The sequence below is a fragment of the Rhinatrema bivittatum genome, chromosome 9 (assembly GCF_901001135.1).
Source record: "Rhinatrema bivittatum chromosome 9, aRhiBiv1.1, whole genome shotgun sequence".
Classification (NCBI taxonomy): Eukaryota; Metazoa; Chordata; class Amphibia; order Gymnophiona; family Rhinatrematidae; genus Rhinatrema; species Rhinatrema bivittatum.
In genome coordinates this window covers 180,825,801-181,114,158 of record NC_042623.1, presented here as the reverse complement: position 1 = coordinate 181,114,158, position 288,358 = coordinate 180,825,801, and the positions used below count along the sequence as shown (strand labels likewise).

The window sequence follows — 288,358 nt, the reverse complement described above, 5'->3', positions numbered from 1 at the left end:
TGACAGCCACAGGTTCGGAAAACAGACGCTGGCATAATTGAGCGTCCATCTTCCAACCCGCAGGCCGATTTTAAATTTTCTATTTTTGGGGCCTCTGACTTAATATCTCTATGATATTAAGTCGGAGAGTGTTAATTTTTGAAAGTAAAATGGGCAGCTTTGCTGCACATTTTGCTTTCGGGATCGCACGGGAATAACTAATAGGGCCATCAACATGCATTTGCATGTTGCGGGCGCTATTAGTTTCGGGGGGGGGGGGGGGGGGGTTGGCCACGCATTTTCGACACGCTATTACCCCTTACTATATAAGGGGTAAAGCTAGCGCGTCAAAAACATGCTGCCAAACCCGGGCTAACAGGGCACTCCACCGGAGCGCTGTACTGTATCGGCCCATATGTGTTGAATGAATATAATTTTCTCCAATTTGTTTTAAATGAGTTACGTGCTATATTCATGGAGTGCCCCCTAGTCCTTGTATTTATCCATGCCTGTAACACCTACTGCCTAAAATGGCAGAGTTTATCCTAAGCATGGGAATACCCTCAGTCTGATTATTAATGGAGGGAGTAAGAAGGATTGTGCCGTTGTCCCAAACATACTTTACTTTGGGGTTGGAGGAGGCTCTTCTTCTTGCTTACCTCGCTTGTACCATCAGAGAGAGATGAGGAATTCCCAGCCCCGACAGGGCTGCAGCGCACCCCACCGACGTCATCTGGGAAGGACCGGGAGGGTTCAAAACCGGCCCCTCCTCCAGCGGGGCTTTGTTTCCAAACTCTCTAGCAACTTTGTAAAAGTGGATAGCCTGGATTGCTAGTAATTTTTTTTTTTTTAATTTCTATTGACCTTTTCCTTATCTCCCACAGCCCCTACGAGCTAACTGTGTTATTTATAGAGGCAGTCGTTAAGGAAGCGTTGTCCCCTCTCTCATTTACCTGGCAGCTGTACAGTGTTTCTTGGTGTGATGCCCCAATACTAAGAGAAAGACTAGGGGTAGGGAGATTAACATCTACTCCAGAACCCGTAACATCTCAACCTCGGATATCATCTTTCTTCACGCCATCAGCGGGCATGAATCTGGAGGACAGGGCCGATGCGGAGCTCGACTCGGAGCGGGAGTCGAGCTCCGCATCGAGGTTCTAAAATAATTAGAAAATGAAATTTCAGATCTATTACTAGTCATTTGTAACCTATCATTAAAAACATCCATTGTACCTGAAGACTGGAGGGTGGCCAATATAATCCCAATATTTAAAAAAGGCTCCAGAGATGATCTGATAAACTATAGACCAGTCAGCAATACTTCCAATGCCAGGAAAAATAGTGGAAACTATTATAAAGAACAAAATCATAGAAAGACATGGTTTAATGAGACATAGCCAGCATGGATTTAACTAAGGGAAGTCTTGCCTCACAAATCTACTACATAAGAACATAAGAAATTGCCATGCTGGGACAGACCAAGGGTCCATCAAGCTCAGCATCCTGTTTCCAACAGAGGCCAAAAACCAGGCCACAAGAACCTGGCAATTACCCAAACACTAAGAAGAACCCATGCTACTGATGCAATTAATAGCAGTGGCTATTCCCTAAGTATAATTGATTAATAGCCATTAATGGACTTCTCCTCCAAGAACTTATCCAAACCTTTTTTGAACCCAGCTACACTAACTGCACTAACTACCTTCTCTGGCAACAAATTCCAGAGCTTTATTGTGCGTTGAGTGAAAAAGAATTTTCTCCGATTAGTCTTAAATGTGTTACTTGCTAACTTCATGGAATGCCCCCTAGTCCTTCTATTATTCGAAAGTGTAAATAACCGAGTCACATCTACTCATTCAAGACCTCTCATGATCTTAAAGACCTCTATCATCTCCCCCCTCAGCCGTCTCTTCTCCAAGCTGAACAGCCCTAACTTCTTCAGCCTTTCCTCATAGGGGAGCTGTTCCATCCCCTTTATCATTTTGGTTGCCCTTCTCTGTACCTTCTCCATCGCAACTATATCTTTTTTGAGATGTGGCGACCAGAATTGTACACAGTATTCAAGGTGCGGTCTCACCATGGAGCAATACAGAGGCATTATGACATTTTCCGTTCTATTAACCAATCCCTTCCTAATAATTCCTAACATTCTATTTGCTTTTTTGACTGCTGCAGCACACTGAGCCGACGATTTTAAAGTATTATCCACTATGATGCCTAGATCTTTTTCCTGGGTGGTAGCTCCTAATATGGAACCTAACATCGTGTAACTACAGCAAGGGTTATTTTTCCCTATGTGCAACACCTTGCACTTGTCCACATTAAATTTCATCTGCCATTTGGATGCCCAATCTTCCAGTCTTGCAAGGTCCTCCTGTAATGTATCACAGTCTGCCTGTGATTTAACTACTCTGAATAATTTTGTATCATCCGCAAATTTGATAACCTCACTCGTCGTATTCCTTTCCAGATCATTTATATATATATATTGAAAAGCACCGGTCCCAATACAGATCCCTGAGGTACTCCACTGTTTACCCTTTTCCACTGAGAATATTGATCATTTAATCCTACTCTCTGTTTCCTGTCTTTTAACCAGTTTGTAATCCACGAAAGGACATCGCCTCCTATCCCATGACTTTTTAGTTTTCGTAGAAGCCTCTCATGAGGGACTTTGTCAAATGCCTTCTGAAAATCCAAATACACTACATCTACCGGTTCACCTTTATCCACATGTTTATTAACCCCTTCAAAAAATGAAGCAGATTTGTTAGGCAAGACTTCCCTTGGGTAAATCCAGGTTGACTATGACCCATTAAATCATGTCTTTCTATATGCTCTACAATTTTGATCTTGAGAATAGTTTCCACTATTTTTCCCGGTACTGAAGTCAGGCTCACTGGTCTATAATTACCCGGATCGCCCCTGGAGCCTTTTTTAAATATTGGGGTTACATTGGCCACCCTCCAGTCTTCAGGTACAATGGATGATTTTAATGATAGGTTACAAATTTTAACTAATAGATCAGAAATTTCATTTTTGAGTTCCTTCAGAACCCTAGGATGCATACCATCCGGTCCAGGTGATTTGCTACTCTTTAGTTTGTCAATCTGGCCTACTACATCTTCCAGGTTCACAGTGATTTCGTTCAGTTCGTCTGAGTCATCACCCCTGAAAACCATCTCCGGAACTGGTATCTCCCCAACATCCTCATTAGTAAACACGGAGGCAAAGAATTCATTTAGTCTTTCTGCAATGGCCTTATCTTCCCTAAGAGCCCCTTTAACCCCTCTGTCATCTAATGGTCCAACCGACTCCCTCACAGGTTTCTTGCTTTGGATATATTTAAAAAAGTTTTTATTATGAGTTTTTGCCTCTATGGCCAACTTCATTTCAAATTCTCTCTTCGCCTGTCTTATCAATGTTTTACACTTTCTGAAGGGGTTAATAAACATGTGGATAAAAGTGAGCCAGTAGATTTAGTTATTTGGATTTTCAGAGGGCATTTGACAAACTCCTCTAGGAGAGACTCTTAAGAAAACTAAAAAGTCATGGGATAGGTGGCGATGTCCTTCCGTGCATTACAAACTGGTTAAAAGACAGGAAATAGAGAGTAGGATTAAGTGGTCAGTTTTCTCAGGGGAGGAAGGTAAACAGTGGAGTGCCTCAGGGATCTGTACTTTTTAATTTATTTATAAATGATCTGGAAAGGAATATGATGAGTGAGGTGATCAAATTTGCAGATGATACAACATTATTTAGAATTGTTAAATCACAAGTAGATTGTGATAAATTGCAGGAAGACCTTGTGAGCCTGGAAGATTGGACATTCATATGGCAGATGAAATTCAATGTGAACAAGTGCAAGGTGATGCATATAGGGAAAAGTAACCCAAGCTATAGTTACACAATGTTAGGTCCATATTAGGAGTTACATCTAGGAAAAAGATCTGGGCATCATTGTAGACAATATAGTGAAATCATTGCCTCTGTGTGCTGCAGCTGTTAAAAAAGCAATTAGAATGTTAGGAATTATTAGGAAAGGAACAATGAATAAAATGGAAAATATCATAATGCCCCTCTAATGCTCAATAGTAGGACCACATCTTGAGTACTGTGTGAAATTGTGGTCACTGTATCTCAAAAACATATTTGCGCTGGAAAAGGTTCAGAGAAGGGAAATCAACATGATGAAAGGGATGGAACAGCTCCCCTATGAGGAAAGACTAAAGAGGTTAGGGCTTTTCAGCTTGGAGAAGACACGGCTGAGGGGGGATATGATAGAGGTGTTTAAGATCATGAGAGGTCTAGAACAGGTAGATGTGAATCGGTTATTTACTCTTTCAGATAATAGAAAGACCAGGGGGCACTCCTTGAAGTTAGCATGGGTCACATTTAAAACTAATCGGAGAAAGTTCTTTTTCACTCAACGCACAATAAAGCTCTGGAATTTGTTGCCAGAGGATGTGGTTAGTGCAGTTAGCATAGATGGGTTAAAGAGCCAACAACTGCACCCGAAAATTGACTTAGAGGTAAATTTTAAAAGCGTTGCTCACATACGTGCATATGTGGGCCGCACGTGAGTAATGAAGATTTTAAAAAGCCATGAAGTACGCTCGTATATATCGGTGCACATGCCAAAAATAAGAGGGTGGGAAAGGAGCAGAGCAAGGGCAGGGCCAACAGTTATGCGCCTAACTCCATATTTTAAAACAAGGGACTGCGTCACGCATAGACTCGTTATCCGCGCAACTTTACTGCTGCTCCAGATGAGGAGCAACTCTGTAGATCTTGAGTTTTAGGGCTTACAGGGCAGGGTGAGGGGTCTGGGTCAACTGGGGGGCATGCAAGATGAAGAACCAGAGGGATTTGGAAGATCTTGACATTAACTGGGCAAACTGGTGGACTAATTAGAAAAACTGAGTTTTCCTCGCATGAGCATGTTTTAAAATCCACTTACATATGCACAGTAGCTGTGCTTGAGTAACCTCTTAAAATTAGGAGCATATGTATGTGCAGTTGGTGTATTTTAAAACATTCATGCACACGTGTGCACACGATTTAATATTCTAGCATATATCTTTGCTCGGGCACCAATACTCATATGTATGTGCGCACATGCATTCATTTTAAAATTAGCCCAATAGGGAATAGCTGCTGAAATGATGAACAAGGATTCCTCTCAAGGCCCCTTACTGTCATTGTGGGCTGAGTAGAGGGTGAAGTCCTCAAAAAAATGTATGCGAGGTAAAACACCAGAGCGGAAAGATGAGCCTATGGCGCCCATACTCTATGAGAAGTCGGATGAGACCCCTGTGGCTACGGGGGAGGGCCGGGATAAGATCAAGGGCCTTTTGGAGGTCTTTATGGCCAAAATCATCTCACGCCTGGACACCAGGCTGGGTGTAGTAGTGGATAAAATTGCACAACTTGTGGACACTGTGCGGGATCATTTGGGACAACTCGAGGAGGCCGAGACTCGTATCTCCAACCTGGAAGACTCACTGACATTGTTGAGTGCGAAGGTGGAAAAGATGGAGTATCAGCAGGTCTTTGTGCTAAAAAAAACCGGACAATTTAGAAAACGGGTCAAAATGAAACATTTGAATAGGCCTCCTAAAAAAACGAGGGACGTGATGCTGTTGCCTTCATGGTGCGCTGGCTTCCCCAGGTTCTTAACATCCCGAGTAAAGATGGCACACTTAAAATTGATTGAGCGTATCGAATAACAGCACCCATGCCAGTTTGGAGATGTTTGTCGAGGGCCTTGACAGTGCGCTTACACAATTTTCAAGATAAGCAACATGTTCTTACTGCAGCTAGAGATGCAGGATCTTTGTCATATGCAGGGGCAAACACAATGATCTTTGCCAATTTCTCGCCAGAGCTGCAGAAACGGTGCCAGACCTTTGTTACAGTAAAGTGGGAATTTGGCAATATGGGCCTGCCCTACGCGATGATCTACCCTGCCGAACTCAAAGTTACCATCGATAACAAAGCGGCCATTTGTTCAACTCTGCAAGAAGCGGAACAGTTACCGGCCGAAGCGAAACACCGCAATAACCCGCCGGCTGCGACATGATCGTGTCATGGGCACGTGACTTGGTTTCCATCATTCTGCAGCGCCCTGTGGGAGGAAGCGGGCAAGCTCACTGGAACGGAATTGTTCCCTACCAGAGTTCTCTTTTTTCTTTCAGTTGTTCGTGTTCTTGCTAAGCTTTTAATACGGTTACCCTGCTGTATCTTGATGCTGTCTGTGTCTCCTGCCTATTGCTGGTGTCTATGAAGCTAGGTTTGCTTGCTTGGACCCTCTCTCATATTCTTTACCAGTACGCTTTTTTTTTTTTTTTACTCCTAGCTGCAAAGCACTCATTTTTTGTACCTTTTTCCAGCTATTGTCTTTTCGTTTCAGTGAGTGGCTTGTCTAACTTGGGTGCTGCCCGTTTCTCGTGATTGGGCCGGGGTTGCCATTTGTTATATGATTTGGTACATGGAGAACTATTGGGAGTCCGTACAGACCATTGCACGTCTAGATGCTTCATCACGGTTGCTGGGGTGGGATGTTATTTCTTTTTTGGTAAAGGTTGGGTGGGAAGGGGGGGTGGGATATGGGGTGCGGTTGCTGTAAGCTGGGGCCCCAGTCTTGATTAGTTTCCCACCAGGGTGGGTTCCAGTTTTGTGCTTTTTGGGTTACCCTTATGGGTTAGGTAGTTTGGGATTATTTGTTTTATAATTGGAGGGGGTGGTGGGGAGGTATCATTGCTTTCGAAATCCTCCATGGTGGTTAGAGGGTTTTCACTACGCTACGCCAGGAGCTTGGGGCCGTCTCACCCTCTATGGATTCCATTGCTAAACTATTTTCGCACTCCTGTACTTGGTCACTGCTGGAGGTCTTTTGGCTGCAGAGGTGTTTGCTCTGGCCTCGATCTTCCCCTTTCCTTTGGGCTCGGCTGTTTGGTTTGGCCCTTGGTTTGAGAAATTCTTGTTTTTTCTCTCTCTTTCTTGGGTCGGAGGCCCCTGCTAAGCTTGCCATTTCTCTTCTCATTTAATGTCTGTCTGCCTTTAAGCTTGTGTCCTTGAACGTTAAGGGCATCTCATCCTCCATAAAAAGGAAACACATTTTGCAATGGGCGAGCCACAATGGTATCCACATTCTGCTCCTGCAGGAAACCCACATGTCCAATGCTGAACATGAGAAATTTAAAAAAACTGTTTGGGTGGGAAGTGATTACTTCTTCTTTAACTCCCGTAGTCGGGGAATTTGTGTGTTGATTTGTAAAAACCTACCACTGCCAGTCCACAAGTCGCTATATGATCCAGAAAGTAGATGCATTATTCTTGATTGCTCTCTATATGATAAATTTGTTTTAGTGAATGTTTATGGCCCCAATCAGGACTACAATGTTTTCTATAGGAGATTGTTGGACATCATTGTTTCCTTTGGCTATGATAAATTGTGTTTTGGGAGGAGAAGAGATTGGAATGTTTGTATGAATGCCCTGTTGGATAGATCCTCAGGGTGCTCTGCCTTGTCTCAATATCAGTTTGATTGCAGGGATCGCGTTTCCTCCTTGTCCCTAATAGATATTTGGCAACACTATCATGCGATGAATAGGGATTATTCCGAATCTAATGTAATTAATTTAGAACAATGGCTCACTTCCTCAAATTCTTAATGAAATAAGAAATTGTTTGATATCTTTGAGGATATTTGCTCAAAAGCAATAACTTAGACTTTATTTTTTATCAAACAAACTCTCAGGGATGGTATCAGAAAAAGTGCTCACAATCTCACAGGCTCTTGCCCTATACAGGGCTACAACCCTTCTCATGTATCGGCACTGCTAAATCGCGTCATCTACCATTTCCCTTGAGAGCGTTCAATTGTTTTTTACTTTTATCCCGTTTAACTTTTTATAGAATATAACACCCAATAAAATTTATCCTTAAAAATAACACCCCTCTATTAAGTGAATTTGCGTGATAGAATTACTTATCTTTTTGTTTGTGTTCTCATTGTTTGTTGTACCAATATTTATATTGCGCTCGCTGTCAGCTGTCTACTATCCTCCCGCTTGCCCGACATTGACAATGTTTCGGCGCAACGAATGCGCCTGCTTCAGGGGCTTACTGCTCAATACCTAAAAAGACAAGTTTTATATTCATTGTGTTAAAATTCTTAAATTAATTTTACTATTCAAGTGATAATGCTAACAATGGTACTCACTCTTCAGCTTCGCGCTATCTCACCCGATCCTTCACGGCATTCAAATATGGCGCTTAGACGCTTTCTCTATCCTCTTACCGGAAGTTAGTGTTTATATCCTGTTGTTAATTAAAGCACCTATCAATTGGATTTCACAGATATACCGACCAATCTACCTCTTTGTTAAGACCAGCTGGCGCTACCGTGTTCAACTTAAAAATCCACTTTTGTTCGTGCTGTAATAGGCGCAGGTTTAAATCCCCTCCTCTTTCATCCGGTTCCATTACCTCCAATACCGTACACTTTAAACTTGAAAAATTATGAGATTGTTCTAAACAGTGCTGTACCAACGGGGCTTCTAATTTATTACGTTTAAGGGCACTTTTATGTTCTATCAAACGAGTTTTCAACTGTCTGGTTGTTTTCCCTACGTATAATAAACCACAAGGGCACCAAATAGTGTACACCACAAAAATGGAATTGCAAGTAGATTTTCTTATTGGTTTAAATCTTTTCAATTTATCTAGGGGTATGTTGATGTTTGAATGAGCCAGTGGGCACATCATACAGGATCCACAAGCGGAATGTCCCTCACGGCTTATTTCATTTCCAAAAGAGCTCTTGAAATGCGATCTAACTACTTGATCCTTTATATTTGTCCCTCTTTTGAAAGCGACCATAGGTCGTGACTCGAAGACTGAATGTACCTGTAGGACATTCCAGTGGCGTCTGATACTGCGCGCCACCTCATTCACCCCCAGAGAATATGGTAGTACACAAGTAAGACATTGTAACTTTCGTTGTTGTTGAGGTTGTAATAAAGTTTCCCTATGATTCCATCGTGCTCTTTTACAGGCTTGTTTTATAACTTTTAAAGGATAGCCTCGGTCTAAAAATTTTTGGCACATCTCCTTAGCTCTTAATTTGTATTCTCCTGTTGTTGAACAGAGTTTCCTCAGCCTCAAAAATTGGCCAAAGGGAATGCTGTTTTTCAACGGTAATGGATGACAACTCGAATACTCTAGTAGTGTATTGCGATCTGTAGGCTTCTGATAGATCGTAAAGAAAAATTTATTTTCCTTTATTGAGATATTTATGTCCAAAAATGAAACTGTGCTTTTATGGAAAATATAAGTAAACTGTAATGCCTGTTCACGAGTATTCAACCATTGAATAAACTCTTTGAATAGAACTTCAGTGCCTCTCCACACTATGAAGATGTCATCGATAAATCGACGCCATACCAAAATATTATTTTTATAAGGAGAAACTGACAGCCACTGTGACTCAAACTGTCCCACATAAAGGCTAGCGACGCTGGGCGCCATGGTGGCGCCCATCGCTGTGCCTCCCACCTGTTGGTAATAGATGTTATCAAATACAAAAAAATTTTTTTTCAAAGCTAGACTAGCTAGATCAACTATGAAGGTAACTGGCGGGTGAATCTCGGAAGATTGTGTGGTTAATTTCGAATGAATCACTTGCAAGGCCCCATCCTGGGGTATATTCGTGTAGAGGGACACGATGTCAATTGTGGCGAGAGATACTTCTTCAAAAGGGATGCTCAGAGTTTCCAAAAATTGTATTAATGCGCCCGAGTCTCGCACATACGATGGCAAAGAGGGTATCAAAGGACGTAAGAATGTATCCACATATTGGGAAAGCGGTTCTAACAATGAACCCCGCGATGAAATAATGGGGCGCCCCGGAGGATTCTTGAGATTTTTATGGATTTTTGGAAGATGGTAAAAAGTTGGCACCCTAGGGTGTTCAACTTTTAAAAAACGAAATTCTCTTGTGGTAATCCATCCCTGTGCTAACAGGGATGGATTACCACAGGTGGGAGGCACAGCGATGGGCGCCACCATGGCGCCCAGCGTCGCTAGCCTTTATGTGGGACAGTTTGAGTCACAGTGGCTGTCAGTTTCTCCTTATAAAAATAATATTTTGGTATGGCGTCGATTTATCGATGACATCTTCATAGTGTGGAGAGGCACTGAAGTTCTATTCAAAGAGTTTATTCAATGGTTGAATACTCGTGAACAGGCATTACAGTTTACTTATATTTTCCATAAAAGCACAGTTTCATTTTTGGACATAAATATCTCAATAAAGGAAAATAAATTTTTCTTTACGATCTATCAGAAGCCTACAGATCGCAATACACTACTAGAGTATTCGAGTTGTCATCCATTACCGTTGAAAAACAGCATTCCCTTTGGCCAATTTTTGAGGCTGAGGAAACTCTGTTCAACAACAGGAGAATACAAATTAAGAGCTAAGGAGATGTGCCAAAAATTTTTAGACCGAGGCTATCCTTTAAAAGTTATAAAACAAGCCTGTAAAAGAGCACGATGGAATCATAGGGAAACTTTATTACAACCTCAACAACAACGAAAGTTACAATGTCTTACTTGTGTACTACCATATTCTCTGGGGGTGAATGAGGTGGCGCGCAGTATCAGACGCCACTGGAATGTCCTACAGGTACATTCAGTCTTCGAGTCACGACCTATGGTCGCTTTCAAAAGAGGGACAAATATAAAGGATCAAGTAGTTAGATCGCATTTCAAGAGCTCTTTTGGAAATGAAATAAGCCGTGAGGGACATTCCGCTTGTGGATCCTGTATGATGTGCCCACTGGCTCATTCAAACATCAACATACCCCTAGATAAATTGAAAAGATTTAAACCAATAAGAAAATCTACTTGCAATTCCATTTTTGTGGTGTACACTATTTGGTGCCCTTGTGGTTTATTATACGTAGGGAAAACAACCAGACAGTTGAAAACTCGTTTGATAGAACATAAAAGTGCCCTTAAACGTAATAAATTAGAAGCCCCGTTGGTACAGCACTGTTTAGAACAATCTCATAATTTTTCAAGTTTAAAGTGTACGGTATTGGAGGTAATGGAACCGGATGAAAGAGGAGGGGATTTAAACCTGCGCCTATTACAGCACGAACAAAAGTGGATTTTTAAGTTGAACACGGTAGCGCCAGCTGGTCTTAACAAAGAGGTAGATTGGTCGGTATATCTGTGAAATCCAATTGATAGGTGCTTTAATTAACAACAGGATATAAACACTAACTTCCGGTAAGAGGATAGAGAAAGCGTCTAAGCGCCATATTTGAATGCCGTGAAGGATCGGGTGAGATAGCGCGAAGCTGAAGAGTGAGTACCATTGTTAGCATTATCACTTGAATAGTAAAATTAATTTAAGAATTTTAACACAATGAATATAAAACTTGTCTTTTTAGGTATTGAGCAGTAAGCCCCTGAAGCAGGCGCATTCGTTGCGCCGAAACATTGTCAATGTCGGGCAAGCGGGAGGATAGTAGACAGCTGACAGCGAGCGCAATATAAATATTGGTACAACAAACAATGAGAACACAAACAAAAAGATAAGTAATTCTATCACGCAAACTCACTTAATAGAGGGGTGTTATTTTTAAGGATAAATTTTATTGGGTGTTATATTCTATAAAAAGTTAAACGGGATAAAAGTAAAAAACAATTGAACGCTCTCAAGGGAAATGGTAGATGACGCGATTTAGCAGTGCCGATACATGAGAAGGGTTGTAGCCCTGTATAGGGCAAGAGCCTGTGAGATTGTGAGCACTTTTTCTGATACCATCCCTGAGAGTTTGTTTGATAAAAAATAAAGTCTAAGTTATTGCTTTTGAGCAAATATCCTCAAAGATATCAAACAATCTCTTATTTCATGAATAGGGATTATACATTCTATTCTCCCCCACAAAAATCTTACAGTGGGCTAGATTACTTTTTATGTACACCTAATTTTCTTGCTAGGACAGGTGATTGCGCCATCCTAGCTTGTACCATTTCTGATCATAGTTCGATGAAGCTTTTGCTTAGTCCCTCTGACAAAAGGCCCCAAACCCATCTGTGGCAATTAAACACATCCTTGCTGGGCAAGCTGCCTTTTCTAGATTTGGCTAAAAAGACAGTGCAATAATTTAATTAACATAACCCTGAAGGCGATTATTTGCCGCTTCTTTGCTGGGAAGCTTTCAAAGCCTATCTTAAAGGCAAAATAATCAGCTATACCAGCTTCCTTCAGAAAAAAAGAGACACAAAAATTTGCTTTGTAGTTGGATGATATTGCTCAGTTGGAGGCTCAACATAAACGGGATTGTAAGAGAGCTACCTATCATAAATTGGAATGGGCCAGACAGGAGCTTTGCTCTTTCAAAACAGCTAAACTTGAGCAAGCTCCGAAGTTTACCCAGGGTAAATTATTATGAACATGGTGACAGGGCGGGGTCTTTGTTAGACAGAGCACAAAAAGAGGCAAGGGAAAAATCACACATCATAGTCTTACATACCCCAAACAGCTCGTTGACATCTGACCCATGTAAGCTTGAGCGTTTAATGGTGAAGTACATCTCCAATCTATATTTGGGTTCTGATGGGCAGGATGTAGGGGTCATCCAGACCTTTCTGAGTTGGGTGAGGCCCAGAAAGAAATGCTGGAAAAATCTATTACTCTTGGAAATCTAGATGGCAATCCAGGCCCTCCCGGCAGAAAAGTGCCCGGGACCCGATGGTTTCCATGTGGATTTTTACAAGAAATGCCTGGAGGATATTGCCCCCTTTTTGATGTCTCTAAACAATAATACTGGACTGATGGACTCTTCTTTGGGGGGTCTGGGTGAGGCTATCATCTCCCTTCTTCATAAACAAGGTAAGGATCCAACTGATCGTGGATCCTACCATCCAATTTTATTGTTGAATTCTGACTTAAAGATACTCAGTAAGATTCTGCAACTTTGTGTGGACAGTCTCCTCCCTTTCTTGGTCCATCCTGATCAGACAGGATTTATCAAGGGATGTGTATCCACTGCTAATACTAAACATTTATTCAATATTATTCATCTTTCACAGAAACTGGGGAAAACCGGCGTTACTATCTCTTTAGATGCAGAAAAGGCATTTGGTCGTATTTCCTGGCCATTTCTTTTTTCTGTTCTTTGGAGAGTGGGTTTCCTGGATAGGTTTGTGCGGTGGGTGAGTGCTATGTATGAAGCTCCTAAAGCTAGGCTCTTGCTTAATGGGGTATTGTCTCCTTTTTTTCTGTACATTGTGGAACTAGGCAAGGGTGCACCTCTCTGCTACTTTTTGACCTGGCCATTGAGCCCCCGGCCACTCTGATCCGACAACAGTGGGACATTATGGGTTTCATCATCTCCACGCAGATGCTTTGCTCTTTTTGTCCAATCTGTGACTATCGGGCCTTGCACTGGACATTCTCCAGCAGTTTGGGTCTCTCTGGGTATAAAGTTAACTATGATAAGTCAGAATTTTTTCCTATTTGAACACGAAACATTGTCCCGGATTGTCTGGGCAATTATATTCCAAGGGACCTCAGGCAACTCTATGCCCATAACTATGAAAGACTGCTGGCTGAGGTATGCCAGAACTTGAAGAAACTGGTAAATCCACCCATCTCCTGGGCGGGGAATATAAAATGTAATGAAAATGAGTATTTTACCCTGATTCTTATACTGCTTCCAACCTGTTCCCTGTGAAACCCCTGTTAGGGTTTTAGAAAATCTACATAGTCTATCCTCAAAATTTGTTTGGAGGTATAAAAGACCACGAATTAAGCTTGGTCAGTTGTGGCTTCCTAAGAAACAGTGGCGGGGGGGGGGGGGGGGATGGCCCTTCCCAATCTGAGGATATACTATTGGGCTGCCCATTTACTGCTGCTCAAGGTATGGTTTCGGCATATTGGTGCAGTCTTGCAGTCCCTGGAACAATCTCAATCTGACAAGATGGACCTCACTCTGCTCCCCTTTGTGCTCCCGGATTCCCCGATTCGCAGAATAACTAGGAATAGTCCTTTGCTCGTTCATATGTTGCGGGTTTGGGGATAAGTTAGGGGTTATTTGGGTCTGTCTAGAGAAGCGGTCTCTATAATGGGCCCTATTTATGGTAATACTACAGTTTTGGGCCTTGCTTTTGCTCCTGGGCTGAAAGAATGGAGTGAATCTGACTTGGTTAGCTTAGCACAGCTCTGGGAAGATGGGAAATTTCTAACTTTCGAATCCCTGAGTTCAGATTATGACCTCCCTGCTCCTATGCATGCTAATTATTTGCGACTACGATCTGCTTTCTCTCAATTGTTCAATCTATCAGCTCCTCTTCCAGAGTTGAACGGGATGCAGCACTATTTTTCTGATCCTGATGTTGTAGACGGTTTATAAATAGTAGTTTATTTAAAAAGGCAAACAATATAATCTTATCAGTAATCACAACAATCATTAAAAATTGAAGATGCTCATGCCTGAGAGAAAACATCCAGAAAGTAAGTCCTTACCAAATCGCAGTAGGAAAAAAAACAAAAATGGTATATCACTTTCCTATGCTTTCAGCATTTTATTGTAGGACTCAAATTCCACCCTTAAAAAATAGTTTTTCCAAGCAGGTGATTTCCCACCCCCCACATTTACATTCCAAGGATCAGATGAGGTATGTTTGGGGGCATTAGCAGCTGGGTAACCACTTCTTTACTGCTGAGGTAGAGAGGACCTCAGACCCCAGAATCATAGCAATCCCCAGAAAGGGATTAAATACAATTTGGAAAAATCAGCAACTAAAGAGAACTCCCATTTCCACATGTTCACCTAAACTCCCACCCTTCTTCACACACAAAAAGGCTACACCACTTAATTGGAAGAAAATAAAAGGGGGTATTTAAGGGCCAGATATTCAGCACCGTTTAGCAGGTTATGGTTGGTTACCTAGCACTGTCGAATATCTAGGGACGGTCAATGGCCGCCATTCAGCCAGCTAAATCTTTTAGCTCGCCTAGTGAGAGATGGGATGGGGGCTCCAGGGCAGAACCACGTTTTTGCTGTTTATCTGGCTAGATCAGCCAATGTGGAGAAATTATGACTTACCTGTTCATTTCATTTCCTTTACTTCTGCTCCACTAGTCAGGAGAGTATGGGTTTAAGTCCCATCAGGCAGAGCACTTTTTAATGACATCACTAGTACATATACCAAGCAAAGAACCAGGATAGTCAGTGTGCTACTGCCAACTCTTCAAAGGAATAAACTATACTAGAATAATACATAATTATAAATCCAACTAACCTAAAAATTTCAAGGCTTCCCCACTCAATTTTAACACTCATTTTTTTTTGTTTTTTATATGAATACAACATTCTTTAAGACAAAATTCTCTTACTTCATGGTATCTGCTTAACACTACTTGACAATTCTTAGATTATAAATATTGTCTAAATATCATTAATGTCTAGTTACAGAGTAACGTACAAACATTTAAGGTTTGGGTTTCCCCGACTGGTGTAACAGAAATAAAGGAAAGGAAATGAACAGCTAAGTCAATTTCTCTTTCCTGGTCCTGCTCTACCAGTTAGAAATCTATGGGAAGTATCAAAACCCATTTATTTAGGGGAGGGTAGATTCTAAACCCTCTTTTCTAGACAGTTGCTCCAAAAACTGCATCTGGTCTTGCATAAACATCCAATCGATAATGTCTGACAAACAGACTTAAAGTTATCGATGTTGCTGCCTTATAAACGACACCTGGACTAACTGCTCCTACTTATTTATTTTGAACTTTTCTATACTGACATTCATGTGCAAACAGTACATATATCGGTTTACAGCAAAACGAGTGAAGCATAAAACGAGAGCCTTACATCAAACAGGGTTACAGGAACTGGGATCAAAAATAACATATGGATGGTACGGGCTTCCTGTTATAAACCAGCCTTACATTAAACCAGGATATAGGACCTGCAATCAGGTCTAAACATATAAAAACTCAGATAATAAGATACTTGATTGAAAGAACTTGCATGAAAAACAGGATGGAAGAACGAGACTGAAAAACTTGACAGAAGCAAGATCTGTCTGCGAGGTAGAGTCTGGTTAGAAGTTCGGAAAGCTTGACCGAGCAGGTAATTCCTGTTGTACTAGGAAAGGCTGATGGAACTTAAGAATTTACTGAAAGGCTTGAGTGAATAGTCAGGTTTTGAGTCCTTTTTTTTTTTTTTTTTTAAAAGGTGGTCAAAGATCTTTCTTGCCGGAGGTCTGGGGGGAGAGCATTACAATGTGGAGGGCGAGCAGAGGAGAGGGCTCGTTTCAAGAGGGAGGGGGAGTAAAGAGTGTCTCTATATGCAGGTCTGGTGGAGTTGGGTAGACGAAAGGGGATATTTTGATCCGCGGGGGTGAGGTTGTGTATGGCTTTGGGTATGATCATAAGCACTTTATACTGGATACGGAATTTAATTGGAAGCCAATGAAGGTTACACAGAATGGGTGTAATGTGCTCTCTTTTGGTGGTCTTGGTTAAAATCCTCACCGTAGCGTTCTGCAGCATCTGCAGGGGTTTGATGGTATTGGCTGGTAGGCCGAGCAGAAGCAAATTGCAGTAATCTATTTTCAAAAAAAATGATGGTTTGAAGAACAGAGCGAAAATCTTGGAAATGTAGAAGGGGTCTCAGGCGTTTTAGGACTTGTAGCTTGAAAAAACAAACAGTCTTTTGTGGTGTTATTGACAAATTTTTTGAGATTCAGTTAGTTGTCCATGATGACACCGAGGTTTCTTACATGGGCGAAGAAGATAGGTGGAGTGGTGAGCTGGTTGTTGGGGACTGTTTTAGTGTCATGCATGGAGATGAGGAGTCCTGTTTTATTGGTGTTAAGGACTAGGTTGAGGCTTGTGAGAAGGTGGTTAATAGATTGAAGGCAGTTGTTCCAGAAGCAGAGGGTTTTGTGGAGAGAGTCCTTAATCGGGATGAGTATTTGCACATCGTCAGCGTATATGTAGTGAGTTAGTTTTAAATTTATTAGGAGCTGGCAGAGGTTAAATCGAGTTGGGGAGAGAGAGGAACCTTGGGGGACCTCTGGTTGAGCTAACAGGGTGGGATTCCTTGCTGTTGATTTTGACCTTGTAGAATCTGTTGCAGAGGAAAGACTTGAACCAGCTTAGTGCAGTGCCCTTGATGCCGATGTCCGCTAGCCGATCCACGAGGATTGAGTGATTCACAGTGTCGAACGTGGCTGATAAGTCCAGGAGAGCAAGAAGACAGGGTTGTTTTTTCTCTAGACTCAGGAGTATAGTGTCTGAGAGGGAAATTAGGAGGGCTTCTGTACTTAGGGCCTTACGGAAGACGAACTGAGCTGGGGCGAGGATTTTGTTTTCATCCAAGTAATCCGAAAGTTGTTTATTGACAATTTTTTCCAAGAGTTTGGAGAGGAAAGGAAGGTTAGCTATAGGGCAGAAGTTGGCCGGATCTGTTGGTGAGAGGTTAGGTTTTTTTTAGGAGAGGTTTGAGAATGGCAAGTTTAAGGGTGTCAGGCACTGAGCCTTGTGTTAGCGAGCAGTTAATGATTTCTGCGATGGGCTTGGCGATGATTTTTGGGATGGAAATGAGAAGATTTGAAGGAATCGAGTCCGATGGGTGGGATGAGGGCTTGATTTGCTCGAGTAGTGTTTCCACCTCTAAAGGGGAAGTTGTTTCGAACGTTTCGAGACTTGAGCTATTTTGTGAAGGGTTGGAATAACTGGGGAGAGGCTGTCCGTAGTTGGTAGAGGTTAGTGGTGATATTAAGTTGAGGATTTTTTTCTCAAAGTAGGAGGCGAGCTCTGTGGCCTTGCTAGCTGCTTGGTCTGGTATGGTTGGGGGCGATGGTTTGGTGAGGGCCAAGACATATGAGAATAAAGCTTTAGAGTCGAAGATGAAGTGGTGGATTTTCTGTGCGTAGAAGTCTCTTTTAGTTCTGAGGGTAGAGATCCTGTAGCGGTGCATGAGGGACTTATACGCAGCTTGGTTCTCTGGAGAGGGATTTTTTCACCAAACATGTTCCCGGCGTCTTAATTCTTGCTTGAGAGCTTTCAGTTCTGGGGTGTACCAATTATTCCTGTTGTCTGGGTTGGAGTGTAAGATTTTCGTAGTTAAAGGGCACGTTAGATCTGCTACTTTATTAGTGATCTTGAACCAGGAGGAAGTAGCCACGTCTGCATCTGAGAGGTCGAGATGGTCTAATTCTTTGGATAGTTGGAGGCTGAGGTTGTCAGTGTTGCACGATTTTCTAAATTGAACCGTGGTTGTATGAGAGGTTTGTGGATTGGACTGATTTATTTTTAAGACTGTGGAGATCATTCTGTGATCTGACCACGGGATTGGTGAGCAAGTCGGAGTTGAGGAGGGAGAGAGGCCTTCATTTAAGAAGATTAAATCCAGAATGTGTCCTGCTTTGTGAGTAGGGCTGTTGATGATTTGTTTGAATCCCATATAACTGAGCGTGGTGAGAAATGTTTTGCAGTTGGAAGAGAGCGGAGTCTTGTCAACGTGCAGGTTGAAGTCTCCCAGGATTATAGTGGGGGCATCTGTGTTGATGTGTTTCGATATGAGCTCGATGAGCGGGGATGGGCGCATAGGTGAGGCCGATTTGAAGATTGGATTTAAATATGGAAAATTCAAGGTTGGAAGTTGAGTTTGTGTAGTGTAGGGTTAATTTTAGCTCTTTTTTGCGGGTAAAAGAAGACCACCCCCTTTTTTTAGGTCTAGGGATTGAGAAGACATCGTAGGTGAGTATCGGAAGTTGGTCGATTAAAGCTGTGTCCTCTGGTTTTAGCCAGGATTCGGTGATAGCACACAACTCAGGTTTGGCTTCTAGGAGATAGTCGTAGAGGAGGTGGGATTTTTTTGTGAGGGATTGTGCATTGAGAAGGGTTAATGTGAAGAGAGTGAGACCCAGGCGTTGATTCAGCGGAGAGATAATGATGGGAATCAGTCTTTTGTTTTGCATGCTAGGAGAGGTCATGTGAAATGGATGGTTTCTGCAGCAGTTGATGATGGAGATTGCGAAGTTGCGCCTCCTTGGGTCTAATGGAGATACACGTTGCGGATGGGGTAGAGTGATTAGGACTAAGTTATGGCCGCCAATAAGGGCATCGATGGAGGGCTCCTCGTCATCAATGACGAATTCCTCCTCATTCCTCCGGGACACGGGGAAGGGAATGGGGGTTGGTGGTGTTGGGGGTGGCCCTTCCGGCTCCTCCTCCTTCATCATCGCCTCCTCTTCCTCGTTGTCAGAACTGAAGGTGTCTGAAATCAGTAATAGCAAAAGATGTTGGGAAAAAAGAAAGATGGAAGGAAAGATGGATAATACACAACACACAAATAAACCTTATTATCTCCACTCAAAACTATTGTATTGATGGGAAGCCAAGTAAATGAACAAGCGCGAGCATGAACCTCTATACTGTCCATTTAGGCGGTGTAATAATCGTCTATAACTCCTAATATACTCATCATCCGGCTGCCCACGTCTGGTGCGGAGGGCCAGGAGCCACTCCTTTTCCTCCTGCCACAGATGCCTGGCCCTCTTTTTCAAACACCTCCACCTGGCGACAGAAATAATAAATGCAACCATTTCTATATACACTACAGTATTTAATGCTGGGCCTGCCTGCACCTGCCACCCATCCTACAATTCAAGCTACACACGGAGGCCTCGCCAAACACAGGGAGGGTAGAAATAAAAAATGCTAACATTTATTTAATACTGGGCCTGCACATCCCACAATTCAAGGCCTCAGCCACACTCACCTCCCTCGGGTAAGAACCTTGGGCGTTGAATCTCACCCTGAGCGCCAGCCAGGCAGCATCCGCCCTCTCCTGGTTGTGCCAGTGCCCAGGGTGCAAAAAAAAAAAAAAGTGCCTCAGTTACAATCAGCATTGCCAGTTCAAATACCATTAATATACACCCCTTACTCCTCTCTTAAAATCATCTAAGGGCGTGCCTAAGCTCCACTGTCTCTGCAGGAGCTGGAGACGGAGAATGCAGACTACAGCAGTTCTGTGCTCAGGATACATACTCGTGAGGTCATTAAAAAAAGAACAGAGTAATGGGACTAAACCCAGACGCTACCGACTGGTTAAGCAAAAGGAAAAAGGATTGAGTGTTATCCAGCTTAGGCGAACAATTGTAAGACTTCCATTCGGCTGTCCTAAAGTTAGCCAGATAAAAAAAAAAAAAGAGCTGGATAAGTAATTTATATGCCTCAAATACAAGGATCTAACATACATAATTCTGACAAATCACAGAACTAAAATAACTGAAAAGGTTAAAACCAAGCATCCATAAAATGAGCTATAATGTGGCAGAGTATATTCAGCAGCACTCTATTTACCTTGTTTTTTTCCCATCCAACTGCCTGTTTTTATTTTTTAAATAAAACATGTACAGAAGTTCTACCCTGAAGTTTTCTCCATTAATTTTTCACAGACAGCATAAGGGGAAATGCAGAGTCCTGATGAATTCAGCCATCACAGCCACATTCCAGAGAGCTGCAGAGCTGAGAGTACCACTGGCCACACTCGCATGTGCAGGTGAGTCTGGATGGAGCAGTCTGCTTTCGAGGAAAACTCCAGGCCCCCAGCCATCATTTCCAAAGTTCATAGTGTCAAGAGCAATGCTCATTCTTCCTCAATTCAAGCTGCCACATTTTAAAAGAACAATTTATTTATTTCTTTAATGAGTTCTTCATCTAAAATTTCAAGGGGAGCAGATCGTGTGTATCTGTGTCAGAAATGCACAGATCCAGACTTCTCATTCAACAGATGTCTAGGGAAGGCTGAGCAGAAAAAGCAGCTGAATCTCTGTAGGCACTACAGCACAGCTCAAGTCTCTTCTGCACTACGGAAACAGCACAGGGAGAGTGTGAGTGAGAGTGAGTGTGAGAGAGAGTGAGTGTGTGTTCACGTCCTGACTGGCTGAAGGCCACAAGCTCCACACCGGTCACAGCCAACATCCTGATGTACTTTCACAGCTGACGAACCAATAACTCCCTTCCAATAATGCTGACAGACAGCGTGCTCTGTTTCGTGGGGACTCTCCTCCGTTCAGCATGCCACACTATCGTCCCATCACAGCCGTAAAAGTGACCTAGTATGGAAGGAAGAAGTAGTAAAGGATAGTGGAGTAGTAGGCACAGAGAGGGACAGACGACATTTGTACACTCTTATCGTCTCTAAAAGTTGTAGTTCATCTGCATACAACTCTCAGCTGCCTCACTTCTCAGACAAGTAGATTTATGCATCCCTACCAGCAGATGGAGGCAGAGAACAAAACCTTGAGGCACTGCTACCTAACCAGTGAGTGCCACCTGTACCCAAGCAAAGATATCTACCTGAACAAACCCCAATAAACCTTGGGCGACACAGACAAAGTTGGAGCCCCCTGAAAACTAGGCCCCCTTAACTTAACACAAAGCACATACCAAACTATGTACACTTCTCATTAATCTCAGTATATCACATATCAGCTCAGCAACATCCAGAAGCGAGGAAGTCTATCAAAAGATGGGGATGGGTCTCTAGCCTGATCTATGGTACTTCAGGAATGGTTCTTAGCAGGTAAGAACCAATATTCCTTCCTGTTCATACCCCAGATCAGTCCAGCAAGTGGGATGTACCCAAGCCCCTGTATTCTGGGCCGGAACTCGAAAGACCCACACACACAATGCACTTTCTCCAAAAGATGCCTCCTCTGGCACTCGCACAACCAAGCGGTAATGTTTGGTAAAAGAGGGAAGAGAAGACCATGAGATTGCCTGTGCCCTAGTGGAATGCACTCTCAACCCTTCTGGCACCGACCAGCCCTTACAGATGTAAGCCAAGGCTATCGTCTCTTTTAACCATCATGCAATAGTGCCCTTGGAAGCCTTATTTCCCTTCTTTGCTCCACTGAACAGGACAAAGATGATCAGGTATCCGAAAGGCATTTGTCATCTTAAGATAATGCAAAATAAATTTGTCACACATCCAATAAGTGAAGCTCCCTCGCCATAGGAGCATCTGCTGACAAATTTGGAAAGACCGGAAGCTCGATCACCTGGTTAACGTGAAAAGAGAAAACCACCTTAGGCAAAAAGGAAGGAACCTTCAGGGTTAAATCCTTTAAAGATGACCTCCTAACCAGTTCAGAGGACCACAGCGCAATGGAAGAACCAAATTCAGATTCCAAGTGGACAAACCTTCTGAACTGGAGAACACAGATGTTTTTCCCCTTTGAGGAAATGAACCATGTCTGTATGAAATGCCAACGGTCACCCCTGAATCCCATCTCGAAGGGACCCTAAGGCTGCCACCTGAACGCAAAGAGAATTATAGGCTAAACCCTTAAACCAAGCAACTTTGCAAAAAAGCCAGAATCTGTGGAATGTCCAGGTTGCACCTCGTTCTGCAAAGACCTCGCTTCAAACACTCTCCACACTCTGACATAAGCCAATGAAGTGGAAGGCTTCCCTGCCTGAAGCAAAGTTGCAATCAGAGGCTCCGAATAACCCTTCAAACGGAGCCGTTGCCTCTCAAAAGCCAAGCCTCTAGACAGAAGCAATCCCCCTGGTCTGAAAATATGGGTCCCTACCTCAACAACCCTGACGGATGGGTCAAGGGAACTGGACCGTCTAACACTAGACAAAGAACTTTTGCAAATCATGGCCTGTGCAGCCATTCAGGTGCCACCAGAATCACCCTGCCCGGATGAAGTTCGATGCACCGCAGCACTTGACCTATGAGAGGCCACGGTGGAAACATGTACAGCAACCAATGTTATCAGCCCCAGCTGAACGAGTTTGTTGATGCCCTCCAATCCGACCTCTCTTCTGCAACTGAAAAAGTGATCAGTCTTCACATGTCCTGGATTCATCATGAAGTTCACCGCTGGCCTGCCCCACCTGGCCTGATTCAAGGCAAAAGCCTCCGGTGACAACCAGGGCACCACTTTACAAATTTCCACTTCTAGTGGAAGCACCAACTGGAGCTGCCCATGAAGAAGCCTTGTGCCCTTGTGGAACGAGCCCAAATCTACTTTAGTAAGGACATCCCCGTGTCTATGTACTCTGCTGTGATCACTTCTTTAATCCAGCAAGCCAAAGTAGCCCTAGATGCCTTGTGCTGTCTCTGCCTGACACTCTTCAACTGGATAGGCTGGCATTGGTGGTCACTAATGCCCAATCCTGGATTTCCATCTCCAGCCCCAGGTCCAGACTGACCTGACCAAGCCACCACTTGGACTCTCCTGAGGAGAAGAGGAAACAAACTCCTTTGATAACTGTTCCAGTGGGAGAGGGTCGCTCTCAGAGGGCTGCATATGCACGAATGTCCAGGGAACCAGTACTAGCGATGATGCCATAGATCCCAAGACCTGTAAATAATCCCAAACTCTGGGCACCTGGAGTCACAACAGGCGGCAAACCTGACTCTGCAGCTTCACCATCACCTACCTCATGAGAAACATCTTTCCAATCCGGGTGTCAAACTGAGCCCCCTCAGACACTCTAAGGACTGGGATAGCATTAAATGGCTCTTCACCAGGCCGAGAGACCTCAACATCTCTAGGACCCGTTGTACTGCCAGCTGACAGAGGTCCACTGTTTTTTCTCCCAATAAGCTAGTCCCAATAAGCTAGTGATTGCAGCCCTTCAGAAGGGAGGAGTGCTGTACCAGCACTCCTCCCTTCTGAAGGGCTGCAATCACTATGACCTTTGTGAATGTGCGCAGTGCTTTCGCTAACTAGCAAGGAAGAGCACACAACTGAATTTGATATGTAATTAGGTATCTGTGAGGTCTAGCAACAGCAGGAACTATCCCTTGCAAACTGCTGCAATGACCAAATACCACATTTCCATACAAAACCGTGGCCCCAAGGGCCGCAGTCACCTTTAAAGCCAAAATCCGACTGAATGTCCTCTCTTTTTTTGGGACCACCGGACATTTTTCCTGTTTCCTCTAGAGAACATAAGGTTTGTTTATTTTTATACTGTCACCTCGGTAAGACCATCATAACTGAACAATAAATTAAAGCAAGAAAATACAATACATAAACAAATATAAAATACTTAATAATCAATAAAGCATCAATCATAAATACTAAACTAGAACATTAAAATTAGTTAAAGTGCAGGAGGATAAAAATAATAAAATACAAAATGTGCAGTGTTAAACCAGAACTATCGTCCCTAGTTGCTGCAAACATCCAGCATGCCGCAAAATGTCACCTGTTTGGCATGGGGAGTGCAAGAGGAGACAATGTAGGCTGGTGAGCAAATTCTAATGCATAGCATCTTTTATCACTTCTCAGACCCCCTGATCTGCTGCAATTCTGGTCCTCTCTACATAAAAAGTAGGCTACTCACCCTCTGAACAGCCAGAAGAGAAAAGAGTGGAGAAGACTTAGCTCCCCTGGTTCCCTGCTCAAAGATATCTTGAGTCAGATTTGATCTGCCTCGAAAGGATTGGGTCCTGTCCAAGTTTTGCCATTGTACTGCCGAAGGACCTCTACTCTGCAGATATCTCCTACAGTCTGTAAAACACCAACGGGTTGGAAAGGATCTCTTTCCCCCCTTTGGCTTGTCCTCTAGCAATTTATTGCCCCCTTGGACTCTCCCAGATGCTTCACCAGCTGCTCTCACCAGCTGCTCTCAGTCCTCCCCGAACAATAGCTTGTCCTTGAGCAGGAGGGCTCCTAACAGACTTTGACCAAACATCTGCAGAGCAGTTTCTTAACCATAGCAGCCACCCGGTCAAACCTGCTGACATAATTCAGGATGAGGTCCTAATCAAGTCATACAATGCATTCGCCACATAGGCCGCCGCTGCCTCCAAGTGCTCTGCCTGTTTCATGGAGGATAAAGAAAACATCTCCGTCTCTTGTAAAACTACTAAATCCAGCGCAAATAATTTCTCGGCATACTGCAAAAAACCTCAAAAACCCTCTTGAGGAGAACTTCCTGCATTTGCTCGTTTATCTTTCAGCTCGGCGGCCCCTGTCACTGTAATGGTGGGTTGGTTTTTTTTTTTTCTTGGTCACTGCTGAGACAGAGGCATTTATCTTCAGAAGCATCAAAAAAAAATAAATGTGAGCGTTTCCTCTGGTAACAGGAATCACTTCGCCACTGCAAGTTCATCTCTCAGACCGGGCTCCAGGGTGTCCCATAACCTGACGACCAACTTCTTTACTGACTTGTGGATAGGAAAGGCTCTAGTCAGACTTCTCAAGCCGTCTATGACGCTCTTTCCTGGTCAGACTCTTCCTGAGGAAGCCAAATGCCTAGCTCCATGCAAAACCGTCGAACCAGTTTAGGGGTCGTCCCCTTCGACCACTGGCACCTGCTCTGGATCTAAAGTGTCCTGAGTGGACTCCATCCCCAGTGACTCATCCGTCGACCCATCATTGTTTTCGGAGTCCTCAGACTCCTCTATAGGGCCACCCTGCTGCCCACCTAAACCGAGCATCCTCTAGATGTTAGCCGATGCCTTCTGACTGGTCACCCTGGGCTGTTTTACAGGTCGTGCATCACCTTGCCGCTGACCTTGGGTACTAGCCCGTTGCTCCCCTGTTGCTTATTTTAGCCAGATAAGCTCTGTAATCGTACCATAAAAATCTGAGAATCCCCAGAATCCTCATGCATCCAGGCCTCATCTTCAGAGGCTTCCTGCCTCACCACGGAGCTCTGCACAGCCAGCAATAAGAGGTAGGGAATTAACTTGCCTCCCCTGGAGGCACTCGCGCTGCTGCAAATGGAGGCAAGATGGCCGCCGTTCCCGCGCTCAAGGGAAAAAGAATCTGCGGCGGCTCCCAATGATCACAATGGCCTTTTACATGCCAAACTGGAGTCAGCACTATTACGCGCCTAAACTTCATGCGCTGAAATGGAACATTATACCGTCCGAGTGCCTTCTCCCCCCGGAGATGCAGCGTGCACAGAAACCCGCACAGATGAGCAAGCGTATTCCAGCACGAGCAGCAGACCTTACCACAATCCTAGACCGGCGCCATACATAACCCAAACGTGTCATCTCTTGCTAGACACAGTGGTCTCTGTCAACGCTGGGACCCCAAGCTACCGCCGGCTCTCACCTGCGTCCGGTGTGATCACGGATCATTCACAGGGCCTGCCAAAGTCTAGAATCTCTCTCCAAGCTGCCTGTCAGCTTTTTTTTTTATTATTATTTATTTAATTTTTAACTTTACAGATAAAAACCAACACAGAGTACTTTCCTGAATGCTGTAGAGCGGCTGCTGGCTCCTGAGGGTTCTCTGGGGGATTAAGGGAACAGAACCACCTCTCAGTGTCCAAGGACGAGCCACACCAAGGGTCACCAACCCCCTTGCTCATCCACCTTAACCAGGGAGTATGTGCCCCCCCCCACCACCAGAGACCTATCAACTGAGGACTGCAAACACAGTGTCAGTAAAGCTTTTCTTCTCTGTCTCCATCTGCTGGCCGGGAGGCAAACCCCAGGAGTCTGGACTGATCTGGGGTTTGAGCAGGAAAAACAAATTTAAACCAGCATCAGATCCACATGGGATCAGGAATCAGTCTGAAACGGAGGGAGCGGCACCCTTCACAAAGCTTCGCCCTGCCTAGGTCCTCCCCTCACTTCAGAGTTAGCCGAGGCCTCGCATCAGCAGCAAATTCCGCGCAGCCCCTGGGCACTCTCGTGTGCCAGCAGGCCCCGCCCCTTCCTCTTGTATAGCTTTCTTCTTACCATGAAATTCCATGCGAGGGGCTGGGCACAATCGGGCCTGTTAGCGCACGAGAGCCGAACGTGCTACAAGGAGGAGATGCGGCTGCCCCAGGGCCAGGAAAAGCAGTAGGGCAGGGGAGTCACTCTGGGTTTATGAAAGTTTGGTTCTGGATACAGTTGCCTATGCCTAAAACTGGGCCTGCACTGGGCGTATGATAAAAAGCAAGTGGAAGGCTTCTAACCTGAGTGAGATTGTTGTTTTTTTCCTCCAGTGCATCTCTGGTAACATCTGCACACCTACCTCTTGTAAGATCTGTCCCAGCTTTTCCTGACTCTGAATGGGTTTCCTTTAAAATCAAAAAGGCACAAGAACTGTTTTATATCAGAAAGCAAAGCAGATTAATCCATCACATTTCAGAAAAACATAAATAAATGTTTGGCCATTTGATTTCCTGAAGCTTGCTATTAGAGAAAACAAGGCTGGTTTGGGTGAACAAAACCCTCCAGCTTAGTGCAGAATGCCACAAGTGTCACACCTCCCAAATAATAAGGCCAAGAGGATCCAGCTGCCCACATTACTCTGCGCCTGACCTCCATGCTGAGGAGACCAGGGTCATCCACATTATCCTGCATCTGACAGCACAGCCAAGGCGCTCAAGGTCATCCACATCACTCTGCATCTGACAGCAGAGCCAAGGCGCTCAAGGTCATCCACATTATCCTGCATCTGACAGCAGCATGGAAGGTACAGGGTCATTATTATTACAACCAAGGCAGGGGGATAAGGGCTAAAGTCGGAAGTAACCAAAAGATACTTCAATGTATAACTAGCCTAGAACAGAAATAAGCATGTTCCAGAGACGTGGAAAGTGTAAATACAGGTAAGCTAATATGGCAGAATAAGACAGGGCTTAGGCACTCACCCAAAGGTTGCACCAGTGCCTTTCTTGGTTAGTACAGTGAGCGTGAAATCCCCCTCCTGATCAGGCACATACGTGGATGGTACAATGACGTATTCCCCCACCGAGAGCCGACAGAGACGGCAGACTTCCTGCGAGTGGCAGTGAGGCACACAGCTGGTCACTGGCTCCAGGCCCTGAAGGGAGGACGATCTCAGATTCCAGCCACTGCCGGGAACCTGGAGAGAGAGGAAAACAGAGGGTTGTATGATTTGTCCTTCCTCGTGCAGTTAAAACCGATAAACGCAACGTCCACATCTGGAGGCAACAGAACTGAGATCAAACCAGCTGCCGCCTCCAGTTCCCACCACAGATTTCTTACTTTCAGTTAAGTTGAGACTTAGAGGTCAACATCCTGAGGCATTTAGCCAGATAATTAAGCAAAGGTAGCCGGATAACTTCCGAGTTAGTGCAGAATGCCACAAATGTCACACCTCCCAGACAATAAGGCCAAGAGGATCCAGCTGCCCACATTACTCTGCGCCTGACCTCCATGCTGCGGAGACCAGGGACACCCTGGTCTCCTCCGAAGCAGAAAGACTGAGGGAGTCAGTTGGACCGTTAGATGATTGAGGGGTTAAAGGGGCACTTAGAGAAGATAAGGCCATCACGGAAAGATTAAATGATTTCTTTGCATCAGTGTTTACTGAAGAGGATGTTGGGGAGGTACCCGTAATGGAGAAGGTTTTCATGGGTAATGATTCAGATGGACTGAATCAAATCACTGTGAACCTAGAAGATGTGGTAAGCCTGATTAACAAACTGAAGAATAGTAAATCACCAGGACCGGATGGTATACACCCCAGAGTTCTGAAGGAACTAAAAAATGAAATTTCAGACCTATTAGTAAAAATTTGTAACTTATCATTAAAAGCATCCATTGTACCTGAAGACTGGAGGATAGCAAATGTAACCCCAATATTTAAAAAGGGCTCCAGGGGCGATCCGGGAAACTACAGACCGGTTAGCCTGACTTCAGAGCCAGGAAAAATAGTGGAAAGTGTTCTAAACATCAAAATCACAGAACATATAGAAAGACATGGTTTAATGGAACAAAGTCAGCATGGCTTTACCCAGGGCAAGTCTTGCCTCACAAATCTGCTTCACTTTTTTGAAGAAGGAGTTAAACATGTGGATAAAGGTGAACCGGTAGATATAGTATACTTGGATTTTCAGAAGGCGTTTGACAAAGTTCCTCATGAGAGGCTTCTAGGAAAAGTAAAAAGTCATGGGATAGGTGGCGATGTCCTTTCATGGATTGCAAACTGGCTAAAAGACAGGAAACAGAGAGTAGGATTAAATGGACAATTTTCTCAGTGGAAGGGAGTGGATAGTGGAGTGCCTCAGGGATCTGTATTAGGACCCTTACTTTTCAATATATTTATAAATGATCTGGAAAGAAATATGACGAGTGAAATAATCAAATTTGCAGATGACACAAAATTGTTCAGAGTAGTTAAATCACAAGCAGATTGTGATAAATTGCAGGAAGACCTTGTGAGACTGGAAAATTGGGCACCAAATGGCAGATGAAATTTAATGTGGATAAGTGCAAGGTGATGCATATAGGGAAAAATAACCCATGCTATAATTACACAATGTTGGGTTCCATATTAGGTGCTACAACCCAAGAAAGATCTAGGTGTCATAGTGGATAACACATTGAAATCGTCTGTTCAGTGTGCTGCGGCAGTCAAAAAAGCAAACAGAATGTTAGGAATTATTAGGAAGGGAATGGTGAATAAAACGGAAAATGTCATAATGCCTCTGTATTGCTCCATGGTGAGACCGCACCTTGAATACAGTATACAATTCTGGTCGCCGCACCTCAAAAAAGATATAATTGCGATGGAGAAGGTACAGAGAAGGGCAACCAAAATGATAAGGGGAATGGAACAGCTCCCCTATGAGGAAAGACTAAAGAGGTTAGGACTTTTCAGCTTGGAGAAGAGACGACTGAGGGGGGATATGATAGAGGTGTTTAAAATCATGAGAGGTCTAGAACGGGTAGATGTGACTCGGTTATTTACTCTTTCGGATAGTAGAAAGACTAGGGGGCACTCCATGAAATTAGCATGGGGCACATTTAAAACTAATCGGAGAAAGTTCTTTTTTACTCAACACACAATTAAACTCTGGAATTTGTTGCCAGAGGATGTGGTTAGTGCAGTTAGTATAGCTGTCTTTAAAAAAAGATTGGATAAGTTCTTGGAGGAGAAGTCCATTACCTGCTATTAAGTTCTAGAGAATAGCCACTGCCATTAGCAATGGTAACATGGAATAGACTTAGTTTTTGGGTACTTGCCAGGTTCTTATGGCCTGGATTGGCCACTGTTGGAAACAGGATGCTGGGCTTGATGGACCCTGTGACCCAGTATGGCAGGTTCTTATGTTCTTATGAGTTAAGTCGGTAGAAGCTCCATTTCATCGCTTCTTGTAGAAAATGGAAATAAAGTTTTACCCCATTGGTATTTGAAGCCAGAAAAAGTTCATAAATACATGTTTCAGGTGATTGTTGGAGGCTTTGTGGTGACTTTTCCTAGAAGCCTCTCATGAGGAACTTTGTCAAACGCCTTCTGAAAATCCAAGTATACTACATCTACCGGTTCACTTTTATCTACATATTTATTAACTCCTTCAAAAAAGTGAAGCAGATTTGTGAGGCAAGACTTGCCCTGGGTAAAGCCATGCTGACTTTGTTCCATTAAACCACTCTGTACCCAATCCTGGTCAATTGGCAGCATTACCATGCACCTGGCAACCCCAAAAAAGAAAAAAAGAGCCCTTGCCATACCGTAGATCCTTCACCATGCCCCAAATCCCCTGGCAACCTCGCAATAAGCCATGACCCTCTGCCATGGCCCAGAGCCTTCTAATGCCCCCCCAGTCCCCCAAAAGCACCTCCCATTACAGAATGGGGTTTACTGAGAAAGGGCCTATCTGGAACAGTAGGATACCTCGTACCTGGAAAACATGGAACCCAATAGGATGGTACTGGTGGTCCTGGCAGTGCTGCCGCAGTACGACTTTAACATTGCAGTCTCCCAAGTCAGCCCGGACGGAGAGGGGGAAGCGGGGGTTGCAGTGGTAAGAGGAGAAATTCCTGCTGCCTCCCGCAGTGCGCCCACCCTCCCAGCGCCCCTGCAGCTGCACCGTCTGCCAGGCACCACTGGGTTTCTCCTCCTCACGGGCTGAGCCATGCAGAGAGGGTTTCATCTCACTGTGCCAAGACAAAAAGAGGGGGGGAAAATTTAGCATCCAGACCTAAAACACATAACCGAAGCCTCCCGCAGATCACTGGATTCATACGCTCCCCGCTGCGCACAAATCCGCAGTAAGCAAAAAGGGGCAGGCAATGTTCAGACAGGATCCTAATAATATATGCGGCCACCTTGGGGGATGGGCTAGGGACGACGGTCTGGTAGCACATGGACTGACGGACGGCTTTCATGCAGGGAGGTGATGTTTTAATGGACATTTTCAGTCCTGCAAGCTCACTTTCACAGGATAACGCCCCCATGGAGTTTGCCCTTGAGAAGGTCTGGCCTGGCAGGGGACTGCAGGTACAAAAAACCTCTCTGCAGGGTCTTAGAAATGAACTCGCCGCGCACGCACTACCGGGATGGGCCTAGCCCCAACCCTTTCCCCCCCCCCACCACTGGAGGGAGGGAGATTGCGATGAACACCCACCTAACCCACGGACAATCCCTCTGGAAAAAAAATACTGCCCTCCCCCCGCCACATCACCACCAAGGCAGTCAGCAGAATCCCCTCCTCACCTGAGGGAGATTCTCCCCGTAGAGAGGACGCGGAGGAGGAAACGCCCTTCCACGTCCTTCAGGAAGGTGCTGGGAATGAGCAGGTAATAGCCAGGTGAAAGGTCACAGCGCAGGTGCACCTCCCGCTCGTAGGAATGGCAGCTGGTGCTCGCCGCAGGGAGCGTTCCCAGGGTCTTCTGCAGGTTAAACCGCTGCTTTGCCACCTGGAACGGTATTATGGGCACTCGCGTCAGAGCTCGTAACTTCCTACCTTAGGACGTCACCGCTCTGGCTTTTTGGGAGGAACGCTGGGTTTGGCTTTTTTTTTTTTTTTTTAATATTTTCTGTATTTTGATTATTTCATGCATTGTCTTCCGCCATAATGGGGAATTTGAATGTTGGAAAATCAGCTATGGTCAAATAAATAAGAGCTAATGAGCATAGAGTCTTACATTATAAAAAGTCTGATGCAAGCAAGATTTCTCAGGCTCTCTCTGAAGAGACTGTACTACGATGGTCCTTAGGACCACCCACACGCACATGCAGAGGCTGACGTAACTCTCTTCTGGTCTGTGGCCCCCCCAAACTGTGCCTGGAAATCTCAGAGCTGATGTCCCCTCTCCCTGTCTCTTGGAACCATTTCTCTTCTTCCTCATTTGAAAGCGAAAGTTCACCTTCCAGATGTGCAAGCCGATAGCCTGAGATGCATTGCTCTCTTGGTCCATGGCGGAGGATGGCAGCTCCTTCTCTCTGCAGCGGTATCTCTGAACTCTGCCTATCCATGCCGGGGTGGCCTGGAGCTCCTCAAGCTTCAGATGTTTCTGCAGAAGGGCCACACAAACCTCGCTGCTCTCCGAGACTCTCAGCCAGAACTTGGGGTTTCTGGGGAAACTGCTGTTGTTACGGCAGCCTCCTGCAGTCTGACCTTTCGTCCAGGATCCGGAGAGCTGCTGCACGTGGCTCAAGACGTTACCTACGGGAACATCGCACAGGAACGATAAAAGCACAGCGAAGTGATGAACCCGAGGCTTTGGCGAGGATATGGCATGAATTACATTTCATGCAAACATGGCGTGTCAGAGCAAACTACTCTATAAATATAAATAAATAAAAGGACAGCACCAGGGATGTGTAACACACACAGAGCATCTCGCTTCTGGAGCTGGATGCGCAGGAGATGGGCAAAAGGAATGCAGAGATCACCTCTAGGACTGGATGCAGGGATACAGAGCCTCTCACCTGGTAGAAAAATGCAACCAGACACACCCTAAACACTGAAGGCAATTTTCAGCTACCAGCCAACCAGCAAGGACTGCTGGATAAGTTTATCCGGCCAGGATATTTCAGAGGTGCAAATCGAGCTGCATAGAAGTTATTTAAGAGGTCTCATATGCCGGCTTGTGATCACAAGATCATCAGGGCAGTTTACACCAGACAATTCGTGACTCAACAAAAGCAAGCCAAAGTTTATCTAGATTACTTCAGGACTGCTGTTCAGAGGTCCTAAACGTTAGCCAGCTGTATTAGCAGGAGAATATAAAAAAATAAAAAAATAAATAAATACAGATAATCAGTGTCACCTGGGACTGTGCGAACCCTAACTGACCCCTGCGGATCCGGAACCTTAGGGTGCTGGGGAAGGGTTACCCGAGGGAGTTTCGCTGGCAGGAATCCTCCTCCTCCTCCTGCAGGCTGGCTAAATAGGACTTGTGCATGAGGAGTATGAAATCAGTAGAAGACAGAGGTTTCAACTTCTTGGGTAATGCAGGAGGAGGAACTGTGGTAGGATGGTCAGGGACCTCGTCCAGGGAGTCAACGGGACTTAAATTCGGTGGTGAATCTGAAAGAAAAAAAAAAAAAAAATCTGGCTCCCCTCCCCCTTGTGGCTCCGAATCCATAGGCAGAGCTGAGCTCAAAATGGTCACCGTTCCCACGGCTTTCTGAGTGGGAAGTGGCTTAGACATACGCTTGGTGGGCCGGTCCTGGACCTCGCCATGGAGGGACCCTCTCCGCCGGGCAAACGTAGCACACAGCCCGTCATGGGAGAGCCGTGAAGCAGGCTCCCCGCAGGCCAGGCTGAACGCGGCATGCTGAAGGTAAACAAAGCCGCGGAGAAAACGGAGCAGTTGAGCCTGGCTGCAATCACAACCGCAAGCAGCAGAATGGACCCTGCTATGCTGCTGTCCCGGCACAGAGCCAAACAAACGCGGGGAGCTGTGCTGCCAGAGTTTAATTCACCTCGCCTTTCCTTGTAATATTTTTGTTGTTAAAACGGCAGAGGTGTTAATTCTTCCCTGCCATGGGACCCGAGGGATCAGAACTTCTCAAGGGTCGCAGCAGCCAGAGAGGGGGTGGGACTGGACCACCAGTTTCACCCCAAGTCAGGCAGGAGGTCACCAGGAAAGGAATCCTAGGCTGAACAATCAAGGGGCAAGACCCCTAGGACCCTGGAAGAGCGAGGGGACAGAACAGCTTTGGATTATGCCAAGTAAAGGTAAGCTTTTTTTTTTTTGCTCTTAAAACATAAGAAAATACTTGCTTGATCCTGAAAAGTTATGAAGAGAAAAATCTCCCTGAGAAGAAGAAAGAGGGAACCGCAGGGTGAGCTGTCGCATCTGCTGGAGACAGACAATTACTGAAGGGATGCAAGGTAGGTTCTGTCCTGATATAGGAGACCCTTTTCAGTTTTTCTGTCTCCACCTGCTGGACAGGAGGCTCAACCCACGGTCTGGACTGATCTGGGTACGTACAGGGAAGGCATTATGATATCCTCTTACACCCCCCCTCCCCCCCATTTCCAGTCTGCTCAATTTCTCGCCCCCTTCATGCTCCTCCTCATTTATCTCTCCCAAACCCCCATGCTCCCTATCTCTGATCTTTTCATCCTCTTCTCTCAATCCCACTGTGTTGATAGTTGAGATCCCGTTTCCTTATCCAATAAAAAATACTATTACACTGACACAAGAAAGACTGGAAACCTCTTTGAGGTCAATATTCAAAGGGTTTGTCCAGCTAACCTCTAGAGCCGGCCAGACAACAAAGATTTGAATATTTCTCTCGCTCCCTGGTTAAAATAGTTACCTGCACAAAATTTAACCAAATTAAAAAAAAAAAAAAAAAAAAAAGATGGTGCTGGGGCTGTTCACAGGGTTTGGTTTCACTTTGTCCGGGAAGTGCTGATATTCTGTGGAACACTTGTCTGGGAATTAAAGTCAGGGGAGTGGTGCCGAGTGATTGGAGAAGAGAAGAATGGTGATGGTCCCGCTTCACAAAAGTGGGAGCAGAGAGGAGGCTGCAAACTACAGGCCGGTTAGCCTCACCTCTGTGGTGGGAAAAGTAATGGAGACTCTGATGATGGAAAGGACAGTGAACTATCTACAATCCAGAGGGTTGCTCAATCTGAGGCACCATGGATTCACCAGGGAAGGTCCTGTCAGGCAAATCAGATTGATTTTTTTTGATTGGGTGACTAAAGAATTGGATTAAGGAAGAGTGCTCAATGAGATCTACTTGGATTTCAGCAAAGCTTTTGATACAGTCCCACACAGGAGGCTTCTGAATAAAATGAGGAGCTTGGGAGTGAGCGCCAAGGTGGTGGCCTGGATTCAAACTGGTTGACGGATAGAAGACAGAGTGTAATGGTGAATGGAATCTACTCTGAAGAGACAATGGTGTTAAGTGGTGTGCTGCAAGGATCGGTCCTGTTCAATATCTTTGTGAGCGACATTGCGGAGGGGATAGAAGGTAAAGTTTGTCTTTTTGCGGCTGATACTAAGATCTGCAACAAAGTGGAGATAATGAGAAATGATTTAAAGAAGCTTGAACTGTGGTCGAAGATATGGCAGCTGGGATTCAATACCAAGAAGTGCAGAGTCATTTATCTGGGGTGTGGAAACTCGAAAGAGTTGTATGTGATGGGGGCGAAGGGCTGTTGTGCATAGAGCAAGAGAAGGACCTTGGGGTGGTAGTGTCTAGCAATCTGAAGACGGCAACAGCAACATAACAAGGCAATAGCTAAAGCCAGAAGAATGCTGGGCTGCATAGAGAAGAATATAGAGTAAGAAAAAGGAAAGAATTATCCCCTTGTACAGGTCCTTGGTGAGGCCTCACCTGGAGTTTTATTTTCAGTTCTAGAGAACGTATCTCAAAAGTGAGAGAGACAGGTTGGAGGCGGTCCAGAGAAGGGTGACCAAATGGTGAGAGCTCTCCAAATGACTTATGAGGTTGAAGGATCTGAATATGTATACCCTGGAGGAGAGGAGGGATATGATACAGAGCTTCAGATACCTGAAAGATTTCAATGATACACATTTGACAAACCTTCTTAGTTGGAAAGAAATCAGTAAAACTAGGGGGTAACAAAATGAAACTCCAGGGAAGAAGACTCAGAACCAATGTCAGGAAATATTTCTTCACAGAGAGGGTGGTGAATGGCTGGAATGCCCTTCAAGGAGGTGGTGAAGACAAAAATGGTGAAATATTTCAAAGGGGCATGGGATAAACACTGTGGATCCTTAAAAAGCTGGAGGCTGGAAATGAGGAAAAGAGAGCATGGGGGTAACTTGCTGGTGTGGCGGTTACTGCCCTTAACCAACAAGCCTTCATACTGTTAATGCAACTCATCGCTCTCTGCTTTAATGGCAGGGAGAAAAGAGGAAAAGCAGAATCAATTTCAGACAGCAACCAACAAGGACATGAATTTTACAGTCAGGGAAAAACAAACAAGCATGGGGTAACTTGTTGATGCAGCTGTTACTCCCCTTAACCAATAAGCCTTATACTTGTGATGTAAATGTAACATTCCTCTCTGCTTGAACGGTGAAAGATAAAGGGAAATTGGACAGACAGAAACCAAGGGTCCTGAATAACAGTTTGGGAAAATCAGTATTGGGGGGGGGGGGGAGGGGAGTAACTGCAAGGCAGATGCCACCCCCTCATGATACCTTCATGGGGGAGACCTGTATGGCACGGCTGGTGCTACCATAAGCTGGCTGGGCAGACTGGATGGACCGCTTGGTGCTTTTCTGCCATCATTTCTATGTTTGGATGAATGCTGCTACTTATCTCAATGTCGTGCGTGGCTCGTGGTTTTTACACACGAGCGCATGTTTGTGCTCGTATTTTATAACCCGGTCATATCGTTTGCACACAGGTTATAAGATTACTGTATCTGCTTCGCATGTACCCACATACGTGCACACATGGACACGCGCGAGCAGCACTGAAAGTTATCCTCCCTATGCGCGGTGGTCCAGATAACCCCGTCGCTCTACCTCATCCAATGGTGTACATAAATCTTCAATTTCCATTTACAGATCAAATGCGCGTGCTAGTAAAAACCGCCCTATAAATCACTGACAAGTATTTTTACTGCAAGTGGGAGAGGGAAGATGTGGTGATGTGCGATGTCATGCAGTTACTGAATTTAGGCCCAAACTACCTAAGCTACAGCTTATGGTCTCAGATTATGCAGGACCTCTAAATTATTAAAATTTCTAGTTTTACATTTGTTGGTAATGTTATGGGGCTCTTAACAGGTGGCAGAACAGATAAATAATTTACTCTTTCAAATAATGCTAAAAAAACAAGGGGACACTCCATAAAAACCACCAGATTTAAAACAAATCAGGCCTATTTGTGTTGAGCTAAGATGTGTTCTGTGTATAATATACTTCTGTATCGATCTGCTTGGTTTGGTACTGAATTCAGTGCCACTATTGAAGACAATTACAAAATAAGCACTGCACAGTGTGAGATGCCTCAAGTACAACGGGAGCTTTACACTTAAGAGACATGCTTCCAACATGTCTAAACATTTACACGGTAATTTTAACACAAGTGCACATGCGCCCATAGATGTGCACGTTGGCATGCGAGCGAAGATATGCTGGAATTTTAAACTGTGCGTGCACGAGCACACATATGTCTTAAACACACACCAACAGTGCGCAACTATGCTCCTAATTTTCAAGAGGTTTCTTGAGCAAAGCTGGCGCATGCATCTTCCAAAGGACTTTTGGTCGGCTTTTATGCACATATGGAAGCCGATTTTAACACAAGCTCCCGCGAGACACATTCCCAGTTTTCCCAATTAGTCCATCAGTTTTGTCGAGTTGATATCAAGATCTTTCATCTTGCATTCCCCCTAGTTGACCCGGACCCTTCACCCTGTCCTGTAAGCCCTAAAAATCTCAAGATCTACAGATCTGCTTCTCATCAGGAGCAGCAGTAAAGCTATGCGGATCTCTAGCCTACGTGAGCTGCGATTTTAAAATACGAAGTTACGCCCCGCCCCAGAACACCACACCCCGCCCCGTTTCCACCCCCTTATTTCTCATGAGGCATGTGTGTGTAATTTGTGGCTTTTTTAAATCCTCACTGCTCGTGCATGGACCACATATGCAGGCATTTTTGTACAAGCAACACCTTTAAAAAAAAAAAACAAAAACAACCTCTTAGCATCCATTTAGTGTGCCTCTAACATTCAGCATCCAAGAGGCATATGCACACACATCTTTACCACTGCAAAAGCTGCAATGCAAACCATGCATATCTGTCTAGGATAAGCCCTGGGGTACAGCACATGCCTGTATGGAGGCTCTGAAGGTGGCCCTCTTTGCTGATTGGATAGCCAATAGTGACCTCATCAAACTCCCGCAGAAACTCCTCCTCGTCCATCCAGAATTCTCCTTCCTGAAGCTGGGAGAGGAGTTTGGAAGTAACTGCGGGCTCCAGTTGTCTCCACCCATCACCGCTGAAATGAGAATGCGAGAGAAATCAGAGCTCCACCTTCTCACAATGGAAGGTCCGAGGGGGCAACTGTTGGGTCGACACTTTCTGTAGAGAAATGCAATCAGGGCCACCCCTGAACATTGCTGGGAGCATGGACTGCGAGGTGTGTGAGATGCGATCACTGGGATCTGTGAATCTTCAGGTCAGAAGTCTGATTCTAGTGTAGGCGTCTGCTATAGTCAGAGGGAAAACTGTTGCCAGTATTCTGCAAAATCTTGGGCTGAGCTCAAGGAACGGAGGCACAGAACTAAGAAGTGAGAAGTTTGCTGGTACAAGATAAAGACAAAGAATTACAGTCAGTGAGACTTCTCAAAAACTGTGATTTATATTCCACCTTTCAGACATTCAAAGCAGATTACATTCAGGTACTGTACATTTGAGTCTATTGAAAACCTGCCCATTTAAAGCAGGCTTATTGCTAAGTGGTTGTGTGAGAACAGTGCTTTTTTCCCAGCTATTTTTGTTGTCATAAGCGTTTTATGATTTTGTGTTTATTTTATTGAATGTATAAGTTGTATATTATGTAGGTTGTATTGTACATCACTTAGTGCCCTGGTGACGAATAAATCCCAATAAAGATAAAAACGAGTTCGTGAGTAAAGAATTAGGGAGGTGGAGGAGGGTGGCCATACACAGAATGAGTCAACATCGCAGTTCTGCATTTGGGATTGTTTGGGGGGGGGGGGGGGGGTGAGGCAGGGATAGGGAGTTACCCTCCCAGCTCAATCAACGCCTTGACGACCCATTCTTCCTTCTCAATATCCCCCCCTTGTGATTTACAGCTATGGGTAATATATAAATTATTTTAAGCTGGTCTGCCACTTCAAAGAGGATTACATAGTGATTGGTCAGATAAATCAAATTGAAAGCATTTTTAATGAAGCTTTTATGAACAAAAATTTGTGTTTTATATACATCTATGTTTATTTGATATTATGTATGTTTTAACTGTACACTGCTTAGACCATTATTTTGTAATTTGTAGTTTATATAATTTTTAAATAAATAAGTCATTACATAATAGGTTAGGGATTACTAGGAGGCACTGTATTAAGGTAGTTTGCTACTCCATGAGTCACACAACACCCCAAAGACTCCCACCCCATCTCCTGTCACCCTTCTGATGACCTCCCTCTATGCCACCTGTGACTCACCCATCCTGCCAGAGCCCCTTCCAGCAGCGCCTCCCCCAAGGATTCCATATACGGAGCAGCAACAACTCTCTACCAGAGGCATGGCCCACATCTTGAATATCTAGGATGACAAAAGCATGCAACTCCCCCAGCTCACCAGCTTCTGTGTAGAAAAACAGAAAAACCATAACAGTATCTGCTCTGTGGGAGAACGATCAGACCCCTTTTCCCAGCCAGCCTTGCGGCTCTCTATCACAAAACGTAACAGCTTAACACAGCTAAGAGTTGGCCATATTTCAGAACAATCAGAGAAAGGCTAGCAGCAGTTCAAAGAAAGGTAACCAAAATAGTGCATGGACTGCACCAAAAATCCAATGAGATGAGACTTAAAAATGTATATATTTATATCCTCCTGCCCCCCACCAAGAACTAAGGATCAAGTAGGAGGGCTTAGCTTACAATCCTTTTGGTGCAAGTGGCAGCATTGGGATGTCTCAGTGGTAAGCGACAAGGGAGGCCATTGACGTCACATTCGGATGTGGTATGGTTCTTGAAGGGGGGTCCAAGCATTTACAGCCGCTGGTGCACAGATTGTGTCCAGCGTGGAGTTTGAACTTAGTCTGAAGCCCAGCGAAAGCCTTTCCCTTTCATGGGGTCATTCAAGAAGCTAGTGGTCAGGGAGTGGGATATTCCAGAGACTTGACTGAAAATAGACCAAACTATATCAAAGTTGTAACCCCTACCTGAGGATGCCCTAGGGCTGTGACGCTCCCCAGTTGGACACTTCGGGCTCATCTGTGACCAAGACCACCACCATCCTGGTGGCAGGGTCGGCCACTTTGAAAGACCTGAAGGATTGGGAGAAAATCTCAAGAGGATGTTTGAGAGTTTGCCTTGGGCATCCAGGCAGCAGTCTGCAAATAGCTTTATGCAATGTGCCTGTTTACACTGAGTGAAACACTTGCAGGTGGAAAGAAAGGGACTCCTTGAGTTCCACCAAGCAAGCGGAGCACTTGAAGGCAGTATTAGCCTATGTGGCAGATGCTTTGTATGATTTAATTCATACGTTCTCCTATAGCTGAGGTACTGGCCAGCAGATGTGTGGTCCAAGTCACAGCTGGGTAATCTCCACTTCAAAGGGAAGCTGGTTTTTTGGGAAAGAATCTGGAGGAACTGGTGAAGCACTTGGGAGAGTCAAAAAGTTAATTACCTAAGGACAGAGGGATCAAGAAGATCTTTCCTTATCAATCATGGAGTAGAGACACCAGGAGATATCATCCATCCAGAGGATCTTCCTCCTCTCAGAAGCAGGGCGCAGTCAGAATGCAGTCCTTTCGGGGCCCATGTACACCAGTCCGGGAAAGCTTCAGTCAAGGAGCCAGAGGAAGCAAGTCTGTGCAATAAAACGAGTCTGGTCAAATCTTCCTTAGAAATAGTTGGAAGACTATTGGCCCATTTTTACGAAGAGTGGACCAAAATCACAATGGACCAGTGGTTACTGAAGGTGATAAGAGATGGCTATATGTTAGAATTTGCTCATCCAGTTAGAGAGGCCTACATGGTCTCCTTTTTGCCTCCTGAAAACAGGAGGCAGTTCATACAACACTGGATCGGTTCAGGCACCTGCAAGTACGAAACCTTGGAATAATAATGGACCCTGAAATCAATCTAAAACAGCACATATCACTGAACAAAGGAAGGCTATGCTACACTTATGGTACTCAGAAAACTAAAACCACTACTAACACCAACTAATTTCCGAACAGTTCTACAGGCACTACTTTTCTCCAGCACAGACTACTGTAATGCCCTTCTACTAGGGCTCCCAAACACAACATTAAGACCACTTCAAATACTTCAAAACACAGCAGCTAGAATACTAACCGGAAAAAGGAGGAGGGACCATATAACTGAAACCCTGGCGGAACTACATTGGTTACCTATCGAACACAGAATTAAATACAAAATCCTATGTACCATACATAAACTAATACATGATGAGAAATTGGATTGGCTAAACACAGCATTAAGAGTACATGTCCCACACAGAAACCTTCGATCTACAAATAAAGCACTCCTAACCATTCCTTCAGTAAAAACGGCAAGACTAACCGAAGTGAGAGAAAGGGCCTTATCACTAGTAGGCCCCATACTTTGGAACACAATGCATCTAGAGATCAGATTGCAAAGTGATCTCAAATCATTTAAGAAAAGTTTAAAAACATGGCTTTTCAAACAAGTATTTTATAAAGAGATGGTAGAATAAAAAATATTTAGAAACAGGCAGAAGAACACTGGCGCACAGTAGAGTGGTCCACGAACTCTACATCACTATAAACATAATTGTAACACTTTGAATAGTGAATTTTACTCGTGAACAGTACCTCACAGGTCATGACCTACCCCACTAAACAATTGATTGTCTTTAATGATATATTGTAACCGAACCTTTAGCAGCACCTGTTAGAATGTACTAATGTACACCCTCACCTACATTAATTTATATGCCTACATGTAAACCGTTGTGATGGTATATGACTTAGCGACGGTATAGAAAAGATTTTAAATAAATAGTTCCCTTTCCCCTGAGGGAGTGTGGAAAAGGAAGGTATTCCATTAACTTTGTGGTTTCGAAAAAGAAAGGTACATACTGACTTATTCTAGATCTACAGATGATGAATGTGGCTCTCAAATGGCCAAGGCTTCAAATGCAAACTCTACAATCCGTGATAGCAGCGGTCTGCAAAGGGGAGTTCCTGGCAACTTTGGATTTGACAGAGGCTTATTTGCACATATAGATTCAAGCAGAGCAACAGAAATGTCTTTGATTCATGATTTGGTGGGGGGGGGGGGGGGGGGGAATAGTTTTCAGTTTCACTCCTTCACACCCTCCTATTTGGATTAGCGACAGCACCGTAAACCTTCACCAAGGTGATGGTGGTGGTAGCTATGGCTCTATGAAAAGAAGGCATCTTGGTGCACCCTTATCTAGACGATTGGCTAATTCGAGCAAAGTTGAAGACCCTATGTCAGCAATTGGTACAGCAAGATATGCAGAGGTTACGGACTCCCGAGCTGGATGGTGAACCTGTCAAAGACTAACTTGGTTCCAGCTCAGTCGCTGGAGTACCTGGGGGCCAGTTTTGACACCCAGGGTTGGCAAGGTCTCTCACAACAGACAGGGTGATGAAGCTGCAGGCATAGGTTCGCTGGTTATTACAGCTATCAGTGCCCAGGGAATGGGATTATTTACAAATTCTGGGCTCTATAGAGTCTATGCGCAGTCTGGTTCCCTGGGCATTCTCACATATGCATCCACTTCAGAGGGCACTCCTATCCTATTGGAATTCACTGTCAGAGTTTCAGCTCCCACTACCTTTTCAGGGGGAATCCATGTCCAGTCTCTCATGGTGGCTTTCTTGGGCCAATCTGGAACAAGGAATGAGTTGGAAACTCCAGATTGGGTGGTAGTAACCATAGATGTAAGCTGGAAGGGTTGGGGTCCTATTTGCCAAGGGCAGACAGCTCAAGATTGGTGTCGACGGCAGAAGAATTGAGGTCTATTAATTGTTTGGAAATTAGGGCACTTCACTTAGTGTTACTGTTTCTTTCACTGTCGTATGGTCAAAGGCTTTGAATTGTCGAACAATGATGATGATAGTGGCTTATATAAATCAAGAGTCGTATGGTGACTCTGGAGAACCAGGAACTTTTCTGTTAGGCAGAACAGCACTTGTCAGCTCTGGTGGTGTCCCATGTTCAGGCAGATTTTCTCAGCTAGCAAGTGTTGGATCCTGGAGAATGGGAGATGGTGGACAAGGCACTGGCTCTCATTTGCTACAGCTGAATTTGATAGCATTCAGACAGAACACCAAGGTATGACGGTTTATCCATTGCAGACGAGAGAACGGAGCAGAGGGAATAGATGCTCTGTTTCTTCAGTGGCTGAAAGATACAGTTATATGTGTTTTCCCCCCCATGGCCCCTGGTAGGCTGGTGGTTACAGTACATCAAGCAGCATCCAGGAAGGGCAATTCTTGTAGCTCCAGAATGGTCACAGCGGCCATGGTTTGCAGATCTGGTAAATCTTGCAGTGGACTGCCCTCTGAGGTTCATGAATCTTAGAAAGCTGCTTCATCAGGGCTCAATTGTCTTGAATCAAGTAGATTGCTTTTGTCTCATGTCCTGGCTATTGAAAGGAATCGTTCAAGAATGAAGGGGTATTCAGAAGATATTACCACCTTACTACAAGCTAGAAGACCTTCCACCACCTTGGCTTATGTCAGAGAGTGTATTCGAGGCAAAGTGCCTTGCAGAGGCAGATCTTGACCTTTTTGCAGAAGGGCCTAGTGAGGGTCTTGCATTCAAGTACCTGAGAGTTCAGGGGGCAGCATTAGGCTGTTTTCATGCTAAGGTACACAGGGTATCTCTGGTTTCACATCTAGATGTAGTATGTTTTCTTCGGGGGTGGGGGGGGGGGGGGAGAAGCATTTGCATCCCTCAGTGAGAGAGTCCTCGTGGAGTCTTAATTTGAAGCTAAGGGCAATTTGTGAAACTTCATTTGAGCATTGCAAATGGCATTGCTCAAGGATCTTACCCTGAATGTGGTTTTCCTGGTAGAGATTTGTTCGGCCAGAAGGATTTCAGAACTTCAGGCCTTGTCTTATAGGGATCATTTTCTTCAGTTTTCGGAGGATGCAGTGTCCTTGCACATGGTACCTTCCTTTTTACCAAAGGTGATCTCTACCTTTCATCTCAGGCTGATGGTGGAGCTTCCCCGCTTTTTGAAATTTTGATTCGATGATTCTGCATGCAAGGAAACTTCATTTGTTGGATGTCCATCAAGTCTTGTTGTGCTATCTTAAGGTTACTAACGGATTTCAGAGACCGGACCAACTTTTCATTCTATGTCATGGAATGAAAGGCCTCCAAGGCCACCATTGCACAGTGGCTGAAAGAGGCAATTGGGTCTGTGTATATTTGTAGAAGTCTGACAATTCCTGAGAGGCTGCAGGCAGCCTCCTGAGGAGAGTATCAGTTGGTTTGCCCAGAGGAGATCTGCTGGGAGGGGACTTGGAGCTGTGTAAGTGTGAAGGGAAGACATTACCAACTAGATGTTTGGGAGCTGGCAACAGCAGGCTTGGGGGAAAGTGTGCTGCATGTGGGTCCATGCATTTGGACTGATCTGAACAGGAATTAGAGGAATTTATTCTTACCTAATCTTCATTCCTGGAATACCACAGATCAGTCCAGAGCCCAGCCCTTTCTGGAAAGGCTGCTTTTCTTTCAGTATGTAAATAAAGCAGACCTGATTGCTGGTTGGGAAGTTTGCACACCCATAGTCTATGACAGAGCTCCAGTTTGGGGCTTCTCTTTCCGCTTGCTTGGTTTAGGAGGGGGGAGCGTTTGTGTTTACATTTAATCTCATCTTGGCTTGGGTATAGATCATACTTAGAGACTGCAGGTGGCACACTCTTAAACAGCAATGTCAATAAAGCTTTTCTTCTCTGTCCCTATCTGCCAGAAAGGATGCAAAACCTATGCATCTAAAATGATCTGTGGTATTCCAGGAATGAAAATTAGCAGGAAGGAACCAGTTTTCCTTTCTTCTGGATAACGGATCATAAATGCAACCAATTTGATAATTAGGTAGATCATGATCCACAGACCACAATTTTCCCAGGTAATAACAGCTTCCCCATTAATAGATGTTTGGATAAACAGTGCTCTACTCTGTTTGAATGTCTCGGTCTTAACTCTGCTGTCTCTCCTCTCCTCCAGGATTTATATATTTAAGTCCTTACGTCTCATCTCATATGGATTTTGATAGCCTTTTGAGATCATCCATACTCTATCCACATCATTCGTGGGTGATAACTACACAAGACTGCCACAGTGGATCCAAGGCAGAAACTTTCTTGAATTCCTGTTTCCCCTGATACAGCAAAACTGCTATAGCAATGGAAAACTAAGATTTGATGCTTACCTTGTAGAGGACAAACAGCTCATTGCACTAATTAAAGCCATATCATGCATAGTGTTACCTTTCCTGGAGCTGAGGACGGAGCAGCTCATAAGACAGCGATCTTTCAGCTTCATCAGTTTCTGGAGGATCATCTCTTCTGGGACAGCAACAATTCCTCGGCTACCAGGGCGTCCTGAGAGATCTCTCAGGGTCCATCTTTCAGCAAGCCCTCCCGTCAAATCAACCAAAGCATCTGCCACTTGTCCCGCCCACAGCTTCTCATAGGAGCCATGCAGCCTGTCAGAATAAAACACAAGGCTTCTGCAGTCCTAGGGCACAGGGTATACAGGAAACACTGAGACAGAACCAGCAGCAAAGAGGCAACTGAATCAAGCAATGCAGTCACCAACTGATGAAAGGCACACAGCATCTTAGGATTTGTACCACCTAGTAAAATAGCAGGATTATAATTTTTGGAAAAAGATGAAATAAAAGGGAAAATCTGATCATTCACAGAGGAAGTGCCACCCCAGAAGAAGAGATGTGAACAGTGCATACTTTGCAAATGCCTTCTCCAGTAGCGGAAGCCAAAAGATATCCTGGGACTGGCACCGAGAGAAGCAGAGTTTCCCACCAATGCATGGCAGGTAGTCATCAATGGTGACCTCCATCCACTGCCCAAACTGCCAAACATGACAGGTGAAAGAGCCGTTGTACCCATGCTCTGTCCAGCAGGACTGCCCTGTGGGAATTACCTAGGGAGAAGGGAAAAAAAAAAAAAAAAATTTAGTCTTACCTGAATTTCCTTTCCTTGAATCCTGCTACACCAGACCAGATGTGTGGGTTCTCTCCCCCTACTCGCAGATGGAAGCACCTTTTTCCATGACATCATCACTGATAGCTATCATGGCGCAGCTCCAGCAAAAAGCCGTGGAAGAAAAAACTAACAAAAGATTCAAACTCAAATAATTTGAAACAAAAAGATCCTCAAAAAAAAAAAAAATCCTTACAAACTTAGATAAATGAAGAGGGAAAAAAAAAAAAAAAAAGAAAGAGGAAACAAAAAATAAACCTCTAGTTGCCTCTTAATCTCTGTAAATCAAGGTCCACCACTTCAAATACTGCAGAGTGGATCCTGGACTGGTGTAGCAGGATTCAACAGGAAATTATCAGGTAAGATTACATTTCTCCTTATCCTGCTACACCAGTCCAGATGTGTAGGAAGTACCCAAGCCAATTAATCTGGGAGGGAGGAAGATAGGGGCTGCCCTGAAAACATCAGCTCCAAAGGTTGAGTCCTATTTTGCCTGAACATCCAGACCGAAATGTTTAGTGAAAGGAAGTAACGAGGACCAAGTAACCACCTTACAAATATCTTACAGGGCAAGAATGGAAGCTTCCCCACCCCCCAAGAAGAAATTTGAGATTTCACAGTTCGCCTGAAGGACCTCTGGAGGTTGCCAACCTTCCAATAATATGAATAATTTCTTTTTCTTTTAAACCATCTAGCCAAAGACGTAAGCTATGTCATCCTTACAAAGCTGTGAAATAAGCAATCTAAGATTTCATCACGACATAACTAAGAAGAACCAACACACATCCAATAAGTGGCGTGGCCTCTCTACCATGACACTCCCCTCTCATGAATACTCGTAGATAAGTCTGATTTAAGTGAGACACATAAGTGGAGTGGCCTCTCTACCATGACACTCCCCTCTCATGAATACTCGTAGATAAGTCTGATTTAAGTGAAACACAGAAACCAGTCTAGGTAAAAAAGGATTGGTCTGTGAGACACAAAACAACGAGAAGACCAGAAAAGGATTTCTGCAAAGTCAATGCCTCTAGCTAAACAAATGGCCACCAGAAAAATCATCTTTGGTGACAAAAGTTACAGAAAAGCACTATGAAGGAGGTCAAAGACACTACACCCCTTGAAGGAAAATAAGAAAAAAAAAACATCTGACAAACATACTATGAAACCCCCTGAACTGTTCCTCTATAAACAGGAGACAGCAGCCAATTGAAACTTCAGAGAAATTTAGCATCAAACCTGAACGCAACCCTCTGAGAGAACGCAAAAGTGTTGGAAGCACCCAATTGCCACAGCAATCCAGAGCACTCCCTGCAGCTAGCAAAAGGGCACTCTTATCCTTTAATAGGATGAGTACTGTGTGCAGGTATGAATGGTCTGGAAAGGAATACGATGAGCGAGGTAATCAAGTGTGCAGATGATACAAAATTGTTCAGACTAGTTAAATCACAAGCAGATTGTGATAAATTGCAGGACGACAGCCAAAACCGAAACGTGGACCAGCCCTGTATCATTGCCAAGGCTTAGTACCTTCCTGAAGCAGCGCCAGAATTGTCCCTGGAGGGTCTTCTGTCCCCCCCCCCCACCCCACAGGACTATCCCCAGGATGAAGTTGTGAGAAACCTGTCGCTGCAGACACACACTCCCCCCCCCCTCCAGTGCTCTTGGACGGGCGAACATCCCTATTAACCCGAAATCTAGGCCATGCGCTGGCAAGCTTTTTGCCCCTGGACTTTTTTTTTTTTTTTTTTAATTTTAGCCAAAACAGACAAACGAGGGAAGAAAAGGAAATAAACTACTTCCTGCGTCCTTATGGAAGGGACAGGATCACTGGACAGTCACACCACTGCTTCGTGGGAGCGAAGGGATCTGGAGCACCAGATGATAATCAGCCCCACGCTACTGGGAGCGAGCTAAGAAAGTGTCACCAAGCCCCCTGCTCGCCTGCCTTCACCAGGGAGGATAGCCCCCCCCCCCCCAACCAGGACCTTACAACTCCCCAGAAGGCTCCACTGGAAATTCACTCTCCCCCCCCCAGACTGCAGATTTTGCAATATCTGCTGGAGACAGAATAATGCTGAGGGACTGAAGGTGGCGCACTGGGATATGCAGCAGCTTCATTAAAACCGTCTCTCTGTCTCCATCTGCTGGCAGGGGGTACAAAACCCGGCAGTCTGGACTGATCTGGGTACGCACTGGAACATGTATTATTTTGTGTCATTATTTCCTGTCAAGCCAGTATTTCTCAGCTAAGATGTGTAAAAGAAAAAAGAAAATCCTGACAAGCCTGACACAGGACATGCAGGGGACAGAGGAGGAAGGGCATCAGCAGAGGCAGGCGTGAGAACACAACAGGCACTTGTTAATGGTTTTTTTTTGTCTCAGGTGAAACAGAGATAAAGGAGCAGATAATACACCTGATCCGACAGCTCTGTCTCACCAGGGAAAGCCGGAGCCAGTCCTGAGTTTACCCTAGAACTACAGAGAGACCGGCTCAGTCTGCCCCTTATGGCCAGGGCACTTCAGTTTTAGTTTTTATTTTATTTTCCTGGGAATTTGTCAGTCTCTTACTACGACAAAGACAGGAGACATTTAAGTGGAAAACAGTCATTTTCTCTCACTTGTTTTTCTTCAGTATAATAAAACTGATAAATTCCTGGGGAAAAAAAACAAACAAAAAAAAAAACAAAACACCAAACTGAAAACGAAGGTCCCTAACCCATGATGGAGCAATATCACAGCATTTTAGAAACAGCAGAACTGGCACCCAGTTACGACTGATCATCATTTTCTCTCCCTCACAGGATTGTAGAAGGCAGGAGCTGAACTTAGCTCCCTCCGATTTATATACGCACAGCACAGATAGTTGTGCAGCTCACAGATCGCTAACCAGAGAAGCCGCATCTGTCTCTCTGTCGTCATGCACTAGCCAGCCCGGTTCTTCCTATCCACACAGCAAGGAGATATCCCAGGCGTACCCCCCTGATTTTACCTTGTTGAGCAAGTGTTCGTTTTTCTGCAGAGCGGTGCAGGCACACAAGAACCAGCAGTCACCTAGAATCCCCTGCTTCACTTGCCCATCCTGTGGATTATCTGGAAATAACCGAGGAGTAGAACAAATGTCCTAAAAGAAGAAAATTAAAAAGGAGCGTTTTACACATCCCCCACAAAGCATTCTCCGTTCAGCTAGCAGCTTTCCCCAAGACTAATTATTGCTACTAAAACTATTTCTAAAATGAGAGTTTGTTAATAGCCAACAATCACTTCTTGGCATGCACAATTAATGCAACAATTAGTACATGTTCCTTCCTGAAGTGATGATATCCTCAGAGTGCGGACCTACCCTTGGTGAATGCTGTCAGCTGTGCCACGCTACTAGAGGCAGCCTGAACTACAGGGAGTCACGGAAGTCAGAAAATACACACACACGCCTCCGTTTGCTTTTAACCAGAATGAAACTTTTAAAAGAAACGCTCCGTCCTGTGCAGCCTTTCAAAAGCACTCTTGTCCAGTTCTATGTCACAGCCATGTCGTTCTCTGCCCTTTCCCGAAAGCAACTCTCCAGCTTCAATTATTGCATCAAATTGGTCCATCATGAAAAGTGCTGAACAAATGAGATGCATTACACATTAAGTCGCTAGCTTTAATTTGTTTTTTTGAATATTGACGTATGAGTTATACCACCGACTGTATACAGATCCAAAATACTGCACAGAACACGGTTTCAGCTCTTTTTATAAAATAATATTTCAGCTTGGCTGGCCTCATCATTCGAGACCGTGTTTCCCAGCCGGCATGCCATGGAGGAACTGGTATGCCATCAGACCGGATCAGGCACCATGGAAAACAAAAAAACAAGTCACCACTGCCTGTCCTCAGATCCAGACCAGCCCCCAAGAGGCACCAGCAGTGGCTCTTCAACGTGTAGGAACTCCTTCCTGATAATGAGTGCAATCATACACGCCTGTCCTTCCCAGCTGCAGCGGGAGCCCCCGTGTGCTAAATTAAATGGGCAGCATGCAAAGCATGAATAGCTGGGTCCTGTTTCGTGCTGCACACACACATTGAACCCAGCACCTCCTCCTCCTCTGAGTCCTTCCAGCCTCTGCCTTATCTCCAGGCTGAGTATGCACTGAACATTGGATGAGACTCACTTTGAGAGTTGGGCGGCGCTCTGGCAGCCACATTCGGCACCCTGGAGAACTAACTAAGCCGGCTGCTCGCACCAGTCTGACTTCTCTCTTCCCCTGCTTGTGCATGTTGAGGGAGCTGGTCCATCGTGATGGGTTCATGTATCTATTTCTTCTTCCCCTGGTTTTAGAGTGTGGAAGAGAAAGCATTAGGGATGGGGCTACGACGCTGGACTGAGCAGACGTTCCTGGGCCTCTCTCCCTAGGGGCTACCGACATCCCCCCCCTTAATCTACTCATTTTAAATCGCAGCGTTTTCCAGTACCAAGCATTGCAGTTAGGAGGAATTCAGGGAAAATTTAAAAAACAAACATTCTTCTTTCTGATGCCATGGTGGGACGATCACAAAGACAGGGAGCAAAGACAAATCGGAAACAGAGGAAAAATGGCACCCGATGCTGGGCCTTTCTGAAGTTGCGCTCAAAGAAATCACCAAGGCTGTAACTGCAGCTTTGACCGATCACCTAACAGGGTCACTCTCTATTCTGCGACGAGCTGTTATCACGCGCTAGGGTCTCGTCGCACGCGATACCGGCAGCATTATTAAAATTAGGGGAAGGGGAGGAGTGTGGACAGAGTTTAGGTGGAGTTACCTGCGGGCAATAATGTTTTTGTTTTTTTTTTTACATCACCACGGGGAAATAACTACGCCTTTTCCCGTGGCGCCATGGGGGCGATAGTGTGCGGTGTGGCTGCGCCATGGCGGGCGAAACACCACCACCGCTGGGGATGGCAAATCAGGGTGGAGAATGTCTACTCTTGTCATATAACAATAAGGAGTTTATGAAGTTCTCACATGACCAATGGGTAGAATAATCTGTGAATGCAATGGTTTTCTGGAATGCAGCTAAAGACAGTGTTACGGGGATAAATCGTAGCTCACCTGGTAAAACGTAAAAAGGAAAGGCTAAATAGGCAATTGGAGATCACAAAACGTATCACACGGCTGAAACACTTACATCTGCTGATGCTTACAAGTGATTTGAATTTACAGTTACAAGAAGTGCGTAAAGAAGCCCAGCAAAATATGTTCCACTACCACAATAAATTGTATCAATGGGAAAAGAAGTCTGGTACACTGCTGGCTAATTTATTTAAAAAAGTGTGCATCCCAGGGTATTGTTCCTAGATTAATTTACCAGAGAATAGAGCACAAAGGAACCAAAAGGAAGTTTTTACAACATTTTTTCAATGACTATATACTCAAAGCACCCTTTTGGTAACTAATCAAGATGAATTCTTTCAGGGGCTGGAACTCCTTTCGCTCCTGGCATCTGATAAACAGACTTTGGAGCAACCCATAAGAGAAACAAATATATTAGGGGCCCATCCATAGTTTGAAATTGGGGAAAACACCGGGACCTGATGATTTTGGATAGGAGTTTTATAACATCACAAAAGCATTGAAAGATATGTACACTATGGCACAAGGATATTTAAAAGAGGGGCACAATCTAGCTACAGTGGTGCTGATTCCCAAGCCTAGTAATAATGTAAAGCTCCCAGAATCCTACAGACTTTTTTTGTTAAATCAAGACATTAAGCTTTTAGCAGCGGTACTGGCACAGAGGATTAAAATCATACAATCTTTAGTATCAGAGGATCAAACTGGGTTTATTAAAAAGGTAGGGTGTCAGACTAATCTTTTGAAAGCCTTTCTGGCCTTAACTTCTAATACACAGTCAAGGCAAGACGGCCTGTTGGTAGGGTTAGATGTTGAAAAGGAATGGCCTTATGTGGTGGGTATTGAAACATTAATTTTTGGAGAACAAATCTTGAAGGGGAGGTCAAGGTTTGATATGAAAAGCCATCTGCGCAGGTGAATGGGGAGTTATCTAATTCGTTCTCTCTCGAGATGGGGCACAAGGCAAAGGTGTCCATTATCACCTTTGTTATATGTGTTTGTAATTGAACCCTTAGCTATCAAATTATGCAAAATGGAGGTTTTTCAGTGCATTTCCGTTTTTAAAAAAGCAGATAAAAATAAGTGTTTGCAGATGATGTCCTGTTGTTCATTGGTAACCCAAGGCACAGTTAATACACATTTATCTCAGATACTTGAGTGTATGGAACATTCTCAGGTTTAAAGATGAGCCATGATAAATCAACAGCTTTCCCTATAGATGTATCTTTGAAAGATAGGTGGATGGGCGAGTTCCTGTCGGCATGGCGTACTGATAACATCAAGAATTTAGGTATATGGTTGTCCCGCTCTTTTAAAGACCTGTATCAAAGGAATGTGATGGCTGTTCTCCATAAAGCTAAAAACTACCCTGGCTAAATGGTCTTTGATGGGATGCTATGCTGTAATTCAAACGATCATTTTACCTAGATTACTTTGTTTACAAATCGTTCCATTTTGGGTAAGAGCTACAAAACTCCGAATATTCAGGTCTGCAGTTACAAAGGTTACATGGAGAGGTTGAGCTGCATGGATTAAATTGGCTAGTTTGAGGTGTGTAAAACAGGAAGGAGGGCTTGGTGCTCTGGATCTTAGCATCTCTTGATCTATAATAATGTTGCGGCTCTATTAAGATTTGTGCAAGACTGGATCTCACTACAGAGTTGATCTATCAAAGCCGCGAGGTAAACGAAAAAAGGAGACAGATCTAAGGTGCTTCAGGAGGTCTCTATTATTAGAAAAGCCCAACTCTGGCCGAGTTTCGCCACATGAAATGAGCTGCAAAGTGTCAAATAAAGATAACATTTAATGTCTATGTAATATGAAATTTATTATTAATTTTATTTATACTTTTTTTGTAATTATTTTGAGTCATTCTATGTATTATTTATTCTCGAAGAAGAAGCTCATACATACATGTTTTATAATTGTTGTTTATATGTTATCTTTATGGTGACACTTTGCAGCTTTTTTTTTTTTTTTTTTTTTTTTAATAAAGGCTCCTTTAAAGCACAGTTTTATAAAACATCAATACAAAATGATTCCGAAGGAAAGACATGCTGGGGATGGGAGCCAGAGGAGAGGATCATTTTAGCTTTTCTAAACGTGTTTGCCAATCTCTAACTCCAGGTGTTTCCCCAACTCTCGGGGGGGGGGGGGGGGTGAAAAAACGGTTCTGACCCTTCTGATCTTAAGTACAGACCTATTTCCTCACTTCCATTCTTGGCAAAATTGATAGAAAAGTATTGCCTTAAGCCAACTGACCGATTACAGTATGGATTCAGGAAAACACTCAGTGCTGAATTATTAATATTATCGCTTTTGGACACTGAGGAGAGGCATGGGCAGCAGCAACAGCTGTATCCTAGTCTCCTCAGACATCTCAGCCACTTTCACTCCATCCTTTTATACCGACTTCAGGAATGCTGCATCTCCGGATCTGTCTTGCAATGGTTTAGGTCATTTCTCTCTCAAACGGTACCAATGTGTGCGAGTACAATAATCACTTTCAATGGTCTGAGATTGAGGTGGGTGTGCCACAAGGCTCAGCCCCCTCAGCCATGCTCTTCAACCTCTATTTAGCCCCCTTTGTGCAAGATCTTGGCCGGCCTATGTGATGGGTACGAACTTTATGCTGACGACATTCAGTTTTTCATACATGTTCGACCATCTTGGACAGATACGGAGCAGCTGGTGAATGTATGTCTCTACCATTAAGAAATGGATTCTTCTTTAATTGTCTGAATCTTGCCAAAACACAATGTGTTTTGATCCAGCGACCCATTTCCAAGATTCAACTACAACAATTGTCATTGAGAATTCCACATATACAGAACCTTGGTGTTCTAATCGACCCTTTGCTCTCTTTTCGTCCTCACATAAGAAGTGTACTTAAATCCAGCTTCTACAAGCGACACGTTTTGTGTGGACTTAAACATCTTCTAGACAAGCCAGATTTTTGGACTCTTCTACAGACCTCAATACTGCCAGTCAACTATTGCCATTCCATCTCCACTGGCTTACCTGCTGTGACTTTACAATCTCTCCAACTTTTGTTAAACTCAGCTGCCCGTCTGATTTCAGGTTGTAAAGGAAGTGACCATATTACTAACAGATCGCCATTGGCTCCCAATTACTGAATGCAGTCAGTACAAAACTGCAGTCGTATTTAAATGTTACACCACGGGGCAATGCCCTGCTGCACATGTACTGTCCAACATGCTATTTGGGCTTCTTGGATGTTACCTTCTTTGCGCCAGGCCAGACTGAGCAGTACTAGAGACTGTGCCTTCGCTGCTGCAGCTCTCATTCTCTGGAACTCCTTTCCAGAGGCTCTGCGCTTGGCTAATGGAGTCAAAACTTTACATAACCAGGTTTTAACACACATAAAACCCTGAAAAACAAAAAAAAACAACTGGGAATTAAAAGGGTAACACACCTGGGGTCTCAGCCAGGTGATGTCCTCACTGAACTGCACAAGGGGAGTAGAGCGGTCAAAGAAAAGAGACCCCCTGTGGGCTGGGAAATCAGGGTCTGTAAACAAGCTGCCATGATCTGCGACGTGCGTTGCCATCTTCAGCCGACAACTCTAGAACAGAAAATTAAACAGATTCTTATTAGAAACTCACATCTGTACATACTGGCAAAGGATTGGCAGATAAGGACCATTTGGCTGATCCAGTCTGCCCAGTTCAGGATCTCTCTCAGCTGTCAGCCAGACAAGCTTAATCACCTGTAGGAAATTCACTCCACATTTATGTGCATAGGTGGGGAGTTGTAGCCCTATCAGCCTACTGCTCCTGCTAAGCAACATGCTACCTCTCTCCAGTGATGCCTGAGAAAATCTCCAGAGTCCCATGACGTGTACGTGTATGTGTGCGGCTCAGCCCTGCCTAATCTTCTGAGACATTTGGGATGCAGCTGGGCTGCTGTTCCAGGCTGGGGAGCATGAAGGGGGCCCACACTTACACAAATCCCATGCTTCCCGTTTCTGCCAAAAGGCAGAGTCCTCTGAAAAGTCGACCCTCTGTAGGGATGAAAACACCTGGAACCCCGGAGACGACCCCATATACCAAAGGAGCACGTCAATTGCTTCTTAACCTCTGCCAACTGAGTAACTGGCTATTAGACTCACTTACTGGCCGGATTCTCCAACTCGCTCCCAAACAACAGCGAGCCTTTAAAAGGTATTTTCATAAGATTAGATTTAGAAACTGCATCAGCCAACCAATTTTGCAACCCTAGTTGACACTCGGCCGCTACCAGCGAAGCCACTCCTCTGGCCGAGCTATGGACCAAATTGCAGCCTGCATCTACTAAAAAGATGACAGCAGGTTCCATAACCATTCTGGAATTCACTCCAGAATCATCATCAACTTCCTGAATGAAAAGTAGACAAGATCGTGCCACAAGGGCACAACAGGACGCCATCTATAACGCCATCACCACTGCCTCAAAGCCTTGCTTAAGGATAGCTTCAATGCTCCTATCATGCACATCCTTCAAGGCCGCTCCTTCCTCCAGAGGGATAGTCGTCTGCTTAGAGATAGCACAGACCAGCGCATCCACTTTGGGAAGATTCAAACGCTCTCTCTCACAGGTGGATCCAGGGGTTACAGGCCTTCCAATGTCAGACACCCTTTAAAATTTGCCTCTGGGGCATCCCATTGAAGATCAATCAATTCCTGAACTGGGAAAAACAAGCGGCTTTACACCAGGAAAACAAAATGGGATTATTCTTCAAGGAATCCGTACCAGGAACACCCAACATCTTCAAAGTCTGGGAAATCAGGGCCAGCAGTTCATCTCTATGAAAGAACCATAACATGGTCTGATACGGTTCCAGTCCTAGAGGAATTTCCCCCCCCATCTTCAAGGGAATCAGGATCTACATTATCAGCGCCATCCAGGTTCCTGTCGGGAATACCTGCAGCAAACAGAAGCATGCCCTGGAGCTTAACCATAGGACTGGAAGAGGGAGGGACCAGACCACTGGCTGAGGGTCCGACCTGACAGGATTGGGCAAAGCTGAGGACTGTACCTGAAGAAAGGCTTGTAAACCCTGAAAAAAAAACCTCCACCCAAGAAAAAGCAGCCAGATCCAGACCAAACCCAGGAGGAACTGGAGTGCAGCACAGTGAACTATTGTCAGTCAAGGAGTACCAAGGTCTGGCGTACCTCCAGGCAGAGCCAAAACCAGATCAGGATGGGAGGATCTGGCTTAGCCAAGTCCAAGGAAGACAACTCTCCCTGAGCATCCAAACAAAGCTGGCACATGTTAGAGGCAAGGTCAGGCTGAGAAGCCCGAATATGACAGGCAACGCAGAGAAAAGAACATAAGAAGTTGCCATGCTGGGTCAGACCAAGGGTCCATCAAGCCCAGCATCCTGTTTCCAACAGAGGCCAAACCAGGCCACAAGAACCTGGCAATTATCCAAACACTAAGAAAGGTGCTTAGGTTTCTTGTCACCAGCACCATCAGTGCACAGGCGATGGTGAATGCACACAAAAATTAGGCGCCTCAAAAGACGCACAACTTGTGCGTCAAAGCTTGAACGCCCCACCACGCTTAAAACTTTGTGCACGCAAAAGGCGTGCCCAAAACTGAGCGCAGAATGCATGCGCAGAGCCGTGCGCACACCAACATCCTGCAGAGGGCAGTAAAGCACACGTGAACACACTGCCGCAGCCTACCATGCAGCACGAAGGCAAAATACCTAACTGCGGCGCCTAGCCCATCGGCACTGCTCAACCCACCAGGCTGTCCAGTCCCCCTAACCCCCACAGGAGTGGGAACAAATGTCAGAACAGCACATTGAGCACAGAGAAAGTCCTACAAATCCCTCTGTTTAAGGTAAAAATCTTTTCTTTTAAAAAAACAAAAAAAAACCCACAACTTACCTGAGCTCAGCCCTTACAGGCTGAGAACAGAGAGGGTCTCCCGCTGCAGGGGAAGAGAGCATCTGCCGTCACCGCTGCACTTTGCCTCCTGCACCTGCTGCCTTTAAGCTGTACAATCAGCTAAGTTCATGCCAGGAAACCCAGCTACTGGACCAAGGAACACATCTGAGGAACTACGGAAATCAACTCAGGAATTCTCAACTGGGGGAAGGACCATCTGGTATCAATCACCGCAGGAGAGCGGGGCTTTCAATCTTAATTTAAAATTCTCCTTCCAAAATCTGAAGTAATCCCCATAGGAAGATGCACATCCACCATCTGCTGGAGACAGAGAATACTGGTTTCCTGGGGTCACTACAGGAGTATATACACTGTGACATCAGCTTACTCCGTCTCCATCTGGTGGCAGGGGAGCAATGAGTAGCTGCTATGAATGTGGCATTTAATACAATTATCTGACTCACAGGCCGATACAGTAAAGTCCGCGGGAGAGCCGGCAAACGCCCGCTCTCCCGGCGAGCGCACTGGCCACTCGCCGGTGCGCGCAATTCTGTATTTAAATTAGACCCGGTGGTAAAAACGGGCAAAAGGAGGCGCTAGGGACACGCTAGTGTCCCTAGCGCCTCCTTTTTGACAGAAGCGGCGGCCGTCAGTGGGTTTGACAGCAGATGCTCAATTTTGCCGGCGTCAGTTCTCAAACCCGCTGACAGCCACGGGCTCAGAAACCGGATGCCGGCAAAATTGAGCGTCCGATTTTCGGCCTGACAGTCGCGGGGCGAATTCAAAAATTTTTTTTTTAAACTTTTTTTTACTCTTCGGGACCTCCAACTTAATAAATATCGCCATGATATTAAGTCGGAGGGTGCACAGAAAAGCAGTTTTACTCCAAGAGGAGGCTAACAGTGCGCTCTGTAGGAGCGCACTGTACTGTATCGGCCTGAAAGTGAGGTTCATTTTATATGACTGGCTAGCATCCATGTATTTCATATGCAGTATTTTGATTTGCATTTCCTGAAGTTTGGCATCAATGGTTATTCTAAATCCCATGTCAAAATAACGAATCATTTGCTCTTCTGTTAAAAGAGCTCAAATTGCTGATGACCAAGACCTGGCAAGAGCAAAGCGTAAGGAGGGAGTCTCTATAGTACAACAAAGATTGCACCAAAAAGACAAAGAATTGTATTGCTTGGATTTTTTTTTTTTTTTTTTAAAGTTAAACAAGTCTTAAGAAAATATATTTGATGCCTGAGAGATTACATTATTTGCATAATGCCTGGCTTGCAAATACATATAAAGTCGCCTAGAACTGACAGAGTATCAGGGTACTAATTGTTCAAATGAAAACAGAGCACCCTGTTCTGTACTTTACATTCTATCAACATCACCCCACGCTGATTCCATAACTTGAAAATTGAATTATAGAACAAAATTCAGAATTGCCCACAAGCTCTATCAGTTCAGTAGCATAAGGATTAATATCCCAGCACTTACATAAAAACCTCCAGCAACACAGGTCCAATTAAAATAGGTCACCTGACATTTGGAGAGAAGGATGTGTACCTGTAGTAAGCAGGTTCATCGATAACGTTTTGTATCCTATTTCAGCAGTTACATCAGAGACTCCAAACTTAAAATGTCCACTGAACCTTTCCCAGCAAAAGCTAAATTGACAAGTGCAGGAGCTTTAAACCTTCATATTTTTTAGATTGCACAAGTGTAGTAAAGTTTATTTTAGAAACTTTACCCCGCCAAATAAAAGAACAGAGCATAAACAAGCTACATCTTTAGTTCTTAGCCAGACAGGCAGCATCTGTAATTTGTATAACAACTTGAGTAAGAGACATTTTGAAGAGTGCGCAACGTCCAACAATTAGAGGGGAAGATCTTTCCGCATCAAAAGCTGTTCTTTACAGGAAAACAGTTTAATAATATAAAGTGGACAAGTCCCTGGGCCTCTAGATTCCCAAATATTTAGTACAGCCTGATAACCATATTAAGGGAAAAACTCCTTTCCATTCACGATGCATGGTTGACGAGATTGGCAAAGCTTCTGATTTAGAAAAATTTATTTTCAAGTCCGCAAAGAGTCCAAAATCACCTATCACGCTCAAATTTTGGGAAAGATATCAGAGGACACCTGAGAAATAAAATATCTTTGCTGATGATATGCTCTTATGTCCCTTACAACCTAAGTGAAACCCTTCTATCTCTGTGCTTCGGATGCTAACCAAAAGGTTCAATCGTTAAAATATGGAGCAAAGGTAACAGAGCGCACCCCTGTCTAGTCCCACCTTCCAACAAAATGTTAGCAAGTCTTGTTTATTTATTTATTTATTTTTAGTTTTTATATACCGATGTTCCTGTATAATATACATATCACACCAGTTTACAAGTAACTAACTGACTCCTCGATAAGAGGTTTACATTAAAACATAGAAACAAAAAATCAATTATCAAATACAAATAAAAGTAAAAGTAAACAAATAACATAATTGGGAATAGGGGAACTTAGAGGAGGTAACAGAGAATAAACATGATTAGTTAAATTGCGATCACGAACTAATCAGCAACCTATGTACAGTAATGATGGCAGATCAAAGACTATTCATGTGTGGTATTCTTCCGGCTCTTAGAATAATAGTCTTAGTAGTGCTTGAGATGAGAAATGTTTTTTTTATTTGCATAACATAATTCTACAAAGTTGTATTTTATAATAATGACGGGACTGATGACTGAAAGATTAAGCCTGTGTTTGCATGCCAAACACCCTATTTTGGCTATGTCAATTAGGATATCAAGGAGTACTTTTTAGGTTATTAGGCTTATTGTAATGTGTGCAGAGTGGACTGGGCTCTCAAAAAGCCAGGAATACACTAAATTACAATATAGTAAGCCTGCTATACCAAAACAGCACTAACTGCCAGCATTCACAGTATGAAAATGCATCACTGAAAATATTACATCAGGCCCTAAAATACCAATATACCTCCTAATAGGAACACACAAAAAAAAATCCAGGCTGCTATCCATCCCTACACAAAAATTATATGCAAGCAGAACATCTCATATTGGTCACACATGCAAAACACAGACAGACCCTGATCAAAAACAAAGCATAAATATGCAAACAAAAACTGAACTGGAAACTGTAACAAGCCACACTGTTTTTCCATTGTTGCACTGCATACAGATCACCACCACTCCTCATAACATAAAAATCAAGAAATATAAAATATTACTAACAGTAAGATCATACTAATAAGAATACATATTTCAAAATAGCTGATGAATAGAACATCTAGTAGCTAAAAACTCAGATACAACTTTTAAAACTTTTCAAAAAAAAAAATTGCAATAAAATATTTTTAAAACAGCAGACAACAAATAACTCCCAGTAGTTAAAATAAGGATACCCCCCTTCTCTTTACCTGGGGAAATTTGATTTCCACATGCCCTGAAGATGTCCTGGACAAGTTGGGGTAGAGAGAAGCATGGTAGTGTTGATTATTGTGTGGATAAGTCCCCCCAAACAGGCACACAAGCGTTCCTCCCCCTTCCCCCATGCACACTTTAGACTTCACCTGCCAGCACCCAGGCAAAGTGGGTGCTCTTCTGTGGGTACGTGGGGTGGGTGGTTTTGGGCAGGGAACCTAGTTTGTACCTCCTGCTGTGACCAACGGTACAGAGGGTTTTGCAGGCTGGAGCTCAGGTGAGAGGGGGGGGGGGGGGGAGGGCTCTGTTTGCTCTTCTTCGGGTCGCCCCACCTGCCAGGGTCGCTGCTCCTGCACAAGGCACCTCCTGTTTCTCTTGCACCGCGAAGAACAGACCTCAGCTTTTTGATCCGCGCGGGACCCCGTACTTATGGAGCGCCCTGAGTTCTGCAGGAAGGACAGGAACCGGAAGCGAGGCTGGGCAGAGCGCCCCCTCCGGCTGCATGGGAAGGGGCTAGAATCCGGCTAATTTCCGGGCATTTTGTAGCCTCCTTGCTGGCTTCCGGGCACGCCCCCTCATTTCCGGACAGTACTTAGAAACCTTATTGCTGATCGCATAATCACAAATCCAGAGCCAGCGGTCGCTACTTGTACTTAATTCACTAATGAAAGTAAAGGCGCCACGGACCACAATCTCTATCCCTGCCTGGGTCCTCCCATGGGCGGTTCTATCATCAGCTGCCCTCCCTCCGTAGGGTTTCTTCTCTCCACCTTTCACCTTCCTGTAATTTTAAGTTTTGTTTGCTGTAGGATTTTTTTTCTTCTTTTTCTCTCTCCGATGCTTCAATTCTGTTTACCTTGGTTAATTTGTTTTTCTCGTTCCCTTCCACTCTCCCCCGCCTCAGCACGAACACTCTTTACTTTTATTTTCAGTTTGGGATTTTTTTTTCCTTCTCCATAGCAGAGCGAGGCTGCTTGTTTTTCTCTGTTCTTCCAAAGCAGGAGGAGCCCCTTCTGGCTGCAGCAGGAAGGCAAATCAAGGAGTAAAATGCTCTCTCTGCTTCTTAACTTTTAAGTTTTTGATTCCCTTTTTGGAGCGTTTTCTTTTTGCCCCTTCCCTCCCTCCTAACCAGGCAAGTGAACCTCCCTCCACCACCTCCTTTTGTCTCCCCCCAACCCCCCAGGAGAAAAAGCACCATCTGAATGGCTGCCAAAGCAACCCAGCTACGGCCTCTACCATGGAGAATGTCATCTGTCCACTCAAGATCCTTGGCACAAAGGAAGGGGTCTGTACAGAGGGGGCTGCTTTCAGCATTGCTTTTCTTCACTAGGAACTTAAGGGGAGTTGCTTAATATGCAGAAAGAGGTGACTTCACAAGAGCTGGAAAGGGACCCACACTGCAGGTGCATCTCTATTCGGTGGTGGCAGCGGTGGGGTCCTCCAACCTCACCCGGAAGCATGGCCTGCGCTCCCACATGCTGGCCTCGCCTGATCCCCTCCGCTACAATGCTGCCCTGGCCAAACTGGTCAGGCTGAAGCAGGTCAAGTTCCTCTGGTCCCTCCAGGCAGTCCATAAGGCCACTGAGGAGGGACGGGTAGTGGAAGAGGTATTGTGGGGCAGGGAACCTGGGTAATTTTTAGTAGCGTCCCACCCCATCTCCCCAATGCCCTGATCAGACACCAGCGACGGATTCCCGAGGAAGACCGGCCCGGGGATTTGCTGCCCAGGACACATCACGTGGTCTGCCAAGCGCGGCTCTGTCACGGCCGTGCACGGCAGACCATGTGACTGGAGCGACCGGCCCACCGGGGGATGCCCAATTCGCCAATCCGCCCCTGTCAGACACCACCTCTGTGACCTGGGGGCCTTCACAACCATCATCACGGCCCACTCAACTGGTCACTGAAAAAGGGAGTTGCAGCCCATCTCCTTCCGGAGACAGGCTTGGATATGCCTGCCCAAGGATGGAGTAGAAGCCCAGGAGTGGAGAATGATCCCATTTTAATGGGGTCTATTCAGGATCTATTGGTCCACAGAGGAAGCTTGATGCGTCTTCTACCACAGCTTGGGGCACTCCTGCCAGTTGTGTCCCATACTCCTCTCCCAGTCTGTCCGGAAGAGGGTGGCAAGCCTGCTCCAGGCAGGATCCAACCTCTCCACCCCTGCCTTGGGCCCCACAGGGCCGGCCACGGCTCCCTTGGGGTGGCAGGCATTGACATCACCAACGCCGCCCCCTAGGGCACCATGAGACAGGCAGCCACCTGCCCCTGCCCACTGGAACAGCAAGGCTCCATCTCAGCCCTCAGACAGGTGCAGACCTCCCCGCTGCAGTGGAGGCCCCACCAGAGCCCGAAACCCCTCTGCCCGTGATGGCGCCTCTCAATTCTAAGGAGAGGAGCAAGAGGGAGCGGGCACGTGCCAGGACAGAAGGAACAGCGGATGAAGGGGGCAACAGGAAAAAAAACCCCAATAATTCACGACTTAACTTCCACTTCTGCAGATATAATACTCTTAACGGAAACATGGTTATACGAACACTACAGTAATTCTAAATAGTCTATGTCCAGTTGGATACATTCCCATATCCCAACCCTGTGCAGACCGTAAAGGTGGAGGTCTATTAGCAATAATTAAATCTTCCCTATCACCATGCAAAAAAATCACAAAAAATGACTCAAAGATTGAATTGCTTCTAGTCACTACCAACTGCATAAAAATCTGTTTAATCTATAGTCCTCCAGGAATACTTAATAACCAATTATCCTCATTTCTAGAAATTTTAGTCACATTACCCTGGGACCTGACAAACACCATACTTGCTGGTGACTTTAACCTACATTTTAATAAACCACAACAAAACTCTATACTAGCAAACCTAACAGATGCTTTAACTGGTCTAAACTTGGTAACTCTTATAAATGACCCTACTCATAGATTAGGAAACACCTTAGATCAAATTTACTTTAACCAATCATCCTTCACTTTTAAAACAGAAATCACTCCTGTCCCCTGGTCAGATCATTACCTAATAAAAGCCATAGGGGAAAGTAAAATAATAAGTACCAAGGCTCCCCCTTTGTGTAACTCCTGACTACTTCTGATTGTTCAAGGGACTATCTTAGAAATTCCCACTACATCAACCGTTGGGTGGTGCTCCTGTCGATGTCAGAGGGCTCAGCCTTCAATGTGACCCCCTTCTCCATGCCCCTAGTGGCATTTCCTATGGCAGGAGAGACGGGTGTTGATCTCCCATATATACAAGCCTTATTGCCATCGATCTGGTAACAGCCATGTGTCCATCATGCAGGTTGAATTTGTCATCGGGAATTTCTTTGTAGGCTGGGATGCCAAAGGATGCACTCAGCACGACCTGCATCTTGCTGCTGCAGAGAAGGGTTTCTTACATTTCATGTTTCTTGAGATAGGTCACTGTCCTTGATAAGGGTGCTTTGGACTACTGGTCCAGAAAAGGCACTATGGATTGGATGGGGTTCACTTGGCCCAGCCATGAAGGTCCTGTGAGTGAATGCGGAGGTTGAATGTGAAACGCATAGGACCTGACCACTGGTTCCCACCAGATGTAGGACTGTACATGATGTATGGAGGGAGTCAGTGCACTCCTGTTGAACATCCTGAAGTTCGAACAGGACATAGTCCTCATGAACTCTTATAGATTATTCTTCTCGTTCCTATTGACAGCAAAGATGGTAGTGGGTACTCCCCGCATTCTTGCTGGGGCTTGAGAAGGTTGAATCAGCAGCTCCACGTAGTTGACATAGATATGCTGCCCGGTGCAGTGGCAGGCAAGACTGCAAGAGAATGGATCCCCAAGGATCAGCTCATACCCCCATTCCGAGTTATTACCAGCCACAGAGGGCTAGTGGGAGATATCCTGACTTCCCGCTAATGATAGGTTTATCTTAGAACCCATCTACATTCTGATCTCTTGAGAACGAGGAAGTGCGGGGCACCGCACCCCCCCCCCCCTCTCCGTAGGTAAGCAAGGACTCTGCAGCTGCAGCCTCGGTAGAGTATCTGGAGACTTGAAGGCCCGAGGCCACTGCTAGCACCATTCCTGTGCTGGGCACATACACAGTGCTGTTGGCCACAGCCCTGTGCTGCTGCCTTCTGGAGTTTATCTCTGAAGTTATCTGGAGCACTCTGATCTGGGCCCATGCCACTCATCTGGCCATGATGGCTCCTGATGATTCTGGTTGACGTCCAGTGTCCCATGAACGGCCCAGGCCTTTCTCGCATAGCATGCTGCTGCTTTGGAAGAAGATTGTAATCGGGCAGATGCAATGACCTGACTTTGAGGGCTAAAGGCACTCGTACAAGCTGTGCATGCGTTCGGCATTCCCACCTTGAATGTACCACATGTAGTCTCCGTAATTGATGAAAAAACAGGAGTAATCGCTACGCAGCTCCAGGGGCGTGCGCCGAAATTGAGACAATAGGAGGCAACTGCCTTCTCTTGCAGTGGGCCGATGCTCTGCAGCTGCCCAAACGAGGGAAGTGTTATCCCAGTAGAGTCGGAAAACTCCTGTCTGGAGCCCCTGGAAGGTAGAGCTCCAACTGGATAATCAAGTTGGGGCATTCCCCCCATATTGGGCGCCCCCTCGTGCCATCTTGCCCCAGGGCTTCTGCCCTGACTGTGTCCGGATCAGCTTATCTTTTAATACCGCACCCTCTAGGAGTTGGCTGGGGGAGGTCTCTCTTTGTTGTCTGGAAAGTGGCCTGAGGAACCGGGTTTCTAGGGTGACTGGATGTCCCGGTGTCGGGCACAAGCATCTGCGTCGTCACTCTACACCCCTCCTTGTGTACTCCGTTTGTTGGATAAGTCATTCCTATCTGTGCCCTTCTCCTCTACCGACAATTCCCGACTCTGTGCTTTCCACCTGGTTGTGCGTGTGCTGGAATAGACTTCTTGAGCTGGTGCGTCATGCTCCCTCTCTAGCCATGTTTAAATCCCAGCTAAAGTCCTATCTTTTTGAGGCTGCTTTTAAATCTTAGGCCTGATTGCCTGCTTTTAGCCTTATTAACTTTGTTTTCCTTTTCTTTTTTAACCATTGTCTTACTTTATGAAATGTCCCAAGTCTCTTGTCCTGTATGTTTGTCTTATTAGATTATAAGCTCTATGAGCAGGGACTGTCTTTTTTGTGTGTTTATACAGCGCTGCGTAAGTCGTGTAATGCTATAGAAATGTTAAGTAGTAGTAGGGACACGCTTAAAAAAATAAAAAGACTAGGGGCCACTCCATGAAGTTTCTAAATAATGCATGTAAAACAAATTGGAGACATGTTTTCACTCAATGCACAATTAAACTTTGAAATTCGTTGCTGGAGGATGTGGTAAAAGCTGTTAGTGTAGCTGGGTTTATAAAAGGTTTGGACAAGTTCCTGGGAGACAAGTCTATAAACCTATGTTAACCAGGTAGACCTGGGGAAAACCACGGCTTATCCCTGGATGTAAGCAACATGAAATCTATCTACTATTTGGGATCCTACCAAGTTTTGTGACCTAGATTGGCTATTATTGGAAACGGGAAACTGGGTATGATGGACCCTTGCTTTGACCCAGTATGGCAGTTCTTATGTTCATTTTCTGTGTTTACAACTGAGGCAGAGGGAGATAAAGTGGTTTGCCCAGGCTCACAGAGGGTCAGTGACAGAGAAGGAGTTGAACTTACAGAAGAACAACACACCTGCTACAACAAGAGCCACACACTTTTTGAGCATGGCAAAGCACACTGTCAAAATGAGACAGAAAATAGCAAACAACACTTCACACCATCTGCTTTATTCATACAGTTTACCAAATACACCCTAAGACTTCAACAAAGAAGTTAAAATTCCCCACCAGATTAGAATACATTCTCCTGCTGAATAAAACACCACAAATTATTAAAGTGAGGACTGGAACTCCATATGACACTATGGTACTACATAAGGAGGCCTGGGACTGTATATGACATAATAGTTCTTAAAAGCGAGACCTTGAAATCCACATGATACTATAGTGTCATACAAGGGAGGCCTGGGACTCTGCATGATACTATAGTGCTTCAAAACGGAGGTCTGGGGTCTCCCATGACACCATAGTTCTCAAAAAAAAAAAAGTGAAGGCTGGGACATTGCAAGACACTATAGTGCTATAAAAGAGAGTCTTGGGACTCTGCAAGATACTATAGTGCTGTAAAAGGGAGGTCAGAGACTCCACATGCAATGACACTATACTGCTATGAAACAGAGGCCTGGGACTCCATGTGACATGATAATTCTAAAAAATAAGTAATGAGAGGCCTGAGACACTGCAAGACACTATAGTACTGGGGTGGTCAACTCCAGCTCTTAAGAGCTTTTCAGGATATCCGCAATGAATATGCATGAGATAGATTTGCATGCCCTACAGCCATTGTATGCAAATCTATCTCTTGCCTATTCATTGTGGATATCCTGAAAATCAGACTAGTTTGTGGCTCTAGCGGACTGGAGGGGTCCACTCCTGCTATAGTGCTACAAAATGGAGTCAGGACTACATGATACTATAGTGCTGTAAAAGGGAGACCAGAGACTCCATATGACAATAGTGCAAAAAAAAAAGGGAGGCCTGTGACTCTATGACACTATAGTGCTAAGAAAGTGACTAGTGGTGTAAAAGTGAGGTCAGGCACTCCACTTGACATAGTGCTAAAAAAGGAGGCCCAAGACTCTGCATAATACTATAGTGCTACAAAAGGGAAGCCTGGGACTCTGCATAATACTATAGTGCTACAGAAGGGAGGCCACAGACACTGCATGACACTATGGGTGGTATAAAAGGGGGGAGTCAGGCACTCACTTGACCATAATGCTAAAAAAGGCCAGCCTGGGATTCTGCATGACACTATAGTGCCCTAAAAGGGAAGTCAGAAACACTGCAGGACACTGTAGTGCTACAAAAGCAAGGCGTGGTGGTTCACATGACCTCAAAGATCTCAGTCAGCAACTAATATGGCTGCTTTAATCTTAAAAATAAGACCAGTTAAAAAAACAAAAGGCAAAGCAAACTCCTAATACACCAGGAAATGGTCCTTGAAAAACAAGGAGGGATAAAATAGGAAGATTCCTAGACACAGATACATACTGGACATACATGCACACATGCTGAACACACACACACACACACGCATAAAATGAACACAAGCACGCATGGTGACCGGCACAGACACTTCTTATGTTGCCTGAGATGATTCCTGCTGTGAATATCATTATGGTGTGGTATGGCTTGAATTTTAAGGCAAATGGAGAAAGGATTTTTAATTTAATGAGCACAACTGACTCCCCTACTCGCTACCATGGGTTCTCAGCCACCTTTTACCCATCTCATCCTCCCACCAGGCAAACACTGAAACAGCCAAACTCCACAGTGCACCAGGAAAGCTAATACCAAGTCCATTTCACAGACATGCAGGGGGGTGGTTCTGGAGTCCTGCACTGACGTCCCGGAGCTCAGCGATCACTGGTAAAGGAAATGGCACTCTGCCTTGTGATGCTTTAAGGGACCCTGCAAGGCACATTCTGACTCTCCTATGCCAGTCTGCCTAGATCTGTCCATTAGGATTGCTTAGGCACACTGCTGGGACACTTAGAACTGCTCATGGTCTATAACCAGGAAAGGCTCGAATGGTTGGCTAGCTTTGCACAACAGTGCCAGTATGTTAAGGCCACAAGAAGGTGTTCTCCTGCCCTATGCTAGAAGGGCAGTGTATTCAAAAGGCCACAGAGCCACAGAAGAGCCAGTAGCAAGCCAAATGACAGTATTACTACTTAATCCTTTGTGTGATTATACAGTAGCTCTAAACAAAGCTTTAGCCAAAGCTTCACTGGACCAACTCTGTTGTCACTACAGCAGTCAGTAAAATGCAAGTTGCCCCTTTGGCATGGCTGCACCAGCTGTGACAGAACCAAATCTCCAGCTTCGTTCGCTATCCCAGCACAGCCTCCTCCTCCTGATAAATGGCCTTTAGTAAGGTCACAATCCAGGATGCCACGGTAGTGACTTGTGACGTCACCTGGTCTTGGCAGGTGAATTGTGAAGGCAGCGGGCCCAGCAATAACGAGGATAGGAAGACAGAAAAAAATAAGGGACATTGACCTAGGGTTTGGTAAAATATTTTCATTATTAAAAACCACATACAAAATAATCTGCCAATCTGTCTCAAGCATGAAACATTCTGCCCAGAGGTTAAACAGTTCAATACTGGGACCATTCAGTGAGCCCTTAATATACATATAAGAGGCCTTTTCCATGTCAGGAGCTCAACGTTTGCCCCCTGTAACTGCCTCCTACTTTTTCTTATGATTCAGAGCGCTGGCAGCAAGGGATCTCACTACCACAGCCTGGGAAGGCCAGAACGGCTGCCGGTCTCGTCCAGACTCTGTAGAGTGACGTTCTTATATAATAAGAGACATATCTCCTGCTGCTCAGTACCTCGTACAGTTGGTGGAGTCCCCTGGTCCTGAAAGATGGACATCGAGTAAGCATGGAGGTACTTTCAACCCTAACTGCAGTTCACACCATTCAACACACCTGCACCTATGCATCAATCCCAGAGAAAAGAGCCGGGAGCCAGAACACAAGCACGTGCTCCCTCCCCACCTTAAACCGCTGGCTCTCAGCTGCGGGTGCCCTTCCTGTCTCTTCTCTGGGCAGCGTCAGATCCTTTAATACCCCCTGAGAAGCAGGTCGGAGAGCCGCAGATCCCAGATGCCTCCCGGCCTCCAACATTTCCTCAAGCAGCAGCAGCAGTCACATGTTGCGCACAGCTTCAGGGGTACGTTCTGCTACCTCTGCCCTCCCCCCTCCAATCTCCTTCCTGAGAGGGCCCAAGGTCTGAGAACAAGCTCTGCCTGCTCTTTGCTCTTTCCCTTTGGCTGGCTACGCCGAGACGTTCACGTTCCTGAGAGATATGGCCCCCTGGGTGGGCTCTGCTGGTGCCGTCAGCGTGACCACGGCAGGGTCTGTGGAGGAAAGGGCAGAGTTCACCCCCTGCAGCAGGATCTGCTGGATCGTTTTCCGTAGGTTAGGGTGCAGCTGGTTCTGAGTCTGATAGAAAACCTCCAGAGCAAAGGGGTTCAGGGAGCTGGCGCAGAGATCCTCATACAGTGGAATTGTGTACATCCGTGACATCTACAGAAAGAAAAAACCAGCATGAGATATGTGAGTACGAGAGATGCACATCCCACATGTCTGAGGTGCTGACACTGGACTGCTCTGAGGCTTCACCCCCACCCTGCCCCTTGCTGCAGTCAGATTTCTACGGCTCCCATCTCAGCCCTGTGATGTTATATTATATACATATACATATATATATATATATATATATATATACATACACACACAATATTAAAAAACTAGCCTTATGCCCATCACCCGTTCTCAACTCCAGCCTACATTAGGCCCCATAACTTTTACGTTACGTTGTTAACCCCAGTTTTTGTTATCCAAGTTCAATCTACCTGTTTATTGTAAGACATCGCCTTGTCATATTTATTGTTTTGAATGTAAACCGACTTGATTAGTAATTCTGTTACTGGAAAATCGGTAAAGTGCTAAATAAATATACTGCCTTCTTCAAATACAAGTTCGACCCAAAGCAGTTTACAACAAACAAAATAATACATTATACATCAATTTATTTATTAAAAAGTTCTTCTAAACTGCCTCACCAATCCCAAATCATCATCCAAAATGATCAATAAATTACAATAATAAATCAAAATTTAAAGTGCATCCCTAACACAAAAATAAATCAGTAAAGAGAAATTTAGTTTGACCTGTTAAATTTCCTTTTTGAGAACCGTCCAGATGTTTGGGTTTATTCCACCTTTCCAGCAGATGGAGACAGAGGACCACACTTTCTATGACATCATCTCTGGTATTCAGGGAGGTGCAGCTGAGGCACTTACCAGTATCCTTTTGACAAAGCAATAGAAGCAAACAAAATAACCCTAATAAAACTACTGCAAATACCTGAAACTTAGAGCAGGAGAGAACTCTCCACCATCAACCTGGTACAGCAGGAAAGGATCTTGTAGCAAGGACCTGCTCTCCAGGAAGTGCATTGTCCTTTCACACCAAGGATGTGTCTCCAAGGCCTACTGCCCAGGAGGGAAGGGTTAGGTCGGCCGTCATAGCTGGTGATTCGATTATTAGGAATGTAGATAGCTGGGTGGCTGGTGGGGGTGAGGATCGCCTGGTAACTTGCCTACCTGGTGCGAAGGTGGCGGACCTCATGCGTCACCTAGATAGGATTTTAGACAATGCTGGGGAGGAGCCGGATGTCATGGTACATGTGGGCACCAATGACATAGGAAAATGTGGGAGGGACGTTCTGGAAGCCAAATTTAGGCTCTGAGGTAGAAAGCTTAAATCCAGATCCTCCAGGGTAGCATTCTCTGAAATGCTCCCTGTTCCACGCGTAGGTCACCAGAGGCAGGCAGAGCTCCAGAGTCTCAATGCGTGGACGAGACGATGGTGCAAGGAAGAGGGATTCAGTTTAAGGAACTGGGGACCCTTTTGTGGAAGGGAGAGTCTTTTCTGAAAGGATGGGCTCCACCTTAACCAGGGTGAAACCAGGCCGCTGGTGCTAACTTTTAAAAAGGAGATAGAGCAGCTTTTTAAACTAGAACCAAAGGGAAAAGCTGACAGTCGCTCAGCAGCGCATGGTTCGGAGAGAGGTATCTTCAAAGGATACTAATGATGCATTAGAGTTAGGGCATCCCGACAGTGAGGTTCCAATAATAAGAAAAGTAGTCCAAGTGCCTGTAACTAAAAACTCACCTGAGCTAAAAAATTCTAACTTATCCCTATCAATTAAAAAGTAGAATGAAAATACAAACAAAAAACAAACTTTGAAATGTTTGTATGCTAATGCCAGAAGTCTAAGAAGTAAGATGGGAGAATTAGAATGTATAGCAGTGAATGATGACATAGACTTAATTGGCATCTCAGAGACATGGTGGAAAGAGGATAACCAATGGGACAGTGCTATACCGGGGTACAAATTATATCGCAATGACAGAGAAGAGCACCCGGGAGGCGGTGTGGCGCTTTAAGTCTGGGATGGCATAGAGTCCAACAGGATAAACATCCTGCATGAGACTAAATGCACAATTGAATCTTTATGGGTAGAAATCCCTTGTGTGTCGGGGAAGACTACAGTGATAGGGGTATACTACCGTCCACCTGGTCAAGATGGTGAGGCGGACAGTGAAATGCTAAGAGAAATTAGGGAAGCTAACCAAATTGGTAGTGCAGTAATAATGGGAGACTTCAATTACCCCAATACAGACTGGGTAAATGTATCATCGGGTCACGCTAGAGAGATAACGTTCCTGGATGGAATAAATGACAGCTTTATGGAGCAATTGGTTCAGGAACCGACAAGAGAGGGAGCAATTTTAGATCTAATTCTCAGTGGAGCACAGGATTTGGTGAGAGAGGTAATGGTGGTGGGGCCGCTTGGCAATAGTGATCATAATATGATCAAATTTGAATTAATGACTGTAAGAAGGACAGTAAGCAAATGCACAGCTCTAGTGTTAAACTTTCATAAGGGAAACTCTGATAAAATGAGAAATAGAAAAAAACTGAAAGAAGCAGCTACAAAGGTAAAAAGTATGCAAGAGGTGTGGTCATTGTTAAAAAATACCATTCTAGAAGGACAGTCCAGATGTATTCCACACATTAAGAGAGGTGGAAAGAAGGCAAAACGATTACCGGCATGGTTAAAAGGGGAGGTGAAAGAAGCTATTTTAGCCAAAAGATCTTCATTCAAAAATTGGAAGAAGATCCAACAGAAGAAAATAGGATAATGCATGAGCGTTGGCAAGTTAAATGTAAGACATTGATAAGACAGGCTAAGAGAGAATTTGAAAAGAAGTTGACCGTAGAGGCAAAGCTCACAGTAAAAACTTTTTTAAATATATCCGAAGCAGAAACCCTGTGAGGGAGTCAGTTGGACCGTTAGATGATCGAGGGGTTAAAGGGGCACTTAGAGAAGATAAGGCCATCGCCGAAAGATTAAATGATTTCTTTGCTTCGGTGTTTACTGAAGAGGATGTTGGGGAGATACCCGTAATGGAGAAGGTTTTCATGGGTAATGATTCAGATGGACTGAATCAAATCAGGGTGAACCAAGAAGATGTGGTAGGCCTGATTGACAAACTGAAGAGTAGTAAATCACCTGGACCGGATGGTATACACCCCAGAGTTCTGAAGGAAGTAAAAAATGAAATTTCAGACCTATTAGTAAAAATTTGTAACTTATCATTAACATCATCCATTGTACCTGAAGACTGGAGGATAGCAAATGTAACCCCAATATTTAAAAAGGGCTCCAGGGGCGATCCAGGAAACTACAGACCAGTTAGTCTGACTGGTCTGTATTTTTTCCTGGCACTGAAGCCCTTTTGCTTCAGTGATGTACTGCATCCACTCCAACCCAAGTCATTTGATATGCAGAGAGAATCTCAGGAATCTCCCCCACAGGGGTGGCTGATCCCTGCCAGTCACCCTTGGAGATGGGTGGCAAGTCCCCAACACCCTCACCCTCGGAGGCAGCAGGACTCCCAGTAATCTTACCCTTAAACCTGGGGGTGGAGTAGGGAAGGGGGAAGGGCTGGGGTAGGTGGGTTAGCAACAGCGGTACAGGGCAGACTCACCTGTCGGAGGTGCAGAGATTGGCAGTCTCCCACTGGGAAGGAGAGCACAGATCCCGGATGTAACTTTGAAGGAACGATGGGTTCCACATCCGGGATTCCCAATCTTCAGAGCACAAACATAGTAACAGGATTCAGCAGCAATGAGCCAGTGGTCCAACTTGCCCAGCAAGCTGTTTACGGTGGTAACTGCCTGAAACTCTCCATCTCCTTTGCCATTCCCCCCCCCCCCCCCCCCCGGGATGCAGGTCCCCAGCAGGCACCCACGCGGGAGTGGCCCTGGCCCTCGGGGGAAGCGTGGATCCCCAGCGCTCTCACTTGCAGGGAGGCATGAGCTCCTGACCTTCTCACCTGGCTCTCCAAAAAGCGCCGCACTCTGTACAGATCAGGATAGTAGTTGTTACGCACCACCAGCTGCAGCCAGCGAATGCGGATCTCAGCATTCATGGAGTCCAGCAACGACGAGTAACTTTTGGAGAGCCTCACCATGACCTCTGCAATCAGGGCAAGACAGACAAGAAGCAAGGTTACGGACAGAACAGAGGACACACACTCGAGAACAGAACTCCTCACACCTTATTTCTTTTGACTTTTTCACCGACTTCTAAATCAAAGGCCATATCAGGTTCTACTGCATCAGGCAGAGAAGCTTAGATATGGAAACACGTGTTATGCAAATGACTCTTGGGAGACAACGTTAAGGAGACATTTTAAGGTTTTATTGCTGTACAAATAGTCTGGGTGCCCAGCAGTTTCCCTGACTCTGTGAGAAGATCTTATCTCAGGGTGAGCAGAGTCAAGTCAGATCTTGCGGGACTTCAGCTAACCTCATCGTATCCTGATCCTAGCAGCCCAGACGTCCAAACTCAGTGGCTGCGCAGGAGCTGGGCACATCCCCTTGTGATGGGACTGTGGAATCCCAGAGCTGATTGCCATTCTGACAGGGCAGGGTGGTCAGACTCCAGGCAGAGGGGTAAGCCAGACCCCTAGGGCAGGTGAATGATATTCATTAGGTAATTAACTTTTGAGGTATATCCACCTTTCTTAGGATGGTGCCAGAAATGTAAGCACAAGAGGGCATTTAATTAAACAAAATAACTTCTCTCTTCACCTAGCCAGAGCAGTCCAAATGCTTGGGTTTATGCCTCCTGACCAGTGGATGGAGACTGCACCCTATATAAGCTTCTGCCAGTAATCTCTGGCTCCAGCAGATGGTAGGAGATCACGTTCTGTGCTCAGAGCTGTGGCCTAATTAGGCTGTTTGAAAAGGATTTGATTGGAAGGGCAGCTTCCTACCCCGTTGAGTACGGCCTTAGACCAGGGGGCGTCCAAGGATTTGATACGGACTCCACATTTCATTCTGTGTTTTCCCTGCTTCCTCCCTTTACCCTCCCCTTCCCGCCTTCCATCTTCTCTGACCGGAGCTAAAAAAAATAAAATAAAATAAAGAGAGGAAAGCAATCTGGGTTGGTTTACGATTCTCTCTCTGCCTTGTTAATTTTCATAAAGTTAGAGCAATATTTCTATACAGAACGGTGTTTCCTTTCGGGAAGCTCAGTGTTGTTCAGCAACGCTTCAGACAGAGTTGCGGTGAATAAAACAAAAAAAAAGCAAGCTTCTCTTTTTCACGTTTTATGCGATAAAGGGGGGTATATCCTCTCTAGTGGAAGGACGCCTGCGCTCTCGACGCATTGTGCAGCGCAGCAGCAGATGGGGTGGAGGATGCCCACTGAGTCCCGGATGTGCAGAGAGAGAGAGGGGAATTCAGGGAGCAGGAGGAGATATCTGCTCTAGAGGGGGGACCATGCTGGCAGGGTTGGTAGTCCAGTGAGTTCCCACTGGCGCTTGGTCTGCTGTGGCTGTCCAGCAGCCATTATTGTATGCACAGCAAGGAGAGTGAACCAGGCCCTCCCCACTGGGCTCTTGTGGTACAGACGCCTACGACTGTTCCTCCAGGGCCATATTAGCTGTTGGTTTTTCACCTTGGAAAGTTTACTCTCCCTGATGTCCGTTTCCTCTGCAGCCTGTCAGCATTTCCTTGGACCTTTTAAGATCCATGCAACAGGCGTTCTCTTTGGGTCGCAGTAGAGCCTCAGTTCCTTATCCTGGGATTTCCCTTTTCCAGAGGAGCAGCCCTAAGATTTCAGGTGTTAGGATGAGAAGGAAGGACAAAAACAAAAAACCAAAGGCCTCTAAGTCAGTGATTCTCCCTAGCCCTAAGTGGGGGAGAGCTGGAGGACATGGAGAAGGAGAAGGCAGACTGTTTCATGAAGAGGAGCTCTCCTCCCTAATTTCCCATTCCTTGTGGATGCAAAGCATTTCTGGGAGCACAATGGAAGGAGGTCCTCGCCTCTCAGACAATCCCATTTTGATTCATATTTGGGAGCCAGTGAGTGTTTTCTGTTGCTTGTTTTAGAATGGGATTCTTCTGAAGCCAGTTTTAAATAAGAAAATCGGCAAGACCGTCTCCTATCATCTCTGATGAAGTGGGAAGCTTACATTTTCCTGAGGCGGATGGCCTGGCTTCTGCAGGGACGTTAAGAATCACATTTCTTGTCGAGGGTGTTTCCACGATGGAAAAGAACAGAGGCAGCTCTGAAGCAGGCCCTTGAAATGGTTAGTATATCTCCGCAGCTGGGAGCGGAGAACTGGGGGTGAATAAAGCTGGTCTGCGTTTGTTTCATCATGTGCAGGAGGCTTTTTGGGAAAGAAAACGGGGAGATGCCGAAAGTCCTCAAAAATATTTATTAAGAAACAATTAATCCGTGAATGCCCTTTTTCGCTTTTTGGGAAAGCAACGTTTTAGACCTGGAGAACGGCCTTTGAGTGGATGCAGTTTTGATTAGTTTATATCTCGGCTAGGAGCATGGCTTCTGATATAGCAGCCCAGCATTTGTGTGACTGCGGAAGGGTCTGCAGATTCAACTTCTATGAGTCAAGCGACCAAGCTTCCCTTCAAGGGCAGGCATCTATTCAGCGATGACCTAGAGAAGGTGGTCACAGCAAGGATCATTCAAGCCATCTGAATGATCTAGAGGTCTGGGTCATGTTAGATTTCAGTTCTTTCGAAGTTCCAAGAGAGGAAAATGATGAGAGTTTGGGAACTATAGGATTTCCTGAAGCTCCCAATGAAAGAGTAGGGGTTCAGTCTCTGGAGCAAAGGATACGCAGTCAGCTATCAGAAGTTCACCAGATATGGGCCCAGGTTACAGCAGATTGGTGGGTCTTATAGCTCATTCGGAGCAACTATGCCTTAGGAGTTTGCATGTCTGAACTCAGATGCTTTAATGGTTTTTCCTAGCCTTTCCTTTCTGATTGCAAGAGACATTTCAAGTTGTGCTCAGTTGTCTATGGGACAGCAGAGCAGAAATGTTGGTGCCTCTGGTGCAATGGGATTAATGTCTGTATTCTATCTAGTAAGTGGTTTAAAAAAAAAAAGGAAGCTGTCACGATTTGACTGCTAGGCAACCTCCCTGCCAGCATAGGTCGTCCCTGGGCCACACCCTGCCCTGCTCTAACATAGTAATGATGACAAAAAAATACCAACTAGTCCATCCAGTCTGCCCAGCAAGTTTCCTATACTTGTAACTGCCGCTCCTTGCAGGTTACTCCCTGTTTCTGTAGAGGGTACTAACTGTTTCTCCGTGCAGATGACCCCATGTTTCTGTTAAGGGAGGTAACTGCTAAGTCTTATGTTAAGGGTAGTAATATTAACATTCAAAACCAAGCAACTGTCAAACCTATAACAAAATTACTGTGTAAGGGTTGGGGACCCTTGATGCTGTGGTGGGGTTGGCTCAACCTACAGGGAAGAGACCCTGTAGGTCCCCACAGAGCACCCCAATTTTGACAAAGTCAGTATTTTTGAAATTCAAAACTCAGGTCTTCATGTAACTTCTCTGTCTCTCCCACGTAAGAGACCTAGGAGCCTTCTTAGACAACTGTCTCAACCTCAAACCATTCATTAACCAAACCACAAAAGATTGTTTTCACAAATTACATGTTCTGAAAAGAATAAAGCCGCTCTTCCACGCTCAGGACTTTAGAACAATTTTGCAAGCAATAATCTTCTCCAAACTAGATTATTGCAACTCATTATTACTAGGCCTCCCAGCTTATTATACCAAACCACTACAAATGGTACAGAATACTGCAGCCAGAATCCTTACAAACTCCAGGAGAATCGACCACATCTCCCCAATCCTCAAAGACCTTCATTGGTTACCGATCCACTACAGAATCATGTATAAATCCATCACTACCATCTATAAGGCCATCCATCATCATACTCAGCTCAACCTACAAATCCCATTTAAAAAACACACTTCCGCCAGACCCATTAGGAAATCCTACATAGAATCGCTTCAGGTACCACATGCCAAAACTTACCAACACAAATCTCTCAGTCTCAGAGCGTTCTCAACAGCAGGCCCACCTTTATGGAACTCCATCCCATCTGACTTGAGACAGGAACCCTGCATGCTAACATTCAGGAAAAGGCTGAAAACTTGGCTTTTTAAAAAAGCGTTCCCAGGCCTTGATTAAAAACCTTCACCTAACAGCACAAACTCTTCTTTAAATATTGGATTAAAATAAGAAACTGCAAACTTCCCACGCATATCCATCACCATATTATTATTGTCTTCTGTTATACATTTGCATTATATTGACTCAATTTTGCTTCACTGTAAATACTCTGCTGTTCACTGTAAATACTCTGCTGTTCAGCTATCTCCCCTTTCCAGATCCCAGTTTTATTCTCCCTGTTTTATTGTAACTTTCTTTCTCACAACCTTGCTCTTGTTTACTGTGCTTGAATTCTCTCTTCCTATCACACATTGTTAATTGTAAACCGGTTTGATTTGATTTCTGTCAAGAAAGTCGGTATAACAAAATAATAAATAAATAAAGAAATAAATTTTATCTGCGATATGAAACCAAACCCTCTGATGATTACCAGTGCTCAGGTGGTCACCTACGTGGACATTAGAGACATTATTCCCCATTTGTGAGGACCAGGTTGAGTATCGCACCCTCCCTCATGGGTTCCATTACCATTTGTTTGAGCAGAGCCCCTTGAAAGGCATCCACTATCTCTCTACTTCTTGTAGATTTTGCAGAATCTCCAAAGAGCAATATTTCTCCCTTCTTTCCCACCTTATGGATGTCTTTGACCAGATCTCTGTCCAGCTCTTCTGTCTGAATTGGAGGCCTGTAGATCACACAGTTGTAAATGGAAGCACCATCTTATTTCTTTAGGACAACCCATAAGGCTTCTTCTCTACCCCACATCCCTTGCATTTCAGTTGCTTGGATATAGGTTTTACATAAAAAGCTACTCCTCCCCCTTTTGCGTTCTCTCTCTCCTTCCTTAATAAGTTATAGCCTGGGATGGCCATATCATGAGACTCAGTGAACCAGGTCTCCATAATAGCAATGATGTCCAAGTCCGCTTCCACCATTAGGGCCTGCAGGTCTGGAAGTCTGCCCAGACTATGAGCATTTGTGGTCAGAGCTTTCCAACTTTTGTTCCTTGGTTTGCTTCTCTTCCTAGCCACCTTTTCTGCTTTTTTGAGCTGATTGATTTTATTTTCTCCTCCCACTTCCTGTATCTTTTGGGGGTGACATGCCAATTTCTTTTGCCACCTCACCCTGTAGTTTAAATGCTTGATAATATATGATCTGAATTTCTCGCTTAGCATCCTTTTTCCTGCCAAGGAGAATTGTAGACCATCCTTACCATACAACCTTTTACTGCTTTATATACAGCCCCTACCATGTTTGTGGGGTAATCTTGTAATTGTTGAACATCATTTTCCCAGGCTCAGCCAGAGACCTCTGTAGTTATTAAAGAATAATTTTAGGGCTCACAGTGACTTTGGAAGGATGACCTGATCACGACAACTTCTTGATGGTGCCAGACTGTTTCAACTTTATGATGGACTTAACAGTTTCATTTAGTTTAAAACACTGCCTAACAAATTAAAGCAGTGCACATAGAAATTAGCATTCAGAATAAATAACTACAAATACAAAAATACTATGACACATATAACTGGATAAAAAGTATTCACTAAGGCACGGATTTTAAAAGCCCTACGTGCGTAGGAGGGCTGGCCCGGCCACGCGAGTAAGTCCCGGGGCTTTGGAAAAGAGGCGGGAAGGGGTCAGAGGCTCCCGGCACAGTGGCCATTTGCCGCTGTGCCAGAGGTTCGCGTGCTGGCAGGCTGCTGGAGTGCGCAACCTGCGCCTGGCCAGAGGCAGGCGCAAAATGTAAGATAAAGATCGGGGGGGGGGGGGGTGTTTAGGATAGGGCAGGAAGGTTAGATTAGGAGTTGGGAAGTTCCCTCCCAGGCCGCTCCAAAATCGGAGCGGCCTGGGAGGGAACGGGGGAAGGCCGCAGGTATCAGCGTGCGCAAGTTGCAATAATGTTCATCTCCTTGCGTGCGCCAACACCCGATTTTATAACATGTGTGCACTGGCGCAAGCATGTTATAAGATTGGGCGACCATGTATGTGCACCGGGTTGTGCGCACACACATGTACTCCCGCACGTACCTTTTAAAATCTATCCCTAAATAAAAAAAAATATAAACATCCGTTTAGCATTTGCCTTTGTCACTTGCCACTCAACCAGTTTCTATTCCAATCAGTCATTTTAGCGCCCATACCAAGGACACTCAATTTATTTATAAGATACCTATGTAGAACCGTGTCAAAGGCCTTACTGAAATCCAAATACACTACATCTAGCTCTCTCCTTTGATTCAACTCCCTGGTCACCCAATCACAGAAATTGATCACATTCATCTGACAAGATCTAGTGCTAGTGAAACCATCGGCGGGATTCCAGAAAACGCACCATCATCCTCTGTTCTGGCAGTGATTCTGTTAGTTTACTCAGCACAGAGATCAGACTAACCGACTTGTCGTTCTCAGCCTCCTCCTTCCCCTTTTGTATGTCGGCCTGTCCTCAGGTCCTTTGTAGCCAACTCCTGATTCTGACTCAAGTTCTCCAAGGGATATTCAAGCACAGTGACAGCCTTCCCCCAATCTGCATCTTTGCTCAGCATGTTTGGACCTTTGCTTTAAATTCTCGTCATACAACAGATTCAGCTTGATTCTTCATCCAGGAGAATTCAAATCAGCTCAGCTACTGTGACTGGACACAGGTGAGCTTTAGATTACTTATTATGGGCTATGATAAGGTCCATTTTTTGAACTGGAACTAATTTGGGTTTGTTATGATAAGGGATATGAAGACATACAAATAAGGCTTTTGTTTTTTTATCCTTATAGTCATTATTTTTGGACTGTTTCTATAATTGATTTTTCATGATGAAAGTGTAGAGTATGTTATCAGAGAAACAAGCTCCTGCTTGTGCTGCGCTGTGGGTTGATTCAATCTAAAGAGCGAGGCCCCTAGGTCCACTGGCAGCAATCGGATGAGCTTCACTTATACCCAACCCCTTTCCCCGCAGATTGAACCGGCAGGACTTGGTCGGGAGTTCTTCAGGACAAGACGAGATGCAGAGTCCAGGATCAGGGCATGCAGCAGATGAGAGAGGTCAATGTCCAGGCTTGGGTCTCCCGCTCTTCGATCTTCTCGGCGGGGCTTTGATGGGGAAGGTCCCGAGTCAGTTTGATCCCCACGACTCGATGCATCCGGCACCGGATTCGATGGAGCAGATTGCTTGGAACCAAACAAGGGCTCCATCTTGTCCAGACGGGCGTGCCGGCCTTCGGGGGGGGGGGGGGGTCATCTGAGCACAGCTGGGACACCGACGGACATCATGAGAAGACCTGAGACACAGGACACAGATGTCTTGTGGGACCGTTATGGACATAATCCGCGGACACTCCGGGCACTTCCGAAAACCGATCGCCATGATAAAAAGAGTCGACGTGAGGTCGGTGGCTGTCGGTCACCGGGAGGTAGACAGCCGGGAACCTACTTGCAAAAAGCGCGAAACGAACTTACCGGGCGCCAGAGGAATCTGTGCGAGATGGGGGACCCGGAGAGGGGAAAAACTTGAAGAAAACTTTGACATATTACGCGAGGAACAGTGTGAGGAAAGAAAATTCTCACAGAGCTCCACTACCTGCGAGGCAACCGCTGCACGGAAAAAAAAAAAAAAAAAAGAGACTGAAGGGGGATCCCGTGTGGCCACGGGGTTGGTGGCCTGCTGGGCATGCTCAGTGGTCCATGACAGGGCTCCATCTGATGATGTCAGCCATCTGTGAGGACCACCATCCTGCTGTCCTGGGAGAATGGTTATACCAACAGCAGGAATGCGCAGAAATGCTGCCGTCTTCTCGGTTCTTTCCATTATGCCTGGGCATGATACAAGTGCTTTTTGGCTTGTCCAGTGTACCTTGATTGTTACCTTCAGCCTTGACCTGTGCTCTGAAGGACACTGCTAGTATCAAAATGCCTGTTTAATCCATATTCCACCTACAGATCCGTGGCAAACACTGTGATATCTCATTCCATTATCCCAGTGTGGCTCTTACCATGTGGCAGTGGGGACCTGTCCAGTAGTCGGTCCAGGAAAAGCACTGTTTGGAACGTTCTCCATGTGGTGATGTCAATGTTGGCAGCTGCGATGCTGGCATCCAAGGGATCAGCAGTCCAAAGCTCGCACAGTGTCTCCACTGGATTGGTAAAACTAGAACCCTGAGATAAGTCGGGCTCAGCCAGAGGTGGCCCCGTGGCATTTAGCCAACGTTCAAACTCCAGACCTAGAATGAAGAGCAGAGTCAGGTGGGGTCTGGGTAAATTACCAGTGGGCTCAGAGGAACATCCAGGAACATAAGATCTTCTTATCCCGTTAACAATACAGGGAAGTAATACAACATTCCTGACCCCATTACAGGAACTTATAACACGTCTCTTCTCAAAGAAACTCCAATCCTAGCCCAGTCTTACTCCAACTCCCCCAAATCCCATCCTTGCCCTATCTTCCCCAAATCCCAACCCAGCCCTGTCCCCAACGCCCCCAGATCCCAATCCAGCCCTGTTCTAACTCCCCCAACTCCCATCCCTGACCTACCCTCTCCAAATCCCGTCCAGTCCCGCTCTTCCTAAATCCCAGCCCAGTCCTGTCTCCACATCCACCAAACCCAACCCAACCTTGTCCTCCCGTCTCCTCCATTAGCAGACCCCAGCCAACCTGTCACATCTACCTTCTCGGCTCTCCACACATTTCTCTTGCAGCTCGGGGAAAAAGTTCAGGAAAGAATCGAGGAGATCCTGAGCCACAACACTGCAGAACATGTACTTTTCTATGTACGCCTGAAACCATGACAAGATTCACTGTCAGGAAATGCCAGGAGACGGCCACTCATTTTATTTATTTACTTATCATGCTCATGTTTCGCAAACTCCAGAAGCATATTCAATGCGAATTGTAATAAAGACAATCACAATGTAAAATGACAATCATACAGAGTCAAACAAATGCATCACAGTAGACATCACCTGCTTGGACACCACAATACTTACACGAACTGTGCACAACATCATGGGAAGACCTGAGACACAGGACACAGACGTCTTGTGTGAGAGGCATAACACTGTCTCCAAACACATGAAGGACTTAAGAACATGCCTTACTGAATCAGACCAAGGGTCCATCAAGCCCAGTATCCTGTGTCCAACAGTGGCCAATCCAAGTCCCAAGTACCTGGCAAATACCCAAACATTAAATGAATAGATCCCAAGCAACTAATCTTTATTGATTAATAGCTGTTTATGGATGAGCGGGGCAAGTTCCTCTCTGCGGAACAAAACGGAGGATCTTGGGGTCATCCCCCTCCAACGAAGGGACTAGGTCCGAATCATCACCTTGGGCGGCGTCCGAAACCCGTGGGTCCAACACTGGTTCTCCCGACAGCGTCGCCCCCAGGTCAGAGACCTCGTTCAGTGGAGCAAGACAGGCCGAACGCAAAACTCTAGTGCCAGAGGCATCCGGCGGCGTCCCAGGCCCAACCAGCCCTGTGACCGGCTCAGGGGTCAAAGCGGGAGGGTTCTGAGCCCCCCTGCTGCAAGGAAGGCCTTCCTGCATCAGCAGGATAAAGTCAGGCGAGAAAGGCCGAGTGGCTGCAGGAAAAGCCTGTAGGTGCGACGCCTCCCGTGGGGGACCCTGATCCAGGGCGCCCTCTGAGTCTCTCTGTCCCCCAACAGGACCCGAGTGGACTGGTGAAAGCGGAGGAGGGAAATCACCATCCGGCCCCGAAAGCGGGGCATGCCTGCAGGGGCTCCCAAAATTGGGGAAGACAACAGGTTGTCTGACATGTATAGCGAGATGACCTGGCTACACTTTACTCCTGGGGGGATCCTGTGCCTAAAAACTGGAAATTCTGCACACACATTCTGTAAACTCTGCAAAATGCTGCAGATTTGTCAAAATAACAGTATTTTTGCAAATCATCCTGCTACATTTCAGTGCAATGCAGTATTTTCATTTAAAGAAGCTTCACATTTTCCTCACTTAAGGCCGGAGTCATGAAGGCTTCTCTCCCATTCTGTGTCTATGGGAAAAACCCTCAGTGAATCAGGCACTTGGTGATTTCCTTCTGGCAGGACGTACTCTCCCCCAGTGCCGGGGCCTCTTCTTCAGCTGCCAGCAGCACAAGGTCCATTGGCAGCTCCTGGGTTCTCTCTTTCTAGTTCATGGTGGTGGGTGGCCTGCCGGATCACATTTAACGAAACCTCACAGGGCAGGTCTTGTCATAAGAGCTCTGAGACTGGTCCCGCGGCAGCAGGAAACAACATTTGGCTGAACGGGATTCCTGTTTCCAGCTCCTACCCCCTTCCCTCCCTCCTCCTAAATCCCCCTCTCCCTCTTCCCCCCTCTCCAGCCGTTTATTTACCCCTTTCTCACAGGGCAGGAATAATGTGCAGTGACTGGGAAACAGTGGAGTGCAATCTTCAAGCCGCCTGCTTATGCCACATTCGCAAAGGACCCAACCCAACTCTTTAGGCAGGCTCGCGGAGCTCGGCTACAATCAGTGCTGCGCGGCCTCCTGCGGACCTGGCCCGTGCCTCCGGGATCACAGAGTCTTGCAGTTAAAGCCCCCTCCTCTTCCGGCAGGCTCGGGGAGCCATTACTGCCGCAATCCTGCCTGCGTTTGAGGGTGGAGCGACGGTGGAAGGAGGGAATTCCGCAGGGAAAATATGAAAATCTCCAGGAAGGGGGAAATGCGCAGAATTCCCCCAGGACTAACACTTCCCAGCCAATGGCAAAAAAAGATCAGGAATGGCTGCCAGCAAGTAGTCAAGCTCATACAGTTGGAAGATCTCTTTCTGCAGAAAGCAGTGCTAGGGACAAGTAAGGGTAATGACCAAAGCTATAGGAGCACAGACAGGTGCAAGCAGGCAGACGGAACGGGCCAAACATCCCTTATCTGCCGACAGCTTGTAAGTTACACTGTATGCACTGAGAATGCCAGGGCTGACAGTTTGTGTCTGGTGCATGTGTGTATCATCGAACACAAGCTCTGGAATTTGTTGCCAGAGGATGTGGTTAGTGTAGTTAGTGTAGCTGGGTTCAAAAAAGGACTGGATAAGTTCTTGGAGGAGAAGTTCATTAATGGCTATTAATCAATTTTACTTAGGGAATAGCCACTGCTATTAATTGCATCAGTAGCATGGGATCTTCTTGGTGTTTGGGTAATTGCCAGGTACTTATGGCCTGGATTGGCCACTGTTGGAAACAGGATGCTGGGCTTGATGGACCCTTGGTCTGACCCAGCATGGCAATTTCTTATGTTCTTATGAAATTCTCTCACATTAATAGGTTCTCTTTCCGACCTCGGCTACATGAGTTTCCTGAGCTTTTACATACATGCAGGGCCAGAGTTGGGAGAGGGAACAAGGGAGACCATGTTCACACTTACTCTCAGGAAGGAGTCAAAGCGTTTCAGGTCACCGCAGAGCTGCGACAGGTAATATACAAAGCAATAACCCTTTTCATAGGTAAACAGGTTCATCAGGTTACTGGGGTTCACACCTAGGAGAGAGGATAGCACCATCAGCACATCTGTTGGAGAGCAGCACAGCAGTGAAGCCACCTGTGGCAAAATGGGTGCCCTGTGGCCCCAGTGTGAAACATACCTAGCTCCAGCTTCACCTGGAGTTTGCTGACTGGTGTATCATGGCCAAGCAGCTTCATCTGGCGGTGCAGTGCATCAAGGCGGAAAGCAGTCTCCAGGCACGTGAAGGCAGCACCTGCAGCACGGACGGCAAAAAAGGGAAAGCGAAAAGCGATGCCAATCGCAGGTTAAATGTTTTTTTTATGCCACCTTCCACACAGAAAAAGCAGTACTGTGAGTCACTGGGAGAATATCCAAGAAAAATAATAAGAAAAATAGTTAAAATAGTTGATAATGAAAATAAAAAGAGGTGATAACATTTTGAACAATTAAGGGCTGATGCAGAAAGACAGAGGCCGAAAGGAATTTGGAGAGAAGTGCTAGCAGAGAGGTGCTGGGATGCCCTTGGAGTGGTCTATGGCTGGGGTAGGCCGCAGAACAGACCAGGCTGGAGAATGGTCTGCTTTTCATCGGTTTATTTACAAAATCACATAACAGAAAAGAAGCAAATGGCTGCTTACCTCAGCAGACTGACAAGCAAAGAAAATGTCCAGAACAAACACAGCACCGGATTACAGCTTCCTCCTTCTTCCTGGGGCCTCTCTAACTCTCTCAGGGCCTCACCTTTGTATCTTACCTCAGGGAAACGCCTCCACCCGAGGATCCCTTTCCTGTCTGTCTTAAGGTGGACCGGGCCAGATAGCTGGAGCCGGTCCGTTAAGGCAGTCTGAGGCTTTCTGTCATATACTCTATCACAGGTGCCAGAACAGCCAAGGCGCGTCAGAAGCAAGGTGAAAGAATAATCAAGGAGCAGCAGAAGAAAGGTATTGGAACAGCTAAGAATCTCTATGTAAAAAAAAAGTGCTGTAACAGCCAGAGCAACTGGAGGAGGTAATCAGTAAGATACCAGGGAATGAGAATGAAGATGAAAACAAGGTAAGAAGAGTGACCAGGAGATGGAAGAGTTAGTGGTTGAATGGATATGTATGCTGGGGTCCAGGATAAGATAAACCCAAAATACAAACATGATAAGTAAGATCAACAAGGCCAATACCTGCATAAAGGGACCACTGCTTGATAACACAGAAATAAACAGGATACAATATTGGGGGCTGCGAAACTCGTAACAGAATCTTGCACACAAGGGCAGAAGAAAAGCAGGAAGATTAACTCCTCTTCGGAATAAAATTAATTCACTGCGTGCAGAGGCGTCACTGGTAGGTGAGTACCTCCAACGGTATTGGGGATGCCAAAAAATAATGAGAGAAGGTCAAAACCTCAAGCTGAAACCTGCTGCAAGAACAGAAGAAGACCTTGCTCCAATAATAACACTGAAAATAGCAGTAGAAGCACAAAAGCTGCAGAGGCCTGAAGAAAACATCAAACTTAAACATCTAGTGAAAATCCGAAGCAATTCTACCAGGAACTCGGAAAAATATTAATAGTTAAAACACCACCAGCCAAAGCCAAATCAGAAGAACACAGGAGAAATTCATATGAGGATCCGGTAGAACACAACAGGAAAAGCTGAATGACTGTCCAGCATACAGGAGAATACGGAAAAGGCAAACTAAACTATGAAACAACCAAAGAGCTGGAAAGCAGGCGAAAGAGAGCCCCTGGTGGAATGTTCAATATTTGTCTTAAATATTTAACAGTTCTCTCTAAGATCTGATAGGCTGCAAAAATCAATTGATCAGAGAGCCAGAACTAATCCCACAAAGCTAATAATAATAGGAAAAATCACGTTTCCTCCAAATGGAGACCAAAATGCCATCCCCAGAAACATCTACCCACAATCCACAGGCTGTTTCACTGCAGTGCATGCAGATAAAATATGTGCTCACATAGATGTTAATAATATCATGGTAACTTGACATGCTGCATATACATATTACATCCTACGAACTCCAGGAGGAGACTCGTTGGTACAGTGCATGTATTAAGAAGGGCATCAGCAGTAAATTTGAGAGATTGAGATCATATCCCACATAGCCTGGCTTACGAGTGAGGTTAACTCCTGTCATGGTATGTGCAAAACCTGAACCATTTGGAGACATTATCCTCAGAGAAAAAAAATGAGATGCCAATAGGAAAATTGGTTCACACCTGCTAATATTCATTCCTGGAGTCCCACAGATCAGTTCAGACACATGGGTTTCTCTTCCCTACCAGCAGATGGAGACAGAGAAGAAAAGCTTCCTTAAGCCAGTGTGCCATCTGCAGTCCCTCAGTATGTACTTGTACCCAAGCCAAGATTTTAGTGAACCATAAACAGCCCCCTTCTCCCAATCAAGCAGGAAAAAGGTAAACTAAACTGGAGCCCATCAGACCAGAGAGGATTAACTTAACTTCCGACTATTTGCACACAGACTAGAGTGATCTTTCTAGAGAGGACAGAGCTCTGGCCTGATCTGTGGGATTCCAGGAACAAAAATTAGCAAGTAAGAACCAATTTTCCTTTCCTTATCATCCCCTAGATCAGTCCAGATGTATGGGATGAACCCAAGCTCCCCTAAACTGGGCAGGAACCTGAAAGGCCCGCTCACAGCACACTCTCTCCAAAACCAGCTGAGTCGAGCGCCTGAACATCCAACTGACGATGCCTTGTAAAAGCGTGTAGCGAAGACCAAGTTGCCACTCAACAGATGTCCTACAGGGAAACCAATTGACATTCAGCCCAGCCTGCACTCTGGTAGAATGAGCCCTTAAACCTACTGGAACTGGGCAACCTTTACAAACATAAGTGGACGCAATGCCCTCCTTTAGCCACAGTGCTATCAGTCAACCAGTTTGCAATCCATGCCACTGCATTGGCGCTCACTCCCAAGCTTCTCATTTTGTTCACAAGCTTCCAATACGGAACGATATTAAAAGCTTTGATGAAATCCAAGTAGATGACATCGAGTGCTCTTCCTCTATCTAATTCTCTAGTTACCCGATCAAAAGCAAAAAAATCAGATTTGTCTGACAGGACCTTCCTCTGATGAATTCATGCTGTCTCAGGTCCAGCAACTTACCGCACTGTAGATAGTTTAGTATCCTTTCTTTCAGCAGTGTCTCTATTAATTTTCCCACCACCGAGTTGAAGCTAACCAGCCTGTAATTTCCAGCCTGCTACCACCATTATGAAGCGGGATCACAACCGCTCTTCTCCAGTCTCGCAGCACCACTCCCGTTTTCAGGGATCTATTGAACAGGTTATTTAGTGGACCCGCCAGGACATCCCTGATTTCTCTTAGTATCCTGGGATGTACCTCATCCGGCCCCATGGTCTTATCCACATTCAGTTTTCCAGACCTAGCTCTTCCCGTACATACTCTTCTGTAGAAGGAGTTGTGTCTAACCCATTCCCTTCTATGGTCTTGTCAACCAGCAATGGTCCTTCTCCAGGATCTTCATTAGTGAACACCGAACTGAAGTATTTGTTTAATATTTCCGGTATTTCTTATCTGTCTCGACACATTGCTCCTCGTCACCTTTCAATTTCACTATAGCACGTCGGGCTTTCCTTCTTTCTCTGATGTATCTGAAAAATGTTTTGCCACCTCTTTATCTCTTTGACAATCCTTTCTTCCGCTTGACCTTTTGCTTTTCTGATTTCTTTTCTTGTCGCGCACAGGTATGATTCCCTGTGTTCCTCTTTTTGGGATCCTTTATACCTCCTGAACACTGATCTTTTTGCTTTTATTTTTACAGCCACCTCCTTTGAGAACCAAATTGGTTTCTTTTTCCTTGTACTTTAGTTTATTTTTCTAACAGCAACATTTGTTGCTGTTGTAGTTGCTCCTTTTAATTTAGCCCACTGTTCCACCTCGCCCATTTTCTCCCAGTCTTCTAGTTCTTCCTTCAGGTACAACCCCATTTTGTCAAATTTAAACTTTAAACCATACCGTCAGATGGTCACAGGTACTCAGGTGGGCACCTGTCTGGACATTAGAGACATTATCCCATTTATGAGCACTAGGTCAAGATTAACTCCCTCCCTCGTGGGTTCCATTACCAATTGTTTGAGTATAGTCCCTTGCAGGGCATCCACTATCTCTCTACTTATCTTAGATTCCGCAGAAGGGATTCTCCAGTCTACATCTGGCAACTAATTTCTCCAACGAGCAACACTTCTTCCATCTTCCCCATCTTTTTGATGTCTTCGATCAGATCTCTTTCCAGCTCTTCTTGCTGGAGACCTGTACACCACACTGATGTAAATGGAAGTATCATCATCTTTTTTTTTTTATTAGTCCATAATGCTTCTTCCCTACCTCACGTCCCTCGCATTTCAATTGCTTGGATATTTTTTCTTAAACTGGAAAAACTGGTAGAATATGTGATAGAAGTCAACAAACCAATAAAAAAATCACATATACTCAATGTAATTTACTGAATCAGGTACACCCCTCATACGTGAGCTGTAGTACACATTCGCTGCCACAGCGTTTTACTGTTATACACTTAATACAAGTGTGACTGCTCATTCAGCTTTAATCACGGGGTAACTCTTTTCAATTACGTTTTACAACTGTCGCTTTTTTTAGGCAAGACAAACTTTTTTTTTGAAGATTTTTTGTTAAATTTTCAAACCATTGAAGGAATGTAACATCAACTCCAACTTAACGATGAAACTCTTATGGAATAGAACACTTATCTTTTCCAAAAACACGAGCCCAGAGCTCATCAGTAAACACTTTTCTTCTCGGTTTCCATCTGCAGGTAGGGGAGAAAAACCCATGTGTCTGGACTGATCTGGGGGGGGGGGGGGGGGGAATGATAAGGCGCAGAGGTTAAAGGTTCTTCTGCCACCTTTCACTCAGAAAAGGCAGTGCCGTGAGTCACCGCATTAAGCAAGGAAAACTAACATATAAAAAAGTCTGAGCTCCTTCAGTCATTTATCAGCAGCAGGACACAGACACAGGGGAAGCTGCGTGGAGAAAGTGTACCGTAGGTCTCGGCAGTGATGCGGCGCTGGGCGTAGGTGGCCAGGCCCTCGCTCAGCCACATCTCCTCCCAGGTGGCGTTAGTGACAGCGTTTCCAAACCAGCTGTGAGCAATCTCGTGGATGACGTCGATGATGAGGAACTCGTCGCTGTCCAGGATGGAGGAGATGATGAAGGTCAGGCAAGGATTCTCCATGGCAACGATGGGAAAGGACGGGGGCAGGAAAACAAGGTCATACCTGAGGGAGCAAGGGAACACGAGAAAGCTGCCTGGTGAGTGGAGAGAATCGAGCCTGTGGAATGAAAGAGTCTCATATTCAGAAGGGGAGCTTGAGCCAGCTGTACCTCCCAAAATGACCCGGTGCTTACAGCTAGACACCCCGGAGGGCAGTGACCCTTAGAAACCCCAAAGGAGGACTGGAGTGGCGGTGTCCCCACTCCTTGAGACCTTGCGCTTCACTCCCCACTGCCGCAGGGACCAACTGAGACTGTGAGCCCTTAGGGGAGAGGGAACTGTAACTCACCTTGAGCCACAGCTAAAAAGTGTGAGCTGAATCTAAATTAATAAAATCACAGTGACAGTGCTGTCATTTCCTTGTGCTGCGTGCAGACAGGAGGACACAGCACAGTGTTGGAAGTGTAATTTATTTTTGCTGTATGCGTGCTGAGGGATATACTTCGGTGCTCATCACCGCTCTCCCTCCTGCCCAGTGCTGGTGCTTTCCTCCCTCCCACCTTTTCTCAGCCTTGTCTCTGCCTCATCCATTTCTGTCTTAGGATCCCCCTACCCCCTCCTAGAAGGACTCAGCTCACCTTCCCCATATGTAGGGGCCGTAGAGACTCTCCGCAGCACAAAGCCAGCGCTCCACCAACCCGCCCAGCTTGCTGGTGGCTGTTGATAGCAGGCACGGCTCTGCCCAAACCCGGCTCCTGTCCAGCACAAAACAAAAAGACTCATTTCTTTACACGTCAGTAAAATAAATGCTACGTCATGGACGAGAAGCCTAATAATATTTCCCTCAGGCCTCCATCCCTTCCCCCTCCTCCCTTATTTATCATAAACTTATGCCTGGGACACATTGCAAGTTTTTGTTCCCACGATGCCAAGAAACACGTACCTCTGTCTTTACAGCTGCTGTACCCCAAGAAAATAAAGGAAAGGTAAAACTAGGAGCCTTTGGCACGCGAAGATTATTTTACAGTGAGAATTCACCCTGACGGCTCTCTTACCGGGGCCCGATGTCTGCTGGTATGATGTCCCCCGCCACCAGAGCCACCAGGTACGCAGGGACCGGGTACTCCATGTAGAACTGGTACACGCCCTCTTCCTCCAAGTAACTACTGCGGGTTGCACTCATCAGCACCTGGATGCCAGCAGGTGCCTGAAACATGTGCCAGACATAGGCAGGAGCCAGTGTTAGAGCAGCTCAAAGCAACGACAAAGCTCTCCCCCCCTCCCCGGGAGATCAGGTAAAAGTAGAGAGAGCGAAGGTAAAGATCCTCCCCCTGGGGGAGGTCACAGTGAAAGTAAATCTCCTACACAGGGGTGGGAGGTGTCAGAGGAAAGGTGAAGCCCCTCCCTCTGGGAGAACCAGGAAATAGCCGCTTACCTTAACAGTAGCAGAGTAAGTGCATTTCACAGCAGGCGTGTCGAAGCAGGGGAAGAAAGAGCGGTTACACACGGAGTGGCCCTGAGTAAAGACGAACAGCTTAGAGTTGCCATACGTGAGTTCTGGGTCCAGCCACCAGACCTGTGAAAAAAAACAAACATTGGATGCGGAGGTTAGGGCAGAAAAGTAGTGCCCTACTGAATGACAGCAGAAAAGGACCAAAATGGCCCACCCAGCCTGCTCAGCAAGGCATTTACAGCAAAGAGTAACAAATGGCAGGAGAGCAGAGGAGAGGGTGCTATGGAAGTGCCAAGAAATCTGTAATCTCTTCTTGCACCATGAGGCCCTGCAAATGTGTGGCATGCTCACAAGGGGTTTAATGAGCGGACTGCAAACTCCATGATCTGCACCCAAGCGTAACCCTAACATGATAATGCTAACAATAATATCCACCTGCCTGGAAACCACCAATGACATCTCTATGTAAGTGGAGTATTCTCTCTTTAGAGCTTCGTTTGGAATCAGATTATCAAATTTTCCATAAAAAAATTAAAGTTTTATTTATTTACTCGGGCATACTACTCTTCATTCTTGCTTTTACAATATAGTCCTGCTGGTTTGATTATTTTGAATGATACATACTGTATCATTCAAAATGCCCAAGTTCAATGCCCCTGTTTTATGTAACTTTGCTTGATTCAGCCTTCTTGTTCTTGGTTACACTTGTTTTTCCCCCAAGTTCCATGTAAACCGGCCTGATGTGAATTTCTATTCGTGAAGTCCGGTATAGAAATATATATTAAATAAATAAATAAATATTGTTATGTTTTACTGTATATTTTTGTTTTATATTTTGAATGTAATATGTGTAATCTACATTGAACATTGATTGATTAGCAGATAAGATTTTTTAAATAAATAAAATAAAAGTGGTGCTTACAATGTGCCTTTTGTTGTGGGAGCGTGCCCTCAGGCCCTGTTAGGAGCTCGGAGACGCGGTCCCATCTAAAGTAGGAAGTGAGCCCTTGGGCCGCGACACGGCTCAGGGAGGAGAGAAGGAACCGCGTGAGCGAGGTCTGTCTTCCGGCAGGCGATGCACCTTATTCTCTCCCAGCGACTGAATCATGTCGTCCAAGATCTTACCAAAAAGTAACTTACCCTTAAAGGGCAAGGACCCCAGTTGAGCCTTAGAAGACACATCTGCCGACCAGTTGCGCAACCACAAGAGCCGGCGAGCCACGACCGCCGACACCATGGACCTGGCGGATGTCCGGAGGAGGTCATGAAAGGCATCAGCACAATAAGCCACCGAGGATTCCAAACGGTTCGCCTGAGCCGCTTCCTCTGCTGAGAAATCTACATTGACCTGTAATTGCTGCACTCAGCGAAGCCCGGTTCACATAGCAAAATTACTACAAATAGCCACCCGGACTCCCATGGCTGAAACCTCGAAAATCCGTTTGAGCTGCACCTCTATCTTCCTATCCTGCAGATCCTCGAGCGCTGTCGTTCCTGTGACAGGAATCGTGGTTTTCTTTGTGACAGCGGACACTGCAGAGTCCACTTTTGGGACCCGCAGTAGCTCCAAGGCGTCCTCTGGCAGAGGATACAGCTTATCCATGGCTTTACTGACCTTTAATCCGAGATCCGGGGTATCCTATTCCCGAAACAACAAGTCCGTTGCTGAAAAATGAAAGGGAAAGGCAGTAGCAGGACCTCTCAGGCCCAACAAGACAGGATCCATCTTCCCAAGTTTGGATTCCTCGGGAGGGCTGTCAATGCCCAGCTCAGAGAGGATAGCAGGAATAAGAGGTGCCAACTCGTCTTTACGAAAAAGGCGAACTACCTTAGGATCATCGCCCTCAGCTGCCTGAGAGCCCCTCTCCGCCAGTCTGGATCTGGCTCCGGGTCATCCGCCCCCCCCCCCCCCCCCTCCCCTGTGGAATCTGGGGTTGACCATCCGGGTCCCCAAGATCTGAATCCAGATCAGAGGAGTCTGTATTCCCTTGCGGATCTCCAGTGTGGAGGGGGCGCTTAGATTTAATAGGCTTCGTCCCCTTATCAGCCTTGGCGCGCTTAAGCCGCCCGGGTCTTATGGGAATCTTTTCCCTCGCAATCAGCTTGCCTTGAAGGCTTGATGTAAGAAAGCAATGAAGGAGGACTCAGAGGAGGTGTCAGAAGCCCCCTCAGGACTGACCTCCGGGCCCGGGGAGACAGGCTGTTGCGAGTCTCTATTTTCAGGGGACCGCGGCTGAGGAGATAATTGCGGAGGAAAGGGACCCCTCCCCCATACAGCAGCAGCGCGGAACGAGTGTAAAATGGCTTCTGTACCCACGCTTAAAGGAAAAGGATCCTGAGCTGACTGAGCCTCCCCTGCTACAGACGAAGGAACCCGCGGGAGCCTGCTTTTAGCAATATTTCTAGCCATCCCTGCACCAGAGGAACCCTCTCCCCCCGGTAAGCATCGTGAACATAAGTTCTGGCGGGAGAGCCGCGCGCGGGCCGAGCCGCACGCGCGACACACGGCCGTCCGCAGCATCGGGGAAGACAGAGAGAAGAAAAAAGAAGCTGAAAAAATTCAAACTTACCCCCCCCCCCCCGAGACTGAAAACGCGGCGAAACCCGACCCCCCCCCGCGATGAGAGGAAGGGAGGGAGAGCCTGCCCGATCGAAAACGAAAGTAAAGAAAATTAGCTCAAAATATATATTTAATTTTTAAAACAAAAACAGCCTACCGTGGTCCAGGGTGCTGATCCTTAGGGTGGAGTGAGCCGGGCTCCCCGGTATCGCACCCACGCTGCCTCAAGTAAACAACCCCGTGGGCAGCTGCCTCAGACCAGCAGGGGACGGCCCTCTCAGAGCCTAACAACCCTCTGGGAGGCGACCATAGGAAATGCTAGTATTTTCTTTTTTTTTAAAGAAATGTAAAAAAAGAGGCAAACCCTGAAAATTAGGAAAGAACATAGAAAAAATCTAACTAACTAAAAATAATCAATCCCAAAATAAAGACTCTGCCCAGACTGTAGGTTTTGCACCTCCCCCATCTGCTAGAGACAGAGAAATACTGGGGGATTGTAGGTGGCGCTCTCCTATATAAGGCGGAGCTTTGTTTTTAAAACATCTCTGTCTCTATCTGCTGGGGGGGGCAAAACCCAGCAGTCTGGACTGATCTGGGTCCGTACAAGGAACAGGTGTTCTCCAAGGACAGCAGGAAGTCAGTCCTTACACATGGCGACATCATTGGATGAAGCCTGGCCCAGAATTTTGATCTCAAAGAATCTAGAACTCTCAAACAGGCCCTACTGAGCATGTGCAGCTGTAGTCAATCCCCTGCCCCCTAGGACTACAGCTGCACATGCTCAGTAGGGCTGTTCGGTCGAGCCTTCCCTTGTTCCTAGTCCAGAGTCCAGAACCTCGGTCCTAGAATTTAATCTAGTATTTCATTTGGCTGAACCTAGACTAACATTAAGTTCACATAAACCTGTCAACATCTAGAGGTAGGCTATCCAAGCCGCCCTACACGCTTATCAGCATTTAGTACCCTGTATTTCATTATCCCCCTCTTTATTTCCAACTCCCAGTTGTATCCCCTTGTTTTATTGTAACTTTATACTTCTTCTAATACTGCCTCATGTTAACTGTTGTTCTTGTTATTGTTATTACTATTGTTATGGCTAAGATCTTTGTTCTATGTAAACCGAGTTGATTTGATTCGTATCAAGAAAGTCGGTATAAAAAAGCTTTAAATAAATAAATAAATAGGCAGTGTCCCTCAGTCCATGATACAGCTAATTCATGGAGAAAACAACTCCCAAGGGAGGCGGGTGGGTTTTGAGAGAACTGACATCTTGCGTCCTCAGAGAACACCTGTTACAGGTAAGCAACTCTGCTTTCTCCGAGGACAAGCAGGATGGCAGTCCTCACACATGGGTGATTCCCAAGCTATAGGCTGCCCGAGCAGGACAAACGGGAAACGGCACTGTGCTGAAAACACCGCCTCTCTCCCTTTTGCCTATGAGGCAGCTGACCCAAAATCGGGTCTAGGCAGGAAAAGAGTTGGGTTTTACAAACAGAAAACCAGAGAACAGGCTGAGACATAAAACCCCAATGTATATCAGAGGTGCCTAAGGCAGGGAAGTGATGTGAATGCTAGTAAGAAACTTACTTCACACCACATATTACTAGCGGGGTTTTGGATCAGCAATCCCTGCCAACGACAGTAGGTCTAGAACTGCCTGGATTCAGGAAAAGGCCTAGCAAAGCCTAGCGATGACCGTACAGATCCTTTGGTGTCACAAGACAACCGAAAAACCAACTGGGGCCAGAGAGGTCTCTAGAAAGAAACCATGGTCCACTTACAGAAGTATGCTCCATGTTTGGCTGATATGCAAGAATCTTAAGACAACGTACAGACTATTACATGATATTTAGAAATGAAATGACAGCAGAAGAAGACCAAACAGCCCATCCAGTCTGCCCAGCAAGCTTTCACACTTATTTTTTTTTCCCCTCATACTTATCTGTTTCTCTTGGCCCTTATTAGTAACTTTTTGGTTCTAGTTACCTTCCACCCCCGCCATTGATGTAGAGAGCAGTGCTGGAGCTGCATCTAAGTGAGGTATCTAGCTAATTGGTTTGGGGTAGTAACTGCCACAATAAGCAAGCTACTCCCACGCTTATTTGTTTACCCGGCCTGTGCAATTCAGTCCTTGTTGGTGTATGAATATAGATCCTCTTTTCTTTAATCCCCCCTGCCGTTGAAGCAGTGAGCTGTGCTGGATATGTATTCCAAGTGAAGTATCAGGCTTAAATGATTCGGGGTAGTAACCGGTGCTGTAACAAGCAAGTTACACCCATGCTTATTTGTTTACCCAGACTATGTAATTCGGTCCTTGTTGGTTGTTGCCTGAATATAAATCCTCTTTTTTCTATCCCCCCTGCCGTTGAAGCAGAGAGCTATGCTGGATATGCATTGAAAGTGAAGTATCAGTCTTATTTGGTTTGGGGTAGTAACCGCCGCAACAAGCAAGCTACTCCCCCGCTTTTTTATAAATGCAAATCCTTTTTTCCACATTTCCTCTTGCCGTTGAAGCATAGAGCAATGTTGGAGTCGCATTAACAGTGAGTATGTTTATTGAATAAGAATATTAATCTCCAGGTAGTAGCTGTCATTCCCGCAAGCCAACCCCATGCCTCTTCTCTTCATTCACATCCTCTAGACTTTATGGATCCACAGTGTTTATCCCACGCCCCTTTGAAATCCTTAACAGTTTTGGTCTTCACCACTTCCTCCAGAAGGGAGTTCCAGGCATCCACCATCCTCTCCATGAAGAAATACTTCCTGACATTGTATTTTCCAGATATATTGCCTTTAGTCTTAGATCATCAGTAAGCAATCTAATATGTTGACAATTAAACCGCTGTGATCATTTTATGGAATGACGTTATACAAACTGTCTAAATAAATAATAAATAAATATTCACAATGGGCAGAAAAACCCCAAGCAACGCTTGGAAAAAGAATCAGCATCAATGGTAGGGTCTGTGGTAGACCCTACCTACCAAAGTACCAGACATAGCTGACCACGCAGGTCACATCAAGAATGTCAGGGAATGAAAGGCAATCCCTGAAGTGGGATCGCTAGCCCAAACCTCTTAGCAAGGAGTTAAGCTACACCCACACTACACCCTATCAAGGGTAGGCCTATCCATCCTGTCTACAGGATAGCTCAGATGAGCAGGAAGCCACTTTGGACAACCCAGTGAAGTATGAAAAGCTAAAGATAGTACTGGCCAGAACCTGACAAAAAAACAGGAAAAAAAAGATGGTGTATTGTTCCCTGCAGGTATACACTAAGATATACTAGGAAGGCCCTAGCTTTTCTTCGCCTCTCCCTGACATTCCAACTGGAAGTCAGAAGGAGCAACGAACACAAGGAGGCAGACTGCTGGGCTGCAGAAGAAGCCACTAGGCTGTATATCTCAATCTCCACCAAATAATTCACTGCCGATTCCAGCAGAGTGCTGCCTCCCTCCCCCAGGGGTAGACTTGTCAGGAACATCTGAAACGGAGAGTGAATCCCCCCAGGGAAGAAATCCAAAAATACTCCACCAAGAGACAGAAAGCAGGGATGCCACAAGTACAAACCCCTGCAGAACAGGATTTCTCCACTGGCCTGGAAACCCTAAGGGTACCAGGGCAGAGTCAGTCTGATCTCTGAACAGACTGTCCACCTACCTGGCCTAGGTATCAATACCTCAGCCATGATAGCATATATACTTCCCCCCCCCCCCCCAAGGAAGCATGCAGTCCAGTAAATGGAACAACCGTTGCATGAACAAGGACTCTCCTGTCCACAGCAGGGTTATCCCTAAAAAGGGGAAAGTATAGCTCAAAAGAGTAGCACATCTGTTAACCTCCTCACTAAGGTAGGGTCCCGCAGGTGAGAACATCTGGCAAGAGTCATCATCCAAGCACCGCAGGACTGCCTAAGCGTTGGCCACGTCAACAGAGATAACCTCAAGTCATCCTGCTCCCACACTCACCTGTCAGCTTCATAGGGCTGCTGTAAGCCTTTGTATGGAGTCTGAGTAAACAGGACAAAGCCTATGCTTGCCATAGGCTCTTCCCAAAACTCTATGCATCCAAGACAGTGCACCATATCCCACAACTCCTATTCCTGGTCTCCCCACCATCTCTGTGAACACAGTCCTTCCAGCTAAATGTGCCCTGCCCTCTTCCCCTGAGCTTTGAGCACCCTATCCCCCAGCAAAGCATGCATAGTTACTACACACTCCCATCTCCAAATGCCCTGTACCCGGTCTCTTCCCCTGAGCTCTGTGCACTCCAGTCCCTGGCCGGCTCCTTAAGCGCTGTCACTGCACAACCTACTATACTGCCTTCATGTGCCCTGTCCCTAGACTCTTTCCCCAGCTTTCACTCTGCGTAACATGAAGGCATCTAACAATGACTTAATATCATCTGCTACTTTTCATTCCACCAGTAGATATTAGATGACTAGATATTCTTATGTTCAGCAGCAGCGTTCACCATCCTAAAGCTACAGGAACTGGGATTTTCACACTGATCATCAGTTCCAGAACCTCCCCGCAAATTCTAGCTCCAAGTATCTGAAACTAAATTAATAGGCAAGATACTTACTGCAGGGCCCACGGTGGTCGTGTAGCGAATGGTGACCTGGAAAGGCTGGTGAGGCTGTAGTTCATCTGGCACAGAAAGGATTAGAGCTGATCCATAATCAGTGAAAGCATCCACTCTAAAAACCAGGGGGCAGGACAGACACGAATATGAGCGGGAGCCGGCAGAGTTAGGGACGGTGCAATTGTGCATATCTGCGGGCAGGCAAAAGCGGGTAGGTAGGGGATCAGTGGCCAAAGAAGTGACAGGAATGGGCTGGAAGTCACAGGAAGGATCGGAGATGACGGGGTCAGAGGGATGACTCGTGATGCCTGCACATGGGACCCGAGTCAGGAACGGATCAATCACGGGGTTGCAGGCTACAGAGGAAGCAGAGATTGGGATGGAAGAGAGGGAGGGAGAAGGTGGGGATGGGGCAGAGAGAAGAGAGGAAGAAATGGAGGGGGCAGATAAAGTGACAGTGTTTGAGGAATGGTCAGACTGAGTAGTGCCGTTGATGAAATGGTAAGTGGAACCCAGGGGACTACAAGAAGCAAAGATGGGGGGCCTCACAGAAGCACAAGGAACAGACATACCGCAGGGCTCAGGAGTGCATGGGGGGCTCCAGGGATCTGGGATATCTAGAGTGTCATGGGGCAAAGGTAAGCTGATAGGGGAAGGGGAGCACAAGGGACTACAGGGGGCAGGGGACTCTGAGAGACCGCAAAAGACAGGGGAATCCAGGGGCCCACATGGGGCAGGGATATCCAAGGGATTGTGGTGGACTGGTGGGCTCAAAGAGGCAGGAGTCTCTAGAGATCTAGAGAGGCCACAGCAGGAAGGCGAATCCAGAGGCCTGCAAGGGTCAGGACTAGGTGGGGAGCCTGAGCATCCTGGAGACGGGAAGGGGGTATCCTGAGGGACAGAGGAGGCAGGGTGGCCCAGGAATCCAGGTGGGGCAGAAGTGTCCTGGGGGCAGGAGGGGGCAGGGCTGCATGGGGCAAGGGTATCCTGGGGGCAGGAGGCAGGACTGCTTGGGGCAGGGGTATCCTGGGGGCAGGCGGGGGCAGCTGGGCTGCGTGGGGCTGGGGTATCCTGGGGGCTCGGGGGCCCCAGCCGGCAGCAGACGGACTGCACACTGAGGGCCGGATGAGTGTCGAGCACCAGGGCGCAGGGCTCGGGCCGCAGGGCACTGAGCTCCAGCACCAGGCAGCCGGCCAGCTCCCGAGCCTCGGGCCGCAGCTCCAGCCCCAGGTGGAAGTGGTGCAGCCGGTAGTGCTGGAAGCTGGAGGCCGAGGCCAGGTCTGCGGCGAGCGGCGGGGAGGCCGAGGCCATGGCGCGTCCCAGGCGGCCGCCGCTATGTGAAATCCATCGGGGGCGAGCGAGGCCCCGGCGGCGCTGACGGAGGGAGAGGCCCCGGCGCCGGGCCCGGGAAACAGGAAGTGACAGGCCGAGGCCCGGCCCCCGCCTGCGGCCTGAGCACCGCCGGGGCCCGGCAGGGGGAGCCGAGACAGGGACCGAGGCAGGAATCGGCGAGGTGGGGGCAGGGCGGAGACTGGGGAGGAAGCCGGCGGGGGGTGGAAGCTTTAAGCCCGGTACCGGCGAGAACCCGCGCCTAGGACCGGGCCCAGGTCCGAAGGGTGGCTGAGACCGGGACCAGAGTGGGGGAGAGGAGGAGGAGGGGGGTCTGAGACTGGAACCGGGACCATCTGCGAAAATGGACGGCCTGAGACTTGAACTGGGACCGGAGCCGGGACCAGGCTGGGGTCCGGGGGGAGGGGAGCTGGGACCACAACCAGCTTGGGGAGCTCCGATACTGGAACCAGGTTGGGAGTCGTGGACGGAGAAGGGGAGGGAGAGCCCGAGACTGGAACTGGGAAAGGCTTCAGACTGGAACCAGTTTTGGGGGTGGGGGTAAGTCTGAGACTAAAACTGAGAGCAGAAGCTGCTGGGGAAGCGGGGGGCACAGACTTGGACTAGGAGCCGACGGTGCCAGAGGTTTTCCTTTTCTATTCCCGGCCGCTGCGGCCAGAAAAACGTTGCTTTTTTTTTTTTTTTTCCCCTCTACCGCCGCTGCACTCTGAGCCGAGCATTTCAAAGCATCGTCCAGGCTGAAGCCCAGCTCCGGTTCCGGGGTCGTAACTCCTCATCTGGACCCTCACACCCCGTAAGTACAGTGTGCATCACTTTGCTCTTGTCCACCTTAAACTGATCTGCCATTGGAAGATTCACTTTCTTGCAATTTTTCACCATCAGCTTTGTGATTTAACAGCTCGGCATAATTTTGTGTCATCTACAAATTTGCTGGCCTCCCTTACTTTTCCAGATCATATATACAACCAGTACAAATTACTCTCTAACTTTCTCCACTGGGAAAACAGACCCTTTAGTCATACTTCTGTCCTGTCTTTTTACCAGTTTACAAAACACAATAGGATTTTTTAATTTTCTCAGGAGTGCCTTATGGGGGACTTTTTGAAAAGCCAAATACGAGGGTAAGTAAGTCACAAATCTTTCTAAGGTAATAAAACATATATCTGTAATGTTGTCATATTCCATAGATGGCAGCACCTTAGAAGTGCTTATGTACATAAAAAGTTATTTAAACTGTGCATGCGCAGGGGCTGTGTATACAAGGAAAATGGCTGCCGTGTTGACAGATTGTACGGTCGAAGAACAACGTGCTGTTGTCCGATTTTTATGGGCTTAGTGGCAAAAGACATTCATAAAGAAATGTATCCAGTATATGGAGAGAAATGTCTCTCGAGTAAAGCAATTTATAACAGGACCGATAAATTTGCACAAGGACGTGCCAACATGAACGACGAAACCAGACCTGGTCAACCTGTAGAGATTGCAACAGAGGCAACTGTGAAGCAGGTTGAAGAGATGGTTCGCGCTAACCGGAGGGTAACAATTGATGAAGTTGCCAAAGAAATTGGGTGTTCTCACGGATTAGCATATTCCTTAGTGCACGATGCATTGAACTTTCGCAAAGTCTGTGCAAGATGGGTTCCCAAACAGCTGACCGAAGACAATAAGAACAACCGGATGGGTGTCTGTTTGGAAAATCTCTGCCGTTATGCAAACGAAGGTGAATCAATGATGTCATGTATTGTTACTGGTGACGAGTCGTGGGTGCACCACTATCAACCAGAAGCGAAACGTGATTCCATGCAGTGGAAGCATCCACTATCACCGACGCCAAGAAAGTTCAAGCTTGTGCCTTCTGCAGGAAAGGTGATGTTGACTGTGTTTTGGGACCGAGGTGGGATACTCTTAACCAGTTTTCAGAAGCGTGGTGAATCTGTTAATTCGGCTTCCTACTGTACTACTCTATTAAAGCTTAAAGGAGCTATTCGTAGAAAACGCCCAGATCTGGAAAAAAGAGGAGTGCTGATTCTTCACGATAATGCCAGACCACACACTTCGAATGAGACTCGTCAGACAATTGCCAACCTGCACTGGGAAGTTCTTGAACATCCACCATACAGTCCGGATTTGGCACCCAGCGATTTTCACTTGTTTGGCAAACTGAAAAGCCGTCTCGGTGGTAAACATTTCACCAGTGATGAAGAAGTGGAATAAGAGGTGAAGCGCTGGTTACGATGCCAGCCAAAAGACTTTTACGCAGAAGGTTTTGACGGACTTTTCAAACGCTGGGACAAATGTATAAATGTTCGCGGCGATTACGTTGAAAAGTAGTTGGTTTTTCCAGAAAAACTGTTTGTGACTTTATTCTGTATATTTCACAGTAAATAATTCATCTTTTGCATTTAAATAAATTTCATGAATATTAATCCCATGTATGTTTGTGACTTACTGACTTACCCTCGTACACTACATGCACCAGCTCACATTAGCCACATTTTTATTAACCCCTTCAAAAAAAAAAATCTTTCTACATGTTCTGTGATTTTGTTCTTTAGAATACTTTTTTTCCATGATTTCACAGCACACATTAAACCAGGATTCATAAATCTCACCTTGGTATCCCACATTTTTAACAGAATAAAACCCACCATGCCCTCCTATCCCTCCCCATGCTTTGTTTGCGTAGAGAGAGCAATGTTCTCTGTTCTACTATTCATGTGGTATATATATTCATTGATATATGATAAAGAAGGGTGCCAACACTAGAATCGTGTTTAAATGGATTCCTTACACCTTTACCCCAAAGGGTTTTTGAGGATTCAGTTCCTCGCTAGTCAGCCAAGTTATGTAAATGTGCCAACGTTTCTCAAAACGATCCAAATGTATGTTTAATGGCCGTCAAATGTTCTAAATAATACATTTTTGCAAGTTTCTGAATGGCATTTTTTCCTGGTGGACGCTTCGACCTGGTTCCAGCGACGTGCTATTTCTGTCTTAGCGGCTAGGAATATTTGTGTAATTAAATAAAACCGGTCTACTGGTTGTATCTGATGTCTGTATATTTAATAAAAACAGAGCTGGATTCAGCGCCACCTGTGTTGCCGTTATTTCTAAGGCAAAGTTCGCTATCTCTATCCAAAAGACAGCAATATGACGACATGTCCACCACATATGAAAATAGTTACCAATCTGGCCACGCTTCCGCCAACTGAGATTGTCTCGCTTAGGGTTAAAGTTTTATGCAATTTAGAGGGTGTAATGTGGCATCTATACAGAACCTTGTAACCCTGCAGAGATGGAGCACTGTTTGGTCTGGAGGAAACGTTCTGTCCAGCACTGTGTGCTGCACAGTTCAGGGATGATATTCTCCCAGCGCCGGATGTGAGTTGGTAAAGTTATCAGGCCACTATTCAACAACTGGTAAATCTTTGAAATGACCTTAGGAAGATTCTCCGCTTTGTCACAGAAGCCCTCATACAGTTGCCTTGCCCGTCATAAGGTCACTTTTGAGCTGAGATTGGGACATATAGTGCCGGATCTGCAGGTAAAAATGTTAATCTGTCAAGGGAACACCAAATTGTGTCATTAATTCCGGAAATTCCCTTATTACCCCCTTCCTTTAACATATGTTCCAGTCGAGAGCATCCTCCCTTGATCCGTCTTTGGGCCAATGATTTAGCCTGACCAGGAGCAAACCCCGGATTGTAAAAGAAAGCCTTATCTCCTGTTAGTTTTCGGTTTCCATTGGTCCCATATCCTTAAGGTAAGCTGTACCGTAGGTGGGACAGCAATACCCACACTAGGATCTGCTTTACTCAGCCACCTCAGCGATGAGGGTACTAACCCCTGTAGCATGTCTCTTTCCAAACTAACCCATCTCTTGTTGGCCCCTGTCGCATGCCAGTGTACAGCGGATCGAAGCTGTGCTGCCACATAGCACCACAACAAGCACGGGACCCCCGGTCCCCCTCTTAATTTAGATAGATTATAATGCACTACTGCTTACTCTGGGAGGGTCTGTGTCTCCAAATAAACTGGAGTAACTTCCTCTGCCATTGTTTAATGATTGTGACAGGGATCTCAACAGGCAACATTTGAAATAGATAGTTAAATCTGGATAAGAGGTTCATTTTAACCGTGGATATTCTCCCCAACCAAGGCAGTCCCTTTCTATCCCAGATCTGCAAATCCTGTAACACCTTAGACCATAATCCTCCATAATTGTGCTCGAACAAGTGATCTAAAAATTAGGGCCTATTTTCACACCAAGATATGAACCACTTTGAAGGGGAAATTCTTTTTGGGAATATCGGTACAGTTATGTTTAAAAGCTCGAATTTGTCCGCGTTTAGTTGGTATCCAGAAACTACACTAGATCTAGTTAACTCAAGAACCAGAGGGGCAGATTCCTCGGGACGGGTTATGGTAAATAGAATATCGTCCGCGAACATCGAGAGCTTATATTCCTGCTCCCCCACCCGCACCCCTCGGATCGCCGTCTCAGCCCTAATAGCGATTTTTTTTTTATTCTTTAGTTTGCTAAGCTGCTTTATAATTAGTCCCTGTTAAATATTCTAAATTATACTGTAATATGTGTTCTAATTTACTGTAAATTAACTGTTCTGTTACTGTAAAAATAAGCAGCCCAGGCCTTATTTGCGTTTCAGTTATATGTGAACCGATGTGATATCTCTATCAAATGTCGCTATACAAAAATAAACAAACAAATAAATATTACATGTGCCAGCTTCACTGTGATTTGTTTCAGTTCTTCTGAATACCAGGGTCCAGCACAGGTATCTCCCCAACATCCTCTTCCGTAAACACGAAGGCAAAGAATTCATTTAGCCCCTTCTCTCAGTGCCCTTTTAACCCCTTCTTCATCCAAATGACTCCCTGAGCAGCTTCGTGCTCCAATTATATTTTTTAAAAAGTTTATTATAAGTTTTTGAGGGTAAGGCTAGCTTTGTTTCAGATTTTTTTTTTCCCTATTTTCTTCAGATGGATCCTTTTTTCTAATTTTTGAAAGAATTTCTTTGAGATAGAATGGCCTCTTTCACTTACCTTTTTAACCTGCCAGCAATGGTTTGGCCTTCCGCACATAAGATTTTAGAGCCTAGTGGGGAGGAAGGATACGTCCAGGTACAAGTGGCTTCTAATGACATAAGAGGGGCAAGGAAGGAGTGGGTCTGGCAGCCAAATTTAGGTTCTTACTGTATAAAGGGGTAGTGGACGCCTGTCCAACTGTGGGTAAAACTCAGCTGAGCGCACTTTATAGTATCAGCCTGGTAGGTAGGAAACAAATCCAAAACCTCCAGGGCTGCTTCCTGTTCCACATGCAGGATGCCAGAGGCAGGCTGAGCTGTAGATTCTCCATGCAGGGTGCAGAGAGTTGGGGACCATTCTGGGGAAGGAAGAGCTTATTCCAAGAGGATGTGCTCCACCTTAACCAAACTGGAAGTAGGCTGCTGGTATTAACCTTGAAAGCTGCTCTATATCCTGGTCCAAGGTGGAAAGCAGACAGTGGGAGCAGAAGCACATGGTTGGAGAGATGCTGGCAGATGAGGGAAGTTAGAAAAACACAGCCTGTGTACAGGGTAAAGTAGGCCAGACCGATGGAGAGAGAGGGCTTGCAGATGTAAATGACTGAATTGCTTTTATCACTTGTTAAGAAGCAGGTTGTGACTACACAGAGAAATAAAACGCACTTTAAAATGTTCATATACGAATGCCAGAAGTTGGCAAGTTAGACTATATGGCATTGTACAAGGATAAAGACACAGGCATTTCAGATAGGTGGTGGGATAACCAAGGAAACACAGATACCAGGATATAAACCATACTGACATCATAGGACAGATCAAAATTAGTGCTGGGGTTGCAGTATGCTTAAAAGATGTCACAGAGTCAAACATAATAAAAATCCTGCAAGAGACAAAATAGCATGTGGCATCCTTATGGATAGAAAGCCCATGTGTGATGGGGCAGAGGGCAGATACTACTGGACATCATAAAGAGGCTATGAAATTCCAGCTGAAATTTAAAAAGCAAATAAATCTGGCAAGACACTAATAATGGGAGATTTCAATTACCCCAGTGTCAGTGACTCACTGGGACATGCTAGAGGTTGAATTTCTAGGTGTCCTAAAAGCTTCATGGAGCAACTGGTCCTAGAAGAGACAGCTACTTTCAGAGTTAGTCTTCATTGGACTGTATGACCAGATGGGCGGGGTTACTCTGGTGGGGGACGCTAAGCAATAGCAATCAATGCAATCAAAATTTGATATAGGCATTACAATAGAACATAAAACTTTAAAGAGACTATGATAGAATGAGGAAATTAGAAAAAAAAAAGCAGTTACATTGGTTACAAGTTTGCATGAGGCTTGGACATTGCTTACAAAAACAGAGTTGCTTACCTGTAACAGGTGTTCTCCAAGGACAGCAGGCTGTCAGTCCTCACACATGGGTGACATCATCAGGATGGAGCCCTGGAACTTTGATCTCAAAGATTCTAGAACTTTCAAACATGCCCTACTGAGCATGTGCAGCTGAAGTCATCCCCCTGTCCCCTAGGCAGAGTCCCTCAGTCCATGATACAGCTCACACATGGAGAAACCAACTCCCAGGGGAGGCGGGTGGGTTTTGTGAAGACTAACATCCTTTTGTCCTCTGAGAACACCTGTTACAGGTAAGCAACTCTGCATTCTGAGGACAAGCAGGATGGCAGTCCTCACACATGGGTGATGTGGCCAGCCTAAGGTCGGTTCAGTTCGGAACTCACTCATTCAGAATTGGTGCAGCCTCCAGTACAGCTGCATCTGGTCTGTCTGGCATCTCCATCCAGCAGATTGGTAGCTGGCACTCCCTGGCTTACCGGACAGACAGGAGAAAGGATCCCCGAGGGTTGGCTCTCTGTAGCGATTTCTGTTGGGCATCCCATAAGAGGCGCTATTTTTCCTACTCCCCCTCACATCTATCCTGTTAACACATTCTGTCTTGCAGGCCCCTACTGGCAACATGGATCGCTGGACACTCTTGTGTTTTGGGCAGAGCAGCTCGGCGTGGTGCCTATGAATGGCTTGGTGCGATGGTTGGGTCGTAAGGGTATGCTTTGGGATCAGCTTGTCCCCCTGCTGAGGCAACAATTGAAAGGTTTACACTCCCAGAGGTATTAATTATACACCTTGGAGGCAATGATCTGGTAATCATGCCCGGGCGACTGCTTCTGGATGAGGAACGACATTGTAATCATTCTGTCCTTAATGCCGCACGCCACGCTCATTTGGTCGGAGATCATCCCTCGACACTAGTTCATAAACTTGCCACTTTGGGGGCGATAGTCTGTCTCCACCTGCTGGAAAGGAGGCTCAACCCATGGTCTGGACTGATCCAGGTAGGTACAGGGAATTGGAATTTAGGTACAGGCCAATGAAGTTTACCAAACTGAAGGCACCCATGCATTCTGGACTGGTCTTGGGGTGGGGGGGGTTGATGAAGTTTTGTGTTCTGATCTGCAGCCAGTAAGAAGCCAGGGATTAGCATACATCTCAGCTAAGGCATAAACAGAACCAAGCTCTCAATTCCAATTGCCTAAACCTTCCTTTTGGCTTACAAATTTAGAAAATGCTAAAGAATATAATTTAAGCAAGTTTATTAGTAATGATTTACTGCTAATTATCTTACTGCATATGCCATTTTAAAATGTAAGAATAGTCACACAAAAAACAATTACCATAATGAATATTTAATATTTCAGGTAAAATTTGAATTCATCAGCAGTAGGATGACATTGTGCCAAATGAAAAGAAGACTGCGAGAGTTTAGAATCCCAAAATAGATTTTATTCAGTTTTTGCAAATGCTTCAAGATGTCCAAGGCGGACAAAAGACTTGCAGCACCGAGCAGGGAGAAAGTCTCTGCAATCCCCAAACTAAGCAATGAGTTGCACGGGAAGGTGCCATCACTGTCCTACTCCCCCAGAGGAGCAGGGATCGGTTTCAGGAGGGAGAAGGATTTTTTTCCCCCTTTGATATTAGATGCAGCAGGAAGGAAAGTCATTGAACTCACCAGCATGACAGGGAGGGATGAAGGTTATAAGAAGTGCTGCGTGGTCACTCCCCACAGAGTAACTCTGGACCAAAAGCCTTTCCAACATTTTTGAGCAGGTTTGAAATCTACACTCATTTGTTTCACAGACTGTGCAAGTATTTATTAAAGTTTTAAAAACAAATGGGGCACACAGCCAACATTATAAAATCACTCCTAGGTGGGGGCCACAAGCGCTCAGAAGCCTCGAGATCTTCAAGCAAATACATTTTGGAGCAGAACAGTAATTTCTGCGCATAGACAGACACAAGAAGAGACAGCCACATACTTGATCAAAATGAGATCTAATGTATTTATCAAAATAAAAGTACATATAAATAACACTCAAAAACAAGACAGGGAAACACCACATTAAAAGATATCAATGTCTACTAATAAAGCTGGAGTTGAAATCATATGCAGTAATAAGAAACATAAAAAGTACCTCAGGTTTAGCACAACTGCAACAATGGATCTTCATTGCAGGAAGATACAATTGAAACTAAAACACGTCAAAACTAATAATGAAATGCTTAATTGCTTGTAGATGTAACATAATTACACTTAAATCGTACAGGTGCTGACAGAGACCAAAGCATTTCACAGCTCTTGAGCTCTGCCTTACAAATAATCCATCTGCCAAGACCACTGACCCAGGCTATAGTTTAAAAAAAAAAACAAAAAAACCCAAAAACAACCCCAAAAGCCCCTTCATCCCCAGCAACACACAATCATGTCAGGGAGGCGGAAGGCTGGCACCCCCGTGCTGTAAAGGCACAGAGCTGCTACCCACAATCACCCCGCCCTCTCCCCCCTATGCCGTCTGACATCTGGAGAAGCACAGATGTGCACAGTGCTACCCATTCAGCTCAAAGCACGGTGCCCTGAACGTAAACTGGCAGAGGCACGCCAGGATGGCAAGCTTCCTGCTAATCTGCGCAGGAGGCGCCACACCATCCCTTCCCAACGTCTCCGGAGACCTGCTGGGCCCTCAGAGCTCCACCAGGCAGGCAGGGAGATGTCACGGGCTGCGCAGAGGGAAGAAGAAATCTTAGGCTTACATTTAAACTTCACTTGGGAAGATTTCTCTCTCTCAGGTAAAAAAAAATGGATTTACGCTTCCAAAACGTTTCCTCCCCCCACCCCCTCACAAATTAAATGTCTCTCTTTCAAAAGATGGAAATGCTTTTGCTGTACAGATGATATAAGCATGTTTACTGGCTCTTAAACAGCAAACGGATGCTGCTGAATTATTTTGGGTCAACCCAGCAAACCCCACCCCAGACAGCAAAGCAAAGCTTTCCACACAGACTGTATTAGGCAGAAGAGAGAGCGATCAACAACGATCCCCTCACGTACATATATATATACACATCTATCTCCCCAAACTGGAGCACCCCTACAGTACACTGTACAAAACCGATAGAAAAGAATATGCACCATCAGTAACCTAGTGCGCATTTTAATATAAAATAAACCAGCTTACATCTTTGCTGTAAATAGGCTATGTACAGAATTTTGTATAGATATAGCTACATGTATAAAGCTTCATTATAAGCATTTCATACGTAGAACAATGGTTGCCGGAACCATTTTATAGAGAGAGTCTATTGGAAAACTCAGCACATTTCTCCTTTAGTAATATGAACGTGGAATAAATACAATAGCAAAAAGAATTTCTTTGAAAACAAGAAAAAAAAAATACAAAAAAAAAAATTTCTATCCTAAAACAGGGTTGTTGCACTAAAAATAATATGAAAAAAAGGCAATATTCCACTTTTTATCATGATAAAAAGGGAGCAGTGAACCTGCCACAGGCAGAGTATGAGTTCTGCGCCTTGCAGGCGCACGGTGTTCCCACGCATGCTTTAGCCCTTGATGGTGATCTTGTTCTCCACAGCAGCAAACATGGCGTAGAATCGTGAGTTTTCATTGGACAGGAGGATGGAAGGCATATCAAATTCCATCACCTAGAACATATAAACAGTACTTCTTCACTATCAGCAAATACAATATCTTCTAAATAAAAGGAAAGAAAGCAGCATGTACCAAAGGTATTTCCCAAAAGAGGGTAGAGGCCAGGTGAAGAATGCAGCCTTGGCAACCCTCCCATCAATATTTCAGATAACATCTGTACCCATGAAAAGGGCCCAACATAAGAGTCCATGACCTATACTATAATGTCTGACTCCTCAGGTTCCACTACCATGCTGCCAGCTTCTCAGGCTCATCCCTGCCAGGCAGGAGACCAGAGTGCCATGCCCAGCATGGGCTCACCATTCCTTGCATCGGCTCCACAGACCCCCGGGGCTCACCTGTCCTTGTGTCAGCACCATAATACGGTCCGAGCCAAGCACAGTGTGAAGACGATGTGCAATGGTTAGCATGGTGCAGTCTGCAAATGCCTCACGAATCGTCTCCTGGATCAGTAGGTCTGTCTCCGTGTCCATAGCAGCAGTGGCTTCATCTAAAATCAGGATCTAGCAAGCAGAAGAGAAGAGCGGAGAAAGGAATAATGAAAGATTGCAAACTCCCACCACAGCCAGCACACAAGCCAAGTGCAGGCCGAACTATGGCAGCACGCAGCCCGATACCTTGCAGCGACGCAGCAGGGCTCTGGCGATGCAAAGCAGCTGCTTCTCTCCCACTGAGAAATTGTCACCATTTTCTAGCACTTCAGACTCGAGCTTGAGAGGTAGTTGAGTAATCTGAGATGAGAGAGGTAGGAAGCAAAACAGATTGATTTAATAGACTTAATATATTCCACCTATTTTAGTAAAACCATACTAGGAGGATTACAAAATAAAGCAAATACGTCAAAAACAATTTAATAAAATAGTTCAACAATACTTAAAAGCAATCACATGCAAAACATTTTACAAAAATATGAAACACTTAAAACCAAATACTTGCTGAAACAAGAATGCCTTCAAGCTCTTAGACTTAGAAAATAGCCACTGCTATTACTAGCAACGGTAACATGAAATAGACTTAGTTTTTGGGTACTTGCCAGGTTCTTATGGCCTGGAAGGGCCACTGTTGGAAACAGGATACTGGGCTTGATGGACCCTTGGTCTGACCCAGTATGGCATGTTCTTATGTTAATATGACACACAATGCTTGGCAAAGTATTCCATAAAGACAACCGACCACAGACAACACCCTTTGTGCATTTCCTGAAAATGCACCTATTTCAAAAGAGGAACAAATAATTCAGCACTGGATCACAGAGAACAGCAAGGAACATAAGTAGATAACTCGGGTTAAGTATTGTAGGGCATGACCTTTTATAACTGCTGGTAGAGGAGAAAAACCCAATGCGTTAAGAGTTGGTTTGGTAGGACTCCAGGAAAGAAAACTAACAGGTAAGAAACCTAATTTTACCTTTCTTATCATCCTTAACAGATCAGTCCCAACACATAGGATGTACCTGCAAGTCCTGCTCTCAGAAGCCTCACCCCAAAAAAAGCGGCATCCTGAACCTGGGTCTTTTAATTGTCCACTGCGTCCTGGATCTTGTCCCCAAACAGGTTGTCTCCTGTACAGGGAAGATCTGCAAGTTTGTCTTGTACTTCTGGGCGTAGATCTGAAGCTTTAAGCCAGGCCCAGCGTCCAGCACTGATGCCCGCTGCTGAGACTCTGGATGCTGTTTCAAACAAATCATAAGCAGCTCTGATTTCATACTTGCTTGCTTCTAGTCCTTTTCGTAGGATGGAAGTTAGGAACTCTTGTTGTTGCTGTGGTAAAGTTTCGGCAATTTCTTGCACATTTTTCCACAGATTTCTGTAGTATTGGGTCATGTATAATTGATATGCTGCTATTTGGCTATCAACATTGACCTCTGAAAGACTCTGCGTCCCAATGCATCCAATGCTTTCTGGTCTTTACCAGAGCAGCAGATGAATTTGGACGCAATCTTTTAGCTTTTTTTCTGGGCTGACTACCACCACAGAGTGGTGCGGCAGCTGACTTTTTTGAAAGCCTGGCACTTGCTGCACCAGGTACGTAGCATCTGCATTCCTGTTGACTGGTGGCACAATACCTGGGTGGTCCCAGAGGTGGTGTAGAAGATCAAGTACCACCTTGTGTACTGGTATTGCCATTATCTCCTTTGGAGGATCTACAAATTGCAATGCCTCCAACATCTGCTGGCGAGTGTCTGTCTCCGTAACCAATGGAAAGGGAATAGTTTCAGACATCTCCTTGACAAAACTGGCAAAGGAGAGGTCTTCTGGAGGAGAACGTCGCCTTTCTTCTGGGGGTGAAGGCTCTGAGAGCAAGTCCTCAGAAGTGTGTGAAGAACCATCGGAGGATTCATTGTCCCATGGGTTATAGAGACTCTCTCCTTCCCCTTGTGGGCCTCCTGAGGGAGGAAGTACGTCAAACTCAAGAGGGCAGCAAGGCCTCGATGGAGGCTGCAGCGGTATCAATGGGACCGTGTTGGCATCGAAGGGGGATGAGGTGCATTTAGGCACAGGTAGCCCCGATGGTCCTGGTATGGGTTCCGGCATTGGTGGCTCCGATGGAGGGATCTGGCCAGGAACTGCCTCTTCCTCATCCAAGAATCCCGATAGAGTAATCGGGACCTGTGAAGGCCTCGATGGACTACTTGATGCCATTGTATCTGATGGCATAGGTTGGGTCGATACGGCACCAATAAGCATATCTAGGCGCTGGAAGAGCGGTCAGAGTGCACCAGGTCTGGTGTCGGTACAGGGGCCGGCACCGGCGGCGTTTGGAAGTCTCGAAGAGCTTTTAGCACTGCCTCTTGGACCATTGTGTCCAATTACCCCTTGGAGGCCGGTATAGAAGGCGCTGGGGCAGGAGGCAGGCTAGGCATTACTGGCAACTCCACAGTGATCTGAGGAGGCTCAGAACCTGGCACAGTTATCGGTGGGGAACGCCTCGGGGACCCGGGTCCAGAGGAGGATGGGGGCTCCTCTCCCCGGGGTCCACTTCGCAGGCGGCTCGATCCCCTGTGGATCATCTCCCTCTGCTGGGATTTCCCCTCTAGAGAGTTCCCCCAGATCACCTTCCATTTGATCGTCAGAAAGAAGCCCTTCAAAGAGCCCTCCACTTACCCTGTGGAGCCAGTATCCCAGGCACTTTCCTTGCCCTCTTAGGCTGGGAAGGTACCATTGGGTTAGGAATGGAGGAAAACCTAAGGCTTCTTTTCTCAAAGCTCCATGCTTAAATAGTCTTGATGCATCAAAAACACAAACTCAGGGAAAAAGGGCTCTTTGGACAAGAAACCCATCTCATCTAGCTCTCTCTCACTGCCTGTACTGCGAGAGAATCCTGGTGCCACCAGAGATAAACACTAGAGGCTCTGGATTGATCTGTGGTATTCCAGGAATGAAAATTAGCAGGTAAGAACCAATTTTCCTGTCCTGTTCATATCCCAGAAGTCTGGACTGATGGGATATGCCCAACCTCCCCTGTACTGGGCAGGAAAGAGAAAGCTCTGCTCACAATACACTCTTTCCAAACCCCTCAGTCCAGATCCTGGACATCCAACCAGTAATGTCTAGAGAAAGTGTGTAACTACTTCCAAGTAGCCGTATTTATTGTGAAGGAACCAGCTGACACTCGGTCCATGAGGTCGCCTGTGCCCATGTGAGCCCTTAGACCTGCCACCACTGGACGGCCTTTAGAAACATATGCCAAGCTAATCGTGTCCTTCAACCATCTCACAATAGTAGCCTTGGATGCCCTGCACTCCTTTCTTGGCCCTTTCCAAAGCATAAAATTATAATCCAATCTCTGGAAGCTATTAGTCACCTAGAGATACCTTAACAATCCCGCCACATTTCCAATACACAAAGTTCCTTCACATGCAGCACAGACTAATCCAAATTAGGAAAGGTAAGAAGTTCCACCATTTGACTAAGATGAAAAGCTAAAACAGCCTTTGGCAGAAAAAACTGAAAGAAAGGGATCTCTATAGGACAACTCCTGAAGTTCTGAAATTCTGGCCAAACAAACCATCACAAAAAAAACCCAAAAACACAACAACCCACCACACACACTTTCAGGGTTAGATCCTTTAGAGTTGTCCTCCGCAATAACTTAAATGGAGCCTCACACAACACCTTCATTACCAAATTAAGATTCCGCGAGGGACATGCCTTCCACACTGGGGGTCAAGTGTTTTTCCCCTCAAAGAAAATAAATCACAGCCAGATGTGAGGCCAGGGACACTTCCTGCACCTTGCCCTGAAGACAGCCTAAAGCTACCACCTATATCCGAAGGAAATTATAGGCTAGACCCCTCACTAGACCTTTTAGGAGATCAAGGTATGGGAAATTGAAGCCTGAGTAAGCTGCACGCCATGTTCAACAAAATAAGTCTCAAAAATCCTCCACACCCTAACAGTAAGATGATATTATCTTCGGAATACCCCTTCTATCTCAAGTGGTTCCTCTCAAAAACAAAGCCATGAGACAGAAGCAATCTGCCTGATCCACAAATAGAAGACCCTGGCACAACCATCTCAGAAGATGACTGAACATTAATGACAATCTGACCTCAAGTTTACAATGTCCACAAACCACCCGAGATATGGCCATTCCAGAGCCACATGAATCGCTTCTCCAAGGTGTCTGTGCCATAACACCCTCTTAGCAATAGCCATGGGTTAAAGACGTAAAGAAGAATCCCTGGCAGTCATGGTAGCATCAAAGCATAGATTCCTTTTGCTCCGTGTTCTCGCCTACGACTGTAAAAATGTGCTGCCTTCTCATTTGTCTCAACGCCATCAAGTGCACGCAAGGCGTTCCCCACCTGGCCCAAACAAGAAGCATTGCTTCTTCTCACAGCTCCAATTCTCTGGAGCCCAACTTTTGCCTGAAAAAAATCCACCTACATATTGTCCACCCTGGCTCTGTAAGATGCTGCCAGAACTACCAGGTACTGCTCTGCCCTTGAACCAATAACTGAGCCTCCTGAAAAACCATCCGACTTATGGTATCTCCCTTTTGGACGTTGCAATGTCCAATAGAATTCACACTGCCTGACCTTGTAAGCATGGCAGAAAGGAAAACAAGGCTAAGCGCACCGCTCTTGTCTCTAACCAACTGACAGACCACAATACCTCCTCCTTTGACTATTGACCCTATGTGGTTTGACCTTGATAAACCACTCCCCAATTGGAGAGGCTGGCAACAATGGACCCCATCACCCAATGTGCGATTTCCAACTCCATCCCCCATTCCAGACTGACCCAAGGCCCCACCCCCACCCTGCAGGCAAGAGGAATTTGCAACTCCTCCAAGAAAGGGATCCAACAGGATGGAGGCACTCTTTGAAGGGGCCGCATATGCACAAACATCCAGGAAACTAGATCTAGTGTTGATGCCATAGACCCGCCAGACCTGCAAATAATCCCAAACTCTGGGCACCACGAGTCATACCAGGTGGCGAACCTGACTCTGCAGCTTCACCATCCTGTACTTTGTGAGAAACACTCTGCCAATACAGATGTCAAATTGAGCCCTCAGGTACTCCAAGGATTAGGATGGCATTAGATGGCTCTGTTAGGTTCACCACCCAGCCCAGAGTCCTCAACTTCTTTAGGACCCACTATACCACCAGCTAACAAGAGGTCTACCGGCTTTGCCCAAATAAGCCAGTCTTCCAGATATAGATGTACCAGCACTCCTTTCTTCTGAAAGGCTACTGCCACCATTACCATCACTTTGGTAAATGTACACGGTGTTGTCACCAAACCAAAAGCGAGGAATCCAAAGTGAAAATGGTCTCCCAGAATCATAAACCACAGGAAATTCTGGTACTCCTGCCTGATTGAGATATATAGGTACGCTTCTGTGAGGTCTAGTGACATCAGGAACTCTCCCTTGTGAACTGCTGCTATAACCAAATGCACTGTTTCCATACAAAACCGTACAAGAATGCACTGTCCTCCTTTAAATCTAAAATTGGTCTGTACAGCCCTTCATTTTCAGGACCACAAAATAAACGGAATACTGGCCTATTCCCCGTTCTTCTTGGATAACCAACATTATCGCTCTTAGCTGTCTCAAGCAGTCCACCATGTCGCGAACCACTACCTGTTTGGCATGGCTTCCAACATTGAGCTTGTAAATTCTGACATGTAACTGTCATTTTATCACTCCGAAGACCCACTGGTCTATTGTGATTCCGGTCCACTCTCCATAAATGTGGGCCAACCGCCCGACAGCCGGAGGAGAAAAGTGGATTGGCGTCATTTCATTGTGAAGACTTAGCTCCCCTGGTTCCTTGACCAGTGGTATCTTAGGTTGGCTTTTGCCCACCTCAGAAGGTCTGGGTCCTGCCCGAGCTTTGCCTCTGTACTGCCGAAATCTATAGTCTCTAAAATGCTAATGGGTGGGAAAGAATTACTTCCCCCGCTTCGGCTTGATTTCCGACAATATACGTCCCTTGGATTCTCCCAGATGCTTCACCAGCTGCACTAAATCCACCCCAAACTGTCTGTTCAGGAGGGCCCCTAGCTGACCAAACATCTGCAGACCAGTTTGCTAACCAGAGCAGCCGCCTGGCCAAAACTGCTGACATCATAACTCTGGAGTACATCCTAATTATGTCATACAAGGCATCCGCTACAAAGTCCACCCCTGCTTCCAAGTGCTCCGCCTATTTCAAGGAGGATGACGACATCTCCCTCACCTGCAACTGCTGAACCTAGCGCAAACAAGTTCTCTGCATAAAACATCTGTATACCACAACCCAGATACCCAAAGCAGAAACCTCAAAAATCCTCGAGGTGAACTTCCAGCTTCCAGTCCTGCACATCTTTCAGCATGGTGAACCCTGTCACCGGAATAGTGGTTTTCTTGGTCACTGGCGAGACTGAAGAGTCTACCTTCGGAAGCATCAAAAGCTTGATTGTCTCCTCTGGCAACAGGTACAACTTCGCAGGAGTCTCAGGGGTGTCCCACTCCCTGTCAACTAGGTGTTTTACTGACTTGTGGAAGGGAAAGGCCTTAGCTGGACCTCTCAAGTTGACCATGATGGGGTACACCCTTTCCTGGTCCGACTCCACCTGAAGAAGTTCGAATCCATATGTGCATAAGCAGCTAGGCATCAAGGGCCACAACTGTTCCGTGCGAAACCGCCAGTCTACCTTAAGGTCATCCCCTTTGGTCACCAGCACCTCTTCCAGATCCGGATTAGAAAATTCCTTAAGGGGACTCCGCCCCCAGAGATCCAGCCAGCAGAATATCATCACCTTCGGAGTCCTGGAGTATCCAGACTCCTCGCTGGGGCCGCCTTGCTGCCCTGCCAAGCCGAGCACCCTCCGGATGTTGGGCAATGTCTTTTTGCAGGACTTGAGTCACCTTGCAGCTGATCCTGGGTACAAGGGTGCTTTTCGCCTGCTGCCTGTCTAACCAGACAGCCTGTGGAGAACACAAAATCCGAGGAAAAAAGGCCTGAGAATCCTCCTGCATCAAGGCTTCATCTTCCGAGACTTCCGGCCTCTCCACAGGACTCTGCACGGCAGATAAGGAAAGGAAAATTGGTTCTTGCCTACTAATTTTCGTTTCTATAATACCACAGATCAGACAAGTGGATTTATGCATCCCTACGAGCTTATGGAGTCAGAGAAGAACAAAACTGAGGCACAGCTACATAACAGAGCGTGCCACCTATAGTCCTCAGTATTGACCTGTACCCAAGCCAAGATATATATATATATAGAATTCCACCCTCCCCTGGGTGAATCAGAAAAGCCCCAGGGTTGGACACCCCTGAACTGGAGTAGCTACACAAAACTGTAAGGCCTTAAACAAACAAAAAAAAAAACGAAACGCCCTACCAACAAGAAACAATTGCTGCAGCGGCGATATTCAAACAATACCAAACATCTGAGTACCAGGAGGGTCAGTCTTTCGGTAACAATACTGGGGCAGGCCTCTGGACTGATCTGTGATTTTCCAGGAACGAACATTAGCAGGTAAGATCCAATTTTCCTTTCCTGAAAGACCTGCTCTGAAAACACTTTCCCCAAAGCCCACATCTTTAGGTGCCTGAACATCTAAACTGTAATGCCTGGTGAAGGTATACAGGGAGGACCACACCACGGACTTACATATTTCCTGTGGAGACACCAACTGACACTCGGTCTAATAGAGTGCGCTTTAAGGGAGCTAAAAACAAACCCGCTCCCCGAGTAGGGTAAGCTGCGCGAGCCAGATGAGCACTCATATCCCCATACGAGTGGCAGGCCTCTCCACAATGCTTGGCCAGCGCCATGTACGTCCCCATATGCGCTGGCTCCTGGTTGCTCGCCGTGGCTGTCTTGTCAACGTTGGGACCTGTCTGGTGTGATCACCGATCACTCACAGAGCCAGCTAAAGTTGTGCTTCTCCAAGCCATCATAGGTAAAACGATCAGGTCGTTTATTATTTTTTTGTAATAAAGACAGAAGTACTTTCCTGAATGTTGCAGAGGGCTCTCCGGGGGATCAAGAGAACTGGACCATGAGCTAACTGAAACCCCCTCAGTGTCCAGGGATGAGCGAGCACCAAGAGTCAACAACTTCCTGCTTGTCCACCTCAACCAGAGAGGATGGCCCCCACCAGGTACCTAACAACCACCTAGGAGGAAGCTCCTGAAAGAAATCCATCTTCCTCTTGCTTTTTTCTTTTAAACTCCAGACTGTAGGTTTTAAACCTCTACTATCTGCTGGAGAAATACCGAGGGACTGCAGGTGGCACTCTAGGTTAAGTAGCGCTGTCAGTACAGCTTTTCTTCTGTCTCTCCATCTGGTAGGTTGGACCGATCTGGGGTATGAACAGGAACTTTCCTTTTCTTTAATCATTGTCTTATTTTATTAAGTGCCCCAAATTTCTTGTCTTATATATGTTTGTCTTATTAGACTGCAAGCTCTACTGAGCAGGTACTGTGTGTTTGGACAGCGCTACTTATAACATTTCTATAGCGTTACATGATAAGTATAGTGTGGCCCATGGAAAAGTAGCCTGCCAACAATGCACTGGTATCGGAGGTGGGCTACTTTTCCATGGGCCACCCTGTAATAGCTGGCTACTCCACTATAACCTGGCCACCAAATTCTGATACCTTTTTGTGGCAGACCTAGATATAACCAAAATTTGCTCGTACATAAGAACATAAGATATGCCATACTGGGTCAGTCCAAAGGTCCATCAAGCCCAGCATCCTGTTTCCAAGTCACAAGTACCTGGCAAGTACCCAGTAAGTACTTACTCTCTCAGATAATAGGACTAGGGGGCACTCCATGAAGTTAGCTTGTAGCTCATTTAAAACAAATAAAATTCTTTTTCATTCAGTGCATAATTAAGCTCTGGAATTCATTGGCAGAGGATGTGGTTACGGCTGTTAGTGTAACTGGGTTTAAAAAAAAAGGCTTGGATGAGTTCCCTGAGGAAAAATCTGTAAACTGCTGTTAATGAGCAAATAGTAGCTTGAGATTCATTTAATGTTTGGATAACCGATTTATATTAACCTGTTCAAGTCCTTTCATGATTTTGTAGACATTTATCATATCCCGCCCTCAGTCTTCTCCCAAATGAGAAGTTGAGCCTTTCCTCATGGGGAAATAATAATGCTCTTAAATTAGAGTCACTGGCAGCAGTGGGATTTGAACCCACACCCCCAAAGAACCTGGAGCCTTAACTGATAGAAACAGGATTTCATCATGGATGAGTTAGCCCAGAATCAATATCTATCCCTAAATTGCACACATTTCTCATCACCTAGAGTTACATAGGTACAAAATTAGTTATTCGCCAGTGCTGCCAGACACCAATCCTGCTCCTTGGCCCCGTCTGCACCCCATACTTACACATTCTTTCATGTGAGTCCTTTCCAGGGAATCCCAAATCTGGACCTCGCTGTACTGGTTAAAGGGATCCAGGTTTGATCTAAGAGAACAGCACAGTTTAAAATGATGCAAATTTAAAATCCCAAAACTTAGCAATGCTATCACAGAACAAATTCACTGACAGCTCATTATTTGGGCAGGAGAACCTTCTAGTTCATTTCCTGACGACACATCACTTCATTTTTTGGTCCTGTGCCATTGCCATAAAACAACGGCATTATAACTTGGCATTGTGTATATCAGAAAGATGGCTATGGGGCACAGAAAGGATACATGCAGCAGCTCCCATTACTAACCTGACAGTGCCACTGAATAAGACGGGCTCCTGAGGGATAATAGACAGTTTGCTGCGTAAATCTGCTAAACCAATGTCATTGATCTTCACGCCATCAATTTTAATGCAGCCGCCAGAAAGCTCAACCAACCGAAAGAGTGCCATACCAAGTGAAGACTTTCCTATGGGGAAATAAAGAGTCAAGTACTTCAGAATCCCCATAACTCATCCTGCCATATACCCCACCACTATGCTTCTCACACACCAATCAGTTTCTACAGCCAGCATTGCTTTCCTCTGGTGTTCCAAAGGAACCTTCTTCCTTATCTGGCTGCCTTACCTACTCCTGCCTTCTGGGCTTTACAGAATGCCCCAACTTCTAGTGGCAGCCACTCTTGTCCTTACTTTACTCGGCACAGAAGCGCCCTCTTCCCACCCAGCAGTTTCCTTGGACAGTCCCCTGGCCTTACCTGATCCTGTCCGCCCAACAATACCAATTTTCTCCTTGGGTTTGATGGTGAAGGACACTTTCTTCAGGACCAGAGGCAGGTTTTCACGGTACCTCATCTCAGCATTTTCAAAAGCGATTTCCCCTTCCTGAGGCCAGTCTGCAGGGGGAGCCTTGTTCTTAATCCGAGCCGGAGCCTCCAGGGCCAGAGTCTAAATTAAACAAAAAAAAACGTGTATACAACTTCCACACTTCCAGCAGGTAATCCTGAAACATGCAGAGCTAATATCAGTAATCTGGAGCTTGTCAGCATTTTTGAAGCTTTTGTAATAATGCTGGAATCACCTGGAAATGATTATATTTTGTCCAGCTACACAAGTCCAGGCATCACAAGTGAGTTGTTTGCCCCTACTAGCAGAAAGACGCAGAGAAAGCAGAAGTTGCTTACCTGTAACAGGTGTTCTTCTCAGGACAGCAGGATGTTAGCCCTCACAGATGGGTGACATCAGATGGAGCCTGGCATGGAAAACGTCTGTCAAAGTTTCTAGAAACTTTGACTGGCACACTAAGAATGCCCAGCATGCTACTAACCCCACAGCCACACGGGGGTTCCCTGCTCAGTCTCATATCAAAGCAGAACGAGTGAAAAATAAAATAATAAAACACTGACGAACCCAACTCCGTGGGCTGCCAGGTGAGTTTCCTGAGGACTAATATCCTGCTGTCGTGGGAGAACACCTGTTACAGGTAAGCAACTCTGCTTTCTCCAAGGATAAGCAGGATGGTAGTCCTCACAGATGGGTGAATATCAAGCTGCAGGCTGCCCCCGGAACACACTGGACCAACAGGCACCCAATAAAGTGAAACGGGCACAACAACAGGGGTGCTGTTGGCAACAGAGCAGGCTGGACCTCAATCAGCTCCCAGTCCTAGCGAGAACTATGTAGAGCTTTGGGGGGGGGAGGGGGGGGGGGGGAAACAAAAAAAGGGAAGCCTTCTACAAGCTGGGATTGCATTTCCTCTAGCCTCCCCCTCAACCTCTCTCTACTTCTCCCCCAAAAAGCCCCCTCCCCGTTCCCATCCTTGTCTGTTTTTTTTTTTTCCTCAATCTTTAACAGAGAAGAACGAACAAGAGAAACTTAGCTCAACAGGAGGGAGCAGACACATTCAAAGATACTACAGGCTGTTTGTTGTGAGTACTGATGGGGGCCGAGCATGTCACAGAGCATGAGGACCGTATCATTGATTAGAGCTGGGAGTTGCAGCACTTGGAGAAGTCAGAATGGCTGCAGACGTGGTGTGTGTGGAGTCCGACACACCGCCTCTGAAAAAGGGCCATTGCGTTTGACCTGTGTTTGTTCAATGGGAGGGGTTGGGGTGGGGGAGATTCTCAGTGAAACCTCATAGGTGGGCTCTGCGGGTCTCTGAACAATCACAGCAAACTGAAGAATCAGCAGGTTCTCCAGGCACTCGAGCCTTGGAAGGAACAAGCAAGAAGGTGGCCATGTTCAAGATTCCCACATGCCTGGTCCCTTTACTTTTAGAATCTGAGGGGGGTGCTGATCTCCCTCCAAGCTTGAGCTGGTCAGTTTTTCCATTGGGCCCACTTGTTTCTTCATCCCAGGAGGCCTCCGGGGACTTCTCTCCAGAATTCTTTCGTTTTTGCCACCAGGCATTTTGGGCCATTAAGACAATCGGTGAACCTACTTCCACACCCGCTGGGTCATTTAGGTCCAAGGAAGATCTCCCTCTGGCTTTGGCCTTCGAAATTCCCTCTAAGAGAGCTGGGGGGGGGGGGGGCTTGAAACCCCAGGGATACCCTGGGAAGATGTTCAGGAAAAGCCCACTTTCTTAGAAGAAGGAAAGCTCCTGCCTGGTCTAGAAGATTGTTATTTGGCTCTTTCACAAGAAAGAGAATGGGGGCCTTACTTATTTGCGTATTGAGGACACCAAAGTGGAGCAGACCTTTGTTTGGGCTCCCATTAAGAGAGTCTGCGCAAGCTTTCCCTCTTCACCCCAAGGTTGAAGAGATGATGCTGAGTGGAAAGTGCCAGAATGTGTGCGCTCAGAGGAGTGAAGCTGTATCCTCTCCCACAGGTAACGGTTTAGCAGTTCTTTCAGTCTCCCACAGTGGACGCCTTGGTCACAGCAGTGACAAGGCATACTACATTCCCAGTGGAAGGGAGTAGCTTTTTGAAAGACCCACAGGATAGGAAAATGGAGCTTCTCTTGAAGCATCTGTTCGTGTCGGTAGCTATGTCAGTTCAGATCTCTATTTGCTCAGTCCTGTGGTGCAGGCCCTTTTGCACTGGATCCAACAGCTCTTAGAAGCTGAGGTGGCGGCTTGCATGGAGTCAGCTGAGGCCTTTCTGGCAGATGCGATGTATGATTTTCTCCGTGGCCCTGTTGTGGTTTGGAGACTCCTTTTGATCCAGAACTGGGCGGTGGATTCTTGGTCCAAAACATGCCTGGGCAAGCTCCCTTTTAAGGGTAAGCTACTGTTCAGAGATGACTTGGATGATCCAAAGCCAAAACATCTTCCAAAGGACAAAGGGAGTTCTTTCTGTAGAGCTGGTGGAGAGGGGCCTCAAGCCCAGTTCCAAGACTCTAGATGTTATAGGCTGGGAAAGCAAGCTTATTCCTATTCGGGACTGAAAGGCATGGGGCGAAGACCTAGATCAGACTCGAGTCCAGCCTTGAGAAGAGGCCCATAATGAGTTGCGGCAGGTTCATTTGCTAGTGACTCTAGTAGGCAGTTGCTTACAGAGATTGCACCAAAAGTGGGCCTAGATAACCACAAATCAGTCCATGCTGGACAATTTGCCTCTGGTATTCTCTGGGCTTGTACCAGCCAATGTCTGAGGCCTTCATGGATTTTTTCCCTGTTCTTCTTTGGTCAAGCAGCAGATGGCCCAGGAGACTGTACTGAAGCTTCAGCTATCATAAGCAGTGGTCCCTGATTCTTGCCTCTGAGCATGGTACAGGTCGGTATCCTATCTATTTTGTGGTGCCCAAGGATGGAACCTTTTGGCCGATTCTAGATCTCAAAGGCGTGAATTGCTGTCTACATGTCTCCCCTTTTTGGATGTAGCTGCTTCAGTCTGTTCTTGTGGCAATAAATCGCAGATACCTGTGCTCTCTTGATTTGTCAGAGGCTTACTTCCACATTCCTGTCTGGTCAGAGGATCAGCAATTTCTCTGTTTTTGTATTCTATAGAACATTTTCAGTTTCAAGTACTGCCTTTCAAACTTGCAACAGCTCCAAGGGTCTTCACCAAGGTCATGGTGGTTGTGGCAGCCTCCTTGCAGCATGAAGGCATTATGGTCAATGCTTATCTGGACTGGCTGATTTGGGCCAGTCTCATCAAGATGCTGTTCGAGTGTCAAACCGAATAGTTCAGGTTTTAGAAAGTTTGCAAAATTGATGACACGGTCCAAAGAATGATCTCCAGCTTACAGTTTCTGGAGTACTTGGGGATGCTGTTCAATATATGTATAGGCCGGGTGCACCTGTCCAATGAGAGGGTGAGCAAACTGGTTAGTCACTTTTTCGTTGCTCGGCGAGCCTCACAAGCTTGGAACTACACTAGATCTTGTTCCTTGGGCCTGAGCCCTTATGAGACTGCTGCAGGTTTCCCTTCTATCATGCTGGCCTCCCCAGTGGCAGGATTACAATGTTTGATTTCCTTTACAGGCATCTGTGCTAGATTCACTTCGTTGGTGGCTAGAACCTTCGCATCTGCTTGGGGGGGGAGGGGGTGTCAGCTTAATGATGCCTGCCTGGATCACAGTAACAACAGATGCGAGTCTAACAAGTTGGGGGCTCATTGCATGTAGTAGGTAACCCAAAGCCAAGGGACTATTCTGATAGAGGCTTTGTAGTCAATCAACTGGTTGGACGTCAGAGCCATTTAATTGGCGTTATAGCATTTTCTTCCAATCCTCCAAGGCAAGGCAATGCAGGTCCTCTGAGTCAATGCAATAGCGGTAGCTTATGTCAACAATTAGGAGGGGACACAAACAGTCATGGTGTATCAGCAGAAATGAATGTACTCTTTCCATGGGCAGAACAGAATCTTCAACTGCTGACCGTGGCCCACATTGCCAGTCAGAACATGCAGGTGGATTTCCTCAGCAAGACTCTTCTGGATCCGAAGGAGTGGGAGCTGAGTCAGGAGGCCTTACATCTCATCACTCAACAGTGGGGCTACCTCCACATAGATCTAATGGCGACCCGCAATAATTTCAAGGTCTATCTGTTCTTCAGACGATGGAGGCTCAGAGAGTTAGGTATCAATGCCCTGCTTCAACAATAGGTGAGAGCTCCTTTATGGTTTTTCCTCGATGGTCTCTCATAGGCAGGGTTCTGCGCATCATGGAGACAAAGTGTAATCAGGTGATCCTCGTAGCTCTGGATTGGCCAAGGTGACCCTGGTATGCGGATCTGATGTGGTTAAATATCAGAAGTCCCCTATGTCTGCCACAATTTCTGATTCTCTTAGTCCATGGTCCAGTGACTATGCAAGATCTGGCCTGATTTTGTCTTACAGCTTGGCTCTTGAACTGAGGCGGCTATACAGATGGGGCTATTCTGTCTCTGTTATATCTACGCTCTTGAAGGCCAGGAAGAATTCCACTTCGCTGGCCTATATACCCCTAGATTCACTGCATCCTGGCCTTTCTCCAGAAGGCCCTGGAGAATGTTTTGGCCCTAAATTTCCTAAAGGTGCAGATGGCCACTATCTTTTGCTACGGAGGGTATCTAAGCAGTGTATCCTGATGCAGCTAATTTTCTCCAGGATGCAAAGAGGTTGTGCTCGCCTTTGTCCATTCTTTCCTCAGTGAGATCTTAATCTAGTGCGAAGGCATCTCCATGTGAGCCCTTGAGGTACGTTTCTCAGAAGGATTTTATTCTGAAGGCAGCCTTCTTGGTGGCCATTTGCTCTCTTAGCAGGCAAGAGCTTGAAGCTCTGAGATCCTTTTCTTGTGATTTCTTCAAATTTGATCATTTTTCAGCTAGTACTTTTTTTTTTTTTTTTTTAAATCAAAGGTCAATTCCTTTTTTGATATTAATCAGGAAATGTTCCTCCCGGTCTTCTCCTAAGATGAGTGCAAGAATGAATTCAGGTCACTGAGATGTTTGGAGGTCCACTAGTTGCTCATTCGCTACTTAGAAGTGACTAATGACTTTCACAAGTAAGACAGGTTGCTAGTCTTGGGTGGGGGTCTACGTAAAGGGGGAAGTGGTCTCCAAGGCAACTCTTGCTCGATGGAGTGAGGAGACAATTGTCTCCACCTGTCATCAATGGCAGGCGGCCTCCTGTTGGCCTCTGAGCACATTCTACAAGAGCACAGTCATCCTCTTGGGCTGAAATGCATGCAGCATCTTCTGTTGACATTTGCAGGGTGCCCATTTGGTTGTCTCTGCATACATCTGTTAAGCATTATAGGCTGGATGTTTTGGCCCTTGGAACTTGTATCCTCAAGGTGGCTCTTGCTTCTTTCCACTCAGAATAATAGGGCTTTGGTACTTCTCACTTGTGATGCCTGGACTGGTGTAGCTGGACAATATGGAAGAAGTCGTTTTTCCTTACCTGTTAATTTCTCTTCCATTAAGTCCTGCTATACCTGTCCAGGACCACCTGGGAAGCAGGGCCTGTTCAGTTGCAGTTTCAGATGTCTTGCCTTTGTGTGCTGCTTGGGTGTTGACAATATTATTTGGTTCTGTTTAGGGGATATGAAGACCAAGAAGCGTGGCTTCTCAGATATATTTAGAAAAATATATATATAAAAAAAGCTTTTGGGGCTTAGTTCTTAAGGATGTTGGGTCTGTTCTCTGGAGCTTTGATAGCTGTATACTAGAATTTCCCGGGCTGCACCACCCCTAAGTAGTGGCGATCATGTCATGCTGGGAAAACTGTGTTCTCTGCCTCCATCTGCTGGTAGGGGGAAATGAGAGACTTGTGATGCTTGGACTTGTATAGCAGGACTAATGGAAAAGAAGTTAACAGGTAAAAATGTATTTATATTCCATAAACAGCCAACTCTTTAGATTATTTAACTATATACAAATAAAACAAATTAATACAACTTTAACATTTAGAGGTAACATTTTCAAAGACAGAAAGACCCAGCTATATGAGCAGTTGTGCATCCTCTGGGACTTCTAGTTAGAGAACTTGCAGCCTGCCAGACAGACCCAGCTGCTCGTTCCCACAGAGCTGAACCCAGGACAGAGCACTGAAACCAGCTTCATATGAGCCTCAGAGGGAAGCATGAGGACCACTAGGGATCCAAATTCTTTAAGGTATGTCTCATTGTTTAATCCAGAATCATCTCTGACATTTCATTTCTCTAATGCACAATCTGAAGCCCTGCTCTCAGTGCCAGGTGATGGGAGCATAGTAATATCACATGTATACCATAAACAGCTTCTTCCTGGCATGAGCATAATTCTGTTCTCTTGCAGCTTTAATGTACCTTACCATGCAAGACACACAGCCTGCTATGCAATACCTTGATGTAATAGCTGATCCTCTCTACGGATGTGAAACGTGCTTCTGTCTCTGAAGCCAGTCTAACCGTGAACTGGAAGAGCCCTGTGAGCTACAATGCAAGAGAAGGGAACCGTACATCATATGTTTACAATTACAAAGAACAAATGGTTGAACATTTGTTCTTAACACCAAACTTCAGTTTGGCAGATAGCTAATCAAGAACTTGTAATGCAATTGTGCTAGAACAACATCATAATCTACAATTCTTAAGTATAACCCTGCCAACCCTGATCACTAGGACAGCATCTTAACTCAGCATTCTCAAATGTGTTCTGGTTATTAAAGTGCAAATACCAGACTCTCTACTTTGGTCATAAAAATAGTTAAGAGTCTTGCTGTACCTGCTCACACAAAAGGCATTAACCCAGAAAATGTGACCGACAGCAGTAAGAGAAGATCACATTCTAAACAGCTGTAGTTGACATTTGGTTTCCTTCCCTCCCCTCCACCTCAGCATATTGTGAAACATCTGCAGTACTACATGCAGTATTTCTAGCTTAACATAATATTTCAATGTCAACATAGATCCGCAGTAGGGCTGGCTATCTTCAGTCTTCCAGGCTATTTTCGCCTAGATACATCTGTCTAATGGAACAAATGCACAGGATCCACTATGGAAATAAACCCTCTTATAGAATGCCTTTTGTAGGTCTGCTTTCAAGGTGGTTAACTGCTAACCTGGACAGCATAGGAGATAGCGAGTCCAGCAAAAGCCGGCGAGAGATTCCCATGCATGAGGACGATCATCAACCCTGTGGTAGTGATCAGACACACACTGATCACATCCAGCCGTATGGCCAGCCACCGCATAGCACAGCTGAAGAGGTAAAAGGGAGCTTGGTTTTCATCCAGCAGCTCTTGGTACCTGCAGAAATAAATACACAGCATTAACATCCTCATTTTCCTCAGGACATGTCCACACCCAGGGTCCCTAAGTACACTGCAAGCAGGCATAGGTAACTAAAGTCCGAGTATCACAAAAAGGTCTGGTTTTCAGAATATCCACAATGCATGAGGTATATTTTTGTGCATTGCCTCCACTGTATGCAAATATATATCTCATGCAAATTTGTTGAGAATATCCTGAAAACCAGAACTATTTTTGGCACTCAAGGACCAAAGTTGCCTACTGCTGTACTACAAATGTTTTCCTTCAAGGAAAAATTGATTCTTAAACTGTTAATTTTCTTTCAGTCTTACCAGACCAGTCCTGATGGATGGTGTTTTTCTCCTCTACCAACAGATGGAAACAGAGAGCAAAATGTTTACTGTACACTAGTACTTAAGCCACTGTGCCACCTGCAGCCTGCCAGGTTGACTGTATCAAAGCCAACTTTGATCCTCTCCTCTCAGTGGAAACACTGAGAGGAGAGGATCACCTTGCTGGTGGCTGAAAGGAATCAGTAAGTTTTTGCTTGGGACATTGACATTGACTTTTTTTAAAAGTATTGGGGCAAAGTTAACTATTTGGGAATATTATTTAGTGTGTTTGTGTGTTTGTGCCTTTAATAGTCAGTCAGTAAATAAAACAAGTTAGACTGTTTGCATTTTTAAATAGTCAGTCAATAAGGTAGCAGTAGGTAGTGTGTTTATTTTTTAAAAAGTCTGCCTGACTATTAAAGTGTCCTCCAGACTTTTAAAGAGCTAAGTGTTTTATTTAATAAATAACTGAGTGCATTGTATTGAAAAACAAAAAAAACCACAAAAAAAAAAAAAAAAAACCCAACAAAAAAGTAGCCAGAAGCTAGAAATAAGCTAGGAGCAGTATATACCAAAGTAAAAAAGTTGAATATTTCAGCTCAGTTACTCACCTTGGAAAGGTGTTGAGGTAGTGTGATTAGGTTTGAATAGGGAACAACATTTGTTAATCAAGGGAGCTGTGAGTCACTCAGGCTGACTAACTAAAGTTAGACTGTTTTGTAATTCCCAACCCTCCCACCCCTCGCCCACCCACCCCAAGCTCATCCCTCGCCCACCCACCCCAAGCTCATCCCTTAATTTATAGGCAGGTGCCACTTGCACAAAAAAAAAACCCAAAAAAAAAAAAAACCCCATCAACAAAAACTTTATTGAGAATTCGATCAGACCCCAGTAGGCCACTACCAGACATATAGTGAATTCACTAATACATTTAAAGGAACTTAGACACATTCCTACTCCCATAGCAACCTAAAACTTAACTAGGAACTGATCAAAATTGAGATGAAGGCAGCAGTCCAGCAGCAAGAGGGGGGCTTCCCAGTCTTTTGCATCGAGTGTCACATGTATGATTTTTTACCCACCGGTGAGAAGTTGTACATGTGCACGCGATGCAAAGAGCTCCTGGCTCTCAGAGAACGAGTCCGATCTCTGGAGGCTAGAGTGGCAGACCTGGAGGAGCTGAGGGAGACAGAGAGGTATATAGATGAGACCTTCAGGGACATAGTAGTCCAGTCCCAACTTCAGACTGGCAGCCCTGGTGCTGCCTTGGAGGAAGAAGGTCTCATAATGGGAGAGCACCAACCAGATGTAGCAGGAAAGGATCCTGTAGCAAGGACCTGCTCTCTAGGTGATGCATTGTCCTTTCGCACTGAGGATATCTCCCCAAGGCCTACTGCCCAGGAGGGAAGGGTTAGGTCGGCCGTCATAGTTGGTGATTCGATTATTAGGAATGTAGATAGCTGGGTGGCTGGTGGGCGTGAGGATCGCCTGGTAACATGCCTACCTGGTGCGAAGGTGGCGGACCTCACGCGTCACCTAGATAGGATTTTAGACAGTGCTGGGAGGAGCCGGCTGTCGTGGTACACGTGGGCACCAACGACATAGGAAAATGTGGGAGGGAGGTTCTGGAAGCCAAATTTAGGCTCTTAGGTAGAAAGATTAAATCCAGAACCTCCAGGGTAGCATTCTCTGAAATGCTCCCTGTTCCACGCGCAGGTCACCAGAGGCAGGCAGAGCTCCGGAGTCTCAATGCGTGGATGAGACGATGGTGCAAGGAAGAGGGATTCAGTTTTGTTAGGAACTGGGGAACCTTTTGGAGAAGGGGGAGTCTCTTCCGAAGGGATGGGCTCCACCTTAACCAGGATGGAACCAGACTGCTGGCGCTAACCCTTAAAAAGGAGATAGAGCAGCTTTTAAACTAGAACAAAGGGGAAAGCCGACAGTCGCTCAGCAGCGCATGGTTCGGAGAGATGTATCTTTAAAGGATACTAATGATGCACTAGAATTAGGGCATCCCGACAGTGAGGTTCCAATAATTAGAAAAGTAGTCCAAATGCCTGTAACTAAAAACTCACCTGAGCTAAAAAATTCTAACTTATCCCTATCAATTAAAAAGCAGAATAAAAATACAATCAAAAAACAAACTTTGAAATGTTTGTATGCTAATGCCAGAAGTCTAAGAAGTAAGATGGGAGAATTAGAATGTATAGCAGTAAATGATGACATAGACTTAATTGGCATCTCAGAGACATGGTGGAAAGAGGATAACCAATGGGACAGTGCTATACCGGGGTACAAATTATATCGCAATGACAGAGAGGAGCAGTCGGGAGGAGGTGTGGCGCTTTATGTCCGGGATGGCATAGAGTCCAACAGGATAAACATCCTGCATGAGACTAAATACAAAATTGAATCTTTATGGGTAGAAATCCCTTGTGTATCAGGGAAGACTACAGTGATAGGGGTATACTACCGTCCACCTGGTCAAGATGGTGAGATGGACAGTGAAATGCTAAGAGAAATTAGGGAAGCCAACCAAATTGGTAGTGCAGTAATAATGGGAGACTTCAATTACCCCAATATAGACTGGGTAAATGTATCATCGGGTCACGCTAGAGAGATAACGTTCCTGGATGGAATAAATGATAGCTTTATGGAGCAAATGGTTCAGGAACCGACGAGAGAGGGAGCAATTTTAGATCTAATTCTCAGTGGAGCACAGGACTTGGTGAGAGAGGTAACGGTGGTAGGGCCGCTTGGCAATAGTGATCATAATATGATCAGATTTGATTTAATGACTGGAAAAGGAACAGTGTGCAAATCCAAGGCTCTCGTGCTAAACTTTCAAAAGGGAAACTTTGATAAAATGAGAAAAATTGTTAGAAAAAAACTGAAAGGAGCAGCTACAAAAGTAAAAAATGTCCAAGAGGCGTGGTCATTGTTAAAAAATACCATTCTAGAAGCACAGTCCAGATGTATTCCACACATTAAGAAAGGTGGAAAGAAGGCAAAACGATTACCGGCATGGTTAAAAGGGGAGGTGAAAGAAGCTATTTTAGCCAAAAGATCTTCATTCAAAAATTGGAAGAAGGATCCAACAGAAGAAAATAGGATAAAGCATAAACATTGGCAAGTTAAATGTAAGACATTGATAAGACAGGCTAAGAGAGAATTTGAAAAGAAGTTGGCTGTAGAGGCAAAAACTCACAGTAAAAACTTTTTTAAATATATCCGAAGCAGAAAGCCTGTGAGGGAGTCAGTTGGACCGTTAGATGATCGAGGGGTTAAAGGGGCACTTAGAGAAGATAAGGCCATCGCGGAAAGATTAAATGATTTCTTTGCTTCGGTGTTTACTGAAGAGGATGTTGGGGAGGTACCCGTAATGGAGAAGGTTTTCATGGGTAATGATTCAGATGGACTGAATCAAATCACGGTGAACCTAGAAGATGTGGTAGGCCTGATTGACAAACTGAAGAGTAGTAAATCACCTGGACCGGATGGTATACACCCCAGAGTTCTGAAGGAACTAAAAAATGAAATTTCAGACCTATTAGTAAAAATTTGTAACTTATCATTAAAATCATCCATTGTACCTGAAGACTGGAGGATAGCAAATGTAACCCCAATATTTAAAAAGGGCTCCAGGGGCGATCCGGGAAACTACAGACCGGTTAGCCTGACTTCAGTGCCAGGAAAAATAGTGGAAAGTGTTCTAAACATCAAAATCACAGAACATATAGAAAGACATGGTTTAATGGAACAAAGTCAGCATGGCTTTACCCAGGGCAAGTCTTGCCTCACAAATCTGCTTCACTTTTTTGAAGGAGTTAATAAACATGTGGATAAAGGTGAACCGGTAGATATAGTATACTTGGATTTTCAGAAGGCGTTTGACAAAGTTCCTCATGAGAGGCTTCTAGGAAAAGTAAAAAGTCATGGGATAGGTGGCGATGTCCTTTCGTGGATTGCAAACTGGCTAAAAGACAGGAAACAGAGAGTAGGATTAAATGGGCAATTTTCTCAGTGGAAGGGAGTGGACAGTGGAGTGCCTCAGGGATCTGTATTGGGACCCTTACTGTTCAATATATTTATAAATGATCTGGAAAGAAATACGACGAGTGAGATAATCAAATTTGCAGATGACACAAAATTGTGCAGAGTAGTTAAATCACAAGCAGATTGTGATAAATTGCAGGAAGACCTTGTGAGACTGGAAAATTGGGCATCCAAATGGCAGATGAAATTTAATGTGGAAAAGTGCAAGGTGATGCATATAGGGAAAAATAACCCATGCCATAATTACACGATGTTGGGTTCCATATTAGGTGCTACAACCCAAAAAAGAGATCTAGGTGTCAGTGGATAACACATTGAAATCGTCGGTTCAGTGTGCTGCGGCAGTCAAAAAAGCAAACAGAATGTTGGGAATTATTAGAAAAGGAATGATGAATAAAACGGAAAATGTCATAATGCCTCTGTATCGCTCCATGGTGAGACCGCACCTTGAATACTGTGTACAATTCTGGTCGCCGCATCTCAAAAAAGATATAATTGCGATGGAGAAGGTACAGAGAAGGGCTACCAAAATGATAAGGGGAATGGAACAACTCCCCTATGAGGAAAGACTAAAGAGATTAGGACTTTTCAGCTTGGAGAAGAGATGACTGAGGGGGGATATGATAGAGGTGTTTAAAATCATGAGAGGTCTAGAACGGGTAGATGTGAATCGGTTATTTACTCTTTCAGATAGTAGAAGGACTAGGGGACACTCCATGAAGTTAGCATGGGGCACATTTAAAACTAATCGGAGAAAGTTCTTTTTTACTCAACGCACAATTAAACTCTGGAATTTGTTGCCAGAGAATGTGGTTCGTGCAGGTAGTATAGCTGTGTTTAAAAAAGGATTGGATAAGTTCTTGGAGGAGAAGTCCATTACCTGCTATTAGGTTCACTTAGAGAATAGCCACTGCCATTAGCAATGGTTACATGGAATAGACTTAGTTTTTGGGTACTTGCCAGGTTCTTATGGCCTGGATTGGCCACTGTTGGAAACAGGATGCTGGGCTTGATGGACCCTTGGTCTGACCCAGTATGGCATTTTCTTATGTTCTTATGTTCTTATGTTCTAAAGCCCTCCTATATTTCTTTTGAGCAGGGGAAAAGAAAATTGGTTTTTACCTGATAATTTTCGTTCCTGTAGTACCACGGATCAGTCCAGACTCCTGGGTTTTGCCTCCCCACCAGCAGATGGAGACAGAGAAAGTTATGACAGGCTCTGCCATATATACCCACAGTCTGCCAGTATTACTCAGTATCAAAGCAGTATGACTCAAACTAACTATATACAGGAACCATAAACAGAACCAGATCACTAACCCTAAGCGTGACCTGAACTCCCTAAATTGGGAGAACCAAGAACAATCTGCAGACCAGCATAAATCAACAATAACGCGCGGACTCTCCATTATGTCCATGCATTAACTGACGCAGTTTCCCGAGGGCGGGATTCTGGACTGATCCGTGGTACTACAAGAACGAAAATTATCAGGTAAGAACCAATTTTCTTTTCCCTGTACGTACCCGCATCAGTCCAGACTCCTGGGATGTACCAGAGCTTACTTACTGGGGATGGGATCCGGAGAGGCCCGCATGCAGCACGCCTGCACTGAAACAGTCCACATCTGGCGCCTGCACATCCAGACGATAATGTTTTGCGAAAGTATGCAATGTCGTTCATGTGGCCGCTCGGCAAATTTCCTGTGGAGAAATCTGTTGGCATTCCGCCTAGGAAGCTGCCTGCGCTCTTGTCGCATGTGCTCGAATCCCTACAGGTAAGGGCTTACCAGCTAGCAAATACACGGAGTGTATCGCCTCCTTGAGCCACCGGGCAATTGTGGTCTTGGATGCCATGTTACCTCTCTTTGGACCACTCTACAGAACAAAGAGGTGGTCTGAAACCCGAAAGCTATTCGTTACTTCAAGATAACACAACAACGCCCAGCAAACATCCAACTTTCATAAATCCCTGGAAAATGGATCAGACACATCCAGGGTGGAAAAAGACGGAAGCTCCAAAGTGATTCAAATGAAAAGCGGAAACCACTTTCAGTAGAAAGGAAGGAACCATTCGCAGGGACACCCCAGAGTCCGAAATCAGCAAGAACGGCTCCCTACACGATAAGGCTTGCAGCTCAGACACCCTCCGAGCGGAGGAAATCACCACCAAAAACACCACTTTCAATGTGAGGTCTTTTAACATCGCTCTCCTCAAGGGCTCAAAGGGGGCCGAACACAAAGTCCTAAGGACCAAATTAAGATTCCAGGAAGGACTCAAATGCTTCACGCCCCCGTAAAAAATGAGACATCAGGACGGGCCAATAGGGCTGTCCCTTGAATGGGACCACGCAGAGATCCCAGAGCTGCTACCTGAACCTTTAAGGAACTACAGGACAGACCTTTAGCTAAACCTGCTTGTAGGAAAGCCAAGATGTCAGGAACGGAGGCCCGCGTGGGTACTGTCCCCTGGTCTACACACCAGGACTCAAATATCTTCCACACCCGCACATAGGAGAGAGAGGTCCCCCCTTCTTTGAGCACAGTAATGTCTCCTTCCTCCCGAGGAGCCCTATCTTCTTCATCCTGTAGAGAATGCACAGGAAACCGCCCTGTAAGATCTCCTCAGCATGCTCCAAATGCCGAACCAGACTAGCCTCCAGCCTTCTTCCCTTAGGATGGGGCAGAGGAGCAGGTAGTCCCTGAAGAAGTCTGTCAGATCCCTCAAAAACAGCCCCCTTTTCATTTTTTTGCAACTATGCCTTATGCATTAGCAAAGCAAATCAGGGGAAAAAAGGGATCTGTCTGGATGACATCATCAACCTCCTATCCACTGGAACCCTTCCTCCACAGGGGTTATTGAGATGCCAACCGGTGTGCAAACGCTGTGGTCAGTCTACAAGTTGTAAATATCTACTGTTTTGAAGCTGTGCTCCTAGCCATTGGAAAAGAATCGGTGTCAAAAACTATGGTCTGAATGGTCATTTTCTCAGATGCGCTTTGTGTAGTAACATAGCCCCTGAAGCAGCCCCTCCTCGCACTGGGCGAAACTCAGCCCGAGTCGGACATTTGTGTTTTACTATTTGCATTAATAAAGCATCTTTTTCCCATTTAAAGTTTTTATTGAAACTTTCACAATATCAGAATCACAAGGTAACTAGCATAATAACAGGGATATAACAAAGCAGTGAAAACAGTGTATACAGCTCTACAAAAAGAAAGGTATACCCAAGCGCAACACATAATACCAAAGCACGCCCTGTGGTACAGAACATAAATCCTCCATTTTTCTCCCTCCCTTTCCCCCCCCTCCCCCCATCTCCATACATACTGCCAAAATGAAAATTGGGTCAAAGAAATGAAACTAGGAACAACCACCATAGCCTCCACAAAGAATATGTAATCACCCTATACTTGAAGTGGTGTATTGGAACAGGACGGGTCAGTAGCTTGGGTGATTTTCCAACTGATATATGGTTGCCATATCTTATCAAATTTAAATGTACATTTGTGCTTGAAGGCTGTTATCTTAGACAAATAAATCTTGTCCACAATAAAGCATCTTTTAACACCGATCTCCTCTCGCTCTGGTTGCCCTCTTTCCCATGGCCAGCCCTTTCACCGTCCACAGTCTGCAAGTGTTGCTGCTTCATAGCTTCAGGTTTGAGATCCACTGCCATCGAGGGGAGACCTGAACAGTCCTCTCCTCCTCCTACACAGGCCTGACAAGAGGCCTACCTAAAGCAGCTTATAGTGCCGAGCCCTGCAGGCCACATGGTGCTTTCCCCACCCACACCATTTTCTTGTACATCAAGCTACCTGAAATCAGTCCCTCCTCCCCCACTATGAAGTCACAGCGACCCCGGGGCCCACACTGCGGGAAGGACCTCAGCAATGCTTCCTCTCCTGCCCAATACTAAAGCCACTGACACAGCATCTTTGGATGTTTTTTTCTCCTAAGAATTCAAAACTTCAAAAAGGAAGCAAGTACTTTCCTTATACGTCCTCCTACCTCTGGTAGAAGAGGTGCTTTGCAGGAGAGGGAGGAGAAGCTAGAGTGTGAGGGAGATATCATTGCTTATCACAATCCTCCTCAAGAATCCAAGTAGTACCAGACAATCAAGAGTACAAAAAAGCCCCTGCTTCCCTGACCTATAGTGCCTGGAGGCCCGAAACCTCCCCTGACCAGCTCTGTAAAAGGACTGGCCCTTATTCAGGAACCATTGGGGCTTAGGATCCCCTAAGCTCTTGATCCAGATCTTCGCTAAATAACCACCTGCCCGTAAAAATTAACTTGCCTAAGTGAGGTTTGGACCAAGAGTCTCCACCCAATTATGCAGCTACAAAAGCTAATAAACTATAACAAAGAGGGCCACAAAACGAGCGACATCCACTAAAAAGGCAGTGGACTCCATCCGTGTCACTTCCTTGGCCTCCAGGAACTGTTGTAACCATGAGATCCGCGCACACACTACCAGCACAGAACAGAAGACGACTTGGCAGTCATGGTCGAAGAGACAGAAACACTTCAAGGGAGGCTCCCTCTTGTGATCCTGCAATGACATCCCATCTTCCACCAGGACAATGGTGCATAGCATTACTGACATGACCAGTGCATCCAACATCAGCGCCTGAAACAGGTTCTGCAGCATAGCCAGTGGAAGGGGATAGACTCTGCAGGAGGTTAACTCCCCTCTAGGCTGATTCAGTGGACTCCCACTCTGCTATAATCATCTTCCCCACCACAGGGGGAAGGCAGTAGTAGGTTTGCTTCCTTAATGGGGTCCCACACCAGAGTATCTCACAGCTGCAACTCCTCCAATCGGAGGTAAGAGAACACCTGCTCTCTCATCTGAAACAACAATCATAGAGTTGTTATCTGGGCCTGGGGGAATCTCCCCCTCCTCCAAGCAGGCCAAGCTATCAGCGATTCAGGGGTCATCCGCCCTGCCCCCCGCCCCATGGGGTCCTCACATCTCCCCGCGATCTCTTAAGAGGCACCTGGGGGGGACGGAGGGGGAGAGGGAACACTTCCAGCATCCTCTCTGCTCTATGTCAAAATCTCCCCAGGCCACGAAAAGTGCAAGAGGCCTGTCCCAGAAAGAATAAAATTCATGGGTCTCCTATAGCACAGTAAGGAGGAGACTCCAGGTACAATAGCTTGCATCAGGGTAGGCAGAGCATCAGTAGCCCCAAAGGCCTGATTGGATCTATTGATTCAAGGTCTTCCCGCATGGGAACAGAATCCAAGATATCCACCAAGGAACTTATGACTGGTTGCACGCCTGGGCCCTCTAAAAGCGCTTGAGAAACTGCCGCACACTGGAGAGGGGGCAGCCAATTCATCGACAGAGGACTCAGTGTCCTGCCAGCAAGCAAACGTGCAAGGCCCACCAGCCCCTTTTCTGCAGCTGTACGGAGCACCTCGCAGGCTTCGCATTGCCACGTGCAATCACACCCCCTCCCCCAACACAATCCCCACACTCCCATCGCTCTTTCAGGCCGCGTTTCCCTCCCAGCTGTGATTCACTGACGGAAGTCCTCTTCTCTGTATTCTTTATTGACAGACTTCCCCCTTTTCTTTTTTTTTTTAATTACAGAAAGAACAGACAACAGAGAGCCAAAAGGTAGAGAAAGGCTACAAGGGAAAAAGGGAGGGGGCTGAAGAGAGAGTGGGGAAGAAAGTTGAGGCCGGCCCCAAGCAAACTTCCCCTCAGAAGTTTTTTGGTTTTTTTTTAATCACTCCTTTGTCAAGCTCAACCAGGACCCTTCTGGATCGGGAACTACTAGCTGGGCTCACACTGCTGGTCGAAACCCAATGACCTGGCCCAGGGTCCAATCCTAGATCCAAGCTGCTCACAACCAGAACCTGCCACCTGCTGGAGGCAGAAAGTACTGGATTCCTGATGATTAGCAGACCCTTAAGTAGTGGCTGTGATGTCAGAGAGCGAGAAAACATTGTCGTCTGCCTCCATCTGCTGGTAGGGGGAAACAACCCACTTATTAAGGGCTGGACTGGAGCAGCAGGATGAGACGGAACTTCCTGTTCATCTGGCCTAATCAGACGTAGCATTCCAGCCCAGGAGGTCTGTCAATATCTGCTGGAGACAGAATCCTGGCAGGCTGGTGTCAGCACAGGAGTAAGACATCAGCAAGTTTGTCACCATCTGCTGGCTGGTGTGCAGAACCCATTGGTAACGGACCGGCCTGACTGGATGAAGAGGAAATATCCTCCCACTGCAGGAGCCAGCCACAAGCCTCTCATTCTGATCATCCAGCCTATCTGGGCCACAGTACAAAACAGAGAATGCACGTCTTATCTACTAGAGACTGGCAGGCTGATGTCAGCGCAGAGGTATATGAGGGGTGACATCAGCAAGTTCTTGATCTCTGTCTCCATCTGCTGGTTGACCAGCATAACTTTTTGTGTGGAATTGCTTGGGTGGTCTAGCCTCACTGGATGAAGAGGAATTTTTTCTTCTTATTCTTTATGGAATGTTTCTATAATTCTGTCACAATGAACGTATACAGTATGTTGTGAAAAACTAATTGCGATTTATATTTTTTAGACAGCAGAACGTGAAAAGTGTACAAGGGGTGAAGATTTATTTTTTTTTTAATACTGTATGTTATATTCAAAAACAATCTGACCAGCATCAGAACCTGGAATCATCCATATTGTCCTTTCTGTACCCTGTTTTATCCCCTTTTATTTTTAATATCACTATGTATTACTTTGGCAACACATGCAAAATTGGAACGTACCTCAAGATTTTTTTGGTGGCACACAATGCTACAAGACAGGACACCAAGTCTTAAAGCTTTATTACCAGTACTATCTGAAATTAATTCTCTTAGGCAGTCTGGTGTAGTCAGGATTTCATTCTATTCTTTTATGCAGTTTTCTCAGGGTTTGTGGCAACCTAGCACTACAATAAATGATCCCTTTGGGTTTAATAATTCTGCACCTTTAGAAGTATCATAGTGTTTTCATCGAGCCACAAGAGTGAGCACCACTCACCTGTGCAGAAACTCCGGGCCTTTATTATAGGCATGGATAGTGGAGAGGCCTTGAATACTAGATGTGATGTGGGAAAGGAAAGGTGACTGTGTTATGTTATCCAAGCGCTTCAGTTCTCGAATAAAAACTCTGCAAGACCCAAGAAGAAGAAATATAAGGAATGAACCCTGAACAAGTAACATTCACCTCACCAGCACATCTTACAAGGTCTGGTGGAAGGATAGCACTTCCAAGCAGTGGTACACCTAGTACTGCTCCTACAGCATCAGTACACCTCTTACTGTCCCCTGCAGCATCACCGCCTCCTCTAGTACTGCCCCCCTCCCCCGCAGTTTAGTTTGAAAAGACAGCACCTCCAGCAGTACAGCGAAACTTTACTACAGTGTTTAAGTCCCAGTCTTGGTGTGGTGAACAAGATGGCACAGAGTTTAAGGTCAACCAGTTGTCAGAGAGATTACCTGGATACAACATGTAAAACTGTGAAGAGGACAACAAGTGGGCCAACTGCTACCAGGAACCAGGGGAAAACGCCAGCGATGACCCCCAAGCAGAAGAAGACTAGGATCACATTCTGCACAAACATTTCTGCCTGAAATGGCAGGCGGACATCAACTAGGAAATGAGAGAAAAGAAGAGCTATCAGCCATACAACAGGTGTTAGTCGTCTGGAAAGATGGTAGATACATGGAATGCCCTCCCACATGAGGTAATGAATTCAAAGGGGGTTGGTGGGTAAAGCAGAGTTGCTTACCTATGTCAGGTGTTCTGAGGACAGTAGGATGACATCATCAGATGGAGCCCTGACACGGAAAATTTATGTCAAAGTTTCTAGACCTTTGATTTGCCACATTGGGCATGCCCAGCATGCCCTAAAACCACGCGGGGTTCCTCATCAGTCTTATAAAATAGAATTTAATATGAATCAACAAATAGACACCCAGCTCAGAGGGACAGTGGGCGGGCTTCGATAGGACTAACATCCCAATTTCTCTGAGAACACCTATTACAAGTAACATTGCTTTCTCCAAGGACAAGCAGGATGGTAATCCTCACACATGGGTGAATCCCTAAGCTACAGGCTGCTCCCCAAAATAAAAGGGGAACCAACAGACACCCAAACCAGGTGGCAACAGACAATGGTGCTTGTTGGCAACAGAAGGGGAGACACAGCCTGAACCCAAACAATAGGTCCTAGGCGAGACAGGGCTGGTGCTAGCGATTGTGCTGCCCCATGCAAACAATTTTCGAGCTGCCCCCCCAATGTTCAGGGCCAATGCAAGGGGTTCAGCCGCCCTAGGCAAGCCATCATGCCAAGAGTCCTTCTCTTGCCCCCCGCCTTTCTCTCATGGGCCTTCATGATTTTGGGAGGGGGGGGGGAGAGCAGAAGCGGGTGTGCGTGCAAGCGCACACACAAATGGAGACATGCCTTTCCGACAGCCACTTGAGCGCCAACAGCTTGCACCTCTTGGGCTGCTGGCAGCCCCATGGCCTCTCCTGCTGCCAGCTTGTCACCTCCCCAGGTGTGCCACCCCATGCAAATGCATGGTATGCACCCCTGGTCACGCTGGGCCTGAGGTGGGAGAGAGTTGGGTTCTACACCTCAAACAGATTCCAAAGGACAGATTGACCAAACCTACTGTCATGTCTGCCATCCCTATCCAAGCAATAGTGAGATGTGAATGTGTGGAGAGAACTCCATGTCGCAGCCTTGCAGATCTCCTCCATGGGAACTGCTTCTGCTTGCAAGTGGGCCACTGACGCTGCCATGGCTCAGTCAGAATGAGCCTCAACATGACGCCCAAGATGCATGCTCGCCTGGACATAATAGAAGGAGATGCACTCTGCTAGCCAATTCGATAGGATGGGATTGCCGTTGCCAAACAGACACTATTCCTATCAAAAGATACAAAACATTGGGTGGTCTGTCTGTGGGCTTCTGTCTGCTCCAGATAGAAGGCTAAGGCTCGCTTGCAGTCCAAACCATGCAGAGGTCGTTTATCTTGGTGCAAATGGCCCTGGGAAAGAATGTTGCCAGGATAATGGACTGGTTAAGATGGAAGTCTGTCACAACTTTAGGCAGGAACTTAGGGTGCGTACGCAAGACTAACCTGTCATGATAAAACTTAATATAAGGTGGATAAGTCACTAAGGCCTGGAGCTTACTAACCCTGCATGCTGAGATGACAGTCACCAAAAATATGACCTTCCAGGTCACAGCTGTGCAGCGGCTCAAAAGGAGATCAGCTGAGCTAATACCACACTGAGGTCCCAAGACACAGTGGAAGGCTTCAAATGAAGCAGGCCCCGCATGAATCATATATCTATAGGCTGTACAGAGATGGGCATACCATCCACACCATGGTGGTATGTGCCAATTGCACAGAGATTAATTCTAACAGTTGGTTTTTAAGCCAGCTTCCGATAGGTGTAGAAGATAATAAAGCAGTTTTTGTGTGGTGCAGGAGAATGGATCTAGGAACTTCTGCTCACACCACTGGGAAAACCTCCTCCGTGGGACCTTGCGCATGTCGTGCCAAGGAAGTGACATCACGGTTGCGGCCATACGACTCAACAACCTCAATATGGTACCTGTTGTCTCTGCTGAATCTCTGCTTCGATGTTCAAAGTGATGGCCCTTTGATGGGCAGGACGGCCTTGGCCTGAACCATGTCTAGCAGAGTTCCTGTGAAGTCCAACTGAAGTGATGGGCTAAGATAGGACTTTGTGTGGTTGATGACAAACCCTAGTGACTCGAGCACCAGGATGATCAAGCACATGGACATTATGGCCCCTGCCTGAGATGTGCTTGACCAGCCAAATGTCCAGATATGGGAAAACATGCATTCCCAGTCTGCGGAGGTGAGTCACCACCATGGCCAGGCATGTCTTTCAGATCAAGGGAGCATAGCCAGTCCCTCTTTTTGTAAAAGGGGGATCAAGGAAACCATCTTGAACGTTTCTTTTTTGATAAATCTGTTCGAGGCCCTTAGGTCTAGGACGGGATGGATTCTTCCTCTTTTCTTTGGAATCAGGAAGTACCTGGAGTAAAATCCAAACCCTCTTTGGTGTGATGTAACAGGCTCAAACACTCTGGCCGTTAAGAGGGAGGAGAGCTCCATCAGTACCACCTCCTGATGTGCTACAAGACCCCAAAATGGGCTCCAAGGGCAATTTTGTGGGACACCCAATCTGTTCCTCACAGATTTTGGAAACAACCCACTGGTCTGAGATCGTACTGAGCTACTGGTTCACAAAGAACCACAGCCTGCCCCCGACCTGTGGATCCATCATCTGGGTAGGGATAACTGGACTATGCTCCCTACAACCCAGTCAAAACTTCATCCCTGGAGTTGACTGAGGTGCAGGATGGGCTTTAGGGCTTTCTTCTGCCTGGGACCACTGTGGGAGCCCTGATGCTGGTGATGGGAACAAGGGGGCGCAGGATAGTACCTTCCTCTGGTGAAATAAAGACTTCCTTTGCCCCGATCTCACCAACCTCCTAGCCAAGGAAGATGGGTCCAGAGTGCTGGCGGAGAGTTGAAGTGTTTCATAGTGGTCCCGAGCTGGGTCACCACATCCTTCACCCTCTCTTTGAAGAGATTCTTCCCAGTACACAGCATATCAGCAAGTCTTTCCTGTACCTCTAGTCTGATATCAGAGGTCTGTAGCCATGCCATTCTGTGGGTGACAATTCCTGCTGCAGAGACTCTCGATGCCATCTCAAAACCATATTTACAGATTTTTAGGTCACTCGGACTTCGTGTTTCCTGCACTCCAAGCCCTTGTGCACCAACGACATGAAAGTGTCCTGCTGCTGCTGAGGTAGCTGCTTGGCCACCTCCTGCACCTGCTTCCTGATGTCCTGCGAGTACTGGCTCATGTAGAGCTGGTAGGAAGCTATGCAGGCAATAAGCATGGCACCTTATCCTCACCCAGATCTTTCATCAACTGTCTAGGTCCTCCCCAAACAAAAGGTGGTTCCTGAAAGGCAGAGAAACCAACTGGAACTTAAGATGACACAGTCTCTGTCCAGTTACACAACCATAACATTCTGGCTGACACAGCAGACCCATAATCAGAGACAACGGTCTCACCAGGTCATACAGAGCATCTGCAACGTATGCCATCGCCTCTAAGTTGTTAGCCTTAACTGCCTCGTCACCTGCCCTTGCCTGACCATCCTGAAGCTATTGCACACAACACAAATAAGCTGTCTGCATAAAACTGGAACAGATGGCTGCCCATTTCGATCTTGTACAACCTTCAAAGCCACGGAACCCGCAACTGCGACACTGCAGCATCCACCTTTGGAAGGGAAAAGAGGTCCAACGTCTGCTCAGGCAAAGGATAAAGCTTTGCCACCACCCTCCCCATTCTCAAGGCAGCTTTGGGAGCACTGCACTCCTGATCCACCAACTTCTTCACTAACTTATAATATGGGAAGGCTCTCGTGGGATCCCTAAGCCCATCCAGGACCAGGTCCTCCCCTTCAATGTCAGTCTTTTTGCAGAACCTTCAGCCCAAGCTCCTCCAGAACCTGAGGAATCAAAGGCCCCAACTTCTCTTTACAGAACAAACAGACCACCTTAGGGTCACTCTCTCAGATACCGGAATCTCCTCCAGTTCATCTCCTGGAACTGTTCCAGCTGCATCAGAATCAACCCCCTAGACCTGTGACAGCAATGCTCCCGGATCCGGATCCCCGGGGGCCCCCTTCTGAATCATCTGACTCACTGCCAGACGGATTAGGAACAAACACTGAACCAGCGAAGGCCGCCTATTCTGGAACCTAAACTCCAGACCCTCAGAAGGTTGGGTCCAGGTCCCCAGCCATGCAATTGCAGGACAAAATCTACTGAAAAAGGCCAGGAAGCAGCAGGCAACTGCTGAGAGGCACCAGCGACAGAGGATCCAGCAACAGGCAGATTGGAAGTCTCTACCCCATCTTCCCTCCCCCTGCTCTTCCACAGGGCTCAAGCGGACGGGGGAAAGCTTAAAGGGAATAATCCTTCCTCCTCTGTTGCACTGTTCCCGCTCAAGACTGATATAGCGGCCCAGACTCGCTCCAAACACTAGCGCACAGGGATAACCGCTGCGGGAGATCCTCTACTCTTTTTTTGTGGCCACTGGGCCATTGGACGGCACTTCTGCACCCAAAACGGATGCAGCACCCAAACCAACGCGGCTCAGACACATTGCACCGTAACCTACTCGGCGGGAAAACCCTCAACTGAGCCCACCAATGCAGCCAAAACCACGGGAGAGGCAGAAAAATCCCTCTCCCCTGGCCACCAACACCGCAAAGGCAGAGAGCAGTCCCCTCAAGTCAACAAGGCCTTCTGCTCCATACCTCCCTCTCTTGTCCTTTGTTAAAGTTTTCTAAGAGAAAAAAAAAATCTTCCCTTAGCATGGAACAGAGCTGTCCAGCACCACAGGAAGATCAGACAAATTCAAAAAGGAGAACAGACTGAGAAAACCAGTCTTGAGCCTACAACTGCCTCAGCAGCCTCGTGAAGGGGAGGTATTTGGATCATCAGATTTACACCCCACGGGATAATGAAGCGAGCATACAAAACGGTCATCGACCCCCTGCTCGTCCACTCAACCAGATAGGGAAGGATCCACTAGGACCCAAAAACCCCCTGGGAGGAAGGCTCACAAAACCAAAGTAATTTCCTGACTGCAGAACTGCAAGTTTTGCACCATCTATCATCTGCTGGAGACAGAAAAATACTGAGGAACTGCAGATGGCACACATGATTATATAGCAGTGTTAGTAAAACTTTCTCTGTCTCCATCTGCTGGCAGGATGCAAAACCCGGAGTCTGGACTGATCTTGGTATGTACAGGGAAGGTGGTGTGGCCAGATGCTCTTTGGAAGTGAGGAAGATTGGAGATTGTCTCCACTGATCCTGATGACAGTCACAGATCCCCGGGCACCAATGGAGGACTGGTGCTCCTTGCCACGGGGTCATTACATCATGAGCTGGCGCATGCCCGTGCATCAAGGGGGACCAATGCAAATGCTTGGCATGGTCTTTCCCCAGTGCTGAGGCCAATGATGAAGACCCTGATGTACTCAGCCTGGAGGAGCCCGACGGTGGCCGATGGCACAGATGATCCTGCTGATATTGATGGCTTAGTATTGCTCTGTGGTCCTTAAATGCTGATGCCAATGGTTCAATCTTCTCCGGCCCGAATTGTTGTTCCATCTTATCGAGCTGAAGACTACATCCTTTTGGGACATTTGCAGAAACCCTGGACATCATGCAATGCCCCCTGGCAGAAGACACATTCATCTTGAGTGTCCGTGATGGACATGGTCCTCGGGCACTGCTTGAAACCAGACATGGCCATGACGGGACGAAATAAATGGAAAGCAAGATCAAAATCGATGGCGACGGGCACCAAGGCACAGCCACCGCAGGGAACTAACCATGAAAGGAAATTTACCGATTAATGAAGAAAACTATGATTAGGAACACTACAGGGAGGACCGAGAGAGACCAGGCATCAAATGCAACTGAAAAATAATCACTTAACAGCAAAAAATGGAAAACGTTTTTCAAAACAGGCCAAAAAGGCTGAAAGTGAGCTCACTTACTGCAGCTTCACAGAAAGAGACTGAAGAGGGATCCTATGTGGTATTGGGCATGCCCAGTGTGGCAAATCAAAGTTCTAGAAACTTTGACATAAGTTTTCCATGTCGGGGTTCCATCTGATGATATCACCATGTGTGAGGACTAACATCCTGCTTGTCCTCGGAGAATCAGAGGATGCAAATAAAGAAAAAGGAGAAACCTGCATAGAGTGGCAGTTACTCCCCTAAACAGAAGGCAGTGACCTGCACAGACCGGCAGTTACTACCCATAAAAAGTAAAGATTTGCTGGGCAGACTGGATGGATCACTTGGGTTTTTTCTTATTGTCATTTACTATGTTACTATGTGGAATCATTTAACACTACTTCAGGCAGACCTGCAGCTTCCCACTGATCCAGGGCTTCTCAAACCTGTCCTCAAGACCAAGGTTGACCGCAGGAGAGTATGGGCCCCAGGGCCAACCTGCCTATAGAGGACTCCTGGAAAGCTGAAATTATAGGGTTGGGGGATAAGACTACTGTTACTGTGCAGGGCCCCGTACATAGGACTCCCCAAACCAGTGGGGTTTTTAGAATATCCACAATGAACATGCATAAGAAACCTGCACCCTGTGCAAATTTAGCTCAGGAATATTCAGCGAGGATATCTTGAAAACGTGACCCGCTGGGAATGCTAAGGACACGTTTGAGAAGCCTTACACTGAGCTCTCTATTTTCTAATCCTGGATTTGTCAGTTACCAAAGATCAATATGAGGCACTCCATGCACAGTTACGCTCTGGAATTCAGGATGTGGTACTTGTGACCTGGACTGGCGACCATTGGAAACAGGATACCAGGTGTGGGCCCATGGTCTGCCCCAGTATGACGGTTATGTTACTATGAAATGGATTCAAATCAGGGAGATTGCAGAAGATCAAATGATTCCATCACCTAAACAGCAGACTAAAATCCTTCCATGCACAGTTCAGAGGAGGTTATATAAAAATCTTAGAACATGTCTGGGGACCATGTCACTCCCTAAAGGCTCAGATTTGCTTTTAACCTTTTAATCTTTTTTACCATCAGTTTGCTTGAACCTTCAGTAAAGCATATTACGTCATCAAGCACCATTAATATCTTTGCCAATGGTCAGTCTCTCTTGACAAGGTCACTGTACAATTATTTCTAAACACAGTCACATGGTACTGAAAGAAACAAAAAGAAATGCGTTTGCACAATACTCCAGCGTACCCATAGAGAGGAGGTGTGTCCATTTCTGAACCTAGAAACTGAGGTGCAATAGACATCTTCTGTTTATTAACTAAGGTGTTGCGTTGTAGAGAATGAGAACAGAATACCTTCATCCATGTCTTTTGAGAAGCGGTTAAGGATACGCCCGGTGGGTGTGGTATCAAAGAACTTCATTGGGCTGCGCAAGATGCGGCGGAAGAGCTCATCATGCAGTCTGGAGGCGGCTCTTAGAGTGCCCTGGTGAATAGGGCAAGGGCAAAAGGTCACCACATGTAACTAACATTTTGTGTCATTGACATTCTTCCCTCTCCCCACCCATATCTCCTTAGATTTGCCTCCTCTCCTGCATTTCTCCTCCTCATTCAGCCAGCCCCTAGCTTTCACCCTTCCTTAGCTCTGCCAAGCATCTCATTCTTCTCAGCCTCTCCCCTAGCCCCCCATGCCCTCCGCATTCCCAAGCCCATCACTCACATCACAAACTTTCTATGCCATTGCATTGCCTCTGGCTCTAGTCTCCTGCTGTTCCCATGTTTGTGTCTATTTTCTATTCATCATTCCTCTCATCCACACTGCTACTTTCTGCTTGGCAATTATTTCTCTCTCCATTCATAACCTTAAGCAGGAAAGTATAATGTAAATTTGAGAGGTAAAGCAGGTTCTTAAGGAGATTCAAAACACACTACATGTTGTAGCAGCATTAGAGACGGTATTTTATAGCTTAGTATTCAGGAAAAACAAATCCCAAATGCAGGTGACAGAAGACATGTATCACTGGGCAAGCAGTTTTCTTGCTTTGGCTGTGGCGGGTGAAGGATGATCTAGAATCAGCTATTAGTGAGCTTAATTTTTCACTAACATAAAAGCCTGAAATGTAGAGGGGGAAAAAGTATAGAAAGCATACCTTAACAAAGACTACCCCACGAACAGCCTTCAGCACCAGCATGACCCCCATGGAAAGTGCATATATGCCAGCATAGTAATTCATGTCAGGGTTATCTTTCATGCTTCCACTCACTAGGGTCTTGTTTCCTACCAGCACTGATGTGTTCTGTGGAAGCAAGGATTACAAAAGCTTTTAAAGCCAGGCATTTCCTTATTAAACTGTTAGTAATCATTTGTACAGCAAATTCTAGTTTTACACAGCACTGTACAGATATTCACAGACAGTCCCTACTACTTGGACAGCAATGTGCCCCTTATTTCCACACCATTTTATGGCTGCATAATCCCACAAGCCACACAATAGAAAGCAAAATTCTAATTAAACACCTCAAACTCTAAATGTCTTCAAAATAAATACTAAAATAAAAATTAAAGGGGGAACAGATATACCAGCAAAAGATTGTGTTCATGTTATTTCGACAAGCACAACTTTATATATGATCCCAAAATTTTAGGATATAAAATTGAACAATCAAGTACCCTCCCACTGACCAAGTAACAGTAATTGAGCTCCAAGGCTGCACAATGGTAAACGGTGAGCGAACACAGCGTGTCGGCCAAAAGTCTGAGCCACAGTGAAGAAGCCTCTACTTTACCCCACTTCCTTGCTTGATCCAGTAACTCAACCACCAGTTGCTGAAAGCAGTGCTTCCCACATTCAGGACAAACAGCGTCATTATAATCAGGAATGCAAAGGGACCTCCAGCCGCCTGGATATACACGCCATAAACAGACCAGGGCACAGAGCCTTTGCCCTTCTCTTCCAGCTGCATCAGCTGACCTAAGGAGCAGCAAGACAGCCACATTAATGTGGAAAGCGAGCAAAACGCCAGGGTTCAAATGTACAAGAAAAGAATCACACGCAAAAATCAAGCAATCTGATTGGCTATTGCGTAGCTTCCCAAGCAGCCAACTGCAAGATCACAAGTGACATCACAGCACTCGAGCTCCCAGAGTCTGGTAAGCAAGAGAAGCAAGGCGAAGTACACTGTTAACATGGTCTTTGAGATTTTGCAGCAACATAACAGCAAAATGCATTCACGAAACATTATTCTAAGCATATCCTCTCTCTCACAACTCAGACTGACACAAAAAGACAGAATTCATTTCTAGCATCCTAGTTAGGCCAGGCGGATTTTTTCCTGTTTGCATGTTTTTAACCCCACTGAATTGTTTGAATGAAAAGGGGAAGTGGGGAGGGGGGGGGATTTGTGTGTATTCCATTTTTATAATAATTCTTTTGACATCTGAGCATGCTCAGAACTTGAACGAGAAGCCTGCAGTGGGGAGCTGATAAGAACTGAGTGAAGACGGGGATGCTTTTGCCTACTTGTAATTCCATCAGACCTCCAACTCTTCTGCAGTGCTGGAGATTAAGCCCCAAGGCAGATTACTTTGAAAATGCAGATGCTCAACAGGACAAACACGGAGTTTGTAATAATCATGAGTTACTTTTCCAAGAGTTATATCAAACCATGATAAGTATGCATTCTATTTGCATTTAAACAAAAATATTTTTACACACATCACCCTAACTTAGGGTGACTAAATTATATTGAAGGCACTCATATCACATTGCATGGTGTATGAAGGGCCCTAAAAATAGCATGTTTTGAATTAGAAAGCGAGCGAGAGAGTGAGCGAGCGAGAGAGAGCGCGAGCGATAAGAGTTTTCTGTGAATCACCCGGAATAAGTTTCTGATAATTGGGCGGGGTAAAAATTACTATAAATAAATGTAGATAGTTTTTTTTCTTTTAGGTTAAGATACACAGCTTACAATACCATATCAGACTGATATAATGTGTTTCCTGTGTATCTTTTTAAAAAGTCAAAAGTAGTAATCCAACCACAGCAGAACTACTCAAAAATAAAGACCAGTGGCTAAGCCATTGTCAGGGCCAGTGCAATAGCATTAGGAGCCCTAGGTGAATCTTACAGACTTGCAGCCCACCCCAAGCCTACAATTAAAATGTTATATTTATAATAGATTTTACATAGAACAGAACATTCAAAGTTCAGTTTTCTGGGGTAAAAATATCACTAATAAAAAGAAAATATTTCAAAACAGCTGACAAATACAACATCCAATAATTAAAAACTTCAATAAAATGTTTCTTTTCATTTTCCAAACACCCAACAAAATATTTCAAAACAGAAGACATATTAAACACACCCAATAATTAAAACTAAGGATAAATAAATCCCCTATGCACCATACTTGGCAACTTTTGATTTCCAGGTGCCTAGAGATTGTCATGTATCAATGAGGAAGGAGAGGGATTATTAAACAAGAATTTCATCTCTCCACATGCTCAATGGAGAAATTACTTACCTGATAATTTCGTTTTTCTTAGTGAAGACAGATGGACTCAGGACCAGTGGGTTATGTGCTCTTCTGCTAGCAGATGGGAGACAGATTTCAAAGCTGACGTCACCCTAGATACCCCTGTGGTGAACTCAGCTCTTCAGTATTCTCTTTGAAAAGCCATTGTGGATATATATTTGCTTAAATAACTGATTAAAACTGATTTAAAAAACTGGAGACCACCAGTGCACTCATCAATTAACGCCGACACTGGACAAACTGCGGGTGTCTTGAACTAGGGGTAGGCAATGGCTTACCCGTATTTGCTTAGTCTCGAGGTTCGCTTTCAGAGGTCCTCCTTCTCTGGGGCAGCTGTGGGCGGGATGCTGAGTCCATCTGTCTACACTAAGGAAAACGAAATTATCAGGTAAGTAATTTCTCCATTTCCTAGCGTGTAGCCAGATGGACTCAGGACCAGTGGGATTCCTCCCATTTTGTCACCACAGGCCCCCCACCTAAGAGGGCTTAGGGGGCCCATTGTGGCTCCAGGGCCTTCATGGGAAGGGTCAGATAATGAAGAGGAAAGCTCAGTCTCTCTGGAAGAGGGAGAGATTCCCCCGGGTCTGAAGCACAACTCTGATTCATTTATTCCACAAGGATGAGATTGATGGTCTCGATCAGGTGGTCTCTTGCCTCAGTCTGGAGGAGGTCGAAGTCTCAGGAAACTCTGGTTTGGGATTTATCATTAAGGGGAAGTGGAAATCCACTAGAGCTTTTTCCCTGCAGCCCAAGGTGGAGGAGATGATGCTGGCAAGAGTGGGAGTCCCATGAATCAGTACTAAGGAGGGTAAACCTCTTACAGAGATATCCTCTCCCAGCCACCATGCCTTAGACATTTTTCCAGACCCTGACAGTGGATGCCTTGATCACAGTAGTGACGTGCTGTACCACCATTCCCGGAAAATGGTACATGTTTAAAGGATCCTCAGGATTGAAAGAAAGAGCCTCTACTGAGGAACTTGTTTACTTCTGTGGTAGCTGTCCAGATTTCTATTTGTTCTGCCCTGGTGCTGCACAATCTTCTTTGCTGGATTCAACAGCTTCCAGAGAGCAAAGAGGGGGAAAGATGGAGCCAGCTGATGCCTTTTTGGCAGATGCTTTATAAGATTTGCTCCATAGTTCTCATTCTTTGGCTCTATTGGTTGCAGTTTGTACACTGATCTGGCTTTGAAAATGGGCAGCAGATACATGGTCTAAAACTTGACTGGGAAAGCTTCCTTTTAAGGAGAGATTGCATTTTGGTGAGGATATGGACCAGTTGGTTAAGAACCTGGGCGATCTAAAGACCCAGTGGCTATCAGAAGAGAAGGGGTGGTCCTTCTATAGAGCTGGCAGGGATCAGCAGTTCCTTGATGACTGATGTTACAGGACTGGTAGACAGTCTTTTGGTGGTTACTCTCAATTTTCAGTCACCAAGAGGCAAAAATCCATCAATTCATAGCTTCAGGAAACAGATCAGACTCTGGCTCTCCTTCAGGTTCCAGAAGGCCCACAATCTACTCACTCATAACCCCGATAGGCGGCCACTTGCAGAGAGTGGACCCTCAACTTTGGATCAGTGGTGCTAGAAATCATCCACTCTGGGTACGCTTTGGATCTACAGCAGCCCATTCACAATCTTTTCATGGTCTCCCCTTGTTCCTCTATAGCCAGACAGTCCACAAAATACTGTTGAAGCTAGATCTCATGCAGGTGGTTCCCATTCCTGCTCCCGAAAAGGAGGCAGGACCACTGTTCCATTTACTTCATAGTGCCCGACAGATTGGTCATTTCAAACCATTCTGGACCTCAAAGGGGTAAACTGCCATCTACATGTTACCCACTTTCAAATGGAAACATATGCTGTTTTCTCAGCCATCTGGCAAGGAGAGTACCTCTGCTCTCTCGGTTTGTCAGAAGCCTACTTGCACATTCCTATCCGGTTAGAGGATCAGAAGTACCTTTGGTTCTGCACGTTGCAGGAACATTTTCAGTTCCACATGTTGCCCTTCGACTATGCTCTGCATATTTACTAAGGTGACAGCGGTGATGGCTGTGGTGGCCTTGAGATGCGAAGGAATATGGTCCAGCCATATTTAGATGGTTCAGGCAAGGTCTCACCAAGAAGCACTCCGAGCAGCCAGTAGGGTGGGTTCATCTTTTAGGCTATAGCTGGGTAGTCAATTTTGCGAAAAGCAAGCTTCAGTGCATGCAGTCTCTGAAATACTTAGGAACACGCTTTGACACATGGAGCAGTCCAACGATTCTTACGAACAAAAGAGCAACCAAAGCAGTTCAGATTTGGAGGTTGCTGCCTCATTTCCTACCGCTTGGGACTATCTGCAGGTCCTCTGACTGATGGCAGCAATGCCTGTGCCAGGGAGCACATGAGGCCTCTTCAGACCTATCTTCTGACTCACTGGTCTCCTCAGTCGCAGATGGATTTTGGCTGCCCCAATGCAATCCGTATGTGAATCTATTCTCTGGTGAATGATTCCCTAACACCTGCTAAAGGGTGTCAATTTGGCTATACCCCTCTGATTCTGGGGACAACAGATGCCAGTCTGGTCAGTTTTGGGCACATTGTCAGCATCACATGGTTCAGGGCTGTTGGTCTCTGGAGGAGGCCTTATGGTCCATCAGGTTGGTCCTGCTTGATTTCCTCCTGGTTCTCCAGGACAAAGCTGTTCAGGTTCTCTCAGATAACACCACAACAGTGGCATATGTGAATTGGCAAGGAGGAACCGGTCTAGGAATGTCTGAGGAGACTAATCTTTCTCCCTGGCACCTCCAGCTACTTATGGCAGCACACAAGTGGACTCACGCAAAAGGTACATCAGTTCTTCAATTACATAGAAACATAGAAATGACGGCAGAAGACGACCAGTCTGCCCAGCAAGTTTTCACACTTTTCTGTTACTCTTGTCCCTTTAAATAACTTTTTTGGTTCTATTTCCCTTCCACCCCCTCCATCATAGATAGCTGTGCTGGAGCTGTATCTACGTGAAGTATCTAGCTAATTGGTTTGGGGTAGTAACCGCCGTAATAAGCAAGCTACTCCCTCACTTGTTTACCCAGCCTGTGCAACTCAGTCCTTGTTGGTTGTTTGAATATAAATCCTCTTTTCTTCATTCCCCCTGCCACTGAAGCAGTGAGCTGCACTGGACATGTATTCTAAGTGAAGTATCAGGCTTGATTCAGGGTAGTAACTGCTGTAACAAGCAAGCTACACCCATGCTTATTTGTTTTACCCAGACTATGTAATTCAGACCTTGTTGGTAGTTGTCTGAATATAAATCATCTTCTCTTCATTCCCCCTGCTGTTGAAGCAGACAGCTATTCTGGATATGCATTGAAAGTGAAATATCAGGCATTTTTGGTTTGGGGTAGCAACCGCCGTAACACGCAAGCTACTCCCCTGCTTTTGTGGATTCAAATCCTTTTTTCCACTTTTCCTCTTGCTGTTGAAGCATAGAGCAATCTTGGAGTTGCATTAACTGTGTGTATGTTTATTGAATAAGGATATTAATCTCCAGGTAGTAGCCATCATTCCCACGCCTCTTCTCTTCATTCACATCCTCTAGACTTTATGGATCCACAGTATTTATCCCATGCCCCTTTGAAATCCTTCACAGTTTTGGTCTTCACCACTTCCTCCGGAAGGGCATTCCAGGCATCCACCACCCTCTCCATGAAGAAATACTTTACTGACATTGGTTCTGAGTCTTCCTCCCTGGAGTTTCATTCGTGACCCCTGGTTCTGCTGATTTTTTTTGCAACGGAAAAGGTTTGTCGTTGTCTTTGGATCATTAAAATCTTTCAAGTATCTGAAAGTCTGTATCATATCACCCCTGCTCCTCCTTTCCTCCAGGGTGTACATATTTAGATTCTTCAATCTCTCCTCATAAGTCATTCAATGAAGGCCATCCACCTTTTTGCTCGCCCTTCTCCGTCTGTCCCTTCGGAGATATGGTCTCCAGAACTGAACACAGTACTCCAGGTGAGGCCTCACCAAGGAACTGTACAAGGGGATAATTACTTCCCTTTTCTTACTCAATATTCCTCTCTCTATGCAGCCCAGCATTCTTCTGGCTTTAGCTATCGCCTTGTCACATTGTTTGCCGACTTCAGATCATTAGACACTAACACCCTAAGGTCTCTCTCCTGCTCCGTGCACATCAGCCCTTCTCCCCCCACCGAATACAGTTCTTTCAGATTTCCACACCCCATATGCATGACTCTGCACTTCTTGGCATTGAATCGCAGCTGCCATATCTTTCACCACTCTTCCAGTTTCCTTAAATCCCGTCTCATTCTCTCCACTCCTTTCGGCGTGTCCACTCTGTTACAGATCTAAGTTAAGGCTCCACGAAGGACAAGTGGTATAGATAGGCGCGTTCAAATGTTTAGCGCCCTTAAGGAAACTGACAACATCCGGATGAAACGCAACCGCGTAACCATCAATATTGCCCAAGAGGGAGCAGAGAGTGGACACCTGTACCTGCAGGGAATTGCATGATAGGCCCTTGGAGAGGCCTCTCTGAAGGAAGGAAAGAACCAGGGATACCAGGGAAGAACGCGCCGACACATCCGATTCCGCACAGACATTTTCGAAAACCTTACAAACATGGACATAGGTGAGAGAGGTAGAAGCATTGCAGGCGAGCAGTAGAGTGGATATAAAACTTCTTTGTATCCCTTCTTTCTTAGTCTCCGCCATTTAAAAGCCAGGCCGCTAGACAGAAGCGATCTGCCTGGTCGAAAAATACGGAACCCTGCCGTAGCAGGCATGGAAGGTGGCAGAGGCGAAGAGGACAGTCTATCGCCAGGTTTACCAGATCCGCGAACCACGGTCTGCGGGGCCACTCGGGTGCTACGAGAATGACTGGACCCTGTGAAGTTCTATTCTTCTGATAACCTTTCCCACTAGGGGCCAAGGAGGAAACACATACGGGAGAAAGTCGTGAGGCCAGGGAAGGACCAGGGCATCCATTCCTTCCAAGCAGTGCTCCCTCCAACGGCTGAAGAATTGGGGAACTTTGGCATTGCTCAAGGTAGCCATCAGGTCCAGGTGAGGCGGACCCCACCTGCGGACAATCAGATTCATCGCTCCGTCTGATAACTCCCACTCGCTGGGATCGAGACACTGTCGGCTCAGGAAATCAGCTTGTACATTTTCCTTTCCCGCTATGTGGGAAGCTGCTAGGCGATCTAGGTGTTGCTCCGCCCAGGCGAAGAGCTTGCTGGCTTCTAGGGCCACCAGGCGACTCTCGGTACCCCCCTGTCCATTGATATAGGTAACCGTGATGGAGTTGTCCGAGAGCACTTGCACTGCTTTGCGGCGGAGTACAGGAAGAAAAACCTTGAGAGCCAGGTGAACCGCTCGGGCCTCCAGCTGATTGATGTGCCAGCGGGACTGGAATGGGGACCAGCAACAAATACTGAAGGGCTGCAGGGTAGGCTCTGTCCTGATACAGGATACCCTTTCAGTTTTGGTCTGTCTCCATCTGCTGGACAGGAGGCTCAACCCACAGTCTGGACTGATCCGGGTACGTACAGGGAACTCAGTCTTCCATATTAATCAGGCAGTCTCTCTGCCAGCTTTTTCATGCAAGAGTTTATGAATACTGGTCCCTTCGGTGTTTGGATGTCTGGAGGAGATTAATCATCGATATGTCTGGAGACAACAAATGCCTTTTGCAAGTCAGACTACTTGTCCTTTTCGAGATCCAAGTAAAGGTGAGGCAGCATCTAAAGCTACTTTGGCTCGCTGGATAAAGGAGACTATTGTCTCAGCATACATCCTACAGGGTAGAACACCTCCGGAGTTGGTTGAAGCACATTCCAACAGAAAGCAGTCATCCTCTTAGGCAGAGGTACACACTCATCTGCAGACATTTGTAAGGTTGCCACTTGGTTATCTTTGCATACGTTTGTGAAACAGTACCAGCTGGATGTTCTGGCAAGAGAGGACTCTGCATTTCGAGCTGGGGTTCTCGAGGCAGCCCTCACTTTTTTCCACCCAAATAGGAAGGGCTTCCCACCTAAATGGGACTGGACTTGTGCAGCAGGACAAAGTGGAAGGAGAAATTTTCTTACCTGTTAATTTCCTTTCCATTATTCCTGCTATACTAGTCCAGGATCCTCCAGGGAAGCAGGACCATCTCACTTCTGGGACTGTTTTCTTCTGTCTGCTACCTAGCTGTGCATAGTTTGGTTTTTTTTTTTCCTTTTCCTTCTACTGCCCAATTAGGTTGGACATTGCAGGAAGTCATCTTCTCAGATTCAATTTGGAGATTTATTGTGTAGTTTGTTATTGAGAGATCTTATCCATTACTTTGACAAGGATATACTGAATTCTGCTGCGCTGCACCATCCCTAAGAAGAAGCGATTATGTCACAGGAAGAAATCAATGTTCTCTGTCTCCATCTGCTGGTTGGGGGAAACAACCCATCTGATGGGACTGGACTGGTGTAGAGGAACTAATGGAAAATAAATTCATAGGCAAGAACATTTCTTCTTATTTCAATGCCAGCCTTCATCACTGGCCTTTACCACCCCTTCCCCCTCCACTTTAGGAGCTTCCACTGGCTCATGCCATGGCAAACCAAGAATGGTTTCTCCCTTTCTTTGCAAGCCTGTCCAGACTCTGGAGGCTCTTTCTGCACACCTTCAACATTACCTACCTAGCACACATCTTGCTGGGTATCCCCTCATTTGCATCTAGCTCCTTCAGAATTGTTTGCATCACATGACCTACCAATCCCAACTTCTAGAAGATTTGGTTAAACCTAGATCATTGTCAATAGTATATAAAGGAAGCTGTACTAGAAACAATATCCTACAGCTTGAAGACTCAATTACCTTCCTCCTTTTTGACAGCTTTTTCCTTCTTCACAGAGCCAGCCTTACTTCCCTTCTCCAGGGGCTTCTTTAAGGAGCTGCTGTTCTTCTTAATCTGGAAGAGTAGAGGAAAACCTCAATTTATGCACAACTTCAAAAGACCAACCTGCCTATTTACTGACTTCACTGCTTTTACTTTTACCCTAGGTTTCTTTCCTTTACAGTCCTAATATTTTTGCATTATTTCAGATGTCAAGGGAACAATTTGGATTTGGATTTAAGTTACTTGTCTTTTCAAATCTGAGCACAAGGAGAATCCCTCATGTATAGTAGGTACAAAAAACATCTGCAGATCTTATATCTAATTTTCAAAGAGAAGCATATCTGTGTAGTTTCCTTTTGAAAATTGGCTAAAACAAGGCTTTCCAAACCAGTCCTGGGGTCCCACAGCTAGTCAGGTGTTCAGGATATCCACACTGAATATGGAGCAACTAACAGATGATTTCAAAGACTTCAATTAATTTATTCTTACAAATAAAAAATAGCAAAAACAGAGGATGTGAATGGGAATTTTAGCTTACCTCTCTTTATTCCTGTTCCTCAACTTTTCATACCTGTTTGTACCTCAGGGTGATGTCCTCTTTACTGCAGGTGAGCTCAGTTTGTGAAATCCCCATGTGACCTAAAATCTGCTACTCTGCGGGATCCAAAGGGAGACCCCAAGTCCCTTTCACTTTCCCGCTCCCCAAACATGGCCATCATTCCTGTCTTCCAACAGGAACCCAAATGCAGCTGGTGCAGTCACAAGGCTATGTACTCCTGTTGCAGATGCATGCTCAAGAGGCCTTGTCACACAGAGAACTCCTCTGAAGGATCATGTTATTTCCAGGGCTTCCTCCATCTCCAAGCCTCAGAGGCTCTGAAGGATGCGACTTCCAAAACTCTCTGAACAGACATACTATACCCCATTCCCGAAACCGGAGTACTGAAAGCAAATCTCTTGGCCATGAAGCAATAGCCCAGCTCACCTATGTCCACATCCGCTTTTCACGGTTTTTTTTTAACTTTACAAACTCCATTGAAGAAGCTATCCTTTTTTCCTGTTCTTGCCAAAGCAAGTTAGAAGGGTGGGTGCAGGGAGGACCAAGCATTCACTTACCAGTAGTCCTGAGGGAGGGAGGCCACACTGTCACCTCAGGAGCTGCCACTGCCATCTAACAGGGTTGAAGGTGTGCTGAACCGAAAGAGGAAGCCCCAGCTATCATCTCATCAGCCATGCACCAGAAGTAAACCAAGAAAGGGGAAAAACCTCCCGTCACCTCAGGAGCCACTCACTAGCTTTTCTTAAATATCCAGTCCACAGTATGGAATGCACATCCACCATCTGCTGGAGACAGAATACTGGCAGGCTGATGTCAGCACAGGAGTATATAAGGGTGACATCAGCTAATCTGTTGCTCTGACTCCATTCGCTGGTTGGCGTGCATAAACCATTTGAACTGACTGGCCAACTGGATGAAGAGGAATGGGAATTTTATCTTACCTCTGTTCATTCCTGCTCTTAACTTTTCATAAGAGTCAGGAGCTCATGGGAATGCCCTCTGTTGCAGGGGGAGCCCTGTGGACTCTCCATGTGACCTAAATGCGCTATTCCCACTTGAGAACATTTCTAATGCCTCACAAATGAAAACACGCTGATAGAACACACCATTAAGCGCCAATAATATTTTAAAACCCTTGGGAGGAGGAAAGAAGATACATCCTTTAGATTACTAACTTCTCTGGCACAACAAATGGTAATCAAAAAATGCAGTCACAGACAGCAAATATAAAGCTTGTGATGACAACAGTTCAAACAAACAGATGTCCCATGAAAACATTAAACTTTACAACAGCTAAGTATAAAGACAACATCATGTCCTCTTCTAGCAGAACATGCACCAAACTGTCTCAACCAACACCTTCGCTGAATCCTCCTCTTTTCTTAAATGGAATAAGCAGCTCTCTTTATTCTAAACACAGGAAAAGATTCAACAAATTGATCTGAAGACCCCCTTCATTCATAACTCATATCCTTTCAACTTCCAAATCAATAATTTGACAAAGAACTGAGCCTTTCTAATATGGCAAGATACAGAAAAATGTGTTCCTGCAAGCTCCAAGTGGACTTTTCACAATGTGCCAGTAGACCTACTGAGCTACCATGCACCAGTTGTGATCTCACAGCTGGTAGTTTTGCTGTGTTTTGAGGAATAAAGTTTACTCTTTGCATGGAGTTCTTTTATCATCTTTCTAGTCAGACCTTGAATCTGCAGACAGAATCTAGTGTTGCTGGGACTTAACACCATTTTCAGTAGTAGATTTTCTTCATTTAATCTGATTTCCCCTGTGGGCACTGTTGACCATCTTGCACCTTTCTACTTTCCTCTTAGATCCAAAGCCTTTTTTAAATTAAGAAACCAGAGTCAGGCTTATGAACACCTCTCTCTATGGTGAGTATTTGTTTATCCACTTCTTCTGCTCCAGTATCTCTGAAACAAACAAGGGTCTGTCTATTGCAAAGGAAGTCCTTAGACGTGTCTGTTCTTATCCTCTCCAGTCTGGGTTCAGGAGAGTTCACAGCCAAGGAAGGATTGGAGAAATTACTTACCTGATCATTTAATTTTCCTTAGTGTAGACAGATGGACTCAGGACCAGTGGGTTTATGTTCCCCTGCCAGCAGATGGAGATGGAGCAAGTTAACGTCACAGTATACATAAACCTGCAGTGACCCCAGCCTACCAGTATTCTCTTCAAAAGCAATGTGGACGGACTAGCAAAAAAACCTGATTAAAAACAGGTAACCAGAACTGTACTCAACCAACCATAAACACTGATCTCACATAAGATTCCTTGAATCCCAAGCTAAGAGACTGGATGAACACTTACCAGTAATCCCTTGGGACCCAGAGCCCCACAGGAGGACTATTGACACTCATGTGGCAGCCGAGGGCGGGAAGCTGAGTCCATCTACACTAAGGAAAATGAAATTATCAGGTAAGTAATTTCTCCATCTCCTAGCATGTAGACAGATGGACTCGGTACCAGTGGGATGTACCAAAGCTACTTCCCCTATAGGGTGGGAGGCTGCCCGTGGTCCAGTAAACTTTGCGCGTGCAAAGACTGCACATCCAGATGATAAAACCTGGAAGAAGTGCGAAAGCAGGACCAAGTCGCAGCTCAGCAGATATAGACAGGAGATAAGACTAACCTCCATCCATGACACTGCCTGAGCCCTAACCTGAGTAGACAATGGCTTTCCAGCATCCACATACGCAGCCGTGACCACCTCCTTAATCCAAATGAGCTATGGTAGCCCGCAAAGCTGGAGCACCCTTACTCCCGCCATGGAGGACAAACAGGTGATCCATCTTTCGAAAAGACTCAGACCTCCAGTTACCGCACGGCAAGACATTTAACAGCCAAGAAGCGCAAAAGGTGAAACTTCTCCATCCTTGACCTTATCCAGGGATGGCAAGAAGATGGACTGATTCAAATGAAAATCGAAGACTACCTTGGGCAAGAAGGATGGAACAGTATGCAGCTGTAACACCCCCAGAGTCACCCGAAGGAACAGCTCCCAGCAAGACAATGCCTGCAGCTCAGAAATCCGATCAGGAACACAGTGTTCAAAGTCAACAATTGTAAGGAAAGGCTACGCAGTGATCGGAATGTAGGGCCTGCCAAAAAGTCCAGCACCAAACTAGGACTCCACAATGGAACTGGTAACTTCAAGAGAGGCCTAAGGTGCTTCACTCCCTTCAAAAAACAGGCCATATCAGGATGAGGCAACAAGGAAACCCTATTCACCAAGCCTCTGAAACAGGCAAGACCTGTAACCTGCACCTTCAAGGCCTTTATTCAATCCATCCTGCAAAACATCCAGAACAAAAGGCATCTTAACTGAACAAGGAAGAACACCCCGCTCCTCACACCAGGCATCAAAAACTCTCCAAACCCACACATAAGCCAAGGAAGTGCAGAACTTGCAGAGTAAAGTGTCAATCATCGCAGAAGAATAAATCATGCTTTAACAGGCAAGCCCTCTCAAAGAATAAACTAAGACAAAATAGAGATGGATCCTTGTGAAGAACTGATCCCTGCTGAAGCAGATCCATGAGTGGCAGAAGACAAAGGGGGGCCTCTATCAGGAGTCGTCGCAAATCCATATACCACACAGGTGCCTTGCTGAGGTCGCTTCGGGGGACATCAAAGCATGAGCCTGTGCATCCCCATGCCCAGCACTGTGCATAGACAGAGAGCGCAAGATGCCAATGCTTCTTTGGCTTCCCTTGATGCTCGGCACAGTCCTTCACCAGTGCAGAGGCCGATGAAACCAACATAATCGGTCTGGAGGAGCTAGACTGTGATTGGTCTTTGGCACTCCTATCCGCCCGACGGCACCAATGGCCCTGCAGATGTTGATGGTGTGGTGTCCAAGGTCTTTCGATGCCGATGCCACAGATGGCTGTCTTCTCAGACCCAAAGAGTTGTTCCATCTTGTCAAGCTAAAGACTATGTCCCTTTGGCAGCAACCCTGGACGTCCTACGATGCCCCAGGCAGAGTACACGTCTCATGAGGATCCTTAATGGACGTGGTCCTCTGGCACAGAGAGCATTGCCAGAAATCAGATGTGGCCATGACGGGACGAAATAAAAGGGACGCAAAATCAAAATCAATGGTATTAAGTATTGATGGCTAGCGGGCAAAAAAGCCCCGCCATGGAATATACCGCAAAAGGAAACTTACCAATAAAACAACGAAAACCCCGACTAGGGACAATACGGGAATGGACCGAGCGGGACCCGGTCTCAAACACAGCGAAAAACTCGCAAAAGGCTAAAGAAGAAAAAAAAAAAGAAATTTTCCACAATAGGTCAAAAAGGCCAAGAGCAGCTCACCAACCACAATGCTGCAGCTCCTCGGAAAAAAAGAGGGACCCTGTATGAATGCGCGGTATACAGTATGCTGGAGATGCCCAGTGTGGCAAGTCAGCTCTAGAAATTTTGACGTAAGATTTCCATGACAGGGCTCCATCCGATGTCGTCACCTATGTGAGGACTACGCTTGTCCTCGGAGAACACAGTTTGAGACTCCCACACATTGTAATGAAAAGTGTCCTATGGAAATCCATTATATAGAGTTAGAATGAGATTTTTTTTCCTTCCCATTTCAGTGGAGACAGACAAACCAAGGCAAAGAGTATGATACTGTTCAAGCAACATATACTGGAGTCATATTTATGTTGCGTATATGAAGCCATGGCAGATATTAACTCTTCAAGACACCTATATGCTACTAACTTGTACCTGCTCAGGTGTCCTGTTAAATTACATGTGCATGCCTGAGCACATACAAACAACTCATGTCCTGCAATTTCCTACTTCTTCCCCATGAGAAGATACCAGCAGCTGAGGAAATATCTGTTGTGCCAACAGTCCAGCTATCCACTATTTGGCTTCATTGGAAGCTGAGGGAAATGTGCATTCTGGGGCGAAAAGTAAATGTAGGGCACAGCAGACACTGAGCCTCCCAGAGATCTGTGCATATCAGTTTTCGAGCTGCTTCTCCTGCAATCAGCAGGTAAGCGCTCACACAGAAACACATTCCTACAGCTACCTTCCTAGATTCCTGACACCTACCCTATTGCCGTACCTCAATATGTGGGGTCTCTCCCAGCTGCAGGTTGTTAAATATGGCAGCATAGTCACCATTTAAGTTGATCAATTGTTCATGGCTTCCTCTCTCTGTGATGCAGCCCTCTTTCATAAAGATCACATCATCGCAGTCAACTAGGTACTGTAAAAAAAAGCCACACAGATAATCATACTCCTTCACTATGAAATAAGCTAAGGTACTGAGGTAACAGCAGTGAGACATCACACTATAGACATGTCAAAATCTAAGCAGCTGCTTATATCCATTTCTTTCAAGAACGTACCTCTCCGATCTTTACCAAGAGATATCATAATTGGGAAACAGTTTCAATCAGCCGTTCTGTATTGCTAATATTACAGCTTCAACCCAGTACTACCTACATGCTTTACCTTGCCTACTGCTGCATCCATATCCCACACTATCATGCATGTCCCTCTCACCCTTTTGCTCTCTGCTCTCCAAGCCTTACTCCAGTTTCCTCACTCCTGCACAATTTGCTCCTTCCTCCACAAGGCTCCCCATTCCCTGTCCTCACGTACCTGAAGCTGGTGGGTAATGAAGAGCACTGTTTTGTCCTTGAGGTGTTTCCTGATTGCACTATTAAAGATGTGATTTCCCACGTGGGCATCCAAGGCACTGAGGGGATCATCCAAGATGTAAATATTTCTGTCACTATACAGAGCCCGAGCCAGACTAATCCGTTGCCGCTGCCCACCACTTAGGTTAGCCCCCCGCTCTCCAATCTAAGAGACAAAAACAGGACATATGACCCAATACTGTTACCAAAACTGCTCACAATGCAGGATACAAGGCATTTCCATTTTACAAATCTCAATGAGGCCTGGCCCGGTGTCAGTGCTGCAGCTTGGGTTAACTCGAGATGCTGTGGCGGCAGCAGCCCTTGAGGGGTAGGGAGAAGTCAGAGAGGTGATCAAAGGTTGAAACCAAATAGCGAGACCCAGGAATGGATACAAGCATGCACAGAACTGTTGCTGCAATAACCTGACTAATCAGGGAGAGGGAGGATCTATTAAAATAGGGGAAAAATCCCCAGGCAATTGTAAATGAAGGCTGAAAGCACCAGGATTTCAGTCCTAGCTCTGAAGAAGCAGAAAGAAATAGGAAAAAAGGAGTAACTACCAGGCCAAAAATAAATCTCCCATGGTCATCCTGCTCGCTTCCAGATTAAAAACCTCCTTCAACTCATCCAGTCAACATTATAGAAAAATTGGTTCTTACCTGCTAATTTTCGTTCCTAGAATACCACAGATCAGTCCATGTAAGTGGGTTTTGCATCTCTACCAGCAGATGGAGGCAGAGAATAAAAGTTTTTCAGGCACTGCTATGTAACAGAGTGTGTAGTCCCTCAGTATTAACCTGTACCCAAGCCAATACAGAGGGGACAATATTCTCCAACTCAAACTTTCCCTTCTAGGGTGAACAGAGAACCCAAGGTTGGAGCCCCCTGAACTGGAGACTTCACACCTGAACAAGGAAGTGAAAACAGATTAGCTCCCTCAGTTCAACCTATGTACATGTAGAAAGCTCCAAATTAAATTCTAATCGCAGCTACAACAGTCTTTAAGGGGACAGGCCTCTGGACTGATCTGTGGTACTCCAGGAATGAAAGTTAGCAGGTAAGAACCAATATTCCTTTCCTGTTCATACCCCAGATATGTTCAGACAAGTGGGATGTACCCAAGCTCACCTGCATTGGGCGAGATCCCAAAAGACCGATTCACAAGACGTGGCATCCTCCTGTGCCCAAACATGCAGCCGGTAATGTCTGGTGAAAGTGTGATGTGTAGACCATGTTGCAGCTCTACAGATCTCCTGAGGCGATACCAACTGAGACTCTGCCCAGGAGGCTGCTTGCACCTTAGTAGAATGTGCTCGTAACCCTACTGTGACCGCAGGTCCTTTACAAAGTTAGGCAGAAACAATTGTCTCCATTAACCAGCAAGAGATGGTGGCTTTAGATACCCAACATCCTTTCTTCGCTCCACTGAAGAGGACAAAGATGATCCAAGCACTGAAAACTGACTATACTGCAATAGAATCCAAGGAACATTCAACAAATTAAGGTCTCTCGCTGGAGGAGTCTCCTGAGACCAATTCAGAAAAGCAGGAGGCTCCACAGTCTGGTTCACATGGAAGGAGGAGACTTTTTTTTAACCAAAGGTAAAGGAGAGAACTGTACAGTGTGTCACACCATTGGCCGCAATACTCAAAAAAGGATTGGTACATGACATGGCCTGAAGCTCCAACATAGATGTGGCCGAACACAATGACACCCCAAAAATAGAAAAGAATCTTCAAGGTGAGATCCTTCATTGAAGTCCCCCATAAAGGCTCAAAAGAAAGACCACAAAGCACCTGTGGGACCAAGTTAAGATGCCATTCTGGACCCCCTTCAGAAAGCAAATGCCATCTGAATGACATGCCAAAGACCTCCCCCCAACTTGCCTCTAAGGTATCCCAAGGCTGCCACCTGAACCCAGAGCGAATTAGAGACCAAGCCCTTTGACAACCCATGTTGCAAAAAAGCCAAGATGTGAGGGAGGTCCACCTACAACGTATCCAGATCATCTTCCAAACACCAGGACTCAAAAAAAAAAAAAAACCCTTTCCAAACCCTGGAATATGCTAGGGAAGTAGCAGGCCTTCTAGCCTACCGCAAGGTGGCAATAACCAGCTCAGAATATCTTTTCAGCCGCAAGCATCGTCTCAAAAACCAAGCTGCGAGACAAAGTTATCCACCCGATCTGAAAAGATGGGTCCTTGTCGAAGCAATCCTTGTAGATGAGCCAACCTGAGAGGGCCATCTACCGCGAGATATACCAGATCTGTGAACCACAGACGGCACGGCCACTCCGGAGACACCAGACTCACCCTCCCTGGGTGACCCTCTGCGATGCAGCCTACGAGAGACCAAGAGGAAACACGTAGAGCAGGATCCTTTTCAGCTAGGGCAGAACCTGAGCATCCATCCCTTCGGACCAGAATTCTCACCTGCAACTGAAAAACCAAGTTGCCTTGTCATGCGACACCATCAGATCAAGCAATGGGTTGTCCCACTTGGCACAAAGGAGGTCAAAGGCCTCTGAGGATAACTCCCATTCCACCAGGTCTAGCTGCTGCCTGCTGAGGAAGTCTGCCTGCATGTGATGCTGCTATTCCTTCCAGATGCAGCTCTACACAGGCAAACAGCTCCTGAACCTCCAGGGCTACCACAAAACTCTTTGCCCCTCCCTGATGATTGATGGAAGCCACCATCGTCAGAAAAGATCCTCACCATCTTCCTATGAACATGAGGAAGGAACGAAAACATTGCTCTGCGCTCAGCCCTCGTTTTCAGGCAATTGCTAAACCAGGTCACATCTGCTAGTGCCCACTGACCTTGCGTCATCCGTCCCCCAACCTTTCAGGCTGGTATCTGTAGTCACCACCACCCAGTCTGGAATCTCCAGGACCACTCCCCTTTTCCAAACTAAGACTGGATCTGGATGCCTCCTGCAGAGGTAAGGGAAGATGATACTCCTCTGACAATGTATCCCCCAACAGGATAAAAGTGCCCTCTGCAGTGGACGCATGTAAGCAAATGCCCAGAGCACCAAATCTAGCGTGGATGCCATGGAGCCCAACACTTGCAAATAACAACAGACCTGGGCACCACAAGGTGTAATAAATGAGTTACTTGTGCCTGCAACTTCACAATCCTGTCTGAGGTCAGGAACACCCAGGTATTCCAAGGACTACACAGGCACGAGATGGCTCTGTCAGGTTTATCACACAAACCAGCAACTGTAACCTTTCCATGACCCATTGAATCGACCGACAGCCTTCCTCCTCTGACTTTCCTCGAATAAGCCTGTGAGCCAGGTAAGGATGGACAGGAATCACCTCCCTTCTGAGAGCCGCCACCACCACCATCTTCATGAATATTCGCGGTGCTGTCACGAGCCCAAAAGGGCAGCACTTCCAGTTCAGAGCTCTTCCTAAAACCATGAACTTCAGAAACTTCTGTTCTGCTCGTAAAGAGATATGCAGACAGGCTTCTAACAGGTCCAATGATGCCAGAAACGCCCCCCTGCAGACCGCTATCACAGTTCGCAATGTCTCCATATGAAAGTACCGAACTCGCCATGACAGACTGACCTTCTGAAAGATGCCTTCCTTCTTGGGAACCACAAAATAAATTTAGTACTTCCCTTGTCCCTGCTCCGCAGACTGAACTGGAATAACAGCGTCCAGCCTTTGCAGCCGAAGCACTGTGTCCCAGACTGCCCCTCGCTTGCTTTGAGATTAGCAGCAAGACTTCAAGGAGGCTTCTCCGACTAGATGTGAAAATTCTATGGTGTAACCATCCTTTACCATCTCCAGGCCCATTAGTCCAATCCCTGTAAACAAAAACAAAACCCCAGGATAATCTTCCCCTACAGCCTCTATGGAAAAGTGGACACCCCCCCCCCGGCTGCATTGCAAGGACTTTCCTCCTCTGGTACACTGACCAGAAGAATCCCTAGAGGCTCTGCAGGTACCCCAAAAGGACTGCTGCCTTCCCAATGCTGCCTTTGTCCAAAGTCTGAAGCACTCTTGCCGGAACGCGATCTCCTTGTACCCCAAAAACGGGGAAGAAAATTATTCTTGCTCCTCTTCTTGTTCTCCAGCCTTTCCACTCCCTCAGCTGATCGAGATCTTCACCGAACAGCAGCTTCCCCTTAAAGGAAGATTACAGAGCTGAGTCTTGGACCACATATCCGCTGATCAGTTTCACAACCACAACAGTCGATGCACCATAACTGCTGAGACCATACACACCAGATCATGCAGCGCATCCGCCACGCAAGCTACCCCGGCCTCCATTGGAATTGGCTGCCTGGGAGGAATCCTTTTACTTAGCCTTCTGTACCCAGCATAAACAGGCCCTCTGCATCAGGTTACCACAGACCCGAAGACCTCAAACATCCATTTTAACTGAATCTGCAGTTTATGGTCCTGCGCATCCCTCAGTGCGGTCGACCCTGCTACTGGAATAGTCTTCTTGGTCAATGCCGAGACTGAAACATTCACTTTAGGAATCAACAGGTCCATGGTCTCCTCTGTCAGTGGATATAAAACTTAGCCATTACACTAACGAGCTTGAAGACCACCCCAGGAGATTCCCACTACCTTCTTCACCTTTTCGGGCACCAGAAAGGCCCTAGGAGGGCCACAGTCCATCTAGAACCGGATGCACCCCTTCAATATCTGACTCCTCTTTGGCAATTTGAATTCGTAATTCCTCTAGGACCTGCGGAATAAGAGGCCACAACTCCTTCCTGAATGAACCACCCTCGGGTCATCCTCTTCTGCCACCAGCATGTCATCTGGATTCTAAATGTCCTTGTCCGTATCAACATCAGAATCCCCTTGTGGACCAATATCCCCCAGATCATCCTGCAGGTCATTGGAATCGTCACCATCCTGAACTGCAGCACGGCCCAGATCCAGACTTCTGAGCAAGCCTCCAGACCCCAAGCTTCTAGAGCCCCAGCTGGGGCCATCTTCGCTGTCTTAGAGGGGTGCCAGGGCTACTGGTCCAAGGACTGCTTCCTCTCTGCCCCCTTTCTGCCAAATAGGCCTTGTAAAGGAGCAGAACAAAATCTGCTGAGAAATCCATCTCTGTGGAATCCTTGGCTTGTACGCTGCCATCAGTCTCTCCCCCCATTCCTGGTCCTCTGCTGAAGCTTGGACCATCAGAGGTAAGGGGGGGGGGGGGACGACTCCCTAGGCCCTCCAGAAGCTATCTGCTTCCTACTGTGTGCCTCAGTCACATTAGCCGCATCTCCGATCTCCCCAGGGACCTTTGGAGCAAGCCCTGCCGACCTGGAAACTCTCCTCCTGCTGCCTGCCTCGGCAGAGGATCCCTCCCCCCCCAAGACACAGTCCCCAACACATTGCGGCTGAATTAAGCTGGCTGGGCTGCGAGCCGCAAGCCTGGTAGGGTCCCCCGCATAGAGAAGTCTGTGCCATTTTCCCTGCACACGTGGCCTGATCGCAGCACCGTGCGGTTAATCAGGCCCAATGAGTTGCGCAATCACAGGAGCCCTGCCACCGGCGCAATATACCCTTCCTCAAACTGCTCCGCATCCTGGAGCTGACGAGGGCCTGACTCACTCCCTATGGTACTATCATCTCCCACGGAAAGCCTAGACTTTTTTTCCCCCCCAAACAAATTAAAGGCACAGCTCCCTTTCAGTAGAAAACCCTCCCTAAAGAGGCATACTTCTCAGACTCTGGATGAAAGCACTGGGAAGGAGACCACAGAAGGAGAGAGGGAGCCAGACACCTGGCTATCAATCCCTCTGGATTACCAAACCCCGCTCGCCTGGCTGTACCTGAGGGATGGCTCACAAAGGTACCTAACATTTCAGGGAGCACCTCTTCTTATAACTTCTATTTTATTTTACTCAGACTGCAGGTTTGCACCTCTACCATCTGCTGGAGACAGGTCAGTACTGAGGGACTGCAGGTGGCATTCTCTGTTATGTAGCAGTGCCTGAAAAGTTTTTGTTTTCTGTCTCAATCTGCTGATAGGGATGCAAAACCCACTTGTCTGAACTGATCTGGGGTATGAATAGGAAATTTGTTTAAAAAAAAAAAAAAATCCAACCTGCATCATTCCCTCTACTTTTGAAAGAAAAATTAAGATGCAGTAAACAGTGGCTTCACCCTTACCCAAATAAAATAAATAAAAATAAATAAAAAGATATCACAATTTGGATGATGTATTCCTATCCTGAACAGGTGCAGCACATGCTCATTACTAAATGTCTCTAAAGAATGCAGAGTGGCAGGAAGGACTTTACCTCTGTCAGGTCACTATTCGGTAGGATTGCCAGGTCTGGTCTCAAGCAGCAAACGTTCAGTACAGTATTATACCTGGGAAGCATAAAAACATAACATAAGAACAAAAGAACATAAGAACCTGCCATACTGGGTCAGACCAAGGGTCCATCAAGCCCAGCATCCTGTTTCCAACAGTGGCCAATCCAGGCCATAAGAATCTGGTAATTACCCAAATACTAAGAAGATCCCATGTTCCCTGTACGTTTTACTTGATTAATAGCAGGTAATGGACTTCTCCTCCAAGAACTTATCCAATCCTTTTTTAAACCCAGCTATACTAACTGCACTAACCACATCCTCTGGCAACAAATTCCAGAGTTTAATTGTGCGTTGAGTGAAAAAGAACTTTCTCCGATTAGTTTTAAATGTGCCCCATGCTAACTTCATGGAGTGCCCCCTAGTCTTTCTACTATCCGAAAGAATAAATAACAGATTCACATCTCTATCATACCCCCCCCTCAGCCGTCTGTTCTCCAAGCTGAAGAGTCCTAACCTCTTCAGCCTTTCCTCATAGGGAAGCTGTTCCATCCCTTTTATCATTTTGGTTGCCCTTCTCTGTACCTTCTCCATTGCAATTATATCTTTTTTTAGATGCGGCGACCAGAATTGTACACAGTATTCAAGGTGCGGTCTCACCTTGGAGCGATACAGAGGCATTATGACATTTTCCGTTTTATTCACCATTCCCTTTCTAATAATTCCCAGCATTCTGTTTGCTTTTTTGACTGCCGCAGCACACTGAACCGATGATTTCAATGTGTTATCCACTATGACGCCTAGATCTCTTTCTTGGGTTGTAGCACCTAATATGGAACCCAACATTGTGTAATTATAGCATGGGTTATTTTTCCCTATATGCATCACCTTGCACTTATCCACATTAAATTTCATCTGCCATTTGGATGCCCAATTTTCCAGTCTCACAAGGTCCTCCTGCAATTTAATCACAATCTGCTTGTGATTTAACTACTCTGAACAATTTTGTGTCATCTGCAAATTTGATTCTCTCACTCGTCGTATTTCTTTCCCGATCATTTATAAATATATTGAAAAGTATGGATCCCAATACAGATCCCTGAGGCACTCCACTGCCCACTCCAGCGATTTGCAGAGCCGTCAGGCTCATTATGTGATTAACATCGATTGCATTCACAAATTAGTTTTCATTAAGACCGCTTGTTTGACGGCAGCACCGTGATGACATCATCACGTGCAGGAAAGCGCGGGCTTTTTAAGATCTAAGGCGTCCAGGGTTCTTCTGTCCCGAGTTGCTGAATAAACTTCAGAGACATTCGTGTCCATCGGAAAGGTCTGTGATGCTGTACTCATGCAAAGCTAAGTATCCACTTTGATTCTATCAGCTTGTAAAATTCGTTTTTGTCCTCATCTGTTTCTATAGCATCTGCCGTGATAATGTTTACATAAATTACTCCTGAGGAAGCGATTTTCATCGCGAAACACCGGCCGCTGTCGGGTGTCATTGTTTGACATTTCGGGGCATATGATGCAAAGTATTTCTAAACGGGACTTAGAAGACATTTTGCAGTTACACCTAGCTGATACAAAGACAGTTGATTTACCACCTTGCCGCAAATGACGAGTAGTCCGGACGGCAAGTGTATTCACTGCCGTTGTCTGGCTTGCTGATGCGGTTACAAATTCAAAGTAAAATACAATACATTTTTTGGAAATTTTGTTTGATGATAGCACATTGAAGATACGGTTTACACTACAGGACTCTATGCCATCCCAGACAAAGCACCACACCTCCTCCCGAGTGCTCCTCTCTGTCATTGCGATATAATTTGTACCCCGGTATAGCACTGTCCCATTGGTTGTCCTCTTTCCACCATGTCTCTGAGATGGCAATTAAGTCTGTGTCATCATTCACTGCTATACATTCTAATTCTCCCATCTTACTTCTTAGACTTCTGGCATTAGCATACAAACATTTCAAAGTTTGTTTTTTGTTTGTATTTTCATTCTGCTTTTTTATTGATAGGGATACATTGGAATTTTTTTTTTAGCTCAGGTGAGTTTTTAAATTACAGGCACTTGGACTACTTTTCTTATTATTGGAACCTCACTGTAGGGATGCCCTAACTCTAATGCATCATTAGTATCCTTTGAAAATACCTCCTTCTGAACCATGCGCTGCTGAGCAGCAGTAGTGAGGGAAGGAAGACACTGACTAGGCAATAGGGCCCTTGACCCCAGCCACAGGTGCCTCTAGCACCAGGGGGATATTCCCCTCAGGACCTGGCAACCCCCTGGGAGGCTGAAAGGAATCCTCCTCAGCTAGCTGCTTTTTTTTTTTTTTTTAAAGAGATAGGTAAGAGAGAAAAGACAAGTTTTAGACAGGGAGATTGTTTAACTTAGCCTAACTAAGAACAGACTGTAGGTTTTGCACCTCCATCTGCTGGAGATAGAGAAATACTGACGGACTGAAGGTAGCACCTTGGGGTTTAAGGCAGAGTCTGTTAAAACGTCTGTCTCCATCTGCTGGGGGGGAGCGCTTGCACAGCTTCGGGGATGGATAGACCGTGGGACCCTTCTCCTGATCCGTTCCTGCAAAACACGGGAACGGAAGCCATTTGAAGCTCTTTCAGGGCAGCAACGCGAGCCGCGGTGGAGGAGGGGATTCTCCCACCTTCTTTATCCCAGCAGCAAATGGCCCCCGGGTGGGGCCAAACACCGAGGCATGGTGGGGAGGCAAAACCCAGGAGTCTGGACTGATCGGGGCACGTACAGTGAATTATCTTTATACAACCTTGCATAGTTCTTACAGACCCAGATTCCCAAGTACTTGAATCTCTTCTTAGATCCACTGAAGCTATCCAATTCCTGCAAACTTCTCCTATCCGGTCCTAACAAAAGCTCAGACTTAAGAGTATTTAATGACATATCCTGAAAGCTTGCGCAGGTTATGCCTCTCAATCTGCTGGAGTCAGAGAAATACTAAGGGATCGCAGGTGGCATCCCGGGATATATGGGTGGTGCTTTTCAGTTTTCTCTCTGACTCCATCTGCTGGAAGGGAGGCATAACCCAGCAGTCTGGACTGATCCTGGTACGTACAGGGAACTTACGGCTTCATTATATAACATGAAGCCCCCAATACATGTAGATTGCCTAATAGCCTGCGCTAAGACGCAAGGCAGCCTTGTCTTGTCCCCCTGCCAATCAGAAAAGCAGCAGGCGATATACCATTAGAAAAAACCCTAGCAGTAGGGGTAGTGTACAGCACCTGGATCCAGCTAACAAACCCAAAACGCTTCAACACTGCAAACAAATATGGAAATGACTCTCTGTCAAAGGCTTTATCTGTATCCAGGGATATAACTGCCCCTGCCACTTTTCTTTTGGGAGGCTAAATAAAGTATATTAAACAGTCTCATGTGGTTAGTTGATACTTTCCCTTATTAAAGCCAGTTTGGTCCTGATGCACTAATTATAAAGTCAGTTTTAAAGTCAGTTAATGCCTCCATCTGAAACTGCTAATAACTTATCAGTATTAATGAGTAAAATGGGGAGATACAAGGCACAAGCCAATGGATCACTTGATGTTTTATGGATTAAAATTAATAGGGTTTCTGTTAAATTTCCCACCCTAGTTCCAGGGGTATGCAAACAATTGAATAACTCATAGTGTTGGTTAACAATAGAAGCCTTATAGAATTTGACAGAGTGCCCATCAGGGCCTGGACTCTTCCCTTCTCCCAAAGCTTTATCATCAGCCCTTTCAACCTCAATTGATGTGATATGCGCAGATAAACAGTCTCTGCCTCATCTGACATCACTCTAACGGGGCCAAAAAAAGATGTCATGACTTGCACCTCCAGTTCCTGGTGTGCTTGATACAAAGCAAACAATCTCTACAGGTAGCCGTTTGTACACTTCTCTGGCCACCTCTAATACCCTGATTCACAGAACTCTCCTTCTGATTTTGTGCTCTTAGCTAGCAGCAAAAACCTTCCAGACCTGTTGAAGCCAGGTAGGCTGGCAGAATTAGGTCCTGGAAACCAGGCTGAGACATGCCACAGGGAAAACTGCCTCGACTGAGGCTTCCCTTCTTGCTTTCTCCTACATCTTTACAAAATAACACAAGAACATAAGAAAATGCCATACTGGGTCAGACCAAGGGTCCATCAAGCCCAGCATCCTGTTTCCAACAGTGGCCAATCCAGGCCATAAGAACCTGGCAAGTACCCAAACATTAGATAGATCACAAGCCACTATTACTTATTGATTAATAGCAGTTTGTGGACTTCTCCTCTAGAAACTTGTCCAAACCTTTTTTAAACCCAGTTGCACTAACTACAATTTTATTATATCTGACAAAAATAAAATCTCTCAGATGGCAATCCCATTAAAGAGTAATAGTGTCATCACACCACAGATGAGATCTTAGCTCCACAGTCTGGATGCTCTCTGGGTGGAAATTTACATCTCAAGCCATTTCCGGCCTTTCAGAATTTTCCCTCACAAGAACGAACAGGAATGTATTTGATTTGATTTATATTCCGCCTTTCAGTGGATTACATTCACTAACTGTAGAAACTCCACCAAGCTGACACTTCAGCTGACAGAAGAGGACACCTTCCCCATGAAAGAATATATTCTAGAATTTTGTTAGGAGGCATCATAAAAACCTCCCCCAGAATTGTGCCTCGATCACTTATAATTAAGATTTCATTTTGTAGCAACGGCTGACCAAAGAACAGCACTAAAACTGAGGTGCCTGAGCAGAAGCTGCTGACTTGCTTTCATGAGCCTCCACAGTCTTACAAGGCTGGTCATACCCACTGTTAATCTCGAGAGGGGCGAGTTGCCTCGTGCACCCACAAGCCTTGAAAAATAGTACTGCTCTACCTCAAACTGGACAAAGAGCTGCAATTAATCACTGCACACTGCTACCGTAAGCCAGTAAACTCAGACCCCTACACAAAGAGCCACAAACCCTGTGAGGTACCAGCTCAGGTGAGGATGTGAAAATGCAAGAGAACAAAGGAAGAATAAGGAAGCAGATAGCAGGGGATGGCATCTTGTTTCAGGCCACTCCAGATCTGTGTTTTCAAGCCCTGCAGACACAGACCAGTGGTGACAAGGATGCACGCTCCTCCCAAACTTACCTTTCTTCTTCAAACTCTTTGCCAAAAAGAATGTTGTTCCTGAGAGTAGCATTGAGAATCCAAGCCTGCTGAGCTACATACGCAAAGGTCCCATTCACTGCTATACTGCCCTCCAACAACGTCATCTGCAATAGAAGAGAAGCGCGTTTCCTATGCATTCTCCAACAGCGGCTGAAATTAGCATTTCTTTCCTATTTCAGTCTGAACACAGCGGGCGGACGCTGCACAGTGTGACTTGGCAGGGCACTGGGAGATGGCACCATGTCGCCGTAAAGGGGCGAGCAGCATGCTATTTCAGTCTGAACACAGCGGGCAGACGCTGCACAGTGTGTCCTAGCAGGGCACTGGGAGATGGCACCATGTCGCCGTAAAGGGGCGAGCAGCATGCTATTTCAGTCTGAACACAGCGGGCAGACGCTGCACAGTGTGTCCTAGCAGGGCACTGGGAGATGGCACCATGTCGCCGTAAAGGGGCGAGCAGCATGCTATTTCAGTCTGAACACAGCGGGCAGACGCTGCACAGTGTGTCCTAGCAGGGCACTGGGAGATGGCATCAAAAGAAACAGAACTGGTTTGGCTGCTTTAAAGTGATGCTGCCCTACTTTACAAACTCACCACACGGTAATGTCATTTGAAGCACTATTTAGAAGCACATTATATAAAAGGATTAAAAAAATAAAAAATAAAGTATCCTTACCTGCCCCAGAATGGCCGAGATCAGAGAGGTTTTCCCACTTCCCACACTGCCACAGATTCCAACTAATTTGCCCTGGACAAACAAAACATTCAAATGAATTAACTATTCCCAGTATACATTCTTAAAAGCCTGTTCTTGGGAGCAAATATTTTTATTTAATATATGTGTCACGTAATCCGACGAGCTCCATATTCAGACAGTCTGGATAACATTTATCCCGTTAATTGGCTGGTCAGGTCCTAAAACTGTACTTGAATACGCCTCCAAAGTGAAGTCACACAGCTACCTCTGAATATCGGAGTTAGCTGATTAGCTTAGCCAGCTATCTCAGCTCTTCCCAGTTACGCCCCCAAACCTATTCTCTAAATTCTAGTTAGCTATGTGGCCAAATATTCAGTAAGATGGCTAATGCTGGCTGAATGCTTTTGAAGAGGACCCTCAATGAAACTAGACATGGTAGAGTGATCGCTAACAGCAGAAACGCCATTGCCACTGAAGCACGAGTTATTGAAAGACATTTGCAGCAGTCTTAAAATTTCTCTCAGAAAGAAAGCATTTTTACAAAGACATTGCCCACAGCTTTCCAAACAAATGCAAGGCTTTGACACGCAGAAGAACTAACCTCTGAGCCAGTCTGATTTTAACAAAGTTAAAGTCCTGGTCCTACAAATCGCAAAAAGCTTTTATGCATGAGCTACTATTCACCATCCTAACGCAAGCAGCTCCCATCCTACTATTCACCATCCTAACGCAAGCAGCTGCCATCCTACTATTCACCATCCTAACGCAAGCAGCTCCCTTTCTTTGTAAATATCATAACAGGGCAGTGTATCAGTATCAAGTTATCCAAATATGTTCTGGGCTGTTTCTTACCTTCTCAATATCAAGGTTGATGCCATAGAGTGTCCTCTGCAGCCGCACGTTAACCTGGTGGATGCTTTTGATCTCTTCCTCGGGGCTAGGGTGGTCATCACTGTCCAGCAGGAGATGTCCTTTCTGCTCGGCCAGCACGGCCTGGGCACCCTCGTGCTGCTGCAGCTTCAGTTTCTCTTTCTTGCCCTTGGTGACTTTGTCCTTTTTCAGCCTGGGAGTCAGCTTTGGTGAGCTCTGGGCGCTGGCGTGGGAGGCGTCCCATGCTAACGTGGCATTCTTCAGCTCTATGGTGATGTGAGGGCTTGCAGGTTTTCTCTTTATCAGGTGAACCTCTTCCATTAGAAATAAACTCTGATAGGGGTGTGAGAGAGGTGCAAAGAAGAGACAGCTGGTCAAGGCTATGGCACACTCAGGCAGCACAGTGAGAAACAGAGGCTGAGAAACACAAGGTAGCTCATTAGAGTCCACTAACTCCACAACAGGGCAGAAATAGACACAGTGGGACATGAGCAGAGTTTTATACCTTGGGTTATGAAATCTTATCAGCATATGCTCCAGGGTGTCCCATCACCTAGGGGACAATTTTAAGCAGCCTGCGTATTTAAAGTGTGCAGGTACCATTCACCCACAGATCTCAGTGTCAATTTTTTGCCATCACATTTCTAATTTCAAAGGGAAAACTGGGTAGTTTCTACATGAATCACATATGTTCTCATGTTCTTTGCTCCAGTAAGGAAGAATGGGATAAAACACAGGGCATACATTTGAAAATTCAATTGTACATGTGTTTCTTATTCCAACCTAAAGACCTCTTTTTAATCCGGCTGAAAGTTCCACCTAGAGCAGTCTAGCTTGATGCTACCGAGTTACTTGGCTAAAACTCTTCTGAAAATAGTCCTCCCTATGTAGACGAGGCAATCTGAAATGTATTAGCAGAGCTCAGCAACACTTTCTGAAAGGTTTCTAGGCTCAGATCACAAAGCAAAGCTCAACTGAGCTGGCAAGTGAGACTAACCCCATGAAAGTATCATGTCCTGTAGGGACTGAAAGCAGCAAAATTTGCAGGAAACAATTCCATGTGTAAAAAGGCCTGAGTTAATGCTCTAGAGAGGAGGAGTCTGGAAGCCCGCGTTTGCTTCTGAAAGTTCTAAAATTATAAAACAAAATCCCAAGTCGAGCAGCCTTAACTACAGGGAAAACCCAACTCATTCCTTCCAGCAGTTCAAGAGAGGGTGGAAGGTACAGGGACTGGACTGAGCTGCTGAAGAGCTTCCAGCTGTATGGGAGCTCTGCAAGATGCTGCCTCTACTAGCTAAAGACCCAAGGTGTAGAGTAACGTCAGCTCTTTCCCTCCACTAACACATCCCAGCCATGCACCACTGCTCCAGTTATGGTGCAGGACAGAATTCCCTCCTGGTTCTATCACTCATACCGGTCTAGGCTGCTTTCATGGGATCAGCAGTGGGAAGTCACACTCGTGAATGGAACATCTTAAGACACATGCACGTCTGCAGCACCAAGTACATTCCACTTTCTCCAACATTCAAAACAGGTTAGTTCTGGGCACTAATGAGGGACTTCTTCCACCACAGTTACAAGGTCAAACTTGAACTAGTACTCCTTTTTTTCCCCCTTAAATATACTTGTATTTGCTTCAATATAATTTCAAAATCAAAACTTAAAAAGTTAAAACAGGGATGGCCTGGGGAAAAGTGATGTCACCCAGTTCTATGGCAGCTTAAAAATACTAGTTTCCGACCCGATCTAAACCCATCCCAGTTTTGTGAGAATTGTGGTGCGTGTTTTGGGCAAATTCCGGACTATGCTTACGCTGCAACTTCCCCAATGGCAACATTGAAGAAAAAAGTTGACCTTAGTACGGAAAGACTGTTGCAGCTGCGAGTAGAATTGAATTCAGAGCTTTCTGCGTGTATATATGTTGAACCGAGAGAGCTGGTCAGTTTTCAGTTCGTTATTTGGGTGTGAAGGCTCCAGGTCATGGGGCTCTAACCCTGGTTTCTCTGTTTTCCCTGAAAGGGATTGAATTGGAGGGTTTTTTCCCTCTACATTGGCTTGTGCACAGGTCAATACTGAGGGACTGCAGGTGGCGCACTCTCTGTTATAAAGCAGTGCCTGAAAAGTGTTTTTATTCTCTGCCTCCATTTGCTGGTAGAGATGCAAAACCCACTTGTCTGGACTGATCTGTTTATTCCAGGAACGAAAATTAGTAGGTAAGAACACATTTTCCTTTCCTGGAAAAGGCACCTAGAGATCAATAGAACAAAAGAAATATGGGGATCATTAATCAATTGGACAGACAATGCCAACAAACTATTGAGCTTGTTAACAAAAAGTGGGAACAGTGAATATTGAGAAACAGGAAAAGTTAGCTAACTACTTTTTCACTGTATTTATCTGCTTGGGGAGCTTCAGGAAATGTGCTCTCTGCTGGAGTTGGAGCAGAGTCTTGGCACAGAAATCTGCTTTCTGTACTCCCAGCAGAGAGTCGAGAATTCCAGCACCTGAAAGGCTAGCACTCTGTTCGAAGGGCTAATCAGTGTGTAAACTACTAGCAATAGCTCCCTGAGCAATGACTTTCTGGCCAGTGGTGGTGCAGGATGGTAGTATCATAGTTTTAAGGATACAGTGGTTGCTTACTTCTAACGTGTTCCCTGTACGTACCCAGATCAGTCCCCTGACAGACCGCCTTCCAACCTTCGAGGCTGGCATCGGTGATCACCACCACATCTAGAATCTCCATGTTCACTCCCTTTTTCCAAATTGTGGTGAGACAGCCACCATGAGAGGCTGGATGTGGATTCCTCCTGCAGAGGTAAGGGAAGATGATACTCCAATAATGGATCCCAAAGGATACATGGCACCAATGGATCCCAACACCTGCAAATAATCCTAGACCTTGGGCACCACAAGGTGTAAGACAAGTAACTTGTGCCTGCAACTTCACAATCCTGAGATCAGAAACACCCAGCCCAATCTGGGTGTCAAATCGCGCACCCAGGTATTCCAAGGGCTACACGAGCACTAGATGGCTCTTTGTCAAGTTTAACATCCAAACCAGCAAAGGCAACCTTCCCATGACCCGAATTAACTTCCTCCTCTGACTCTGCTCAAAGAAGCCAGTATTCCAGGTAAGGATGGACTAGAATCCCCTCCCTTCTGAGAGCACCATCACCTTCAAGAACGTCTGCGGTGCTGTTGCCAGCCCAAAAGGTAACACTTCCAGTTCTGAGTTCTCCCTAACACCATGAACCTCAGAAACTTCTGATGTTCTGCTCGTATGGGGATATGCAGATAGGCTTCTGTAGGTCCAACGATGCCCGAAATTCCCCCCGCAGACCACTGCTATCACCATCCGCAATGTCTCCAAATGAAAGTGCTGAACCCCAAACGACAGATTGACCTTCTGAAGATCCAGAATAGGCTGAAAGGTGCCTTCCTTCTTGAGAACCTTGAAATAGAGTACAAACCCCATCCTTTCTCCACAGGTAGAACTGGTACAGTAGTAGTCAGCCTTTGCAGTGGAAGTACCATGTCCCAGATCTCCTCTCGCTTGCTTCGAGACAAGCAATGAGACTCCAGGAAAGCTTCTCTGACTGGGCACAAAATTTTAAGGTGTAACCGTCCTTTCCCACATCCAGGACCCATTGGTCTGACATGATCTTGACCCATTCAACGTAAAAGCAAAATAATTTTCCCCCCTCTACAACCTTTAGGAAACGTGGACCTCCCTGGCCTCATTGCAAGGACTTTCCTCCTCTTCTTTTTTTTAAAATTTTCTTTTTATGCATTTCAATAATTATCACAAGGAACACCTTGTTATGCAATAGGTTGAACAATTAGAAACAGAAGAAAAAACCTATATGGTTGCATTCCAGAAATGTTCATCCAACCTCAAATATTAAAGAAAAAGGGGGGTTTACAATAATGAGCAGATTTCAAGAAGTACAATAAGAAACAATGAGAACCACCAGTTAGCATCCATTTACCGGTTAACCCTCTGGAGAGTCTAACATGTGTAGTTGAGAAGGTTAAAAAAACATACAATTACTATTTCTATATCTGACCATGCCTTTACATGGGTATCGAAGCTGGAAATGTCCTCCCTTAGCTTGTATCTCAGTACGCAATGATAAAAATGTTTTCCTTCTAATTTGAGTTACCCTTGTTACATCAGGAAATATCCAAATCTTTTGTTTATAAAAAAGAAAAATCGGTTACGAAGGAATTGACACAAAACTATTCACATGAAATGCAAGTTTAACCAAAAGAGTTCCTCTATATGTAGTTTCAAGATCCTGTGATGATTGTAAGAAATCTGTTAAATCAAACGATGCTCCAGGGTTTGTTTTCTTGAGATCTTTCTAGTTGTGGTTTCGATATCATATAAGCCTTAATTATAACCAGTTTATATAATATAAAGTTTATTATCCTCAAATTTAAAGAACGTAAACTGTTCTCAATATTCTCTATCTTTGAGTTTACTATCTCAGATTGAACCAGCTGATGTTGAACCTTTTCCATTTTTTCCACTTGCAGATATATTTTCCCAATCTTATTTCCTTGTAACCTTAACTCAGCAGAGTTTTGTTTCACTGCACTATTTGTTTCCTTAACTAAAGAAGCTAATGAGGAAATAGAAGAATCTAAGCTGACCAAAACATTCCAGAGGGATTCTAAGTAATATTGCCTGGTTTTTGAAACGCCAACCTGCACATTTGTTCCCTCTCCAGCCATCCAAGGGTCTGTCTTAACTTGCTTCGAGGTCGATGTCTGTTCCACTCCTGCAGGTTCGAAAATGGAGCCGGCAGGGCCCTCTCTTATTGAGGGCTTCCCCACTGCCTGTTCCACTGCCTTCGCGGTGCTCGAAGTCCCCGCAGTCTCCTGCCACGGTTTGGCTCCAGACAGTGTCCCTTGGAAATCACCCAGGCATCCACAAGCAGCAGACGCTTCCATCCAAGGGGGAGATGGTGCCTCCAGTGCTCCCGGGCTCAAAGAGATTTTGTCGGCCAGTGGAAGGGGACTCTGCCTGAAGGCCCCCTCTACAGCAGCCATCGCTCCGGGAGGTTGAACTGGCTTTACACCGAAAAACTCAATTTTTGGCTGCTCCAAACCAGGTAAAGGGGAACTAGCAATGTTCTCCCGTAATTTTGCTTTTCACTTGGTATGAGGCATAGCAGCACAGGAAAAGAAAGAGAAATGGCAATATCACTTAAGGAGCTTTGTGGCGTATTTCTCAGTGGTCAGCCATCTTGGGCCCCCCCCAAGGACTTTCCTCTTTTAGTCCCCCGACTGGAGAGTCCCTAGAGGGAATGTAGGCACCCCAAAAGGACTGCTGTCTTCCCAATGTCTGAAACACTCTTGCCAGCACAAAACCTCTTTATCCTGAACACGGGACGGGGAGAAAAAAAAACACATTTATTCTTGCTACTCTTCTTGTCCTCCAGCAACCTGTTTTCTTTCAACTCCCCCAGCTGCTTCATCAGCTGATTGAGATCTTCAAACAGCAGCTTCCCCTTAAAGGGAAGATTACAGAGCTGGGTCTAGGACCACATATCTGCTGACCAGTTTCACAACCATAACAGTCGACTCACCATAACCGCTGAGACCATACACACCAGATCATGCAGCGCATCCCCCATGTAAGTTACCCCGGCCTCCAACTGGGCCGCCTATGTGGAATCCTCTTCCTGAGCCTTCCTTACCCAGCCTAGACAGGTCCATTGTATGAGGCTACCACAGATAGCCACCCACAGACTCAAGGCGGAGACCTCCAAAGGAAAATTAGTTTCTTACCTGATAATTTTCGTTCCTGTAGTACCAAGGATCAGTCCAGGACACCTGGGTTGTGACTCCGCACCAGTAGATGGAGACAGAGCAAGAGCTGTCGGGCTCAGCTACATAGGACAACGTGCCAGTCACAGCCCCTCAGTCTTACGTAATGTCAAAGTAGAAAACCTAACCAGGAAACTAGCTAACGTAACAACGGGGAGCCATACAAAAACCCCCCTTGGAACAGAACTCCCCAACCAGGAGAGCAAAACATGTAATCAGGTTAGATAAACAAACAATGAGCGGACTCTCCGTTACTTCAGCGCAGCACTACGGGCGGGATCCTGGACTGATCCTTGGTACTACAGGAACGAAAATTATCAGGTAAGAAACTAATTTTCCTTTCCCTATACGTACCAGGATCAGTCCAGGACACCTGGGATGTACCAGAGCCAAACTTACCGAGGGTGGGAAGCAGAGAGTCCCACTCGGAGTACCCTCTCTCCAAAACCCCCATCCTCAGCAGCCTGAACATCCAAACGGTAATGCCTAATGAACGTATGCAACGACTTCCAGGTAGCTGCCCTGCAAATCTCCTGAGGCAACACCTGAGAAGATTCTGCCCAAGACGCCGCATGAGACCGTGTTGAATGAGCCCTCAGACCCACGGGGACTGGTTTCCCCCGCACTAGGTATGCTGACCCAATTGCCTCCTTTAGCCAACGGGCGATCGTCGCGCGAGACGCTGCAGCACCTTTCTTGGGACCAGAGAACAGAACAAACAGATGATCTGACACCCGGAACGGGTTAGTGACCTCTAGATAGCGGAGGAGGGACCTCCGCACATCCAGCTTCCTTAATTACCTCGATTTCGGGTCAGAGGACTCCCCTACAGTGAAAGCAGGAAGCTCCACCGATTGATTTAAATGAAAAGCTGACACGACCTTGGGCAGGAAGGAAGGAACCATCCGCAAGGAAACTCCCGAGTCGGAAATGCGCAAGAACGGCTCCCTACAGGACAGACCTGCAACTCAGAAACCCCTCGCGCCGAGGAAATCGCCACCAGGAATACGGTCTTGAGCGTGAGATCCTTAATCGTCGAGCGCTTCAAGGGCTCAAATGGCACCGAGCATAAGGAAGAGAGAACCCAATTGAGGTTCCAAGACGGGCAAGGAGGACGCAATGGAGGACAAAGATGTTTTGCTCCCCGGAGGAAACGTGAGATATCCGGGTGTAGAGCCAGGGAGGATCCCCGGACCTTACCCCTCAAGCAACCAAGCGCCGCTACCTGAACCCGCAGGGAACTACACGACAGGCCTTTGGCGAGACCGGCCTGGAGGAATGCGAGGATATCGGGAACAGAGGTGGAAGTGGGATCCAAGCCACGTTCCACGCACCATTCCTCAAATATCACCCAGACTCTGACGTACGCCAGGGACGTAGATTGCTTCCTGGACCTTAACAGTGTGGCAACCACCGCGTCTGAGTAACCTTTTCTCTTCAACCGATTCCTCTCAAAAGCCATGCCGCGAGACAAAAGTGATCCGCATCCTCCAAACAGACGGGGCCCTGATGCAGGAGCCCCGCGAACCCCTGAAGCCGAAGGGGAGCATCCACCGACAACTGGATGAGGTCTGCAAACCACGGACGTCGCGGCCACTCCGGCGCCACCATGATGACGTTGGACGGGTGCAACTCTATGCGCCGAAGAATCTTGCCTACCATCGGCCATGGAGGGAACACGTACAGCAACACATCCGTCGGCTAGGGAAGCACCAACGCGTCGACTCCCTCGGCTCCTCTTTCTCGACGCCGACTGTAAAACCGCGGAGCCTTTGCGTTGTACCATGTGATCATCAGATCCATGTGAGGCACTCCCCACTTTTCGCAGATGAGGAGAAACGCCTCGTCCGCCAGCTCCCACTCCCTGGGGTCCAGGTGATGACGGCTGAGAAAATCCGCTTGGACATTGTCGACCCCGGCAATATGAGACGCTGCAATGTTGCTGAGATGTCGTTCTGACCAGGCCATCAAGAGCCGCGCCTCCTCCGCTACCAGCGGACTTCTTGTCCCGCCTTGCCGATTGATGTAGGCCACGTGGTCACGTTGTCCGATAACACTCGGACCGCCTTCCCCTTCACCAGCGGCAGGAAGGACTGCAGTGCCAGGCGGACTGCCCTGGTCTCTAACCGGTTGATCGACCACTGTGCTTGAGCCGCGGACCATAAGCCCTGTACTGACTTGCCTAGGCAAACTGCCCCCCAGCCGGAGAGACTGGCATCCGTGGTCACCACCGTCCAATCGGGCACGAGCAGGGACACCCCACAGGTCAGATGATTCGGATCCAGCCACCAGCCCAGGCTGGACCTCGCCTGGACTGTGAGCGGAAGCGGCAGGTGGAACTCTTCAGATACCGGCTTCCAGCGGGATAGCAAGGACGACTGTAAGAGAGAACACATCACGCCCATTCTTTACAATCTCCACTGGCTTCCAATTAAATTCAGAGTCTCCTACAAAGTCCTGACCCTCACTCACAAATACCTAAACATAGCACCTATCGATCTCACCCATCAACTACGTACCATTAAATCAACAAGACCAATCAGAAAAGCATACCAAGACACCCTTATCATCCCTCAAACCAAAACTCCACTAAGAAATAGGGCTTTCTCCACAGCAAGTCCTTCACTCTGGAATTCACTACCACCAGAACTCAGACAAGACACTTGCCACCAGTCATTCAAGAAAAAACTGAAAACCTGGCTATTCAGCCAAGCATTTCCATGATTTCTAAAAAGCTGCTTCAACGAACTCTTTTTACATCCTCTCAGCTCTTATTATATAACCCCTCCATCCCCCACCCACCCATCCCGACCCCTCACCCCCACTCTACCCATTCCCATTCCTCCCTTATCGCTTCGAATTACCAATGCAGAAATAAATTCTCTTAGACTACGGTTAACAAATTCCTGTAAGACATCTGTACAATTAGGAACTAGAAATATTCCATAACACCATATATTAGACATTGTCTTTCTTGGCTATTTATTTCTTCTTTATATGCTATTTAGAAATGCTCAATCTAAAACATTAAGATTCAGACATATAAGACTTTGTTGTGCCATGTATATTTTGCTCTTATGTTTATGTTTAGCCATGTATATTTCACTCTTATGTTTAAATGTTATTCAAAAAAGTTATACAATATGTTACTCAAAAAGTTCTTTGTTATATGTAATTGCCCACAAGCAAGCTTATTCAACTGTTATCTGTAAACCGATTTGATTTACATATAATGTAAAGAAGATCGGTATATAAAAACCATAAATAAATAAATAAATAAATAAATAATGGTCGTAAATGGGCGAACGCCCAGGGAACCAACGCGAGCGTTGACGCCATAGACCCCAGAACCATCAGATAATCGCAGACCCGCGATAGACGAAGAGACAATAACCGCCTCACCTGCGACTGCAGCTTGCACACCCGCTCCTGGGATAGGAACACCTTGCCCCGTTTTGTATCGAACAAGGCTCCGAGGTATTCCAAGGACTGGGTGGGTACCAGTTGACTCTTGCTGAAGTTGACGACCCAGCCCAGGGGCTGCAGGAGCTGCAAGGCCTTGGCCACTGCCAGCCGACACTGACTCTCAGACTTTGCCCGAATCAACCAATCGTCCAGGTAGGGATGAACTAGGAAACCTTCCCGGCGTAGCTGCGCCGCAACCACTACCATCACCTTCGTGAAAGTACGAGGGGCCGTCGCGAGACCAAACGGGAGCGCCCGGGACTGGTAATGCCGCCCCAGGATGCAGAATCTGAGGAATCGTTGAAACGACGGCTGAATGCCCACGTGTAAGTACGCCTCCGTAAGATCCAGGGAGGCCATGAACTCGCCTGGACGGACCGAGGCAATCACCGATCGAATCGTCTCCATTTTGAAATGAGGGACGCGAAGGCATCTGTTTACCCCTTTCAGATCCAAGATTGGTCTTGACGTGCCGTCTTTCTTGGGAACGATGAAGTAAATGGAGTAACGGCCCTTGCCTTGCTGACTGGCCGGGACGGGGGAAATAGCCCCCAAGCCTTCCAAGCGTCGGATGGTTCCTAGCACTGCTGCCCTTTTCTCGGGAGTCTTGCATGGCGACACCATGAACTTGTCTGACGGGGTGTAAACAAAATCTAATGTGTAGCCTTGCCTTATCACGTTGAGGACCCACTGGTCCGACGTTATATTGGCCCATTCCTCGAAAAACAACGTCAAATGCGCCCCGACGTGTGGAACAATGGACTGGGGCTGCCGCGAGTGATGGGCCGACCGCATCTCATTGTGAAGCCTTGGACCCCGTACCTGACGGGGCTCCCCCTTGTTGACCGAAACGTTTCCCACGAAAGGACTGCTGACCCTGAGCGGGCCGGGAGGACGACCTATAGGAGGGACCGGTGGACCGTTGGGGCCGCGACTTCCGCGGGACCACGAAAACGGGACCTACCAGGAAACGAGGACCGCGACCTGGATCTGTCCTCAGGCAGCTTAAAAGCCCTGTTCTCCCCCAGGGAAATCATTAAATCATCCAATTCCTTGCCAAACAGCAGCTTTCCCTTAAACGGCAGCGCCCCGATTTACTAACATCACCTTTTAAGAACATAAGAACATAAGAAAATGCCATACTGGGTCAGACCAAGGGTCCATCAAGCCCAGCATCCTGTTTCCAACAGTGGCCAATCCAGGCCATAAGAACCTGGCAAGTACCCAAAAACTAAGTCTATTCCATGTAACCATTGCTAATGGCAGTGGCTATTCTCTAAGTGAACTTAATAGCAGGTAATGGACTTCTCCTCCAAGAACTTATCCAATCCTTTTTTAAACACAGCTATACTTACTGCACGAACCACATTCTCTGGCAACAAATTCCAGAGTTTAATTGTGCGTTGAGTAAAAAAGAACTTTCTCCGATTAGTTTTAAATGTGCCCCATGCTAACTTCATGGAGTGTCCCCTAGTCTTTCTACTATCCGAAAGAGTAAATAACCGATTCACATCTACCCATTCTAGACCTCTCATGATTTTAAACACCTCTATCATATCCCCCCTCAGTCGTCTCTTCTCCAAGCTGAAAAGTCCTAACCTCTTTAGTCTTTCCTCATAGGGGAGTTGTTCCATTCCCCTTATCATTTTGGTAGCCCTTCTCTGTACCTTCTCCATCGCAATTATATCTTTTTTGAGGTGCGGCGACCAGAATTGTACACAGTATTCAAGGTGCGGTCTCACCATGGAGCGATACAGAGGCATTATGACATTTTCCGTTTTATTCATCATTCCTTTTCTAATAATTCCCAACATTCTGTTTGCTTTTTTGACTGCCGCAGCACACTGAACAGACGATTTCAATGTGTTATCCACTATGACACCTAGATCTCTTTCTTGGGTTGTAGCACCTAATATGGAACCCAACATCGTGTAATTATAGCATGGGTTATTTTTCCCTATATGCATCACCTTGCACTTATCCACATTAAATTTCATCTGCCATTTGGATGCCCAATTTTCCAGTCTCACAAGGTCTTCCTGCAATTTATCACAATCTGCTTGTGATTTAACTACTCTGAACAATTTTGTGTCATCTGCAAATTTGATTATCTCACTCGTCGTATTTCTTTCCAGATCATTTATAAATATATTGAACAGTAAGGGTCCCAATACAGATCCCTGAGGCACTCCACTGTCCACTCCCTTCCACTGAGAAAATTGCCCATTTAATCCTACTCTCTGTTTCCTGTCTTTTAGCCAGTTTGCAATCCACAAAAGGACATCGCCACCTATCCCATGACTTTTTACTTTTCCTAGAAGCCTCTCATGAGGAACTTTGTCAAACGCCTTCTGAAAATCCAAGTATACTATATCTACCGGTTCACCTTTATCCACATGTTTATTAACTCCTTCAAAAAAGTGAAGCAGATTTGTGAGGCAAGACTTGCCCTGGGTAAAGCCATGCTGACTTTGTTCCATTAAACCATGTCTTTCTATATGTTCTGTGATTTTGATGTTTAGAACACTTTCCACTATTTTTCCTGGCACTGAAGTCAGGCTAACCGGTCTGTAGTTTCCCGGATCGCCCCTGGAGCCCTTTTTAAATATTGGGGTTACATTTGCTATCCTCCAGTCTTCAGGTACAATGGATGATTTTAATGATAAGTTACAAATTTTTACTAATAGGTCTGAAATTTCATTTTTTAGTTCCTTCAGAACTCTGGGGTGTATACCATCCGGTCCAGGTGATTTACTACTCTTCAGTTTGTCAATCAGGCCTAGCACATCTTCTAGGTTCACCGTGATTTGATTCAGTCCATCTGAATCATTACCCATGAAAACCTTCTCCATTACGGGTACCTCCCCAACATCCTCTTCAGTAAACACCGAAGCAAAGAAATCATTTAATCTTTCCGCGATGGCCTTATCTTCTCTAAGTGCCCCTTTAACCCCTCGATCATCTAACGGTCCAACTGACTCCCTCACAGGCTTTCTGCTTCGGATATATTTTAAAAAGTTTTTACTGTGAGTTTTTGCCTCTACAGCCAACTTCTTTTCAAATTCTCTCTTAGCCTGTCTTATCAATGTCTTACATTTAACTTGCCAATGTTTATGCTTTATCCTATTTTCTTCTGTTGGATCCTTCTTCCAATTTTTGAATGAAGATCTTTTGGCTAAAATAGCTTCTTTCACCTCCCCTTTTAACCATGCCGGTAATCGTTTTGCCTTCTTTCCACCTTTCTTAATGTGTGGAATACATCTGGACTGTGCTTCTAGAATGGTATTTTTTAACAATGACCACGCCTCTTGGACATTTTTTACTTTTGTAGCTGCTCCTTTCAGTTTTTTTCTAACAATTTTTCTCATTTTATCAAAGTTTCCCTTTTGAAAGTTTAGCACGAGAGCCTTGGATTTGCACACTGTTCCTTTTCCAGTCATTAAATCAAATTTGATCATGTTATGATCACTATTGCCAAGCGGCCCCACCACCGTTACCTCTCTCACCAAGTCCTGTGCTCCACTGAGAATTAGATCTAAAATTGCTCCCTCTCTCGTCGGTTCCTGAACCAATTGCTCCATAAAGCTATCATTTATTCCATCCAGGAACGTTATCTCTCTAGCGTGACCCGATGATACATTTACCCAGTCTATATTGGGGTAATTGAAGTCTCCCATTATTACTGCACTACCAATTTGGTTAGCTTCCCTAATTTCTCTTAGCATCTCACCATCTTGACCAGGTGGACGGTAGTATACTCCTATCACTGTAGTCTTCCCTGATACACAAGGGATTTCTACCCATAAAGATTCAATTTTGTATTTAGTCTCATGCAGGATGTTTATCCTGTTGGACTCTATGCCATCCCGGACATAAAGCGCCACACCTCCTCCCGACTGCTCCTCTCTGTCATTGCGATATAATTTGTACCCCGGTATAGCACTGTCCCATTGGTTATCCTCTTTCCACCATGTCTCTGAGATGCCAATTAAGTCTATGTTATCATTTACTGCTATACATTCTAATTCTCCCATCTTACTTCTTAGACTTCTGGCATTAGCATACAAACATTTCAAAGTTTGTTTTTTGTTTGTATTTTTATTCTGATTTTTAATTGATAGGGATAAGTTAGAATTTTTTAGCTCAGGTGAGTTTTTAGTTACAGGCACTTGGACTACTTTTCTAATTATTGGAACCTCACTGTCGGGATGCCCTAATTCTAATGCATCATTAGTATCCTTTAAAGATACATCTCTCCGAACCATGCGCTGCTGAGCGACTGTCGGCTTTCCCCTTTGTTCTAGTTTAAAAGCTGCTCTATCTCCTTTTTAAAGGTTAGCGCCAGCAGTCTGATTCCACCCTGGTTAAGGTGGAGCCCATCCCTTCGGAAGAGACTCCCCCTTCCCCAAAAGGTTCCCCAGTTCCTAACAAAACTGAATCCCTCTTCCTTGCACCATCGTCTCATCCACGCATTGAGACTCCGGAGCTCTGTCTGCCTCTGGTGACCTGTGCGTGGAACAGGGAGCATTTCAGAGAATGCTACCCTGGAGGTTCTGGATTTAATCTTTCTACCTAAGAGCCTAAATTTGGCTTCCAGAACCTCCCTCCCACATTTTCCTATGTCGTTGGTGCCCACGTGTACCACGACAGCCGGCTCCTCCCCAGCACTGTCTAAAACTCTATCTAGGTGACGCGTGAGGTCCGCCACCTTCGCACCAGGTAGGCATGTTACCAGGCGATCCTCACGCCCACCCGCCACCCAGCTGTCTACATTCCTAATAATCAAATCACCAACTATGACGGCCGACCTAACCCTTCCCTCCTGGGCAGTAGGCCTTGGGGAGATATCCTCAGTGCGAAAGGACAATGCATCACCTAGAGAGCAGGTCCTTGCTACAGGATCCTTTCCTGCTACACCTGGTTGGTGCTCTCCCATTATGAGACCTTCTTCCTCCAAGGCAGCACCAGGGCTGCCAGTCTGAAGTTGGGACTGGACTACTATGTCCCTGAAGGTCTCATCTATATACCTCTCTGTCTCCCTCAGCTCCTCCAGGTCTGCCATTCTAGCCTCCAGAGATCGGACTCGTTCTCTGAGAGCCAGGAGCTCTTTGCATCGCATGCACATGTACAACTTCTCACCGGTGGGTAAAAAATCATATATGTGACACTCGATGCAAAAGACTGGGAAGCCCCCCTCTTGCTGCTGGACTGCTGCCTTCATCTCAATTTTGATCAGTTCCTAGTTAAGTTTTAGGTTGCTATGGGAGTAGGAATGTGTCTAAGTTCCTTTAAATGTATTAGTGAATTCACTATATGTCTGGTAGTGGCCTACTGGGGTCTGATCAAATTCTCAATAAAGTTTTTGTTGATGGGTTTTTTTTTGGTTTTTTTTGTGCAAGTGGCACCTGCCTATAAATTAAGGGATGGGCGAGGGGTGGAAGGGATGGGAATTTAGTTAGTCAGCCTGAGTGACTCACAGCTCCCTTGATTAACAAATGTTGTTCCCTATTCAAACCTAATCACACTACCTCAACACCTTTCCAAGGTGAGTAACTGAGCTGAACTATTCAACTTTTTTATTTTGGTATATACTGCTCCTAGCTTATTTCTAGCTTCTGGCTACTTTTTTGTGGTTGGGTTGTTTTTTTTTGTGGGTTTTTTTTTTTTTTTTTTTTGTTTTTCAATACAATGCACTCAGTTATTATTAAATAAAACACTTAGCTCTTTAAAAGTCTGGAGGACACTTTAATAGTCAGGCAGACTTTTAAAAATAAACACACTACCTACTGCTACCTTATTGACTGACTATTTAAAAATGCAAACAGTCTAACTTGTTTATTCACTACCTGACTATTAAAGGCACAAACACACAAACACACTAAATAATATTCCCAAATAGTTAACTTTGCCCCAATACTTTTTTAAAAGTCAATGTCAATGTCCCAAGCAAAAACTTACTGATTCCTTTCAGCCACCAGCACTGTAAAGGCCTAGGAGGGCCACGCAGTCCATATAGAACCAGGTGCACCCCTTCATTATCCTACGCCTCTTGGGTGACCTAATTCCTAACTCTTCTAGGACCTGCGGAATAAGAGGCCACAACTCCTCCTTCTGGAACAATCGGACAACCCTCGGGTCATCTCCTTCTGCCACTTTATCTGGATCCTGAGCGTCCTTGTCTGCATCTGGATAAGCATCAGGATCTGTATCCAGATCCCCCTGTGGACCACCATCCATATGACCATTATCGTCCGGATCATCTGCCAGATCCTTCTGCAGGTCATCAACCTGAACTGCAGCATACCCAGACCCCAAGCCTCCAGAGCCCCCACGGGGGGGGGGGGGGGGGGGGGGGGGGGGGGGGGGAATCTTCACTCTCTTAGAGGGCACTGTGACTGCTGGTCCAGGGGCCGCTTCCTCTCTGCCCTCTTCCTTGCCAAATAGGCCTTGTGAAAGAGAGGAACAAAATCAGCCAAAAAAACTTCCATCTCCATGGAATCCTCTGCCTGTATGCTTCCAGACTCACCCCCCTGTTCTGATACTCTGCTGTAGCGTGGACCATCGGAGGTTTGGGGGGGGGGGGGGGGGGGTGGAAAAAAAAAAAAAGTCCCTAGGTGCCCCAGAAGCCACCTGCTTCCTACTGCCCTCCTCAGTTAAGTTAGCCGCATCACTGATCCCCCCCCCCCCCCTCCTGCTGTCTGCCTTGGTGGAGGCTCCCTTCCCCCCAAGGCATAGTCCAAACATATTGTGGCTGAATTAAGCTGGCCACGCTGCGAGCCACATGCCTTGCCGGATCCTCTGCAGAGAAAAGTTGATGCCATTTTCCCAACGCATGTGGCCAATCACAGCACCACGCGGTTAATTAGGCCCGTCAAGATGCGCGATCGCAGGAGTCCTGCCGTGGCCCGTTCCACCCTCCTCAAACTGCTCTGGACCCTGGGGCTGACGAGGGTCAGAATCTCACTCCCCACAAGTGCTTTCAGCTCCTGCTGAAGCCTGCTCCTGCTGAAACCTCACACCACCCGACCAGCCTTGCAAGCAGAATGCCTGGACTTTTTTTTTTAAATTAAAGGCACAGCTCCCTTTCAGGAGAAAACCCTCACAAAAGAGGCATACTTCCCTGAATCCGGACAAAGGCACTGGGGAAGAGACCACGGAAGAAGAGGGGGATCCAAACCCCTGGATATCAATCCCCCCAGATGTTGCAGGCAGAGACCAGACAGGGATTCCCAACCCCCCCGCTCAACCAGCTCTACCTGGTGGATGGTGCCCATGCAGGTACCTAACACCTCAGGGACCACCTCTTCTAGAATTATTCTCTGTATTTAATTTCTCTCAGACTGCAGGTTTGCACCTCTACCATCTGCTGGAGACTCTTATGTAGCAGTATCTGAGAAGATTTTATTCTCTGCCTCCATCAGCTGGTAAGAATGCAAAGTCCACTTTCTGGACTGATCTGGGGTATGAACAGGAATTGCATGACCCCTGGGTTGTGTGGGATCTCAGTGTCCCTATAAACCACCAGGGGATGACAGGCAGTGTAGAGACACAGGCAGGCCTGAGCAGTGCTTGGCAGGACCCTCTAAGTGGCTACAGAGCTAACAGACGTTAGAACTAAACAAACTGAATGGCAGGAAAAAAAAAAAATACGGAACCAACAACCAACAGCAGGAGGTGAGGGAAATTGAAAGACTGAGATCTATGACCACACCCCCTCCTGACGTCACTGGGAGCTCCGGCGACGGTTGAAGAGTGCCTCACCATCAGGCGCCACGCACCAAAGGGGCGCGACAAAGGGGCCCTCCCCTTTGTGCACCCCTTGTGCTTGTAAAAAAAAAATGTTTTATATTTTTCTTTTATTTAAACTGTATTCCAATTCTTTACCTTTTCTTTTCGCTTGTTAATAATTTTAATTAGAAATGTTCTTTGTATTAGACTATGGAAATTTATTTCCTGCTATTCTGTTTAATGTAAACCGGTATGATTTACATCGGATGTAAGAATGTCGGTATATAAAAATTAAAAATAAATAAATAAAATAAATGTCACCTTACTTTCCCCACACTACTAGAGATCATTCTCCACCTAAAGGAGCCCAGTGCATGGGGACAGGTTGCAAGGTATGGCCCCATGCAGAGCGTATACAGCTGGGCTTTCAGAACATACAGACTCTCAAAACTGCAACTTATAAAGTCTATGTTATATAGGAGGGGAAAATTCCTGAAGGTTTACTACTAGCATATAAAAAAAAGATGATGTATTGGAAAAATTAAAGAATCAGAAAGTTTGAGGGAGAAAAAGTAACTTACTTTAAAACGATCAACAGCAACAGAAGCCTCCGAGAGCGACTTCACCGAAAATGGAGTTACTTTAAGCGCAAAAGTCATGGAGTTGAAAACAGTAACCACTGTAAAAGCCTTGGAGGAAAAAAGAAAAAAAGGAACTGGATTGCATGCTGCTCATGAAAAATGCTAAAGCACAGCAGGTATAAGCACACAGTGAGCTGTGCAAGCTGGAAAGGAGACCAGTAAATGCAGGAGCAACACCTCTGCTTAATTTTCACACTAGCTCAGGATTTCAACATAAGAGCAGCGTATACAAATCAAATCGTTCTTATCCTATGCAATATTCCCAATATAGGCTCATTTCAAATGTTAGGAAAACCTAACAGCTGCTTACCCAGATATTGGTGTGAAAAGGGTTACAGAACAAAACTATAAGCTATAACTGGAAAAAGACAACCGCTCTCCTGGTACTGTGGAAATGTTATTGAGTTCAACAGCTAATTGTTTGCCTACTGTAGCTGACATAAGAAAACTATAGCAGTCTGCCCACAGGATAAGTGTCAAACCTGAGCAGAGGCAAGAAATGTGAAGTCACCTGTGCAGCCGTGAGGTCATACCCCAGGACCATGTGGACAGAGAAAGTCACCACGCTGGCAATAACCACTACAATGGGAGCCACACCCACAGTAATGCTCTGGAAATAGCCGGCACGCTCCAAGATCTTCCGCTCTTCCTCTCGAATTTCTAGGATTTAAACAAAAAAACTGACATATTTGGAAAGTCATCTTGGCAAGCAAAGGGCTTCATGAAAGCCACACAGGCTCCCCTGTGTGAGAAGCAGCACTGGGAAGCCATGGAGGTGAGGCTGGCCCATTCAGAAGTCTATGCAGTACTCCCCAGGGGGTTCTAAGGAAGCAGAATTGGATTTCATCCCATATCGGTTCGGTTTGTAGTAAAATGAGACATCACTGCCAATGCAGCTTTAGGCCTCAGATTTTTTTTATATTTAAAATATGCAACCAGTTACATTATTTAATAAATGAAGACAATTTAATTGGGTAAACGATGGCTATTAGGAGTTTAGGGTTTTTTTGACCCAGCTGTTTCCTCATGCATTTTTTTATTTGGGATTCAATACCATTAAACCTCATTCACAAGTACCCAGGGATTTTTCTATTTTATATCCCCCACTATCACTACCAGTGATGGCGCTGCTCCAGGGATCATGCACACCAGGGCTCTTCCTGGAGCCCTTCAGTCTTGGGCATAAATCCGGCCACCAAGTGTCACCCTTAAGCAATGAGGACAACTTCCACCTTCCCTAGCCCATGTCGCCCTGGGGATAGTTCTCTCTTACCAGATATCTTCTGTTTCTCCTGACAGATGCAGCACTACAGAGTCCTAACTGCTATATCTTAGGCAGATTTCTCCAACTGTGATGACAATTTTTGCCCCTTCAATCCCTGACTGCCCAGGCAACTGACTTTCCTTGCTGGTCAAGAGTAGAAGGCACATCCAAAATTTATCTATCATTTCTTAAAGTTAAACCTTCATATGCCAGCAAGGGCTATTCAGCCATTGTTTCCCCATCTCCTACCCCCCACACCATGATGCAAAAGGTTTCTGAGCCTAGGATTACCGATTTCCCTTGCATCAATGTCTGGTTTCAAACAAAGGTTTTCTTTTCTCCCTGTGCAGACCTGATGCAACTTTTCTCACATAAGCAGTAAACAAGGAAGCATGCTGGGAATTAGAGATGCATAGACCTGGCCTCTGTAGCATAGGAAACACCATTGCACCCAGCAGCATAAAACATGTAGACTCACTTTGTACATTCTGAGAGAATGCTTTCACCCAGGCATACATTTTAATAAATTTAATGTAATTTAGAACTTCATTCATCTTTTGAACACGTTCATCGGTGATGGCTACACACTTCCTTCGGAAGTAGGCAGTAAGTCGTGACACAAACATCTGAAATAAATGCACGAAGAGAGGAAAGTTATAAAAAAAAAAAATAGATATTCATTTAAAAAAAGCAAAAATGACTGACAACCTCTTTATAAAATGGTATTCCTCATAATATTACGTACAAAGCACTAGAACTTTAATCAGTCAATGATTGACTTGATGTCACTGACTGCTAAGTGCCCGCACTACCTGCTCAAGTTCAATTCAGTTATTGTGCTTTACTTTACACTGACTTGATATGCCATATGTTCAATAAAAATCACAGCATTTAATTATAATATAATGCAAAAAGTTAGCCCTAGGGATGTGCATTCGTTTTCAACGAATGTGACATCTGCAACGAATAGGTCCCTATTTGTTTGATTTGCGGGTCCACAAAACGCATGGCGATCCCCCACAAATGAAACATATATTAGTTTCATTTGTTTGGTTCACAGTGCTTTCTTAGCAGCCTTTTGAAATAGGAGAAGGTCATGTGGGAGTATCCATAGCAACAACCAGCCCTTTCCTGTGAGTCATAAGTGACCTCACAGCCCTGTCAGAGTGGGTCAGACAGGTTGGCAAGGAGACCAGAACACCAACGTATCAGAGCAAAGCATTTTTCTAATTCAGCCAATCACTGCTCTCAGTGCTCTGTGATGCTGCTCCTGCTGTATTTCTACCTTAAGCAAGCATAGCACACAGTGCACTTTCTTCTTGGCTTCTGTCTGAGAAGGTTGTTGCTTTTGAGCTCTCTCTGAATGTCTCAAATCTTTATTCAATTGCTATTTTGCTATAATTCATTTTCTATTGCTGAAAAAGATATTTGCTCTTTTTTGCTGCTGTGCCTGCCAGGCTTTTTTTTTTTTTTTTTTTTTAATTGAACTACTTGTTGACCATCGGTCTCGTGCCGGTATTTAGCTTTAGATGGAGTTTACCACCCACTTTTCGGCTGCATTCACAAACAACCCGACTCCGAGAAGACCTGGTCCCGGCGCACCGGGGGCCACTACTACCAGCCTAACACAGTCTGCGGGCTGAGCCTAGTCTTGTCTATCAACACCACAGGGACTAGACTACCTCCGCTCTGCCAGCCTGTCTTGCCCTTATCAACTTTCTGCCACTCTGCCTTGCTGCCATACACCAGACGACTATTCCTTGTGGTGTTCTCACCACTATCATGGTCCCTCAGATTGTTGATGCTAGTCTTTCTTTGCTGCTTGTCCCTTTATCGGTGCCTTGTGGTTTTTTCTGACACCCTTTCTGCTTGCCTTGTTCTCCCTTTCATTGTGCTGTAGGATGTTGATGCCACTTGTCTTGCCACTTTGCCTGTCGTGCTGCCTTCGAGGGTTTATGCAACTGTTATCAGTGCTCTCTTTTGAAGCTGTGGTGTGTTTTTGACACTCTCGCTGCTGCTTTGCACCTCTGTTAAAGCACTCTTGCCACAGTAAGTACCTTGGAGCTCTTTTCTTGTTCTGATTATTGCTCCACAGAAGTTTCATCCGAATTGATAAGAAAACCCAATTCTGCAGCCAAAAATAGGCTGCAAATACTTCCCCCATTGACTTTAATGGCAAATGGAAACAAATGAAACTAATAAACAAATTGGTTTTTTCCCCCTATGAAACTAATGAAACGAATTGGGGTCCCCACGAAACGAAAATCCGAAACACATTTTTTTCTTTCTGCACATCCCTAGTTAGCCAACTGAAGCCCTATTTGGATGATTTTGCTTTCTGGACAGTGGTTGTAATCCACTTGGAATGACTGTCACATGCGGAATATACATTTATTTTTATAAATAAAAAATTATTGGGGTGCTAAGATTATGGTGGTGTTTTGTTGACAGGAATGTCAGCTGCCATGATCAAAAAGCTTCAACTTATTCAAAATAGTGCAGTTAGGGGCTAGGTTAATTTTCGATAAGATTAACAATGAGAATACTCTCCTCCACTGGTTATCAGTTTTGGAGCGAATCAAGTTTAAATTACTGTTTTTTTGCTGTTTGTGGAGTAATAGCCCGAAGTACTTGTATGGTAAGGGTAAACTCCGGGTCAGGTCTTGCAGTCTTCGCAGGGTTTTCAATTGTCAACTTCAGTGGGATATGGATGTCTGTTGCAGAGTTTTCGTAAAAGACCTTTTACTAGCAGAACTCCTTAAGTATGGAATATGTCACCAATTGCAGAGTGGTCAGAACTGAACTATCAAAAATTGGGGAAACCTATTGCTTTCCTGTTCCCTAGTGCTTCAGTGGGCGGGATGAAGGGTTTGGTAGTGAAAAAATATCGTAAAAAAAACATTTCAATATAAACTTGATGTAAATTACAGATATCAGACGTTTTTAACAGTTGAGCGGACGACTCTCCAGCCTCAATACTTGGGTGGGTTCTGGACTGATCTGTGGTACTACAGGAACGAAAATCATCATGTAAGAACCAAAGTTTTGCTTTCCCTGTATGTACCCGGATCAGTCCAGGCTCCTGGGATGTACCAAAGCTTCTTAAGGGTGGGACCTGGAGAGTCCCACTCGTAACACGCTTTCGCCAAAAGATCAAAACTCCTGATCTGCCACATCCAGCCGATATAGTCTTGCAAAAGTATGCAGAGACTTCCAAGTTGCCACTCTACAAATCTCTTGTGGCGATACCAAGTGAGCCTCTGCGCAAGAGGTCACCTGAGATTGAGTAGAACGGGCCCTCAAGCCTTCCGGAACTGGCTTACCCTTGAGAATGTAAGCAGAGTCAATAGCTTCCTTAAGCCATCTGGCAATGGTAGTTTTGGAAGCTTGAGATCCCTTCTTCGGACCACTCCACAAAACAAAAAGATGGTCAGTCTAAAACCATTTGTGACTTTAAGATAGCGAAGTAATGCTCTACGGACTTCCAGTAGCCTAAGCTCACGAGCATTAGACTCAGAGGCTGCCAAATCCGGAAAGGCCGGTAACTCAATAGACTGATTAACATGGAAGATGCACACCATTTTCAGGAGAAAGGATGGCACCGTTCGCAAAGATACACCCACGTCCAATATTTTAAGAAAAGGATCTCGACATGACAGAGCTTGTAATTCCGTTGCTCCTGCTTTTTTTTTAAATTTTTTAAATTTTACTGCTCTAAAGCAGCCTCACTGAAAGTTCCTGCTCCTAACACTGAAAAGAGCTGTCCAGCTCAATTCAGCAGGTTAACTAAAATATGAGAGGAAAGTGTGGAAAAAATAAGGAGCCAACGCGTGAAAGGGAGGGATATGGACCACCAAATGTGCACCTCATGGTTACCTGTGGAGCCATACAAAATGGTCACCGACCCCCAGCCCGTCCACCTCGACCAAACGGTAGGGGGTCGCTCACGAGAAACCCCGACCCCTGGGAATAAGACTCAGAGCAGAAAATAGGATCAAAAAATACTGGAACAAACTGCAGTTTATGCATCATTCACCAACTGCTGGAGACAGAGAAATACTGAGGAACTGCAGGTGGCATCAGTATATATAAAGCAGTGTCAATTTTACTTTCTCTGTCTCCACCTGCTGGCATGGATGAATAAACCCAGGAGTCTGGACTGATCCGGGTATGTACAGGGAATTGTTGGTGTTGATTTTAATCAGTGTGTTTGGATACAGTGTAAAATACTGATGGACTGTAGGTGGCACCTCAGGGTATAGGGCAGTCAGTCAAAATCTGTCTCCATCTGCTGGAGGGGAGGCAAACCCAGGAGTCTGGACTGATCCATGGTACTACAGTAACGAAAATTAGCAGGTATGAACCAATTTTCCTTTTTGCCTGGCACAGACATCAGACTCACTGGTCTGTAGTTTCCTGGATCACCACTTGATCCCTTTTTAAACATTGGTGTTAGATTGGCAACCCTCCAGTCTTCAAATATCATAGATGTTACTGATAGTTTACAAATTTCCAATAGCAGGTCCACAATTTCATTTTTCAATTTCTTAATTTCTGCCATTAAAAGATTTTTTGTATTTTCACTTTTTCTACCTTTATCCTATTTTAATAAATATCTAGATGTATTAAAAAGGTCTTTTTTTATTTTTTAAGGATTAATATGATTGCCAAGAGACAAGCTCTCCCAACCACCGCAGACTTATGACAATCTAACAGCAACTCAGTGGCTCAGTAGGCGTAATATGCTTTCTATGTCCAAATGAAAAGCAAAATTGCTTACCTTGTAATAGGTGTTATCCCAGGACAGCAGGATGTAGTCCTCACATATGGGTGACGTCACTGACTGAGCCCTATTCCAGAAAACTTTGTCAAAGTTTCTAGAAACTTCTGACTGGCATCCTGAGCATGCCCAGCATGCCATGATCCCTCAAGCCACAGGGGTCTCCCTTCAGTCTCGTTTGTAGCAATGAGCGATAGCCAAAAATAAAATAAAACGTATCGGACTCAACTCCGCGGGGTGGCGGGTGGGTTTCGTGAGGACTACATCCTGCTGTCCTGGGATAACACCTATTACAAGGTAAGCAATTTTGCTTTATCCCAGGACAAGCAGAATGCTAGTCCTCACATATGGGTGATTAGCAAGCTACAGGCTGAGTCATCTTTGTATTGGACCAACAGCTTACAACTTATGCAACAGGCACAACAACTGGTGTACTGTTGGGAAAAATGAGGCAGCCTGAAATCACAAAAGGTTGGATGTGGAAGGAGTTGGATCATGCTGGAATCAAGTTCTTTAAGACAGATTGTTCATAGGCTGAATCCTGTCGTCCTTCTTTGTAGAGACAGTAGTGAGCCGCAAAGGTGTGAAGGGAACTCCATGTTGCGGCTTTACATATGTCAGCTATTGGCACTGAACGATAGTGTGCTACTGAGGTTGACATTGCTCTTACTGAGTGCGCCTTTAATCGCCCCTCGAGAGGAAGGCCTGCATTGTAATTGGCTTGTATACAATCTGCAAGCCAATTGGCTTGTATACAATCTGCAAGCCAATTAGATAGAGTTTGCTTGCCCACCGCTTTACCCGGTTTGTTTGGATCAAAAGAAACAAAAGAGCTGGGTGGATTTCCTATGGGCTGTAGTGTGATCTAAGTAGTACGCAAGCGCACGTTTACAGTCCAAGGTGTATAAAGCCCTCTCTCCTTGATAAGAGTGCGGTTTGGGGAAGAAAGTAGGCAAGATGATGGATTGATTCAAGTGGAATTTCGTAACTACCTTGGGGAGAAATTTTGGGTGTGTACAGAGTACCACTCGGTCATGTAGGAATTTTGTGTAGGGTGAGTATGTGACAAGTGCTTGTAACTCGCTAACCCTTCTAGAGGATGTGATGGCTATTAAGAAGATAGTCTTCCAAGTGAGAAATTTATCACCACAAGAGTCCATGGGTTCAAAAGGAGAACACATGAGCCTTGTTAAGACAACATTAAGGTCCCATTCTGTGACCGGTGGTCGGTGTGGGGGTTTAAGTTGAATTAAACCTCTCATAAACCTACTAAGAGGGGCTGCACTGATATTGGTGCATCTCCGACGGTATTGTGATAAGCTGAGATTGCACTTAAATGTACTCTTACAGATGAGTTCTGGAGACCAGAGTCTGAGAGATGCCATAAATAGTCTAATAAAGAAGATGTAGTGCAGGAAAAAGGGTCAACACGTGGTAAACAGTTTCCATTTAGCACAATAGTTCTTTCGTGTGGAGGGTTTACGTGAAGCTACAAGCACTTGAGAGACATTAGTTGAAAGATTGAGTGGTTGCAAGATCAAGCTTTCAACATCCACGCTGTGAAGGATAGGGATTGAAGGTTGGGATGACGCAACCTGCCCTGATCCTGAGTTATGAGATTGGGTGCTGTGCCCAGGCGAATTGGGTCTCAGAGATCGAGAAGTATTGGAAACCATACTTGTCGAGGCCAATATGGGGCTATGAGTATCATGGACCCTTTGTCCTGTTGTAGCTTCACTAGGATTTTGGTTATTAGCGGTATTGGAGGATACACGTATAGAAAGCCTGAGTTCCAGTGGCGAGCAAAGGCGTCCCTGAGTAAGCGGTTTCTCTGCTTGTACAGGGAGCAAAATTTGTCCACTTTGTAATTCAGTTGTGATGCAAAGAGGTCTAGTGTTGGTTGGTCCCAACGTTGAAAGATCTTTGTCGCCACTTCTGGATTCAGACCACTTGTGAGGTTGGAATTGACAACTGAGGCGATCTGCCACTACGTTGTGAATGCCTGCTAGATAAGTGGCCCATAGAAACATTGAGTGTGTTAGGGCCCAGTCCCAAATTTGTGCTGCTTCTTGACAAAGGGGATATGAGCCCGTACCTCCCTGCTTGTTTATGTACCACATGGCTATTGTGTTGTCTGTTTGTATCAAAACAGTCTTGTGAGAAAGGAAGTCCTTGAATGCATGCAGCGCATAAAGTATAGCTCGAAGCTCTAGGAAGTTTATCTGAAAGGTAGCTTCGAGTTTTGTCCAAGTACCTTGAGTCTGCAGATGGCCAATGTGTGCTCCCCACCCTAAGGTGGATGCATCTGTAGTTAATGTCACTTGCGCAATTGGTTGTTGGAAAGGTAGGCCTGTGAGCAAGTTGTCAATGTTTGTCCACCATAGGAGCGAGGCCGGTAGTTGCTGAGTTACTTGAACTGGATAAAGACAGTGGTTGAATGGCTTGTATCCATTGGTTTCTGAGTGTCCATTGAGTGGGTCTCATGGCTAATCTGGCCATAGGAGTGACGTGAACTGTGGAGGCCATGTGACCCAGAAGAGTGAGGCATTGATGAGCTGTCATCTGTGTCCGTGTGCGTAGAAAGCCTGCTAAAGATGCGAGTGTCTGTGCACGGTCTTTTGGAAGGAAAGCTTTGGACGTTATGGTGTTTAATTCTGCTCTGATGAATTGTAACAGGTGAGATGGTGTGAAGTGGGATTTCTGGTAGTTGATTAGGAATCCCAACGAATGGAGTAGAGTTATTGTGAGCTTGAGAGAATTGAGAGCTCCTTGTTTTGTTTGGCTTCCGATGAGCCAATCATCCAGGTAAGGGAACACATGCACTCCTTGTTTGTGCAAGTGGGCAGCTGCCACTGCTAGGCACTTTGTGAATACTCGAGGTGCTGAGGCAAGACCGAATGGTAGCACCCTGTACTGGAAATGTTTTCCTACCAGGAATCACAGATACTTGCGATGAGGAGGGAATATTGGAATGTGAGCATAAGCATCTTGAAGATCCAGAGAACAGAGCCAATCTCCTTTTTGAAATAGAGGTAGCATGGTGCCCAATGATACCATCCTGAATTTTTCTTTTCGTAGGTATTTGTTGAGCTTCCGGAGGTCCAATATGGGATGTAGGCCTCCTGTTTTCTTTGGAATGAGGAAATAACGGGAGTAGAATCCTCTGCCCTGCTGAGGTCGGGAAACTGGTTCCACGGCCCTGGCACTCAGAAGGGTGGATAATTCTTTTTGTAAGAGTGTGGATTGGTTGTGTACTGTCCAAGACGAGGTTGGTGGAGTATCATTTGATACAGTGAGGAAGTCCAGGTGGTACCCTTGGGATGTTATGTAGAGTACCCATTGGTCTGTGGTGATGTATGACCAATTGTGTTGGAAAAATGTGATCCGACCTCCTACTGGCAAATTTGGGGTCGGATTGGTAAACAGGCTGCTGTTCTCTGGTGTCATTTCAAAACCCCGAAGTTGACCCCGTTTGGGGAGGGGGTTGAGTTCTAGGTGCTCTTGGTTGCCTGGTCTGCTTTCTTTGAGGTGGCCTAGATGATCTTCCATGGGCAGGAGGTGGATAATAACACCTCGGCCTGTAGTATGGCCGTTTAGATTCTTTCCTTGAGAGCCTTCTGGATGATGGTTGAGACTCCTGAGGCGCAGACGACAGCTGTCAATGTTTCTGAATGCTCTTTTAGCTGGGAAACTGCTTCCTTTACTTTATCCCGAAGAGACTGTCCCCTACACAAGGGAGATCGGACAGTTTTTCCTGTACTTCTGGTCTCAGGTTGGAGGCCTTGAGCCAGGCCCATCGACGAGCACTTATATCGGTGGCTGACATTCTGGATGCAGTCTCAAAACTGTTGTACGCTGCACGAAATTCGTGTTTGCCAGCTTCCAAACCTTTGTGTATTATGGATGTAAAAGACTCCTGGAATTGCTGAGGAAAAGTTTCAGAGAGTTCTTGAACCTGTTTCCATAAGTTACGCTGATATTGCGTCATATATAACTGGTAGGATGCAATTCTGGAGACGAGCATGGAACCCTGAAACATTTTCCTGCCTATGTTATCCAAGAATCTATTATCCTTACCCGGTGGATTAGATGAATGAGGCTTTTATTCGTTTGGATTTCTTTTGAGCTGACAACTACTACTGATTGATGAGGTAATTGAGTCTTTTGGAAGCCTGGGATGTGTTGGACTAGATATGTGGCGTCAGTCCTTTTATTTACCGGTGGTATGGTGCAGGGATGCTCCCATAGCTTGTTTTGCAAATCAACAAGGACTTCATGAATTGGAATTGCTAACACCTCTTTAGGTGGGTCCACGAACTACAACACTTCCAGGGTCTTTTGTCTGGTGTCTTCTTCAGATTCCAGTTGAAATGGGAAGGTGTCAGCCATATCTTTGATAAAATTTGAAAAGGAAAGGTCCTCTGGAGGGGATTTTCTTCTTTCCTCTGGAGGAGAGGGTTCCGAGAGGACTTCCTCTGAAGAGGTATCAGTATTGGGATCATCCCAGGTATCTGGTGTATGTGGGCGAGGAGGTGTAGATGGCATGGGTACCGTTTGTATCGACTGTTTTTCCATGGGTTTCGTCGGGAACAGTGGAGAAAACACTGGACGTAGACGAGGAATTCCTGATGGGCCTGGGAGGGGTTCAGGCATCGGAATTTCCTTTGCCATGTCCTCTTCCCTCTGTGCTGGTGTTGGAAACTCTGGAGATTTTACCGGGATGGCACTGATGAGTGTCCAATTTTGCTAAAATCTGTGCAAAAAAGGATACATCCAGCATCGGTGGAACAGACGATGGAGTCTGTACTGGCATCGGTATGGGTACTGGTGATGGAAGTGGAACCGGTACCGGTTATGGTGCTGGCCTCTGAGGCATATCAAGGAGAGCGTCTCTAACTGCCTGGCGGATGTAACCGTCCAGTTCCACTCACATAGCTGGTGAAACCAGAGCAGCTATGGGGGGAGGCAGTGAAGGAGATTCCAGTACCTCCGCAGGGCCCTGGGGAGGTACGGTTCCCGGCACCAATATCGGTGGGGATCGCCTCGGTGAAGCGTCCTCTCTCCGAGGTTTCTTCGGCGCTGATTCTGGATCCGTCGATGGAGCTCCAGTTATCGGATTGCTTTCGGGATCATGAGGCCTGCGATGCCGATGCTTTTGCTCGATGCCTCTCTCGATGACAGACGTCGATTTTATCGAAGACTTTGAAGGGGTTGGTGACGGCCGATCTCCCGCTTCGTCCGGTCTTCGTTTCTTGAGGACGACTTTCCTAATCGCTCCAGCCGGAGACGATTGCGTGGATGTCGATGTCGATGGCATTATTTGGAGATGGAACAAATGCTCCATTTTCTCCATCCATAGCCTTCTGCCTTTCGGCGTCATCTCGGCGCATCTTGGGCACGTTGAGACTTCATGTCCCTCGCCGAGGCAGAGTACACACTAAGTGTGGGTCCGTAATGGACATGGTGTGGCAACAAATAGGGCATTTTTTGAACCCTGTAGCCATTTTGAGAGTCTGACAGCCATTGACGAATTTCAGGCACTATTATACGGTTGCAGGACCGATGAAAAAAATTGAGAGACTTACTGCGATGGTAAAAAAGGGAGACCCCCTACGATGTCTGAAGTTTTTTTACAAATTTTTTTGTAAGGTGAAAATTCATCACATAGGACTCCTAGAACCGCAAGGCTAATGGCTTTGCGGAAAAAAAAGAAGACTGAAGGGAGACCCCCTGTGGCTCGAGGGATCATGGCATGCTGGGCAATCTCAGTAGGCTCAGGATGCCAGTCAAAAGTTTCTAGAAACTTTGACAGAAAGTTTTCCGGAACAGGGCTCCATCAGTGACGTCACCCATGTGAGGGCTAGCATCCTGCAGAATACGTGCTGCACTGTAAGGACCAAACCCACAAAGCTTACACCCCCTCAGGTTAGAAATCACAGAACAACCTGTTCAAAACCCCGACCTTCGTATTAAACCAATAAAGGCACATGCTGTCTACATACTCACCATTGCTGGATAGAAGAGGACGAAGATAGCAGACCCCAAGAAGCCTGTTGGGCCCAGAATGATAACATTATAAACCATTCCCAGGATGGCTACAATGGGTCCGCCAGCCAACAAACTGCCAACGGCAGCCGCCTCAAACATTCTCTGCCCATCACCGGAACACACATTTATCAGCTGAAAAACAAAGGCAATCCTCAAGTGATTCCTCTGTCGTCGAAAACTAATTCAACATGCAAAACGCTTCCCTCTCCCAGGTGTTTCCTCCCCGCCCCTCCCCATGGAAAGCTGACCTCTCCCAGGGATTTCTCTTTTATATTCTTCAGCTTCAGGATTTTTTTGAAGGCCATGGTCAGGATGGCACCGCGAAGTCTGGCTCCAGTGCGGTAATTCAGAGCCCAGGTGAGAGCCAGCGACCAAGAACGCATCACCTCCGTCACCAGCAGACCAAACACCAAGAGCAAGCTGTACTGCAGATTGGACTCGCTCTGCTGGGTATACTCCAAGAGGCTCTTCACAACGAACGCCTACAGAAGAAAAGCCACACGCGTGAGGACCCCCACCTGCCTCAGGCACGCTTCCAACAATTTTATGTTAAGTTAGATCCAAAACTAATTCTTTGAGCTCAATCGGCTTTAGCTAACACAACTAGTAAGATACAAAAGAATTTCTCTCTAGAAGCTGGATTTGCATTGTATGTAGCAGTTCTACTAGAAAGACAGGGGAAGCCATTTAGAACTGGCAGGCAGGCAATGCAAATTTAGCAGAGAACAATCCTGACTGGGTCTTTTTGGTGTTCACACACCATGCTTCTGAGCTGCCAGGTATTCTAACTTAACATAAACTGGAAAAGCAGTTGGCTGAAAGTAACAATCATGTCAATTTATTTAAGAAAAAAAAAATAAGAATTATTCAATATTCATAGAGCTAAACACAAACATTCTACTGTGAGATTACATCCATTGCTTGCTTTCAACGTGCTTATTTGATAAAAAGGAACAACTATACCTACAGTTGTAACGGGGGGAGAAGTGAGAAGGACATTTTGCAAAATTTTCCTGAAAATAAACATCAGCAGTTTAATTAAACAGAAAGACAGAGAAACACCATCAAATAAAAACAGGTAGGAACAGCCCAAAAAGCAAGCACGCCACCCTCCCCCCACCCCCTCCCACCCACCCCCTTCCCATTTCCCCCCAAAGAAATAATTACCTCAGGGTATCACATTTCAAACAGCATTTGCAGAACCTGAGACGACCGCCCCCAATAATCTCACCACCGCGACTCTCACCTGCGTAGGCCAGTGGGCACAGTACAACCACACAATTCAAATTCATTAGCAACATTCAAATACTATCAACTAGGGAACAATATACTTTTATTAAAAAGAGAAAAAAAAAGTTTCAAGTTAGGAACAGTCATATCTGACAGACTTGTACATCAGAACACCATTGCAGTGAACATACAGCTTTTCACTTACAGGGTAAGAGTGCAGAAAGTGAATGACTCTGAAGGATGCTACTGCTACGGCTTTAATCACACAGAAAACGTAATATTGGAACGGAACCAAAGCTTCCTGGAGATTTAAGATGGCTTAAGATTTACAGTGCTGCTTTTGGCCTGAGCAGTATCGACTATCACTTCTCGGAAAAATCTCCTGCATGTCAGCTCCCAGGTAACAAGCTTTTCTGTTCACACTTTCCAACAGCTCAGCCTTTTGATCCTTTGGGGATGTAGCGGAGGACAGCACTGGCCTACCAGAATGGTAAAACAAAATTGAAAGAAAAATATAGTGCAGATAGCCCGGCACTGCTTCAGAAAATCCCAGTCTTTAAGTCTCTGCACATCTTAAAACCAGTCTGGAGGTCTTAGGAAAGGGAAAATATTACTTCAAAATTAGCACCAGCTTCCAGTCTAGCTCTGCCTGCTGGACCGATTTCTCTACCAAGATTGCTTCTGTCCAGAAGAGCCTAGCAATGCACCTCAGTGCCACAGGCCTCTGTCTCAGGTTCTGCAATGGATCATGGATATATATATTCTCAGCAGTCCTGGCAGAGGAGTATCTGGAGCTGGTTCCCAGGTTCACCAGCCTACTAACCACGCGCTTTTGGTCTCCTCCTGCTTCATTTCCTAACCACTTGTTGGATCAAAGCCATGCAGAATTATTTTGCAGTTAAAACATGAGAAAAATGTAGATGCGACAGGACAGCCAGAGTCACATAATATACCGACTGCGCTCCCTGCAGCAGATGATATACTCAGTACAGTCCAGGCGGCGCAGTACACATCGGTGGATAGCGAGAGCAGGCATGAAGGGGAAATGTATTGCACAGGGAAGTTCTCTCACACATCTTTCTTTCTGGCTTTGCAGTATCAGCATCTCTGTGTCATTTACGAGATTATGCAAAACAGAAAACAAACCTACTCTTAACTGACAAAAACTTTCAAAAAGCAAAAAAAAAAAAAAAAAAAAAAAAGAAAAAAGAAATAAAAAAGGGAAAACAGAATGTTAAAGAACTTGGAAAATAAATTAGCTCCCACCAGATGCACAATAAAAAGCTTACATCAAATATTACCATTTTTTTTTAATATAAAGATCTCTCTTAATAGATAGAGAAAGAAAAACAGGAAAGTTGATCTCATTTTAAAACAAGTTATCAATTACATTTAAAAGCAGTTCAAAAGGAGGGCAAACATATGCACAGGGGCTTCTGGGCGGATGAAAACATTCCCATGGAATAAATGTTACCTTACCTTGGGCGCGAGGATTGCAGGGGTTTCTGCACAGCTGGACTGGCTCAGTCTGATCGCAACACACAGCCATCCTGAAATTTCTAAAGAACAGCTTCTGTCATTGGGTCCACTACAGAGGACACTCCCGCAGCCCGACCCCCTGGGAGAGCCTACCTTCCCTGCCGCCACCCCCCCACCTACGAGAGATAGACAGACAGACGTAAAAGCAGAACTGTACTGCCAGTGTGCCGCAGCTCGTCCCGCTCCCCCACCCTGCAGGCAGTGCGCTTTACTCTGGGCGGGCTACCAAGTAAGAAGCAGGACGGGCCCCTCAATGCTACCCTACCAACAGCACCTGAAGGAGAAAATTAATGGAAGGCAGGAACCCATTTGGGAAGCTTATAAACATGGCTTTTGGTAATAAAGTAAAAAAAAAAAAAAAAAAGTGTCATACACATTCTGACTCTTATACTATAAAAGACTCAATCAGCAAGGTGCGCGTTATCTTGCAGTTACTGAAGGCTCCTTCCACCCCAACCCAAAACCGCTAGGAAATTCACAGAAAAAGTCAGACAAAATTTTTAAATGTGTCTAAGAAATATATCCTAGCAGATGATCAAAGGAAAAAACAATAGAAAGCTTTGCATTGCATTCCTTGTGGCCTCTGCCAACCCCCTGACTGGTCATTGCATAGTTTCTGAGAGCCAGAAGGGACGCCGTGCCTTACCATCAAATACCACAAATGCTCTCTCATATCCTACAGGTACTCACAGCCAAGCAACAAAACCCTGTTTTAATCCCCTGGTGGGACCCCGCTGGAGTCGTTCCTCCTCTTCCTAATTAGAAGGCAAAATAAGACTTACCCTGCGCTCCACTGCATGCAGACAGGCAGGTTTCCCCATCGCTGCAAGCATAGCCCCAGCACCAAAGACAAGGCCCTTCCCTGCTCTGCAACAAAAGCCGCTTTCTGGGCACACATCAAGGTCACATGCAGGTGTGGAAATGGAACCCAACTCGGGCTGAAGGAATCCCCTTCTTGACTCCTCAAGAAAGAGGATTTCAGCAAATATCAAGTGTTTCACAGGCATTATATTGAGAAGTCTTTCAAAATTTAAGACAACAGGAAAGAAGCATACATTTTCCTTATGGAAAAAGGATAGGCAAGAACATTCCCAATTATTTCAACTGCCTGTCAAATTTTCTAAAACTTTTAATGCAGGGAGTCGGGTTGTGGCAGAAGGAATTCTGAGTGTTCAGAACCTGCAGGCTGCCAGGAGTAACCCAAGCAAATTGCTCACTTTGTCTGTAGGTCCATCTGTCCCTTTGGAGACGCACACAAATCCTCTCCAAGCGATTTTGCAGATGCCAAACCCCCCCCAGAGAACAGGTCACTGCAGCATGAGATAGTCCATGGACTATACTGCAGGCGGGAATGCAACCCACCCCCCTGGCCTTACCAATATTTCCACGTCAGCAGCAGAGGAGTATTAAGCAGATACAGCCAGACAAATCAGTTCAATCATTACCCTACTCTGAAACGTGTGCTTATTTAATTTTAAAGCTTATCTTTAAATAAAATCAGTCCTGCTTCCTCCTGATCTGTAAGAGGAACTCATGTCATGATACAGAAGCAGCTAAACCACAAACTAGAAATATCCGAGACCTAGTTTAGCAGACATTTAGACTAGAAATTATTCTAAAAAGCATTTTGCTGCTGCTTCACTAAGCCTGGGCCTGCCAGAAGGAGCCACTGCTGCTGCCGTTTTAGTGGGTGGTAGCAATCGTTCCCCCATCCACCACAGACGCAATGGCAACTCCTATGTAGTCCAGGCCTGTTGAAGCAGAGACGTCTCCCTTTGGGTTGGGCCAGCATCAGGCACAATTTTTTGGTGCCCAAGCAACCTGGCACCAGGAAAAGCTTTCCACCCCTGTTCACCTGGGCCCAAAATATATCCTTCAGAACCGATCCCATGACTACCCATTCTCCACAGGCTGAAACACACCCGTCTACAGATGTTACGCCCCATCTCATTATTGGATATGCAGATTTCTCTGTATTTACATTTCCATACATCTATTTAAACAAAGAATGCTACTTTTTCTCTAATTTTGAGGAGCAGATTATTGTATACAATTTAAACATTTCAGCTTTGCTTCTTTAAGGCTCATTATGATCAGCATGGAGGCTATTCTGAAAGGATCTAATCACTGGGACACACTGAAGCATTCGGTGCTCTTCTGTCATAGCAGGGCAGGGAGTGCATACTTGGATAGGTGGCTTTTGATCACTGGTAGGATCCAATCTGGTCTTGTTTCCCCTAAGAGGGGTGAGGGGAAATCCTCAGCTTCCATTCAGAAAAGAAACCCAACCCAAAAAATCAATGCTGTTGTGTTTCCCCAATTCTTTCAGTGACCTGAACCAATCCCACACAGCAAGCTCTTCCAGTGCTCCACATGACTCCTGTTTACCACCACCCCCATCCGCCCCTCCGCCTAACCTACCGCCAAGGAAAGTGCCTGGATCAACCGTGAGCACTGCAAGAGTAAAGCTGCACACCCCTGTAGTGTAGCAATGACAGAAGCTCTTCTTGGTGAAGCTGGTGTGGTTAAAAGCCTTAAGCAGGCTGACAAACAGTACAGTAAGTGCAAGATTAAGTGTAAATCAGGTGATATTTCTGCAACACCCTCTCACACAATTACAATACTATCACACGAAACCACTTACTCCTAAAGCAAAGACGATGATCTTTAACAAACATTTAAAAAGGTCCAGAAAATTAAAGACTTTTTTTTGGTTAACATCCTAAGGGAGCAGCACCCAGCCATACTTACCCAGGAAAGACCCTTCCAGCTTAAGAGCCTACTGAAAATGTGTACTACATGTAGCATACTGTTCCTACACCTCAAGACAGGCTTGCAAGAGAATAAGATTTTAGTGAGCAGATTACTCAGTTGCCGATCTGCACAGTGTGTGCAACAAAGATGGAAAGAGAAATGTGGCAGGTTCTGTTCATTACTCATGGGTTTAGCACTGCAGCGCCTCATGTCTTACCCAGCTGACTAGTCTACACGTACGTCTGCTCTAAGGAGTCCTCTGACTGACTTACACCTTAAACCAAGAGCAACACAACCCCTTCCCTACATCAGCTGCAGTCTTCGAGTCAGCCTAACCATATCCCCTGGCTTCGAGCTACTATACCCAGTACTTTCCTTAATATCTCAGAACAGTTCCTGCACTACCAGAAATCCCAAGTCAGAGCCTCCCTTTCCAAACAAATGTCCATTGAAACTTAATGCTAGAGGAATAAAAGGCTGCAAAGCTATCTTCATAACTAGTCTGAAACGTCCTTCAGGGATCTATACCTGCTAGGAAACCACAAAGCAGTGAAGCTGTCCAGCAGCTATTCTGAGCCCTGTCCATTCTCAGGAGGCTGAGCTTCCTCATCCGGCTGCACAAAGCGATATCTACATGAAGGCAAACCCTGCAATGGGATGGACAGATGTTCAAGCCGGCCATGGAATGAGCGAGCACCTCTGTGGTCAGATAAACGGGATGGATATTACTTACTGGTCCAATGAAGCCCGCCAGCTGCGTCAGCATCAGGCACACGATGGAGATGATCAGTCTGGTGCGGCAGAACATCCACACCACCTTACAGAGCGAGGCCTCCTCCACACCGCATGCCTTCAGCTCGTCCTGCCACAGCTTCTCTAACCTGAGGAAAAACACACACAAGAGAAGCTGGGTCCTGGAGGGAGAAATCTAGTGTATAGGAAGAGAAGAGGAAAGCAGCTCAAGTGATAGATTCAATCCGTTATCAGATTCACTTCATGCCAATTAGACTGGGCCATCTGCTGCGTTTTTCTAAAGTGCTGTAACTTTAAAAAAAAAAAAAAAAATTTTCCTTTAAAGTTTTATTAACCTAACATCAACCTATAACAAGTGGCAAAATGTACCTCCTTTCCTCATCATATGGCATCAAGTCAATAGGAAAATAGATAACACTGTGATATAAAAGTGTCTATAAAAGCCCTCCCCTTACCTCACCCCAGCCATATTCAAAACAACGGAGGAGGAAGTGCCTCAAAAGCAAATTGCAACCCACATTAGGCAGGCAGTCCCTGCCAACTTAGCTAAGGCTTCAAAATATTAAGAAAAGTTTGCAAAGCTTCCTTACAAATAGTTTCCCATATAGGAAAAAAATAAACTTTCCATATACAGAACACTCATTGAGGACATAGTAGCTTATTGGAGGAAAGCACCTATGTCACGCATCTGGTTGCACTGACCAACTAATGTACCAGTCTGAGTGTCTTGGTAAGGAAACCATGCAGAAAGAGAAAAATCTGAAGGTCTTTTGGTAACATACCATCTGGCCAATTTATTAAATCAATCACTTTCCCACACCATTGCACACGCCCACCATATATGTGAAAAAAATGTACGTATTACCCCCCAACCCACACACGACTGCCAACAAGAATCCTCAATAAGAGGATACATTTTATGCAATTTTAATGGTGTCAAATACCATTTTCCGGTATATACTACCTTATAATCATTTTCAACTATCCAAGCTGAAAGAGAACTTAACAGTGACTATACATTTCTATCCCACTCAATATCTTCTAAAGTCCCACCCACATCCCACCCCCAAGCTTGCACAGATTGAGGACTATGACCTAAAGGAGACAAGATTAAAGAAAAGCAAGTTTCCTTACCACAAACTGTGTTTTCCGTAGTTAGCAGGATGAATTAGCCATGCTCAGTGGGTGATGTCATCAGGCGACACTAGGTGGAGCTGTCTCAAAGCTTGCAGAGCTTTAGCTCTACTGTGCATGGGCGGTGGTTTCCGCATGATTGACTGTCCCAGAACTCTCTTCCGTACACATCAAAGCATTGTTGTGTAAAATGCTGTCAGGGAGGACGAGATCGCATGGCTAATTCATCCTATCTACGGAAAACACCGTTTACTATAAGCAAGCTTGCTTTTTTCCCCCCATCAATAAGCAGGTTAAATTAGCCATGCTCAGTGGGGAGTCCCAAGTTGAAGGTTGCCGCCAATTTGAAGATGGTTTATTTTTTGCACTCCGGACTCTTTGGGGACAGCTTTCTAAGCAGATTCCATTTGATGGAGCACTGCTTGCCCTACTGAGCCATCGGAATTGGCTAGTACATCGAGGCAGTAGTGCGACAAAGGTTTGCACAAATGACCATGTCACTGCCCTGCAAATCTCTTCAATGGGCACATTATGTAAATGCACTATTGAAGATGCTGTTGGTCACACCTAATGTGCCTTTATTGGATGAATTAATGGAAGAGATTTTGATGCACAGCAGTGTTGTATGCAAGACATGATCCCATTTGATACTGTTCGTTTTGCAACTGGTGTTCCCAATCTACTCGGGTCATAGGCTACAAAACAGAGAGAGACGTGTCTGTGACCCTTTGTTCTCCGTTTGTAATAGGCCAATGCACTCTTGCAATCAAGTGTATGTAGATGTTTTTCCCGTTCTTGTTTATGTGGTTTTGGAAAGAAAGTCAGAAGAGTGATGGACTGGTTAATAAGGAAAGCAAATGCAACTTTCGGCAAGAACTTTGGATGTGTGAATAGAACCCCCTTATGGAAAAATTGTAGAAAGGAGGAACGAACTAATGCTTGCTGTTAACTAATCCTTCTCGCAGAGGTAATCGCTACAAGGAAGACAACTTTCCACATTAAGAATTTGAGCAGTGCCATTTCCATTGCCTCAAATAGGCACTCCATGTGTGCCAAGAGTACTATGTTAATGTGCCAAGGTATTGGCTGTTTTCTTCCCGGAGGATTCAGGCATAGGAGGCCTACCATGAATCAGGGAATCTGATATATCGAGATCAGGTATCTATTCTCAGGTTGATGATAGGCAGCTATGGCACTTGGGTGCACTTGAATCGAAAATGTTGCAAGCCCTGTTCTCGACAGGAAATGGAGATAAGATAGTAACTGTTGAGGTTCACATGTAAATAGATTGATTAAATTATCATTTCACCAATGTGTGTATTGGTTCCACTTGAAGGCATAGTAGTATCAAGTGGAAGGTTTTCTTGCTGCAACAACGTCATCTCTCTTTTGATAAGTCTAACTGAACGAGGATCAACCATTCAACATCCATGCTATGAGGTTGAAAGAAGGCTAGAGAGGATGCAGAAGGGAGCCCTTGCATCAGAAAGTCTGGCCTACATCCCAAGGCTTGTGGGGGCCTTGCTGAAAATTGTATGAGATACACATAGCAGGGTTGTCTCAGCCATGCTGGTGCTAGCAGGACCATTTTAGCATGATCTTGTATGCATTTTTGTATCATAAGAACATAAGAAAATGCCATACTGGGTCAGACCAAGGGTCCATCAAGCCCAGCATCCTGTTTCCAACAGTGGCCAATCCAGGCCATAAGAACCTGGCAAGTACCCAAAAACTAAGTCTATTCCATGTAACCATTGCTAATGGAAGTGGCTATTCTCTAAGTGAACTTAATAGCAGGTAATGGACTTCTCCTCCAAGAACTTATCCAATCCTTTTTTAAACACAGCTATACTAACTGCACGAACCACATTCTCTGGCAACAAATTCCAGAGTTTAATTGTGCGTTGAGTAAAAAAGAACTTTCTCCGATTAGTTTTAAATGTGCCCCATGCTAACTTCATGGAGTGTCCCCTAGTCCTTCTACTATCCGAAAGAGTAAATAACCGATTCACATCTACCCGTTCTAGACCTCTCATGATTTTAAACACCTCTATCATATCCCCCCTCAGTCGTCTCTTCTCCAAGCTGAAAAGCCCTAACCTCTTTAGTCTTTCCTCATAGGGGAGTTGTTCCATTCCCCTTATCATTTTGGTAGCCCTTCTCTGTACCTTCTCCATCGCAATTATATCTTTTTTGAGATGCGGCGACCAGAATTGTACACAGTATTCAAGGTGCGGTCTTACCATGGAGCGATACAGAGGCATTATGACATTTTCCGTTTTATTCATCATTCCTTTTCTAATAATTCCCAACATTGTTTGCTTTTTGACTGCCGCAGCACACTGAACCGACGATTTCAATGTGTTATCCACTATGACACCTAGATCTCTTTCTTGGGTTGTAGCACCTAATATGGAACCCAACATCGTGTAATTATAGCATGGGTTATTTTTCCCTATATGCATCACCTTGCACTTATCCACATTAAATTTCATCTGCCATTTGGATGCCCAATTTTCCAGTCTCACAAGGTCTTCCTGCAATTTATCACAATCTGCTTGTGATTTAACTACTCTGCACAATTTTGTGTCATCTGCAAATTTGATTATCTCACTCGTCGTATTTCTTTCCAGATCATTTATAAATATATTGAACAGTAAGGGTCCCAATACAGATCCCTGAGGCACTCCACTGTCCACTCCCTTCCACTGAGAAAATTGCCCATTTAATCCTACTCTCTGTTTCCTGTCTTTTAGCCAGTTTGCAATCCACGAAAGGACATCGCCACCTATCCCATGACTTTTTACTTTTCCTAGAAGCCTCTCATGAGGAACTTTGTCAAACGCCTTCTGAAAATCCAAGTATACTATATCTACCGGTTCACCTTTATCCACATGTTTATTAACTCCTTCAAAAAAGTGAAGCAGATTTGTGAGGCAAGACTTGCCCTGGTAAAGCCATGCTGACTTTGTTCCATTAAACCATGTCTTTCTATATGTTCTGTGATTTTGATGTTTAGAACACTTTCCACTATTTTTCCTGGCACTGAAGTCAGGCTAACCGGTCTGTAGTTTCCCGGATCTCCCCTGGAGCCCTTTTTAAATATTGGGGTTATATTTGCTATCCTCCAGTCTTCAGGTACAATGGATGATTTTAATGATAAGTTACAAATTTTTACTAATAGGTCTGAAATTTCATTTTTTAGTTCCTTCAGAACTCTGGGGTGTATACCATCCGGTCCAGGTGATTTACTACTCTTCAGTTTGTCAATCAGGCCTACCACATCTTCAAGGTTCACCGTGATTTGATTCAGTCCATCTGAATCATTACCCATGAAAACCTTCTCCATTACGGGTACCTCCCCAACATCCTCTTCAGTAAACACCGAAGCAAAGAAATCATTTAATCTTTCCGCGATGGCCTTATCTTCTCTAAGTGCCCCTTTAACCCCTCGATCATCTAACGGTCCAACTGACTCCCTCACAGGCTTTCTGCTTCGGATATATTTTAAAAAGTTTTTACTGTGAGTTTTTGCCTCTACAGCCAACTTCTTTTCAAATTCTCTCTTAGCCTGTCTTATCAATGTCTTACATTTAACTTGCCAATGTTTATGCTTTATCCTATTTTCTTCTGTTGGATCCTTCTTCCAATTTTTGAATGAAGATCTTTTGGCTAAAATAGCTTCTTTCACCTCCCCTTTTAACCATGCCGGTAATCGTTTTGCCTTCTTTCCACCTTTCTTAATGTGTGGAATACATCTGGACTGTGCTTCTAGAATGGTATTTTTTTTAACAATGACCACGCCTCTTGGACATTTTTTACTTTTGTAGCTGCTCCTTTCAGTTTTTTTCTAACAATTTTTCTCATTTTATCAAAGTTTCCCTTTTGAAAGTTTAGCACGAGAGCCTTGGATTTGCACACTGTTCCTTTTCCAGTCATTAAATCAAATTTGATCATATTATGATCACTATTGCCAAGCGGCCCCACCACCGTTACGTCTCTCACCAAGTCCTGTGCTCCACTTTTTTAAATTAGCGGAATTAGAGGGAAGGCATATAGAAGTCCTTCTTTCCATGAGATCAGGAAAGCATCTGGGGCCTATCTGTGTAAGCTGGGATGAAGCGACCAAAAGCAGGTCACCTTTCTGTTTCCCTCTGTTGCGAACAAGTCTATTCATGGCTGACTCCATCGTTGGAAGAACTCATCGGCTACTTGCTGTGACAGTGCCCATTCGTGGAGGTGGAAAATTCTGCTGAGTCTGTCTGCCTCTGTATTGACGAGTCCCAGGAGGAATGCAACATGCAGGTTTGCCGAACTGTGATCTAACCAGTCCCAAATTTGAAGGGTTTCCTGTCAGAGTACCCAGATCCAGTTCCACCCTGTTTGTTCACATAAAACCTAGCCATTTGATTGCCTGTATGAATCATTATGCTCGTTCCTTAAAGTAAATGTTGGAACGCTTTTAGTGTATAGAGCACTGCCCTTCACTCTAACATTTATGTAGAATGTTCTTTCTTGGTGAGATTTATTTAAAAATTCTTATATACCGCCTATACAATCATGTTATAGACCTAAGCTGTTTACAAAAAATGATAAACATACATAAAATTTCAGATACAAGTAAAAGTAATAAAACAGATGAGTTAATACAATAAATAGACAAAAACAGAGGAATCAGAAAAAGATAATGGCACGTAATTGAAGGGGTAGATACATTGTTATGTAATATTGTAAGCAAGGGTGCAGAAATGTGTTAACTACTTTTTTTGAATTCTTTGGAGTTTGAGATAAGGCGGATGTGATCTGGAAGTGAGTTCCACAAAGTCGGTCCAGCAACTGAGAATGCGCACTTGCACGTTACCTCCAGTCTTGCCATCTTTATAGTAGGAATTTCAAGAATATATTTGTCCATGGATCTTAGTTAATGGGATGGTTGGTAAAGCCTTAACATTGAACATAGCCGAACTGCTGATGGATTATATATTAGATTGTGTATAATGAAAAGTACTTTGTATTGCATGCGGTATGATAAGGGAAGCCAGTGTAGGAATTGTAGAGCTGGAGTAATGGGTTCTTTGTGTGGTATGTTGGATATTATGCAAGCAACTGAATTTTGAATAAGTTGGAGAGGGCAAATTGTTGAAGCAGGGAGTCCTAAATACAGTGAATTACAGTAATCGAGACTTGATAGTATTAATGCCTGTACCACAGCAAGAAAATCAGAAGGAAATCGTTTTTTGTTTTGTTTTTTTTAAGTATTTGTAATTTGTAGAAAGATTTTTTTTTTTTTTTTTTTTTTACACAACTGCAGATTTTATTAGTCATTGAGAGCTTTGAATCAATTTATACACCTAGATTCCTGGTGCAGTTTGTTATAGGAATTGTGTGATTTTCAAATGTAAACTTGTCTGGGGGCCGGCGTGAAGAATCAGGAACAGTGGATAGAAAAATCAATTCTGTTTTTGATGTATTTAGTTTTCAACAATTATGTGATAGTAGGGTGTTTATTGTTTTTAAGTAGAGCTGCAAAAGTGATAGGCTTTGGACCAAGAAATTAAGAAATGAATAATAAACTGAATGTCATCAGCGTAAATTTTGAAGTTCAGGTCAAGACCTGAAAGTAGATGACAAAGTGGGGGGGGGGGGGGGACGTAAATGTTGAAGAGAGGGGCGGATAACGAATTTTGTGGCGCGCCTGAGTTAGTCAAGTACCAATATGAGTTTGAATCAGAGATTGATTCTTAGTGGTCGGTTTGCAAGGAAAGATTTGAACCATTGATGAACAAGTAGTGAAATGCCTATGGGGTAGATTTTCAAAGGGCTACGCGCGTAACCCTGAAAACCTGCTCCTGCGCGCGCCGAGCCCATTTTGCATAGGCTCGGCGGTGCGCACAAGCCCCGGGACGCGCGTATGTCCCGGGGCGGTCCAAGGGCGGGACCAAGGCCTCCAGCACAGCGCACCGGCACAAGATACACCTGCCTAAGTAAAACAAGGTGGGGGGGATTCAAGTAGGACAAGCGGAAGGAAATGTTCCCTCCGAGGCCGCTCGGAGGGAAAAAACTAAAACCTCTTCTATTTCCTTCTGATTTTCTTGCTGTGGTACAGGCATTAATATCAAGTCTCGATTACTGTAATTCACTGTATTTAGGACTCCCTGCTTCAACAATTTGCCCACTCCGATTTCGGAGCGGCCTTAGAGGGAACGGGAAAAGCCATCAGGGCTCCCCCTTCCGCACGCCGACCCCAGATTTTATAACATGCGCACAGCAGCACGCACATGTTATAAAATCGGGTGTACATTTGTGCGCGCCGGTAGTGAGCACAAATGTACCCCGCGCTCGCAGATTTTAAAATCTGCCCCTATGTGTTCAAGGTTTGAGAGAAGAATTTCATGATTTAGAGTATCAAATGCTGCAGAAATATCCAAAAGTACTAGTATGAATTCAGTATTAGAATCAAAATTTAAAAAAAAATCCTCAAAGTATTGTGTCAAATTATGATATGAGGAAGGATTCAGTACTATATCCCTTTCTAAACCCATATTTGTTTGGGTGTAGCAGGTTATTATTGTATATGTAGTCTGAGAGTTAAGTACAACAGATTAAATAATCTTGGCTAGTGATGGAAGGGAGGCAATGGGACGATAGTTGGAAATAGAGTGGCTATGTATTTTTCTTTTTGCAAATTGGAAGAATTGATGTGTTTCAGGATTGATGGAAATGATCCTGAAGAAAGTGAGGTGTTGACTATTGGTTATTGATGGTAAAATGTGTTCTTTAATATCTTTGATTAATTGACCAAGGCAGGGGTTGAAAATTTGAGACTTTAGATTTGGTTAATATGTGAATTATTGTGTTGGAATTAATAGGATCACAAGCTCTGCAGTTTGTAGCGCTGTAGATGTGCCCCAATCCCTGATTTGAGGTGTCCATGTTTAATATTACTTGATGCAGTGTCAGCTGTAGTTGGGCACCCTTCTGTAGCATGTCTGGGCAAAGCCACCAGTTGACGTCCCACTTCATGTGGTTGATTAACTGAACCTTGCACATTACAGGTTAAAGAATTGATTCCACTGAAAAGCATAGTCCCCACTGCAAAATGTCGCATGTGTAGGTTACATGAATTGCCATGTGCCCTAACAGTACCAGTATGTGGCAAGTTAAGGCCACAACTGACATTGCAGTCAATTTGCTATGACGCGCAACGTGTGCACGCTGTCAGCAGGGAGAAATGCTCAGAATTGTACTGAATTGATACGTGCTCCTAAATTCATGCTTGAAGTTCCGACACCCTCCTGGCTGAACAAATAGGGGGTCACAATTGCTTCAGCCCTCTGAGGAAAAATGCACCACATCGGATGTGCAGCCAAAGATATACCATGAGTCTTGCCCCGTAGGCAACTCAAGGCAGACACCTGCACCCTCAGGGAACTAAAGGACAAACATTTTGCGAGGCTTCTCTGCAAAAAGGCCAAAACTTGTGCCACCGATACTCTGCGAGGATCAAGACCAAGCTCCATACACCAAGACTCGAAGACTTTCTAAACCCGAACATATGCCAAGGAAGTAGGAGGTTTTACAGACCCGCAGCAGAGTAGAAATAACATCCTCTGGATAGCCTTTAATTGCCTCCTTTCAAAAGCCAAGCCACAAGTGATCCGCTTGATCGAAAAATATAGGGCCCTGATGTAGAAAATTTGGTAGATGACCGAGCCGCAGAGACCTGTTTACTGCTAGATTGACCAGATCCGCAAACCAAGGCCAGCGTGAACCACAAGGATCACTTTTCCCAGATGGACCTCTATCCTCCTGACGACCTTGCCCACCAGAGACCATGGAGGGAATGCATACAGCAGAATGTTGTGCGACCAAGGCAGTACAAGGGCATCGACCCCCTTCTGCTCCGTGCTCTCTTCTGCAACTGAAAAAATGCGGTGCTTTGGTATTCTTCTGAGGTGCCATCAGATCCATATGAGATCTGTCCCATCTGCGAGAGATAAGGCCCATGGTGTTGTCAGACAGCTCCTACTCCCCAGGATCCAAATGCTGCCGGCTGAGAAAGACTGCTTGCAAAGTGTCGGAGCCATCTATGGGCGATGCCACTAACACTAAATGCTGCTCTGCCCAAGCCATCAGCATCTCCACTTCCAAAGTTACAGGTCGACTCTTGATTCCTCCCTGACGGTTGATGTAAGCAACCGTTGTAGTATTGTTCAATAAGACTGACTGCCCAGTTGCGCAGAAGGGGGAAGAAACCTCTCCAGAGCCAATTGACCGCTCTTGTCTCTAGGTGATTGCTCAACCAAGTCACTTCCTCCACCGACCACAGGCCCTGCACAGACTGGGCCTGACACACAGCTCCCCAGCCGGAGAGACTGGCATCGGTAGTCACCACTACCCACTGAGGCACTTCGAGGTCCATCCTGCACTCCAGATGGTCCCGGCTAAGCCACCAAAGACTGGTCCTGGAGGCTTCTGTAAGTGGCAGCGGAAGATGAAAACTGTTCCAACAGCGGATCCCAGCAGAATAGCGATGCCTTCTGTAGCAGTCGCATATGCGCAGACGCCCAAGAAACAAGCTCAAAGGTCGAAGCCATGGAATCAAGGACCTTCAAATAATACCAGACCCTGGGCACTCCAACAGGTTTTTATCTTGCGCTTGTAGCTTGACAATCCGCTCTTCTGTGAGAAAAAAAACAAAAAAAACACAACTCTTGCCCACACAGGTATCGAAGCGCTCACCTAAGAACTCCAGAACCTGAGGAAAAAGGTGGCTCTTGGCCAGGTTCACCACCCAGCCCAGGGATCTCAGGTGGTGTAACACCACCTGCGTCGTTTGCCTGCAAAGATCCTCTGACTGCTCGAATGAGCCAGTAATCCAGGTATGGGTGAACCAACACTCCCTCCTTTATGAGGACCGCTGCTACCACAACCATTATCTTGGTGAAAGTTCTTGGAGCGGTGGCTAGACTGAATGCAAGAGCGCAAAAGTGTTATCCCAGGACCATGAACCTGACATACTTCTGATGATCCTAGCGGAACCCTATGTGGAGATGCGCTTCCGTTAAGTCCAGTGAAGCCAAGAACTCGTTGCTTCGCACCACCGCTATAACCAACTTGAGTCTCCATCCGAAAACGGGGAACCCTGAGAGCCATGTTCACCTTTTTTAAATCCAGTATTGGATGAAATATACCTTCCTTCTTTGGTACCACGAAATAAAAGGAATAACGGCCTGTGCCCCGCTCTTCCAAGGGGACAGGAACAGTGGCTCCCAGCATCCTCAGTCTCTGAATGGTTTGCTGAACAACAAGCTTCTTTGCTGGGGAAACACAAGCAGATACCATAAATAGGTTTCTTAGCGGCCAAGCAAATTTTAATGCGTAGCCTTGTCCTATAACATTTAGAAGCCACTGGTCTGACATGATCTTGACCCACTCCACAAAAAAAAAAAAAAACAAAAAAAAGTCAGCCAACGCCTGATGACAGGAACTGAGGAGTGGGCCGGCTGTTCCTCATTGTGTGGATTTGACTCCACTAGGCTCTTGGCTGGAGCCATCGCGGTTTGGTCTGTGTCCACAAAAGAACTGGGGCCAAGACAGACCTCCCAGAGGTCTGCCTCTGGCCTGCAACCGGAGCTCTGCTCTGATGGAACTGCTTTTGGTCACGAAACAGAGCGAACCGGTAGAAATTCTTTAGGCCCTTTCACCTTTTCTTCAGGGAGCTTTATCAAGCTTTAAGTCTCCAAGCTGCTTTGTCAGCTGCTCCAGGTCCTCCCCAAGTAGTTTGCCCTTCAAAGGGTAGCACTCCAAGCTAAGCCTTCGACAAAACATCTGCTGACCAGTTCTGCAACCACAAAAGTCTTAGCTGAGACTGCACCATCATCCAGGAAGAGATGAGAGTAAGATTGTATAAAGCATCAGCCCCATAAGCTACCGCTGCCTCTAAACATTCTGTCTGTTCAGACTCCTGGGGTAAGAGATCCCTGGCACTCTGCAACTGTTGCACTCATCTGAGGCTTGCAGGAAACAGAACTGCTGCACGCTGCCACCCAGATACTTAGAGCAGAAACTTCAAAAATCTTAAGGTGCAATTCGAGCTTCCTATCCTGGAGATGTTTTAGGGCCGTCGTTCCCGCTACTGGTATGGTGGTCCTTTAGGTAACCGCCAATAGAGACACATCCACTTTAGGTACCCTTAAAAGCTCCTGAGTTTCTTCAGGCAAGGGATGAAGCTTGTCCATGGCTCTACTGATTTTGAGCCCTGTTTCAGGAGTACCCCACTCCCTATCAGCTGCTTAACCATACAATGGAAGGGGAAAATCCTGGCCAGACCTCACAAATCTACCATGACTGGGTCCAACGTATCCTGGTTTGGCTGTTTTTGTAGATCCACTATTCCTAACTTTGCTAGGATATGTAGGATCAAAAGAACCAGCTCTTCCCGTTGGAATAAGTGCATCACCTTTGGATCATCCCCTTCCACAGAAGGAATTTTTCTAGACTCTTCCTCCTGATCCAGGCTACCTCTAGGAGGGCGATGGCATGAGGGATCATCAACCGCCGATCTCCCTTGGTCAGAGTCCTCCGAAGAAAGGTCCTCCATGATACACCGTACCATTGGACCCTGAACTTTCTGGACCCTCATAGCCCCTGGCATCTGAGCACCTGCGCACTTTCTTGGGTGACCCATCAAAAAGCATATGTTTGGAAGAAGCCCTCTTCCTGTGTTTACTCACCAAATATGCTTGGTGTAATAAGATCACGAAGTCAGGAGAAAAATATGAGGGACCCCCCCAGATCTCCTTTCAGGGGACCAGGATCCTCAGAGTGGTCTCCCAAGGCCTCCACCGGGCTCAAATCAGCCAGTGACAGTGCTGGGGGGAGATCCCCCTCCCCCTGCCACCATCTCTGCAGCCATCTTGAATGTTTTCAAAATTGTCGCCATTCCTGCACTTAGTGGGAACAGGTCAGCCTCCTCCTCTGGAATAACCGGTACTTGACCGGGACCGCGCTGCTTCACTGATGTCGCCACGGCCTCCTGCGAAGAGCCCTCCCTCCCTCCCCCCACCCGGGAGGCAGTGGGAACATCAATCGGCCTTAACTAGTTGAGAGAGTCGCTCTCCACAAAGCGAGCAGTGGCTCGAGCGAGGCATAGCATGGCCAGACGAAGACCACATGGCAGGCGTCACAAACAGTGGTAAAATGGGAGTGGGACACAAGGGGGAAAAAAAAAAAATTAGCCTCAAATCACTGCCTTCCGCCTTACCCCCACATCGAGTGAGCAGCCTGACAGCAGCATGCCTCAACTACCAACCACCTCTTTGGTTTTTGGGTTGGTTTTTAAGCTTTACTAGAAGGAAATAAAAAGAAAAACAAAAACCTCACACCACACTTTCCTGAAGACAAGATGGCAGAGGCTGCTCAGAAATCCTCACTAAAGGGGAGGGAGCTGGACCATCAGCTGTCAGCCCCAGCACTCAGAAGGAGAAAATTTGGGGTTCCCAACCCCTGCTCGTCCTCTTACTACCAGAGGGGATGGTCTCACCAGGACCTGACAATCCCCTGGGGAGGATAAACATTCTCTCCCTTTTTTTTATCCCCTCCCCTCCCTTGGGTTCAGAACCACAGGTTTTGCACCACTTTCATCTGCTGGAGACAGAGAAATACTGAGTAGATGCAGGTGGCACCCCAGCTTATGAGGCGGTGCCTGTGAAACTCTGTCTCAATCTACTGGAAGGGAGGCAAAACCCAGGAGTCTGGACTGATCTGGGTACGTACAGGGAGCATAATATTTAATGTTGCCCTAGGAGCCCAATCTTGCTCAAGCAGGGAGACACAGCTTGGCTACTGCCTAGGAGCTAAAAGGTGAACGCAAACTAATAGGCTAGGACTGCTATATTGGTGGACTGGTCTAGCAGAATAAGGAAGACACCTTTGGTCCTAGACATTTTGTTTTCCTGCCAAAGCAGCAACCACATGGGATAATTCTGTCCATTCCCCTTTGTGGGACTGCACCAGTGAAGGAGGCAGCTACTAGACTCAGCAGTTCCAGTTAAAGCGCTATGGCGCTGTCTCAACCATTGCCCCAGGACACAAAATTGCACACTGAACTCCACAAGACCTCTTCCTCAGATCTGTGCTAAATACAAAATCAGCTAGATCAGCAGTGCACTACCAGGCAAGTTCACTGCTACTCCTTCAGTGGGAGGCTCAATTGTTTTGGGTTTTTTCCTAACAACTTTAATGCTCCTTCCAGCAACTACTACCACTGGTGTTTGCCAGTTGTAATCCTTCCCCATTAAAAACCAGCACTAAAGACTGCAGGAAGCAAAAGGAGCAGGCCCAGGGATAGAAAGCATCTTAGAACTGCTTCCTGTGCTGCTGATCTATTAAGTTCCCCAAGACGTAGTACCTGTCAGTTTTGACTGTTGGGTAGAATAAAGAGACTACTACCACTTCGTGCATTTTGGTTTTTAATACACAATATACATAGGGGGCAGCTTTCTTTTCAGAAGTAAAAAGGTATTACAGTTTATTAGCATATCAAAATATTAAGGCACATTATCACTCGGGCAGCTTCATGGCTTGCCATATGTCTGCTAATATGTATAAACAATAGTTTGGGTCACCTGTCCATCAGGGCTGGGGCAGTGTAGGTGGTTTTTGCCCAGGAAAGGAAAAAGGGAAATAACCACCAGCTGCAAAGGCAAGTCTTGCTGGGAATAGTAGCACAGCGGGGTTCAACCTCAAGAGGTAGCTCCCCTTCCAGCCTTCAGTAAAAGTAGCTATATTTTTGCAGCTTTCCTGGGCAAAACAGGTAGACACATTAAAATAGAAAACAGACAAAAGGACAAGATGTTTATTAGGTATTTGGATCTTTTTCTGGCCAGTCCAAAAATAATGAGGCTGTGCTATGTAAATGTTCAGCTGTCTAGAAATGCAAAAATAAAGAGCGCTTAAGAAATTGAGCAAAAAAGGCAGGGGCAGCACAAGTGTCATTTTTATACAGTGACTTTTAGCAATCAAGCGGTTTTTGCCCATTGATAGAAGATGGTTTCATACCTTCTGCTATTAACCTCCGAAGACTCGTACTTGGATAGGGGCCACACATCCTCCTGGAAGAGCTCCCCCTTCTTGTAAGCTTTGTGAGCCAGAGGAGTGAGCCAGGAAAACGTCATGAACGAGAAGAGGCCAGCGTTGTCTACGGGGTGCTGGTGCCTAACAATGAGAACAGAAAGCATTCAGCAAATAACCGAAGGAAAGAGACTACTCCAGAATGTTAATAAGGCACAAACCTAAATCACTGGTTTCATTGCTCCAAAACAATCTCATGCAGGCGCTCAAACTCCAGTCAGTCAACCTAGACATGCCAGCAACACTGGAGAGCCACTATTTCAACATGAGAAGGAAGAAATGGAAACTGTATGCAAATGTGATAACAGGGCACGCTGGAGCTAAAGCGACCAGCCAGTATCAGCAGGCACTGTGTAACAACTCTGAGGTCCATTGTCAAAAGTATGAAGTTAGGGGGCTAGAAGTTAGCCAGCTAATTTAGGGGCATTCCAGGGCTGTAACTGGGAAGAGTTGAGATAGCCGGCTAAGTCTGGTCAGGCCAAAGAGCGATCCTAAAGTCAGATAGCTATAGTTAGTTTGCTCATTTTAAGATAACCAACTATGTTCAATAGTGTGGTTTCTCCAAAGTTAGCCAGATAAATTTATCCAGCTTACTTTGCTATCTGGACTGTGTCTGAATATGGTCTCTAAGATCAACTATTTGGAATCTGCCAGGTACTTGTAACCTGGATTGGCCAATGTTGGAGACAGGCTGATGGGTTTAATGGACCTTGGTCTGACCCAGCAAGGCACTTTGTTTACAACAAATTCTATTTCATACTTTAGCACATGTGAGTTCAATTCAGAACTGCAGCTGTCAAACCACTAGACATCAAACATTAAGAGGGCAGTTTGAGGCATTTCATTTTAACACAAAAAAGACTTACTCTACCTTAAATTTGGAAAGCATTTCGCTAAGCCTGCTGGAAATAAGCATGAGCACGCTTTGTATGAGACATGAAACTTGTCCTGCTGATATTTCCTACCTTAGGATGCCAACTCTCAAAGAGTTTCAATTCAGAACCCCAAGAGACATCAAAGAACAGCACACAACCAACAGGAGAGCAGTCAAATCGCAGCAACACATCAATACTGGAAAGCTGAAAGGCTTAGTGGGAGGTAACAAGAATGGACATGCCATGCCGGGTCAGACCAAGGTGCACCAAACAATCACAGAGGCCAGTCTGGGTCACAAGTACCCAGCAGGTCTAACTCTTGTCACTCGCTCCCAGGGATAGTGATGGCTAATAACGTGTTCTGGACTTTTCCTCCAGGAACTTGTCCAAATCTCTTTTATGCTCCACTATGCTAGTTGCTTTGATCACTTCCTCCAAGAACAAATTTCACAGCATGATAGAAAGTACTTTTTCACTCAGCGCGCTATGATTTGTTTTGAATCTGCTGGTCATTAGTTTCATGGTGTTCCCCCCTTCTTTTAGTATTCTTTGAAAAGGTAAACATACTAACATAGTAATGATGGCAGAAAATGACCAAATGATCCATCCAGTCTACCCAGCAAGTTTCTTATGATAGTAATTGCTGCTCCATGCAGGTTACCCCCTGCATTTGTCTTTTAATTACTTCCCAAACTACAGTAGGACACTACAGTTTATCCCACAGCTGTCATTTCCTGAAGAATCTCTGAGGACTTTGTCAAATGCATTCTGAAAACCAAATACACTGTATAAACCAGCTCACCTTTATCTATATCTTCAACAAAATAAAAAAAAAATGGTAAGGTAAGACTTCCTTTTGCAAAAACCACATTTACTCTTCCCTATTAAACCATGTCTATATACAATGCCAGTGATTTTGTTTTTTAGAATGGCTTCTACCATTCTGACCGAATTGACGTCAGGTTCACCAGTATATAGTTTTACGAATCACCCCAGAGCCTTTTAAATATATATATATATATATACACACATATATATATATACACATATATATATATATATATATCTATATATCTATCTATCTCATGGCTATTTTAAATAGGTTTGCAATTTTGTGTTTTATTGTTGAGAACTCTAGGGTGGATACCATTCACTCCTGTTGATTTGTTATTTTTTTTTAGCTTGTCAAGTTTATCTATTACATCCTCCATCATCACAGATATTTGTTTTAGTTGCTCAGAATCTCCACCTCTAAAGACAGAGGCAAAGATTTCATTGTTTTTCTGCTACTTCCTTGTCCTTCCTGAGCATCCTTTTTTTACCCCTCTGTCAAACGATTCCTTCACAGGCTTTTTGCTTCAAATGTACTTGGGGGGGGGGGGGGGGAGAATGTAGTTTCTGCCTCTCTGGCAAGCTTCTCAAATTCTCTCTTGGCTTATCTTACTACTGTTTTACATTTAACTTGCCAGTGCTTTATGCTCCTGCCTATGTTCATCATTTTTTTGAACAATACCTTTTTAGCTTTAACTGCTTCTTTTACCTCATCATTAAACTATGCTGGCAGTCTGGTCTCTCTCTGACCTGTTTCAATGCATGGAATACATTTTATCTGGACTTCCAAAACATTGTCCATGCCTCATGCAAACTTTAAAACCTTTGCAACCACTCCTTTTAGTATTTTTCTAAGAAGTTTCCTCATTCTATCATATTTATTTTATTTAAAAGATTTCTTACCTGCCCTTTCAAAGTTCAGGGTGGGGTACAATAAAAACATCAACAGTTCAAGAACAGGTACAACATATAAATACAAAGCACATAGCTCTTGATCAGCTACAAAGATAGCATTATGTCAAACAGCAGAACTGTCTGCCTTCTGGAATAAATGAGTCTTTAGGGTTTTCCTGAAAAACTTGAGTGTCTGAAATTGCAACTCCCCATGGAGATAAGAACAAAGTATAGGCCCAACTGTTGAGAAAGCATGTTCTCTGGTTTCATGGAGGTGAGCCAGTTTTGCATAGGGAACATAAATAGCTCTTCACTTGAGGACCTCAGTGAGTAGAGAGTTTTAAAGAAACAGTAATCCATGGTGAAAAGATATTCAATAGAATATGAATTTTTATTGCAAGTTTATATTGAACATGGTAACTAGAAGTCAGTAGAGGGATTGCAAAACTGGCGTGATTCGATTATGCAAAGGAGTATTTGTTAACAGTCGGGTGGCAGAATTTTATATTTGTTAGGGACGGATGACATAGGCAGGAAGACCAGTGAAAAAGGGTAGTACAATAGTCAAACCCAGAAAAAAAAAAAAAGAGACTGAAGTACTGTGCAAAAGTCAGAGGCTCCAGTAAAGGTTTCAGGTGACATAGAAACCTTAGTTTGAAAAATGAGGACTGGGTAAGTTTTAATGTGCTCATGCATGGCCAAGGATGCATCTACAATGCCAAGGATATGGACAGTACTGGAAATACTCTTGATCTCCAAAGATTATTTTATCAGGAATATTTGATTGCATTATGATTGCTTCTACTCAGGATCTCAGCTCTACACTCCAACTCCTAGACCAGCCTCCAGCCCAAACAAGTTAATTATCAGGCTGATACAGTAAAGTGCACTCCAATGGAGCGCACTGTTAGCCCGCGTATGGCCGTGCGTTTTCGATGTGCTATTTTTACCCCTTATACAGTAAGGGGTAATAGTGCGTCAAAATGCATGTTGATGGCTCTATTAGTTATTCCCGCGTGACTCAAAGTAAAACAAGAGCCAAGCCGCACATTTTACTCAGAAATTAACTCCTGCCAAAAGCAGGCATTAATTTCGGCTGGCACTGGGGTCGTGTACAGAAAAGCAGAAAAAAACTGCTTTTCTGTACACCCTCCGACTTAATATCCTAGCGATATTAAGTCAGAGGCCCCCAAATTAAAAAAAAAAAAAAATTTTTTAATTAAAAATCTGCCCGCAGGTCAGAAGACGGACGTTCAATTTAGCCAGCGTCCGTTTTCTGAACCCGTGGCTGTCAGTGGGTTTGAGAGCAGACGCCGGTAAAATTGAGTGTCAGCTGTCAAACCCGCTGACGGCCGCCGCTTCTGTCATAAAGGAGGTGCTAGGGACGTGTAAGTGTCCCTAGCGCCTCCTTTTACCACGGGCCCTAATTTTCATACCTGGGCTTTCTGTATCGCGCGCCCAGAAGAGTGGCCTGTGTGCGAGTTGGGGGAGCGGGCGCTCGCCGGCTCTCCCGCGCGTTTTCCTGTATCGGCCGGTATGGAAACTGAAGAGAATGGTCTGCATCAGCAGTTTGTTGCCCAACTTCTCTTTGATGCATTTTATTTGCCAAGAGAATCTAACAGACAGACTAGCAGGCTAAAAATGACAGCTTAACATAATAAAACCATGGGACATTCTTGATAGAACTGAAATCTTACTTGGAAGTGCTGCGTATGGGCTTCAGTAAATGCAGGCCTTGGTGGTATTTACCCTTGTGGTTTTCTTCATCCAGGATTCTCAGCTGAGAATGTACTGACACATCCAGAGGGAGGCCTTCCACACGGGCTGCCGTCTCAAGAGCATCCTGGCAATCCAAGTGCTTCTACAACAGAAGGACAACAAAGATAAGCAACACCATTCTATCCCCAGCAGCAAGACGGCACAGGTACACAGTGTAAACCAAAGTGAACGATCTCGGAGGGCATATATGTGCCCAACAATATGGATTAAAAGTGGATAGAGGAAGCATGAAGACCCGAGCATGTCCTAAAGAGCTTTATCTAAAGCACCGACACTCTGGACTGTTTGTGGGGCTTGAGTACTGGAATCCTCCCAGTGTTTAAATGGGTTTCCACAGGATTCTGCTTTGAAGTTTTAAAACCTAAACAAAAAAACAAAACCCCCCAACAACCTTTCCCATTGTTGCTAGAGGAGATGCAGTCATTCAGCACTAGACAGCCACATAATCCTGCAACAGCTTCAGCCACTATTCAGCCTCCCAGTCCCAGAACTTAACTGATTATGATGAAACAGCCCAAGCAGGTCTCCTGTGCATGGACCCATGGCAGAGTTTTTAAAAAAAAAATGAATTGAAATATTAAGAGCAGAATGTACTGGAACATATTTAAGCAGTGGGGGGGATTGCAATGGCCAAACCATTCCTTCCCCCAAATAAGAGAGCAACTTCTGAAAAAGCAGCAAAATCTCTAATTCAGCACATGGAGCAGTTAAGGAACACTGCACATAGATACAAGAGATCAAAGCAGTACACAATCTTATGTGAAGTGCAGTGCTCTGGGAGCAATCCTCTGACTCATGCCATCATCCTTTCAAACAAAAAATATCCATCCCAGAAAATCTTCAATCCCACTATAGAATCATTTCCATTAATCTGTTGGAGAAGGCAATGGGCCCAGCTATTTCCCTTCAGTACAAAATGAATGCATTGGAAATATTATGAAAGCCATGAAGACACATTGTTAAAGGCGCTGTAGCCAAAGACTCATGCAATGAGGGGTCCGATTAGAAATCCTGTCTGGTGGCAAAGAAGAACAAACAAGAGCGGAGCGAACACTCCAGCCCCATCCTCTCACTGCCAAGCTCTTAGAAAGCAGAACCTGCCCTCTCTTTTAGAGCAAGCTAGGAAAGTAGGGCACAGCCTGTAAATGCCCAGATCAGAGAAGGGGGGAGAACATCACGTGCCCCGATGTCCCCATGGCGACAAGATAATGCACGGTACTGGAGAGGCTGGGAAAATCCCACTGCCTGACCCCTGGGATTGCAGCAAAAGCACAGCACTGCAACTCCAATACTGTGCATGCAGGCATGGTCAGCCCAGCAGAAGAGATTTGCCCACAAGTGACATCTGCTTAAAAAGGTCCTTCACCTTTACAACACATTCTCCTGTACAGAGAAAAGATCCTAAAATGCAATCTAGGACAGACAGTATAAGACTCCCATGGGATTTGAGGAGTACTTTAGTCTCTGGGTTCGTTTTCCTCCCTTCTTTAATTGCACACATTAACAAAGGTGTAGCAAATGGCAAGTTCTTATGTAAACCGCCAGTCACATGCAGTGACCGCATGAGGAGCTTCAGCCTCCCTAGGACAGCTGCTTCATGAGCTGAGGAGAAATCAAAAGCTTTTAAGCTCTGGATAAACCAGGCTGAATGGGGAAGCCGTCTCCCACAACACAGGGCCAAGCCAGGCAGCTCCACCAACACTAGTGCACCTGGGGGCTGTATCAGACCCGGAAAGATCCAGGACATTTATTCTCCCAAAATGAACTTATGTTTGGGAGAAGGGGGAAAATAAAGCACTAGCAGAGACCCTTCAGCACTAATGCGATACACACTATTTTAAGAAGACTGGAGAAATATTTTGACAAGTGACAATTATGATTATAGGGGCTGAATTGTTTTCTACTCTACTTGTGGGTAGAAAAGTAAAGGCCCTACTGTGTCGTGTGCAATGTTCTTCATACATTGCACACAATTCAAGAGTTTTTAAACTCCATCCTAACCAATTCTGCCAAACCTTGCGTCACCTTTGTCTTTACAACCACGTATAACAGTACATCACTTGTCACAGGACGAGAAAGCAGAAACTGGTCAGAGTGTCAGGCTGATCTCAACAGATCAAGCACATGACAAGAATGCACAGGACAACGCTGACAAAGACTTCCACCTAAGGTCACAGGCCTTCCTCATTCTGGACTACTTCTCAAAGCACAGCGCGATGCAAACCCCACCAGCAACCACCACCAGAGCCTTTCAACCCTCCATTCCAGCGATATTAAAAATTAAATTAGCTGCCTTTACTTAATTAGGTTTAAAAAAAGAAAAAAAAAAAAAAAAAAAAGACATGCTCCTCTACAGCCTACCTAACCAGCACATTAACCATCCCCTCTCACCAAGGGTTATATTTCACTGGAGGAACAGTCAAAATAAACGCATCAGATCATCTGTGAGCAAAATAACAGATTTTCTTCACATTTCAGAACAGGTATTTTGATCTTAATTTTTCCTTGCAATCTGAAGATCCAAGTAAAGCTACAAAAAGTGGTTTCTCTGGCAAAATGCAAGAAGTGTTATTCAAGTCATTTCTGTCTACTGCTTTGTTCTTTTAGCAGGGCTGGTTATAGAACTACATTCATTCAGACGCACTAAGCTTTTTAATTCATTTTGCTTTAAGTATTAGATCACAAGGTGCCACAGGATGCATATTAAAGATTTTTATTTATAAAATTAATGAATTGATATATATAGATCTTACAATATCTTTCTTAGCGATGTACAACAAGTTATTACAAAATAATAAAATACAAAATAACCAGTCGTAAGCCACTTTGTTGTTGGTCAAGATAAATTAATTCATAAATCTGAGATCAACCAAGTCTTCAAATTACAACAAAATCATAATAAATCAGTTTTCCCCCTCAAATACATGGAGTTCATTCTACAGCATAGGTATAGTCAAGGAAAAAGATCTTTTTGCAACGTCATGTGCAGATGAATTTTTGGCAATTATAGCTGATGACTATGCTGTAAATGAGAAATTACTACTTACCTGATAATTTCCCTTTCTTTAGGACAGAGATAAATCCAGAACAAGTGGGTTATACACCTATACCAGCAGGTGGAGACAGCAAAGCTGACATCACAGTATATATATTCCTGTAATGACATCAGCCTGCCAATATTCTCTTCAAAAGCCAACTATGGACAGACTAGCAAAAACTTGAATGGATAGGGAGGATCAACTTGGTGGGGGTGTAGCACTTTATGTCCAGGAGGGCATAGAGTCCAATAGGATAAAGTTCATTCAAGAGACTAAATGCTCAGTAGAATCTATATGGGTAGAAATCCCATGTGTGTTGGGTAAGAGTATAGTGATAGGAGTATACTACCATCCACCTGCCCAAAATGGTCAGACAGATGATGAAATGCTAAGAGAAATCAGGGAAGCTAACCAATTTGGCAGTGCAATGATAATGGGAGATTTCAATTACCCCAATATTGACTGGGTAAATGTTACATCAGGACTTGCTAGAGACAAAGTTTCTGGATGAAATAAATGACTGCTTCATGGAGCAACTGGTTCAGGAACCAAATGAGAGGGGGAGCTATTTTAGATTTAATTCTTAGTGGAATGCAAGATTTAGTAAGAGAGGTAACGATGGTGGAGCCACTTGGCAATAGTGATCAAATTTAAACTAATAACTGGAAGGGAGACAATAAGTAAATCTGCAGATCTAACAATAAACTTTCAAAAGGGAAACTTTGATAAAATGAGGAAAATAGAAAAAAAAACTGAAAGATGCAGCTGCAAGGATTAAAAGGGTACAACAAGAATGGACATTGTTTAAAAAAAAAAACCAAAAACTAACAATCTTAGAAGAACAGTCCAGATGTATTCCATGCATTAAGAAAGGTGGAAGGAGGGCAAAATGATTACTGGCATGGGTAAAAGGTGAGGTGAAAGAGGCTATTTTAGCCAAAAAGCATCCTTCAAAAATTGGAAGAAGGATCCATCTGAAGAAAATAGGAAAAGGCATAAGCATTGTCAAGTTAAGTGTAAAACATTGATAAGACAGCTAGGAGAGAATTTCAAATGAAGTTGGCCATAGAGGCAAAAACTCATAATAAAAGTTTTTTAAAATATATCTGAAGGAGGAAACGTGCGAGGGAGTCGGTTGGACCACTAGATGACTGAGGGGTTAAAAGGGGCTCTTAGGGAAAATAAGGCCATTGCAGAAAGACTAAATGAATTCTTTGCTTCTGCATTTACTAATGAGGATGTTGGGAAGATACTGGTTCCAGAGATGGTTTTCAAGGGTGATAAGTCAGATGAACTGAACCAAAATCACTGTGAACATGGAAGATGTGGTAGGCCAGAATGACAAACTAAAGAGTAGCAAATCATCTGGAGTGGATGGTATGCACCCCAGGGTTCTGAAGGAATTCAGATTAAATTTCAGATCTATTAGTTAAAATTTGTAATCTATCATTAAAATCATCCATTATACCTGAAGACTGGAGGGCAGCCAATGTAAACCCAATATATAAAGGGCTCTAGGGGTGATCCAGGAAACTAGTGAGCCTGACTTCAGTGCTGGGAAAATAGTGGAAACTATTCTAAAGATCAAAATCACAGGGCAATTAGAAAGACATGGTTTAATGGAACACAGTCAACATGGATTCACCAAAGGGAAGTCTTGCATAACAAATCTGCTTCCTTTTTTTTTTGAAGGGGTTAATAAACATGTGGATAAAAATGAAACTGTTGATGCAGTGTATTTGTCAAATGCCTTCTGAAAATCCAAAGTCCCTCATGAGAGGCTTCTAAGAAAACTAAAAAGTCATGGGATAGGAGGCGATGTCCTTTCGTGGATTACAAACTGGTTAAAAGACAGGAAACAGAGAGTAGGATTAAATGGCCAATTTTCTCAGTGCAGAAGGGTAAACAGTGGAGTGCCTCAGGGATCTGTACTTGGACCGGAGCTTTTCAATATATTTATAAATGACCTGGAAAGAAATAAGACAAGTGCGATAATCAAAACTGCAGATGATACAAAATTATTCAGAGTAGTTGAAATCACAAGCGGATTGTGATAAATTGTAGGAAGACCATGCGAGACTGGAAGATTAGGCAGACGAAATTTAATGTAGACAAGGGCAAGGTGATGCATATATAGGGAAAAAAATTACATTGTGTAACTACAGCATGGGTAAGGTAGCTCCTAATATGGAACCTACAAGGAAAAACATCTAGGCGTCATAGTGGATAATATACATTGAAACCATCAGCTCAGTGTGCTATGGCAGTCAAAAAAGCAAACTATGGTAGGAATTAGGAAGGGGACGGTGAATAAAACGGAAAATGTCATAAGGCTTCTGTATTGCTCCATGGTGAGAGAGCACCTTGAGTCCTGTGAACAATTCTGGTCGCCGCATCTTCAAAAAAAAGATAGTTGCACTGGAGAAGGTACAGAGAAGGGTGACCAAAAATCATAAAGGGATAGAATGGTTCCCCTATGAGGAAAGGTTAAAGAGATTAGGGCTGTTCAGCTTGGAGAAGAGATAGCTAAGGGAGGATATGATAGAGGTCTTTAAAATCATAAGAGGTCTAGAACAGGTAAATGTGAATCTGTTATTTACTCTCTTTCGGATAATAGAAAGACTAGGGGGCACTCCATGAAGTTAGCAAGTAGCACATTTAAAAACTAAATTGGAGAAAATTCTTTCATTCAATTGCACAATTAAACTCTGGAATTTGTTGCCAGAGGATGTGGTTAGTGAAGTTAGTGTAGCTGGGTTTAAAAAAGGTTTGGATACGTTCTTGGAGGAGAAGTCCATTAACTGCTATTAATCAAGCCGACTTGGGGAATAGCCACTGCTATTACTGGCATCAATAGCATGGGATCTTCTTGGTGTTTGGGTACTTGCCAGGTACTTGTAAGCCTGGATTGGCCACTGTTGTAAACAGGATGGACCCTTGGTCTGACCCAGTATGGCAATTTCTTATGTTCATTTTATTTATTTATTTATACAAACATTTTTATGTACTGCCAATCGTTGGGAACATCTCATCTGTTTACAAATAACAATGCAGCAACAAGGTTTACACGGAACTCGAAACAAATAACATAATTGTAGCAACAGGCTTTACAAGGGAGATGGAACCGGGGGATTAAGTCTAAAGAGGGATCAAAACAGGGACAAGGAACAGGGGTATTAAGACTAGGAGGGATCAGAGCGGGGGGAGGAACTGTGTGTTGACAGCATAAAATAGGCTAGAAGACAATTGAGTAAAGATGATTAAAAGCAAAAGAGAGGCCTGGATAACTGGTTACATTCAAAGGGGGTACCATTAAGAGCTGAACGAAAAAGGGGATTGCGAGAGGCTCAACCTCTACCAACACTGAGTTCAGACAAACAGTGCATCAACACTAGTCTAGGGACTGCGTGGCTATGTGTTCCAGAAACCAGCAGGTCAAGAAATGGAAGGCCCCAGTGATCCACTATTAGCTAAAATGCCTCATCTGACAATACGCATTCTCCTGGGACGAGAGTGTCTGTTAAAGTCTGCTCTTATATTGTTTTTTCCTGCAATGTGCGAGACAGAGTTCTCCTGAAGATAGACTAACTTAAGAAATGGTTGGAAGTGCATCTCCTGTGACACTTGCTGTCTCTTGGTTCCTCCCTGCCGATTGATATAAGCCACTGTTGCATTGTCCTACATTATCCAGACTGCTCGACCCTGCAACCTGCCGCTGAACTGTAAGCATGCCAAATGGACCGCATGGGCTTCCAGCAACCAATGTACCATAGAGACTGTTCTGCATTCCAGTGCCATTGCGCTGTCAGTTACTGACAGTGAGCTTCCCAAACCTGGAGGCTTGCATCAGTCGTGAATACTAGCTAGTCCAGTGATTTTAGGGAAACCCTCTTTCTTTGATGATTCTCTTGTAACCACCCACAGTAGCTGAGAACAGAAATCCATCGGCAGGTGGGGCCAAATCTAACAATCCTGTGGGCTCCAACAAGACAATAGGGAGCGCTGAAGAGATTCTTATGCACCCTTGCCCATGGGAGGCACTTCAAGGGTTGCCAAACTGTACCTGCACATAGGACCACACAGTCGGGCATACAGTGTTAATCAGATGCATCTGCAATATTAACTTCTGAATACGAGCTTACAGCAGGAAAATCCTGCCCTTTATGTCGAACTGAACACCGAGATACTCTAGTGACTGAGATGGCTGAAGACTGCACTTGGCCAGGTTCACCACCCAAGCTCCTGCAACAGGGAGATCACCTTAAGGGTCACCAGGGGGGTTCTCATCCAGAGATTTGACACTAATCAGCCAGTCGTCTAAGTATGGGTTTACCAGGATCCCATCCTCTCTCAAGTCTGCTGCTGCCACCACCATAACCTTGGAAAAAGTTCTGTGTGTAGTGGCCAGGCCAAAAGGTAGTACCCAAAACTGATAATGGCATCCCAAAATCACGAATCGCAGAAAACATTGGTGCTCAGTTGGATGGGAATATGCAGGTATGCTTTAGACAGATCCAAGGTGGTCAGTAATTCCCCCAACTGCATGGCCATTATCACAGAGCTCAATGTTTCCATGCGAAAATGAGTCGCCCACAAAAGACGATTGACCCCTATGAGATCCAGGATGGGACGAAAGGAGCCCTCCTTCTTGGGCACAATGAAATAAATGGAATATCGACCCATATTTTCTTGAAATGTGGGTACTGGAACCACAGCCCTCAGACTGAGGAGCCTTGACAATGTACACTCCACTGTCTGTCTCTGAGGACAGTGACAAAGGGACACTATGAACACATCCCGAGGAACAGTGCAAAACTCCAGCACATATCCCTCTCGTATCACTTCCAGGACCCACTGGTCTGATGTGATTTCAACCCACCTCTGATAGGGGCACGCCTCTTTTTCTCTTATCTCCCATTCCCAGGGGTGGGTCAGCAAACCTTCATTAGGAGGCTTGGGAGTTTCAGCTATCCAAGCCCGCACCCCATCTGGGATGAAAGGACTGAGACCTACCGAAAGGTTAAGTCCTCTGAAAGGCCGCTCCCTCTGTAGGATTGAAAATGCTTGGATCCTCCAGCACAACCCCTCATGCCAAAGAAGCACAGCATCTGCTTCTTATCCTCTGGCAACCAAGGATTTGTCCCTCTTATTGGCCAGTTTCCCCAACTCATTCCCAAATAAGAGCGAGTTTTTAAAGGACAATTTCTTAAGGTTAGCCTTGGAGGTTGTATCAGCAGACCAATTTCTCAGCAATAACAGATGCCTGGCCACCATTACCGAAGCCATCCTCTGACTGAGGTGCAAACCAAATTGCAGTGTGCATCTGCTAAAAAGGCAGCTGCTGGCTCCATAATTGCCCTGAAATTCACTCCAGATTCATCGACCTCCTGAGAGAGAAAACAACAAGAGCGAGCCACCAGAAAACGACAAGAAGCTATTTGTAAGGTCATCATCACTGCTTCAAATGCTTAAGGATGGCCTCAATCCTTCTATCGTGCACATCCTTCAAGGCCGCTCCTCCTTCCATGGGAATAGTCATCCGCTTGGAGAAGGCACAGGCAAGCACATCCTTTTGCAGAAAACGCAAATGCTCTCATCATTGGATCCAGGGTACACAGGCCTTCCAAAACTCGATCCCCTTTGAAATCAACCTCCAGGGCCCCCGCTCAAGATCAATCAATTCTTGAATGGCCTCCATAATAGGGAAAAAATAAGAGGCCTGTACATAAAGAAACCAAAATGGAATCTGCCCCAAGAGCTCCCAGCATTTTTAATATATGGGAAATCAGAGCCGCTAACTCATCTCTATGAAAGAACCGCAACATAGTCTTATATGGTTCCAGTTCCGGAGGAATTTCCCCATCCTCCAGAGTCAGGATCGGCCTCATCATCCGTGCCATCCGGATCCCTATTGGGAAGTCCTGCTGCCAATCTAGGTGTACTTCAGCGCTTAACAGTAATACTGAGTGAGTGAGAAGTCACCACCTGCACATCTGACCTAACAAGGTTGGTTGGGGCTGAGGACTATGCCTGACAAAAGGATTTCAATTCCTGAAAAAATTCTACCCAAGGAAAGGCAGAAGGATCCGTGACAAACCAGAAGGCACCTGTGCTGTGCCTACTGAGCCAACTTCCCCCACTGATGAACCAGTTAAGGGAGTTCCAAGGTCAGGCACCCTCCTGACATGTATTACCCATCAGGCTGGGAAGAGCCAGGTTTAGGAAAATTAGAAGATAATGCTCCCTGAGCTTCTAAGCAGGCTGGTATGTTAGAAAGCATGCCAGGTTGAGATGCTCGAACATGACAGGCAGCACAGAGGGTAAGGAGCTTAGGTTTCTTAGCTATAGGCACCAGTCAGTCAGTACGTTTAACAGGTGACTGAAGGTGTGCGTCCAACTGAATTCATGCAGTAAGATATATGCATCCAAAAGATATGTCCCAAACTTAAGTGCACAACCAATGCAGCCCAAATTGTGCATACAGGTAAGTGTGCGTGCCTAACACAGATGCCGCTACCACCTGGACGCCAAGCAGGCACCCAACTAAGCATCCAAAAACTGGACGCACAACCTGGACACATAGCCAGATGCGCTTGCACGAAATGCCAGTCCTGAAGAGGGCAGCCTAACACACAGGAAAAGGCAGGCGAAAACACTGCCGTGGACTACCACATGGCACACAGAGAAAAACCTAAGCGCGAGGCCCTAGCCGTCAGGCTGCCCATGTCCCTTAACCTCCCTTGGGGGGGGGGGGGGGGGGGGGGGGGTAGGAACGGACATTCGAATGGCACACAGAGCATGGAGACCAGAGGAAGCCCTACAAAAAAAAACACAAACCTCTTTCCCTGCTGTCTTTTTTTTTTTTTTAAGCTTTACCTGAGCTCAGTCTGTCCTAGCTGAGTACAGAGACGGGCTCCGGCTGCTGGGGGAGAGGGCATATATCATCATCGCCGAGCTCTGCTTCCTGCACCTGCTACCTTTCTACTGTTTTAACAACTAAGTCCACACCAGCTGACAAAAACCAGCAACAGGATCAAGGCACTCATCTGAGGGACCACAGAAATCACCTCAGGGAGGGACTATTTGGTATCGCTGCAAGAGAGCAGGACAAATTTAATTTCCTTTTTAAAATTTCTTTTAAAAACTTAAAGCAATCCCCAATAGCAAAATGTACATCCACCATATGCTAGAGATGGAAAATACTGGCAGGCTGATGTCACTACAGGAGTATACATACTGTGATGTTAGCTTTGCTCTGTCTCCATCTGTTGGTAGAGTTGCATAACCCACTGGTTCTGGATTCATCTGTCTAGACACTAAGAAAGCTCTGGTTGATGATCTCCAGCAGAGTCGAGAAAACAATGAGGGCCAAGTACCAGCAACTTACATTTAAGTCTTACTGGAAGCCAGTATAATTTCAATAGTAAGGGGGCAGCTGACTTATGTCTGAAATGACCTATTATTACCCCTGCTGCCATATTCCGTACCATTTGCAATTTTCTGATCAGATATCCTGGAAGATCCCAATAAATTGCACTGCAATAATCTAACACAGCAATTTCAATGTTGTAAAAGGTTAAACATGTTTTGTCTCAAACGCAATCCACCATAAGCTGTGCATAGAACAGAACAGAGAAGGCTCTCCATAGATTTTGATGAGTCCAATTTGACTCCTTGTTATCTCATCAGTAGGAGAAACAATGTCCAATTTTACCAATTTGAAAAAATCTTTGTCTTGTCTGAATTCAAAACCAAAAGATTTCTTTTCAGTCAAGTGCTAACAGCAACCATGCAATTTTCAAAGTTAACCATAGTAACAGACATATCCTGGCTAAAAAGGACGATAATTTGAATATCGTCCGCATAAAAGAATGGAGTAAAAATAGAAGAGTGAATACCTCCTAGGGGGAGCTAGATAAACAAGGACAAACCCTGTGGAACCCCACAGGATATACCTATCTTTGAACAGGTTCCCTGAAAAGAAACCCATTTATGTTCTGTTGGACGTTAGTCAACCACATCAAAACTATACCATCGATACCCAAAAATGACAGCGAGAAAGCATTATCTGGTCAACCAAGTCAAACGCACTAAATAGGTCAAGCAAGGTCAATAATACAACCTTTCCCTTGTCTAGAAAAACTAAAACCGATGCATATTCCATAATGTACAACTGTATGTCAGATTACTTGTACAAAGGCAGAAACTCTTCCAGGTTTCTCTCACATTTGGAACAAACATCCTTGTTATGACAGCATCACTGTGAAATTTCCCAGCCCTGTGAACCTGATTGCCTCCTGCTATTAGAAGAACATAAGACAAGCCATGCTGGGTCAGACCAATGGTCCACTGAACCCAGCATCCCGTCTCCGACAGTGGTCATTTGGGACTTAAGTAATCATCCAACAAATCCATTCCCTGTTATGATCCCTACCTTTGTGAGACTCAAAGCTCCCCGTTCCCTAGCCTTTCCAAATAAATTGCAGCTCCAGATCTGTTAAAACACATTAATACACAAGTGAAAAACCTCAACAGGAAAGGCAACTAGAAGTGGCAGTTTTGTTCTTCGTCTTTCAGTTCCCTTCTTCCTGCTTGCAAGTCCTTTGGGCGTCTGCCAGGACAGAAGCCATTTCCTTCCAGCTGCTGCAGGTGCTCTCATTGGGGAAGCTGGACAGTGCAGACATGATTTCCTAAGACATCCTCCCCTCCCCTCATTCAACTGGCCCACGAGACCTAGGATCTGTGCCAATGGGAGTTGTTACCAGGAAGTCAAAGTAAATGATTGTTACTACACGACTGATTCTGCATCTGGAGCCAATCAACTAACGTGAAGATGAGCATCAGGTCTCCAGACCAGTCCCCAATATTTGAATCTGAGCTTATTATAGATTTTGTTTAAAATCCCAGGAATGATGCCACAAAATGTGCAGGAGTCATGGTGTGCAGAGCGAGCCAGCACTCTGCATTCTGTCGTCGTACACAGCAGCTTCACAGTACATGCTCACATTACCGCTGCTTCTACAGTGTCATTAACATTCATTCACAACTGGTCGGGGGGGGGGGGGGGGGTCACCTCTTTACAACCTCCCACAGCCACTATAGTGACAGCAGCTTCTGCTGGAACCCAAGTCATGTGCACATCGCTGGTCAGCAATAGCCAAGACAGCACACTCTGGTTGGGTTTGGTTTGTCTGACACGAAACAGCAGGTTGCACAACCAACCACGGCTCCATAAAATACATGGGATATTTTTTTCTATCAGAACTGCTCCCGTACGAGCAGTGAAAGCTTTGAAACTGTGCATGCCTTCCTATCAAGTAAAAATGTTATCGCATGTCCTATTCAATTCTTGAAGCAGTCCCCTTAGATGTAAATCATTACTCTTGGGGAAATTCTGTGCTAAATATTTTAACAGTCTGCAAATTTCTGCATACTTTTTATTGTAAAAATGGCACATTAACTATTTGGAGTGATAATTTAAAATACAGAAAAAGATTTACTACTCAAAAATGGGGTTTTTGTGCAAAATTCCCCCAAGGGTACTGGAATGCTACGTCAGAAGATCCAGGACCGCCCTCCACAGTTCTCTCTCCCCTCAGGTTCAGCCATTCATCTTGCTCCTCCATCCTACAGCACTGATCCACCCGCCTCAGAACCCTTCTAACTTCAACTCTTCCTCCTCACCACCCAAGGCCTGGTATCCTTCCCCCCAGGTCTCTCTCAACCTCTCCTTCTCTAGTCGTCCCTCCCTCCCTCTCTCAGCACTCCCCTCACCATGGCCTCAACTCCCACTACTTCCCCCCTCCGTCCTGACAGAGCATTCATGCTCACTTATTTCCCCCCCCCCTGCCCAACCTCACTCTCTCCAGGCTTGATTCCCCAGTTCCCTCTCACACCAACCCTAGAATGACCCCCTAGCTCTCACACCCTTCAGGCTTGACACCACAGCTATTCTTCCTCCCAGCAGGCTCAACCCCACTGGACTACTTACTACGTCAGCTACATGGACTTGCCCTTTATTTCCAGTGATGCTGCTGTCTTTTCCAGGCCCACCTGTATCAACACTGCGCAGCCAAATTCTGTGCCATATAGAATCCCCCCCAAGAGGAGGCAGCCATGCTAAAGAGCAGTTACAAAAAACACTTCACACGTTCTATATCCACCGGTTAATACAGCCAACAATCGGGCCAATACAGTACAGTGCGCTCCGGCGGAGCACACTTAACTCGCCATTGGACGCCCATTTGACATGCTAGCGTTACCCCTTATTCAGTAAGGGGCCGAAAATGCGCATCCAAGCCCCCGAACCTAACCGCGCCCGCAACATGCAAATGCATGTTGATGGTCCTATTAGTCATTCCCGTGCGATTCAGAAAACAAAATGTGCAGCCAAGCCACACATTTTGCTTTCAGAAATTAGCACCTACGAATATTAAGTCGGAGGTCCAAAAAGTTTCCAAAAGTTAAAAAAAATTAAAAAAATTTGAATTTGGACCGCGGCCGTCTGGTCGAAAACCGGAAGCTCAATTTTGCCAGCATCCGGTTTCCGAGCCCGTGGCTGTCCGTGGGCTCGAGAACAGATGCCGGCAAAATTGAGCGCCTGCTGTCAAACCCACTGAAAGCCGCAGCTCCAGTCCAAAAGGAGGCGCTAGGGACGAGCTAGTGTCCCTAGCGCCTCCTTTTGCCTGATTTTACCGCCGGGCCTAATTTGAATAGTGAATCGCGCGCACAGGAGAGAGTGGCCTATGCGCGCGCCGGGAAAGCGGGCGTTCGCCCGCTCTCTCGCAGACTTTACTGTAAATCGGCCAGAATGTCAGCAAGAACTTCACACACACCCGTGCTCCTCAACCTAGGGGATCTCTCCAATCAGGTTTCCAAGACAAGGACAACATGTATGAGATTTGCATACAGCATATATCCTGAAGACACACATTGCAGGATCCCACCATTTATGTATATTTAAAACTTTATTAAGACGACACAATATCAAACGCCTGACATACATGACTGAACCAGGCCAAGCAACTTACAGTTCAGTCAACAAAATAGAACTTTTACATTTGCCCCCCAGCACAGTACCATATGTCTTCCCACCTTGCCCCTTCTAGGCCATCGCAAAAATCAGTGGTGCCCCTTCAAGTCTAGCCCAAGGTCCCAAACCCAGCCCATAACTGCTACAGCATAGTTACGGCAGGGTCTTTGCCCTTTCACATCCCTAAGGGTAATTAATCACCTCTCTTGGCTCAAGGAGACACGTGTCATAGATAAGAGTGCCACACATCGACAAGTTTAAGTTTACTTTTAAAGGATCTTATTGTGCATTGGTTTTCCATCTGCATCAGACCATGACATTTGTTTCTCCATAACCAAAAAGATGGGGGTTCCCTTGCACACCATTGCAATAAGATGGCCTTCTTACCAGTCAAGTAGGCCTTTCAGAGCAAGAGTCGTTTCCCTTTCCCCTGGACTTCAAAACTGGACACCAGATCAAATAAGAACCCTTCACGGATTAAAAAAAAACAAAAACCCATACTATCTACTCCACCAAAAAGATAGAATGACTGGACATACCCAAAAGCAGGGCCCCAAAAGTACCACTAGCCTATTGGGTAGTATTACACAGCTCTGATTCCAGAAAACCCACTCTATACAGCCAGGTTGGAGGCAAAAATGCCCTCCACAGAAATTTATATTGCAGTTCCCCTTAGTTCACTTCCTCTGTCAGTTCAGGTGTAAACATGGAGTGAGAAAAAGAAAAGCTTGTAAATCAGCCTTCCATTTAACATGAAGCGCATGACTAGTAAATGCAGGCCTTAATTTAAAACAGACTTACGAATGCGCGCTATCCCCATCCTACTACGAATTGAAAGAAATCTGATCCACAAAAGTATCCCTAAGATTAACACCCTGCAGCGAAGAAATATAATGCAGTAACTGAAAATATGTAAAGCACTCGGGCGAAAGATTAAAATGAGTTTGCAATGCCTGATAGGACAACGAGTTGCCCTGTGGATCCACCACCTATAATAGGGAGGTAACACCCTGGGCCTTCCTAGTGTATAAATACCTTGTGCTGAAGACCCGGCTTCAAATCCAGATTGTCCCTTATGGGCAGATATACAGATTCCCTAGCATACAACAAGAGTATTAAACTTAGCGTGCAAAACGAAACCCAGATGTAAAGGTTTAACAGATTCCTTTCCAATGCCAGTAGGGTAAAACCCACAGTGTTAAATAACCAATCTTTAGTATGTCCCAGTAAACAAGCCATGTTATACTCTTCTACATCTCGAATTCCCATTTCCCTCTATTGCCAAGACTCCAACATTTTAACTTTCAGAATCCTTGCCCTGCCATACAAAACACGACAACATGTCGTAGCTAAATTTAATGTCCCGCTTCTGCAAAATTAGAGGCACCACTTGCAAAACACAGCCATTGAAGCTAAAGAAGCATCTTAAATTCACCCTACCAGTTACCAAAAGACCTATTCTTCAAAGTTTTTAACAGCAAAACATTTAAGTCATATACCCCAGCAAGATTTATAGACACCTGCACCCCAAGATATTGAAAGGAGTCCCCAACCAACCTAAGGGGAAATTCCTGTATCCCACTCCTGTTTCTTAGTGGACATGATTGCCTCAGACTTGTTCATATTTGACTTAAAACCTGAAAAAGAGCGATAAGTAGCAAATTCCTTCATCAAACCATCCAAAGACCTTACCAGATTACTAAGATGTACAAGCAGATCATCTGCAAAAGCTGCAATCTTAAACTCTGTTATCCACTTGAATACCAGAGTTACAAACATTTGAGGATGACCGGTAGTAATGGTTCTCAAGACAAAATAAATAAGAGAGAGGATAAGTGCACCCCCGTCACATACCACACTGTAAAGGAAATTCTTCTGTGGGAAAGCCATTCACCAGAATCTGAGCCCTGAGATCCGAATAAAGCAATCGAATCACTATCCCAAATTGTTGTAAAACAAAGAAGAGATAGTCCCATGAAACAGTCAAAGGCCTGGTCGCTGCATCTCAAAAAAGATATAATTGCGATGGAGAAGGGCAACCAAAATGATAAGGGGAATGGAACAGCTCCCCTATGAGGAAAGACTAAAGAGGTTAGGACTTTTCAGCTTGGAGAAGAGACGGCTGAGGGGGGATATGATAGAGGTGTTTAAAATCATGAGAGGTCTAGAACAGGTTAATGTGAATCAGTTATTTACTCTTTCGGGTAATAGACTAGGGGGGCACTCCATGAAGTTAGCATGTGGCACATTTAAGACTAATCGGAGAAAGTTCTTTTTCACTCAACGCACAATTAAACTCTGGAATTTGTTGCCAGAGGATGTGGTTAGTGCAGTTAGTGTAGCTGGGTTTAAAAAAGGATTGGATAAGTTCTTGGAGGAGAAGTCCATTACCTGCTATTAATCAAGTTGACTTAGAAAATAGCCACTGCTATTACTAGCAATGGTAACATGGAATAGACTTAGTTTATGGGTACTTGCCAGGTTCTTATGGCCTGGTTTGGCCTCTGTTGGAAACAGGATGCTGGGCTTGATGGATCCTCGGTCTGACCCAGTATGGCATGTTCTTATTCAGCACCGAAACTGACCAATAGAGACACTCCATGCATGGAGGCCAAAGCCTTCCAGACATTAAATACCGGAGGTCATCCCTGCACAAACCCCACCTGATGACCTTCCACCAAGGTCGGGATGACATATGCTAAGCGACTGGCATAAATCTTAGCTAATAACTTAATGTCGAAATGCAACAATGAGATTGGTATGTACAAGTCCAGTTGAAGCAGAAATGGAGAGTTATAAATGCTTTATTAGCGTTATGGGGAAAGTACTGTTTTTCAGTGAGATATTCAAACAGAAGAAGTAGGAAAGGAAAACCAGCTCTCAATCTTATAAAATCCTCCCCCATAACCAGCCAGCCCTGGAGCCTTTTAAGGAGCACCTAAGATCTCATATTGCATTTCCTCCAAACACAGCATTTAATCTACCCAGTTGTGCATCATTAAGCCGCAGAAATACAAACTTCTGAAAAAGATTTCTTATCACCAAATCCCCAGGCTATCTGGAATAAAGCTGTGTAAAAATCTAGAAAAATGTGTGGCCCCTCAGTTATTTATTCTGTTTATCACAGACTGCAGCAATGAGTTAGCCCTCATTTTACTTTTAATCATATTAGCCAATAACGTCCCGGCCTTATTCCATGCTGAAAAAGCTGGTATTTATAACAGAATATTAATTTTAGCGCTCGCTGGGGGGGGGGGGGGGGGGGAGGAAATCAAAGAATTCAAAGCAGCCAGAGGTGAAATAATCCGTCCTAGACTGCTCAGAACGCCATCTATCATTACGCACCTGTTTTTCTAATTTTGATAGTTTAACATCCAAAGCCCTTCATCTATGGGCTAAAAAACCCTGTACTCTCTACTCAGAGCACTGCTTCCCCCATTTCCCAAAAGAGGGCAGGCTCTGCAATGTATGTCTTATGTTTTTGAAAGTCCTCCCAGTTCTGATGCAGAAATGCCAATGAGATTCAGTTTCAGACAAGGTACACCAGACAATGCCACAGCCGGTGTCCCTGGACCCCATCCAAACCACTGCATGACCTGCAGCTTCCATGAGCCCTATCACTGCATTGGACACCTTCAAAAATAAGATAGCAGATTTTAATAATCAATCAATATGCAATTGGGACGCACGCACCCATAAGACATGAATTTATTTATTTAACACTTTTCTATACCGACCTTCATGGTTGGGACCATATCAGGTCGGTTTACATCAAAAAGGGGGAACTGTAACGAAACCGTAGGTAACAGGAAGAACAAAGTTACATTCAACAAGGGAGGTAAAACTTGGAAGCAAAGACTGCTGGAAAGAAAAGACTAAGGAACGAAGTGCTTAGGATAATAATAACAGCTGTTTTAAGAGTCAGGGTAGGCTCTTATATCGAGCTTGGGGATAGTAAGGGGATCCATTGTTCATGATGGCTTTTCGGTCGTCTAATGAGTGTCTGGCGGATCTGAGAAGGCCTGGCGGAAAAGCCAGGTCTTGAGTTTTTTTCTAATGTTAAGAGGCAGGGTTCCAGTCTGAGGTCGGATGGGATGTTGTTCCAGATAGCTGGACCTGCTGTAGAAAAGGCTCGGTCTTTGGTCGAGGTGAGACGTGTAGCTTTTGTAGGTGGGGCCTGTAGGGTTCCTTTATAAACTTCTCTGGTCGGTCTGTTGGTGCTATGGAGATTGAGAGGGAATTTGAGGTCCAGATGCAGATGATTGTAGATGGCTTTGTGAATTAGAGTGAGTGATTTGTATATATTTGAATATAGTCTCGCTCTGTTGGGCCAAGCACCCACCAGGCATCTCTCATGTCCAGTTCTTTACAAATCAACGGCACACCCTTAGGTTTCAGAAACTTGTCTGAAGGACCAGGATGGGATTTATCTAATCCTAGATCACAAGCAATGTTTAGATCGCTACCCCAAAACAGAGGGGCCCCATTAAATAGTCCCTCAGTGTCCAAAAAATAGTCGGAAGAAACTCTTGGTCATATTGATTGGGAGCATATACATTACAGAACGTGATTGGTTTTCCCCATTAGAGAGACCTTTATAACAATGAAAGGACCTCCTGGATCTGTGATAGCAGACATCTGCTAAAAACAGAGTTTATTTATTATAAAGTTGCCTCATTTGGGTGAGGCCTAGCTGGAGTTTAGACCATTGACTGTTCAGTGGATCCAGGTTTCATGGCAGAAGCACTGGTCAGGGGAACCTTAGTTTACTCCACAGTGTTTTGGGGAAGTAAATGTTTTAAAGTTCAATTTGAAGAAATAAAGTCAGCCATAGCATTGATTTTTATTGTGTGCCTCTATTATTTTTAAAAACCAGCGAGACATTTGGACGCAGTTCAAAAGCCTGGACTAGATGTAATGGTTCTCTCTGCTCGGCTCCAGACATTCTGTTCCTTTTCAGCATTGCTGTACGCAGACTGCCCCTGTGTTACTCAAGCTTTGTTGGAATCTGGCAGGGAACGCAGCCCTGGACTTATTATCTCACCAGTTATTTGATCACTGCATGCAGACTGAAACCATTGTTCTTTTTTTACAGAGCTGGTGCTCACGTAGGAGTTGCAGTGGGCCATGGTGGATCTCCAAACCCTATGGGTGGGGGAGGGGGTTCCTATTATCACTTTTCAGTTTTTTATTGGCTTCTTTTATTTTCCATAACTTCTTTTTTTTTTTAATGTTACTCACAATGGTTGATTGTTCACTATTTTGGTTCATAAGTGGGTTATAGAGCTTTTTTTTTTCTTAATATACTAATGACCTGTCCTTTAGGTTCTGATTTGGGTCCCAAACTGTCTGTCAGGGCTGGTTGGCGACAGTTTATGACAAGGTCGGGTAAAACTGAGGAGTTAGATTTGTGTTTTTTGTGGGTTGAGCCAATGTCAGGGTTGAGGCCCAGCAAAATAAGAGGCTTATGACTGTTACAACTGAAATACTGCAAGGTATTTGCAGCTGAGACCAGGTTAAGACTTCCTGGATTCACTGTTTACTATGCTGCGATTCGTACCACAGCATACCGTACGGCTGCAATAACAAATCTTTGTACCTCGGATTCCTATAAATCAGAGAAACATTATAAGTTTGTTGATATCACACATCTAATGGTGAATTTTCTCTCAATGTGAGAGGAATTTCCAGCCTAATTAAGCAGACATGCCTTATATAGTTTTCTCACATATAGCGAGTGCAGATCCTTATATTACAAGAAACACACCTTCCCAATCGTAAACATGAAAACCCTAACAGTGAAAGGGTAGGGCAATTGTTTTACTCTTCTGGTAATATACAGACACCCCTGCTTCCTGTATTAATTGATAAAAATCTGCCTCTTGCTGTTCATACATCACTTGTTGATGTGGATGGCAGATATGCGATGCTAGACTGCTAGTTATATTCAGGCAAGTTTGCACTTGTGTATGGTCCTAATGCAGGCAAAAAGTTTTACAGAGCTTTAAATTCTGTATTGGGGAACGGTGGAATGTATCTTTAGATCCACTATTAGACAAAACATCTCAGAATCAGGGAGGGGTGGATCGGATTTGGCATTGATGGATTTGCTAGAGTCTTTGTACTTGACTGATGTATGGAGGATGCAGCACGCCTTATACAAAAACTACACATTTTATTCACCTAGACACAAGGTGTACAAGCAGGCTAGATTCATTTTTATGCTCCTCTAGTTTTGTCTTTATAGTTCAGGCCAGCAAAATATTTTGTTCCCTTTCTGACCATCATCCTGTGCAGCTTTCTTTAGATTTTGGTGTTACTACACCAAAAAGCCGCTTAGAGGCTGAATACTTATCTGCTTGGCAGTGCTACTGCAAAATGCTATTGCAGATTTTAACCTATATAACCCTTACCAAGATTATCCTTCTCCTCTTAAATGGTAAACATTTAAGGCCTACCTTAGGGGCAAAATTTCCTATGCCAGCTTTAAAAATAGAGAGCAGAAGCAAAAAAAAAAAAAAAAAAAACCTGATCAACTTCAAATTAAGAGACATGGAAATGCTACATAAACAAAAAACTGTTCAAACTTTAGGTTTGTTAGAAAAGGCTAGGGCTGAGTTGAAATCCTTTGAGGTTAATCATATTGAAAAACTTTAAAGTACATGTAACAAATTTTATAACAGGCAGATACAGTAAAGCGCGGCCGCGGTTACCCTGCTTCTAACTCACAATTTGGCCGGGCAAGTCTAACCAGCGATTCACTATCCCTTTTAACTCATCCTTACCGCTTCTTTAAATCAACCGGTAACCCTTTCCGCCCGCAGTATGTGTATGAGATGTAAACGCTCCGATTAGCTATTCCCTCCCATACAGCAATGTGCTCCCCAATTATCTCCTTTTTAACCTGCAGTTTTGCCGCGCGTTTAACCTGCTAACTTACCGCCTACCCTTACCCCTGCGTTTGTGTGGTCAGGTCAGAGAGACGAAATTTCATGGGCAAATGACCTCCTCACCCCCCAGGACCCTTACCATGGCATTAGTGTGGTGTGACAGCAATAGGCAGGCTCCGGTCAAAATCCCCCCCTCCCGAAGCAAGGCACAGGGCGAAAATCGGCTCGACATATCATTAAAACAAAAGTAAATAAAGTGTAATAAAAGTAAACTTACTGCATGTGAATTTTCTTTGAACAGTCCTCTCTCCCGTCCTCCCGAGGTGCGCAATGCGGCTCCCCTGCCTCCCGGGGGCAGCCGGCGGCGAAAGCGGCTTCCAGCAGCCCCTGCCGGCTAAGGTGGATGAATGAATGGACGCCAGTACGCACCGGCGAGCGTGCATTCATCCAGGCGAGAGCCGGCGGGCGTGCATTCACTCACCTTCACCGGCGGGTGTGCATTCATCCAGGCGGAGGGAGCCAGCAGCGAAAGCGGCTTCCAGCAGCCCCCGCCGGCGAAGGTGAATGAATGCGCGCCTGTGTACGCCTGTGCGTGCAATTTGGGCGCTCAAGGCGTGACGTCACGACGTTTGGAGTCACGGCGTGTGATGTCTGCGCTCGCTAATGCACTGCCTTGAGCGCCCAAATTGCACGCACAGGCGTACACAGGCGCGCATTCATTCACCTTCGCCGGCGGGGGCTGCTGGAAGCCGCTTTCACCGCTGGCTGCCCCCGGGAGGCAGGGGAGCCGCGGTGCATGCCACGGGAGGAGGAGAGAGAGGACTGTTCAAAGAAAATTCACATGGCGTAAGTTTACTTTTATTACACTTTATTCACTTTTGTTTTAATTTTCGCCCTGCGCCTTGCTTCGGGAGGGGGGGAGAGAGAACACGCAATACCCCCTGGTACCTGTCATTTCAAACGCACCCACGCACCAACGCACCCAGGTTACTGTATAGGCGCTGTATAGCGCTCTACACAGTAAAATGGATTGCGCGGGCCTAATGCTTCACGGACACTTCTTGGACGCGGCTTGCATTTGCAAGCTATTTAAATACAGTATCGAGTGGTAGGTGATCCGAACTCTGCGTGCCGCAAACGCGGGTGCGCCCGGCATTAACGCAGCTCTTCCTAGCGCTCCTTACTGTATTGGCCTGTATGCAGCAAAACAAAATCAGGAGCCTTTCTGGCTTGACTTGTCAAGAAGACAGTTGCTAAATCCCATATTTTCCAAATTAGATTAGCATATAGAAATGTTTTTTCTGTCTCCTCCGATACTGAGAAGAAATTTGTGCAATATTTCTCTGATTTGTTCTTCAAACAAGAATCAGTATCTCCCCAGCTAATATTAGAGCATTTCTAGCCTCCATAAATTTGCCAAAAATCTGCAAACAAGAAAAGTTGGTAGCTCCTATATCTTTGCCTGAATTTTAAGCAGCAATGATGGCCCAGAAGAATTCCATATTGACTTCAATAAAAAAAAAAACCCCAACCATGTATTTGATTTGGCTTCTTTCCTTTTGGGTCTGTTTAATGCTGCAAGCTTAGGAGGCTTCCTTAGGAGACAATGCTGATATTACCGTCACTCATTCACAAAAAGGGAAAAGATGGGTTGGATTGTAGTTCATATCGACCCATATCATTATTGAATTCAGACAGAATAATTTTGGCTAAGGTATTGCGCCACATATTCTGCATGAAAATCAATTTGTTAAAGGTAGGGTTTTCCACATCCAATATGAGGTGGCTATGCAATATATTACATTTAGCCAAGAAAAGGAGTATATCCAGCCTAGTTTTGTCCTTAAGACACTGATAAAGCCTTTGATAGGCTATCCTGATCCTTCCTGTTCGAAACATGGACCAATTTTGGGATTCCTTCTCAATTTACTCAGATGGTTCAGGCTATGCACAAAAAACTTAAGGCCCGCGTGTTAAACAGTTCCTTATCCTCTCTTTTTACAATTGCTTATGGCACTGGGCAGCTGTGTCCACTTCTCTTTCACCTGGCTATTAAGCCCCTGGCAGCTGCCACTAAGCATGTTAGAATACTAGATATTAGAATGGGGGTAGAGAACACAAGATTTCACTTTATGCAGATAACGATATAATTTATATGACTGACCCCACCCTCAAGCAGGTCTGGTCTTCATGGAATTAATTTCAGCAGTCATTTGGCTGGCTATAAAGTTAATTATGATAAGTCAGAACTGTTTCCTATTGGTGATAAGTTGAAGGTCCCCGATAGTCTTGTGGCACTTAGAGTAGTTAAACTCAGTTTTAAATAGCTGGGTATTTTTGTAACATGATATTGTAAAGTGGATCAACCTGCCAATTTCATGGATAGGGTAGATGCAATCTATTAAAAATGAATGGGTTATCCAGTTTACTCTACCTTTTACATGTCCCATGTAACAGTCCAGTGACAATGTTTAATGAGCTGCATACTGCTATGGCTAAATTTATCTGGTGGAACAAACAAGCGAGAATCAAGCTGAATCAGTTACAGATGCCCAAAGAACAGGATGGATTGGCATGACCAAATCTTGGGATACATTACTGGGTGGCTCAACTTGTATACATCAAAGCTTGGTTTAATACAGATGCTAGCTGGCTCCCTTTTGAAAGGGAACAAGCTGGTGTAGTCAAACTGCAGTCTCTCGATTATTTTTGACAGCCACTTCCTTTGAGTTGTTTGGCCTGTAGAAATACCCAACATTAGCACATACTGTGGGAATATGCATCAGATCTCTTTCTACAGAGAGTTTATACCCAATAGCTCCATTTTATAAAAACCCTATCTTGCTGCCTGTACTTTTCAGCCTGTTTTTAGATTTGACGAGATAGAGGTCTTGTTTCTGTGGCTCATTTTTGGGATGAAGGCAACATTAAACCTTATCAAACGCATCAGCAGAAATATGACCTTGAAGGCTACTCCTCTGACCATTACCTGCGGTTGCAGGAGGTCTTAGGAAAGTTTTTGGGTTTTTTTTTGGTTTTTTTTTTAACTGTATGGGTCCCTGCAGCAACTGAATGGATTGAGAATTTACAACTCACCTGATAATTTCCTTTTGCATAATATAGGACAAATGGATTCAGGACCAGTGGGTTATGCACCTCTACCAGCAGATGAAGACTGGGCAAAGTGACGCCACAGTATATATACCCCTGCAGCGATAGCAGCCTGCCAGTATTCTCTGCAAAAGCCAACTGTGGACAGACTAGTAAAAACTTGATTAATAACCGATAACCATTCCAGTACTCTGTCAACAGAAAACACTGAGCTCAAACAAAGAATGTATTAACACTGATCTAGGGACTGGATTAACACTTACCAGTAACCCTTGGAACATGTAACCATGCAGGAGGACCATAGCACAACCATTCAGCAACTAAGGGTGGGAAGCTGGATTCATCTGTCTGTTCTAAAGAAAAAAGGAAATTTTCAGGCAAGGAGTGATTTCTCGTTTCTTAGCGTCTAGTCAGATGAACCAGTGGGATGTATCCAAGCTACTCCCGAAAAGGGCAGGAGGCAGCCCGTAGTCCAGTCAAAACCGTACATGCAAAGACTGTGTCCTCCCAGACCTGCACGTCCAGACAATAAAACCTGGAAAAGGTGTATAAGGAGGACCACGTCACAACTCAGCAAATGTCACGGGAGACAATCTAACTTCCGCTCATGACGCTGCCTGAGCCCTAGTGGAATGAGCCCTAACCTGACTAGGCAATGGCTGCTCAGCATCCACATACGCTGCCGTGACCACCTCCTTAATCCAACGAGCTATTGTAGCCCTTGAAGCTGGCTCACCCTGTTTACTTCCACCATGGAGGACAAACAAGCTGTCTTCCTGAGAGGTCTAGAAGGCTCCAGATAACTCTCAATACACAAGGGTTGCAACAGGTGATATTCTTCTGCAAGATATGGCAGGGAAATGGACTGATTCAAGTGAAAATCAGAAAGTGACAAAAAGAAAGGAACAGTACGCAGCAGTATTGCCCCTGGAGTCACTCGAAGAAATGGCTCACGGCAAGACAAGGCCTGCAGCTTGGATATTCTACGCACAAAACAAACTGCCACAAAAAACATTTTTAAAGGTCAGTATCCACAAGTAAAGGTTATACATTTTAAAGGTCAGTATCCACAAGTAAAGGTTATACATAGGAACTGCTAAGAAATCTAAAACCAGATTAAGACTCCATGAGGGCACCGGTAGCTGCAAGGGAGGACAAAGATGTTTTACTCCTTTCAAGAACTGGCCACATCTGGATGAGCCAACAAAAGGACCACCATTCACCTGACCCCTGAAAAAGGCAAGAGCCACTAACTGTACCTTTAAGGAATTAAGGGCCAACCCTTTATTCAATCCATCCTGCAAAAACTCCAAAATGGGCGGGATCTTAACCAAACGTGGAAGAACCTCTCGATCTTCATACCAAGCCTCAAACACTTGCCAAACCCACACATACGCTAAGGAAGTGGAGAATTGTCTTGCTTGAAGCAAGGTGGCAATCACCACAGTAAAATATCAATGCTTCAGCAAGGAAGCAAGCCCTCTCAAGGGCCATACCGTAAGACAAAATAGAGTCTGATCTTCATGAAGAACAGGTCCTTGCTGCAACAGATCCCTGTGCAATGGAAACTAGGTGGGGGGGGGGGGGTGTTTCCCCATCAGAAGTCTTCGCATATCCACATACTATGGTCTCCTGGGCCAATCTGGTGCCACCAGATTGACTCGACCCTCTGAACCATTCTGCCCAATATAGGCCACGGGGGAAAAGCATACAGAATCTTGTCCTCCAGTCATTCTTGCACAAGAGCTTCGATGCCCAATGACGTTTGGTCTCTCCTGCAACTGAAGAATCAAGGAACCTTCATGCTGGGAGACGTCACCAGCAGGTCCAGAAACAGAAGGCCCCAGTGATCCACTATTAGCTGAAATACCTCATCTGATAATACCTATTCTCCTGGGTCCAGACTGGGTCTGCTGAGAAAGTCTGCTCTTACATTGTCTTTTCCTGCAATGTGCGATGCTGAGATTTCCTAAAGATGCACTTCCACCCATTCCATATCTGATCTAGTTCCTGCAACACTTGCTGGCTCCTGGATCCTCACTGCCGACTGATGTAGGACACTGTTGTTGCATTGTCCGACATTATCCGGATCTCGCAACCCTGCAACCTGTCACTTAACTGCAAGCATGCCAACCGGACCACCTGAGCTTCCAGCCAATTGATGTTCCAGAGACACTTCTGCACGCCAGTGCCCTTGCACTATGAGTTCAACAGTGAGCTCCTCAATCCTGGAGGCTCACTTCTGTCGTGAGAACTAGCCAGTCCAGTGATTTTTTTTTTTTTTTGCAGAAACACTTTTATTGGCAGAGAGCTTATAACAAATATACAGTGCCATAAACAAAAAGCAACACTTGCCACACTACCATTTGACATTAAACCCATGCCCCCCCCCCCCCCCCCGTGTACAGGGTATGCCACCAAGAAGAACAATAGAAAAATATAGAAAAATGGAAAAACAGAGGATGGATAAAGAAAAGCACTTGTAAGGATCAGAAAAGAACCAATAAACTTTCTTCAAGTCCAACTCGTAAGTGAGCAATGTCTCTGCAGAGGACACAGCCCTCAGTGGGAAAGACTCGGAAATAATCAGCTAAGGGAATGTTAGTAGTGGGCCGAACCCTAGATGTTGCAGCTGCAAGTAAGATTGGAGTCGAGTCCTAGGGGAAATTATACCAAGCCAGTGGCAGAACTAGTAGATCAAGTTAAATATGGTTGCCATATAGAGTAGAATTTTTTTGACAGTATGGTGTTTCTCCGCCGTTATTCGGCACATAGTACAGACAGTGTCCAATTTAACCAAGATCGCTCTCATAGAAGGGCAAGTGGATGCTTTCCAGTCCTCTGCTATCACCAACCTTGCGGCAATGCACATCTGATTAATAAAAGGATGTAGTGGATCCTGATCAGCCGAGTTAGAATTATTGAGTAGAGCGGTATCTACTGCAAGGTGGACAGGCCTTTGGAGTATAGAGGTAATCTGTGCTTCAACCTGTTACCATAGTGGCCGCACACAGTCTCCAGACCACCACATGTGTAAATAGGTACCGATGGAAGTGCAGCCCCTCCAGCACAATCCGGATTGGGTGGGAAGTATCTTAGTGAGACGCTCCGTGTTACAAACAGCTCTACCGATAGTATGTATCTGTTTTCAATCAGTGTTGCAGAAATAGAAGCTTTACTGAGTTGGGGGTATAAATGTACCCAGTCATCCTCTTGAGTATGCATTCTGTAAATCCAGAGCCCAAGCCTGGATATGAGCCGGCATAAAGTTAAGTTTCACATTTAATAATTGATAGACCTCGGCTATCAGACCTCTGAGAGAAGAAGTGGCTGAGCAGTAGCCTTCGAAAAGGGATTTCCCCCTACCCAAGCCAGTTTTCAGTTGTTGCGATGAGCAGAAGTGGCGAATTTCTAAGTACGCCAAGTATTCAGTCTGAGGGAGGTTATATTTTTGGTTTACTGTTGCGAACGAAAGAATATCATCTCCTCCCCATAGATGCTCAAATCGGGTGACACCCCGGCTGCGCCACCGGGCAAAGGAGTTGTGTGCAAGGCCAGGCAGAAAGGAAGCGTTGTGAAAGAGATGACAAAGATGATAGCAGGGCTTCATTCCAACAAGCTTCACCCTCCACTTGTCCCACTGATCGATTGTGTGCAGAGTCGTAGGGAGTAAGGTAATGTAGCCCCTCCACGTTTTTCTGGGCTGCCACGCCAGGGCTGCAAGTGGCATAGACGGAATCTGAGATTGTTCGATGGCCGCCCACTGTTTAGGCTCGGTAGTTTGATGCCAGACAGACAATAAGAGGACGAAGCTGTGCTGACGCATAATACCACAGAAGGTTGGGGACACCCAGGCCCCCAGTTGACTTAGCTTGGTATAATACATGTCTGCTTACACGAGGAGGTCTTTTCCAAATGAAACTGAACACTTTCCTCTGCCAGGATTTTAGGAGAGCAGTGGGGATCTGTATGAGTAAGGACTGAAATAAATACAGCAGTCTAGGCAAGACATTCATTTTAACTGTCGCTATGCGACCCAACCAGGACAAAGGGAGGTTACCCCAGATATTCAAATCAAGGAAAAAATTTTTTAGGAGGGGCGGGCAATTCAAGCTAAACAGATCTTTAGGGTGAGTTGGGATCTGAATCCCCAAATATCTGAGATGTGTATGTGCCCAGCGAAAGGGGTGTAACAGCTTCAACTGAGCAACAGTTTCCTGGCGGCAGGTTAAATTTAGGATCTCTGACTTGTCCCAATTGACCTTAAAGCCAGACACCCCGCTAAATATGTGTATGTCGTCCTCAATGGCCGTTAGAGAGGCATGAGGATTGGTTAGGGAGAACATATCAGCGAATAGAGTGATTTTGAAATCTTGTTGTGCGAAATGAAAACCTGAAACCTTTATATTTCCCCTAATATTGGCCGCCAAGGGCTCCAGAAAGATAGCAAAAAGGAGAGGGGAAAGAGGGCATCCCTGTCTGGTGCCACGACCCACCTGGAACTGGTCAGAGTACCCTCCATTAATTTTGAGACACACTTGGGGGGTTAGTGTAAAGACTTGTGATCCAGGTACAAAAGTATGGCCCAAAACCATTTTATGTAAGACACTAAATAAGAGTGGCCAGTGTACCAGATCGAATGCCTTTTGCTTTTTCTTTCTATCGATGCCGAAATAGACTTTCTGGTCATGGGCCCACCACATTATGTTAATCAGCTTGTGGATATTATCACCAGCCAATCTACCCAGCATAAACCCAGCTTGATCCTGATGTATAAGACCAGTTAAGTAGTTATTCATCCTGTCCACTAAGATTTTTGCCAACAGTTTGAGATCTAGGTTTAGCAAAGATATTGGTCTATAAGACCCACAAACCGTTGGATCTCTACCCGGTTTTTGTAGGATGGTAATCCCAGCTAAGTTTGAATTAGGGGCCAGGGAACCCCCCTGTCGCAGGTGATTAAATAATTTTTGGAGGTAGGCAACAATGTAAGGAGCAAAGGTTTTATAAAATGTTGCCGTAAGTTTGTCAGGACCTGGAGATTTCCCAGTCTTTAGTGTTTTGATAGCTGCAAGAACCTCAACCGAAGTTATTTCAGCATCTAGTGTAGCTTGCGCCTCGGGTGTCAAGCTTGGTAAACTGACTCCTGCCAGATATCTCTCAATCGTCTCAGGAGAGATAGAGTCTGCGGCAGAATACAGGGTATTGTAGAAATGCAGAAATCTGGAGCAGATAGCTGTATTGGTAGTTAAAATTTCCCCCTTCTCATCTTTAATTTTGGCGATGTAATTCTGGCAAGAAATTTGCTTCAATCGGCAGGCTAAGTGTCTGCCAGCTTTGTTTCTACCCTCAAAATAGGATTGTTTGGCAATATGGAGTGAATGGACCATTTTGGCAGCCTCTAATCTCTGAAGTTCTTCCCTTTTTCTAGAGAGAAGAGACCAGATTTTTTGGGAACCTGTGTGTTGATGTTCCCCAGTAAGTCGAAGGATATCCTTTCGTAAACCGGTGGCTATTAAATTGTCACTTTTTTTCACATAAGTCGCTCTCGAGATGAAGAGGCCCCTCAAATATGCCTTTAAGGACTCCTAAACTATTGAGGGTGCTACCTCTCCAGTATCATTTACTGAGATATACTCCCGGATTTGATCAGTCAAAAAACTGGTGAAGCTAGAATCTGTTAGCAAGGAGTCATTAAGTCTCCAGAAGCGGGTCCCTCGATCATATTGTGGGAAAGAGATTTCAAGGGTGACTGCCGAATGGTCCGTCCAAGCCACAGGGTGGATATCAGGTTTTGTAAGGTGAGAAAGCATGGCTTTATCAGCTAGGATAAAATCAGTACGGGAGTGTGATTGGTGGGGGGGAGAGAATAGAAAGTATAAGATCTGGATCTAGGGTAATGCATCTGCCAGACATCTGTCAGCTGCCAATCATCCATCAACATTTTTTAACTTTTTCCTGTGGGTAGATGCCGTGGTAGCAGAACTTTTCGAAGTGTCTAGGGCCGGCACTCGTGCTTAGTTGAAATCCCCACCCACTATCAATTTGCTTGTACTATGTTGTAGGATAACCTGATTAAGGGTGTCATAAAATGCACCCTGGTCCTGGTTGGGTGCACAAATGTTTACTAAAGTATAGTCCACTCCCTCAATCAAAAGCTTTAGAAGGAGGTATCTACTGCCCGAATCTCTAATACAAGTTTGGCAGTCTAGTACCATGTGCTGAGAAAACAGTATGCAAACTCCCGTAAATTTTGCCACTTTCGGACATGGAGTAAAATACTGAGATGGGTAATGATGGGATTTCAAGAGCGATTCGTGCTTACCCTTCAAATGAGATTCCTGGACAAAAATGTCTGCCTGTAACACTCCCATTTCCTTAAAGAAAGAATGCCTTTTAAATGGTGAATTAAGTCCCTTAACATTAAGGGAAACTAAACGAAATGTGGCCATACAATTTCTCCCAAGACATAAAAATGTACCCCTGAAGGGAAAGGCTCAAATCGCTGTGATAAATGCTATAGTATATACATTCCACTAAGTTCACTTTCATAGATATAGACCAAAAAGGAGTTCGCCCGGACTTGTACAATAAACACCTTACAAAATGCTGTTGAAAAGTAGTATGTGCATAACCCACAATTTAGCAAAAGCATCCCCCCATCCCTCCACCCCTCTCCCCCACCTCATGATCTGCAAATCGGGTTAAGCAGATCAAAATAGCTGGTTAGCTTGGAGGAAAAAGAGTACATCATCTCGTGAGCGCCATTTAGCCCAAAGTGTATTGTCTCAACCGGAGACTAAAAAGAGAACAATTAAAAATTAACAATAGAGAAGCCTACTCTGTGATATCTAGTGATTCTCGACCTTTAGTCGATGATCCATATCTGATAGAGAAAAGAGCTGAACTTGCAGCCAAACCCTGAAAGATGTAGTCAGGTAGCCTCCGCTGAGATCTTCTGGGTATCAGATTGCTGCTTCAGCCGGCTGTTTCTGGCTCCAACCCGCTGCCACTTCGGCCGAGATTCCCTAAGAGTGGGGCATGCTTTGTCTGTCACCAGTGGAGCCTGAGGGATGAAGCCACGGTCTTTTAGCTGGAGTTCAGCTTCCTCAGCACTAAGTATGCGTGCAGAGGTACCCTCCCATGTGTAGATAAAACCGAAGGGATGAAGCCATCTATATTTAATCCCTGCCTGCTCTGGAGGGTGGCTTGAGATAGATCGGCATAGATCATAATATCCTGATTTTCCCGGTGTCCAGCATAGTTGTTTTCGGGCCCGAGTGGCTATTTTTTCCTTAAGATCATAGTTGTGGAAACATACTATAATGTCTTGTGCTTGATTCGTGCTGGGGGCTCGTAGGGCCCTACGAGCCCTGTCTAATTTGATATTGGGCGCTTGTTCCTCTGTTGAGTCTTTGCCGCTATGCAGCAGGAATGTACAGAAGCGCTGAATAAGGGCCGTGCAGTCGCCATTTTCCGGAGTTTCAGCAAAGCCACGGAAGCTAAGGTTCCCCCTTCGTGCTCGATTCTCTAGATCGGCTAATTTAGCCTTAATGACATTGGTGTCTTCTTGGAGGTCGGAGTAGGCCTCTTGGAGTTGTTTCGTGGATTCGACCTGTGCGTCCACCCGGGCATCGATATCATCCACTCTATGGCCCAAGGTAGCCATCTCTTCTTGGAATTCTCCTAGCATGGTTTGTACTTCTTTTTTGTAGGCTTTAAGATCTTTACGGAGGACCCCAAACCATTCGCGAAATTCAGAGCGGGTCGGCGTTGTATCATCGTGCTGGGGGAGGGAGTCCTCGGAGTCGGAGCCGCCATCTTGAGGGTTCACATCTGCTAGCTGTTCTATAGCAGCGCAGCCCCGCTCTTCAGCTTTCCTGTAGGAAAAGCTTTGGAAATCCACCCATTTCTTCTTGGCTGCCATCCCGCTCCGATTAAGGGAGGTTTTGCACAGGTTTGGAAGAGTTTGCTGTTGATTCAGACTCCAGAAAAATTGATTTTAGTGGGGCTAACAGAGGAGCTCATTGCTCAAGCGGCCATGCAGCCCGATGACATCACTTCCTCCCCCAGTCCAGTGATTTTAGGGAAACCCCCTTTCTTAGATGATCCGCCTGTAACCACCACTGCAGTTTTGAGCAGACCTCCATAGGCAGGTGGAGCTGAATCTAATAGCCCTGAGAATGTGGGTTCCAACAAGAGACAACAGGGAGCGCTGAAGAGGACGCATATGCACCCTTGCCTATAGCACCACTTCCAGGGTTGCTGCCAGAGTATTTGTAGATTGAACACAATATGCCCGACAGTGTCCTGACGCACCAGTGCCAACAATTTCTGAATAGGACCCTCTGGCAGGAAACCCTGCCCTACTTCGTGTTGAACCAAATACAGAGATTCTCTAGCAACTGAGATGGCTGAAGATTACTCTTGGCCAGGTTCAACATCCAATCGAGCTCCTGCAACAAGGGGGGGGGGGGGGGGGGGGGGGAAAATCACCTTGCGTGACACCAGGAAGCTCTTTTCCAGGGTCTTGGCCTGAAATCAGCCAGTCATCCAAGTACAGGTGGACCAAAATAGGAAAATTGGTTCTTACCTGCTAATTTTCGTTCCTGTAGTACCATGGATCAGTCCAGGACAGCTGGGTTTTGCCTCCCCTCCAGCAGATGGAGACAGAAAAAGACTTTGCGAACTTTGTCCTATAACCCTGAGGTGCCACCTAGTGTCTGCCAGTATTATACTGTACCCAAGCAGAAATTAGAAAAACCATAACTGCAACCATTAAACCACTTCCCCCTGAAGAGCAGAGGAAATGAAAACACCTGAAACCTTATAAATGAATGAAAGACATGCCCAAAACCCTTTCCCTGAAAAGGGGGGCATTCAATAAAAACTTGCAGAAAAGGAGGAAGTGACGTCACCCGAGGCGCATGGACGGGTAGTTTCCTAGCTCCGTGTAGCTGCGGGAAATTTATGCAATAAAAACTAGCGAAACGACCCGCAAAACAGCCCCGAAGCGTTTCCCCATGCCGGTGAGCAGGATGACCACACGCCGCAAGACTGTTGACCTCTCTGAATTCTCATACGGAGGCACAGCCGCGAAACCACCCGGGCCGCTGCTAGAGGAGGCAGGCAATATGGCGGACGGCACAGCGCGCACCTCGGGGCAGAGCGTGGAGGCCAGCGGCGGTAACAGCGCTGAAGGGAACGACATTAAACTTTGGCTCCAGGAGGCAAAGAGGGAAATTATACACACCCTAAAGGCCGAAATTAAAGAGAGCATTGGGGCGCTGCGGACGGAGGTTGAAGATTTGGGAGAAAGGCTCCACGTGGTAGAGCAGGGCGCTGACGAGCAGGCCATAGCCATCCTACAACACTCTAAGGAAATCCAGCTCCTCCAGCAAGCAAAGGACGAACTGCTAAATAAAATGGAAGACCTAGAAAATAGGCAGAGGCGCTGCAACATACGAATACGGGGGATCCCGGAACAAGAAGGGACTATGGATTATGGTGCACTGGTGCAAGAAATATGCAAAGCAGTGCTCAGTATGGAGGCCCAGGAACCATATGACCGGACTATAGTTATTGAACGAGCGCACCGAACTCTACGTAAGCCTGTCGCTAACAAACCTAGAGATATCATCGCCTGTCTGCACAGTTTTGCAGTAAAGGAGCTAATTATGGCTAAGGCACGCACGCTTCGCCAGATAAAATGGCGGGGGGAGCTAATACAGATATTTCATGATCTCTCGTCCGTAACCCTGCAGAAGCGCAGGGAGATGAAAAGCGTTACAGATGTCCTGCGGGCAGAAAATGTGCGTATAGATGGCTGTATCCGTTTGGAATATTATTCACAATAAGTGGGGACACTTGTGTGGCTAGACGGCCAGGGGAGGCAGAAAAGTTCCTGCGACAGCGTGGAATAGAGACAAACGGATCGGGCGCTGGAATACAAGCAGGCAGAGCTGGGATGGGCCCCCGATGGCAACGAGCGGGAAAAGGAGGAAAGCGCCTCCACAGACAGGACGGCAATAAGGAAGGGCATGGGACCCCCGCGGATTGATTGATCCAGTAGCCTGGAGATGCAAGGCAATGGGCAGGAGTGAGTTTAAATGACTGGGGACACCTGCTGCGGTTGAACTAATGTGCACTGAGAGGGCAGAGCTACTGCCCAGATATCCACCCCGCAGCATCGGGGGAGCAAAGGATAACACTACGAGTAGGCTCGACATGTTGGGGAAGGGTGGAGGGGTGGGGTGGGAAGTTTCTAAACAGCAGTTGTGATTAATGTTGTTATTCAGTTGTTGGCATTAGCTACACGGGATGATGTTCTTCCTCTGTTACGCTGTGGGTGAGGATGAATACCTCACTGAGAATGGCTAGGGTTGGGGGGAGGGGGGTGGGGAGGGAGGGCTATTGGGGGGGGATATGAGTTACGATTCTACAAGCAGCTATGGAGGGTGGCATGGGGTGTGGTCGACACAGCGGAGGGCATGGTCACTTATAGCCTGTTCTTATTCTTTCCCGATTATGGCTGAACTACGTTTGGTATCCCTAAATGTTAAAGGCCTAAATCACCCGAGGAAACGACAGTTGTTGTTTAACGATGCAAAGGCGCAGAAGGCCTCCATTTACTTTGTACAAGAAACACACTTGTTGAGAAAGGATGAGAAATTACTCCGGGACAAGGAGTTCCCCACTATATTATTGGCATCTAATGGGGAAGGGAAAAAGACGGGAGGGGTGGGTATTTTGTTTGCTAAACACCTTAAGGTAGAAATTCTAGATAGCAAAAAAGATCGGCAAGGTAGATATCTTGCAGTGGTGGCTAAACTTGATAATATCCTGGTTTCTTTGCTTAATATATATGCCCCCAACCAAAATCAAGGGGCTTTCTTCACTCAGATGGAACAGGCCCTTGGTGGGTTCATTCAGGGATCCCTATTGATGGGGGGTGATTTTAATACTATTCTGAATCCCCACTTAGACCATAGCCAGTGGCCCGGGGGAGGGAGTAAAGAGCACAGGGAGCGGCTCAAACTGGTGATGGAGCACTGGGGACTTGTAGACATATGGCGACAACAACATCCTAGGGAACGGGACTACTCATTCTATTCCAGAGTGCACGGGACGTACTCGCGGATTGATATGTGGCTGGGGAGCAAACCTTGGACCACGGGCTGTAGTGATGTTAAGATTGGACAAATTATATGGTCTGACCATGCAACTATACAGGGTACCTTTCGATTGGTGGAGGAGGAAATTGGGTCTCTGTATTGGAGACTGAATAATGGTTTATTAGCAGACTCCCCACTTTTGTGAATCTTTATCACAAGACATCCAGGAGTATTTCGAATTAAATGACAATGGTGAGATACCTTTAGGGACGGTCTGGGATTGTTTTAAGGCCATAATCCGTGGGAAGTTCATAGCCCGAGCAGCGGCTAAACAGAAGGAGCATAAAAAGGCGAGGGAGGAGCTACTCTTAGCTATTGGGAAACTGGAACGGAAGCATAAACAATACGGAGGGGGACGTACATTAAGGGAGTTAGATAAAAAGAGAAATGAACTACGTATTCTATTGGACGGTGAAATACTGGATAAGTTGGACAAGAATAGGGGGTTCCACTTTCTCGAAGGGAATAAGCCGGGCCGATGGTTGGCGCGCCAGTTAAAACAACAGATCGCCCAGAGCACGATTTTTAAAATTAAAGACCCCCAGGGTACTTACATACTGGATAACAAGGGCATTCGGAATAGGTTTGCCCAATTTTACACTGAGTTATACTCGCCAGGGCCGCACATCCCTCCTGAGCGCATTGAGGCTTACTTGCAGGAGACTCAGATGCCAACTTTAACGACTGCCCAATCCCGAATTTTAGATATGCATATCACTAAGGGGGAGATTTCCGATGCTATAATAAGCCTTAAACCCTTTAAAGCGCCCGGCTTAGACGGATTTACAGGCCTCTTTTACAAGAAATTTAAGGATCTTCTGATCCCTCGTTTGCAGGCAGTCTACAATGATCTGCTCAATACACATACCTTGCCTGCTACAATGGAGCTCGCTGGCATAACGGTGATCCCTAAGCCGGGGAAGGATAAGTCTGTGTGTGGCTCTTATAGACCTATATCCCTCCTGAATTTGGACTTGAAGATACTGGCTAAGGTTTTAGCCCATAGGTTGAATATGGTGATGCATAGGCTGATACACCCGGACCAAGCAGGGTTCATCCCGGGCAGACAGGCCGGGGACAATATTAGAAAAGTGGTTAATCTTATATGGACAGCGCGCAGGCACAATATTCCCTCGGTGTTAGTTGGAGTGGATGCCGAAAAGGCATTTGACAGGGTGGACTGGGATTTCCTGTTTGGTGTGCTGCGAAAGGTGGGGTTGGGGGACAATTTTAGGGCCTGGATTGCGGCAATGTACTTGTCTCCCAAGGCCTGCATAAAAATAAATGGCTCTTACTCTCCGAGCTTTGTTCTGGGACGTGGCACTAGACAGGGGTGCCCCCTCTCCCCGCTGCTATTCGCGCTGTTCATGGAACCATTCGTGACTAAAGTGCGACAAAACAAAGATATTAGAGGTATAGCGTGTGGGGACGCTCAGTACAAGATCTCGTTATTTGCTGACGACATCTTGTTCTCTATTGCCAATCCACAGCTGACTTTGCCCATTTTGGTACAGGAAATGGAGAGCTTTAGCGCCATATCGGGCTTTAAGGTTAATATGACAAAAACGGAAATTCTGAATCTTACGCTTACGGATGCCCAGAGACTTAGCATTCAAGACCATTTCCCATTTAAATGGGCCACAAAGGGCCTAACTTATCTTGGTATCAGGCTTACTGCGGATTGGAAACAGCTGTTCTCCTTAAATTACGTACCTCTGATGTTAAAAACAGCAAGGGATGTGGAGATATGGGGCCCCTATAGGCTCTCCTGGTTGGGGAGGGTGGCCACAATTAAAATGAACGTGCTACCACGATGGCTTTATTTCTTCCAGACACTGCCCATAGATGTCCCCGCTGCCTTCCTGAAAAGGTTGCATACTAGGATATTTCACTTTATTTGGCGGAGGAGGCCACCTCGCATCACTAGACAGGTACTCCATAAACCCCGGGAGGACGGGGGATTGGCGGTGCCAGATTTTGGCAGGTATTATTTCGCAGCCCAATTACGGATCATTCCGGAATGGGTAGGGGGAAAGGATCTGAAACAATGGGCTCGGATTGAACAAGATACTGGAGGTGGGGTATCTCTATCGCATCAAGTGTGGGGGATGCCTAGGAAACCTAGCACTCGGGATGTGATTAACCCATTTACGCAGGTCACACTGCGGTTATGGCAGAAACACAGATTGCGCTTAACTGGGTCCTGCCTGGTCTCACCAATGTTACCAATTGGTTTATATAAGACTAATCAATGGGTATCTGGAGGGGGAGGACCGTCTGATAGGTGGTGAAGTGGGGACTCTGGCATTTTGGCCAATTGATAAAGGAAAAGCAAATGATGTCTTTTCGGGACTTACAAAGCCAATATGGTCTACCGAACACAGAGTATTATTATTTACAATTGCGGCATTGCATGTTGGACTTACCCCGCCTGGACGAAGTGTTTAGGCCGAAAACGAACTTTGAGGCCATGTGCTGTGCTCAGGAGGGGCTGAAGGGGACTATCTCCAATATTTACATTTGGCTAGCGGCCTCAGAGGGTTCGGAGGCTCGTAACCAGCGAGACTGGGAAGGGGAGTTGCAACTACACTGGTCTTCTGGGCAATGGAAGCAATGTTTTGGCTTTATGCTTCGACACTCCATCTTGGCGAGTATACTGGAAACTAACTTTAAATTATTGTCCAGATGGTATCTCACACCTGTTAAATTACATAAAATTTATGACACGCAAGGGGCGCACTGTTGGAGGAACTGTGGACAGGAGGGCACTTTCCTCCACGTATGGTGGAGCTGCCCCAAGCTTGTACCGTTTTGGCGACAAGTACAAACTATGATTTCCCAGATGCTGAATATCTCTATGGGAATGCAACCAGAAGTATATTTGCTTTCAGCATACCCGAACTCATGGAACGCATTGAAACGGACTTTAATTCATCATGTACTCTGTGCGGCCCGCCAGGAGGTGGCAGCATGCTGGAGATCTGCCTGGGTACCGACAAAGTTTACTATCTCACATAGACTCTGGCAGTTCCATTTATGGCATTATCTGCGGGCCCAACAACTCGATAAGATAGAGAAACATGTCTTGGTCTGGGAACCTTATCTCCGATGGTATAAGGACTTGTGAGAGACACGTGACATTGGCCCTGGGGAGCTGTTTCTTAAAGTTAGTACATGGGTTCCCCAGTCAGGGAAACGCCAGGGGAAGCTTTGTGTAGACCTAAGGGGAATATCTTATGGAAGACGGCTGTGTTGAGTATGGGGATGTTTAGTGTCGCACTGCACTGCAACACTAGCGCTATTATGTAAAAGGGAAAGGGAATCGTAGGGGATCGGGAGAGGGGGGAACTGGGGGAGGGGGGGGGGGAAAACCAAAAATGAGGTACTCCGGTATTATGTTCAAAGTTTATTGTGATGTGTTTAACTGTTATCACATTGATTACTGTTACTGAATTGTTTTTACAGACAGTGCCAATAAAAATATTAAAAAAAAAAAAAAAAAAAACTTGCAGAAAAATTGAACAGCTACCGGCCGAGAGGACTCTCCATTTTCCCCTGGGTGGGCGTCTGGACTGATCCATGGTACTACAGGAACGAAAATTAGCAGGTGAGAACCAATTTTCTTTTCCCTGTATGCACACGGATCAGTCCAGGACAGCTGGGATGTACCAAAGCTTTCCTAACCAGGGTGGGACTGAGAGAGTCCCGCTCTGAGTACACTGGTTCCGAAAGAACCGGGCTCTGCGGCCCGGACATCCAGTCGATAATGTCTGGCAAAGGTATGACGTCCAACTGTCTTAACTCCCTAGACTTGGAAGCAGAAATATCTAGGCCCGCCAAGGATGGGAGCGCCACCCCTTTATATTTTGGTTGCCAGTTAGACATTAAACAGTCAGCTTTTTTTTTTTTTTTTTTTTTTAATTAGACTTATCCAGTGCTTTTGATTTGGTGGATCATGAATTGTTTTTGGAGAGATGTAAATTAATAGGTTTGGGAAGGAAAGTTCTACATTGGATTGCTTTCTTTTTTGCAAAGAGAATCTTTCTTGCACTAATGCTATTAACAACTGGCGTACCCCCAGGGCTCGGGTCACTCCCCTTGATTATTTAACATCTTTGCGTGTCCATTCGCAGATCTTTTCCATGAACTGGGGACGATTGCTTATAAACATACGCAGACAACATCCAGTTTTTGGTTCCTGTAGAGTCAAATGTGGAAGAGACAACATTTCAAAAGTTCTTGTTTAGCTAAAATCTTGACATGAATGAATGCTAGTACGTTAGTGGTAAATAATGAGAAAACATTTTAGGTTTAGGGAGGGTATCTGAGCACCTGGGGAATGGTTTGTTTTAGGTGCTTGTGCTATTGGTGTTTGACAAGGTAAAGAGTCTGAGGATGTTTTTTGATTCTGGTTTTTCAGTGGAAATCTATGGACAGCAGATTATGCAAACTTATTTACAGCTAAAGGCAGACAATGGAGGTAGTTTTTGGATTTCCAAAGTGATGGTATCTTTCTTAATGAGTGCACTGGATTATTGTAATGCCCTGTTATTATAGGGATGTCAACTACTATAATTAAGAAATTGCAGGCTATTCAAAATAGTGCAACCAGACTTGTATATGGCAAAGGTACACATGAAAGAGCTGGTCCATTGTTGTCCTCACTACCCTGGCGGCCAATAGGTGAAAGAATACAATTTAAGCTATTGACGTTAGCTTTTTATTGTATGCATAGTAATGGATCAAATTATCTTTTTGACAAATTAGAATGGTATGTACCAGGAAGGATCTTGCAATAACTGCAAGGTCACCAGCTAACCATGGTATGTAAATTCAGGCTGTAACGTTATGCAAAGAGGGTGTTTCCCAGTATGGCACTGCAATTCTGGAACAAGCTCCCCAATGCAGTTAGGGAGGAGTTAAATTGTCAAAAGTTTCAAAAACAAGTTTAGCTATTTGTTTTTCTTATTTGCTGTTACAAGATGATCTGGAGATAGAAGAATTGATAATGAGTGGGTATATCCAGCTGTACAGGCTGCTAGTAGCGATGGGATTGATGCTCATGTTGGGGGTTTTTTTTTTTGTTTTGGTGTTTTGTTTTTTTATTATTGCTCTTTTTTTAAATATGGTGGTTTTTGCTGTAAATCACTTTGGAAGCTTTGGCTGATTGAGCGATATCTAAGTTTTAAAATAGAATAAATACAAAATGCACATCATAGCTTATTATACATATTTTATACATTAGAAGAACTGTCACAGCAAATATTTAGTTACATTTACAGAACTTCCAGGGTTCCCACACCACAATATTTATTGAATTTCTTACTCACCTAACGCAAAGTATTTAAGATGAGTTACAACTATCAAAAACATGGGGCCTTATTTACTAAGCATTGTCCCCCAGATACAAAATGAGAACAAATCTTTAGTAAGCAGGCTCCATTGTGAAATGCTGCCGGGACCTAGCTGCTCTTGCAGAGAGGTGTCTATTCATGAGCCTATGATGTGTATTAAAAGTGACCACATTCAGTGCTTGTCCTGATCGAACTGGGTGGTTGCGCAATCAAAGAGGCTGATCATATCTGTATAGGATCTCCCTCTGGTAAAATCATGCTGCCTTGGATCCTGCTACCTGTTGGGTTTAAGGTACTCTACTAGCCTCCCCTTTGGTAGTGACTCCATTAATGTACCCATCATTTAAGTTGCACTAATTACCAGCCTCCTCCATAAATCCACTATCATGAAGAGGGACAACATCTACTCTTCTACAGCCCTCTGGAAGAACTCCCGTCTTGAAAGTCTGATTGAAAAGAACAAAACAGTGGAGCTGCCAGAACCACTCTGAGCTCCATTAATATCTTTAAATGGATCCCATCCTCCCCATGCCTGTCCACATTCAGTGTTGCTAGCTCCATACGATTCCTCTCCTCTGCAAATGAAGTTGTATTTACCTCTGCCCATGATCAGTAGGGTCCTAGTCCAATGCCTTCTTTAGTGAAGGCTGAATAAAAGTTATGTTTAGCATTCCTGCCTTTTTCTCATTGCCTCCCAGTCTTACAATCCCATTTCGGCAATTCCTCCTTTCACAGGCACACCTGAAAAAAAGTTGCATTACCCTGCTTCTTGGCTGCTCCCTTCATTGTTTCCAGATATTCTTCGCTATCTTCATCTTTAGGACATCTTTTGTACCTTCTGAATACTAAAAACTTTTGCCCCTTGTCATCTCAGCCATCTCCTTTGTAAGCCAAAAGAGTTCTCATCACTTCCAAAACTAGTGTGTTCTTAAGAAGCCGTGTGCCTGGGAAAAAAATAAGCCCTGTACAGAGCTAGATTACTAATTATTAATCCCTTCTTAAGGACAGCAGTTCTGATCTCTTATGCTAGGGAGGAGCAACACTGAGTAATGGCTGCTCACCTTCAAATTCTGCTTCTGTAATCCTTACAAGAACATTCTCTGCAAATCCTTTTGTGGTAAACACACAGACTGTTACATTAAAAATTAAAACAGAAGGGAAGACAGTGCAAAATATCCCATTTAAGTATCTACTTACTCAGCATTAAAAAATGTATTGCAATATGCACTTCTAGCTCGTCAAATGAGGACATAAAGGAACAATCCCCAGCAAAGTCTAAAATTAGTGGCTCAGATTTAGCAGCCAACAACTAGAGCTGATGCTAAGGTCACTGCCCAGGTCTGAAAGGGGGCAAACCAGAAAAATCATCCTCCTGAAACTTCAAATCAAATTTTCCAAAAATGGCAGTCTGCAAAATCCGAAGAAACAATGGTGCCAAAACTTTAAACTATGGAATATTTTAAAAGCAAATCTAGTTAACTGACAGCTCTCTAACATCCTCAATAGTAAACACCGAAGCAAAGAATTCATTTTGTGTTTCTGTGATTGGGCCTAAGCACCTCTTTAACCCCTTGATCACGTAATGGTCCAACCAATTCCCTCACAGGCTTCCCGCTTTAAATATATTAAAAATGTTTGAGTTTTTGCCTCTATGGCCAGCTTTTCATATTCTCTTAGTTTTCATTTCTCTCACCAATGCTTATGCTTTTTCCTATTTTCTTTAGAAGGATCCTTCTTCCAGTTTTTGAAGGAGGTTCTTTTGGCTAAAATAGCCTGTTTCACCTCACCTTTTTAATGAAGCCAGCAGTCTTTTGGCCTTCGTTAAGACCATTCTTAATGACTTAAAACTAGGGCTAACTATTGCAGCACAAGACAAGACTTTCCTCAAGGCAGAAAGCAGCTTGAGGATAGATTGTGATGGTGCAAGTCTTCCTTTTAGTGTTGTAATAATATGGAAAAGCCAACTGAGGAGACTTTATCCTTGAGCACATTTAATTAAGATAGTTTGGCTTTTAGGAACGACATAGATAAGATGTAACGGCAACATTTTTCAAGGGTGATGATTCAGATGAACTGAACCTGGAAGATCTAGAAAACCAGACTGACAAACTGCAGAGTACCAAATCACCCAGATCAGATGGTAAACACCCCAGGGTTCTGAAATCCCAAAAACAACATTTCAGATCTATTACTAGTAATTTGTAACCTATCATTAAAAATGTCCATTGTACCTGAAGACTGGAGGGTGGCCAATGTAACCCCAATATTTAAAGAGGGCTCCAGGGGTGATCCGGGAAACTAAAGACCCGTGAGCCTGACTTCAGTGCCAGGAAAAATAGTTTGACAAAGTGCCTCTCATGAGGCACTTTAGAACTATTCTAAAGATTAAATTCACAGAACATATAGAAAGACATGGTTTAATGGAACACAGTCAACATGGCTTTACCCAGGGCAAGTCTTGCCTCACAAATCTGCTACATTTTTTGAAGGAGTTAATAAACATGTGGATAAAGGTGAACCGGTAGATGTAGTATACTTGGATTTTCAGAAGGCGTTTGACAAAGTGCCTCATGAGAGGCTTCTAGGAAAAGTAAAAAGTCATGGGATAGAAGGCAATGTCCTGTTGTGGATTACAAACTGGCTAAAAGACAGGAAACAGAGAGTAGGATTAAATGGATGCTGGGCTTGATGGACCCTCGTTCTGACTCAGTATGACAATGTCTTACACTCTCAAAAGTGAATTTTTATTAGTATTACTTTGCTTTACTAATTGCTTCCCTGAACTCCGTGCATGGCAGTACTCGATATTAGAAACATGACAGCAGAAAAAGAATGTATGGCCTATCTAGTCTTCCTAATTAAATTTAGCTTTAAAATTCCCATCACTCCCTCAAGAGATCCCCTGTATTTATCCATGCTTTCTTGAATTCAGATACCATTTTTGTTTCCCCTGGGAAGCCATTCCATGTATTCGCTACTTCTCTGTAAATAAATATTTCCTTACATTATTCCTGAGTCTACATCCTTTCACCCTCATCCCAAGACCCCTACAGTCTCCTTTCTGTTGAAAGAGTTTTGCTTCCTGTGCATGGAAACCTTGGAGATATTTAAAATGTCTATCATATCTCCCCATCTTGCATTCCCTCTAAGGGCTCTTTAAGTCGGGCTCCATATGCTCTAGAATGAAGACCACTGACCATGTTGGTAGCCTCCCTCTGGACAGACTCCATCCTGTTTATATCCTTATGAAGGTGGGGTCTCCAGAATTGTACACAGTGTTCCAAATCAGGTGTTACCAGGGACCTATACAGGGGCAATGTCACCTCCCTTTTTCTGCTGACCATTCCTCTGCCTATGCAGCCAAGCAGCTTTCTGCTTTTACTGTCCTTTATCCACCTGTTTGGTTACCGAAAGATCATCAGATATGATCACCCTCAGAACCTGCTCTTTTTTCTTGCTTGCAAGAATTTCACCTCCAATACTGGACCTCTCCCTTGGGGTTTTTGCATCCTAAAATGCATTACTCTGCATTTTTTTAGCATTACATCTCAGCTGCCAGACTCTAGGTCATTCCTTGAGATTTGTTAAATCCCTCCTTTCTGTTTCCCATCATCCTGGCTGTCTACCCTGTTGCAGATTTTAGTATCACTGCAAAAAGACAAAGCTTTCCTAAACAATTCTTCTGCCATGTCGCTCATGAAAAAGGTTGAAGAGAACCACTCCAAGGACTGATCCTTGAAGGACACCACTAGTAATGACCCTCTCCCTCAGAGTAAACTTCATTTACCACTATCCTTTGTCACATCACACTCAGTTTCTGAACTATAAATATGTTGACATTTAGCACATTAAAGGCATGATTTATTATGGCTTTTCTCCCATTCTGGTTCTATAGGGAAAAATGTTTAGTAAATCAGGCTCTAACTGACAAAGGACATGGAGAACAGAGTACTACTGTAACCAGCCACTCTATTGCCCCATACGCATCCTCCAAGAATTCTTTATATAAAGGATTAACGCAGCCATAGGAGCCAACTTTTCAAAGTGACTGGGGGTGCTGAACTCAATGCAAATTACCCCTCCCTGGACACAGTGAAGAAGTCTGCTCAATTCTGGGGGGAGGGGGCTCAAGCACCCACAGGGCTGGCACTTAGGAGCACAGCAAGTAAAACTGTTTGATCACTTACTCCTAACCCTTCTCAAAGCCAGATACATTTGAATCTGAAAATATGACTTTTGGCAAGGGGACAGTTTATTCTAATGAATCTCCTCAAAATTCCCTCATAACACTGGGCTTGGTAACACTAAGTGACACCAGACACTTACAAGTAAAAGTGTCACAGAAGTGAGCAGCCCTCATGTGCCCCATGACAGCAGCATAGGTGCTATCTTTAGCATCAGTGTCATGGAAGCAGAAGTCCCTGCACATGCACCATAGCTGCTCACATGACCTGCCATACAGTAGCCAGGGCAGGTCCATCGCAGATGTCCTTTACAGAGTACAGACAAGGACACAACCTTGAAAAGCCGACTCTGCTGAACAAACATTAGGCTGTTATTAATGTGTAAGTTACGGTAACAAAGAAATCAAAAAGATACTGACCTGAGCTGGCTGCTGGAACTTGAACTCTTTCCGGGTGGCATGCTGCTCTGGGCTGCTGCTCTCCCTTACACTTCGATACCCAGGACTGGGTATGATGTACTCTTTTCCTAAATCTATATCTTTCATCTTCTCTTTGCATTGAGTGCCTGCGGGTTTAGGTTTAATGATACCTCGGAATCTCTAGAAAGAATGTTTTGGAAAAAAAAATCCATTCAGAACTACATAAGTTTTTAACTTATAAAACCACCCTGATTCTGTGATAAAATCATTTGGAGAAACACAATCTGCTTTACAACAGCCAAAGCGCTGCAAGGTGGTATCCTGCGTCTACTTGGGGACAGCGCCTAAACAGAGATTACATCGCTGTCCAAAGCAGGCCATGGCTCTGCTACAGTGATGGAGGGAAGCTGCTCAGAAATCCAGCACTGCTGTGATAAACTTGTTTAGAAAACATTTTTTGTTTTTTTTTGTGTTTCTGTGCTAAATTTGTTCTGAAATTATAGCTAATTTAAACAAACCAAAATCCCAGAGCCAGCAGGAAAAGAGGCTTGCTAAATCTGGCCCTACTTAAAGGGAGTCCAGACTTCAAAAAGGTACTCATTTACTCAGCTATTACCAACAAAAAAAAAAGATTCTGCATTCGAGACTTTGGCATTAACATTTTACACTACTTGACTTCAATACTTTCAGTAGCTGAAACTGTATTTTTTAATTCTAGAAGTTGATCAATAAATATGTTTAATAAAGAAATACAAAGAATTAACACTAGCATTTAGTTACGGCATACAGAACTGCCTGTTCAAAAAACAGCTGGTTTATTTAACAGAACTGCTTTGCCTGCCAAATGCCAAGAATAATTTACTATGAATTTAGATGTCCAGATCTATCCAATTTTCAGATTTGCTGGAATGCTTGGAGTACATATTTCAACTATATGTACACTTCTGAGGTTTACTATCACTTGGCAATCCAACTAGCCAATTAAGTTTTAACAATTCTATTCTGATAAGTGTGGTTTATCAAAGCAACATAGTATTTAGCATTTCCCCAATACAGATTTAGCAGGAGTAGGGAAGAGGTGGGAAAAAAAGAAGGGGGGGTGTGGGGGGAAGTTATGGTCATCATGCAACAGCTAATGGTTAGCTTCAAAGCCCATGATTGCAGATTCTGGAAACTGTCTGCTAGGTGGTCCCCAGCCTAGGACCAGACTAGAGGAGATGAGAAGAAATATAAAAATAGGAGAAAAATCACCAGATAGTTGCCAATGAAGGCTCCGGACCCGTAGGCCCAGTTCTGATCACAATCGGGCTGATACAATAAAATCACGGGCGAGCGCCCACTCTCCTGTGCATGCGATACAGTAAATACATTTATTTAAATTAGGCCCGGCGATAAAAAGAGGCGGCTGTCAACGGGTTTGACAGCCGACGCTCAATTTTGCCGGCGTCGGTTCTCGAGCCCGCTGACAGCCACGGGTTTGGAAACCGGACGCCGGCAAAATTGAGCGTCCAGTTTTCAACCCGTGAGCCAAAGGCCTATTTCAAATTTTTTTTTTTTTTAAACTTTTTTAAACTTTCAGGACCTCAGACTTAATAGCGCCATGATATTAAGGTCGGAGGGTGCACAAAAAAGCAGTTTTTACTGCTTTTCTGTGCACTTTCCCGGTGCCCAGAGAAATTAGCCCCTACCTTTGGGTAGGGGCTAATTTCTGAAAGTAAAATGTTTATTTATTTATTTATTTTTATTTAACGTCTCTTATATACCGATAGCCGTTCGCACATCATATTGGTTCACAAAGAACAAAAAACTTATGGGCAGCGCCCTTACAAATAACAGATAACAATACAAATAACCGGGGGAGGAGGCAATGCAAATTAATAGGTCAATAAATAGGGAGAAACTATAAATATAACATACATAAAACTATATACAAAGCATCAGTCATCATCAAATACGTCAAGGAATAAATCGGTGGTCGTGGGCATTCTTGGTCGAGGTCGTGGAGCATACTTAATCGTAGGTTGCTGAATAATTATGAATTGGATGTAGTCAGGGGGTAGGCTTGCTGGAAAAGCCAGGTTTTCAATTTTTTTTGGAACTTGGGGGTGTAGGACTCCATGCGTATGTCATAGGGCAATGAGTTCCATATTGTGGGTCCGGCAAGGGAGAAGGCTCTGCTTATGGTGGAGGATAGTTTGAGAGATTTGATGGGTTGTGTGCGTAAGGTTCCTTGCAGGGCAGGGCGGGTGGGTCTGTTGGAGGTACGTGGGAGGAGGGGGGGGGGGGTTGATCCAATTGAGATTGGAGTGTAGCAGACTTTTGTGTATGAGGGAGAATACTTTATAAAGTATTCTTGAGCGAATTGGGAGCCAGTGTAATTGGATGAGGGTGGGAGTAATGTGGTCTCTTTTTTTAGAATTTGACAGTATCCGGGCGGCGGCGTTTTGTAGCAGCTGTAACGGCTTGATGTGTGATGTGGGGATGCCAAGGAGGAGTGCATTACAGTAGTCTATTTTTGACAATATAATAGACTGGAGCACAGTACGAAAATCCGAGAAGTGTAGAAGGGGTCTAAGTTTTTTTATCGTTTGCAGTTTAAAGTAGCATTCCTTCAAGATAGATTTGATGAATGGTTTAAAAGTAAGATGACTATCAATAAGGACACCTAAATTGCGAATGTGCGTGGGGAAAATCGTGGATGAGTATGTGGGGGGGATGGCAGGGAATGGTTGCTTATTGGAGATGATTACTAGTTCAGTTTTGTTGGGATTTAGTGCGAGGTGCATATCGGTGAGAAGTTGGTTAATTGAGGAGAGACAGGATTCCCAATTTCGTAGCGCAGTCTGGAGGGAGTCAGAGAAGGGGAATATGATTTGCACATTGTCAGCATAAATGAAGTGCTTGATGTGGAGTTTGGTGAGGAGGGTGGTAAGGGGTAACATGTAGATATTAAAAAGGGTGGAGGAGAGGGAAGAACCTTGGGGTACACCTTGAGGGAGACTGATCGGGTCAGATTCATTGTTATCCACTAAGACAGTATAAAATCGGTTCTGGAGATACGATTGTATCCAGGCCAGTGCATTGCCAGTGATTCCAATACTCCTGAGGATGTTGAGGAGGGTATCATGATTAACTGTGTCGAACGCAGCAGATATGTCAAGCATGGCAATCAGATACGAGAAACCTGCGTCTGTTCCTCTGATAAGTGTGTCGTGGAGGGAGAGTAATAATGTTTCAGTACTTAAATGCTTCCTGAAACCATGTTGGGTGGATGGGAGAATATTGTTTTGTTCAAGATGATCAGAAAGGCGAGCATTCACTAATTTTTCAAGGACCTTAGCTAGGAGAGGTAAGTTGGAAACGGGTCTGTAATTTGATAAGGTGGAGGGGTCAAGATTGGGTTTTTTAAGTAGCGGTTTCACTACCGCTCGCTTGAGAAAGTTGGGAACAGTGCCATGCTTGAGGGAGCAGTTAAGAATGTTTGATAGAGGTTTGGCGATCACTTTAGGTATAGATAGAAGGAGTTTAGAGGGGATAGTTTCAGAAGGATGGGATGAGGGTTTCATTTTTTTTAGGATGTTCTCTACTTCCAGGGAGGAAGAGGGGTCAAAAAAGGAGAGGGAGACTGCAGAGTTGAAAGTAGGAATAGGAAGGTTGAGAATATTATGAGAGAACTGTGCTGTGATGGAGGCGACTTTATTTTCAAAGAAAAGTGCTAAATCATTGCAGCGATTTTTAGATGAAATAGCTAGTTGTTGTATGGGGGAGGGAGAGGTAAGGTCAGCAACCAAGGAGAAGAGGGCCTTAGGGTTATATTGGAGGCCATGTATTTTTTTGGCATGGTATTCACGTTTGGTTTGTAAGATAGAGTTTCTATATTCTATATGCGGCTTGGCTGCACATTTTACTTACTGAATCGCGCGGGAATACCTAATAGCACCCGCAACATGCAAATGCATGTTGATGGCCCTATTAGGTTCGGGGGGGGGGGGGGGTTGGACGCGCTATTACCCTTTACTGAATAAGGGGTAAAGCTAGCAAGTCGAAAACGCGCGTCCAATTGCCGGCTAACAGTGCGCTCCATTGGATACAGTACAGTGCGCTCCATTGGAGCGCACTGTACTGTATCAGCCTGCATAAAAGCAGAAAACAGCAGAAAAAAAATTAAAGGTGAAGAAATGTAGCCTTTGCTTCCTGAATTTACTCAAGCCTTTCTAAAAAAGGATGATGTCTCTCCCTGTCCAAAAGTAGCTGGGGACAGGACTGTATCCTGCTTTAAAATTAAGACATATACCCCATACCTCAAGTAAAGGTACTCCCCCATCCATCCTCTCCTACTTTCTCAGGGGCAGATATAATAAGATGCACTCGACACAGCGCACAGGTTTACCAGCATGTGCACATTTTTATTTGCCCGATATAGAAAGGAGTTCTATGCACACTCAAAAAATTGTGCAAAACAGGTTAGCGCACCCAAATGTTTAATGGTAATGAAGACATTAGCTATTACCCCCAATGCAGACAGGGATACTAGCTTACTTTGTGTTTTCTTAGTGCTGGAAACTTTACGCCACCTCCGATTAGGCATTAAGTTTCCAGGATTAATTTAGTCTATGAGTAAAAGCTTGACATCTGATGCCAGGACCTGTTCTTGAGATTTATGCACAAAAAATATAGTTTAAAAAAAATGCATTCGGCACAGAAAACGTTCTCCGTGTGCATAAACCATGTATTATGCAATGAAAACAGTTTATATATATAAAGAATGTTTTTGCAATATATTTGAACACATCAAGTAAATATAATTGTCATGATGTAAACAGCATATAGAATGGCTAAATAAATAATATGCTAAGCATGTTTTTTTTGTTTACACATATTTCCAGGTTGGTGGGGGGTTTTTTTGTTTGTTTTTTTTAAACTCCTGCTGCATTAGATTACCACATCAGAATTTAAACTGTTTTAATGCACCTTAAGAAACTGTTGAATTTTCAACACAATTTTAATATTCAGCTTATTACGTCATCCCTTTTTTCCCCACTTCCTCTTTCTACCTAGGGATGGGCAACCGGCTCCAGATTCACCTGACAGGGTTTGTCCAGTCCTGGATTTATTCCACTGCAGGCAGAGAACTGTAGCTCTTGACTTCTCGGACTAAAGTACCTAAGAAAAACAAGACTACAATTCCCTGCATGCAATGGGGTAAACCCGGGCTTGTACCAACCCTGTGGGCCGAATCTGGAGCCGGTTGGCAAACCTCCCTCTACCCCCCTTCCTTTCCTCCTCACATCTGTTCTTCCCTCCTCTTTCATCCTTTTCCATCATTCCCCTTCTCTTCCTTTCTCCTCTCCTCAGCTCCCGGCGACAACGCCGACCCGGGTAAATTTATACCTTTTATTCTCCAATACCGTTCGCCCTGTATTTTTTTTCCCGTCCCGCCCCTTGTGAAGCCGGCGAGAACTGTAAGGCGCTCCGTCCCCATCGGAAAATAACGCAGGGAAGAGCGCCCCCCCGCGCAGGCTCGGCCCTGTCCCGGCTTTTCTCCCGTTACCTGCTCCGCCCGCTCGCTCGCTCTGCGGCTCCGGCAATAATCAGCTGAAGAGCAAAACAAGTCCTAATAGCGAAAGCCGAAGACTCGGTGCGCCTGCGTGCCGCCGGCTCATCGCAGGGGCTGCCGGGTCTCGGAGTTTTGCAGTCAGCGCCTCGCGCCCCACAGCCGAACGACCCGGCAGGCGCAGGACTCCAGTGCCCAGAAGCCGCAGCGTCCCCGCCCCCTTGCTGCAACACGTCCTCTCGAACGTTCTCTGCGGTGCCCCGCCTCAGAGGAAATGCAGGGGTGCGCGAGCGCTGCAGCTCCTCGCCCGCGTCGGCAGTTTGGGTGGAGGGAGGAGGAGGAGGAGGGTGGGAGCTATTGCAACTGCGGTGGGCCTAGAAAGAGGCCTGAGGCCTGAATGTTACTGCAGTCCTGAGCAAGAAAGTCCCTAATACAATCATACGGCATTAGGTTAACGCGGGCTCAGAGGTGGCAGTGACCCTGGCATCATGCTGAAGCACTGGATCAGAGGGAAGCGTGCCCCCTATCACTGTGCTGGGACACTGTCCGAGAGGAAAGAGTGGGACACAGGGTCAGAGGGAAGAGTTGTACAAACATACAAAAAGACCCTACTCAATAGAGCTTACATCCTAATAAGACAAACATATAGGACAAGAGTCTCGGGGTACTTCATAAAGCAAGACAATGGTTAAAAGGAAAAGAAAGTTAACAAGACCAAAAGACAATTAAGCATAAGATTTAAAAGTGGTTTCAAAAAGGTGGGTTTTCCTAGCATGTAGATAGATGGATTCAGAACCAGTGGGTGGTGCACCTCTACCAACAGATGGAGACGGAGCAAACTGATATAACAGTAAATATAGTCCTTCAGGGACATCAGCCTGCCAGAATTCTCTGTCTCCAGCAGATGGAGGACGTGCATCTCCCTACTGGGGATTGCTTCAGATTTTAGAAGGAGAATTTAAAAAAAAAAAAAAAAAAGCCCCGCTTTCCTGCAGTGATACCAAATGGTCTCACTCCCAGTTGAGAATTCCTGAGGTGATTTCTGTGGTCCCTCAGATGAGTGCCTTGGTCCAATAGCTGGTTTTTCAGCCTGAATAGACTTAGCTGATTGTACAGCTTAAAGGCGAAGAAGAGTGCAGGAAGCCGAGCACAGCGATGACGGCAGATACCCTCTTACCCCCCCCCCCCCCCCCACACACACACACACAGCTGGAGACCATCTCTGTACTTAGCCAGGAACAGCTGAACTTGGGCAAGCTTCAAAAAAACAAAATATACCTTACAGAGACAGTGAAGGAGGGTTGTTCAGGGATTCCCCTTCCCCAGTCTCTGAGCTTGGTACACCATTCCGATGTTCGTCCTGCCCCGAGAGAGGTTCAGGGCAGCCTAGCAGGTTGAGCATCCTCTTTTGGCTAGGTCCTGCTGTGAGGCTTTTGCACTGAGTACCACATGTTAGGCTGCGACAATGTTTTTGTGTGCTTTTGCCTATGCGTTCAGCTGCCCTCTATAGGACATCGGTTCAGCAGTGCGTGTCAGAGTGTGTCCAGGTTTTGGATGCTTATTTGAGAGTCAGCTGGGTCCAGGTTAAGCGGCATCCAGCTGGACGCGTGCTTGTGTGTGTTATGAGTGGACTCCTACAGATGGAGGAGTTAGCAATCTGTTATGAGTTAGCTCCTACGGAGGGAGGAGTTAGTAATCTGTTATGCTTCGGGACGTGACATAGGCGCAAATAAACTGCTTCATCGTCCGATTCATCCGTTCCGTCTGGCCATTCGACTGTGGATGGTAGGCTGAAGTATAGTCTAGAGCAGCGGTTCTCAACCTGTGGGTCGCGACCCCGGCGGGGGTCGAACGACCAAAACACAGGGGTCGCCTAAAGCAGGTCCCCAACCACCGGTCCGCGGACCAGTACCGGGCCGTTGGGGTTTTTTGCCGGTCCGTGGCGCCGCGGCTGCTGCGGGGAGGCGGGGCGAAGCTGGAGACCTGCCTCCTCCAACCCCAAAAGGGAAGAGACCAGTGGCGTAGCCACGGGTGGGCAGGTGCCCACCCAACTGGCACCGGAACTGCAAGGCTGTCGCGGGATCCCATCCCCACGACAGCGAACAAGAGAACCCACGCCTCGCGCGCCATCAGGGCACACATGGGGAAGCGCTGCTGCGGCCGTATGGCCAACCGGTCTTCCTGTTCGGGGGGGGGGGGGGGGGGGGAAGCGGAAGCGCCGCGCGCAGCTTCCCCTTCCTCCCCCCAATGCAGGAAGATCAGCTGGTCTCTCCTGCTGCCACCCATTCTCCTGCTATCTTCGGGCCAAACGGCCGCCGATTTTCCTGTTTGGGGGAGCGGAAGCGCCGCGCACAGCTTCCGCTTTCTCCCCCAAAGCAGGAAGATCAGCTGCCTCTCCTGCTGCCACCGGCCTCCTGCTATCTTCGGGCGTCGGGCCGTACTGCCCGCCGATCTTCCTGCTTGGGGGGGGGGGAGGGAGGAAGCGGACGTTGTGCGCTGTGCTTCCGTGCCCCCCCCCCCCCGACAGGAAGTTCGGCGGGCTGTACGGCCCGACGCCCGAAGATAGCAGGAGGCCGGTGGCAGCAGGAGAGGCAGCTGATCTTCCTGCTCTGGGGGAGAAAGCGGAAGCTGTGCACGTGCTTGAATGTGTATGTGTGGATGAGAATGGGAGTGTGTGTGGGTGAAAACTGGAGCCTGGGTGTGTATGTGGGTGAGAATGGAAGCTTGAATATGTGGGTGAATGGGAGCTCGAATGTGTGTATGTGTGGTTGAGAATGGGAGCCTGGGTTTGTGGGTGGGTGAGAATGGGAGCTTGAATGTGTGTATATATGGGTGAGAATGAGAGCCTGGGTTTGTGTGGGTGGGTGAGAATGGAAGCTTGAATATGTGGATAAGAATGGGTGCTTGAATGTGTGTATGTGTGGGTGAGAATAGGACCTTAAATGTGTATATGTATGGATGAGAATGGGAGCTTGAATATGTGTGGGTGAGACTGGGAGCATGGGTTTGTGGGTGAGAATGGGAGTCTGGGTTTATGTGTGTGGGTGAGAATGGGTGCCTGGATGTGCGTCTGTGTGTGCATAAGAATATAAGCCTGGGGAGGGGTGAGAAAGTGAGAACTTGTATGTGTGTCTGCAAAGAATGTGAGCTTGTGGGGGGGGGGGGAGAGCATATGAGAGTGACAGCTTGAGTGTGTGAGAGGGAGTCTGTGAGAGAAAGCGTGTATGTGTGTGTGTGTGTGTGTGTGGAAGGGAAGAAGACAGTAATAGAAGAAAGACACTGAAAAGGAATTAGGAAATGAGCTATAAGGGAAAAAATGGGAAAAGAGACCAGGACCAACTGATTAGAAAAATACAAAGATCAGACAACAAAGGTAAAAATATATATCTATATTTTGAGATGTTAGCAATTTAAATATAAGCAACACAACCCTCTCTCTCAAAATTTATGGACAGGTAGGAGCCGTGTATAAAATCGTAATAATAAGAAGGCTAAAGTACCACAAATCACCGTGAATTATGTTTGTATCATTAAGTAAACCTCATACTTAGGCGTAGATGTGAATGCTATGCTGCATAATTTGGCATTATTTATCAGTAAAAAAAACAACTAGTAGACCTGCATGCCTACAGCCCACCCATGTTAACCTTGTGCCCACCCAAAAAATCAATTCTGGCTACGCCACTGGAAGAGACATGGCCCAAAAAGCTAGCGCGTCGCAGTAAAGTATGTGGCTGGAGCCGCGCAGGCAGGAAGGAGGTGTATCAGCCACTGTAGGTGCTCCTCCTACTTCCTTCCTGCCTGCCCTGCCCCGGAAGACAAATGTTGCTGGAGCCACCCGGGCAGGAAGGAGGAGGCGCGTCAGCCGCGTGGGTAGAAGAGGTGCTTCAGCCGCGTGCAGAAGAGGAGCAGCGGGGCCGGGAAGACTAGGGCCGCTGCAGAGCCCATCCTGTGGCAACCCGTAAAGAAGAGGCCCAGAGGTGAGAGAGAGGTGTGTGCGAGTATGAGATGAGTTGAGAGATTGTGTGTGAGAGTGAGTTGAGAGACTGTGTGTGTTTGCAGAGACAGCATGTGAGAGCCTCTGTGTGTGTGAAAGAGACAGCATGTTAGAGTGAGAGCCTGTGCTTGAGCAAGGCAGCATGTGGGGGTGTGAGAGAGCTTGTGTGTGAGACTCAGACAGCCTGTGCCAGTGAGAGACTGTGTGTATGAATGATTGCATGAGAGAGAGAGCATGTGACAGTGAGAGCCTGTGTGTGTATGTGTGTGTGAGAGAGAAATGCACGTGAGAATGAGAACCTGACTGTGTGTTTGAGGGAAGAAGACAGGTGGAGAGAAAAGAAATAGAAAAAAAGGCAATATAAAAGGAAATGGCAAAAAAATAAGAAAGGGAAGCAGATGTAAAAAAAAAATAAATTACTTTATACTGATTGGTACATGTAATCTTTGGGAATGTGCAAGAGTAGCACTTTCTCTATGGCGGATCTCACAATGTACGAGATCAACATGGAGGAAGTGGAAACCCACGGGGCCTGCACAAAGGAGGCAGCAGAATGGGCTTCAGTGCCAATAGCAGCAATCAGCGCCTCCCCAATAGCCACGTGGCAGTAATTAGATTAATTGTTTGACTCAGCTGGAGGTGACAAAGTATGAAGTGGGATGTGAAATCAGCTTGATCTGGTGGAGAATTAGGATTGCTGTTACACATGAACTGTATTTGGCAAACATTAAGGGAGCCAGGATAATCAATTGAAGCCTGCAGCTGAGGACTGATTCATTATGACTCATGTAGAAATTAGTGCATTTTCCAGATTAGTCTGCATAACACAATTCTCAACATTCAGCATTATTTCTGCTGCATAGAGTTTTATCTGAGAGGCTCTGAGGTTGTGAGGGAGCCAGTAAGAGTGAGAGCATGAGTGTGTATGAGAAAATCCAGGGGAGTAAGAGTGTGTGTGAGTGGGGGGGGGGGGGGGGGAGAGAGAGTGTCTTACACCCTGAGAGTGTATCAGTGTCTGTGAGAGTGAGAGGTTATGGTGGGTATAAGAGCATGAATGTGTATGTATGTGACAGTGTATGTGTGAGAGAAAATGGACATGTGAGTATGTGTGAGAGAGAGAGGATAACCTCCTAATCCTCGACAATATCAGGGTGACTGGAAATCAAGAGCTCCCATGTATGGACAGCAGGGGCTTTTTAAAATCCTTATTAGTTTTAATTATTGTGTGTTATTTGATATATGTGCTGTTTTGAAATATTTTATAGGTGTTTGGGAAATTATAAAATGTATATGATTTTAATTAATAGAAATTCTATTTATCAGTAATTTTAAAATATTCTTTTATTAGTATGGTTTTACTATTATAACTGATGCTTTATGTTTAATTTTATTGTTTTATGAGGAATGGTGGTTCTGTTTATAAATGTCATAATAAATAAGTATGCACTAAAATCCAACCCCATCCATAACCCCGCCCCCATATGACCAAAGCCCCACCCTCGCCCCGCCCTCACCCCGCCCTCGCGGGGCGAGGGCAGGGCGAGGGGTCACCGCAACATGAGGAACTGTATTGCGGGGTCATGGCATTAGAAAGGTTGAGAACCACTGTCAAATAATTTACACAAGGCCTTACAGAATCGTGCCGTGAACTGAGATCCACGGTTGGATACGATGTGTAAAGGTAGACCATGGAGACGGAATATGTGTTGTATAAA

The 288,358-nt window shown here is 45.4% G+C and overlaps 3 protein-coding genes across 21 annotated transcripts; all 3 read right to left on the bottom strand.

Annotated features, from left to right (window-relative positions):
• Window positions 1-16,194: 16,194 nt before the first annotated feature.
• CAPN10 (calpain 10) lies at window positions 16,195-61,106 on the bottom strand. 14 transcript variants are annotated; one of them, XR_003858571.1, is made up of 16 exons: window positions 60,904-61,106; window positions 60,568-60,604; window positions 57,140-57,457; window positions 54,678-54,827; window positions 49,140-49,271; window positions 45,892-46,088; window positions 45,413-45,630; window positions 39,390-39,531; window positions 38,031-38,197; window positions 32,118-32,416; window positions 31,465-31,667; window positions 30,650-30,905; window positions 27,650-27,864; window positions 27,028-27,073; window positions 20,384-21,138; window positions 16,195-19,868 (listed from the first exon to the last, which is right to left on the bottom strand). XR_003858571.1 is itself a non-coding variant. In XM_029615389.1 (13 exons), the coding sequence occupies exons 1-13, from the start codon at window positions 60,700-60,702 to the stop codon at window positions 21,109-21,111; spliced, it is 2,190 nt and encodes a 729-aa protein (XP_029471249.1). In that variant the 5' UTR covers window positions 60,703-60,880; the 3' UTR covers window positions 20,292-21,108. The 14 variants fall into 14 exon arrangements, 2 of the variants coding, with proteins under 2 accessions (XP_029471249.1, XP_029471250.1); XR_003858575.1 differs by lacking the exon at window positions 57,140-57,457; XR_003858566.1 differs by lacking the exons at window positions 57,140-57,457; window positions 60,904-61,106 and having other exon boundaries at window positions 16,195-19,594; window positions 19,800-19,868; window positions 60,568-60,880.
• A 5,249-nt stretch (window positions 61,107-66,355) lies between these two features.
• RNPEPL1 (arginyl aminopeptidase like 1) lies at window positions 66,356-100,567 on the bottom strand. Its single transcript, XM_029615317.1, has 11 exons — window positions 99,079-100,567; window positions 91,917-92,057; window positions 91,537-91,688; window positions 91,120-91,236; window positions 90,310-90,545; window positions 85,395-85,508; window positions 85,178-85,290; window positions 82,463-82,571; window positions 81,791-82,018; window positions 73,628-73,770; window positions 66,356-69,743 (listed from the first exon to the last, which is right to left on the bottom strand). Exons 1-11 carry the CDS (start codon window positions 100,387-100,389, stop codon window positions 69,492-69,494), a joined length of 2,916 nt encoding a protein of 971 aa, XP_029471177.1. The 5' UTR covers window positions 100,390-100,567; the 3' UTR covers window positions 66,356-69,491.
• Window positions 100,568-108,805: 8,238 nt separating this feature from the next.
• Window positions 108,806-282,795, bottom strand: ABCC5 (ATP binding cassette subfamily C member 5). 6 transcript variants are annotated; one of them, XM_029615996.1, is made up of 30 exons: window positions 282,644-282,794; window positions 277,093-277,272; window positions 231,809-231,972; window positions 227,440-227,595; window positions 213,224-213,371; window positions 207,216-207,449; window positions 206,926-207,099; window positions 196,618-196,765; window positions 195,387-195,535; window positions 194,816-194,923; window positions 177,189-177,539; window positions 176,316-176,387; window positions 175,619-175,743; window positions 170,449-170,521; window positions 164,137-164,340; window positions 163,595-163,738; window positions 157,921-158,014; window positions 149,307-149,491; window positions 148,670-148,816; window positions 147,876-148,005; window positions 140,395-140,548; window positions 139,937-140,065; window positions 128,341-128,527; window positions 127,622-127,711; window positions 121,128-121,317; window positions 120,680-120,839; window positions 120,345-120,423; window positions 111,111-111,224; window positions 110,832-110,996; window positions 108,806-110,486 (listed from the first exon to the last, which is right to left on the bottom strand). In XM_029615996.1, exons 2-30 carry the CDS (start codon window positions 277,216-277,218, stop codon window positions 110,385-110,387), a joined length of 4,302 nt encoding a protein of 1,433 aa, XP_029471856.1. In that variant the 5' UTR covers window positions 277,219-277,272; window positions 282,644-282,794; the 3' UTR covers window positions 108,806-110,384. The 6 variants fall into 6 exon arrangements, with proteins under 6 accessions (XP_029471856.1, XP_029471858.1, XP_029471857.1 ...); XM_029615998.1 differs by lacking the exons at window positions 213,224-213,371; window positions 227,440-227,595; window positions 231,809-231,972; window positions 277,093-277,272; window positions 282,644-282,794 and adding an exon at window positions 208,403-209,135; XM_029615997.1 differs by lacking the exons at window positions 213,224-213,371; window positions 227,440-227,595; window positions 231,809-231,972; window positions 277,093-277,272; window positions 282,644-282,794 and adding an exon at window positions 207,935-208,075.
• Between the last annotated feature and the right edge of the window lie 5,563 nt (window positions 282,796-288,358).

Excerpts from the sequence above, each read along its gene's own strand:
- CAPN10 (XM_029615389.1), bottom strand. The coding sequence starts at position 60,702 with ATGGGGGAAGGGGGAGGAACGCTTGTGTGCCTGTTTGGGGGGACTTAT. Across the intron at positions 39,532-45,412 it reads CGTCCTCAGCTCCAGGAAAG|AAGCTGGTGAGCTGGGGGAG; the intron begins GTAACACTATGC and ends TTTTCTACACAG. Across the intron at positions 38,198-39,389 it reads AAGGGGCTCTGGCAGGATGG|CGGTGATGGGTGGAGACAAC; the intron begins GTGAGTCACAGG and ends TTCTCATTTCAG.
- RNPEPL1 (XM_029615317.1), bottom strand. The coding sequence starts at position 100,389 with ATGGCCTCGGCCTCCCCGCCGCTCGCCGCAGACCTGGCCTCGGCCTCC. Across the intron at positions 85,291-85,394 it reads CCAGGTGAAGCTGGAGCTAG|GTGTGAACCCCAGTAACCTG; the intron begins GTATGTTTCACA and ends CCTCTCTCCTAG. Across the intron at positions 69,744-73,627 it reads GGCGCTTTTTGGAGAGCCAG|ATGTCACGGATGTACACAAT; the intron begins GTGAGAAGGTCA and ends TTCTTTCTGTAG.
- ABCC5 (XM_029615996.1), bottom strand. The coding sequence starts at position 277,218 with ATGAAAGATATAGATTTAGGAAAAGAGTACATCATACCCAGTCCTGGG. Across the intron at positions 231,973-277,092 it reads AGTTCCAGCAGCCAGCTCAG|AAGCACTTGGATTGCCAGGA; the intron begins GTCAGTATCTTT and ends CTTCTGTTGTAG. Across the intron at positions 177,540-194,815 it reads TTGCTGTTGATCGTTTTAAA|AGTTTATTTCTAATGGAAGA; the intron begins GTAAGTTACTTT and ends CACCCCTATCAG.